Source organism: Aythya ferina (genome assembly GCF_964211825.1).
Source record: "Aythya ferina genome assembly, chromosome: 15".
In the NCBI taxonomy this organism is placed as follows: domain Eukaryota; kingdom Metazoa; phylum Chordata; class Aves; order Anseriformes; family Anatidae; genus Aythya; species Aythya ferina.
This window is the reverse complement of record NC_140314.1, coordinates 1,565,286-1,792,876: the sequence shown is the minus strand read 5'-3', so window position 1 is coordinate 1,792,876 and position 227,591 is coordinate 1,565,286. Positions and strand designations below refer to the sequence as shown.

The 227,591-nt window shown below is 50.6% G+C and overlaps 16 protein-coding genes and 1 long non-coding RNA gene across 37 annotated transcripts; 7 read left to right on the top strand and 10 right to left on the bottom strand.

The window, feature by feature from the left end:
* Window positions 1-7,664: 7,664 nt before the first annotated feature.
* Window positions 7,665-20,859, top strand: CIAO3 (cytosolic iron-sulfur assembly component 3). Of its 4 annotated transcripts, none has more exons than XM_084537383.1 (11): window positions 7,665-7,868; window positions 9,253-9,348; window positions 10,703-10,846; window positions 11,180-11,312; window positions 11,678-11,812; window positions 12,170-12,288; window positions 13,342-13,471; window positions 13,682-13,754; window positions 17,433-17,570; window positions 18,636-18,793; window positions 19,441-20,859. In XM_084537383.1, exons 1-11 carry the CDS (start codon window positions 7,803-7,805, stop codon window positions 19,677-19,679), a joined length of 1,431 nt encoding a protein of 476 aa, XP_084393509.1. In that variant the 5' UTR covers window positions 7,665-7,802; the 3' UTR covers window positions 19,680-20,859. The 4 variants fall into 4 exon arrangements, with proteins under 4 accessions (XP_084393509.1, XP_084393510.1, XP_084393508.1 ...); XM_084537384.1 differs by having other exon boundaries at window positions 7,669-7,868; window positions 10,703-10,850; window positions 11,187-11,312; XM_084537382.1 differs by lacking the exon at window positions 7,665-7,868 and adding an exon at window positions 8,807-9,026.
* A 2,623-nt stretch (window positions 20,860-23,482) lies between these two features.
* Window positions 23,483-26,401, bottom strand: HAGHL (hydroxyacylglutathione hydrolase like). Its single transcript, XM_084537402.1, has 8 exons — window positions 26,174-26,401; window positions 25,373-25,437; window positions 25,122-25,239; window positions 24,732-24,840; window positions 24,502-24,605; window positions 24,237-24,338; window positions 24,073-24,152; window positions 23,483-23,790 (listed from the first exon to the last, which is right to left on the bottom strand). Exons 1-8 carry the CDS (start codon window positions 26,276-26,278, stop codon window positions 23,625-23,627), a joined length of 849 nt encoding a protein of 282 aa, XP_084393528.1. The 5' UTR covers window positions 26,279-26,401; the 3' UTR covers window positions 23,483-23,624.
* Window positions 26,402-27,003: 602 nt separating this feature from the next.
* Window positions 27,004-38,564, bottom strand: HAGH (hydroxyacylglutathione hydrolase). 15 transcript variants are annotated; one of them, XM_084537387.1, is made up of 11 exons: window positions 37,868-37,949; window positions 37,432-37,473; window positions 35,747-35,777; window positions 34,173-34,354; window positions 33,651-33,715; window positions 31,998-32,115; window positions 30,826-30,934; window positions 30,077-30,180; window positions 29,515-29,616; window positions 28,980-29,059; window positions 27,004-28,436 (listed from the first exon to the last, which is right to left on the bottom strand). In XM_084537387.1, the coding sequence occupies exons 4-11, from the start codon at window positions 34,275-34,277 to the stop codon at window positions 28,337-28,339; spliced, it is 783 nt and encodes a 260-aa protein (XP_084393513.1). In that variant the 5' UTR covers window positions 34,278-34,354; window positions 35,747-35,777; window positions 37,432-37,473; window positions 37,868-37,949; the 3' UTR covers window positions 27,004-28,336. The 15 variants fall into 15 exon arrangements, with proteins under 15 accessions (XP_084393513.1, XP_084393521.1, XP_084393515.1 ...); XM_084537395.1 differs by having other exon boundaries at window positions 37,777-37,872; XM_084537389.1 differs by lacking the exons at window positions 35,747-35,777; window positions 37,868-37,949 and adding an exon at window positions 38,406-38,564.
* Window positions 38,121-39,373, top strand: FAHD1 (fumarylacetoacetate hydrolase domain containing 1). The gene has a single exon (XM_084537401.1). It carries the CDS (start codon window positions 38,259-38,261, stop codon window positions 38,928-38,930), a length of 672 nt encoding a protein of 223 aa, XP_084393527.1. The 5' UTR covers window positions 38,121-38,258; the 3' UTR covers window positions 38,931-39,373.
* Window positions 39,374-41,922: 2,549 nt separating this feature from the next.
* Window positions 41,923-69,382, bottom strand: MEIOB (meiosis specific with OB-fold). Its single transcript, XM_084537381.1, has 15 exons — window positions 69,321-69,382; window positions 54,225-54,521; window positions 53,062-53,134; window positions 50,177-50,234; window positions 48,709-48,840; window positions 47,885-47,957; window positions 46,951-47,146; window positions 46,541-46,641; window positions 45,354-45,406; window positions 45,172-45,267; window positions 44,676-44,777; window positions 44,119-44,272; window positions 43,594-43,777; window positions 43,007-43,093; window positions 41,923-42,457 (listed from the first exon to the last, which is right to left on the bottom strand). The coding sequence occupies exons 3-15, from the start codon at window positions 53,128-53,130 to the stop codon at window positions 42,332-42,334; spliced, it is 1,431 nt and encodes a 476-aa protein (XP_084393507.1). The 5' UTR covers window positions 53,131-53,134; window positions 54,225-54,521; window positions 69,321-69,382; the 3' UTR covers window positions 41,923-42,331.
* A 4,167-nt stretch (window positions 69,383-73,549) lies between these two features.
* Window positions 73,550-102,443, bottom strand: HS3ST6 (heparan sulfate-glucosamine 3-sulfotransferase 6). Its single transcript, XM_084537380.1, has 2 exons — window positions 102,044-102,443; window positions 73,550-74,330 (listed from the first exon to the last, which is right to left on the bottom strand). Exons 1-2 carry the CDS (start codon window positions 102,412-102,414, stop codon window positions 73,712-73,714), a joined length of 990 nt encoding a protein of 329 aa, XP_084393506.1. The 5' UTR covers window positions 102,415-102,443; the 3' UTR covers window positions 73,550-73,711.
* A 13,120-nt stretch (window positions 102,444-115,563) lies between these two features.
* Window positions 115,564-118,579, bottom strand: LOC311445361. The gene is made up of 2 exons (XR_014698363.1): window positions 118,462-118,579; window positions 115,564-116,455 (listed from the first exon to the last, which is right to left on the bottom strand). It is a non-coding gene; the product is annotated as an uncharacterized lncRNA (long non-coding RNA).
* Window positions 118,580-120,942: 2,363 nt separating this feature from the next.
* On the bottom strand, window positions 120,943-123,729 carry MSRB1 (methionine sulfoxide reductase B1). The gene is made up of 4 exons (XM_084537379.1): window positions 123,615-123,729; window positions 123,090-123,232; window positions 122,877-122,991; window positions 120,943-122,287 (listed from the first exon to the last, which is right to left on the bottom strand). Exons 1-4 carry the CDS (start codon window positions 123,667-123,669, stop codon window positions 122,256-122,258), a joined length of 345 nt encoding a protein of 114 aa, XP_084393505.1. The 5' UTR covers window positions 123,670-123,729; the 3' UTR covers window positions 120,943-122,255.
* A 501-nt stretch (window positions 123,730-124,230) lies between these two features.
* LOC311445359 (testis-expressed protein 2-like) lies at window positions 124,231-132,644 on the top strand. The gene is made up of 13 exons (XM_084537378.1): window positions 124,231-124,457; window positions 126,775-126,917; window positions 127,636-128,519; window positions 128,635-128,835; window positions 128,920-129,223; window positions 129,429-129,646; window positions 129,789-129,962; window positions 130,074-130,173; window positions 130,342-130,474; window positions 130,576-130,713; window positions 130,902-131,114; window positions 131,224-131,344; window positions 131,757-132,644. Exons 3-13 carry the CDS (start codon window positions 127,653-127,655, stop codon window positions 131,880-131,882), a joined length of 2,595 nt encoding a protein of 864 aa, XP_084393504.1. The 5' UTR covers window positions 124,231-124,457; window positions 126,775-126,917; window positions 127,636-127,652; the 3' UTR covers window positions 131,883-132,644.
* Window positions 132,645-132,763: 119 nt separating this feature from the next.
* RPL3L (ribosomal protein L3 like) lies at window positions 132,764-140,510 on the bottom strand. Its single transcript, XM_084537369.1, has 10 exons — window positions 140,478-140,510; window positions 139,412-139,604; window positions 138,655-138,823; window positions 137,639-137,774; window positions 136,493-136,679; window positions 135,930-136,090; window positions 135,575-135,676; window positions 134,836-134,931; window positions 134,368-134,487; window positions 132,764-132,877 (listed from the first exon to the last, which is right to left on the bottom strand). Exons 1-10 carry the CDS (start codon window positions 140,478-140,480, stop codon window positions 132,821-132,823), a joined length of 1,224 nt encoding a protein of 407 aa, XP_084393495.1. The 5' UTR covers window positions 140,481-140,510; the 3' UTR covers window positions 132,764-132,820.
* A 665-nt stretch (window positions 140,511-141,175) lies between these two features.
* On the top strand, window positions 141,176-142,759 carry NDUFB10 (NADH:ubiquinone oxidoreductase subunit B10). The gene is made up of 4 exons (XM_084537377.1): window positions 141,176-141,394; window positions 141,657-141,795; window positions 142,070-142,209; window positions 142,554-142,759. The coding sequence occupies exons 1-4, from the start codon at window positions 141,247-141,249 to the stop codon at window positions 142,649-142,651; spliced, it is 525 nt and encodes a 174-aa protein (XP_084393503.1). The 5' UTR covers window positions 141,176-141,246; the 3' UTR covers window positions 142,652-142,759.
* A 374-nt stretch (window positions 142,760-143,133) lies between these two features.
* Window positions 143,134-146,521, bottom strand: RPS2 (ribosomal protein S2). The gene is made up of 8 exons (XM_084537372.1): window positions 146,405-146,521; window positions 146,043-146,201; window positions 145,769-145,858; window positions 145,218-145,325; window positions 144,496-144,669; window positions 144,262-144,421; window positions 143,716-143,807; window positions 143,134-143,257 (listed from the first exon to the last, which is right to left on the bottom strand). The coding sequence occupies exons 2-8, from the start codon at window positions 146,196-146,198 to the stop codon at window positions 143,177-143,179; spliced, it is 861 nt and encodes a 286-aa protein (XP_084393498.1). The 5' UTR covers window positions 146,199-146,201; window positions 146,405-146,521; the 3' UTR covers window positions 143,134-143,176.
* Window positions 146,522-147,697: 1,176 nt separating this feature from the next.
* On the top strand, window positions 147,698-158,172 carry TBL3 (transducin beta like 3). Its single transcript, XM_084537368.1, has 22 exons — window positions 147,698-147,783; window positions 147,880-147,931; window positions 148,023-148,118; window positions 148,314-148,361; window positions 148,931-149,072; window positions 149,583-149,667; window positions 150,099-150,269; window positions 150,478-150,553; window positions 150,744-150,840; window positions 151,153-151,358; window positions 151,730-151,871; window positions 152,331-152,389; window positions 152,630-152,733; window positions 153,395-153,545; window positions 153,672-153,902; window positions 154,584-154,654; window positions 155,185-155,341; window positions 155,771-155,829; window positions 156,304-156,407; window positions 156,789-156,860; window positions 157,425-157,583; window positions 157,942-158,172. Exons 1-22 carry the CDS (start codon window positions 147,749-147,751, stop codon window positions 158,052-158,054), a joined length of 2,430 nt encoding a protein of 809 aa, XP_084393494.1. The 5' UTR covers window positions 147,698-147,748; the 3' UTR covers window positions 158,055-158,172.
* A 410-nt stretch (window positions 158,173-158,582) lies between these two features.
* Window positions 158,583-163,089, bottom strand: NOXO1 (NADPH oxidase organizer 1). Its single transcript, XM_084537239.1, has 8 exons — window positions 162,907-163,089; window positions 162,346-162,426; window positions 162,173-162,248; window positions 161,499-161,670; window positions 161,044-161,234; window positions 160,495-160,608; window positions 160,166-160,283; window positions 158,583-159,940 (listed from the first exon to the last, which is right to left on the bottom strand). The coding sequence occupies exons 1-8, from the start codon at window positions 162,964-162,966 to the stop codon at window positions 159,334-159,336; spliced, it is 1,419 nt and encodes a 472-aa protein (XP_084393365.1). The 5' UTR covers window positions 162,967-163,089; the 3' UTR covers window positions 158,583-159,333.
* A 10,254-nt stretch (window positions 163,090-173,343) lies between these two features.
* Window positions 173,344-175,332, top strand: GFER (growth factor, augmenter of liver regeneration; the record flags this gene model as incomplete). 2 transcript variants are annotated; one of them, XM_084537255.1, is made up of 3 exons in its annotated part: window positions 173,344-173,574; window positions 174,185-174,393; window positions 175,022-175,332. In XM_084537255.1, 3 exons carry the CDS (start codon window positions 173,368-173,370, stop codon window positions 175,182-175,184), a joined length of 579 nt encoding a protein of 192 aa, XP_084393381.1. In that variant the 3' UTR covers window positions 175,185-175,332. The 2 variants fall into 2 exon arrangements, with proteins under 2 accessions (XP_084393381.1, XP_084393380.1); XM_084537254.1 differs by having other exon boundaries at window positions 173,368-173,574; window positions 174,188-174,393.
* Window positions 175,333-186,614: 11,282 nt separating this feature from the next.
* Window positions 186,615-206,294, top strand: SYNGR3 (synaptogyrin 3). Its single transcript, XM_084537376.1, has 4 exons — window positions 186,615-186,755; window positions 196,564-196,804; window positions 201,505-201,647; window positions 203,517-206,294. The coding sequence occupies exons 1-4, from the start codon at window positions 186,657-186,659 to the stop codon at window positions 203,724-203,726; spliced, it is 693 nt and encodes a 230-aa protein (XP_084393502.1). The 5' UTR covers window positions 186,615-186,656; the 3' UTR covers window positions 203,727-206,294.
* Window positions 206,295-208,910: 2,616 nt separating this feature from the next.
* ZNF598 (zinc finger protein 598, E3 ubiquitin ligase) lies at window positions 208,911-225,771 on the bottom strand. 3 transcript variants are annotated; one of them, XM_084537365.1, is made up of 13 exons: window positions 225,514-225,771; window positions 222,766-222,878; window positions 221,217-221,346; window positions 218,865-219,076; window positions 218,083-218,300; window positions 217,365-217,482; window positions 216,890-216,931; window positions 216,130-216,311; window positions 214,836-214,908; window positions 213,421-214,184; window positions 212,422-212,557; window positions 211,490-211,634; window positions 208,911-211,226 (listed from the first exon to the last, which is right to left on the bottom strand). In XM_084537365.1, exons 1-13 carry the CDS (start codon window positions 225,727-225,729, stop codon window positions 210,879-210,881), a joined length of 2,697 nt encoding a protein of 898 aa, XP_084393491.1. In that variant the 5' UTR covers window positions 225,730-225,771; the 3' UTR covers window positions 208,911-210,878. The 3 variants fall into 3 exon arrangements, with proteins under 3 accessions (XP_084393491.1, XP_084393492.1, XP_084393493.1); XM_084537366.1 differs by having other exon boundaries at window positions 214,836-214,905; XM_084537367.1 differs by lacking the exon at window positions 216,890-216,931 and having other exon boundaries at window positions 225,514-225,769.
* Between the last annotated feature and the right edge of the window lie 1,820 nt (window positions 225,772-227,591).

Here is a 227,591-nt window from a genome sequence, read left to right as displayed (position 1 = left end):
AGTCAGGTTCATGGATTCCCAGTTCAAAGCAAGAAGACTTCTCCAGAAAATCCAAATGAAGTCTCTTTGAGATGGATGGAAGAACCTTTAATCAGGCTTCAAATACCACCGCTTTTTGTGCTTTTTGGAACGACAGCATTGTGAGCAGGCTGGCCAGGAAGGGGGGTCAGATAGGCACGTGTTGCTCTGGAGCCCTGGTCATGCTGCTGGAGAACTGCAGGTCCACAAAACAGTCAACAAAGAAAGCAACGAAGAGCACGTGGCACAGCATGCCTCCGCCATCTGCAGCCAGACCCACGGCTCTTCACCAGGGTATCAGGAGGTGAATCAGAAAAACAGGGAAGAGCTGAAAAGCAGAAAAATCAACAGTGAGCCTCGGCCGCGGATGAGGAAAAGAGGGGAGGGGGGCAACGCAGAGGGTCAGGATTTTCTGCTTGTGTTAGTCAGGAAATCATGCATACCTAAAAAGTGTGCAGAGCACCCTCCCTTCTGGGGAGAGAAACTAAAGTTCACAAAGGCAAGGAGGAACTTTCATCTGTAAACAAACTTATTTTTCTTAACTGTGTTCACAAGGTGGCTGAGCAGAAGTATCCAGTACCTGGCATTTGTGTTCATACCAAAGAAAAAGTCAGATTATTACACAGGATAAGGCTGGAGATGATTTGTGGTATTGTATCTGCTCAAGTAAGAGTAAATAAGAGCTGCAACCTCCTGAAATAGGCTTCCAGCTAGAGGGTTTGGGCTGTGATGCCACCTCCAGCCACACCACTCCGTAGCACTGGATCAGTTGGGTCTGTAGCAGGTTTTCCTGCACCTTCTAGATGCCAGCCTGCCCCAGCCTGGGACACAGCCACAGAAACGCAGGAGGCTCAGCACTGCTTTCAGAGCAGGATAAGATCCCTCTGGTGGATGGCCAGCAAGGAGAACATCACAACCTCTCACAAAGTGACGTGACTCTAGAAAAGCAGATTTTATGCCATAATTCCATGATAACCTTCATGCTAACCAGAGAGGACGTGGTCTAGGAGCTTCACTCCTAAAATATTCTCAGCAACACGCAGAATTCAGATAGCAACTGTGACTAAGGAAGAATTTGCAGCCCGCGCCCGGGCAGACAAGTCTTTCAGGGGACAGAGCCTAGCACACCCTCCGCTACCACCTCCCCTGAAGCGGAGCTCTCCCTGTCATTAATTTCATTTGCACCACGTTCCCTTCCTAAGCCCTGCTTTCCCCACCCTCTATGAACCTTCCTCATTTCGCAGCATCAGTCCTCTCAGGTCTCTTGCAAACAGAGGGGAACACAGCGCACGCGGTGGTAAAACTCCCTCTTGGTGGGAGACAACCAGAGATCTCCTCTCGCCCAAGAAGCAAAGAGCTGGAAGAGGTCTCAGCCCTCCCCTTGCACCATGGTGCAACTGCAAATACCTGGGCTGACTGAGGTGCATCCAGGCTGCCATTGCATAGGCATGTGAGGAGGATTTTGGAGCTCTCCTGTGAAAACAACCACTTCTAGCTCGCTGCAGTTACTGTGGAGACCTCCTTCTGCCTTCTCTTCCCTCTTGCATTCTTCCCTCTCTGTTTCCTGAGATGGAAAATAATCCAGTGCCTTCATGTCACCCCTCTCTCTTCCCAAGTGCATGAATTTCCCTGCGACAGCACGTGGGGAGTGTAGCCCAGCTTTGCATCCTGACCTCTCATCGCTCACGCCAAAGGGTCAGGGCAGGAGGGAAGTCAATGAAATCTGCAGAGAGTGGGCAGGAGTGGGCCAGGTCTAAGCTGCAGTTTGTGCCATGGAGGAATGAGTCGGCACCTTGAAAACCCTCTTCTCACCCGGCCTGACCCTGCGTGTGCAGCATCAAGTGCAGTTCTTCAACACCAAATGGTACAACTGGTTGCCGAGGTGTTCCTGCCATGGTAAGCCAGGTGTGGCAACAGGCAGTAAATCTCCCTCGATCCCAGCTCCACCATGCATGCCACACACCCCGTTCAGCCCAAAATCATTGGACTTCCCCATAATTTTCATGACAGGGCCTTTGCACTCTCCCAGAAAAGCCAGGACTCCCATCGGTTCGGTCCTGCACCCCGGGACAGCAGGGCCAGGGCAGCCGATCGATGCTCGCACCACAGGTGAATCCCCATCAGACAGGTCAGAAGGTGGCAGGCACTACAGCAGCTTTTAGGAAGATCTCCAAGATCTGTCTCTTCTGGACAGAGAACCAGAAAGTAAGGTGGATAAGGTTAAGTCTCAGCTTAGAGCAAATCTCTTTGGCGGGGCAAGGAAAGGCCCAGCTTGCTGTAAGAGTTGGGTGAGCAGTGGGAATCCCTTGCAAAGGGCTGTGTCTGGAGTTGACAGAAGGGATAAAGACAGAAGAGATGCAAAGCCTGTGGCCTAAGGTATAAACAGATCAAAGCCCACAAAAGTGGTGTTATAACACAGTCATCACTTGCACTTAGCCCTTCTGTTATCCTCCCTGTACAGATCTCAGGCTTACTGGGACTTGGCACACAAAGGAAGACTCCCCAGTAATTGAACTAAGCCCCTGTGAAACCTCTCCTCTGCTTATCTCTCTAGAAGTGCAAACAAGGAAATAGTGCTAAATAAACGTCCACATCTGAGAACTGTGATTTCATTGATAACAAACCAGGTATTGCTCCATTGCTCACTGTCCTGCCCTCGCTCCTGCAGCCCTGGACCACAACTGCTATGGCTCCTTACAGAAAAGAAAGTCAAGGGGCCTCTCAAAACGTTTGTCAGAACATCTCTTGGCTTAGTAGTGGAACAGACTTAAAGAACTTTGCCTGGAGCAATCTTGCAGGTCAGCAGCCTGAAAGGTTCTGGGTAAGGGCATTTTTTTGAGAGCTCTGTCTTGCAGGTAGCATACAAATATGGCTTTCCACTTGAATATGCTGTTGGTCAATGATGGTAAGAAGAGAGCTTTAGCATAATTAGGCAGCTATGATATCTGGCATCACAGCCTTTGCAGCACAGAACGTTTTGGCCCATTTTGGTACCACAGCCACCTTTCAGTGGATTCAAAAGGACCAAGCAGAGGCAGTTCAGACTTGAAGGAGCTGACCCTTACACAGGCAAATAAATTGCACGGCTTTGTCTCAGTAGGTGGCAGATGCTAGAAGTAACCACTGGTTCAGAAAGCAACTGTACAAAAGCTCTCCATTCAGACCTATTCCAAATGCAAGTGTGGTTTTGAATTGACAGGGCTGATTCTTATCTCAGAGATCTTCAGAAGAATGCGTAAGCACACAGGTCACATCCAGCTATGCGACTTGGTATTGCGTAGCTGCTTGTTAAATGTCAGCTAGAGATTTTTATAAACAAGGCAGTATTTCGCTCAATACACAGCTTGGCTCACTTCTGCTTGCTTAAGCTTTCAGTTACAAGTAGGGAGCATGAAAATAAACATCATTGGCTTTGAGATGTCACTGTGCCCACACCTACACATGCCAGTGGGGTCAAAGAACCTGACTGAGGGTTGGTGTCTGACATCTCAAGCAAGTCAGTTGATCCTCCCTCCCTACACTAACAAACCTTCACTTAAGGCTCTTTCTAAGTTGTGAAGGACAAGAAAGGGAGTTGAGGGTCTCAGAGACCTGCCTACCATCAGACACGTGGGCTCCTTGGCTGCCTCAGGACTAAAACTCAGTCCTGATCTGTTCCCACTGCACTAACTTCACAGCAAACCCTGCTCTGGCCGCTTTGCACTGCCAGAGCTATTCTCTGCACACTGCTAAAGGAAGTATCACGGAGACTAACAAAAAAAAGGCCAAACAGTATCAAATATCAGTTTATAGCTAGAAGTACAACTGAACCTCCATGCTAACACCTTGCTAGAAGTTTACACAAGAGGTTTTGCTTATTTTCTACCTCCCTTTCTTCCTTATAATCACATTTGTGTTGCATGAACTCAAAAACCACCTCTATCTAACACTCAGACCTCCTGAATTAAAAGCCTAAGAAAGCTAAAAAAAGAAGTACTCAGAAGTCTGATTTTCCTCTCTCTCAGCAAGGTTTCTGTTTCTGTTGGTGACTGACTGGCTGCTCTAGAGAGAAGTGGTGTTTAGCACTCCCCTAACCCTACCAGTTCAGCACTCCCCTAATCCTACCAGTTAGTTCAGCTGCCCATCAGGTCTTAGAGACTCTCCTGACACATCAGCAGCCAGAAGCAGGACCAGGTTTCAGGTAAGTGACATTTCTGGAATTACATTTCGGCAGGAGGAGGCTCAGAGCTGACAAACGCTCCGAGGAGCCCAGCCCAGCTCAGGAAGACGCAGGCTGTTACGACACCGGCCCCTCAGCCATCAGTTCTGGCTGCACCATGGTGCTCAAGGCACTAGAAGTATTTGGCATCCAGCACTCTGGCAAGGTGCTACTTGCGTCGGCTGCTGTGCCAGGTTCTCACAACTCCCATGTCTTTTGGGTGAGCGGGTCCTCCCAAAGCACATACCTTCTGTAGTGCCATGCATAGAAGTATTCCCACGGTGAGTGCCTCTGCCCATTTTGCCCTGCTGTGAGTATCATCAGCACTTGGACATCTCTAGTATGCACTTGAGCATAGCAAAAAATAGCTATAATTGACAGGCACTCCTTATTCTCAAGGACAAAGAAGCTCTGTATTTCATAGCTTCAAGAAACTGGTCTCCTGTATGAGTCAGCTGCCTGCTAAAAATCTTCACGTGTTCTTAGTTGCTTCCCCTTACAGCAAGGCTGACACCTTGCGATGTAGCAGGGCAGCCTAACCTCCCTCCCTTCTTTATATATACATGTAAATATTCAGATATACATGCACAGGTGTGTACACAGTCACCTACAGACGGTGACACCACACACAGCCCTAAAAGAGAGGGGAAAAAGAGAGAGCCTGCCAAGTGAAAGTCAGAGATCCCACTCAGACTGGAAAGCCTAACTCAGTCTGTAGCATGACCAAAAAACATTCCTCAATCTCCCTAAATCCCATCAGCCAAAGGCCCACAGCGTTAAAAACCCTTTTAAAGTAACTTCTCATCCCCATGAAGCACCTTGCAGCGCCCTGCAAGGGATTTATTTCAGCTCCCAGTCTCCTGCCTTGTCATGCCCCCTGCAGTGAGTGCTCTGTAAGGCAGGCTAGGGAGCCTTCATCCCTTTATGCTGCATGTATGTGTCTGATGAAAAGCCACAGGGCAAGGGCTAGATATAAAATATTTGGCATTTTACCCTTAGCCATGAAACCAGCTGACAGGAACGGAGTTCAACTGGATTAGTTTCTTCTCTGTGTTGCTCAGGCACTGACCCAGCTCTGTTCATAGCAAGACCATCACAGCCCCTCAGCCATCCAGATGGTCCTGGTGCTAACTGGCAACGAGGAAGAGCCTCTCCAGTGCCTTCCTAGAGGACTTCAACACTTCTGTCCTGAAGGTGAGTAATCCAAGTGACTGCCTGCAATGATCAAGTCCTTGGGAGCACAGCAGGTCAGAGGTGAACTCTCAGGCTTTGAACTCCGGGAACCTCACAGCCAGACATAAAGTCAGTCTGGAAGACGAGTCAGAAAGGAGTTCCTCCTGCTCCAGCATGATTTGATCTCAGTCCAGCCCTTACTCTGGCTTAGCTTCTGTGCACAGACCAGTGTAAAAAAGGTTCTTCCTCAGAGGAACTTTGGGAAGCACACCCACCAGTCCAGCCTAGAGCCAGGAGGTAAACAGCAAGGGCTTCGCTATTGCTGATCTGTGATGACTTAACAACTAACAAAAAGCTTTGGACCAGGCGCCTAAGCTTGTTAACATCCATTAAAACATGTGTATGTGAATGAGAAAGACCTTCTCCTGCTTGTCCTAGCTGTGCTGAGCTGAGGCTCTTCATAAAATAAGTTAAGAATAAGTTAAGCAGAGCAGCCTGAGCCTGCCCCAGCCTTACTTTACACATAGCATGACCACTCTGCTGACTGCCGTAACAAAAGCAGCGGCTGTGGGAGTGTAAGAGAGAGGAAATCCAAGCACCTGGCTTGCTTTGTTGTCCAACTCTGCTGACAAAAGAAAACCTGAAGTGCCAAGGTCAATTCCCCAACAAGGCCAACTCTGGGCCATATTCCCAACTTTTATTGTTAAATGGGGAGGAAGGAAGGGGAGGGGAGCAGCAGAGAGGGGGAATTGCAGTTACTGTGCCAATTTTTCCTTCACCACTTTTCCTGCTTAGCTTCACCACTCAGGGCTTTCTAACAGCTCTGCTCATCACCTTCAATTTCTTCCTCCTTCCTCAGAGCTCTGATTTCCTAGGAAGTGCTAAAGTTCAAGAAATTATGCTACTGAAGGCAGCTGAGCTTTGTGTCTGCCAGCAGGGCTGCAGCTCTGTGTGGCTGCGGGGCAGTCGCTCTTGCATCAATATTTATTGATCAGGCAAGGGCTGCTTTTACACCCAGTGTAAAACATGAAGATAATCAAAATCAGTCAACAACCCTGCTCCAATTGCAACATTTTCTTGTAGAGGGATACCAAATACTAGTCGTTATCTTTCAAGCACACCACAAATGATATGAGCCAGCAAAAAACCAAAACTCATTAGTCACATGCAATAGGCTAGTTACTAGCACCTGCCACCTTTGGTTTGTCAACATTAAGAAGTTCTCCTCACCCCACTAGACCCATGTGCACTGCTTTACGCTCATGGAAATGATCTGTTGTATGCTTTGCTCCCCAGCATTGAAGCAATTGATGGAGTTCACCCAGCACTGTCAGCATGGAAGAAACATGTGGTTTATGATTTTCAGAAGGTCTATTTGACAGCTCAGCTCACAGAGTCAGGTAAGGTACCCATACATAACCTCTCAGTAAAGCACTAGTATTTGGATGTAGTATTTGTTCGTACTCCAAACATTCACTGTTTTACACCTAATGATCACACATCTTCCCAGTGCTGCAATTCAGTCACTTCTGCATAAGTTCACAACAACACTGGGAAACAGAAAGGGAAATTGCTTCGCCTTTTGAGGCTACAGGGAATATTGGTGCAAGGAGGTGTGATATTATAGAATAAATGGAAGCTAGGCAGAGAAATAAGATTTCCATTTGGCATAGTGATTTCCCATCTCAAAGCGAATCAGAGAGCAGATCAGACCCTGCATCCACAACAGGATGAATATTAGCCACTCTTCTGTTAGCGGCTAAGAGATTAGCCACAGGAAGGATGCCTAGATGCATGATCTTTCAGAATATGCTGTGGCTTTTAACTCTGCGGGTCCGTTTTCTTTACAGGATCAGCATGCCAGGACGGAACAACTGGGACCAAAGACTGGTTGCCAAAGAATCTGGGAAGAGATGTGTTGAGGAGCTAAATTAAATGAACGACAAGCCTTTTACCCAGACATTGCTGGAGTCTATGCACTGAATAGCAGTAAAATTAGCACGAGCTTCTAAGAAAACCCGATAGCTTCCTGGGCTTTACATTGCAGTAGTGAGTAAGGGCAAGACGTCTGTGGTTCCTTAGGACACCACCTCCTAAAGCAAGGATTATCTGGGGTTTATATGGGAGATTTCTAGGTCTGAGCCATGTGCAACATCAGGGGGTGAAACACACATCTGTATTTGGATCTGTATTTGGAAGTGCAGTTGTAGGACTTTAACCAAGCAGAACTAAACGCGTCCCAGCGCGCTCCTTGTGCCGCCTGCACCTCAGCCCCTTGGTGCCACACTGCAGCCCCGCGCATGCGCACCGCCCTCCACGACGCCGCGCCTCGCTTGACGGCAGCGTGGCGCCCGCCTTTTGCGACGGTGTGGCAGCACCGCCCTCCGCCCGGCTGCCGTGCTTGACGGCAGCGATGGCGTCGCGGCTGAGCGGGGCGCTGCGGCTGGCGGGCCTGGACGACTACATCGCGCCCTCACAGGTGGGCAGGGGGCGGCCCGGGGCCTGGGGGGGCGGTGGTGAGGGCCGGGAAGGAGGTGGGAGAGAGGTGGAGTCCTCCAGCCGCCGTCAGGGGTCGGGGGGTACAGGGGGGAGAGGCCCCCATGGGTGCCAGCCGCCCCCATGGGTGCTGGGCGCTGGCAGGGCTGGGCCCCCCCCGGCCTGGGCCCAGGGGTGTTGCCACGGGCACCGAGACACCCTAGAGGGTCACCGAGCCGCCCTAAAGGGTCACCGAACTGCCCCAGAGGCCACAGAGCCACCCCAAAGGTCACCAAGCCACCCCAAAGGGTTATCAAACCACCCCCACGGGGTCACCGAGCTACCCCAAAGGTCATCCACCCACCCCAAAGGTCACCAAACCACCTCAAAAGATCGGCCTGTGCCACCCCTAGCGGGGCTGGGGTCATGGGGGCAATGAGCAGGGCAGCAGGGGCACGGAGGTTTCTTTCCACAGTCATCAAGCACCAACAAAAGTACAAAATCCTGGACGTTTGCTGATAAATAGCGCAGAGAACTTCTGAATCTGTGGAATGGGATGTAGCAAATCCCATTAACTGTCCCTTTAATACCTGCGTTTCCCAGTGAAGTCTCCCACGTAAATGATGTGACCCGCTGCTCTGCTTCAAATACAGTTCCTTGCTTGGTTTATTCACTGAGCAGAAGTGAAGAATCGTAGAGACTTGTGCCTATAGTCTCTGAATCTGGCAAAATGCAGAACAAAAATGTAGTAAGGTTGGATTAAGTTAGGGGTGAATCTGTTTAAAGGTGTTGGCAGAGCAAGGATGCTAAAAGGCAAAACGAATTGTAGCTGTGGAAGTAGGACAAGGAGTCATAAAGTGCGTAAACAATAAAAATCGCACAAAATGTGAAAATACCCCTGAGACTTCATCACAGAACAATACAGAAAACTGGAAGCTGTCCATCTGAGGTCGTCAGAGTCCTTTCGACATTGCATGAAACTTCATTGGCACTAGCCACATGTAGACTGTAGCGACCACGCCTCCCTCGGTTAAAATTCGCAATGAAGGCTGCACGATCATCTGTCAGATTCGAGAGAGGAGAGGAAGACTTTGCAGGCAAGGCTCCTGAAAACACAGCTGTGCTATTTGAGAAAGAACACAGAAACTCTCCTCTGGTTTTGGTATGATGCTGAAAAAGTGTTCCTTCTGTAAAAAAGGGGTAAGCGGATTTTGCTGGTATGTTTTCCCTTGGTGCTTATAAACACCGTAACTGTATCCAGCATTGGTTAAAGGGTAGGAGGCATTCACTTTAGAACAAGTCTCCGGGTTTGATCATTTTAGTTTCTTTGAAACCAGCCTTCCGTGCGTCATTGCTCATCTCGTTCTGGGGCTTTATTTCTCTTTCAGGAATGTATCAAGCCTGTAAAGGTGGAAAAAAAGCCTGGAAAAGCAGCAGCTAAGATCAAAATTGAAGCAGACGGGAGCTATTTTCAGATCGGTCAGGTATTTGTGATTTTTCTTTATTATTGTGTAAAATATGCAGAAAATGCTAACATATTGTTACATATTAATAGTTGTAGCCTATTAAATACTTCACAGAGGACCAATTTGTAATAAGTGTTGCTTTTGTCATCAGCATTCTCACATCTTTTTTCCAAAGTCCAACTTGTTAATGATTAAATTTTACAAGTAATAATTCTGATTTGGTGTCTATTATTATGCGCTGAAACATTGACGATAACTAATGGTGATTTTTAGTATAAGAGTAGATAAGCTAAGTCTTTTTTGCCATCAATTCTTAAACATTAATAATTCCTAGATAATTTGAGATAATGTCTTTTTTATTGCACTGTTTCATATAGTTACTTACAAAGAGATTCAATTAGATTAGATGGTCTTTTAACTTTAAAAAAGTGGGGCAGGGGATGCAGTACTTCTAAAGGAGCCTGATTTCTGATTAAATATTTTAATTCAGTAGTACCTAATTGCTCTGTGTCTGACTTTATTGAGATATGAAGTTTAAGGGGGAGAGTCTCATTGCAAAACTGATTTATTCAGGTCAATTACTATGAAAAATATTTCCTTCCATTGCCATACCACACAATAATAGTCAGCCGTACATTTCCCTTTTAGTGTCTGTGTAAGTTTTGCACGCAAAAAAATCTGCAGAACATTCAGCATCACCTAAAAATATTAGCAAGTTGTAGTCTGGTTACACGATTTCTTTAGCAGGAGTGAAATTCAAGACTCCTGTGAAGAAACAGCTCCAGTACTATTCAATAATATGAGATGTGTCTGACAGAGGTGGCAAAGCTGCTGTGCTTTCTCAAGGGTAGATGTTCACTACACACTGGAGGTTGGGTCTTAAAGGCTTAGGATCTCTGTGGTCTACAGTTTTGTGGTTAAAGTTGCAGCTGCAATCTGTAGTATGTTTGCCATGGCGGCCCAGCTTTTAGCCACCCACAAGCTGAAAAACTACAAGACAGGCCGTATTTGCTCCTGGGAAAGTATATAATTGCAGTGTTTTGGAACAATGTCAGCCCACCGGATAGCAGAAGTAACTGTGGCCTCAGCAACTGTTCCATATTTGCTGACAAGTTCATGGTCTTGCTAAAGTTTATCCTGAAGTTTCTCAACATATTTGTGTGGGTATGCCGAATGATCACATTAAAATCAGCAACCTTCAAAGATACATCTTCCTCCTTGTTTTACTGAAAAAGAAAGAAAGAAATAAACCAGGGGGGTAAAAGGAGCAATATCTAATATCTTTGTTACTAAACAGAGTAAAGATTAGAAACTGCCTCCCTGCCTAATTCTCTATTGCGATCTAAATTGAATCTAATCTGTTTCTGCCTAGGATGGAGAAGCACAAAAACTGGAGAAGGCTAAAATTACTCTGAACGACTGTTTAGCTTGTAGTGGCTGCATTACATCAGCAGAGAGTGTGTTAATCACTCAGCAGAGCCACGAAGAGCTCTGCAAAATACTAACTTCTAACAAGGTAGGTGACAAGACACGGGGAGGTAGGCTGCAAAGTCTTAGGGTCTTAATAGATTGGTGTGGTGCATCTGTAGAAGCGTGTTTGGAAACAGCACACACAAAAATTAGTTTCAAAGATGGGAAGGATCTGAATACATTCTCAGTGCGGTGTGGTGCATTTTCCAATTTTTTTAAAAGTAGTCATAGGTTTGGGAATGTCCTTTTTATGTTGCCAGCCTATGTTAGTAACTTGGGAGGTGATCTGGGAGATATTTGGCAAAGTTCTAATGTGCTACAATATTGTATGAGCTCTATTAGTACTGTCTGAACAGATACTTTTTATTTATTTTTTAAGACTGCAGCTCCGAATGAACAGAAGTTGGTGGTGGTTTCTGTTTCACCACAGTCCAGAGCTTCACTAGCTGCGAGATGTAAATTGAGTGTTCTGGAAACAGCAAAGAAGTTGACTTCATTCTTAAAGAGTTTAGGCAAGTGTGCTAATGTGTTCTGTTAATCACAGGTGGGACTGCTGGGATATATGTTAGGTACAAATTTTATGAGCTCGCAAGGGTGATGTAAATTAACCTCCATCTGGATTCATAATTCTGTGTAATTTGCATTAAACTAAAATGCAAGCATTCTGCATTTTCAGTCGCAAAGTAAAGTTGGAGTAATGGAGAGAAGGAACTTTAAATGATTCACATTTCTCCTGTGACTTTTGCTCTTGTCTATGCTGACATGCTGGGGAAAACAGTTCACTCACAACTGCAGAAGTTGATAGCTGTGGATATGATGTGCAGTTTGCTGCTTGTATCTTCCCTGTGAATTTTAACACGTGTGCTGTATTGCCTAGGTGTGCACTATGTATTTGATACAACCTTTTCAAGAAACTTCAGTCTGCTGGAGAGTCAAAAAGAGTTTGTAAAACGCTTTCGAAAACAAGCTGAAGACAAAAAGGCTTTGCCAATGCTAGCTTCTGCCTGTCCAGGTATGGTAGTAAATTAGTTACGGGAATAATAAAAAGGCATACTAAAGTACATCAAAACAAGAATTCAGAAAGCTAGTCAGAAAAGTTCACATGGATTAATTTACTGAGAGGATTACTTTCTTCTTAGTGCAAAGAGATCTTGGTGTTAACAGCAATAATGGTCTGTGCAGCTGCCTACTGATCTTTCCAAAATGAATTGTGTTACACTTCCTTTGCTTTTTGCACTGAAGCGAGTCTGAAAATGGTTATTACTTGGTAGTAAGTCTGGGGTTGAGGGGCTGTGGGCACAGTGAATGGGTGCTTGTTGTTTGCTTTTTTTCATTTATTGTAGCTGTTTGCTAATTAGACTCTCCTCAGGTTGGATCTGCTATGCAGAGAAAACCCATGGCAGTTTCATCATTCCTTATATCAGCACCACCAAGTCTCCGCAGCAGGTCATGGGCTCCTTGATAAAGGGCTATTTTGCAGAACAGCAGGTAAGGTCTATTGAACAATATCTGATATATATTCCTTTGTGTTTTACAGGAGAGCTTGAAAGTAAAAAGTTGTCTTGTAAATTGCCAGCAAAGGCAGCATCTCCCTCATTTCTGCATTATCTAGTAAGAAGCTGACCACTGGGCCAGTAACACTAAGCTTAAGCTTGGTGGAGTACTTAGAACCTCTCTATATTATTCAGGAAGGCTACGGAATCTGATTGCTCAGTGTACTTGTGCTGACATCTCAAATACCACTGTGTAGTATTTTCATGCTGTTCACAGTTGGTGGATAACTTAAAATAAATTAACCTAAGACAAAACTTCAGTCACTGCATACGTGCAGATCATGTCTTGTCTAAAAATTACTTGTTCTTTCCCAACTTAATGTTCTGTTTCAGTTTGACTTAGTTTTGTGCTCAGTCTTTAACCTTTGGAATCTTTCCAAATGTAAATTTGATACTTATAGACTAGAGTTATACTAATAGCCTAGAGTTGTCCAGCAACAAACTTAAGCACCGTTTCTGATTGTATGATTTATTGCCCATTAACAAGCACTGGTTTAACGCTTGCATTAAATAATTGCTGACATCTGCATATTTGTAACAAAAATTGGCAGCTACTGAGAATATTTGGCACAAGACAGCAAAACAATGGCCTTGAGTCAATGACTTATTTCCTCAGCTTGTACTTATTTCTTGGATGGTCCTGAGTTTTTTGTCCAACTCTAGATTATTTCTCAGTTACTGATGCAGGGGTTTAGTAGCGTGTTAGAAACATATCATGTAACTGAATAGGATTTCTCCACTGATTGGATCACCTGCACTAGCAATGGGGGGGGGGAAACTGTGAAAGACCATATTGGTGACACTTGCTAGCAAGGGCTCTATAAGAGAGAAAAAAATATATAAATATATTTTCATATTCAATAATCAAGAGTACTTCCAGAGGCATGGCAGCATTAATTTCTTCGTTCTCATTTGTACTTGGAAAATATCTTGCACAAGACAGGTTTGATATTGACCCATCCAGCTACATTGCTGTGTCTTTTTCCAGCACTTAACACCTGACCAGATATACCATGTAACAGTAATGCCCTGTTATGACAAAAAGCTAGAGGCTTCAAGGCCAGACTTTTTCAACCAAGAGTACCAAACTCGAGATGTGGACTGTGTAATCACCACAGGTAAGTAGAGCTAGAGACAGTCTAGATAATTCTGGACTGGTTTTAATAATCTTTTTTTTGGTGGTGGAGGAAGTAATGCATGGATATTGCTGTATAATTTCACTTCAATAAAACAAATCACGTTCTGGTAAAGACTGCAGATATATGCTTAGGTATTGATCTGTGGATTGTTTTCCTTTATCCCCAAAATATGCTGTGCTTCTGTTTTAGGGGAAGTGTTAAAGTTACTGGAACAAGAAGGAGTATCTCTATCAGATGTAGATCCTGCTCCTCTGGATACCATGTAAGAACAAAATTTCATTTGTACCTTTCAGGCATGTTCTTGTTCATCCACTCTTCTTACCAAGTTCTTCAACACAATTTGCCTTCTACTACTGTTCTCCTGTGCACAAGGCTGCACGTGTTTGCATTTATTTGTTTTCACTAATTTTGAATCAGTACAATTCTGCATAAAGTACTTTAGCAATCTGTGACAAATTTACACTTTTGGAGCACCTGTAGCTGTTTGCTAGATTTTAGTAGGTCAAGGATTAGTAATTCTCACCATAAATCATCAGGATTGCTATAACTAGCTCAGTAAGAGTGTAACAGCAAAATAATTGTGCAGAGAAGTACAAATTGCATCACAGTCGTTTCATTACTTTTACTCCCAATATAACTGGTGGAATCCTATGAAAATCTATGTGCATGCTCAGAGGAGTGAAATAATCTAGGTCAGCAATAAAAGAGTTTGCTGAAACAAGGCCTGGTATTGCACTGGCTGCAAACACAAGTTTGCTTGTGTCTATTCATTATCTGAGCTTCTATAAGGATTCCAGTATTAAAGCAGAAAAAAATATTTAGGTCACTCAGCTAATCTCTGGGAGTCTTTATTTGCAAAAACATGATCTTAAACATATGCAAACCAGATGAGACTTCAGTTGCATTAACTGAAAACATCTGGTTAAGTGACAACTGCAGAGATCTAAGAGATTATAGAAACATTAAAATCGCATTTTATCCCTCTAAGTTGACATGCAGTAGTGGTTCCACACTGATCATGAAACCAAAGCATTCAAACTTCATCAGTTTAGAAGAAATGTCTCTGTAGCACTTTGCGTCATAATAAACATGCTACATATGTAGCAACCTTTATAAATTTTAAAAGATTAACAATATAGTTCAGAAGTTTACTGTTCAGACTAAGTTTTTAGGAGAGATTTTGATACCCCAAATACACAGAGGGCACATGAGTAGGATGTGGCTCTTGTCTGTTTTCAGTTATACCCTTTGCAGATACGACACTTGTTTTGAAATGTAGCTTATTTCTAAAAAGGATTGAAGTCTTTCCAATACAGATTGAAGTCTTTCCAATACAACTAAGTGCCATGGGCAGCCTTTGCTTAGGAGTTGTCTGAACAGCATGTGTACTTTGACATAGCTGTGAACAGAAGCATCAAGAATGTGAGATAGAGATTGTCTACTGCAGTCTGATCCCTTTTATTCAAGGGATACTTTCAAAAAAAACAAAACACCATAGTAATGAGATTTGTAGCTTATTAGAAGTAAGCTGCTTAGTGCAGCTTACTTCTGCACTTTTAGGTAAATTTAAAATGTGAACCTTGTTACCACTGATAGGTAGCAGAAGGAAGAATTTTCAAATAATACACTGAATCTGTTCTGTAGAACACAGTCTCTCATTCACATTGCTCAGGAGGACTTCCTTAAGGAACTGAAAGCACACCAAGCCAGCAGTCACTCTTTTTTCATTTCCTGTGATTGATCTTGTTTCACTACTATATCTGCCTTGAAAGACATGATGAGATAATGATATCAGGTGATGCATAGCTGGAGTACTGATAAAACTTTAGGAACTGAGAGACTGCATAACATGGATGCAAACGTTTTTCGTGCTGCCATTAAGCTTGTATATTGAAGGAGTTTACATCAGTGCATGTGTGTAAAGCATTTTACTAGCACAGATGTACTCATGCATTCTGAATTTATAAATTCTTCTAGTATTGCCTTTTTCTAACGTGGCTCATGCACAAATTACTTTCACATCCAAAAAAAAAAAAGTCTTCAGCTGTAATAACCGTCTGCATGGCTAATTCCCAAAGGTAGTTTCAGAAGTTGTCCATGTAAACAAGCACTTCTGTACTACATCTTTTATTGCTATACTATTAACAGAAAATCAAGGAGTTAAAAAAACATTCTGAAGTGTTTGGATTCATTTAGGAAATAACATTATGGAGGTGTCAGTTATAACATAGAACAAAACGTCTAATTACTTGATAAAAATCTCTGGCTCACTCCTTAGGAGTACATTCTGAGCACTAGGCCTCATGCTTGTGGTGATAAAGTGCTTCTATAACCTTTTGCTAGCTTTAACTTACTCAGTAAATTGACTGGTTACAAACTGCACGTATTCATCAGAACTTGGAGCATTAACATAAGCAGTCCAATGACTGTTGTTCTGCCTTATCCTCCAGCACGTGGAAAAGCCCATTAAGAGGTTATTATATTTGGCAGCAAGAACGAGATAAAGTGCCAGAAATCTGAGGACTTTTGCTGGTATAACTGTTTGCTCCAGGCCAGCTCTAAAGCTTACTGGCAGCCTCAGTTTAAGAGAGTAGCAGTACGTGAGGCCAGACACACTGAAACATTTCATTAATGAAGCTCAGTTCCTGTAAACAAGATCAAATTAAAAATAGTTTCTGAAGGTGATTACAGGCTAAAGTGTTGCCTTCTGCAGTTCTTCTAAAACTAAGATTTTATCGCAAGAGGCAACATCTTCGATTTGACTTGAAACTGCTTGGCCTGAATTCAAGTGTTTTCCCTCCTGCAGCTGTTAGTAGGAAAATGCAAGTGTCACTGCCTGATGAGTGCTTATAAGCATACCCCACATTTTATTATTCTCTTATAACAAAAGCTATTGTTGCGGCTTCCATCTGGTGAGCTGTTTTTCAAGAAACATTATCTTGACCTCTAAGTACTTGGTCGTGTTTTAGGATATCAGTGAGATGGAATTATTTGTGCAGAACTTGAATTAACAGAACTTATGTTAGCGCAGTTATTCAACACCAAAGACGTGTTGAACTAGAACCAGGTTCCTGCTGAGGACAACCATTTACAGAACAAATGCCCTGGCATTATTAGGTTTGTTTATCTTTATGTTCTGCAACTCTGATGGCCATGTGAAACCACAGCAACACTGGTTTCATCTCTTCATGCTTGGACGGACAGCACTGATACCTCCCTGAAGCGTTCTCTGATGTCCTGGCAACTAGACATAGGTACCCATCTTCCCCCAAAAAAAGCGTGTTGTAACAGAGGACCAGAGAGCTTTAAATAATGAACTCAGCTTTTGCTGATGTTGCAGAAAAGCTTTATGACCGATGTCTCTTGACTGACTAGACTGTGTTCTCCACAAGAAGCACAGGCTGCACAGATCCATACCCCCACTGCTTCATTATTTCCCTCCTCCCATTTCTAAGTATAACCCAGGATGTTTGTAGAGATACTAAACAGGAAGCTAACTAAAAAATGCATTCGCTTAGACAGTTCAGGTAATTGCCCTCATAACAAATGTTCCCAAATGTAGTTTTGTTGTGTGAAGATTAAGTTGGCAGTAGGATCAAGTCACAGTATTTCCACTGAGCTTAACCCAAAGGATGTTAGCACAGAGTTAAATCTGCAGGGCACTGAAGCTATAAATAGTCTCTTCCCAGGAGAAAAGGAAAGGCTAGGAGTTCAAAGGGAGCCGGTCTGTGGCTTGTTCTATTGCTTTTGCATTCCCTGGATGAAAATTCTGCTATCAGAGAACCTCACAGGACTAACAACATGATGTTTCTATTAGAAGTACTGAAGCTGTTTTAGTATTGGTGTAATGAAACTTCTGTTTGAAGGAACAGTGGGCTTTGCACTGGCTGTTGTTTTATCAAAGAGTCCCTTAAAACTGCTGCTTTCTTCCCTTCCTCAGGTTTAGTAGTGCTGCAGTAGAGGAACTCACTAGCCACTCAGGAGGTGGTTCTGGTGGTTATTTGGAGCACATATACAAGTATGCAGCCAAGGAACTCTTTGGAATTCAAGTGGATACAATTCAGTACAAACCTTTAAAGTAAGAAGTTTAAAGTTTTTACAGAAAGCACTATTTTTATTGCAATTCTGTTTATGCTTTGCCTTGCTGATGGGCTGAAACTTTCTTTGCAATGTTAAACATTTTACTTTGAGGCATGGGAATTGGCTTCTCACTCCCACAGTTGCTGAGCCATAAATCAGCCAGCACTCCATGCAGCCTGGCCCTTGGAGACTTCTAGCCCCTTCACCACCCACACATTTCATTTTGGCCTGATGGATTTTCCCAGTATCAAGTTTCAGATAATTTTAGAGCAACCTAGAAGTCAGAGCTTACAGGGATCTGAGTTGTCTCACCTGCAGACAGTCCAATAATGTAACCCTGTTACTGATGTAGCTATCATGGAAGAGAAAAAATCTTATGTCAGGATTTTGGAACTCTGTTTTAACAGTGTTATGGTAAGGCAGAAAAAAGTCACTTCAGTTTGGGTATAGAGGCACGTTTAGCTGAAATTCCTGCATCCTTCCTAGGTATAAGCTTAATGTGACATTTGTAGTGAATTACAGCCCTGATTAACACTGTTAGTGCTTAGGAGTCTCTGTTGTAGGAAGCAGATGGAATATGGAAGCAGTTCTTTGCAGTCTCCATACAAAACGCTTGATAAAAATGAAATTACTTATTATCAGGAACAGGTATTTCCACTAATGTTAGGAGTCCAGAAGCCTTCAATGATCGTTACCTCCATGGTTTTATGACCCACTACAGTTTAAGTTTCCTTCAGTGGCCTCACTGATGTGTAAGTTGGCTGAAGCCAGCTCAGGTGGCCTGTCACAGTGAAACTTCAGTTTTGGGCTCCATTTGCTTAGGTTTTAAGGATTTATTCATTATGTGTGTTCTTCAGGAAACTGAGTTCAAGCAGCAGGTCCTCAGACGGAATCAGAAAAGGATTTGTAAGCTAGCTCTGCCAACTGTTTCACTTCAGTGGCAAAGAACTAGGACAGCTTTCTCAAATAAGACTCTGTGAAGAATTTTGTTTCGACGTAGGCTTCTTTGAAGTTTAAAATAGAAGTTAATTTTGATAAGACATTCTCTGCTCTTGTTCCTCAGAAACAAGGACTTCCAAGAGGTGACACTGGAGAAGGATGGAGTAGTTCTGCTCCAGTTTGCCTTGGCATACGGGTTTCGAAACATACAAAACTTAGTGCAAAAGTTGAAACGAGGGAAGTCACCCTATCACTACGTTGAAGTCATGGCCTGTCCATCAGGTAAGGCTGCACAGGGATTTCACTGCTACAGTCTGTAGCTGTAGGAAGCCATATGGAGCTGTAACTAAAATGTGAGATGACAGCAGCTTCTCACATCCCTGAATGTTGTGGCAAAGTCTTCAAATTCTTAAGATGTGATAGTACCAACTTGGGATTACCAAGGGGTATATGTGTTTTCCTACCTAGAAACTAGTAATTCTTCAGGATTTAAGTAATTACAGTTAAATTTCACGTTGAAACAGCAAATCCAGAACATATCCCAGTATATTTATCTTACCTTCAGTTGAGACCGCAGGGCTGTTTTTGCCTAGGTTGCATACTGGCTTTTTTTTTTTCTTTCCCTGACAACAGGGGAAGAAAGCCATCCCTCCTTGCTTCCTCTTATCTCTGCCTCCCTGGCACTTCCCAGGAAGCCTTGGAGCCCTGTCACAGCTGGGCTGAATTAATTAGCATTGGGTCACACCAGGCAGTGAGCTCCCCTCTTGGGCTGCTGCCTGCCCTGCTGCTGTTAGATAATGAGGGCGTATTCTTATTTCTGCAGCTGTTCACAGGTGGAAAGCAAGCTTAACCGTAGTTGGTTTTGTTTTCCTGATAAAACTGAAGTAATGTCTAAACTCAGTGATCTTTTCCCACTTTGTTTTATGCAGGCTGTTTAAATGGAGGTGGTCAGATTGAACTGGAAGGTGAATCCAGCAAGGATGGGCTCCAGCAAGTTGAGAAGCTGTATAATTCTCTGAAGGCTGAAATTCCAGAGGAGAACCGGACTGTAACTGAACTGTACGAGCAGTGGCTGGGTGGCACGGAGTCAGAAAAGGCTGGGAAAGCTTTGCATACAGAGTACCACGCAGTGGAGAAAATAAGCACTGGATTTAACATCAAATGGTGAAGACTGATGCTGGATGCAGATCTGTGAAGCCCAGATGAACTCAGTGCCTTTTAAAGTTGATTGTATTTAAGATTCTCAAGAGACTGCTAAAGCTCAGCGCCATCACTGGTGAACTGCACTTTCTGACTCTCCTCGGGGAGAAGGTAATGTGCGTTTAGGCAGGCAATACTAATTCCTACAGCTTTATAATTATTATAATCATGTGAATAAAAGACAAACAGTGACTTAAATACATGTTAAAAGAAGCAGTAATGTATCTTAGCCTCTACAGTCTCTAACGACTAAATCTGCATTCCCTTTACAATCCTATTCCTAACATAAATGACATATTTAAGGTACTGAAGGATTTGGCTTGAAGTAGACTGTAACCTCACCGAGATGAGCTTTATGCTACCTGAGAGTATTTCCCATCCAAGCTTTGCTGTATTTTTTACAGCACTAAGTTTTATGGCTGTCTCTTTTGGGACATCCCCATTTAGTTATAAATGGTTTAATTAGACCTTGGGCTTTGTTTTTATGTTTCTCTGCCCCTGACTGGATGCCCTTGAAGTCCAGCTGCAGCCTCTCTGTACTGGCAGAGGGGGGCGGGTACCAGCAGCCTGTAATCATGCAAGAAGCATCATCTCTAGGGCTGTTCTGTGCCCTGCTGAAATGTGACTCGAATGAATGTTTAAGAAGAAAAAGCTATGTGTTTTTTTTCCTTTAATTATAACAGTCATCCATAACTGGGGATAATTACATCTCTCCCTCCATAAATACATAGAGACACACACACAACTGTTACAGCTACACTGGCCTCAACAGTTACTGATGAGTAATATCCTTAAACTCAGCAAAAACAGTTTTTACAGTGCTTCAAGTAAGAATTTATTGCTACTTTTCTTTTTGACAAAAGTCCTTGGTGTCTTTGAAAGGTGTTAATTTATAAAAGGTCATAGAAAAAGAAGGCTGGGGGATGTAGTCATCACAGTTTACCAGAACAATCCAAGAGGTTAGCAAAAATACATCTGATTTAATGTGGTGCATTACAATGCTTTGCCAAAACACGTATGGATGTGAACTAGATTTGGTCTTTTGTTATAGAAGATGACGTGTGCTTGACTTGCTATCTGTATTTTTACGAATGGGTGTTTTCAGAACTATTTACAGAAAAAAAAAAAACACAACTGTGAATGACTAACTCTGTTTTGGTCTCTTTAATCTGAATGTCGTTTCATGGAGTGACAGCATGTATAGGAAGGGGACAGTGGAAGTGGGAGGAGTTGCAGTTGTGCCTTACTTCAAGGTGAAGGGACACTGGCAGATGTGGAATCTCCTTGTGACTAGTGTAGCTGCAAGTGAAAATGAATTTAAAAATCATGTTCTTCCTTCACTTAAATATTTCTCCTTTTCCCCGTTACTTTCTGCAGTCATTCTTCATCACGTAGCAGTGAAGTGGATGAGAATCGAACACAAAGCTGCCCGTTTGCTTTGTTCCTCCAGAGTAAATACAAACAGCCGAAGCTGGTTACTGCATCTAGCCCAAACTGAAACCTTGCCCAGACCCTTTTCAGAGATAACCCTCCCTCAGTTACTGCAGGCCTTGAGCTCAGGGCTGGCAAAAAGCAAAGCTGCCAGACCTTAACCTGCCTCTTTTAACAGCTTCTCTGACACTTCCCTCTGTTCAAGCCTCCCACTATTCATTAGAAGAAAGCCAACAGTGTAAAAGACAATTTTAATGTTTTTAATTAAAAGCTTTACATATTTTAGGTGTTGCTGATCAATCAGTGAATTCACAGTGTTCATAAGGCAAAAATCTTCCACTGTTTCCCCCTCCCTTCCCTTGTCATACACGAGCAAGTTGGTAGTTGCAGTGAATGCCCTTCTCCATGCATAGTTCTGTAGCACAGTGTTATGCTAAGTAACATTTTTACCTACAGGAAGAGAGACCAGTGCTAATGCAAACGAAGTCCAACATGCTGCAGTGCTGAGCCCATAAACTGTGTACATCAGTGCAAAAGAAACACATCCTGTTCCTGTTGAGAACGTGCACGTCCAGCCAGAAGTGCACAAGTCAAGCTGAATTAGCTGTAGATTAAACTGAGGATTTGCATTTTGTCACCTCCAGTTACCAACATGCACCTTACTAAAAGCTGCCAAAGGACTTTCTACCCAGACCACAGCTCCCACAAACTCTCCCAGGTGTCTGCTCTTGCCACGGTATCAAGAGCAGCTCCAGTTTCACCCAGCCTTTGAGCTGCACGCTGCTGTCAACACGAGCAAGCCCCGTGCTAGTTTGGGAACCCTCCCACATGCACCCCAGTGCATCTTCACTCACAATATACAGCGTCCAGGGGCACTTCCCAGGTACGATGCCTGTAGGGCATCACCTACAAACTGCACCATCACATCTGAACTGAGTAACTGGGATGCAACAGTACCGAGGCAACTGGTGCAGCAGGACTGACTCTTCCCCTCCTGTGCAGAAGAGTAAATTCTAACGATACAACAAACAAACAAACAAAAAAAAAAACTTAGTCAAGTTTCTAGCAAGGGAAAAAATGGCCATAAAACAGGCTTCAGTGGTAACAGATGCCGTTCACAGTCCACACAACAGATCCTGAAGTCAATGCTATTCCAGTGTTAGGAACTATAAAGTTTGTAATCAGTGCTGATTAAAAGGACACCCCCCGTGGTATGGGGCTGTGGGGCCAACTCCCCTGGTTGCTCCTCTCTGTTCTCATGCAATCTGCATGACCTAGGGGTAAACTGAGCAACACCGAGCCAACGAGTCACACACATTGCACAACTGAAGGAAAGGAAAAAAGAGATTTGTGTGACTGCCCAATGCGGGGCAACCTGCCCCAAAACCAGCCCCATCGGAGGGATTTCACAGCTATTTACAGAGCTACCTTCAAGCCCTATTTTTCCCTAAAAAAAGAAAACTACGTTACTCAGTTTTGTAATACAACTCACCACCACCTGCAAAATAAAAGCGCTACACATTTTTCAGACTTAACAAATAAAATACAGTACTGGTTCTGCACAAACTGAACAATGAGGGCTGCATGCTCAAGAGGCATAAGAGACCCAGCTGCTCCTCACTCTTACTCCAGAGGAAAGGCGAGGTATGTGTGAATTTATCCAGTATTTTTCCAGTATTCTATCTTGAGGGAAAAAAATTGTAATGGATCCATAGCAGCACACTGTTGCTTGCTGCCTAAAAGCTCTCCCACCCTGAAAAGCACTGTATGGAGTGGATGAGAGCATGCTCTCCTCCACACCTGAACTCCACCTGAAAGTATCCTGCAAGGCTTAAGCAATTTGGACGGCTCCGCTAAGTCAGCAATTGCCTTAGAAACCCCTCCACGATCTCCTACATTGCCTACTATAAACCAGAAAGTAAAAAAGGAAAAAAAAAAAACACACAAACCACAACGCAGGCAGGGTTTCTGTCAGCCCAGCTCTGAAGTCCAGCAGCTGCTGATGCCCAGCTCGATGCCCAGCCCCTGGCTGCTGGGAGCCCGGGGCCAGCCCTGCGGCAGCTCCTGCGTGTCCCCAGTGCCTCGCACCCGTCCCTGCCCCGGGCCTGATCAGGGCATGGGGACACCCCGGGTAGTTCGAGGCAGCTGGAGGCAGCAGAGCCTGGAGCCCACTGGGTGCTGCCAATCTCCCCGCTCCCCCCAAACGCCTCCTCACCCTCTGCAGCAGCACCCACGGCCCGGTGGCGCAGGGCTGACCAGCGTGGCTGCTCGCTGGAGGCAGCCACACGTTTCCAAAGCTCCTGAAGGCAGCAGGAGCTGGGCTCGGCGCTGGAGGGAGCGACAGCAGATTGGGCTGAAAACAAGCAGGTTTGGGACAGGAGCCCCTTCCCAGTGGCAAGGCCCTCACCGCCACCACCGGGATGCTGAATTTCGGTGGCTGTGCCCACGGTCACACCAGGGAGCCGCCTGCTGCCACCGCGGCTCACTTCTTCTCCAGGAAGGGGCTGAAAAGTCCCCAGTCGAAGGCCAGCACGGCCTGGGGATGGGGCCGCTCCTTGGGCTTCTTGAAGTTATCCTTCTCGGTGCGGAGAGCCCTCAGCACCTCCACCGGCTCTGTCTTCCCTGTGAATTTCTGCACGGCCTCCTCCCTGCAAGGGCAACGGCTCCGCTGGGATGGTGGGGACGGGATGGGGACCCAGCTCGACACTGGGACAGCGAGGGGCATGGCCTCAGGTTGGGGGCACTGTGGGCATGTGGCACCCTCCCCTCCCTCGGGGTTTGGAGTTCCCACTGTCCAACAAAGCCACGGGGAGAAGGGGCGATGCTGGAGGAGAAGAGGGAGCAGGTTTGGGGGCAGGAGCAGCAGGACAGGGATGGACACCGGCCCCATTTTGGGCCCTTTGTGCCCCCAAGGTGCTGGCTCTGCTTACGTGACCCGCAGGAAGGGGTTGTAGAGGAACTCCTCCTGCAGCGTGGAGGGCACTGTAGGCAAGTCATCATCATCCCGCTGCTGCAAGGAACCAGATGCGTCCAAAAACCCGCTGGCACCCAACATCCCCCCCACCATCACCTCTATAAGGGCACGGACACCTACCTTGGCCCACGCAAGTTTCTTCTTCACTGCTTCGTTCTCCGGTTCCACTTTTAAGGCGAACTTGAGGTTTCGGACGGTGCACTCGTGGCCGCAGAACACTTTCTGCAAGGGCAGCGGGAAGCACCCAGCGTCACACACGCTCCTGGTGCCGGATCCAACCCTGCTGCACCCCAGTGCATGCAGCCCCGAGGATGGGCGCTGCCACCCCATCAGCCCCCCCAATATTTCGCCCCCCCAGGCAGGGGGGGAGATGCAGGGTGCTCACCGTCTCCTTCGGCAAAGCCCCCAGCACCTGGGTGAGGTTGGTGTACATCTGCTCCGCCGTCCCCTCGAAGAACTTCCCGCAGCCTCCCACGAACAGGGTGTCACCTGCGGGGTGACACGGGGCTGGGCACAGGGGGGGACCCCAAACCCGCAGCCGGACAGAGGGATGGGGCAGATTTACCCCAGGAGCATGGGGTGGGGATGGGGTGTGTGGCAGCAGGGTGGCGGTACCTGAGAAGAGAGCCGGCGCGTCCGGGGAGCCGTCCTCCCACATGAAGTAGCACATATGGCCTGAGGTGTGGCACGGGGTGAAGAGGCACCTTACGTGGATGGCCCCAAACTGTGGGGAGGGAGGGTTTGGTCTATGGCCAGGCATATCTGGGCTCACCGCGGACCCCCGGCTTCCCCAAACCCCCGTGCTGCCTGCCCAGGGCCTAGTGGGTGGGGGACACTGAAGGGGACACAGCCTTTGGGGTGCCCCAGCACCATCCCAAACACACTGGGAAGGGGACAGGGCTTCACCCCATGGTCAGTGTGCCCACCCCACATGAGCAGTGCCACCTCTGCATCACCCCGGGGGCCGCACACCCACAAACACCCCCGGGCGCAGGGCACACACACCGTCAGCTCCTCGTTGGGGGCCACCTTGTGCGTCAGGGCCCTGATCCGCTCATCGGCGCCGTACACCCGCAGCCCGGGGCACAGCCTCGCCAGCTCCTCATTGCCCCGCGCGTGGTCCCTGCACGGGGAGAGGAGGCAATGGGCACCACTGGGCACTGCTGGGCACCACTGGGCACTACTGAGCATGGTGATGGCCATGGCCATGGGCACGGCCACCACCCGCACCCCGTACAGAGGCCAGTGACACTTACCAGTGGTGGTGGGTGGTGAGGACGGCTCGCAGCACCACGTCCTCCCTCCTGACGATCTCCAGCAGCTGGAAGGGGCCAGGAACAGGAGGTGGTGAGCACCCAACACTGCGCACCCAACACCAACACCACACACCCAACACCCCGCAGCCACTCTCGGAGCACCCAGCACAGCACAGAATCGGTCCCCCACCGACCCCGCTCTGCAAACCGGGTGCCCAGGGAGACGAAAGGCACCCCAAAAACCACACACGGCCAGGGGGGGCTGAAGGCACGGCTCAACATGCAGGACCCATCGCACAGAGCAGGGCAGGGGGTGCAAAGGGGCAGCTCCCGGGGGGTCGGGGGCTGTTTTGGGGTTGGGCTCATTTTGGGGCCGGGGTTGGCACAGCAGCAGCAGGGAGGTGGGCCCGGTGCGCCCCCCCTACCTCCCCTCCGCTCCTCCGCTGCAGCCGGGGCTCGGCCGCTTGGAGCCACCCCGGGGGGAGCCCAAATTCAGCGCCCCCGGGGCTGACCCTCCTGGAGGAGGAAGGAAACGTGCGAGCAAGAGGCGAACGTTTAAAAAAAAAGCGAAAAAAAAAATAAAAAAAAAAAAAAAAAGAGGAAAAACAAAACAGAAAGCGGCGGCGCCTGCCGTGCCTGCAGCGGGGGGGGGGGGAAGGGGGGCACGGGGACGGCTTTAGGGGGACCGATGGGGGCCGGTTGGGCTGTGGGGGGGCTTTGGGGTGCCCGTAGGGGGGGTCTGCTCCGGGTTGAGCCCCCCCCGAGCCCCCCCTTGGCAAGGGGAAGGGCCCAAGCTCTCACCCTTTTGGGCACGGCGGCGTCCACGGCCACGGCGTCTCGGGTGCGCTCCTCGATGACCAGGTACATGTAGTTGTCCTCCAGCACCGACACCACCTTCACCTTCATCTCCCGGAGCCACCCGCAGGGACCCCCCCCGGGAACCCCCCCCCCGGAGCCGGAGGCGGCCGCTACCTGCGGGAGGGGCCGGGCGGGGAGGGAGGGGAAGGGACGGGACGGGAGGGAGGGGAAGGGAGGGGAGGGGAAGGGCTGCGGCGGGGGAGGGCGGTGTCCAACCTCGTCCCCTTCCCTCCCTCCTTTTCCCTTCCCTCCCTCTTTTTCTTCTTCCTTCCTGCCCTCCCTCCCTCCTTTTCCATTTCCTTCCCTTCCCCTCCTTTTCCTCTTCCTCCCATCCCCTCCCTCCTTTTTCCCTTCCCTCCTTTTCCTCTTCCTTCCCTCTCTCCTTTTCCCTTCTCTCCTTTTCCATTCCCTTTCCTCCCTTCTCTTCTTTTCCATTTCCTTCTCTCTCCCCCTTTTCCCTCCCCTCCCTCCTCCCCCAGCTCGGTGCAACGCAGCCACAGGGCAGGGGGCAGCTCCTCCTGCAGCCACCAGTGCAATGCAGGGGGTAAATCAAGCCCTCAGCTCCCCCCCACCCTCCCCACCCCATTTTCTTCTTTTAAAATAAAAATATAGTCTTAACAAGACCTTGTATAAAGCCTCAGATGTTCCCCAAATGCCTACCTGCTCCCCTGTGGGATTTAGAGGCAAGCTGCTACAAGGTCGCTCGCTGACTTTAATCACCAGTACAAAAAAATACGACTTTAAGAGGTCCACTTTTTTTTTCCAGACTGCCACACTGTTTACAGCTGCGTTTATTTCCCCAGTTGTCAAACAGCCATCAGTACAGTCATGCTTAGTTGTAGCAGCACAGCATTCAAGTTAAGGAGTCAGTAAAGTTTTAGGTACCATTTTTCTAAAATACATAAAAATTTACCCTTTTTTTTTTTTTTAAAGCAAATAAGGAAATGGTGCTACACCAAACTCCGCTCCTACACTGCCACTCAGCACGCTCTTTAGAACAGCAGACCAAGTTACAGAGCTGAAATCCAGGCGGTTGTGCAGTCCCTCACGGCATTGCTTACCAACCAGCGTGCACTAGGGAGAGAAACTGGAACCAAAACTGTTCAAATCTGTTACAGATTCAGCTGTGAAACATTTGTTTGAAAATCTCTTGTATTTGAGCAGATCCGCAGCATGCAACTGAGACCAAGAAACGAGGGATTTAACACACCTGGGAGGAAGATGCATTAAAGACAGATGCCAAGCCTTTAAGACATTTATATGCTAGGTAAGTTCTTTCTTCTCAGGGAACAGCAGACAAATTCCTTCTTTATTTTTGTGGTACTCACACAAGTAACACACAGATCACACCCACGAGCAGTAAGCAGGTGCATGCAAGCAGGCTTAAGTTAACAGGGAAAGGGCATAAGCAGCGGTGCAAGCCAGCATGCTGCCTGGAAAAGTTACTGCAGTCCATGACAAGGAATGTCAAAGAGAAGAGAAGATCCCTGCAAAACAGCTGGACAGTCCCGGCGTGCCATGTGAAGAGCCAGGCCACAGCATATTTAACAAACCATGCCCTCAACTGGCTGCGGCAGAGCAGGTCCGTCACCGAGAGGTTTTAGTAGAGCCAGAAGTGACAGACTTAGAATAGTTTAAGTAGCAGCATGGAAGAAAAGTTTCTATCTTCAGATGGCAATGCAGTTAACTGCATTTTGTCCCTGCTTTAAACGGAGACTGAATACCTTCACGTAGAGCAGCCCCAATCCCACTGTCTGCATTCACATTAGGCGCTTACAAAAATAACAGGAGTTTTTTTCCTAGGCATCAAGGCTTGGCCCTTCCCTACCCCAGCCTCTGAGCTATGTACCAACGCTTGTAAAATGATCTGCATGTGACACGTGACAGTTCGAGAGCCAGCAATAAAGGGATAAATATTCTTCATCATAATATAAATATGCTGTAGAGTATCTCAACATGGGCAAAGTGCTTTTTTTTTTCCTCAATTAAAATAAAATAGAAACCTAAATAAGACTGTCTCAACCACAACAGAACGTTCAATTCCTAAGACATCTGAATAATCGAAGTTGCTATGAAACTGACAGTAAAGTGACCTAGGCAGAGTGCTCAGTCCTTCGGGACCCTGAAGTTATCCTTCTCTTTTCTGATGGCTCCCATTGTCCGGATCGGGTCCGTCTCCCCGGCGTGCTGCTGAACTGTCTTCTCCCTGCCAGGAGGAAACAGGGACAGTAAATGCAAAGGCTGCAAGATAAAATCTCGGGTATGAAGTCACTACTGCCACATTTTGCCTGTATCAAGGGGATATGTTCCATTTAAGATCAAGGACTCAGGGCTTTGGCACAGGCTTATCAGCTCTCTTGGTTTAGACACTCACGGGCAAGAGGAAGTTGCAAACACTTTTATGCTTTGAATGGCATCTTTTACTGCGTCTGTCTGCCCAACCCTGCGTGCTGAAGGAACATCATTACAGAATAAAGCTTGTTCTGGCTCCTGAAGTCAGGGACTTCAGCACTGGCAGAGATGCTCGCCAAAACCCTTCCAATTCTACTGCAACAACCTTCTGCCAGGACAATGAGTACTGTACCTTACTTATGGTATGCAAATGCTTTAAGGAGAGTCTTGAGGGCATCAAACAGGAATGTGTGAAGCAAGAGAGTAATTCACACTTAAGGCTCTTTGTTCAGAGACCTCATCCTTCCCACACCCCGCTCCACCCCAAGCCAGAGGGCCCGTTCCCACCCCTCCCTACCTCACTCTCATGAAGGGGTTGTACGTGAACTCTTCTGCGATGGTGGAGGGTATGGTTGGCTCGCCGCTGTCGTACTTGGCCTAGAACAAGGGAGAGATTTCTGCCTGATGGGGAATGTTTTGGTGAAAGAGGAACATCCCGGGTATGAACCATGATGGGTTAGCGTTGCACCAAATTGCCAGAGCCACACACCGTCAGACAAGGACCAAAGTCAACAGAGAAAGACCTGGGTCATAGCTTTCGTGGGACAGAGCTGATCCTCCCACCTGGATGTGGATAACCAGCCTGGAATTGTACCAAGCAGTTCTCAGGGACGGTCACATCTCCACACGACAGCAAAATGTCTCCTCCAGGCCTCACACCCAACCCTTTTCCCCAACACATTGCTCCCCTGAATGTGCAACCGTACTGCAGCTTCTCACTCGGATCTACCTCCCCTGAGCCCCACCACTGTCCCCTCTCCTCTACCTCCTCAGGGAGGCTCTTCCTTCATGAAAGCACACAACAAGTTTAGGAAAAGGATGAACCAACCTACCTTGGCCCAAGCAAGCTTCTCCTGGATAGTTACATTATTGGGTTCAACGTGCCGAGCAAATTTGAGATTGTTGATAGTGTATTCATGGCCACAGTAAACTCTCTAGGAAGAGAAATGATGAGTTATATGTGGTAACTCTGAGGGCACAAAGGTGGAGTGCCAAGTACCATCATCAGCGTTATTGTACACAGCAGAAACAAGAGTCAAGCCCCCACGTTACACCGTTCTCTCTACTAGAGACAGACGCAAAGGGCTGGGAGTTATCAGACAACACTAAGTGCAAATTTAACAGTAAGCCTCATGAAAGGACCAGGGCATCCAAGCTCTCCAGCCTTAGTTTCAATAAGCAGACTCTACTTTCCCCACAGAACACAAGCATATTTGGGTATCTATTTCCTTCTCAAAGGACTCCAGCTATTCGAAGACAACTCCTGAAGTGAGTATTGAAGAAATGCACAGGAGAAATTCTCACTGAACACTGTTATTGAGAAGATGTTTTTCTCTGATGTCTGTAGTAGTTTCTGGCTGGTTACCTTACTAGCATAAAAGAAGAGTTCCATACCGTTTCAGGGTCCAAGCTGCCCAAGATCTCAATCAGCGCTCTGTACATTTCCTCTGGGGTTCCCTCGAAGAATTTCCCACAGCCGGCCACGAACAGCGTGTCACCTGCAAGCAAGGCGTGACATGGCGTCAGGGCCAGACAGAGCTCTTCACACCCAATGTGAACACCCTGAGGGCTCGGTCTTGCCGTTGCTGCCCTCTCTGCAGCTCACGCTGCTCTGCCCTCACCAGGAAGGCACGGGGACAGCCAGGCTTTACTGCTGCCCCACACTGGCTCAGTGCTACATAAACCCACACAACAAATGCCTCTCTAACCTGATCTCAGCTTCTGATGCAGGAAATCCCACAGCCTCACCAGGCAAACCATGCCAGAGCTTCCCTACCTGTATCTGCTGTTCACTCTTGTCCCTTCTACAAGGAACACTTGTCCTCTTTACTGTGAGGACAACAAAAAAACAACAACCAGCTCATTTCAGTAAAAAAAGCAATAGAGGTAGGACTCATCCAGGGCTCATTCTTGATTTTGCTTGCAGGGTGTCCAGCAATAGTTTACAGAACTAGAAGAGTTTCACCGGTTTCATTTACAATTACTACTAGGTAGCTTTGTGCAGGGACAAGGTGTGGGAGTTAAATTAGCTGCACTGGTAATAAGGAGTGAATGCACATCCAGAGTCAGGAGCACACAGGCAGAGGGGTAGCTTATTTCTTCGCAACACAGACTGCCGGCGGTGTAACCTCCCAACTCCTCACCTGTAAAAACAGCAGGTGGCTCGGAGCTATTTGGCTTAGTCACATAATAACAGATGTGTCCAGAAGTGTGACACGGCGTACAGAGGCATTTCACATTAAGAGATCCCACCTGAGAAGAAGGCAGAAGACTGGAGCTTAAGCTACTGTTTGGGAGCATTTGTACCATTAGAAAAGAATTGCAACTCTTACAATGGCCTAGTAGTCCTACAGGCAAATTCTCACGTAGCTGGTCAGTAAACATCAGCTCTTTTCCTGAGAGAGTCCAGCAAAAGAGTTTTATGGCAAGGACTTGGAAGGGAGCTGTTTCCTCTTAGCAGGTGTTGTTACAAAGAGAACTGCCAGATTCTTTCATTTGCATGCAGAGTGACTCAGCGTCTGGTTGGCAGCAAGGGAAAATAGATCTAGAGCCATACAAAATCCTAAACAAAGTTAATCAAGCGGAAAAAGCTCCAAACAAAAATGAAGCTGAAGGGTAGAAGTGGAAGACGCTCAAGAAAAGGGAGGGATTAAACACATTCATGAGGATGTTTACCCCACAGCCTTAATTTGTGCACCTTCCCATGTTCTTCTGTGCTCCCTTCTTTGCTTCTGACTGCCCCACAAAAGGTGCACTGCAGGAATAGCAGTGACATTCATGCCAGCCTGCAAATTTCATAGCAGTTTATGCAATCTGCCAGCTCATCTATAAACAAACAGCCACGTTTCAACAAGGTTTGCCACTTTAGCTCTGGAAAAGCAATGCAAGGCAGCTAGCCCTGCTGGCCCACTTTGTCTTCACCCTGTATTTCAGCCTGCATTCAGAGAGCACCGTTTGCATTTCCTCAGTGCTACCCAGGCTCTAAGCAGAACACAAGCCCTGTGCTTTCGCATTTTGGCTCTGACCACCCCAATTAAGACAGCTGTCAAAGAGCAGACAGACACCCAGCATATCCCAGGCAATACACATGTCTGAGCCATGCCAATGTTACCATGAGAACTCACACCAGCTAACAGGAACCAGAGGGACTATGGCTCATAGGGCAGGAAAAGGGGAAAAGACGTAGTTAAGCCATCAACTACTTCCAAGAAATGTTAAAACAGTAAAAAACAAAAAACACCACACCAGTCCACCTCCAAGCTGTGAGATGAATGGGAGATGCCCTCAGCCAAGTCCTGCAGACCACTCCTTTTACCTTAAGCGTTGTCAGGTGAGACACCTTCTGTGTCAGAGCTCCAACTCTGCTGTCCCCGCCGTACACGCGCAGCCCCGTCTCCATCTTAACGAGCTTCTCGTTTCCTCCAGCATGGTCCCTGGAAGGTCAGAACAAGGGATTTTGGTAAGGATGAACACACATTTATCTTTGCTTGTATTGCAACAGTAACCTCCAAGTGATCATTTCTGATCAACTAGTCTCCCAATATCCTGACTTCTAACACCATCAAAGAGCATCCTGCGTCAGCACTAGTGGAGATATTTAACTGGCACTTAAAGAAACTAAGTGCTGGTTGCTATAGAGCAGCACATTCAGGAAGGATTTCTAAATAGGACCTTGGTCACTGTCTCTCCAACAACCCCCTCAGTTTCACACCTGGTTGGGAAACACCAGCCTCAGAGGATCAGAGTCACCTCTCCAGTAACTGGGGCACTGAGATGACTGGGATAACAGTTATCGATTCAGAGGCTCCGCCACGACCCATGGGAGAGGTTATTCAGGTTCAGCCCTGCAAAACTGCTAAAGCAAAACATTCATCTCCATGTCCCTGGCAGAGTTAATCTGCAACCCAGGTAATCTTCCCACAGCTGCTGACTAAGTATCGTGCTGCAGAGACATGCCCCAGCAACTCAGCGTTGCACTCCACGGCTACCTGCACGTTTATTCCACTGACCAGCTAAAAGAAGTCAGCATTTTGAAGGTTAAAGGCTCTAACACAGAGAACTCGTAGTCTAAACAATGTGCCTGGTCATAGCAAGAATTACTCATATAAAGTCTGGCTTGACTCCAGGCACAGGAAGACTTTCCCATCTTTGTTGTGCACTCGGCTACTGCGTACTGATTTCTCTGCACTTCACTTCCTCGTGTGCTCACCATGCCTCTGGACCAGGTAAGGACCAGACCATCCCCCAGAGCTATGCAAACAAACAAACAGCATTTGGGATAGCCTGGGTGTGCCCAGTCTGCTAGCACCTGGACATCTTCTAGGAGAGATCTTGACATACAACTTCAAAGCAGCCCTTTACCAACCCCAGACTGAGGGAGTGTCTTCCTTTGCCTCACAAATTATCTCGCTACTGTGCTTCCGAGTCTGTGCTAACGCTTGATCAGTCGTAGCTCCAAGCTGTCTGGTCAAATAAGAGCAAGGAACAGCCATAGCAACTGTCCCCCACGGGCACACAACGGCGTGCTGATTTGAGCCATCCTCTCTTAGAGACTTCTTACTCCATTTATCCCTCTCCTACCTTGTAAAGGAAGATTTGGGAGGACTGTCTGCTCCAGCTGAGCCACCAACAGTATGAGTAAGCATCACTGCCAAAGCAATTAAGAAGGAAAGGCAATGACCAAGGCCCAGATGCAAGGATGAACTCTCACCACTGGAGCCTTTCCTCTTTACTCCTGTCCTCACATCTGCACTCTGAATCCAGGCCCACCAGGACACCCAGGGACTTGTGTCCCTGCACAGAGTCAGTATCCTGGTGTCCGACAGGCCAAGGAGCACTGCCTGAGCTCTGATCCTCCCCTCACACCTAAGCTCCTGACTAGAGAAATCTGATGCAGAAGAGAGACAATTATTAACAGCTTGCGTTAATGTGGAGGAAAGGGGGATCCCACTACAGCAGATGAAGTTACCAGTGATGGTGTGTGGTCAGGACAGTGGTCAGCTTCACGCCATGCTTTTTGACTGCATCCAAAACCTGCAGACACAGGCACGAGGAGAGCATTAGAACTCACATGAAGCAACTTAACAGCATACCTGGTACCTATGTGCAACCACTACAGGGCTTGAGAGCCACACGTGCATGCAAACACCCCAGCAACTTTGCAGAGAGCCCAGCCCTCTTCAAGCAGTCATTACAGATCAGGACACGAGGTCTCTGATCCAGCCAGGCCACGACTAAACCCTCAGTCCCATTTCCTCTTTTCTGCAGAAGAGCAAACACGGGGAGGGAACAAAATCAGGGCAGTAACTCTCCAAGTCAGGGAGAAGCTGCCTGCGCTCAGAAGCTCAGTGAAGCTTTATCTGTACGCAGGAGAGGCCAGCATTTCCTGCCTTTCCCCAAGCCTGAGTCAGCCCGTGACTAATTCCCTCGTGTACGTGGCAGCCTGGAAGCATCTCCCGGAGAAGCAGCCCGCTCCCAGGGGCAGCATTACCTTCTGGGGCTGCACGGGATCAACTATAGCGGCCTCCTTCGTCTCCTCGTCGATGAGGAGGTACATGTAGTTGTCTGTGAGGGCCGGGAGGAGCTCCACCTTCATGTCGGCTTGCGTGACCGTCTTCGACTTCCTCTGCTCGTGCTCTGTGTGCAGGAAGAAAGCTCGCAGCCACACGGGACCTGGGGAGCCAAAAACAGCCAGACTTCAGGTTAGCCCTGGGAGGGGTAAAAGCGGGACAGCACAGCAGGTCTGCGGCCAAGGAGAAGGGCATGCACAGCCCAACCTGCCTCCTTCAGAGGAAAAGAGGAGAGCAGCCACCACGGGACAAAGCGTTAGTGTCTGGCTGTGTCACCCTGTGCCCTGCAGCGTGGGAGGATCTTGGTGCTCTGCAGCTTCTGAGAAAGGGATGGGACTCTGCTCCTAGGGATGTACTCATGCAGGCAAAACGCTGTAACTGGTTTCAAGGGGCAGGAAAGCAGAACAGAGAGGGAGCACTTGGGCAAAGGTCAGCCTGAGACAATGACTTTGCAAAAAAAAAAAAAAAAAGAAAAAGAAATACAGATACTGCTAGAACATAAATATCTGGTTCATTAATTGGGGAAATCACTTCTTACGTAGTGCCACAGAGAGAGGGGAGGTTCTCTGCGTGGAAGGCCAGGCTCCCTGTCTGGCAGATACCAGGCATGCACTGCAGGAAGGGTTCTTGCTCACGGACTACCTTGATGCAACAGCAGTGCTTCCCTATTTGCTTTTGGTTAAATGTTTAATCAAATCCAAGTAGAAAATCTGATTCCAGATGCAAATAACCTGGGCTCCTTTTTTCCCCCCACTCTTTAACTCACAGATGCACAGTTCTTAAAGAAGCAACTGAGTCATAAGAAGCTCTGCCATAAAAAAAGGGAAAGAAAACAAAGACAACGAGGCCTTCCACTGCCAGCAACCCACAGCATAGGCCTGGGTCCATGCACATGCAGGGTGAGAGACACGAGCCTCTACAAATCACACATCAGTTGTCTTCAACCCCCAAGGCCCCCACATGCCACTGAAGGTGCCTGCGTTGCTCTGAATCATGCTGGCTCAGCTCCTGGTTCATTTTGCATCACTGCCTCCAGCCCTAATGCTCCGCGCTTGGTGCTCGGTAACCTCCATGGGTGCCAAAGGGAGGGGTGATAATTCTCTAATCAGCCTGGCCCACTCTCAGAACAGCTCGGTCCTGATAAGAGGCAGCTTCAGGGAGCAGAGGCCCCGCAGGCTGCCTGCAGCCCACCCGGAGCTCCAGAGGCTGACCCACACAGTGCTGCAAAGCCAGGACCAAAGCTCCCACTGTGCATGCAGCTGTAAACCCAGGCACAGGGGTAGCAGCACCCCTAGGGCCCCTCCAGTACCACTATCCTGCCCAGAACATCTTCCCCTTCTGCATCACTACCTCACCTGCTTGCACTGGGAAGGAGGCACGGAGGGGAGATGGTGGTAAAATTAAATGCAAAAACATAATCCCAAGGCACAACAGTGTAGGCATGCTCTGGGTATTTGACACAGAAGGCACGTAGTGTTAAAGAAAGCATCCATACCTGCCAAGTGGTCCTTAGGGGCAGAAAAGTCCTTTTTTAAAAAAAAAAAGAAAAAAAAAGAAAAAAAAAAAGAGAGAATAACAAATCCTTACTATTACTTGATAGGAACAAAAAGTAATCGCTCCTCAACTGCTCTAGCATAACATGGAGCACTTTGCCTGTGGATGTAATCAGTCACAAGAGCTACATTTACTGTATGTTTGTTTGCAGAGTAGATGCAAACTGGAAAATAATAATAAAAAAAAAAAAATACAAAACCACAACCCTAGCTTGAACTCAAAGGAATTATTCACATAGTTACAATGCTTTCTTCCTATGAACCATTTTTAACCTTGGCCATAATTCTCAAGACTCTGCATGTTTCGCTCACGATTCGTGCACAACAAAAACAAACCACACCACACACGGAAATGTTTTCTGAGATGTGATCTAAACAAAGGGACAAGAAAGCGTCCACAGCCACATGAAACTCATTCTGACTCCCATCTGCAGCTGAGCTGCCCCTCTCCGGTCTGCCCGTTCAATGAGCACATCAAAAGCTCTCACGCACACCCAGCACCGCTCCTAGGAGAGCAGCAGGCTCAGCCCCAGCCCTGTTCATGCAATTCCCCAAGCAGTGCCTAGCCCCTGCTCTGCCCCAGCACCTAACGAAATGGTCTCATTTCGAGATCACTGTGATGCACGCGGGGCTCCTCCAAAATTAAGGTCCAATAATTTCATTTTCACTCATTCTATACCACGTCCCTGCTGACACTCACGGAGCAGCAGAGGCCTTTGGATCCCACGCCTGGTGTTCTGTGAACACCAGCACAGCCCGACTCGTCAAGAGGAAGGGTTTGCACATGGGAAGCACTAATGTTACCACATGCATGCTCGAGGTTACGGGCAAGCAGTCAGCAGCATAGGTTAGTAAGAGGTTACTGCAGTAAGGGGGTGCTTTATACACTTTCTCCACAGTATTTTGTTTTACTCTTTTTTTAATTACAGCAAAGAGCGGAAAATTCCTCTTTCAGATGTGGCTGTCACACATGAAAGTGACTGCACATGCATCCCCAGATGTACATCCCTGCGTTGCCACATAAGTAGAAACACCACATTCACTTTTTTTATGTGCAGATATTTTTGGACACCGGCCGAGCTCGCGTTGGCTGCACACCCCCAGGGAGCAGCAGCTCGCAGGACTCCCACCCGTGCACACCCTGCAACGGGGGAATTGGGTCTGTCAGCCCCTCGGTTTGCTCGTTCCCGAGATAGCATCAGGGTTTCCACGCCTGGCACTAACTCCCAAGGGTTCTTGCTCATAAGGCCAAGTTTTAAAGCTGGAGTGATGCAAAAGGCCTCCAGCAAGACCCGCCCGAGACACTGTCAAGCCCCAGCCCAAGCTGCAATTCAAAGAGACACTTTCAGAATTTAGGCCGCAAGTTTAAATGCACAGCCCAGACTTTTTTTTTTTTTTTTTTTTTTTTAACATTATCGATACAATTTCGCATTGAGCTCAGTTAAAATTCCAGCTCCCAGCCCTCTGTCCCCCAGATCCACAACCAGCGCCTGTGGCAGCCCAGGAACTCCAGGAGCCTCCAAGATCAGTTATCAGCAGATAAGAAAAAAAAAAAAAAAAAAAAAAAAAAAAAAAAAAAGCAAACCAACCACCACCAGAGCCAGGCTCCAGCTAAGCAGATACTGACCTACTTGGGGCTGTGAGTCAGCTTAAAAAGCTCTGCGCACCCCTGAGTGGGCAAAGGAGAAGAGAAGCCACCGTCAAACTGCTGCTCCCGGGGGGGACCCCCAGCCGCCCCCATCCCCCTCGGGGCCCCGCAGCACCCCCAAAGCCTCCTGCCCAGCCTCGGAGGAAGGGATCCCCGGAGGAAGGGGACCCCTCGGGTGTCAGGGGACCCCCCCTGAGCAAGGGGGACCCCCTCGGAGGCAGGGGGACCCCCGGCCGCCTCCCTCCCAAGGGCAGCCGCCGGCCGCCCCCCGCTCCGTGCCCGGCGGGGCAGGTGGGCTCCGGCCGAGCCTCCCTCCCCACGTACCGGCTCGGAGCAGGGCCCCAGCTCGCAGGGCGGTGCCGAGGCTCCGCCAGCCCCCGCCGCGCATGGTGCAGGCCCGGCCCGGCCCGGTTACCTTCGCTCCCCGCCCCGGGAGGAGGAGGAGGAGGAGGAGGAGGAGGAGGCAGCGGCAGCCCCCAGCGGCCAGCCCCGGCCCCTGCCCCGGCGTACAACGGGGGCGGCGCTGAGCCCGCCCGGCCTCTCTTTGCACACCCGGGCCAGGCCCTTTTTTTTATTTATTTATTTTTTAAAATTTATTTATTTTTTTCCCTTTTTTTTTTTTTTTTTTTTTTGCCCAGCCCTGTGGAGGGGCTGGGTGAGGAGGCGGAGGTACGCGGCCTGGCCCTAGGAGGCAGCAGGCAGTGGAAAGAAAGAAGGAAGGAAGGAAGAAACACGGAGCTGGATTTGCGGCTCCCAGCCCGGCAAGGACACCCCAAGGGCACCCCGGGGAAGGAGCCGCCGAGCTCATGGCCTCGTCCCGGCCCTTGTCTCGCTTCTGGGAGTGGGGCAGGAACATCGTCTGCGTGGGGCGCAACTATGCCGAGCACGCCAAGGAGATGGGCAGCGCGCCGCCCGCACAGCCCCTCTTCTTCCTCAAGCCTTCCTCTGCCTACCTGCGGGAGGGATCCCCCATCCTCCGGCCTTACTACTGCGCCAGCCTGCACCACGAAGTGGAGCTGGGGGTGGTGATCGGGAAGAGAGCCCAGGCTGTGACCCAGGAGGCTGCTATGGAGCATGTGGCAGGCTACGCGCTGTGCTTGGACATGACCGCCAGGGACACGCAGGAGGAATGTAAAAAGAAAGGTTTGCCCTGGACCTTGGCCAAAGCCTTCAACACGTCCTGCCCGGTGAGTGAATTTGTGCCCAAGGAGAAGATCCCGGACCCTCACAAGCTGAAGATCTGGCTGAAGGTGAATGGAAAGCTGAGGCAGGAGGGGGAGACCTCCTCTATGATCTTCTCCATCCCCTACCTGATCAGCTACATCAGTGAAATTGTTACCCTGGAAGAAGGGGATTTGATTCTGACGGGGACTCCCGAAGGAGTTGGGTCTGTGCAAGTAAACGATGAGATAGAGGCTGGGATAACTGACGTCCTGTCCATGCGGTTCAAGGTGGCACAGCAAACGCGTCGCTCCTAACCGAGAGCACGGCTGGGACCCTTGTCTGCATAGGAAAAGGCTCTTTGGGAGTAACTGGCGAACAAAGAGACACACAAACCATCCCGTGAATTAAATTTATATGGCCTAAACATCTACTGGACTCTCAAGTGTCAAGGACACATAGCTCATGAGCTCTGAAGACCTTTGGCCGAAACAACCCCATTTCCATGCAGTTTTCAGCCTCCTCTGAGGCTGTACAGCGGAGGCCAGGCCAGGAGTCCAACCCAGCGTGGGGCAGCCGGTTAATACCTAAACGGTACCTTGGAACTTTCTGTGCAGACTGTGCTGGGAGACGAAAACAGGGCAGGAAATGCAGCAGCAAGACTCTCGCTGTGTGTGCATGCCCTTCTGTTCTATATATTGACTTAAAATTGAAAAAATAAAAATAAAAAATTAAACATTAAAATGGTGATGTATGGAAAGTGCTCTGGGGTCCTGGTGAGGACTGCAGCTCTCCCTGTGGTACCTGCTTGTTAGTAGGAAGGCTTCCATGTCCTGGCTCCCAGGTCCCCCGTACGCTCAGCCTCCTTGCACAGAGGTATTGAAGTAGCAAGAACATACACGATGAGAAATAAAACTTTAACCTGAGGACTGGAATCCACCCAGGGTGTGAAGCTACATGCCCTGGCAGCTGTCAAGGTGGGGTTGTTGCAGCTTGGGGTGCTCCAAGGGCTGGCTCATGGGCGACCAAACAGCGGTCAGAGGTGCTCTGCTCCTGGGTGCTGGGGCCCATCATCACTGGGGAGCTGCAACAGAAAGGAGCTGTGGTGAAACATGGGAAAGCCTATGGGAAAGGTGCCTTTGCAAAGCACTGGATATGTTTTCATCATTACAGTGAATAATCTATAAAACCATAGATATCTAGGGGGGTTAACTAATCCCTTAGTAGGCTACCACTTTGAAAGTTACCCTTGGGCATTCTGAAAGCCCAGCTTCACATGTTGTGTGGGGTGGGGGCTCCTTTCAGTGGTTTTATTTCCAAGATCGAGGATTTGAGGTTGTAAATAAAAATTAGGAGCTAAGGCCCACCCATCCTATATGAAATCAAAGATGCATATGCAACAGTAAACCAAGAATTACAGCTTCAGAAAGAATCTCTTTCCTCAGAGTATTCTGCAATATAAAGATGTTTGCTTTTCACAGTAGTTTCATGATTCCTCCATGCATTTTTCAAGTGTACAAATTAAAAGAGGATTGCTTTCCCTCCCACTCCAAGGGGCGTTATGCAGCAGAAGTGTTCCAGATGCCTGGCAGATCTTTTTCTTAAACTAAGCTTTAAATATACTTCTAAAAGTAAAATAATACAAAAAATCAAGAATAAAGAAGCCCATTGGTAAAGATCACCAGTAAACTTGTCTTAATTTTCACTGATTTAAATATATTTTATCAAAATCTAACTGCAGCAATTACCATTACTTACATAACACAGTGCAACAGTTGAAGGTTTTTTAAAAAATATTTCCAGCTGTTAAAAAGCCACATCATGTAACTTTTCCTGTTTCCAAACTCCAACTGATCTTACGCTCTCGACCAGTTTACATGACAGTGAGCTCTCTTTCAAATCAAAGGAGTGACAAAACAAGTTATAAAATATTAATAAAAAACCTCTCCCCGTGAACATCAGAACTTACCATTTTCAAAGGCTGCACAGTTATCCAATTTCCAAGAAAAACAGATGGATTTATTTTTTTTTTAAATAGTTGTGAATGCTGAAGTGAAATGCTGAAGCCAGCTGTTAATAACTGCTAGAAGTTTTGTTTCAAAATGTACATTCAAAGTTTTACGGAACAAATTATGGCAGCCCAAAGACAAGTATCTCTGTGAAAGAGCAGTGTGGTCCAGTATACTGCCAATCATGTGGTAAAGGAAAGCAGAACACGTTGTATAACAAAACATGTATTTTTTCTATCAATACCTATTTTACTTGTCCAGCTGCATGCATCTTAAGCACATCACTGCATGCCCAAACACGACCAGGTACTAATCCTGCCAACACATACACATCTCAATTCTCTGCATTTTAACATCAGCCAATGGCTTAAAGCATGTGTAAAAGTTTTTTTTACGATGAGACCTTGTAGTAACTAAATGCTGTGAACATTATTCAGATTTTACGTAAACAACGCTTAAGGAATCAAGGCCAATTGAAATAAACGTTCAGCTATTACTTCTGAACAAAACCAGCCTCTGCCTTATAGAAATCAAAATGTTCTTTGAGTCAGTGGGAATGCTGTGCTCTGAATTTGTTGCAACTCAATGAAAAGCTGGGCCAAACAGCAAAGTGAGCTGGTCTGAACAGAGAACTTAGGGTGAATAATTCTGATGGAAAAAGGATGGAACTCGCTCTCTTTACTGTTTCCTTTCCTTTGTGCCTGTAAAACATTACTGTCTATGGCAACAGCAACAATGCAGTATTTGTAATTAGGTCTTAAACACTGTGTACCGATTGCAGAGCTGAGTTGTGATTAAAATTATTGGAAGCATTCAACACTTTCCAGATGTAACAGCTAATAGTCTGCAGTTGTTATTGTTGCAATAGCAGAGATGCAGTGACCCAACACATGCAATATTTGTACATTTAAACGTTTGTTCTAACTCACAAAAGTGCAAAGGTGCAACGTGAGTGTACTGATTGTCAAAATTCACTGTTTCTGCTATTGCTTCCTTTCTGCCATAGTGTTCAGACAAAAAAATAAAAATATCTGGAGAAGGGCAAAATGTACATACCTGGGTTCTTTCTGTTCAGCTAAAAACTGGGGAAGAAGAATTACTTTCTTTTCTGCCACCTACAGTCTTAACTTGTTTTGTTGATTGTCAGCAGTCCCTGGTAATTATTAGTCTGTTCTAATAAAACTTAGTCTGTCCTAAAGAAAAGCAGCCTTGTAAAAATCTTGGCTATTTCCAACCCCCTGCAGTTGCCGAAAGTTCCGTGTTTGGACTTAACAGTGTACACCACAAATGCAGGCAGTACTTGAAAGGGGATAGCCTTTATTTATTTATTTATTGAAACAACACAGAAGTAGCACAAAAGTAGCATAGCAGTTAAACAAAGCACAAGAGATTTGTCTTGTATAATTGTTATTTCTGATTTTTTCAAGTGTTTTCTAAACTGAGTGAAGAAAGCATCTACTACCCTCCCCCTCCCTCCTCCCCCCCCCCCCACCAAAGGGATGAATTCAGCAGAACTAACTTTTCTTAGGCTAAGAACTTAGTCTACTTTTCAAAGTACAATCACTAGAAAAAAATATCACCACAGAAAACCACTTAAACAATTAGTAATGCATATTCCTTCTCTACCATCAGAACATACTCAGCAAAATACTCCAATAATCTTCTACCTCTAATAATATAGTGAGGAAATGGCCTTTTCCCAGCTGTTATCAGTCCACATGGTTTAATCTCTTTCTTTTTCCCAACAAGCTCTGACTTGCCTCGGTAGGGTCTGCCAGTTTGCATGAAAGTATATTCACCTTCAGACCAGTTCTCCAACTGGGTGACAAAGTGATCTGTAAAAATAATTAAAGGTCTTTGTTGTTGTTGTTGTTGTTGTTTCTTTTTTTTTTTTCTGATGTATAGTATTTTGATATATATTATTTTCAAATATCATACAGCATATTTAATTGACATATTTACTTATACACATTTTACATTATTTTAAACATGAATACACAGATTTTCTGTTTTATACTTCTTACTACTGAAGTAAAACACTTTCATTATTTCCTGGAAATAGAAGGAGACAGTGGAGGAGAAGGAAGAGTAAGAACAGTTTTGCTAAGAAGGATAACTTTATAAACAGGGAGTCAATTTAGAGTTGTCCTAAAACAGACAGTTCTATGAAAAAAAAGGAGTCCAGTATAAAGAATGAAATAACTAATAATAATGCACATTTCTACATGAAGAGACATCATCTGATGCTGAAATTATGACAAAAAACACTTACTTTGAATATTCTGTGTATAAAAACTAATGCTTATTTTGAAAAGTTCAGCACAACTCACATACACTACCTAATGGGAAACAGCCACTGTTTTAAATTAATATTAAATACCAACTTTAAAATAAATCTTGCTTCGCTCCAGAAGAAGTTGCCATTTCAAGGCAGTCTTCTTGTCTTCTGTTAGGGTGAGGAACTCGTGAACCTGTTAATAACATGACATCAATGAACACTACTTCAGCACATAACTGTAACATCACAACAAAATGATGATTAATTTTAAGCTCTATTTTTTCTCTTTTAATATAGTATTTGCTGGGATACACATACCTAGACAGTCAGATTAATCACAATATATTACAGGGTGTTTGAGAATCAAAGTTAGGGAATTCTGATCGTGTTCTCAGAAAAGTGTAAATTAACTTATATGAAGTGGTATTCTGAATAGGGTATTCACTCTTATATTTAACATATTTCTTCTTATTAGGAGTCAATGACTTCTAAGTTTTGACTTTAAAAAAAAAAAACATAAGTATATATACATATCCATATGTACACAGTTTAACCACTGTATGTATATACATACACACACATATATAAATGAAGAACGTATGTATATATGAAGAACAGTCAGATGAATTTGCAATTTTCATGAGGCTTCACAGCTCAGATCAAATAAGAACAACCTCATTTGTTTCTACTTACAGTGCAGCCTAATGTTTCCTCAGCTACGCAGTCAGACAGGTAACAAGAGTAAAGAGTGCCTGTATGGTCTGTCAGATTAACGAGGATGTCAAAGCTCGCAAAAGTTGACTCTGAATTTGAAGAGATGTCACCACAGAAAGTGCATGTGTTTGACATTTCATTCACCACAAAACGGCATATTGAACTGAAACACGAAGATAATTAAAGCATGTATGTAATTCCTCCCTGCTTGAGCCTCTTTTCTTTAGACCGAGATTCCCCAAGAGACTCTTAAAAAAAAATTAATCTTCTGCACTCAGTCCATCCAAGAAGAAATGGCCTCTTTTCTCTAGGACCAAAAAGTCCTTCATAAAGCTAGCTCCTCTTTCTTGCTAATGCTGAAAAGTCTACACAACAGAAATTCATGTCCTCCTCCAGAGCAGTTTTACTTCTTGTCCAGAATTAGACTAAATATTGTTCTAATTTGGGCCAGGGGTAGCAGGATAAACACTTTTTAATACAAACTTAAAAGAAACAGTTGCTTACCATCTGTTCCGAATAACTTTAGATACATTATCATCAATGTCCAATGTAGAAATGTAGCCATAAATAATGCCAAAGACTGGTTCAAGTTTCCCATCGCTCTGTAAAGCTTTTTCTTTCAGCTGCTTCACAGTATAAACGTTAACTATAGTCTCCACTAAAAATTTAAAAGACATGTTTTGTGTCTGAGAAACAAACACCACAGAAAAGCAACAACATAAAAAAAGGACCTCAAGGTAGTAAAAAAGAGAGGATTTAATCTAAAGCATCAGAAAAGCCCTGGACACCTTCCTTTTGGAGCAAGCTTATGATTACAGGGGGAAAAAAAATATCCAGGAAAATCTCATACTTAATCTTTGTATCAACCCAAAATGAGTTGATCAAAAGTTGATCAAAACTTTCCCTCTCCATCTTTCTTACTTATTAAAGCCAGAAAGAACATGTCAGGGCACAAGCTCACATAGTCACGTGAACATATGAACACACAAAGAACTTGAAATTTCAACTTCACTACAAAACTACACTATCTAGTTCAATAAAATCAAAGTGTTTTAACTTACAGTTAACAGATTCTTTTGATTGCTCCTCCATTTTATCATGCATAGCTCCTGATTGTGCACTCTCTTTTATGAAGCTGAAGAGAACGTTTGCTTCTGCAGTTTCTTTAAAAAATATATATATTTAAGTTGTGAATATATGTAATATGCAAAAACAACAAATATATTCTATAACTTTTTTAATTCTGGTAGCACTGTCATGTCTTGTAGATTTAGCCAAGGGATGCTTTCTGGTTTTTTTCTTTTACCATTAGTCGTACATGGAATATATGAAGGCTGCTTAGATTTTATCTATATATATACATTATTATTTTTATATATATGAAATGGAAGTCAAAAACTTGGTCAGGATATAACAGACGAGAAAGAGGGAGCTTTCTGAGGCAAGCTGGTAGAAGAAATTAGATCTCCAATGGATTCATTAATGCTTTCTAGTCTACAGTGATTACTAATATGTCAATTATGCAATTGTCAGAAGCAATATGTCAATAGCTCTTACCTGGATTAGTTGTAATAATAGTCTTTGATATCACAGTTGCAGTCATACAGTTCCTAAATTTGTCAAAATTTATTCTCACATCTGCTGCAAATATTACTGGGCACAAAATAAAAAATCTGTTACCTTAGAACATGCATCACATTAAGAACTACAGTAAAAACATCAAGACAAAAACATTATACCTGTTTTTCGTGGGATCCAACTTTGTGCAAGCTGGATAGACTCATTATCCCAACTAAAACAAGAGAAAATAGTGGGTCAAAACATTTCTGAAAAATAACTAGAACTGTTAAGTACAAAACAAATAATACAGTTATAATTAAACTGATCAAAGAGAACAATTCCCTTATTACATGCACATGCAAATGAAATACTGCATATATCCATGTGCATCTAGTTCACAGCCAGTAGGATGATTTAAGTGTGGTCCAATACTGTCCCTATATTATCCCATGCCAAACAGGATAAAATAAAAGGGCTATTAGGCTGTTCAAAATGATTAAATGTCACACACACTTGGAAAAATGCTACATGCATTTCAAAGTTTTGACTGAAGTAATTTCTAATTAAAGCAAATCAGAAAGAAAGTAGCTGCTTATCATTCGAGCCTTTTCTGTGGGAACAAGCCAGTTATTCACATCACTAGGCCAGATGTTCAGCCAGCTTTCCAACACTGGAACCTTTGTAAACTGTGGATAAGCCTAGAGTGAGGTCAGTGCTATTCTTAAAAAAAAAAAAAAAAAAAAAAAAAAAAAAAAAAGCTTGATAAAATCTCTCAAGTAGTTCCTCTAAAGTTTGGATGGCAAGAATACTGCCAAAGCACAGCTCTGTTCTGTTTTTCTCAATCCCCGCAAAAAGATTTCAGATATTTACTTTTCATCTAGTATTCCTCAGCCACCTGTTCACTGATGGCCTCTGAAATATCTTCACTATAGTGCTGTTGCTCAAGGATTTCCCCAGATCTTTGCCTCTACCTATAACTCCTTGCAAGAGCAAAAGGCACTAGTTAAAGTAAGCACAGGAACTCCACCTAGTCTCTCCTTATGAGGACTCCTAAAGCACACAGCTCTGTATCACTACACACCAGCACTAGAACAAGAGTAACAGAGCTGTTGCACTGCAACCAAACAAGCAAAAAAACACCACCTATCTCCGCTCCACTTCTTAATTCTTCTTGGCTAGCAGTCAGCCAGTACATCATAAAACTAGACAATACATGTAAGGTTACTCTATTATCTCTGTTTAATATATGTTGCTGCCTCATCACAGTTGCTACACAAATAATACATTTAAGAGTACTGTAAAGAGTATGCATTCTTTATCTACTCTTGTATGAATTTGAGTATCTTAGTAAATTAAAACATTTTACCATATAATTGGAAAAGACATCTCTGTTTCATCATAGAGCTTCACTTCACACCTCTGACCTTTTCTTTTGTCTGAAGTCATAAAATACTTTGGCTCCCCAACCTTTAAAAAGAAAGAGAAGAAGACACTTTTATAAAAATCCATGTTTTACATATTTGCAAATTATCTACTGCTTGCATATGTATGATTTCAAAAAGGCAACTTCTGTAGGACATTTCCATTCCCTTAAATTTCTCCCTCATGTTGTAGATGAAAACTTTAAGTAGATTATACTTCAACTCAGTTGAAATGACTGCCAACCTAAACAAACAACACTGATTCCTGGTCACCGAGTCCCAAAATCAATATTCACACTTAAGTCAATTAAGTTAGCCATGCTAAGTAGAGAAACACTGTGGCACCTTAACTTACTGACATTACAGCTGCAAGCACATTAAGGATTCTTCCATCAAGGCTTTGTCCATTTGCAACGATGTCACCCAGTGAATAATAATCCTGAGGGTCCTTGACAGGTAGATGCGACAGAGAAAGCAGTTTGGTGTCCATTTCATAACATGAAGAAGTTTTCACCACTGAATGATTTTCACTGAGCAGTAATTTGTAGCAACTAGGTAGTATGCACAGAAAAAAAACAAGTCACATTTCACTTAACCAACACTAACAGTCTAAAATGTTAATTCAATTCATATGTGAAAAAAATTGCTGATTTTCTCCTTTGTTTTCCCAAATGATATATATAAATTCCAACTTTTCAATAATTTTTAAATATAATTTTCTAGCTTTCCTCTTACAGAAGATTTATTACTGTGTACTTAATATTTACTTAGAATTCAAAAGCTAGCAACATAGAATACATATTTCTAAGCCTTTCAGCTCTTAACAATGACTATAAATAAAATCTGAAATGTCTGTAATCCAGGTAAGTGAGAGGTTTTGGCATTGTGACATACTAAGACGACTATGGTCTGACTGGATTTGGTAGGAAGTTTTCCAAAGAAAGAGCCCAAGGAGTTTAGGAATGTTTAAAATGCACTGTTAGCCAACTGAAATAAGGTATAATCAATATATTCTGGATAAATGTATTTTACAGAAATGCAATCTACAGTTCTTTTCCCAGTGAAGATTCTACCTGACATTTGTTCTACTACTTCTTTCTTTTTAGCCAGAAAGTAAGTAGTGAGTGTAACTAGTATGGATATATACTTGCTACAAAGCTTAAGAGATGAAGAATAAGCAAGAACATAAAACTTCTACCAATCGTATGCTGCTGCAATCAGCTGGCAATTAAAGAAATTATTAACTGTGATCTTACTGGAAAGATCTGCCAGTAAAACTTTAAATTTACCTAGGAGTTACAGGGTTGAATTTTTCTTCCCTTTCTCCTTCCTTTGACTGGACTAAAGGATTTTCAATTGTAACTGAAATAAAACATTGAAAAGTTATGTTTAAAAACTGCAAACAGATACATATAAAGAGAAGTAGCTTTAAAAATGGTTGCTTCCCAGGTCGGATATGAAAAATAACAGATATGTGGTACAACTACTGTTAAATGCTTTCATACTGAAAACAGTGTCTGTCCAGACAGCTCACATTATAGCCAAAGTCCCAAAGGAGTCCTCAAGACATTTAATGGAAATAAAATGACTAAGCGTTCTTGTGTGCATACTTTTCATAGGCATGAGTTTCATTCAAACATTCTGATACAGCAATCGTGGGCAGCAGAGGATTTTAATAACTTAATATACAAGCACAGACTGTAAATAAATATGTTGCTGTTGTGTTTTAATGGACAATCATAGTAATATCTAAAAGTAATGAAGACAAAAATAAAAAACTGAACTACTTTACAGAGTTTATTTTTCATAATTTGTAAGAACTAAATGTAATGTAAGAGTTTAGATCCATTCAGCTATAGGTAAGTTCTGGGTGGCTGCATTCAGTGGATTTCTATCTGGCCTTTTTGTTTACATATTTACTGGTTTTGAATTTAAATTCTAGAGATTTTATTCCCTTCCTCTATATACTTAACTGAACAATTTGTTTCCAATTAGACTGTTTTCCAAGCCCTCAGAGAAAAATATAGTAAAACCACAAACACATAACACTGAATTACTGGGGAAAAAAATACACATTCAAACAGAGACATTAAGAAAAAAAATTCCAACTTACCACAGTCACCAACTCTAAAGCTTTCTGAAAGTGATCTAATATACTCTTCTCTGCCCCAAGAACTAACATTTATAAAATAAGTTGGTGAATCACGAATAGTGAAACCGAAGGTGTATCTTTCAGACCCAATGTCTGCAAAACCAAACAGCACTATTAGCATTCAGTAGCACACCTTAGTTTCAATCAAGAACATGTGTATAAAATCTGTGTTGGGAGGTTTGGCTAGATTTTGTCATTAAGAACTGCCATCCGCAATCTGGTGAGTACCACTAGAGGTCAGCAGACTTTTTGGTAAACACATTGGTGTTCATAGATGGGGACAGCTACAATTCCTAAATTGGCTGTACCCCTAACATACCATCCACCCACACGTATCACTTAACTTCAGGTAGCACCATATAAGCTTACAAATTAAAGAACTGTACTGTACAGCATTCAAAGCAGTCATCCTACCCAAACACATTAACAAAGGTAACTCATAAATAAGCGTATGTACTAGCAAAAATAGTCTAGGCAGGCAGTTTTTAGAGGGCTGTGCCCATGTATGAGAAGACCAAGATGACATACACAGCTGCAGATTACAGGCAGTATTACAGTTCAGATAGTACTAAGGGGTCTAACTGATTAAAACAAAGGGTTTCCAGCCCTATAGAAGTTCATGATTAAGTGAGAGTAAGAAACGCTGCACTCCCTTTTCCCTCACAGCTAATTAACAAGCTTTCCATGGATCATACAGCAGCCTGCAACATGTTATTTTCAAATTATCAGTAACAACTGTGGAGCCATCTGCATACAGTAAGCGCAACCTGGCTGTAGTTCCATGGAGGCATCCACGTGAACCACCCCATTTCCCAGCTCTGTAGAATTGCTTCTCATGAGGATGACTTCCCTCCAAAAATTCACCAATAGAGCAGGCTCAGTGATGCCGATACCAACAGCATAACTGAGCACTTCACACAGAGCTGGAATGACTGTGGCTGGAGGTGCTTCCTAGCACTGTGTTGTCTCTAATCTGTAGGTACATGATTTCAGTTTCCAATTAACAGTGTATTAACAATGTATCATTCCCATTTTTTCTTGAGAAATACTAATTTGGTGCTACCCAGACTAGAAATTACTCATTTCACTCAAGACATCTCCTTAACATTTCTAAGACAGAATGAATATGAAGAATTGACTCCAGCAGTATTTATAGTACTAGCGTGTTCAAATTGGTACCATCTTCTTCAGACGCTGAAATACTTCCATGCTGGAATTTTTTAAACTGAATTCTAACTGATAAGGTTTACCCAAACTAATGCTGCTCTCTCCTCTTGTTTCCCATCCCCCACAGTTTTTTTTTTCATTTCTATTCCATACACTTTACACTAAGAGGTCTGTTTACCATTTACATATCGATTTCAGTCATACATGCCAAATTATACCACATAAGAAAATGAAGTAAAAACAGTTAAAAAAAAGACTCTACTTTTTCTGTCTGGAAAGCCTCTGACATCTGTTTTCCCAATAACCACACCGATTACATTCTAAAAAATAAAAAGATTATAGAATACAAGTATTAAACACAGATGTATACGATGAATTAGATTTCATGGACTTGTACTCTACTGATGATAATAAACATATTTCTGACTGGTAATCATTTTAATCTATTTATTCCACATTACCATATGAACTAAGGACTACAACATAAACATACAATTTTACTTTAAAAAATGTGACTGAAAATATTAAAAGAAATACATCTGTTTCTGTTTGTAAAGACAATGAGAGGACAAAAGTTCAACCCAAAACATTTATAATTTTTTCTGTTTACAGTATCCTCTCCTCAGGTAGGTAGTGATGTTGTTGTTGATGTAGAATAATATATAATATGTATTATAATATATATCTATGTGGTATTAAAAAATATATATATATCTCCTCAGCAGGAGAGAAGAGCACAGCAGTACTAGTTTGGGAATTTAAGAGGTAAGCAATGCAAGCAGTATGGTAACAAAGACTGGAAGGGTGACTGTCACTGCAACACAGCAGAAAGACAGAGGTCGGTAAGGGACAGTTTAGCAATTTAATAATCAACACATGCTGAATTTTCTATCTGTTCACAAAGCAGTACAACCTGACCGATTCCACTACAACTGTACAGTATCTGTACGTGCTCAAAAATTAGGTCTCACGTTCCCAGTTTACTCTGAATCACTAGATGGAGCAAGGTAGCTGTGTTATCCTACACTGATGGACATAAACTCGTTAGAAGGATGGATGTGGAAATAGTGTAACATCTTCCAAAGTTCTTCCAGTCTTTTTATCATAGAGTATTTTCTATCTATCCACAATATGTAATGAATTAGTATTTTTTCTATTTTTAGTTTTGCTTCTTTAAAAAAAAATAATAAATGAAATCAAACTACAACATACCCTGTATCTCACCACTGGTGTGAAGAACTGACATTTAGGATGACTTTTTACATAAACTATGCTGATGTAAAACTACAGTTTACAAAAGAGATCTCCATTATCCCTGCTGCAAATTTATTCATTATTCTTATATTAGTAGTAGGGCTGCACAGCAAGCTGGCAGAAGGAAGTGATCTGGCTGAAAACTACGGGGGGAGAAAGGGGTTTAAGAACTTTCAGAGATCATTTCCTTGATCGACTTTATTGTGCAACTACACAAGCATTAGTTTCACCCGAAGAGGAGGAGTGAAACATGCCAGCCACAAGGGAATGGGCTGCACTGCCTTTTTTGGCAGAGCATTGCTTAAGACTGCTCAACCAAATCATGAGACTACAGCATTACAACACTGCAAGCTTCGTAGACTTTTAAAAAAGTCTTTTTCACTTTTAAAAAATAAACTCCAAAGTAAAAAAATAAAAAATAAAAAAAATTAAAAAAAAAAGACATTTAGGTACTTTGAATGCCAAGAGCTCAGCTGCTTTAGACTGGTCAGTATGTGTTTAGGAGGTTATCACCAGATACTGGTGAGTTATTGTAAAGAAGGTTGCTGTGGTTTTTTATTATTATTAACATCTGCTAATTGCAATACTCAAAATTAGTTTTATTTGTAAAATAAAATCTTTTAACAATCTAAGTGAACCAGTTTATTGTGAGTAACTGTGAGTGACGGATTACCTTTGCTGGAGACCAGGAGTTCATAAAAAGTTGGAAAAAAACATGTGATTTCTTCTTCATATGTTTAAAATAAATGAGGAAAAAAAAAAAAAAAGAAAGAAAAAAAGAAAGAAAGTGGTAAACTGTGCCCCTCTAAACAAAAAGCTGTGACAACAGGAAAACTTGTTTTCAGCTCCTCACAATGCATCAGGTTTTCTGTGGGGGATACAGCTCTGCAAACATGCAGCTACTTTTCCCTACGTGGAGAGATGCAGCTGTAGCAGGGCACTGCAGCTCAACTGGCAGTGCATCCATGTGGAAATGCAGCTTCTCTGTTCTGTTCTCCAGGCACCAACTCCCAGCAGCACCAAACATTTAAAGACACGTTATCACTGGTGGGCTACAGGGAGTGATGTGTGGGAAATAATGAAGAGAGAGCTAAGTAGCCTTCTCCCTCTTGTATTAAAACAATCTTGGATACCAAAGAATGAAAAACTGGGTCCTCAGACTTTCTATTTTTAATTCAATCATCTAAAACCCAAAGGAGAAAAACACTGAGTTACACTGCACACCTTTTTGTTCAACTCTTACTAGTAAGTACAAAACTCTGCTGTTTGCTAAGTTCACTTTTCAGTTCATCCTACTCTCTCGTGCTCCCCCAAGCAAAGATCTTAGCTCCTTAATAGCCTGACAAGCACAAAACCTGCTTTTTGTTCTAAAGAAACAGAAACAAACCCATTTCATGTGTAATTGTGAGATTTTTTATCCAGTTAAAGGACCATACCATTCAACAAGACTTTTGTTTGAATAATTAAGGACTACATTATTTAGTGGGATTGAGCACACAAGTAAAAATTGCAGGACCAGGCCTTATGTTCATAGCTTGTTGTAAAAGACTGTTGTAGGTTACAGATGTATTGTGACTACATAATGCTGACTCTGAACATGCCTTTACTAATTCAGTATCCATTTAAAACATTACAAAGAAACCTCTGATACTTTCAGACATTGAATTGTCCAGTCAATATCTGCAGTTGTAGTATCCACATATTATGGACAACAACAGCATCAATTTTCATTTTCCTGGTTTATGCACAAAGAAAGTAGGGTACTTTATATCTAACAATTATACTAATGCTATTAGTATCTAAATACATGTCAATTACATAATTTTGCAGAAATGTAATACAGCCATATACAATTTCACTTGAGAACAAAAGTACTATGTCACTGAGACTTACAGGACGAGCAAGATTTGGATGCAGATCTGAAAGTGCAACAAAGTCCCGTGTTGAACTGTAATAAGCCATTTATCTGTAATTTGAGAAAATTAATTTAGATTTTAAAAAGATCTAAACAAATCACTTAAAACTATTCATAAGGAGAACAACAAGCAATTTTTAACAAAAATGTTTTGACCCAAATAGCATGTCTTCAATAAAAGCATTTCAAGCCACCTAAATTAGAAAATTCTTTATTATTTGTATTCGGTTATGTAATAGTCATGAGCTTTACTATGTTATCTGTGCTTCTCAAACAAGTGCTTGGTTGGTTGGTAGTTGTTCTTTCTGTAAAGCATTCAATAAATCCATTAGCACAGGCCTTGAAGAAATATTTGCTCTCTTTCTCTTGTCTGGGAAATCCAACCAAACTCAATAAGGCAGCTTGAATATGAAAGGTCATTTACATGGAAGGGAATAAAATTGCTGCATTGAAAATCACCTTAGTTGAATTTCTGGATTTAATATTAAACTACTTTAAAACATGAATTCATCCCTTCCTCAAAAATTGAGAAGTTTGGAATTTATTTAAAAAAAAAAAAAAAAAAGTCAATTATTTTCAGGCTGCCAGTGGACTCACAGGCCCATTCCTGTGAGCTATCGATGTCCCCTCCATTGATACCAAAATTGCACCATGGCTGTCTTGTCAGCCCCTCTGAATCCCTTTCATTATTTCAGGATTTCTGTTCCATAGCTATGCTCAGAGACATCACTGATATTTAGCAAGCAGATGTCAGATTTTACTTTTTTGTAAAAGGAACCATTGAGTTATCCAAACGTTAATAACCTTTAATACTGGAGAACTGCTGATGTTTTCAGGGGACACCCACTCCAAACTCTTTAACAAATATCTTGCATGGCTTTTGCTACCTGTACACCTGGCACCCTGTGTGAGAACTGTTAAACACTTCATTAGTCATTGGTATAACGATCTGTTGAATACCCAAGAAAAGTAGATAGGCTATAAAGCAGTTATCTGAGAATATAAAGTGATTTCTCTAAATGAGAATTTAAAACTAATCTCTCACAGAAAGATACTCCAAATCTGCTATATAAAAACTACTTAAGTGTGGCTCTCAAACCTGTTCCCATCTCATTACATGGAAGAACGTATGTACACTTACTAGGAAAGTCAACTATCCCTCCAAGGCACGTCAATATCCTTGTCTCAGTTAAATATTGTTAAATGATGTACCTCACACCACAACTGAATCAGGTGAGAGACAGCAACACATGGATCAAAGCAATATCAGAGAGGCTATTAAAGATTTAAAGTGCTCCAGGCCCCGAACAGGGAAGCGCAGTATCCAGTTGTACCGGTCGTTTATCCTCTCCTCAGAGGCACGAGCTCAGCTCCTGTTGTCAGCGGAGGGAACCTGCTCTTCGCGCCTGCTCAGCACCACCCAGGATCAGACCCTCTTCTGAGGAAAAGGAGAAGACAGAAGATAATATTTAAAACCACTGAAACCTTAGGCACTGCCATGCCATCCCAAACCGGTGTCTGGCAGCAGGCACCCTCAAAGCCTGACACCACAGAGATTTTTCTCACCGCCATCCCTCCAGCTGCTGAGAGGGAAATGGGACCAGGAGGGGACTGAGACACAAAATGGCGGCGGGCGCCATGGGCAGGAAAAGGCCTTCGCGCCCCTCCATGTGTGACCAAGCCTAACCAGCTCTGGGCCTCAGGGAACAGCTGCCAAAAACAAACAAACAAGACAAAACTGGGAAATTTGAAGTCTCTGGGTCAATGCTTTAACCTGCCTGAGCAGTGGTGAGCAGCCTAGAGCCACCAGCCTAGAGGACAGTGCCATCACATTCAATTTCACTCAGAGAGCTTGGCTGAGGGTGCAGAGCTTGAGTCTCACTTCACAGAATAATTTATAAATGTTCTTATTTGCAGGGATGGAGCTGGTCGACCTCCAGTCCATAGTTGCAGTTCTAGCTGTAGCAAAGGGTGCTCTTACCAAGCTCCTGGAGTTCATGAAGCTGATGAGGCCCAGGAGTCAAAAGTCAGCCTCATTCTGCCACAGTTATAAATGCAAAAGATACCAGCAAGCCCCAGTAAATTTCAGAAAGCTTTGGAGGAATTATTCCCTGTTGCTTTTTTTTTTTTTTTTCTTTTTCTCTTTTTTTTTTTTTCCTTTTTTTTTGTGGTAGCTCCAGAAGAAAAAAAATGTAGCTTGCATTTCATAAATGAATTGAAATTTATGTTTTAAGACATTATTTGTATTGATTTGCACACAGCATTCTTGGGTTTTCAGGCCATGCAGAGGACTGAAGTGGGCCATTTTGTCCATTTATATTGCATTATAAATTTTTTTAATCGATACTCTTCACTTCTGTGTCATAAAAAATTCTACTCCTGATCAGTAATTTTATGACCTCAAGGTCATAGCTATTGAAGTTTTTAGTGTACCCTGACAAATTCTCTGTGTTGGTTCTGTATTACAGGATCTTTCATTTCTTCAATTAAACAGCTGAAAATGGATACCACCTGTGCTCTCATATTTATTGTGTCACTAAAGTCCATGATAATTACACCATGCTGATGACAAATGGCATGACAGAGAACTGACAGCCTGGGTGCTCAGGTTTTTTAGGTCACATTTTATACAGTATGATCTATAGATCTAACTTTGTTCCATAGGTTTGAAGTCTCCAGAAAAGAGAAAGAACATGTGACCACAGGCCATTTTTCTGTTAATTCCATTGTTTTCACTACCTCAAGCTAATGAACTAACAGCAGATAACAAATATGGTGGTGGGACCCTAATCAAGTGGGAAGGAGAACTTGTATGCTAGCTGGAAAATGCTGCTGGAGGTATATGCCTCATTCTTACCACCATGACTGCAAGGCAAAACACACAAAAAAAAAACAAACTGAAATGAGATCTGCAGGGTCTGCACTGCTGCTGAGGGTGATCAAGGCAGAATCACACCCTGCAGACTTACAGGCATTGGATTTGTCCAGCATACCAGCAAGGTTTGGGTGGGACATGAGCACCCACTTTGCCAAACCGAGCAGGGATTCTGCACCACTACCCTGGCACGGGCACCACTTTCCTTAGGTTTTGTCCCCTTGAGTTGCTTTTCTCCCACAGGCACAAAGGGCAGGTGAAACCCGAGGCGGCTGGTGCTCCCAGCCCAGGGCTGAGGCTTTGTTTGGTCTCAAAGCCGCCAGAACAAGGATGCTGTTGTGCACCGCTCCTCCGCACCCCTACAGCCTCTGGAGATGGTTAACGAACATGTGCTTTTGCCTTGTGGTCTAGTCCCATTCCCTGCTCTCATTTTCAGCACACCTACATTTTGAAAAAAGGCTGCAATTTACTTTCCCATGGTAGCTCCTGCTAAGAAGACATTCTCAGGTGTATCTAGATGCAAGAAGCATCACAAAGGGGTGCACCCATCCAGCCACAGGCACAAAGCTGCTGGGGGAGTAGATGTGAGAACAGAATGTTTCCCTGGAAGACGTGATTTGGTGCTGAACTTCTAACTTGCAACTATGAAGACAAGAATACATTTAATTGATGTACCTGTCTCACAGTGATTCTGACTTCTGCCATTTGTCTGGCACATGTCACAATAGGGGACAGTCAGCAATTCGGACTCCTGTAGGTTACTGTAAACAACTAACATCTTTCTGGTACTACTAATAAACAAATATCTTCTAACCTGAACATATCTCACTAATATGCAATAGTAGCAGCTTCTCCAAGTTAGGAATTTTTTAACAGAAACACTGAAGAGCACTTACAAAAACAAAAGTTACTCAGCTTTACTCAAGCTTCCCTCCTCAATTGACCTCAAAGTGGTCTTATAAAAGATATTCAGCATCATTATGTCCATTTGACAGCTGGAGAAACAGAGGCCAGGAGCAGTTTCCTGAGGGCCAGGTATCACACGAGGACCCCTAGGCACATCCAGCCCAGTACAAGCACCAGCCCCTGCAGGAGGGTGCAGGGGCTGGTGCTTGTACAAAATTAGTATTTTTCTGATGTAGGGCTTGATCCCTGAGTGATTTCAGCTCTCCAGCACTTCAGCAGCATTCAGCACTCTGACGGATTCAGTCTGTGATTAGCAAAGACTTCCCATGCACAGCTGCAAATTGAATGGTCCCTGCTAATTAGGCCTTCATGAATGGATTTATTTAAGTTACACTCATTGGCATGGTCAAGGAGAGCAAATGCCATTTTGTAATTCACTTAGCGATTTGTTATTTGATGATCAGTACTGTTTGCATGTAGGAGAAGCTGTCTCTGTCCAACAATGTGAGAGACATCTCTGAAATTATCTTCAAAAAGATTTTCAAAGCTTGAACATATCAAAATATTTGCTCTGCAAGTTTTACACTGCCCACAGTTTTTACAGAGTGGGCTCATTTAACATTTATACACTCTAAGGACAAATAGAATCTGTAAGATGAAAAGGGCAGACCCGTAATTTTATGTAATTGGCCTGAATGAATGCATTAAAAGCATCAAATTATTAAAGGTATTCTCTCTTCAGGCTTTAGCTGATACCTGAACTGGATGAGAACAGAGATGTTGATGAAGTAATGATGGACATCTTTAGCAGAAGTAGTGCAGGTGCTGATGCAGCCAACAGGTGCTCAGTGTGCTGAGGGATATTTAATCTAAATTTCTCTCCATCACTGCAGTGAGTCTTTGTTCATCTCTTGCTTCGCCTTGCATTCCCCCTGTCCTGGTCTTAAGCACTGGACTAATCCCAGCAGTGATCCAGTGAGATTTCCTCACTCTGAGGAGAGCTGAAACCTCACACAGCCCAGGAAAATGCAGCAACCTGGCACTTTATTAAATAATAATAATAATAATAATAACAATACAAGTGTGAATCATGGCTGGTTTCAGTGTAATCTGTGCTGCTTTTAGCTGCTTTGGTCGAGGGAAGACACCAAGACGTGAGGTTGATGCATCTGTGCAGCAACAGAGTGTGAGCGCAGCTTGTGTGCATGTGTGAGCAATGGAGCCCTACATCTCAAAGGCTTGGAGCGGGGGTGCTGATGGCTCTCTTCTGCCCTACTGCTGACAAAGAAGGAAAAAAGCCATCTTGAAGGTGTGAAGCTATTTGGGACATGTAAGTGTTACCCTTTCCAGCTGTCTGGGAAGGACAGTTTTGAAACAACAGATGCTAGCAAGACATCTCCTTGTTCTCTCTGGTGAATTCACACGAAACTCCTTGAAACAAGATCCAGCTTTCCGCTTGGGCAGGGAGTGAACAGCATTTGGAGGGCCTGAGAGCAGCGAGGTCTGTGCTGGGGGATGGCAGCAGAGTTTACCCTGCAAAGTCGGCCCCAGATGCCTGCTCACCAGCAACCTCAGTTCATAACCAAAACACGCAGTGAAACCTATTCACATCAAGTGACCATTGCAGAATTTTAGAGAAAAAAGAAATAGAATCTAAGACCTTCTGGATGATCTCTGTGTAGCTGGTATATTTTCAGCAGTTTGCAAATAAACATATCTCAGAACTAATCCTTCTGTGCTTTTGCTATTCTAAAAAACCCAAATAATATGTTCACATAGGAATTCACTGTTTGAAAACACTGGCATGTAGTTTTCTTTACTTCTGTATTTGTAAACACAATATTCTACCTTGCTTTTCTGCAGATCAGGCTTTAACTGCTGAGGACTTTAGAGTAATCACTCTGCTCTTTAGCTTACCTGGAAGTGCTTCTTTTTGGAGCCTCCGAGCAGTGTGAGAGCACCCAGGCTACAGAGGATAACTTCCCCCTTGCATAATTCCAAATAAATAAGTGAGGTCAGTGAAATTACTTGGATTTTCATCACTTACCTCAAGACCAGAACTTCCTCCTCCCTCTATGAGCAAACAAGCGATGAATATTTTCCAACAAAATGCTATGAATTCAAAAATACAACAATTAAAAATAGTTTTAGTGACAGCTCCCTGACATTGGGGAAGAATGCTTTGGGAGGAAAAAAATAAGATATTTAGCATTGGTTGGCTGCCATTCAAACATTTTCAGCTATTGAAATCAATGACCCAAACCCAAATAAATTATATCTGGATTTCAGTTTGAGACACATGATACTCAACAATACCAATTAGACCATACGGGATGGGAGTCTTCCAGCAACAAATGTGGGGGAAAACCCTTCCAAACTTCAGCTGCTTCGGTTTCCAACCAAGTGTAAAACTCAATCCTTTTCACAATGCATGAGCAGTTCATAAGGAAGAAAATTTAGGATGTAAATCTCAGAGACAGATGGGGATGGCTGTAAGAGAAAACTGGAATCATAGAGTAAATAACATTTTTTCCCCCACCACAGAATTCAGTGAACAGAACATCAGTGAAATGCAAACGATCTGTCCAAGCTAAACTTTCCAGCAAAAATATACCTTTGATCTCCTGGCTGAGTGCTTGGCCCCGGCACCAGTGGCATGGCTCCCACTGCCTCTGAGGGCCAGGACTGCATCCAGCCCGTTCCTATAGGTAATGGTGTGTCAACATTTCCACGGTACGCCTGGCTGCCTGTCAGCCAGCTAGTTAGAAAATTCCTGCATCCCGACGCTGACATTTTCAGTTTTCATTTGCTAGAAAAACAAAAACTCCCCCCAAAGCCTTTCCAGAACGCAAAGATACAAGACCTGATCAAAACAGGACTTTATCAAGAAATTTTCCATAAAGAAAACGAACACTAGAGGTCAACCTAACAACTTGTCCCGGAAATATATATCCCTGGAATAAAATATTACAGACTTCTTCTGTATACTGTACACCTCTCTAACTACATCCAGATTCACTGGCTTGGCAAGGCACTTCATATCTAACAAGAGTTTATTCTATTCTTTTGAATTTGTTCTCGTCTTGCTGTACATTAGTATTTCCTTTTCTGGAGCTTGCCTGTATGATCGCTGTCCCAATTCACATGGCTCACTAATGTACTTAACTACCCGTTTATGAAATGAAAGGGGAAATTGGCACTTGTGTGCGTAAATACTGGAGGCCAAATGTGTCCCTGCTGCAGCTCCACTGCAGAGGGTTGAGCTGGATTGGAGATGAGCACAGAGACAAAGGGACAGCCGTCCCCACGTGGATGAAAACCCATCTCACTGGTCCTGGGGTCTGCTGGATAAAGCCACAGCCTCAGCAGCAGCAGGGACCTTGTGAAAAATTGGGTTGGATGTGAGCAAGGAGTTTGTGGCTTTCAGCATTCAGTTCTTTTTCAGTTCAGGCCAGGCATCTTCCTCCTTCTTCCCTGCTCCACGTAAGAGAAATAACATGTAGAAATAACATGTAGCCCTGCCAGCCTGCTCCAGCCTCCCACCGCAGCCTTCCATTGCAAATCCCCCACTCCCCTCTTGTTGGGCTCCTTTCTCAGCCAAACTCAATGGGGACACCAACGTGGAGGCTACCTCCACCGAGGAAGCTAGGGGACATTTAAGATTCAAAAAAACAAGTCCAATGGAAGCGTGGATCCAGCAAGGAGCGTACTAAAGCAAAAAAATTCTCCCAGGGAGTCACTGGGACCGCTGGTGTGCTTTGCACTAAGCACATATGTGAGTGCTTTGCTGAACCGTGGCCAAGCGCAGTTCTTCTTTATGACTGCGGGCCAGATCCTGTAGCACTGAGTAACGCCGATGAGTAACATTCATTCACACAAGTGGTCTCTGTGGGGAAGGGCTGCCAAGTCCTGGCCCTGTATGATTTTCTCTTTAGCAAGCAGCCAGAGCAGAGCTCCATATGGCAACGCCAGTTCCTCACTCAGCAGCTTGCCTGCTGCCAGCTCCGTGGTGGAAACAGCCCAGTGAGGCAGAAATGTTCCAGCTCAACCTTCATGCTACAATTACCTTTAAAAAACTGCCAGATAAATTCCTTAAAATTCTTCCAGGGAGTTTCTTCCTGATGCGGCTCTGTGTACAGTCGTGGCTAGTGATGCTCTCATGGGCAGCACCCGAGCTCTTCCTGGGGGAAGGTGTCTCCCAGGGCTTGTCCACAGGGTCTCAGCTCTCAGCACCCAGTTTTTGGTGGCCCTGAGGCTGCTGCAGATGTGCTGGGCTAGCAGGACAAGACTCTTACACTCCTCTTCAGCATGACCCTAATGTGGAGCTCCAAGAGAGCCAAAATTGGGCAGAGCTGAATGGGAAACCTCCCCACTCATTCATAGCACCTGCAGCACGCTCCCAGAAGCTGCAGGGCTCTGACACCTTGCCTCTGGAGCTGTTCTGGTCAAATGCTGCTCTTCCCCAGCACCTCTGAGTGCCCACGGGGGTGATGCCCAACTTGGCCAGCCCTGGTGCAGCAAGGACAATGGCCGGCCAACCTCTGCTCCCTGCCTCTTGGGGGGGAAGCACATGAAAAACATCCACCTGGGAGCAGCTGCAGCCCCACATGGGGTGCACCCTGAGGCTCTTTCTGAGGGCTGACAGCAGCAGCCACAACAACCAGCTCCATCCCACTGCAGAGACACGTCCCTCACCAGCCCCAACACCTGCTGCACCAGCCACAGGGACCCTCCATGTGCTGTGGGGACCCCACCCGAGCCCCCCAGCACCATGGGGACCCTGCAGTAGAAAGCAACAGCCACCCACCCAGGAACCCGCGCACATCCCAGGTTCTCCCCAGCCTTCACCACCCCTCGTCCAAGAGCCATGCATGCGATCACTGGTGAAGGTCCTGAACAGGGACTGACATTTTGTGAAGGTCTCCAACGGCACTGGGCAGAGTGCTGAGGAGATGGACCTGCCAGAAATGATTGGCAGCACTCGGAGGGGAGCAGGGCTCCAGTGTCCCTCATCACCAGCAGCTGCTCCCAGTCACCTCCGGCACATCCCTCAGTGCCATCGTCCTCCTTGTGGGGTCTGGGCACACAGCAAGGCTGGGGTGAAAAAGCACAGCAATACCCAAGCACAGTGGGCTTCACCCAGGCAGGATCAGGCCCCACCGAGGCCAGCAGCAAGGCTGGGTAGCACTTACGGAGCCTCTCTGCATCGCTGCACCCTCAGCCTCTTACAGCGTGTGCTGTTACTGCCAAATCAATACGTGAGACTTCTTGGTAAATAATTGTGTCAGTGGGATGTTAATGGTGCACAGTGCTCGTGGTGTCAAGACTTTTTTTTTTTTTGTCAGCAAAGCAAAGTCATTCATTTTTCTCCCCCTTCCCCCTCCCCGAGCCTTCCGAAACGCACAAAATGGGCTCCAGACCCACCTCCTACAAGGAAATGAGAACCAGCCCCAGAGGATCACCCAGCAAGAAGCCTCTGTTCAGAGATCTGACGCCTCTTCAAAGCTGGGGGAGCAAATGTGCTCCTACCTCCGCTGATTTATGAAGAACGTCTGCGTCACCGATGCGGGGGAAACGGTTAAACGCTACCAGAGGGACGGGGAGCCGGGCGCTCGTGGCCTGTGCTTGGGGGCTGCCCATAGCCCAACTATTTATTATGCTTTGTTTCCATATAATTAGCTCTATATTACATTTGGGAGGAAAACAAACAGCCCGGTGGCTGCGGCACATGCTGCTGGGTTCTGTGCCCTCGAACAAAACAAACACTGGTGTGCCACAGCCGGAGCAGCACGATGGCAGGCGGGACGTGCCAAAGGCACACAGCAGCAGCCAGCCCAGGTCCCAACGTGTGAGGGGACGTGGGGAAAGCAGGTGGCTCTCCCCTGCTGGCAGGAGATGCCCGGTATTGCCTCTGCCAAGGGGAAGCCAGCACACGGCTCTGCTGCCTGCCCGCAATCAGCTGGAAAGGTTTGGATAAACAGGGACAGAGCCCAGCAGTGCTGCGCAAAGCCGCTCCTCCTCGCTTCCCGGTGTTGGGAAACTTGGGGTGCAAATTGCACCGTTTGTTTTTAATTTCTGCTGATTCCCTGGCATTATTTATGCTCTTGAAATACAGCAGTATATAGTACACGTAGGCACAAGCATAGCACTTCATTCATGAAATACATCCCACTACCTATGCTAATTATCGATCGGAGCAGTAAATAACTCCAACAGGCACAATTTTCCGAATGAGTAGAAGACGTGGCTGAAGGCTGCCCATATGCCAGGGCTGGCAGGATTGCACTAGCAGGGCTGGTGGAGTAGTTCCCGAAATGCTCTTTTTTCACACAAAACAAAGCCAAGAGGGCCAGCGCAGCCCCAGGTGGGTGGCAGTGACAGCTGTGCCCTGCGCTGGCACAGGGCTTCCAGCCAGCCCGGCTAGTGCTAGATGGACATCCATGGGGAAACAGGATGCAGCCTGCCCTGGGATGCTCCCAATTAATGCCAGAAGGAAGGGGACAGCCAAAAGGTAACCACTCTGCCCTGTCCAAGGGACACAGCCACACCAGGAGCTGGTTCCCACAGCACCACACACTCCAGGAGAGCCCAGAGGCCACTGCAAGAAATAAAGGGCCTCTAAAATAATTCTATTTTATTTATTTGATTTGACCATGCTGGAGAAGAGGAAGGCAGTGCATAACAACCCTGTGTATAAGCAGTTGCTTGATTAGCATAGTTAATGCCTCTGGAATTTATTCAATGTCTGAATTCTTGCACTCTTTCCAGGGGAAAAGCAACAGGGAAATCTGCATAATGCTGTCCATGCAGAACTGTGCCTCAGCTGTCCCAAGGATTTCCCTGGAAGCCCTCTCTACCCTCCAGCAAGAAAAGGGACCCAGGAAAGCCAAGCGCTAGGCTGGATAGATTTAGGGTTGCTATACTGAGACTCATTTATCTTGGCTCAAAGGTGAAACAGCACCATCCTCAAGGACAAAAGCTTACCAAGCAAAGGAAGATCTGAAGCAGACGTTGACCTGGTCTCAGTCACATAGCTGCACCAAGCCAAGCGAGGTTGATTTATGGCAGCAAGAAGGCAGTTTCCTATGCTCAAATTCATGCCCAGCTCCTGCCACCGCTGGAGCTGCCTGAGCTGGGTAGAGCCTGTCCTGCTCACACCATCTCTCCTGACAGCCCGGGGCTGCCAGCAGCCCAGCACAGAGCTGAGATGTGACACCCGTGCTCTGCCTCCACAGGAGGCTCACACCAGGATTTTGTACTGCTGACTTCAGCATCCTGCCTCATTGGCAGCCTCGAGAGTCCCAAGGTAAAATAAAGACCCTCAGGAGGGGTTGTGCTGCAGCAGACAGTCCCCAGCCCTTCACCAGGGGGATGATCCCATCCCAATCACAGCTCCAACAGCCGTGCAAACCTGCAGCTCAGAGGCAGAATTTGTGCCTGGGCAACATTGCACACACAGTGGCTGCAGCGCCTTCAGGGGCGCCCAGAGCATCCCCACGTCCCCAGCACCTCACAGCACCCCCAACTCATCGCTGCAGGACGGGGCAGCTGCAGCAGCACCCCCAGTGTTGCTGTCAGCTCTGGCTGTGCTCATCTGGGTTCATTTTGGGGCAGTGTGTGTGAGCAGGGTGGTACACAGCGTGAAACAACAGAGTGCTTTCAGCAGCTCTAACATTCACCCTGAGGCAAGAGTGATACCCAGGCAGCCTCTCACCAGGGCTGGGCTCCTTCCAGTTTAGCTGCTCCCTGTTGCAGAGGGCTGAGCACAGTCCAAGGCACGGAGGAGACCAAAGTGGGAGCCACAGGAAGCACAAACCCATGGCCTCAGGGGGTTAAAGCCCACGCGGTGCCCAGCAGGAGCGTGGTGGCAGGATGCCCCGCAGCACCCAGCACTGCCAGATATCACCGCATCCAGACAAATCCCCAATTTGTGCTGCTGCCTGCGCACACCGAAGCTCTTTGCCTCCCCAGGGATCCCCCAAATATCCTCTCCTGCTCCGAGAGGGAGGCAGAAAGCAGCAGACCCACCCACCCCCCCTTCCCAAGGGAATCTCAAACTCAACACCTGCCCATTTCCACCACTCAGAAACCTTTCCCATCCCCGAGGAGCTGCAACAACCCCAGCCTCCTGCAGACCCCCTGCTGCCGGGGATGCTCCTGTGCACCCGGGGCAGGCGGAGACCAGCACCCACTGCTCTCCCCAGCCCTGCAGATAGCCAGCGGAGCCACTTCACCTTGGCTCCCTCCCCAGCCATGAGCTATTTGCCAAGCCCTGACTTGGATCTAGCGATAGACTTTTGTGCTCTGGCTCGTAGATCCTGAAAACAAGAGCTTTAATCATTGCTTGCTTTTATGTGCCGAGAGCCAAAATTGTCTTGTTAAATACAGTAAGCGATCAGTGCTCGCGGTAAAGAACATTTCAATGACGGCCTGTGTGGGTAATTATTTCAGGCTTGCCTTTCTTCCCCTCTTGAGAAAAATTACGGAATGTGGAAATTATTGCGAAGCCTCTCTGGACCTCGAGCCTGTTCTGCTGTCTGCAGGCGCTCGCTCCAGGCAGCTGCAGCGACGTCTGTGTGCCTGGCCGGGCACGCTCCTGGGCACAGGAATCGGTCCCTGGGCATCTGGCACCAGGATCGTGTCCCCTGCCAGCAGCTACAAGAGGGGCCTTGAGCTCAGATAGGTCTAAATGACCCCAATTGTCCTAGAGGCAACAGGAGGCTCTGCTGTACCAGCCTTGTCCTGCCTTGTGCCCAAGCTCAGCACATCAGCACAGCCCAGAAAACATTGATTTATTGTTGTTTTTTTCCTACTGCTGCATCCCTGAGCAGCCTTCAAGCCATGCTTGGGAACCCCTGTCTCACCCTTTCCTCCCAGCGCTTCTCTTTCAGTCCCGTTCAACATTATGGTATTAAAGTTTCCTCTTAGCTTTTACTGTGATTTTTTTCCAAAGATTAAGCAGCACAGAGGAAGCAGCCCTGGCACAAACCATGTCACTGGAGCCGGCTTGGACCAGAAGTGCTGCAGTGAGGCCAGGGCATGCAGCAGCCACGGGGAAGAGGAGGAGGATGGCGCTCAGCTGTCCCCTTGCTCAGCCCCAGCTTTGATCAAGGCACTATTGTGGGGCTGGGAGAGCAAACCGCAGCGACGGGGCTGTTCTGTGGAAAGTTCCTTTTTCCAGCATTCTGATCAAAATATCCCTGGCTGGGTGGTGCAGGGGGCTGCATTGCTTCCCACTCTGCAACCCCAGCCCTGGGGAGTCACAGCATGAACACCTTGTGCAGGTTCAGGTGCAAAACAACCTCCCCCCAGCTGGCAGGTGGGCAAAAAACTCATTTCTTTGAGTTTACTGCAGATGGGAGAAATGGGGCAGAGCCATTAGCTCGAGCAGGGGCCCTGTCAACACCCTGCAGACAGGCAGGGCTGAATGGCACAGCTGCATCACCCCATGGAGGGAACAGCGTGAAAACTGCAGCAGGAAGGGCCCCACAATACATTTTTCCCCTCTGCGACCAGACCAAGATCAGAGCAGAAGCCTTCCAGGGAGGACTCTTAACACATGGCTGCATCTCCACGTGTAAAACCTGCTGTGCTGGCAGATCCGAAGGCAGCACAGCACCAGGTGCAAGGAGCCTGTACAGGGGGGCTGAGCACCGTCAGCAAAAGCAGATGTGCCCCGCGGTGGGCACAGCTCCACGGCACCAAGCCCAGAGCAGCTGGGCACACGGAGGCACCCTGGCTCTGCACAACATGAGCAGCTGCACCCCAGGAGAGGCTGCAGCTCCGCAAGGCAGCAGGACACAGGGCAGGATGCTGCCAGGTTTGGGGTCTTTGAGGAGATACAAAATCATCCATGCAGCCATGGGTACAGCAGACCAGCAGGTTGTGCCCGCAAACAGTGTTCACACACACAAACTCACCTTGCTGGACAGGTGAGCTCCTGCTTTTCAGTTGTTAGCTGGCTCTGGTGCAGCTGGGACCTCCCTGCCTGTCCCCCAAGCATCCCTGCAGCTCCAGGGCTGGCTCCTGCACCCACCCCAGAGCCAGACCCAGCTCTCCCAGTCCCCCCAGCACCACAGGCTTTGCACCCCAGGTGCGAGACCACATCCTTCCCTCCCAGCACCCACGCCATCCCCCTGGCGTACTCCTCCGCACCAGAGCCCCGAGTCCCCCGGGACACCACAGAAGCTGCCTTAAAGATATTTGTGTGCTCCCCATCCCTCCACCCACACACGGCCCCGTTTTTCAGCCCTGTTTGCTGGGAAGGCGTGGGGGGGGGGACGCGGCACCCGAGCAGAGCCAACAGGAAGGGAGGCACTCCCGAGGAGCACTGCTTCTAAACCACTCCAATATGGCAAGGCAATGGCAACCAGCTGGGAGAACGCTTTAAAGACCCTTAATTAAAGGCTGGCTGTTGCACAAGCCCCTTTTTCCCATCCCCACAGGAGCGTTTCCCAGTTTCCCAGCCTCTCCCCCGCTGCCCTCCATCCCCTGCACTTTCCCGCTGCTGCCTGCCAGCAGCGTGCTGGGGCGCTCAGCCCCTGCAGGCAAGGGAAGTTCGTACCCACAGCACAAGGGGGAAAAAGTGAAATATTCTGTGATTTTTCAGGCATGGATAGAGAGGCAGAAGCTGCAAAGCCAGCATGGACATGCCAACCAGGTGCTGGGACCATCAGCTTCATCACCTTGCTGTGCTCTGCACTGCTCCTCACCCCCCATGGTAAACCAAGGGAAAATGGGGCTGGATGAGGCCCTCCAGCTCCATCACTTGCCTCTAACACCAGAATCCAGCTGCAGCATCGCTTGATGCCATGGCACGAGGCAGCCCTGACGGCTGCAGCTTCCTCACTCCTTCCCCTGCCCTGCTCTGCATCCCCCAGGCAGTGGCACTGCCCGGTCCCACGCATCCCCCTGTGCCCATACCCGTGGGAAGCGATGGGGGGTACACGACAAAGGGCTGGGGCTCATCTCCCATGGGACAGAGCTTGCTAGAAAGGCCCCAATTTATTCCTTCTATTGATATAAATTGATGGATTAAGCTAGGCACTGGAGGGCTGTTTCTAATCAACAGCCCCCAAAGCTGTTGAGCTGCCAAGGGAAAGCGCTCAGCCTGCGCGAGGGCGCAGAGCCCAACAGGGCTGCACCGCCTCTGGCCAGGATCTGTCCCTTCACCCACCCTAACCACAGGGGGAAAAAGGGACACCACGAGCCAGGGAGCCTGTCCTCTCCCAGGGGGATGATCCCAAGCACCTGGGATGACCGGAGCATTTAAAGATGCCCCGAGATGGAGCTAAACCCATACAGGAGGAGGCCAAGACTGGCACCGCTCCTGGTTGAGCACACAGGCAAGATTTAAGATCTGAGCAGAAAAGCAGCTTGCACTTTTAAAATAGCTCAAAGACAACAAGTTTTACCCCAAGAAAAGCAAATAAGCCTGGTCGAGCTGGTTTCCTCCCAGCAGTGCCACCATTTACACGCCTTCCATGCTCTCTGGAGCCGTGGGGGATGCAGGGTGGGGGCTCCAGCCCTCGCTTGCAGCGGGACCCCCAGACACTTGCGGTGGGGACGTGCCAGCAGCGTGCCCTGTCCCAGTTTGAACAGGAACTGATCCCAGCAGGTTGCTCCCAGATAAGTCATTTGGTTAATTATTTCAGTAAGCAACAACTTTCCTAAAAGCACTTAGCTGCCTGCTCGCTCGCTTCCAGAGGGGCTGAACACAAAGGCCGCGTTTGTCTCACCCTAATTCCAATTAACCCAGTGAATAACCTCACCCACGGTCGGGGCACAGGTTGAACCAAAGCAGCCCAGCTCCCTCGGGGCTGGAGGTGAGTGCCATGCTCTCTGTTTGCTTTTACACCCACGATGCTGGCTGCACCTGGCGGTGCCTGTGCCCACATGTGTGATGCAGGCTGCGCTTCACATGGCTTGGAAGCCACCACAGGGCACGTGGTTGCAATTACAGCGTGCCTCTGCCTCGGCGTGGGCATTCTCTTTTCTGTCGGGGAACATGGCATGAGTTTGTTCCATGTGTTGAGATTAGGTCAGGATGGAAAGCAGAGCAGCAGGCAGGGGAGTTGGCAGGGAAGACGGGGTGCTCTGAGGGGATGCACAGCCCTGTGAGGGCTCCCCTCTGTGCTGGGCAGGCAGATTCAGCCCTCCCTGCTCCACCTTTACTTGTATTTGAGCTCTGGTAGCCCCAAACCCCATCACTGCCCCCATCACACACTAACAGTGCACCAGCAGCCCTGGGGAGCAGCAGGACTGCCCCACGGGACAGGCACAGCTCCTCTCACAGACCTCAGGCACAAACACTGGAAATCTCACAGGTACCCAGGCACCCAGAGGTGCTCCCTGCCCATCACTGCGAGCAGCCACACCACCCATCATCCCCAGACCCTGCGGGGCACACTGCTCTACATGCAGCACCAAGCACAGCCAGCCTCCTGCCCCCCTTACCAGGGGGATCCTTCCCCAATCCAGGACAGCTCCTCTGCCCCCTGCACAGCTGGGGCAGATCCTGCAGCAAGGAAGGACCCCTCAGCCTCCCACATTTATAGCCTGCAGGTGCACAGGGCCCCAGCAGCACCAGCCCCACCTGGGAACCCAGCCCCATGTGCTGCAGTGGGCAGGGAGAGGGCAGATGGGGGTGTTTTCAGGGAAAAGCGTGGCTTTCCTTGTCAAAGGTTATAAAGCGTGTTCCCAGAGCACACCGAGATGAGAAGTGTAATTGCAAATCAGCTCTTCTGGATCTCCAGACCTACACAAAGGCTGGAAAGTTTTAATTATTTCCTTGTGGAGCCTTTTTTTTTTTTTTTTTTTTTTTTTTTTTTTTTTTTTTTTCCATCTTCTGTCCTCCTAAATTTGGAATAAAAGAAGAAGAAAAATGCATAAATAAAAATTTTGGAAAGCTCTTGCAACCCTGCTCTTCCTGGCGCATGCAGCAGCTGGGACAGATGGGGAGGCCCAGGGCACAGGAACAGCAACACTTTGGAGAGTTACTTTTAAAAACAAAAATTGGGTTAGAAATGGGAACTGTTTAACCGAGACTGGGAACAAAACTTCTTTTCACGCCTGGCAGCCAAGGATTCTTGTATGGATTTCCATCCCCCTCTTGCTCTGGCACTTCCCCCATTTAAGATCCACTGGGAGCTGGTACCCAAAAGGCATTTCTGCAGCTCTGGCAGTGCAGGAACTTTGCATCCTCCCTGGATTGAGCAGACACAGACCCATAGCTCAGAAGTGCCTTCCCCAAGCAAGACCCAGCGGTGTGCTGGGGAGCGATAGCTGCCAGTGCACTCCTGGGGACTCAAGCACAGACTTCCAACACCTGTCATCCTGTGGGAAAAACATCATCTTCCAAATTTTTGGATTTTTAGCAATCTGAGATAGACATAAAGAAGGAAAAAAGTCATAAACACATCTACACAGGGCTGTTTTCCCTCCCCAGTCCACCCCAGCGCCATGCAAGGAGACATGAACACAGCTCTGCGTATAACTTTATTCCATCCCAGCCTGGCAGTGGCAGCAGCTTCTCCACTGCCTCCAGCCCACATCCACGGGCTGATCCTGCTGTGTACAGAAGGCACTGTGATGGGGCGGCCCAGCTCACATTTCCTTAAGAGCCCACCTGAGATCCGCTGCATGAACTCTACCAAGGCAGCCAAAATAAAGAGGCAGAATTTCCCTTCCTCAGCTCTTGGTGCACACGAGGTGTTGTGCCTCCACCAAGGCGGGAGTTGACCCTTTCAGAAAATCAGCTGCTGACTTTTCCTACATCTCCTTTTTTAATTAGGTCTGCGATGCCAAAGGCTGTTTCTCCTCTGGATGGACGTGGGACACGCTGCACCAGCACATGGTGGGCTCCCCGTCCTGCTGATGGTCAGCACCCACCTGGCCCTGGGGAAGAAGACAGCACAGGGCCACCACGACTCTGATAACAGCTCCGACTTGCCCATCTCATCTTGGCTTTCACCACTGATCGTCACCTGTCCTCACAGGCTGGAGTTCCCCAGCTTAGGGCTAAGGCCATGCGCACGCGGAGGCCACCAGTGCACCACCAGTGCAGCATGAGGGATGCTTCAGGCTGGTCCTTCTGCCGGACACATTGCCCCAGTACCACCATGGGACACCACTGCCATGGACAGCACCGATTTCCTGAGCTGATGCCATCCTACAGCACGGCACGGTGGAGAAGTGCCTGGTGACCACAGGGGATTTCAGGCAATCGCTGCTGTCAGAGCGAGACCCGGGCACCTTCCCCCTGCCTGTCCAAGGCCACTTTTATTGTCTTGATGTAATGAAGTGCGGGCTTCACCTGGACAGACCCACAAGTGGCTCCTCTCGGAGGCAATGAATACAAATACTTGACCTCATGAGCCGTGGGGCAGCAATTAGTTTAAGCAGGGGGTTTGTGTAACACTTCAAAAGTCTTAATCCATGCGGTCAGCCCTGGCACGGTATTTGCCAGAACCTATTGAGTAGTCTTAATGAGTCTGCAAAGCAAGCTTTCAATACATTTTGGGTCGCTTCAGATGCTTTAAATGGCATAGTCTATATGGTATTGTGTGGCTTTAGAAAGGCCCGGGCTTTAAAAAAGTATGGCTCCCTTTCACAGGGCAGACAGAAACCATCTTTAGAGCCGGGACCCTTAGCGTTTTGCATATCAATACGGCTCGGGCTGAATGCAGTCACTCAGCTGGGAAATAGGATCACTATCAGCGTTTCCAGGCTTTCACAGGCACTTGGGAAACTTTAAAGCCCTTCGCGGAGAATAATTTGGTCGAATATCGTGGCTGGAAACAAAACCTCGGGCGGCAGAGCGCGGTCCCTCACGCCGAGCTCGCGGGACGTTACGGCAGGAGCCGCGTCCGGCCTTCATCTCCTCTTTCTATTTCTTCAAAACTTCCCTGATTCCTGCCTCAAAAGCCCAAGGGCTTGTGCACCACAACCCCAGCATCTTCAGCTGCTGTGGAGCTGCTCATGGGTGTTCGAAGGGATGGAAACACGGACAGCCAGTGGAACGGGCAACCGTACGCATCTAATTCCCACATCACATTAATCCCACTTGTGTCACCTGTCCCGTGTGTGTCGCTTGACCTGGCATCCACCAGACAAGCCCAGGGGCTGAAAGGGGCAAACGTGCTGACCACACATTGGCATGGAAAGTACGTGCCAGTTCCAGGGGGCATGAAGGGTGCCCCAGCAGCCAGGACATGGGAATGGGGAGAGCTGCGTGGGGCAAGGCACAATGTCCCAGTGTAAAACAGCAAGAGAAGGCTCCCGTGCCTGCTGTGAACCCCAGGACGAGCCGTACCCTCTGCATCCATCACCCCCATGCAGTGATAGAGGTGCTGAGCAGTGCGGGAGGGAAGGGGACGTGGTGGGACGGTCAGCATGGGGATGTGGCACCAAGGGGAAACCACAGCCAAAGCCTATTTGCAAACAATGCGGGGCCCGAGGGCCCTTGAAAACACGTAATTAGCTCATTAAAGAATCAAATACAAGTCACTAATAAGATATTAAAGGTTAATTAAATGTTTTCCCCATATTTAATTAAGGGAAATGTGTTAATTCAGACTAAACTAATTTCTGCAGCCTCCCGTGATAGCTCTCTGCGGCTGCAGATCTGAAAATCTATTGAGATAATTGAACCCAAAGGTCAGAGTTTGGGGCTTTTGTTTGCTCTGCTTGGGTGAATTTGGAGAAGCAGGGATTTATATTTTATGGGGGAGAAATGCCCTACTTCATCAGCTGGGATACTCAAAGAGCACGGGAAGGTATGTGATACACAGCTCCCTGTCCCCAGCCCAAAATCTGGCACTTACTCCAAACCACCTCTGTTAATTGTTGTCCTTAACTAGGAAATTCCTTCAGATGATTCTCAGCCTGCAGAAAACACCCCGTGCTTTGGGTTTGCTGCTTGGCCAGCCTCAGCCCCATGGCAGCCAGTAGCTGGCCCCAGCACGGATGATTGCCTGAATGCAGCCCCCCTGGGCTGGGAAGGGGCTGAGGGCACAGCCGAGCACCCACCGTGCCCCAGCACCAGCACCCCTTTTTTTCCCCTTTTTTATTTTATTTTTTGCACATAGGCTTGTTTCAGCAGAGGGGAGCTGCACCCAGGGCTTTTCCAGTCTTGGCCAACACCATCAAACTATCTCGCCACGTCCAGGAACAGCACGGCTCCATACTTAGCATTTTGGTTTTAACACTTCCATCAACAGAATGTGGAAACGGGGGAAAATCGGTGCAGGGAGGAGCAAGCTCATTGCAATCACCTTCACAGCCCTTCTCCTGTAAATCTCACCTTGAGATACAAAAATCAGAAAATAAACCGATGGGATGCACAGAGGCTGACCTTGTGGCCAGCAAGGAGGGAAAAAGGAGCTGCCATCAAATGTCACAAACACGGACCTATAATTTATCGTCTAAGGCTTGACACTGCTCACAGTAAAATCAGTGAGTAACCGGTTCTCTGAAGGCAGCAGAGGGGCTCACACGTTATTAAATAGAAGTTATTTTTGCCACCTCCCTTGCTGGAATGGGCACGGGCAGAAGCCGCAGGGCAGGAGCAGCCCAGACCCTGCTGTGTGCCCCAGGGCTGGTTGGTGCCCAGTGCTCGTACACAAATGCACCCACACCCTCCCTCTCGCCCCCAGCACGGCCACAGTTAACATAGATTAGCAAGATTTATATGGAAGAATATTTAATCTGCTCAGGGGGAGAGGGGTCATCTGTGTTTTTATTTCTTAAATATTTCTCTCTACTCCGGAAGGGTCCGTTTCTGGCCGGAAAAGGTCCGATATAAATTAGAACGAAGGGAGGAGGCTGCTGGTGGCCCCGCGCACGGCTCAGTCCCACCCGAAGTCCTGCCCCGTCATCTGGTAAAACTTCATGTTGAAAGGTCTGTAAAACTCCTGCAGGCGCTGCACCACCTGCCCGTCGATTTTGGGGTGCGGCCGCCCCTTGGACTTCCCCAGGCAGCGGGGCTTGCTGCTGCCCTCCGGCTTCTTCAGGCAGGGAAAGCCCTTGGTCTCGTTGAAATAGAAGTGCTTGTCCGTCACCACCCTCTCGAGACCCAGAAAGTCCTGGACGCGGCCCATCTCCCCCGCCGGGTCGCTGACGAGCCGCTCCCCGCTGACGAAGAGGAATTTGGAGAGGGGGAAGTACCGCAGCCAGTTGTCCAGGTGCTTGGCGTAGATCCCGATCCTCACCGCGCTCCAGCTCGTGTCGATCAGCCCCGTGCTGACGTTTTTGAAGGCCAGGGCCTGGAAGCTGGGGATGGTGGGGTTTTTGGAGAGCGTCTGCGTGTAGTCCGAGATGGCGCGGGTGACAGGGTTGCGCACCACCACGATCAGCTTGGTGTCCCGCGACATGTTGTAGATGCGCCGCGGAGCCTCCTTGGTGACGAAGTAGCTGGGGGTCTTCTCCATCGTGATCTGCCCCTCCAGCGTCCGCGGCATCAGGCTCCTGGGGAGAGAAAGGGGCATGGTCAGGGCTGGTGACTGTGATCTTGCCTCGTCACGCCCTGTCGGTCACCTCCTCATCCTCAGACCCCTTCCTCAGAGCCCCGCTGCCCATCTCGCCCCTCTCAGTCCCCCCAGGCCTGTCCCCGGGAAGGGTTTCCCTATTACTGCCCCGCTCGCACCCCACTGCCTGTCCCAGCTCAAAACCAGGGAGGAGCTCAAAACCAGGATGCTGCAGGAGAGGTTCCTTAGAGCACCTCATGCAGAGAATCTGACTGAAAGCAGTCGAGGTGCCGGTGTGATGCACGGTGTGGAACCCTCCTGCACAGCACCCTGGCACCGAGGCAGGATCTGCCCCAACCCAGGGCCATGCAGAAGCCCCTGTGCTGTGCCCGTTCTTGCACGGGAACACTTTTTGTCCTGGCCATCCAAAGGAGCACATCGACTGCAGATGCTCACACTCTCCATAGAGTTGCAAAGAGGAGAGGTAAATCTTGACATAGGTGTGGGCACCCATTTGGGTGGGCAAAGGGACAAGGAGGTAACCTGGGGGTCTGGCACAGCCCTGGCAGCAGGGACGAGCACCCTGGGGGCTAAGCTCAGCCACTTCAAACCCAAACCAATCGGGATGCAGAAGCCCACCAAGGCTCCCCCCTCCTCCAGACATCAAGCAGTTAAGGCCAGAAAAAGATTGTTTCTTTTTTTAAAAAAAAAGAGGCGGAAAACCTCTCAGGGCCCAGGCATTGTGTTGTGTAAAATTCACCGCCCTGATTGTTCCCTTGTGCACTTTAATGAGGCATTAATTGCTGGAGAAATTACCCAGGCATATCATAGGCATGTCACCCCATGGGCTGAGGGCTCCTTGGGGGGGGCTGCACGGGGTGCCCCCCCTGCAGCAGCACAGCACCTGCCCTGAGCTCCCCATGTCCCTCTTCTTCTCGGGGGTGGACACGTCCCCTCTGGGCAGCCGGTGAAGAAGGGGCTTGGTTTGTGCAGGACTGAGCCCACAGCGGGGTCACCTCGGACACGGCGCGCAGGAGGTGCTGAGCGGGTGCCCCCTCAACTGCCCAGCCCCAAATGCCAACCATGGCCAGGGATAAAACACCCCACGGGCGATCCCCCCACGTGCTGCTGGAGCTGGCAGCGCTCTGGGGACACCGATGGCTCTGCCTGGTCCTGGTGGCACCGCTGGGCTGTGCCTGGTCCCCAGGCGGGGACACACGCAGCAGCCTGGGCCACGCTGCCGGCACGCCAGGGCTCTGCCCAGCAGCACGTGTTCCTTATGTAATGGGAAAAGGCTTGAGGTTTGGGGAGGTTTGTTTTGTTTTTTTCCCCTGGACACAGGAAAGAACACTTTATTAAAAGCATTTGCAAGCAACGCTGGGCTCCGCACAACTCCCTCCCCTGAAAGAGAGGCGAAGCCACTTGCGGCTTTATTTTGGTGGCTTTTTTTGGACGGTGACAGCGCTCAGAGCCACCTCTCATCCCCAGCCTCACCGGCCATCAGCAGCGACAGGGCAGCCTGCACAGCTGGCTGGAGAAGCTCCTGCCCAGCAGCCTGTCACTTTCCCCTGTACCTGTAACCCCAAACACATCCCAAACCCAAACCCACGATGGCTGGGGGATGATGGACACAGACACCTCCAGCCTGGCTCCTGGCTGGCCAAGTCCCCTGCGTGTCCCCAAGCTGCCTGTGCTTGCCTGGGACGCCGCTGGTGTTTCTGTTTCTGGAGAGTGACTTCCTACGTGCTGCTCAAGCTCTCAGCACACATGGGTTTAAGACCTAAATCCGTCACTGTCCCCGCTGTGCAACAAAATGCTCGTTATGCAACATTTGGGACGACGCCCTCTGAGATGCCACAGAGCCAATGTTACACCAAAATACTGCTTTCTTCAGGCTGTGCTCCACAAACTTTGACCCGAGCTCAAGTTCTGCTCTGCTTTCGTTAGAGGCAGAGCTTTGAACCTGCTGCAGCTGCCACCGCCAAGCTCCCCGAGCCATCAGCACCCATCCTGGCATCCGCAACCCTAAAAATTGGTCATTTCTTACAGCACGTGAAGAGCAAATTGAAAGAAAAGAAGAAAGAAGGAGACCCAGGATGCTATTCCAATGGGAATTTCCTCCAGGTACAGCGCAGCACGCCTGGGTGGCCACAGAAAAAGTTCACGGAAGGCAAGGTTTTGAGAAAAAAATCACTAAAACATTTTAAAATTACCAGGTTTTCTATGCCAACACATGCTGCTCCATCTGTGCTGCCAGGGGTTATTTCTAGGAAAAAATAAAATAAAAATACATCCCTGCCCAGAGCTCTCTCTGCCTGGGCTCCACCTGACCCCCACCCCGCTGTGATGATCGTGAGGAATGATGCCAGCCTGGACACCCCAAGAGCAGCCTTTCCAGCAATATTTTCCAAAAGCTGCTTTATGCCCTCTCCTTCCCCGCAGGAGGGCAGCCAGGGCTGACAAGAGGGGTGACACATGCCTGACGCCACCGGTACCTTCCCCGCATGCATCCTGCCCACCAGGGGCTTGTCAGCACGCAGGAGCAACCCAGCTTTAATTAAAGCCAGCCACGCCCTCCTTAGGCTTAAGGAAAATTTAATTAAAGTAGAATTTTTAATAAAAGCCCACACTAAGGCAGGGATTCCCAACTCTGCATGGCTGGAGCAGCAGTGAGGGCTGTGCGAGGGATGCGGGGACCGTCCCTGCTGGGGACAGCGATGCCCCACGCAGACCCCCAGGAGCAGCACTATGAACAAAGCCCCTGCACGACAGTGCTACCAAGGACCCTCCACAGAGCCCCAGCACCTCTCTGGTTTTGTTGCTGCCCAAGCACATCAGGAACAACGTCTGCCAAACAACTGTGCAACACGCATCTTCTGCACAGCTCCGTCACACAGATTCCCGGCTACCTACGAGATAATTACACTCTTTCACGTTTTCATTAACTCCCTAAGAATTGCCCCAGTTAATTATTGATAAGCTCTGCCTGCCTCCAGATCTGGCTAAAACCAGCAAATGAAGGGCAGGGCTCCTGTTGTGCTCCAATTTAGCAAAAGCGCTGGAAACTTTAAACTTGGAGCTAATTTTTGTTGACCTTGAGCTCCTTGGGCACGCCGAGCATTGCCCAAGGGAACATGGCACCACGACAGGGGAGCACCCGGCAGCCTTCGATGGAAGTTGGATTTCAAGAGAGACCACACGCCCCGGAGGAGGGATAAAAGTCCTGCTTCTCTATTAAGCTGATACATTTCAATTTTTGATAAATATCGAGGTGACTGGCACTTGAAAGGCATCGGAAATAAGATTTCCTACGTGGAGATATACAAAATGTGGAGATGTACAAAATGTGCCGCAGGGTGCTGGCACACGGGGCTGTTGGTCAGCGGGGGACTCATGTCTGGAGCGTGCCCTCGTGGCTGAGGGAACCTCACTGGGACAGCACAACTCATAGCCAGGGGGAAACTGCAGGTTAAGGCTGTGCTCCTGGGGGCCCTCGCTTAGATGAATGACCTCCTCTCTTGAGGTAGCGAGGTGCAGGAAGTCCCAGCCCTGATAACAACGCAGAAACCTGCAGGAAATACAGATTAACAGCCATAGCAGGCAGGTAATCGGAGCAGACTTCAAAACCTTGGGCTGACATAACTTCCCAGGGTTAATCGGTTGAGGATTCCTCAGCTCTGGGATGGTTTTGCTGGAGACGGAGGAGAACTCATCCCAGGAACGGGCTGAGTGTAAAGTAATGGATGCGCCTGCCTGGGGCGAGCTCGCTGATAAGGAAGGCTCCAGCCCAACAGCCTCCCACAGGTGATGCCAGGCAGCATCTTTAGCGGGGCCCAGCCTGTGCCAGGAGTGAACAATGGCCCCGAAACCCAGAAAAACCATGGACAGGGGTGATGGGGGCTGTTGGACCAGGGCATGCAGGTCCTGCATCATCACCCACCCCATGGAAGGCAAAAGGGGGAACAAAACCTCCCCATTATTATTAAAAAACGAGCGTTGATCAAATAAAAAGAAAGAAAAAAAGCCACCGACAAAAGCAAGTGAAAGGCGAGGGGATTTCTGCCGGGGTGGACATGGTTGAGAGCTTTCTGCAGTGCCACAGACAGCGACTCTTTCAGGGCGCTCAGCCAGGAAGGCGAGGGGTGATGCTGAGGACAAAACCGGCAGGATGGGCGCAGATTAGGGTCACCCTCCCTGGCCCGGCTGGTGCGGGCAGGGGGCACAGAGCCATAGGGACACGGGGGACACGGCACCCCCCGAGCAGCGGGGTGAAAGCCTGCCCCATGGGCTCAATGGGGCCGGCACCTTTTTGTGTAAATGTAAAGCAGTTTGGAACCGGAGAGGGGCGAGGGCCGGGACAGATTTATCCAGATTTATCCTCTGCCCGCAGACACCCCTACCACCCGGATCTGCATATGAATCGCCCCAAGGCTTATCTCACCCGGCGGGGACAAGGCGGCCTTTGTGGTGGCAGCAGCAGCGGCTATGAAGTTGTTAAACTGGAACCAGTTAGCGATACTCTCAGATACTGGGCTGCTCCATAAGGCAGCCAGGATAGCGGCACCTCTGCTGGAGAACGGGGTGAGAAGACATTAAGGGCTGGGACATCACAGGGACAGACCCAGCCACATGTCCCCAGGCATGGAGCTGCAGCAGGACTGTGGCTGCCAGGGATGGATGGGGGCAGCCACCCCGGTCCCCCCCGTCCCCAAAGCAGCGCCTGTCCCTGCCCTGGTCCCCTCCACCACCTCCTCCCGGAGCATCTGTTGAACCTCCGCACCCCGACAAGCCGCCCGGGAGCAAATTAGGGCCGCAGCCACGTTTGCTCCTCATTACTGTGCTCTTCCCCTTGCCTTCCCCGTCGCCCCCTCGGAGGGGCCAGCGGGGCCGTCATCGCCCCCACCGGCGGGCAGAGCCCCGCGGCGCTTTCCCTCCCCGCCTGCCTCCATTATTTTTGATTCTTTCGCCGATTCAAAAATGTGCAAATGAGGCCCCAGCTTCCCAATCGGGCCTGGCCATGAGCTAATTGGCTTTAAGCAGGGAAACCTGAATATGCTAATGGAGGCAGTAACGAGCCCGGGATGCGCCTGGAAGGGGAGCCAAGCCCTCGGCTCACTGATCGGCTGACTCGAGACACGTCAATTAACAACAGGGAAGATAATTTATTAATGCTCCTTTGCTTCCCCCCCGCCCTCTGCACCTAATTACAGATTGATACAAGAAACAAAACGGAGGTTTGGGTTTTTGAGCCCCCAGCAACCGCAGTGGCCCAGGACCAGGCTGAAGGTGCTGAGCGGGCGCAGAGGATCCGTGGCTCCTCCAGCATCAGCGATGGGTCCCTGCCTGGAGCCACCCGGGCTGGGCAGCAGAAGGGGCTCAGGAAAGGGCCGGGAGCTGGGGAATGTTGTGTTTGGCTTCCCGACCTATTTAGCATCATGTTCTTGGGGATGTGGAGTGATGGAAAGGGGAGAAGCCTGAGCCAGCATTAGCATTTCTAATCAAGTGGCTGCTTTTACGAGTCACCCGACACCCGGTTATTAGCCCCCGATAAGAAGCAGGGCCGTTTCAGAAGCCATTCAAAAGAATAAATCACGTCTTTTTTGCAGGCTACAAAACCATCCAGCCCTCTGCACACCCCAAGTCTCAAATCCTGGCCATAAGAAGAGGAAAAGGACGTTTCCCCACCAACATCATGGGGCAGCTACAGCCCCCTGGCACGCACGCCTACTCCCCTCCACCGCACTTCATCTGCGCTGGGCCCACACTCATGTTTATGGCTGGGGAGGGCAATTATGGGCAGCTCGAGGCCCTGAAGGTTTCTGAGTGATTACGGTGTTCTCTTTCCATGGTTATTCCAGCAGGGTCATTAAGGCCAAAAGGGCTACTGGTGAATACACCCAACGCATACCATTATGGAGAGCAGAAACCAGAGACAATGCGAGTGCAGCTCTGGCCCCAGAGCGGCAGCACTGGATGAAGCTGCTCAGCGCAGGGTGGGCAAGGGGTGCTGCATGGGGTGCCCCAAGACAATAGCTCCTGCTCGCAAACCTGTCTGCTTGCACACACAGTGATCCTGCACGTACTCATGCACCAGACAAGCACCAAGAGCTGGCTGGATGGGGACAAGGAGCCAGCAGTGCCACCCCAGGCAGGGTCCACAGCAGCATGGGGATGCTTGCAGCCCGCAGGTGCCACAACTGGAGAGAGACCAGGAGGAAAAAGCTCCTCCATTCCCTGCTGCACTTCACGCGCAGTGAGCAAAGGCGCCTATTGAACACCCAGAGAGCCAAAGCAGCTGAACCCCCTTTTAGAGTTACAACGGGTGAAAAACAGAATAGCAACAGGAATCCCCTCAAAAAAAAAAAACACCTCCAGAAAGAGCAAGCAGGCAGGTCACCTGCACGGGGACCGGGGACGCTGCGGGCTCCCTCCGGAGCGAAGCTCGGCCGAATGCCACAATTAGAGCCCCCCCCCAGGGGCTGGCTCCCTGCGCCCCTTTGATTCCCAGCCCCGGGGGCACAGGGACGGCCAGTGGCAGGTGTCTTGCCTGTGACCCGGGTCAGCCGAGGGCTCTGATCTCCAAATGACCCTGCCCGGCAGTGAATATGTGTACCCGCGCTCAAACAGCTTGCAGATGAAGGAGCAGCAGACTGGAGATGATTTATTCAGGAATTAAAGGTTCAGTACCCCTTTTAAAGGCTGAGCCTCGCCACTGTCAGCCTTCATTGCACACAATTAAAGGGGTTAGCTGCCTGGGCCCGCCACGGCCCTCCTCCCTTGCAGGGGAATGAAATAAAACAAAAACAACCCCTCCACACGCCCCCACCGCCCCGCAGCCCCATCCCTGCAGCGTACGGTTTGGGGCATGACAGGGGGATTTGCAAACTCGGCCCACGAATGGTGCTGAGCTCAGGCACGGGATGATGCTCTCTCTCTGCCTTCTGCAAGGACGGGGAGGTGCAGACCCTCAGGAACGGGTTTTCTCCCCTCTCGCAGATTTATTTCCTTCCCTTCAGAGTTCGGCGAGCTGCCCCAGTGTAACTGAGGGAGGGGAAACATCGCTCACGGGCGCAAACAGCAGGAACTCAATGAAAAGCTTCCTTCCCTTTATAGCAGAAAAGGAAGAAATCCGCTGCCTGCAGCGGCTGCTGGTAATCTCTTTCCAAGGCAGTAAATTTTCCTGCAGCTACCCCAGCAAGTAATCCAGCAGATTATTACACCTTTCAGTGAAATCAGCCGTTTAAATACGCTCTCCCCTGGCCGTGCATCTTATGTTTTACGGCCGGCTGAAGATGCCCGACGGGCAGTCTGAGAGCAGCCAAACAAAAATTATGCTCTGCTGCAAACAGAGCGGAGGCACCGGTGACAAATTTTATACCTCCGGTAACCGGGTCCTTGGGCGCTCCAATAAATAAGGAAAATTTCCTCTTAAAACTTGGCGGGGCTGCCAGGCTTGGGGCCGTGCATCACCACTGTGAGACACCCAGGGGAGACCAGGAGGGCAGCACAAAGTGCTGGGGGGGTCACGCGCCCCAGGTGGGCAAAACACAGCAAGAGTTTACAAAATCTTTGCTTACAATTACAAATAAAAAAAAAAAAAACACACATATTGGTTTTGACTGAAGTATACTCTTGCAGCAACGGGCTGATCCTTCCTGGTTTCAGGAAGGAAATAAAAAGGCCATAAGATCTCAATTTTTCAGCTTTAAAGTTGCACGGCTCGTGTCTCCTGTCTGAACCCTGCTTGCACCCCGGACAGGGCCAGCAGCTCCTGCAGAAATGGGAATTCCCCAGTGTCCTGGTGCCAAAGCAGGTGAAAGGAAAGCAGGCGTGCACCAAAAGCCAGCCCCAGGAACACAGTGAAAAAGCTGAGGGGAGCACATCCCTCCCACAGCACTGCTGATGGGTTAACCTCTCCCACAGCATCAGCGGCCCTGGGGAGGAAAAAAAAAATCCCTATAATTTTGCAGTTCTGCCTGCGGGACCTTGGGGCACTGCACGCCCACGAGCCTCACTGAGCAGCTGCAATACAGGGACAAAAAAGGGGCAAAATCCTCCAACGTGCTGAGTGTGCCCGTCCTGCAGCAGCGCAGGGTGCATCCACGGCCCCGGCATCGCCGCAGGTGCGGGACCAGCGGGAGCGCAGACGAGAGGGAGGAAGAAAGGAGGAATTCACACGTGTCTGCCAGAGCGAGACCTTCCTGCCGGCCGCTGCACCGACAGATGCTTTGATTTGATCAGCAGATGCTGACGAGGCACCAAGACAAGTCCCCAGAGCCATGAATAATTTCACTGCCTTCGTGTTTATTTGATCTCAGCGTGGGGCTGCCCGGCGCTGCCGCCCCATCCGGCGCTCTGCGCCCCGTGGCCCTGCTGGGGCTGGGAAGGGTGCTGGGTGCTCTTCCCCCGTGCACCTGCACCTCCTGCAGAGCTGGGGGGGCACGGGGAGCATGGCATGAACACGACCGAGCCCAGCTTTTTTTATTTTATTTTTCATTTCTCCTTTAAAATGGATAAAAATGGGAACTCTGGACCTGAGCAGAGAGTGGGGGCTCTGCACCAGGGCCACCAGGTTCTGTTGCAGTCACCGATTCAATGCTCAGTAGAGCACAATGAATGCATTTCTGAGTAGCTAAGTGGCCACAGCCCCCCGTGGTATGGCACAGATCCACCCACCCAAGGTGGCCTCCAGACCACGGCACCCAGGGAAGCAATGGCCAGGGCTGAGCAGCGGCACAGGACCACAGCCAGGCCAAGGCAGCACGAGGAAAATGCTGTGGGCAGAAGGGATGGGGAAAAATCCTCACTGAGGTCTTCCCAGGATGCTATCAGCTCCTCCCTGGGTGGCTTTGGGACAGCCTGGGGCCACCTGCAGCACATGCAGCCCTCGCTGTGACACTGCCGAGCATCGGATGGGGACAGGGGACGTGGGGGGACAGCATCTCCTGCCACGGGCAGCCCCCTTCCTGCAGGGCCCTGCACCTCATCACCAACCACTGCAGGTGGGGAGCACACCCTGGGGCTACCCAGGAATGCGAGCATTGGCAGGGAAAATGAGGATAAAATAAACGTGCAGGTGGCTGCAGCCTCAGCCCCGCACACGGGACACAGCGGCAGTGTCCCCGGTCCCTGTGCAGAGCACGGCACAGTTGGACGTTCTCCTCAGGATGAAACCACCCCGTGAAACATGAGCAGGCTCCAGAGACGGGTTGGCTAATCTGGTGTGGAAAAGCTGTCAGATTTGGCCGAGGGACAGAGCCAGCTTTATTTATTTTATAACGCAGCGGGTGGTGTGGGGAAGGCTGCTTGGAAGCTTCGTTCAGGGTTAAAAAAAAAGACGAAAAAAAACACACAACAAGACCTGCCTCTTCAGCAGGTTCCCTCCTCATGCCAAAGGGAGGCCAGGCTGACCTGCAGCTGGGAACCACTGCATGCACAAAAAAACAGGGGGAGACAATCCGGGTGGGTGCACAGAGGCATACGGCCAGGGAGCACGGCAGTAACGGGCCCATCTCGCTCCTTGCCCAGCCACGGGCAGCAGCCACAGGGTCTCAGAACACATCTGCACTGGTCCAGGGCCTCTCCTAGGCTTGGAAGCCCATGGCACGATCTTACAGGCCCTGTGTTAAACCTGCACAGCCTGACCGAGGACCCCGGGTCCTACTCCAGCAGGTAAACCATAAGCAGTAAAAGCTGCTCACACCGTCTGTATTTTAAACCGAGCAAATTCAATTGCTTTAACTAATGCGATTTTAAAAAAATCACACTGCCCACAGCACCTTCAGCATCCAGTCTAGAACTGCAGCAGTGGGATGTGATGAGTTAGAAGTCAAAGATGCTACCAGTGAGGGTTTCGCACGTGGCAGCTCCGCCGGTTCCCCTTCATGGAGACTTCTGCAGAAATGCTTTCCCGGCTTGGCTTCCCCCTGCTGAACAAGCGCTGGTCCTGTTCGAAGCTGCAGGTTCAAGCTAACCGCGAGTCGCTCTGAAACGCATCCAGAACTGTCTCGTTTCTACCTACGAAAACATAAATCAGCCCTCGCTCCTGGACCGCAGCCAGGCCTGAGGTCTGCGGCGAAGCCTTTGGGATCCATCGGGAAAGTTTCCCGCCACGGTTTTAAGCTCTTTTGGCCAGATCCACAAAGGTATTTGGGAACCTAAAGCTCATTGAGATTGCCAGTACCTGAGCACCCAAATCCCCCCAGGAATGGGATCTCCTGCAGGCAGCCACCTTCGCCTTCCTGTGGACAACACTGAGAGCTGTGCTGGTTTCTGAACAAGAAGCTGAGCTTTGCCCTGTGCTTCCACACCCCCCAGCCCTCTGCATCCCCAGCTTGCTGGCAAGCATCCCCGCACACAAGGGACCGCGTGCCCCAAACCCATCTGCCACAGACCCCCATCCCCGTCGGCGACGGGCAGCAGGACGGGGCAGGAAGCCAGGACACCAACAGCCGGGCGCTGCCGCCAGCAGCTTCCACAGCCCAAACCAGAGCCCGAGCTCTAGGACTGGGCCCCAGGGAGGAAGGGCACCATATTGGAGCAATTACCTGGGTTACTCCCGTCTCCGCGGGTGCCCGCCGTGCCCACCGCCAGGCGGGGTTCAGTGGCAGATGAGCAGCACCAGCTCTCAGCAGGGCATGGAGCAGGTGTGTGAGCAGCCCCATGAGCGGCTGCGGTGTGGGGAACGGGGGCTGCTCACCCATGGGGGGAGGCAGCAATGTTGCAGCTGTGCCCAGGCAGGGGGTGCACAGAGATGCGGTGGTGACCCCCAGGCATCTCCCTAATGTTGTCCCCGACAGCTTGAGCAGGCGATGGTGCGGCTGCTGCATCCACCCTGACTGTGAGATGGGCACCGGAGCCTCTGGGCTTAGTTTGGGTTCAACAAAGGAAGCTTTGAGTTAAGCCCTCACCCTGCAACAGGCACCGTCCCCTTGTCCAGCCAGCCCCTGCACCCTGCAGAGCCCATGCTACCCGTGCGAGGGTTCGCAACAGCTCAGGGCTCAAGGGGCTCGTGTCCCCATCCCTGCCTCCGTCAGCAAGAAACAATCCCATCCGGGCTGCTTGGTGCTGCTCTCAGGCAGAAGGTTGTCATTCTGCCACAGAAAAGCTCTCGTTGCGATGGAAAACGTACCCAATTTTCCACAAAAATGAAAAGAAACAACAAAAAAAATCCCCATCTGTGTCAAATTTGTAATACAGCCTCAGGGAAGATGGGAAACAAATTTAGCTCTTTTTTTTTTTTTTTTTTTTTTTACTATCAGAAAAAGCCCCGTTTCCTGGCAAGGAGCACAGGCGAGCTTCGCCCCAAGTGCAGCAGTGCCATGCGGGGCCATGCTGGGGACAAGGAGCATCCCATGGCACCCACCAAAAAGAAGGGGGAACTGGCACAGAGGGGCTGCCCAGGGGTTCCCCTCCCTCACAACCTGCTCAGCCTCTTCTCTGCATCCACGGGACTTTTCTCACCCACCTGCAGCCCGTCCTACGTGTGCCAAAAACGCTCCCTCTGTGGAGAAGCCTCAGAAAGGCAGCCGATCCCACAGGGGTGGCTCAGGTGCCCCCTGGGCTGTGCCCATCCCTCTTGCTGGGCACTGGGGGGGTCCTGCTGGTCCCCAGTGCAGGAAATCCCTGCCCTGCCAGCCGGGCTATTTGCAGGTCCCCAGCAACCCCAAACCGGCCCAGCAATGGGGTCTGGGAGCTCTGGCAGACCCAGCCGTGGAGCCAGGCTCTCGGCCCTCCCCACGTCCTCCTTTCCCCAGGAACAACTGGGAATTCTCTCACAAAGCCTTTCGGCACTGGCAAAGCATCAGATTGTGGCAACCAGAGCTGTTTGTGGGAAAGGACTGGATTTTTATTATTTTTAGCCTGGCTTCCTAAGGAAATGTGGCTTAAGCAATCACACGGTCTGTCTGCCTATCCACCCGCCTGTCTGCTGGTCTTCCCCCGGCCGCGTCTGAGCCCACCGGCCCATTCCAACCTAATTTAATGGAGGAGAAGGATCAAAACTAGGAATTTCGCACATTTCCAGGAAAAGCTGTGGCCAAGCAGGAGCCGTGACCCTGACCACTACCGTTGGCTCGGGGAAAGGCAGCTCCAGCACGGCCCCATGAGGAAAACCCCAGCAGGAAAGCACTTTGCTGGCCTCATCCAAAGGAAAGGCACAGTCGAGCATCCCAGCACACCCAGCCCTACATCCTCGCACTGTCACAGTCCCCAGGGGCATCGTGGAGCCCTGCAGGACCAACCCGGGCAGGAGCAGACCTGGCAGCAGGGCACAGCACCATCTCCATCAGCAGGGCCAACACGTGCGAGCAGGATGGACGCGCCCGACCCTCACCCCTGGGCAGAGGAGCAGCAGCAAAGAAAGGGCATTTCTTCACAGCCCACAAAGCTTCGGGAAGAGGGAAGCTCCAGCGGCACAGGAATTCAAAGGCTACATTATTTGCTCCCGAGTTATTATGTGCCATCATGTGTACTCAAGACAGTCTTAAGCCTTCAGAAGCTGGTGGCCAGCGGAGCAGCGAGGGCTGAAGCGCAGCAAGCTGTCAGCAGCAGAAAGCTGCTATTCATTTGGCCCCCATAGAGGAGAGGAGCAAATCCTGCCCAGCCTTTTCCACTGGTGCAGGGACAATAACGCGTATTTCATTTCACTTGGCCCGCTTCCAGCCATCAACTTTTACGTGCTTCCAGGAAGCGAGGGGCTGACTTTTATTTCTAAGTTTGAAAACCTTCCCCAAGGCCAGCACACAGCACACATTGACCTCTCTGCTTTTTTTTGTTATTTGTTTTTGTTTTTTTTTTCCAACATCCGAGCTGCCTGTAAATAAGGCATCTCCCCAGGACAGGGCTGGAGGGGCACGGGCACTAGCGGGGTGCTCCACGAGTGCTCAGCTCTTTGCTCAGAGCCTGCAGTTGTCACGCCTCAATTTATCAGCAGTGATAACAATTATCAGCAATGACAATAATTTATCCTCATGCATCAGAGGCCCCTCCTAGCTCAGGGCCGGGCAGAGCAGGCTCACAGCGGGCAATTCGGATGGTGCTGGGCTCTGGTGGCAGCAGCACCGTGGGATGGGCACAATCTGGGACTTGCAGGGTGGGGACGGAGCGTGCAGACAAACCCGATGCGGATCAATCCTGCACCCTGGTGCTGGGCATGCAGAGCCCCAGGACACGCAGAGCCAAGGCCTGCAGGAAGAGACGGACAGACAGAGGGACAGGCAGCGCTCAGCCCCAAGACAGACCCGTTTGCAGCTGCTCAGCCTCAGGTTTCCACCCTCTGCTTTGTCCTTGGATGGATGGATGGACAGATGGACCCAGACAGAGCACCCCAGGCATGGAGCTGCAGCCCCACAGCTCCTGGCCCAGAGGTGAAGCCAGGCTGAGAGCTGAGCAGGATGCACCCAGTACAGCACCCGCTGCCGGGACACATCCAGCTCCGGGGAAAGGCTGAGCCCAGGGGAAAAGCAGTTCGGAAAAGTCGCCTTACTGTAAATTGATTTTCCCCGTGTGTCAGTAGCTTTAAAGGAAAAACAAAGCAAACAAACAACAAAAAAAAACACACCACAAAACAACACGAAACAAGACAAAAACTTCTTTAGGTATTTCAGAAGAGTTTCTCTTAGTTATCATGAAAATTTAGCTCAGAAACGTGTTGGGTAAAACGTTCAATTCCCCACAGCCTAGAGAGCCTCATCAAAAATCCATTTGAAGTGTTACTCTCAAATCCCTCATGGCAATGGGATATTTTAAGGTCAGTTAAACTTATTATTCACTCAAGATTTTCTTTCAGGTTCCTGCATATTTTAAACAGATTTTCCCCCATCTCTAACCCAACTGTGTTACAAAAACCCTTTCCTTTCTTTTTTTTTTTTTCCTTCTGAAAAGAAAAAAAGTTGTCAAAAGAAAAGATACTAATCAGAAACAGCTTCTGAAGTCTTACAAGCTGCTACAGTTTGTACTTGTTACCAAAAAACATTGATGCTCTCTCCAGATCCCTAAATCCCTTGACTTTTAAAATGTTGAATGGAGTTGTGCATGGAAAAAAAAAAAAAAAGAATTAGCAATTAACTCAAATTTGGTTTGTTTTTTTTTTTTCTTATTTGCATTTCATTTTCCTTGAAACACAGTTTATGCATGATTTTTTTTTCTCCTTCAAGAAAAGGAAAGGAAGTTCCTTCAAGAACTGCTGGATCTGGCCCTGCGCAGACAAGCTGGGGCTCTGCACCAGTTCTGCAGGCCCAAAGTAACAAGTGTATTAACAAAAAATAAGACTACTTTTACAAGTGGCCACAGAGAAACTCTGCAGATGATTACAAGGTTCTGAGGCAGTAAAAAGATCAGTGTTCCCCTGAAACACAAACGTCAGTTTTTCACTCAAAAACTTCCTGGTTTTAAAACACTCAATTCAAGGTTTCCCTTAGAAGTTCTTTGCTTTCTTATTTTGTTCTAAATAAATAAAAAGCAAAACCCTGCTTTGGAGAAAATGGGGCTTTTGACCACAAGAAACCAAACCGTACAGCAACCCAGAGTGAAACTGCAGCTCCTGCCTCACCCCAGCACCTCTCACCTGGAGACCAGCACCACAGGGAGAGACACCAGCAGTGGCACGTGCATGGGGACAAGTTGGTCCCCTCCTGTGCCCAGCACCAACACCACACCTGGGTTGCTGCGTGGGGCTCCCCCACCTGCAGAGCTGGCTGGCACAGCTCCACTCCATGCTGCAACACCTCCTGTCCCAGTCCTGGCCAGCAATTTTGCACAGCCAGCATTTTCCATCTCGTTTTGGCACCTTGAGACTTATTTGGAAACTCAGTGAGCCAACCAGCAGCTAATCTCACAGCAGGGACCAGGAGGCAGGTTCCTGTCCTTGCACCATTGCCCCCCATCCACCTCCTGCACTACTTCATCCCCCTGCTAGTAGGAAAGTGACTCAGCAGGTCCCAAGGACCCTTTCCTAGGGGCACTGCAAGCACCTTTGTCTCCAAAGCCCTCCAAACACATCCCTCCTCCTTCCTTTCCCCACATAACGTGCAGTTCAGCCAGTGCCAGGGAGATGGTACCTGGTAGGAGCCTGTTTCCAACCCTCTCCCAGGAAATATGATGCGATCAGTTTGAGCCAAGCTCCTCTGTTGGGTCAGGTATTCAGTAGGAGCCAGAGGAAAGGCAACGAGCACCAGAGCCACCCCTGCTCCCATGCGGCAGCTGGAACAGTGCCTGCTTGTCCCAGGGCACAGCTCCTGCAACTCCAGTGTTTGGTGCTGCTGCTCCAGAGCCTTCAACCCGGCCAGATCAGTGTGAATTGGACACAGGACGCCCCCCAGTCTCTGCTGAGATGGTTTTGGACCCGTTAATGTACATGGGATTGGGGAGCCACGAGGCATTTCCAAAGCTCCACCTCGCAGGCACAGCGGAGACACCCTCACAAATCACTGGCTGCTCCCTGAAAGACGCTCAGAGGTTATACCCCAGATAATAATTCCATAAATTTGTGAAGGTCACAAACAATATTAAAAGCTCTACGTGAAGCCAAGAGTAATGCAGCCAGCACAGGAGGCAAATTGAGCAGAGAGGAAAAGACTGCAAGTGCCCGTAATCTTGCTCTAGAGAGCAAAGAGTTTAGAAATTATTAAACAGTTCCTAGCATTTCCAGCCATCTGGCCTGCATTTCTCCATTTATTCAATCAGACATATGCTGCTTTTATCCCCACAACTGCCAGCTCTCCCCTGTGCTCTGAAAACATGTGCATCCTCCATCCTGCTCGCTGTCAGCGCGGCACAAAGCACAGGCTGTGTGTTCCGCACACAGCGCGGGCTCCTAACAAGTGAACGTGCCCGTCACAGCCACTTCCACCAGCACATTTCTCTCACTTGTACCCAAACATCAGTGTTTGCACAAAACAAGGCAGTCTTGGCAGACTGAGATGGGAGTTTTGAGTTGGAAAACCCCGCTCGTGCCAAGCAGCAGCAGCCCCCTGAAGGCCGCGCAGCACCAGGTCTGGTGGCAGGTGTGGAGAAGAGCCCATGAAGAAGGTTCCTGTGCCATTCTCCTTGGGGACATCATCGCCTGCTTGTGCCAAAGCATGGACACACTGCCCTGCTGCCCTGCCACCCTACATGCAGGCCCTGCAGCACACTAACAAGTTCAATGGCATGCCCAGGCCACCCCTGCTTGGTGTAGCCTCACAGAACATCTTTGACCAGCCAACCCTTTGGACCTCTCACTTCCAGCCATGATTTCTTCCCCGTAACAAGCAGAAGATGCATACAGGGGGGATCAGAAGCCAGAAATGCAAATAACGGGTGGAAAGGGCCGAGGAAGCCTGTGGCACCGCAGGGCAGCGCCAGCAACGCAGGCTCCTGCTGCTCAAGCCCATCACAGCCCTGGCCACTACAATCTTTGGAGGGCAAGAGGAGTCACCAAAGCATGCTCAGGGACATCTGCTCAGACCCACGAGACACAGGGGCTGTTTTGGAGCTGCAGCCACCACTGCTCCCTGCCCAGCAAGGAGACGGAGCCACCGGCTGAGACAAATCCTCGCTTGCTGACGCAGCTCTCCTGCCACCTGCGCCAGGCCTCTCGTCCTGCAGCCAAGCACTTCTTCGTCTTCACGGGACGCCACCGCCACACCGGCAATGCCTTGCACATTCCTCCTCCACCAGGCTTCCCCAGAGGTCGCCCCTCCAGCAGGAACAGCGCTCTTGGAGCCCACGGCAGGGTAAGGAGTGAATTACGTTTGCTCACACACTGTCCGGGGGCTTAGGTATCAGGCCAAGTGTTACCAGATGTGCGGGGATCTCTGTCAGAGCGATCTGTAGGCTCGAATGCCTGTTTGGATATTTAATATGTTGGTATCTGGGGTGCGAGGGTCAGAGCTGGGGGTTTCAATGCAGATGTTACACATCTTTTCTACTCTTACCATCACCTTTTAATAACACCATAAATCATCAGGCACTTCTCGGGTGACCACGTAATTGCTCATTTGTGTATCCGAGCAAGCTTATCTGGCCTCTCACTCCTTGCTGCCATACAAAACTGCCAGCAAAGGAGACCCGCTGGGAACAAACTGCAGCTACGGGGCTTTGCGTGCCCCGTCTCTCCTTCAGCAAGTCGTCTCCTGGCATATGTGCTTCAGATGCATCGTGGCAGCGCGAGGAAGAGACAAGTAACTGATACGGGAAGATTAAAAAAAGGTTGGATCAGTCTGTTCCTAATGTGAGCCTTGCTGCTCGCAGCCCTTTGATTGCAGCAGAAATAAAAGATGGAAATTCACTGGAGGCAAAGGAATTAATTAAAAGGAGAATAAAGGAGCATCGGTCTGTTGGAGTCCTGGCATCAATTCTGAGACTAGTTTTGAAGTGGCAACAGTTTTACTTGTTCTTTAAAGCTGTTCCTCTATGTCCTGCATGGTGACTTGGGGAACTAATGTGCAGCATGTGCGGTGCCTTTAGCCAACAGCCTTTGGGGATGAGGTGGCTCAGCCGGTGCAGGGCCCACAGCCACAGCACCCAGCCCATGCCGCCTCCTTCTGCATCCAGCGTCCTCCTCAAACCCTGGAGACGAGGAGGAGCTGTGGCCTCTGCAAGGTCTGTTCAGGACTTTACACCCAATTTCGCACATATGTACAGCCTTCTTCTGGTTCCTGAGCCCTCAGGTTTCTCGGTTCTTGCTACACTTGCGTCAGGCAAGAACTGAGGCTCTGCCCAATCCCACAACTCTGGGAGCTATGGCTCTAGTGGTACCTGTCCTTTCTCTCAGGAACTTGGATCCAGCTTCACTTTAAGCAAAGCCTGGGTGGGGACTGCTTTCAGATGGGCTAAAGCCAGCCCTTGATGTGACTAGCACATAAAGTCAGCCTTAAACTCCCTTTATTTTAATTAACGTTTGCCTAGAAACGGGTTTAGAAGAGATCTCACCCTATCAGACTGTTTTATGCTAAATCACTTTATGCTATTTATCACTTGTTCAAGTTTCAGACTCTGTAGTTCAAGTTTTACAAACCTTTTACAGGGCAGAGACCTTAGAGAGAGCCCTGGTCCATCCTGCAAACACAGCGAGCCCTCACACACTTCCCGATACACTCTGAAGTGGAGCAACATGAATCTGGAATATACACAGGACCAGAACTGAACAAGGCAGTCCCTTGTGAGCCATGGAACAAGAGTGGCTCAAACTGAGAGCGCTGCAGGCGAGGACAAGGTGGCCGGGCTCCACGGCGCCAAGCTCTGTGCCAGGAAATCGGGCGGCAGCGCTCAGGGACCTGCTGGTGCAAGGAGCCAGCCACCACCTCCAGCATCCCACTGCCGGGGTGCCTGGGGCCAGGGATGCCCCTGGGGAACCCAACAGCCTGGGCAAGAACCAGGCTGCATGTGAAACCCGGGAATGAGAAGCAATCAGCTCCTCTCCAACAGCAGCAGCTCGGCACTGTGGCACCAGCTGGCTCCTGCCTTGCCCACACCAGGCTCTGGGATGCTCCCAGCCAGGCCCTTTCCTCCCTCACCGTGATGCAGAATGCTGCCCCTGCAGCACCGCTCACCCTTCCTGCAGCAGGATCAGGCCCTGGGGACGCCCCCTTCCCTCCTCCTGCTGGGAGCAGCCCAGACCCTGCCTGGCGGCCCCTTTGGGAAGGGCCAGCACCAGCAGCAGCTCCACATCCCAGCGGCAGCTGAGCGGATGCAGGTTGTCACACTGGGTCTCTGACACCGCGGGGGACGTTCAACCCCCTTCCGGCCCCCAAAACAGGCTTTTCATGGAGACAAATGATCCCTTCCCTCAACAAAACCTAAACTCTGAGCCCAAAGCACTTGGCAGCGACCCCTTGAAATTTTTCCTCGTGGCTTGCGTGGCTTAGGAACATGACTTTCTGCAGCATAAAGGCAGCCGGAGGAAGCGGCCGATGCTCTTGTTGAAGAATAATCATCTCCCCCCCCCCGGCTGGTGCCAATCGCACGGAGCCCCGCAGAGCTGTCACTCGGAGGGATGGTGCTGGCAGCCCCAGCAGCACCCGGCTGCGCTGGCCGGGGACCTCGGCAGCTATCGACAAGTGCCAGCAGTGAGGGATGTGTTGATGAGCCCTGATCAATGCACAGGGAAGGAAGCCCCTTCAGCAGCCAGGCCAGCCCCAAGTGCTCCCAGTAATTGGAGGACTTCTTTCGCCTCCACTGTTATTGATGGTTTTCCCCTTCGGGGTACGCTGCCACTTGGTGCTATCAGAGAGCTGAATGGCACAAGCAAGGTCAGTAACAGTGGCACGGCATACAGAGAGCAAAGTGTCCAGAGGGAAAAGCAAGGGAGAACTTCTGGGCACTGCCAGGAGCTGAAAAAGTGCTCCAGGGTTAGGAGAGATGCTGGAGCTGCTCTCACTGCTTTTGGGTCCAAATAGCATCCAAGGAGCTATGTAAAAATATGTAACTCTCACAATGGACCGGACACATGGCAGATGTATTTCAGTGTCCTGCCCTGTAGGTGCAGAGAGGCAGGAGCAGCAAAAAGAAGCTCCTGGCACCACCACCCTCAGTTAGAGAAAGGAAAGGGAACTCTGCCCCCTGGGTCCCAGCTAGTCACCACCTTGCCATGCCGTGGCTTTTTCTCTGGGGGCTTCATTTTAGCAGCACCAGGAGCAGCGGGTCCTGCCCTTGGTCAGGCACAGGCAGCTCAGCCCCTGGGACCAGGCTCTGGGATGCCGTGGGCTCTGGAGCAGCTGAGAGGTGTGGGAGGGCTCTGGCAGCGCGGCCCCAGCACCGCTGCACCCCATCAGGAGGCAGAGCTGAGATCTGGCCCCCGGGGACGGGACCCGTCACGTTCCCTGTGCGTTCCCATCACTCAGCACCCGCTCCCTCTCCTGCACGGCGCGGTGCCCGCTGACAGCGGCTGCTAGCTCACAGCTGGACCGGCCCAAGGGGCGCGCAGTGGCCAGGCACGAGATCACAGATTCTCCAACACGACCGCCCAAATGCCCCCTGTGCAGCCACGGGTACACGTAGGTGTGCATGAAAAGACGGAGCTGCTCGCGCTGCTTAGGGACCGAGCAATAAATCAATAGCAAAGTGGGCAGCCCTTCCAGCAGCAAGGATGCTTAACAAGGTCACATCCTTATTCTCTCCAGACTAATGAGCGGAGATTACTAATAAGACCTCGGTGACAAGTGGATGTATTAATGTAATTCACTCCTGCCTGTAATCAATTTGCTGTGTTAAAATCCGCAGCTCCTTCTGACACCGAGATCTCCCGCGCTGCCCCCAGCCGCCGCGAGGCTGCTGGCTGGAATGGGGAGTCGTGTCCATGCCGGGCCGTGACATTTTGTGCAAAATCACTCCAAGAGGAGCCATTTCAAACATTTTGCTCCACAATTCAGGCATAAACAGTGTTTGTCAGAGTGCTTCGTGTGCTGCTGCGCTGGGCAATTCGTGAAACCCCAGCTGCCTGGCGAGCAGTGTGTGCTGGAGCAGGGATAGATGCTCTTTTTGGTCTCTGGCTCTCCAGCACGTAGCAAAGCCTGGGTTTCCTGCACACAGTCATCGCTCTGGTCCATAAATAGGGGCTGACCCCGTGGACTTACAACATCAGGCATTTACAACCAGTACACAGGGATCGCTTGCACGTTCAGGCTGGGTTAGCTGGACACACTGCCTCCGCGCCCCAATGACAGCAGAGTGCTCTGATTGACTGCAATATTCACCATTTGCATTTCAAATGACTCTTCAGATCAAGAGTGACTCACTTAAGAGATGCATGAATAATTTTGAAGACGCTTAGACTCCTGTGATCGGCGAGCTGTCCCCAGTCGGAGGCAGAGGGAGGCCAAATTGAATTAGCTGCTGTGAATTTTTCACCCAGGACCATCCCCACAAAATGTGAGCACGTGAAATGTGAGCAACCGAGAGTCCCGAGCAGCCACACTGCGGGACCGGAGGGTGGGGACCCCAGCTGCAAAATCAACCCCTCTGCCTGCACAGCACAGGCAGCGCCCCACACACTGGGGGGCCAGAGGTGTGATGCCCGCGAGTTTGGGCAGAGCCCCAGTAGGAGAGCGGCGCAGGGTCAGACCTCCTCCTCTGGGCCCAGCTGCAGAAAGCTGCCGTGTATTTCTTGCGTGCAGCCACCGGGATTTTCAAAGCCCTGCAGAAAGCTGTTCACAATATCCCTCTTCTCCTCACTCGGTACGTTTATAAACAAACGCACCAGAAAATATGCGGTGGGAGGAGAGCAGGGGCTCCCACGGCACCGCCAGCCCCTCGCCGCGCCCCCGGGCACAGGCGCTGGTGGCGGAGGAGTTGTGAGGGCTGCGAGCACCCCGGGCACCCCGCGGCTGGCTTCTCGCTGCTGGGCTGGATGCCTGCAGGAACCCGAGCCCACCGTGGTGCTCAGCCCTTGGGCCACCCCCCAAGGGCGTCAGCTCTCGCTCCCGGGCAGAGCACGACCCTGCAGGAAAGAAATGGGAGCATCGGGCTGCCGCCGAGCAGCTCTGTAAGCAGGCGGATTTCCAAAGCCCTTTGAAAAGCCATTTAGAGCTAAGTCCTGGTATTAAACCTGGCCTTTCATTAGTCAGGTTTTCAATCTCTACCGGAGCCCGTTTCAGTGAAAAGTTTTTTAAAAGGTCAGGAAGAAGCTTTTAAGCATATTTGCCAATTAACTATTGTAACTCCCTCCTCGACTGGATGCGAGCTGCCCGCTTCCGTCTCCAGGGACGGTAATTACTGTTTGGTAAAAAGCTTTGAACACCCCTAAGTAATAGTCTCTCCTTGCATAAAAGCACCCTAAACCCACTGGCCTTTTCCACCTTCTGTCACAATCCACATCTAAAAATAATCTGGAAGAAAAAAAAAAAACAACAGAATGCTCTTAAGAAGAAACCCCCGTGGTGCTGAGCGAGGCGTCGCCGGGTGTCAGCACAACGCGATGCACGCTGCAGGACGCGGTGCTGCTGCAGGGTTCCAAGCAAAGTTGCCAAAATGGGGCAATTTGCAATACAGAGGGGGGCCTGGGGACCCTGCCTGTCCCAAGCAGGGTGGGTAGGAAGCACAGCAGCCCCCCGCAAGGGGTGCTTGCAAAAGGCTGCCCCTACAGCCCCCTGGCCTCATCTGGAATATGGCCAAGGTCACCAAAGCCCCACATTTGCACCCCAAGCCCCTCATATTGCCACAAGTGCTTTTCCAGCCCCTCAGCATTTGCACTCCTAGAAACCCATCCGCTTCCACTGCTGCCCCTGAACGTTTCTTACATTCAGCCTCGAAAGTTCTCTGGAGCTCCAAGGGGGTGACAAAAAACTCCCACGTTTATGTGCTTAAATTTCCAGCCCCTGAGGTTACAAAAGAGCAACTGGGGAACCCAAGGAAAAGGCCGTGACCGAGGAAGTGTTTTTCAAAGACATTGATTCATACAATATTCATTTTTTAAAACAGTTCCAGGATTTCCAGGTGCCCAGCCCCTATCTATTTATTCAAGCAGCCTGGGACAGCAACGCTGGCATACTTGAAATCCTTTAGAAACTCAGGTTACTTCTACACACTCCAGTGCACAGCGTGTATATAAAACCACCATTTACTTAAAAGAGACAGCACCAGAGAAAGAATTCCTCAGTCGGGAGGACCACGACCCGTTCCACTCCACGAGTCACAGCGTCTATCAGAAAACCCGGGGCCAAGACTAACACGCGGCTTCAATCGCTTGCGCCTGGCGCTATCTCTGCATGGAGCAGCCAGCCCGGGCTGAGCCTCACAGCCTCAAACCCCGGTGCTCAGACCTGCCCGCACCAGCGAGCAGCACCACGCCGGCTCCAGCAGGATGCGGGTGAGAGCACAGCCCAGAGCTGGTGGCCAGTGGTGGCCTGGGGCTGGTAGCCAGGGGTCCCTGCTGCTTGTACAGGGTGGCCCAGGAGGAGCTCCTGAAGCAGCAGGAGCCCAGCCCAGCCCTGCTGCCCTCAGTGGTGGCTGCCTACAAGCGCTTTAAACGTTTTCAAATGTTAATTCCACATCGTGGCAATAAAAGCTATTTTTAATCCCACGTGAAAGCACTTTGCAGCAGACCTAGCTCTGCACGTATCACACAGAGCATGCGACGCGCTGCAGCAACCAGGCAGCGGTGGGACGGGGCACACGGTGGTGGAGCCAACCCATCCTGCTGCTAGCACAGCGCCTGCTCCCTCCTCTTGGCGCAGAGCTGGGGCTGAAGCATTCCCTCAACAACCAGCAATACGGCAGGGTCACGGAGCCCCGTACACGTGGACATGTTTTTTTCCATCTAAAGACAAATCCGAACTATCTTGCATCAAATAAAGCATTAAAATATCTTCTTTGTAGTTAGAAAATTGCAGCTTTTCCTCGTCTTTCCTGCAATTTTTTTTTCTTTTTTCTTTTAGGATTGCTCTTAATCTTTTAAACATGGGGGTGAGGACAGAGGAAGCGGATACAAAAAGGCTCTGTTTTGCAACAAAAACTAAAAAAAGAAGTGAGAGATCACAAAATCAGAGTAGTAAACCCAAGAAGCGCACTCCAGGACTGAGTTTCTGCAAACACACGAAGGAAAACAAGGGCCACTTTGAGGCGCAGAGTGCTGAAACGTGAGTCCATTAGGAGAGCAGATTAGCTGGTGTCAATGAATAAAGATAATGTCCCGGAGCAGCTCTCAGTGCATCGCCATCTGACTCCTCGCAAGATCCCTTTGTCTCTTGCCACCTATGTGTTTCTTAAATGCGCCTGTGAAAAGCTCTGCCTGGAAGGGGATCCGAGCTTCGTGCCAAAACGCAGCCTGGTGACTCCTGAGTAGCCCAAGCGCCCGGGTTTTATTCAACAGCTTGTGCTATAGAGTGTCTTGATCTGTCTGTACAATCACAACACACACAAAACCCCCTGAAGGCATCTACTTAGCTCTACTTTTCAGCTGCCAATAACACTCACAGCAAAAGTCAAAAGAGCAGCGCCGGAGCCGCGTCCCTTCCCTGCCGCTCAAAGGCTCCAGGGCTGCGAGGTCCGCAGATAACAAAGTCTGGCTCAAGAAATCCTGGACGCCTTTCAAGAACGTTATTAGCTTCCATGAATGGGCTCGAAGGGGGAAAACATCGCATGCAGCAGCTTTTGCTCCCCGTCCACCTCCGCCGGGCACACACACATGCTCCCAATCTGGGACGCCCTCCGCGCAGCCCGGCATCCATCGGCTGCTCGATGCACGCACAGAAGCACAGCGCGAGTGTGACAAACCACATGAAGAGTTCTTCCTCCCGCAGCCCCCAGCATGCAGACCTGCATGCGTTGCAGCCCACCAAAAGGCAAAACGAGGAGGAATCGTTGCAGCCAGCCGCAGAGGAGCGCAGTGCCGGGCCGCTTGGCAGTGCCGGCCATGCCCACGCAGCTGCGTGCGGCCGCTGCAGAGCTCAAGCCTCAACACTCACGTGGAGGCATTTGCCAACTGTTACCAGCAAACCCACACTGGCTGGATTGATTACGTCTGCCCCAAAGTAGAAGAAAATGAAGAAGGAATTGCAATTCCTGTGAAATCCAGCACACACCATCACACAGGGCGCAGTCTCACGGAGCAGAGATGCGAACGGCCACCAGAAGCCCTGGCCCAGCCCTCTCCGGCTGTGAGGCTCTTTCTTTAGATACTGGGTAAAAACAGGAAGAGGAGACGGGGAAGAGAGGGCTCAGATCATAAATCGTACAAGGAAGTACAAGACAGAGCAAAGCTGCCTGATGGAGCTGCTACCACTGCAAAGATTCAGGGGACGGAGACAAGGGAACTTTGTACAAGCGACAGCAGAGCGAGGGCTCGCAATGTGCGTTCCCCCAAACTTCCTTTCATGCAAAACCGCATCCGCAAAGACCATTCCCTGCACCGCCTTCATGCCTCACGTCCCCCTTCTTCAAGTCCTTTTCCCAGCAGCACCAGAACCGCAGAGGCTGCGCTGAGTTAGGTGTGGGACAGACGGATGCTGGTTGCGGGTACAGCCACATCGGGTGGCCGAGTGGAAAATGAGGCTGGTTCTGCTAACCAGGAAGGCAGTGGGAGGTTCCCAGCTGCGCCCCAACATGGGCATGGCAATGAGCAAATGCCCCCAGCCCCCACGAGCACCGCTTGTGGACGTGGCAGGGCTGTGAGCCCCCAGGGCTTATGGCCGTGGCAGCCCACAGCCGCTCAGCCCACTGCGAGCACAACTTTTCTATATCCACGCAACCAAGGGCAGGATCAGCCCGGTGCCATCACACCGAGCACCACTTCACATTCTTGTGATGAATTTTGAAATATCACCAGGAAACACCTCAGATTAGGTTCTTATGTTTGTCTTTGCCCGCATTGCCATAAAGCAGAGGGGCAAGGGGCACAGCACCACTCCAGCTTCCCCGGCAGGACGCTCGCGCTCCCAGCGCCGCTGTGTAGGAGAGGAGCACGCCCACTGATATCCCTCCCGTTCTCTTTTTATTTGGGTTTACCCTAAGCAGCACCGAGTGCCAAAAAAGTTAAAACACTGTTTTGCTTTAGGATAAAATTTCACTTCATGCTTGGATTATCCATTAGGTAATTTACGTTGCAAGGCTAGAGGAGGTGTTTAATCTTCTTATAATTAGCTAAACCGATAGTAACTCAAGGAATTTCAGATGAGATGCTTGCTGCTTTTACCAAGTATTTTCATCATACCAGCAAAAAGAACTACTTTAAAAAAAAAAAAAAAAAAAAAAAAAAAAAAAAAAAAAGGACTTTGAGCTATTTCAAATTTAAATAAAATAAAATGCTCCAGTAAGAACAAATGGTTTCAGTCAGTGACTTACATTATAATGTAAACTACGCAGCACCCACAAGAAGATACTCCTTCCACAGAAGCAAAATCCCTATGGGATTAAACTATGAAGAAAGAAAATTCTGTGGCAATATTTCTAAGTTTTTGTTGTTGTTGTTGTTTTTTCCTTCTTCTCCCTTTTTTCTCCTTACACTGACTTGAGACAAGCAACGACCTACAGGTGCCTTCAGGCCAAATATCTTGGCATGAGAAGCAGTTGGTGTAATTTTGGTTTCCTAGCACATTCAAATATTTTAAAAATGTTTACACCACTTTGAGATAATCATTGGAAAAACCTGAACTTCTGTCCAACTTCTATTTTCCTCCACCCAAACACACCCCAGCTTTAAACATTTAGCTCTGTCTGGCTTTCAAGGGAAGAAAAACCCTCAGTATAGCAAGATCTCGTAAGAAGACAAAACAGGAGATGCAAGGAAAAGAGGAAACTCCGAAAAATTGTTGTGCGTATGATTGAAAACACACGTGCTCTATGCGGAATTAAACCAAAACATCTAATAATTTTCCCCCCAACCAGAAAGGATGCAACTTCTTCCCAGTACACGGTATGCTTCCCTGTATTGTATTTGGCTGCACCAAAAATGTTCCCTGCTCTATTTCTCCAAATTTACCATAGCCATATAGAGAATCATCTCATATTATCTAGTTGCTTCCAGGCCAGGCTCCCTGCGAGCACTCAGAGCACTGAAAACTCCCTACGCAGCAATCCCAAAGTGAGTTTTATTTATTCTTCTCTTGCCACAGTCCATCCTGCAAATGCCTCGCCGGACTACAGCAAACGATATGAAAGCGTTCGATCTTCCACACTTTAATTACGTGCTTGCGGTCATTAAACTCCCATCCTGCCAAGCAAGATCTATCTTGTAATCCTCACCCCCAAAAATTAGTTATCATCATTATTGTTCCTAGTGCGCCGCGGATACGTATGGAACGGAGAAATGAGCTAATAAATCACGGCAATATTAATACAGTCATAAAAATAAGTGTGCTACTTACTGCGTTTGAAGGTGTGTTAAGTCAATAACTTTACAGTCCAGATGTGGTCTTACAGAGCTGAAACTCTGCAGGTAAAATTACCACTAAAATTACGCTTCCCATTAAATGGGCTTATTTTTCACAGGTTATTATTTGGGCGAGCATTGCTCAGCTGCATCCTTCCCCAAAACATAAAGAACCATTAAGCGCACGTAGGAAGGAATATCCCTGCGGGGTTTGGAGGGAGCCCGGTGGAGGAGCAGGAAGGACAGGGAGAGCTACTCCTTTTATTGTTTTCAGATGTTTCGCGAGAACACCGCAGCGCTTTTATAAATCTGTACACTTGGACTGTCTTCAGAATAACGGAGCAGATTCTTTCGCTGGCTTCAAGGGGCTTAGCGCTCCGACTAGGTTTGGCCGGCCACTTTGGAGTTGGCCACGATACGGGAGTTTAATGGACAACACATGCACAGTAGCTGCTCTTCCGATGCTTTATCGCCCGAAGAGCTCAATTCCATTGAAACCCTCAAAACTAAACAACTCCCTTGAATCAATACAGCCCTGCCCTTTGACACAAGCAGACCGGGGAATTCAAGGGATACTCTTTTACCCTTCCCCTTCCTGCATCAGTTCGAGGTTTCAATGCCAAAATCTGCCGGGATCAAGTCAGGTCCTGCGAGCTGAGCTCCTCGCTCCTTTCAGTTTTAGAAACTGAGATTTGAGAACAAACAAAAAGCTCCCTAAAGGACTTAATCAGCGGGGTGAGAGCCACGGGACGGCTGCGAACGATGCGCTAGGGCCACGACCGCAAGCGGGGATCACCAAAAAAAAGCCAAGCACCCGCTGCCCAGCTCTCCGCCACCTGCCTGCGGGGTTGGGGGGACGGGACGGACACGGGGCCAGCTCTGCACCCCTCCAGAGGTCGGGGGGGGGATGCTCGGGGGGGGGCCGTTACCTGTACCAGCGCAGCCCCTTCTCGTAGCACCTGTCGAAGAAGTGCGGCTCGGCGCCCACGGCGCGCACCCCGGGGTGCACCCGCAGGAACTCCAGCAGCGCCCGCGTCCCGCCCTTCTTCACGCCCACGATGATGGCTTGCGGGAACCTCCGGCTGCCGCCGCCCGCAGCCCCCGGAGCCCCGGCCCCCGCCGTCCCCGGGGCCGCTCCGTCGGGGAGCGCGGCGGGCGGCGGCAGCAGCAGGGCGGGGGGCAGCGGTTCGCAGGGCCCGGGCAGGCAGTAGAAGAAGTAGGTGAAGAAGAGGATCATGGTGAGGAGCAGCGAGGCGCGGCGCCCCCCGACGGGTCCCAGCAGCCGCCCGCTACATCCCATCGGGGGCCGCTCCCGGCGCAGCCCGCCCCCGCCGCCGCCGCCTCCGCCGCCCCGCCGGGCAGCGCATCCCGTGCGGCCGCTCTGCCCTGCCCTGCCCTGCCCTGCCCGGCTCGGCTCGGCTCGGCTCGGCTCGGCCCCGCTCCGCTCCGCGCCCCCCCCCCGAGCGCTGCTCCGCGCCCCCCCGGCCCGTCCCAGCCCTCCCCTCCCGCCCTCCGCGCACCGCCCCCCGCGCCCACCCGCGGGGAGGAGGCGGGAGCGCGCGTGGGGCGGCCCCGCCCGGGGACGGGGCTCACGCGTGGGGAGCCCCCGGGGGGGGGCAGAGACCCCGCCGGGACAGCCCTCGCCGGGGAGCGGCGATTTCCCAGACGCTGCTTTTATTTTCCTTCTTTTTTTTTTCCCTCTTTTCCCATTTTCCTTTTTTTTTCTTTTCATTTTTTTTCCCTTTCCCCTTTTTCCTTTTTTTCTCCCTTTCCCCCTTTTTTCTTTCTTTCCCCTTTTTTATTTTTTTTTCTCCTCTTTTTATCATTTCTGGAGCCGCACTGCAGCCGTTCACACCCAGCAGCAGGGTCCCGGTGGGGGCTGAACTGCTTGCACCCAGTGCTCGCCGTGCTGGGAGCTCCGAGGCCTGCAATTAGCAGCTGGCACCCCCGGGGCAGTGCTAATTGGGCTGCGCAGGCTCTGCTGCAAGTGTGGAAAGGCAGCCAGCATGCGCGTATAGTTCTTGTTTGGGAGGGGAGAAACCTGGGGTGCCAGCCCTGCACCTGGCAAAATACACCCCAAAGCAGCAGCTCAGGTGTTGCAACCCAAAACGTGCGTCTGAAATAAGCAGTGGGGTGGGGTAGCAGCAGCCAGGGAAATGCCATTCCCCCATCCCAAAGCACCAAGGTGCCAAGCCTCAGGTGCTGCAGTGCGAGTGGCACACGGTGACCCTGCGGCGAGCAGCTTTGTGGGCGGCATCCCTGGGCAGTGCTGGCCAGGCCAGGGCCTTGTGAGCAGCAATGTCCTGTTTGCCCCTGTCCTCCCCGCAGCACGGACCTACAGCAAACACAAACCAGCCCAGACCCGGCCTGGGGGTGCCCCTGGGGGCCATCGTCCCACCAGCCCAGCTGTGGCTTCATTGAATCACTCCAAGGATCTGCCCCCACACACACCCCGAAATGCCGAGCCTCACTTCCAGCCTTGTGATAAGTGATAAAGCCTTTTTTTTTTTTTTTTGTCTGAAATCAGCAGTGTCTTAATTAACCTATCAATATAATCAGCTCTTCTTATAATTAGATCCCCCGAGTCTTCCAAGAGATAGAGCATCGTGGGGAGGGGGCGAGCACGGCCCAAAACCGTGGGCGCAGAGCTGCGCAAACACCGCGGCATCGCCACCGAGCCTGGGGGACAGTGACGCTCCTGCGTGGTGGTGGCACAAGTGGCAGGCTGCACCGTGCCACGGGCACCTGAATGCGCATTTCAGCACGGTTGGGTGGTGGCACGATGGCAAAGCTGCAAGGTCGCCCAGCTGCAGGAGGGGGCTTTGTGCCCTCTCGTGGCTGGCGCTCGCAGGAGGCTGCGCGGGGGCTGCCCGGCCCGTTGCGCACGGGAGCTTTTCAACAAGAGGAAATAAACGCTGGGGCGCGACGGAGAAACCTCCCAATTCACAACGCCAAGGTTCCCCGGGGAAAAACGCGAAGGGAGGATTGCGACGAGGAAGTGAATCTGTTATCGGGAGCAGTTTGATAAATAAAAACGCATCCAAAATCTTCCGCGCGGCACTTGCCAGCTCTTGTTGAGTTTACGTAAGTGATTAGAAATAGGAACTGTTTCACTCCGGGCTAGAGCTGGTGGGAATTTTTCCAGCTCCGTGTTTGGGTTGGGGGGGGGAATTGTTGTTGTTGGAAAATGCCAATTTGTCAAAATGGAAACGTTTGGCAGGAATATCTGCATTTTGACAAAATTCTGTCTAAACACAGCCAGGGAGGCACAGGAAAGGCAGGCGGGGGAGCGCAGCACCCGCACCATCCTCATCCTCGTGCAGGGAGGATCCCAGAGGGCTGGGGATGGTGCAGCAGGATGGTGCAGTGCTGCCCTTTGGTGATAGCCTTTTGGTGCTGCCCGATCTGCCTGCTGCACAGCAGGGCAGGGCCCCACCAGGCTGGAGGAAAAAGCCTAAAAGGTGACCTGGAACTCGGTGCTAGGGCCAAGAGGCTCGGACAGTTAAAGGCAACAAGCACTCAGGTGTCACTTTTTCAGCAAAATCAGAACATTTAATTTGACTCGAAACGAAACAGGTGGGTAGCAATTTTCAGCTCTTTGAGATTTCTTTCCAATCTGTCATTTCGATATAACGTTAAACTGAGCAGAGGAGCTTTTTAAGGACAAAACACTGCATTTTGACTTGGGGACGTGCTTTCAGGGTCCTGTGCAGGCAGTGAGCCAGGAAAGGGCCTGGGGATCCTGGTGCCAACATTTCCACAGCCTTCAGCCAAAAAAAGGCTGCTGTGAACTGAGCAGCTTCGACGTCCCTGTGCACGGTGCCGCTGGCTGGCGGTGGCTGAAGGCTGTGCAGGACACGGGATCCAGAGCAGGCCCTCTCTGATCTCCCGGCCACCTTGTCTGCTGGGACGCTGCCTGTCTTCTCCCTCCGTTAGCACTTCTTCATCTGCAGCTCTGATAACACAACCCACCGGAGAGCGCCGCTTTTCAAGAGTTTCCCAATCATTTTAAAGGTCCTCGGCTGGATGAGGCCACGTTCGCCAGGAGCAAGTGATGCCACCGCGATGGGCACCGATGTGCTCGCCCCAAGGAGCCAAACCTGGCTGCCCCACAGGCACCCCATGGGCACAGCTGGTCCCCAGGGCTGCTGGGGAGCATGAGAGTCGCCGGCTGCCCTGGCAGATGCAGATGAAAGTGTTCCAGGCTGTCACCAGCATTATGGATGGGCTGCGAGCGCTCGTGGGGAGCGTCGTGCAGACACTGCGGATGTGGAGGGAGCCTCCGCGCTTCCGAGCCCTGATTGATGAGATGCGAGGGCCGGCCGTTGCACTCACTACATCACCACTGCCTCAACCTCTGCCAGGGGCGAGGGGTGTTCGAGCCCTGGAGATGACTGGCTGCACTGAGGAAGGGAAGGGTCATCGTTCCTGGGGCCAGGAAGAGTAGCCAGGGGTCCCAGGGGAGCTGACTGCAGGTTTGGCAGCTCCCCAGGGACTGGGGGACTAACAACAGCCCGGGGGGAGCCGTGCCACTGTGGCTGTGCATCTGCGTGGCCAAAGACGTTCCGTGGATCATGGCCGAAGGAGCTTTTAGCAGCTGTCAGTGCAGAAGAGGTGAGGGAGGCACATCCCTGAGCTCAGGAGCTGCCACCAGACACTGCGGTGCACATACGTGTGGTTTGAATTGGTTTTCTGGGGGCACAGAGGGTTCCCCCTGGCCAGGTGCATTGGGCAGCCCTGTCCCATGGCCATACCTGCCAGCATCCCTGAAGCAAACCAGGGATTTATCCTGACACCAGGACAGAGCAAACTCCCAGGGCAGCATTCCCCAAAACTGCCTGTGCCCCGTGCAGGGGTTCACCCAGAGCACCCTCCGCCAGCCCTTGCCCTCATTTTCCCTTAATTACAACCTGCCCTGGAGCCCTTGGACTCAAGCAACTGAGCTTCTTCACAGTCCACACAGAGCAACATCAGCACGGCTCCCCTCATCCGTCCCTCCCCCAGCCCCAAACCATCTCCCCTGGGCAGGATGGGGTCCCCGATAGTGGTCGGAGCATCCCCACACAGCCCCTTCCCCTGGGACCTCCCCAGCCCGTGCAGCACGCAGGCGGGAGCTGCAGCGCGGGCGCCGTGGGTCTCCTGAAGTTTGTTATTACAAAGAAAGAAAGAAAATGGCTCAAGGGATCAGCGGGGATAAAAAGCGCTTTAGAAACACAGGAGATCGTTTAACAGGTCACCTCCGCAGCGGAGTTCGCCAAGCTGATAAAGGCGAGTAAACTTATTAAAGGGCGCACAGCTTGATTCGAAACGGCTGCTCCCAAACAGCCAATTACTCAGGGCCCTTCCAATCCAATTAGGGCGGCTGTTTCCCTGATTACGGCGGTGTGTTTTACAAATACACCCGGCTCCTCGGGTTCAAAGAGCAAGCCAGAGAAGGGGCTTGGTAAGGGGCGAGGCGGTGCCTGCAGCCAGGAGAGGCGCAGGGAGGCAGAGCCCAGACGTGTGCCCTGGGATACGGATGCAGATGGGGCTGGGGATGGCTGAGCCATGCAAATAGTGGTGTTCCCCAGAAGAGCAGCCCTGTGCCCGTCCCTAAAGCAGCCCAGCCCAGCTAAGGAGGCAGGTTACGTCTCCCTGGGGGTGCTCAAGTAGGGGCTGGACCCCTGCAGGGTCCCAGCAAAGGTCACCCCTGTCACCCAGCTCAGCCACTCTGTGACATTACTGAGCCTTTCCCCAGGGACCCGGGGAGTTTTGAGGTTTGCCCTCTGGGCATTGTAGGTGTCCTGACCTCGAAATAACAACATGGGGGGATTTGCCCTAATCCTCCCTGTGGGAAGAGGCAGCTTTTACAGGGAGAGACCTGGGATGGCTTTGCAGGAGCTTGGAGCTCATTAGGGCCAGGCCCTTGGTGTTTTCATGGATGTGGGCACAGGGACTGCCAGGAGGATGAAGGAGGAAAGAACCATGTTTCTTCCTAACCAGAATCATGGGTGCTGCGGTGCAGCAAACGGATCTGATCCTGCCCAGAGCAGGGGTGTCCCATCACCTGGGGTGGAGGACACAGCGGGGAGCTCATCACCGCGGCCACTGGGAGGCTGAAAATTAACCCACAAACTCCAACCTCTGCTTGAGGAACTGAGCAGGGCTCGGGAGGCAGAAGGGGCCACAAGGCACACGTCTGGAGCTGGGCTGGAGCCGCGGCTCCTTCTCCTCTGCCGCTCGCTCAGCGCCTGCGCCGCCGTCCAAGCCTTCACCGCAACAGCTCCAACGGGTTCGCTTCAAAATACTGGCACGCGGCCACCTCTGGGGTGTAGCACAGCCCCTGTTATTAAAATGTGTGACAGCAGCTCGAGATGGAAAGTGAAGTTGTACATTCTCCATCTGAAACTCCGTGAGGAATTTCAAGCAGGGGAATGCAATTTCCAGCCTGGAGGAGAGCCAGCAGCGCCAGGGCGAGATTTTTCTTAATATGGTTTTGCAAAACTTGAACGCAGAAAATTGCCCGTAGCTATAGCAATACCAGCGAGCTGGAGACGGCCCCGCTCGGGGAGCGTTTACACAACAAAAACACCCCCAAAGGTGCCTCTCCTGTGCCACTCTCCATGCCACCGGTTTGGTCCCTTTAGCCCCTGAATGGGAACGCGGTGATTATAGAGGGCAAATCTGGTGCTCGCAGCATGCCCAACGCAGGAGGAGGGTTATCCTAAGCCCCTGGTGCTGTCCCAGCTCCCTCCAACAGCCCAGGGTTCAGCTCCATGTTTTTTCCTCCAAAATGGCCTTTGGGGTGGTGGCAGGGCAGGACGGAGGTCCCAGAGGGGTGGCCCCATCCCCGGGTCCCCACCGTGCCCGTGCCCGCCCAGGATCCGCCGCCCGTCCGCAGCAGCGCAGAGGCAGCTGGCTCCGGGCCATCCGTGGTTACAAAAGGAGCCTGCCCCGTATTTCTGCTTTTGATTTAAATAATCCCAATAAGGGGATAAAGCAGCCAAAACCCACTGATTTTTTTAAAGCTTCAATTTAAAAAATAATATATGTGAAATGTGTGAGTTTTATGAGAGTAGGCAGAGCTGTAGGCTATCAGACACAGCCTTTCCTACCCAAACCTCTGTCCCCAGGACTCCAGCTATTAACTGTGCCATCCAGAGCCCTCAGACATCCTCCATGCAGCTTTCCAGCCCCATTTTCCTTCTCTTTTTTTCCGTGCAAAAACAAACTCGGGCTGACTGCAATTACTCCCTTATTGGTGCCCTCCTGGGCGAAGACACAGCAGTGACAACAGTTTGACATCACGCTGGAGCTGCAGAAACGCGGGGACTGGGGGAGGAGAACGCACAGAGGTGCTCTTTCTGTTTGATTTGCTGTTCCCCAGCATCTGGTGACACAGCTCTATGGGAGCAGGGGGATTTCTTTATCCTATAGAGATGTATGGGGCAATACTCCACCCCAAGGGAGCTGGCAGCTCACCAGAGAACCCAGCCATCACGCTGCTGGGACCCCCAGTGTGCCAAAAGGCCATTTCCAGCTGAGAAAGTCACCTCTTGACGATGTCATGTAACCAGACCGTGAAATATCACTGTATTTGCAGGGGAAATATTGCTGCAGCCAAAGCTGATGGTGCAGGAGTGCATCCAGCTGCAGCCTGGGAACACAGCAGGACCTTCAGTGCGGTGTCTGGGGACCCTGGTGGGGCATTAGGGGGTGTCTGCAGCCCAGCGAGCTTGGGGACAAGGCAGGCTTGGTGCTGGGAAGGCAGCAAAGCCCCCATGGGTCTCCCAGAGCCACAACTTGTGGGAGAGCCCGTGGTGCCTCTGCCTTTCCCAGAGGAAGCGAGGCTGGCACGGGGTGAGGCTCAGCCCCTTGTTAGCAGCCTCCAGCCCCCTGTTCCCCCCCTGCTGTTATTTCTGCCTGGCTGCTGTGTCAGCCCGCACGGCGAGCGGCTGCTGACTGGCCGGGGGTATCTCGACAACTGCTTACCTGCTCTTTATGAGCTTAATAACTCAGTGGAACCATAATTATGTGTTCATTGCCGATCTCATTTAGAGTTAATTACATGCCAGATAGATGTATCTCTGATGTGCTTGGAAGCATCCCAACGACGGCTCTCAGCAGCCATCGATCTGCACTCGAGCACAGGTACTCCTTCTGTTTCAGCACCCGGAGCTTGTCACAGGTCTGCACCAGCAGCATCACCCCTTTTGGTCCAGGGGGAGATGCAGCAGGAATTCGGCTCTGGGCAGCCCCAAACCCACCACTTCTGGAAGCAACTTGGGCAGGACGGGAGGGCTGGATCCCAGGTGGGCACCTCCATGCCATAAAATACCAGCAAAGCTTGTTGTCTTGGGGGTAGAGCTGGAGGACTGTGCCCTCACCACCTGCAAAATCACCCCGTGGGCGCGCAGAGCTGCTCTCCATCAAGAAACGTTTGCTCACACCAAGCCCCAGCTGGTGCGCCCCACACTGCTGTGCCCAGCCTCTGTGGGAAACAGCCTTTTTCAAGCAAATCCGTTTACAAGTTTCCTCTTTTTTTTGAAATAAGTAAATAAATAACTAAATAAATAAATTTGCGGTGGGGGTTGTTTTGCTGTTCATCTTGAAACAAAATGTCACAAGGTGCAGATGGCCACATTTTACGAGTCTATGAAACTCTGGCATGCCCACTGCTAATTCCTTGCACAGGTGGGGGGTAGCTTTCATTTGGCTCCAATTCAGCCAAATTTCCAGTGGCCAAGCAGAGAGGAAGGTGTGGGATCAACAACGGCAACATCTGGAGCAGAGCTGAGCCATAACAAAACATGAGGCTTTAAAGAAATGTCTCGAATGCATCGAGGAGGAAAAGCAGTGTTGGAAGGATTCCCCGCTGTCAGCGAGGGGCAGGCAGCCTCCCAGGTGTCGTTCTGGGGTGCACATGTGCAGCCTTTGGAGACGGGCACAAAACCAGTGTGGTGAAGGGGGAGGCAACAGTAACCACTGGATTAAACCCTGGTGGCTGCACCCCCAGACCCAGCAAAACACTACGGGCAACGCAGATTGCAGAGCTTAATTTGAGAAAACCTAAACTTCAGTAGCTTTTCAGTAGTAGCAGAAGAAGCCGACTGAAATTTTGGGTCAGAAACATGACTTTTAGGCCCCACTTTTATCCCCTGGCAATACAGAGCCCGTTTCCCACCTCAGGAGTGTTTAAGCCCTGCAGGCGGGCGATGCGTTCTCTTTGTCCGTTTCCATTGCCTATTCCAGCCTTCATTCTGTAAACCCCCTACGACAGCAAAACGCTTGGCCATTAAGAACAGCTAATGAACACGTAATGAATCAGGTAATGAACACAACGATCTCATACCCTTGTTCCCCTCAATAGCCACATGCATCATGTGCATCCAGAATCGCAGCCGCAGAAATCAAAGCCCGGGCAGTCGGCGGGTTGTGCCGGAGCTGTGGGACGAGGGGAGAGCTCCAGGATTTTGGGTGTCACCTGGGAGTGATAAGAAGCACACAGAGAGGCACAGCAGGGAGCCCTGCTGCCCACTGGGTGCGGAGGATGCGGGTCCCCGTGGGCTGCTCTGCCCTGCCCGGTGGGCGAGGGACGGTGCCGTGCGTCTCTCCCCATCTGCGGCGCACATGCTGGAGCAATCGGCAGCGGGGAGGGCTGGAAAGGCTCCAAATAAAAGAGGGCGCAGGGTACGCCTGCGCTCCCGCTGCCCCGGGCTGCAATACCTTTCACACCAATAAAGTGCAGGTGCTGGGGGATTGCGTGCGCCTGCCTGCGCGCCTCAATAGCGTTTGGATCGTGCCTCCGGTGCCCGGCCCCCTCCCGCCTCACACGTGGCGAGAAAAGGCTTGGAAAAGGCTCTGTTTGGAGACAAAAGCCTCTCGGTGAGGATCCCCTTTCCTGGTGACAGTGGGCATCTGGTTCCTATAGCGCAGGCACCCACATGTGCTGCCTGACCCCACAGGCCCCCTCTCCCCTCCCCATGACTCAGGTTAGCGTGCGGCGCTTCGTGGCCCCGCTGGGAAGGAGTGGGGCTTTGTCTGGAGCCGGGCTGACGACAGGAGCTTTCAGGGAAATCACCCAGGCCCTGGCGTGTCTGGGAGAAATGGAGCCGGGCCGGAGCTGCCGGTAACCTGAGGCTCGTCAGAGCGAGCGGGCGGGGGCAGCAGGGGGGCTCTGCTCCGCAGGCACCCCCAGGAGTATGGGACCGCTGGAACAGCATCGCCCTGTGCGGGCTCCTGGTACCAAACAGCATCCCACAATAGGCTGCAAAGTTTTACCTGGTTATCTGGGTGCTCCCATGGGGAAGGGTTCACATTGAAGGGGGTGCAGAAGCATGTCCCAGCAGCTCGTTGCTGCCTGCGGCTGATGGCACGATGAAGCCCGTGGGTGGAAAACTGTGCATGGCCCTGCCCTGGGTCTCCCCCATCACTCCACTCACCTCCTGAGCATGGCTAAAACCAACAAGAGAGCCTAAAATCTGAAATGGTGACAGCGGGTTTTAGCGTCACACCATGGGGAAGAAGCCTGGACACACGACTGGCCAGCAGCCCCTTCCCTGTGCCTGGGGCTGGGTCCCTGCAGTGGCACCAGGAGGGGACCTGAGCAGCCCAGCACTGGGAGCAGTGTGTCCCCGTGCTGCTTCTGCATCCCGGGCTGCCAGGACGGGGCCAGAGAGCAGGACAGATGGGATGTGCAGCCCAGGGAAGTGGTGAGCTGCCTGGTGAGCTAGTGAAGCCTCTGCTCAGTTCTAATACCAGCCCCATGACCCAGGGCTGAGCAAACAGTGTGGCAGGGGATCATCCAGCTCAGCTTTGCAGCTGGCTCTAAGGCATCCCAGAGTGGTAAAATCAAACCCAAAACACCACTGGGATGGCAAAAAGGAGCCATCTGCAAGGCCTCTGCAGAATCTCCGTGCTCCATATCACTGTACAGAGGGAGATGGATGGAGATTTCAAGGTACTGGGTGGGAACAGACCCGATGATCCCATAACCCTGGGGCAGAGGGACAGTTCTGCTCCCTGGGCATCAAGAGCAGTGCCCACAGGGTAGCACTGACCTGCCCGGGCACAGTGGGGACCAGAGGGCACCCCAGTGTGGGGAGCCCCAGCACGGGGCCAAGCCCCAGCTCCTCTCAGCCGCCCCCACAGCAGGGCCAGCCCCGGGCTCATGTGGATGCCCCCTGGTCATTTTTAACCTCAGATCTTTGGCATTATTAACAACATACGTGTGGGGCTCGCTTACCCTATGGGATAACATCTGGGGGTTATTCATCACGGCCACCGCAGGCTGCAGCCCCCCGCGCTCCCCGCGGAGCGGGATGGGTCACATCTGAACACCAAGCCGCTTGATGTGGAGTCATTAGCATGCACAGACTTCCAGCCCAATTACTTGACAGATGAAATCAAGATCCGTTGGCCTTATTGTTTGCATCTGGAGGGCCGCATCCGCGCACACTCCTCCTTCCTCCAGCCCGGCCCCGCTCCCAGCCTGCACCGGCGCTCGCTTCATCTGGAGGTCTTTTAGCGCCGCTGCGCACATGGGAACGTACCGAACGCACCGTAACAACGCCAGCCCGACACAACGGCAGCTATCCACAGCACCTTCAGAGATGGAAAAATACCCCACGGCCTGCCCCTTCCTCCTCTGCCCCTTCCTCCTTCCTCCCACCAGCACGTCTCGCTGGAGGAGCTTTGCTCCGTTGGTGAGCGCGCAACGAAGCTGCCGTGGATCAGGTCGTGGCTGTCCATAGCTTGAGCTTCGCAGCCAAGCCGCTGCTGTTCTGCTGATGGATTTTACACAGAGGAACAATTCGACCTCATTTCTACCCATTAACGCAATCAACAGCGTTGAGCTTGCTGTAAAAGCAAATCCTAATAGTGCATCGGAACTATTTGAGGAGCTGGAGGCAGCAGGCAGGTGTGGGAGCATGGGGAGCACCCAGCAGCGTGCCAGCTCAAGCAGAAAGCCCCAAATCCCAGTAATTACGGCCAAGAAATGCTGGTGTGGGACTGGGACTGCCAGCATCCCTTGCACCTTGCTTCAGCTGCACCCCCAGGGCCTCTCCTTGTGCTGTCAATTGAACAAAAAATAAATTCTTGTCACGTATTTCCTCCCATGTTTTGCTGCTCTGGAGGGCCAATGCTTTGGGGGGGGGGAGCCCCTGTGTGGCTGCGGGATGGGAACCTGTGGGATGGGAACCTGCAGTCCCTGTGGGATGGGAAGCTGCAGCCCTTGCGGGGCACTGCTCGCCCCTCCAGGTGACAAACCATCCTGCTGGCACCCCGGGGCCTGCCAGCACGCAGCAGATTGCTGCGGGGACAGCTGTGGCTGCCTGGCCCTGCGTTCGGACACCAGGAAACGGCGTGCTGCAGGGGGCTTGGGGTGGAAAACGCACGGAGTGTGGGCAGGAGGGCGGGGAGGGACGGCGGGGAGCGGATGCGCAGAGGCGTGGGGCTCCGGATGGCTCCCGTGGGGCTGGGAAGGAACGACATCCCCAGCTGTTTTAGGGCACCCCAGGAGCCACCTGGCACCTCCCCAGTGGAGGAGCCGGTGACCCCGGCACGGTGCCTGTCTGGTCCCCGGGCCAGCACGGAGCCTCAGCAGGGACAAACGGCTGTGCTGGAGGCAGCACCGAGCGGCAGGAGGAATTCGGGTTTCTTTTTTCCCCTGTAACCCATCTGTGCTTAATTTCTTTGGGGGTTTCACTCCAAATTCTTCAGATTCTATGGCAAATGCTTTGCGGTGCTCGGTTCAGCTCGCCTCCGTGGCTGCCCGGCTCGGGGCTGCCTGCAGCCAAAGCAGAGGGAAGGGAAAGCACTGACCCTACAAATCCCCCAACAAAAACCCGATGCCCAGCCAGCACCTCCAGCAGCAGCCCAGAGGCAGCGAGAGCCCTTGCTGAGGCTGTGGCAGCAGGGGACAATGCGGCAGGAGACCACATGTGGCTGGGGACCACATGGCGCATCACCGCCCCCAGCTCCGTTTCCAGTCCCCCACCCATCCTTGTGTGCTGTGCTCCACGCAGGGGGCAGAGGAACCCAAACCCTTGCTGATTTCTGCAGACACCTGGACTAAGCAGTGCCCGTCCTGCCCAGGGGATGAGGCACAGCCCTGCTCCCACCGTGTGTCCTGGCACCTCCCGCAGACCAGAGCTATGGAAACAGGAGGCGGCTGGAGGCAGCTGTCAGCTTTGCGAGAGCGCTGACGGGAGGTGTTTCTGTTTGCTCCTATCATTTGTAGCAACAAATCACTTGTTTTGCCCTAATTTTGCAATTACAGACTGGTAGCTCTGGGCTACAGGCACATGCAAATGCCTCAGTCTGGAGAGCAGAGCTGTGCGGCGCGCGCCGCCCTCATAGGGAACGGCAGCAGCGTGGCAGCACCGCAGTCACTGCTAATTAGCCGCTAATTTTACAGACTTCTTTATGGCTTTGCAGTCGTTTACCCTTCCCAGTGGGCTGGAGCCCTGCAGCCAGAGCTGCCAGCAGGGCACTGGTGTGGCTCTGCCGCTTCTCCCCAGGGACAGCACAGCGGCAGCGCTGGGGCAGGGATGGGCGCCAGCTCCAGCCCCATCTCTAGGCACTGGGGACAACCAAGGAAAAATGCCTGAACCCAGTGGAGGCCACGTTCAGGGTGGTGACAGCTCCCACGGGCACTGCCCTGGCTTGGGGAGAGGGATCGGGAAGCACTTCTCTCCGCTGCTGTGCAGAGGAGAAATTCAGATCCTGCACAATCCCGGGTAAAAACGATCCCGCACCAGGAGACCGTCCCACGCCCGCATAGAGGTTCAATCTAGGCACAGTTCTGAAGATTTAAGTGGTGTCTTGGCTTGATGCAGGCTGTCTGCAAGAGTAAGTTTCCTCCCCAGAGCACACATCCAAACCTCTGTTTTGATAAGTATCAGGATACCGTGCTGGCCTCAAATGGAGAAATTAAATGAATACCTTGCATATTTTGGCGACTCATGCACGTGAGCAGCTGTAATTGAAGACACGACCTGTCTCGCCCTTCAGCATGTATTGGCAAATTACAGCTTTTCATTATTTTCCCCTGTTTCATCTATACCCAGACAGAGATGTTCATCTAAACCCAGCTAAAACCTGCACCCTGGATGGGATGGGGGCACAGGGCTGCACGCCTGCCTGGGCAGCTGCTCCCACGCAGAGCAAGCTGCAGTTACCCTGGATCAACACCAGTCATGGGTCTGGGGATTGAATTTTTGCATTTTCATTGCCCCTCGGGTGCCATTTGCAGCAGTTGTTCCCTACAGTGTGGTGGACCAGCGGGCAGTGCATCGTGCTGTGCCCACTTACTGCACCTCCGTGCTGCGCGGGGGCTGCGCAGGAAGAGCGAACAACCTTCGGCATTGCATCTGAGGAGCCATCAGTTAAATGAGCTATTTTAATTAAGTGCAATCTAAGTTATGCGGTAATGTCAGGAGGGATGATAGAAAACACTCCACTTGGCCTGGTGAGCAGCGGAGGATGTATTTCATGAGCTTCATTAGCCCCTGACCCGCCACCGACCTCGCCCCGTGCGCACGTTTGCACGCTCGCGTGCACGCTGCGCCCACAAACCCCGCTCAGCTCAAGGCAGACCCCATTCAAAAAAAAGATTAGCCACCCGATTTCTGCCCCTCCATCCGAGGTGGGTGGGTAGGAAGCACCACAGTTGGGGTTAACTCCTCCAGACGGACAGCAGGGAGCATGCTGTGCTGGGACGGACGGACAGACGGACACGGGACGTGGCTACGAGAAGCAGGGCAGCAGCTCACCTGCTCCGGCGCTGCCGAGCGCTTCCCGAGCACTTCATCCCCCGCCGGAGCCTAGATGCTGGGCCTGCCAGAGCCAGTGGCTTAGATTAGTCTGAGCTTAACTGGTTTGATCTCTTACTTTGAATTTTATGGCTGTGAGGTTTTTAAAGCTCGGCGGAGTTAATTTCCAGCAGAACTGTCGTGCTGCTGGCAGGCACCGCCGTGGCCATAAAATACCATCCCCGACTCAAGACGTCAGAGGGGAACAAAGATAGACCGTGATGCGGAAAAGATGCACACATTTAAAATAATCTCCTAAGAATGCAGCACAGCCCTGAAGACACATGTCGGCAGCTCTCTCCCGAGCTGATCGTTTCCTCTTTAAATAGACTGCGTTGCTGATTCCTCCTGGTGGCTTTCCAGTCTCTATTTCTCATCCAATGCTGGTGCAGTTTATGATCCCCATATTCCAAAGGCCCAGAGGAAGACCCCTCGATGGACGCCCACTCGGAGGTGGCCTCCACACCCAGAGCAAGCGCCCACGGCCCTGGAGACGATGTGGGGTTTGCAGAAATTCTTGGCAGTCCTCCCACAGCTTCCCCTCTCCTGAAATTAAAGGATAGAGCTGCAGCAAGCCCTCCATCTAAATTAAAACGAGCTATATTTACTGTTCATACTAATTGAATTATATTAACTCCAAGCTAGATGATAAGCAGAGCCGTCCCTCGCAGTTCCTGGTCTTAATATGTTTTGCATTCAGACAAATGCACACCAGTGTGTCATCGTGTTCAAAGCAGAGGAATTTGGTCCTGGGCTATTTTCCTGCTGCTTTGACAAGGTTGACCAGGAACTTGTTTTCTTTTTTTTTTTTTTCTCCTGTGGGCTTGATTGCACAGTGCAAAAGCATCGGTGAGTCCAATGCGAGCCCTGCAAGCCCCTGTGGGGTGGCACAGGCACAGGGAGCCCTGCCCCGGTGCCGTCCCCAGTGTCCCTGCCAGGGAAAGGCAACACACAGGCAGGAAGGGAGGGATGCTGCTGTCCCCATCCCACAGCAACCCCCAAAGCTGGGGCAGGGCACCACAAACTGATAGGACAGAGATATCAGGGGGAAAAGGAAACATGCTATCAGCCTAATGCCATCAAGATGAACGTAATTCGAAAAACTCAGTCAGGAGGCTTCAATAAGCCCAAAGGGCCCTGCCAAGAGTCGCACTTCCTATATCGAAGTGCATAAAAGCTAGACATGTAAAACACGGGGAAAGCTCTGTCAGGGTAGGCCAGTGCCAGCCAGCAAATATGTAACAGTGGGAACATGAAATATTAATCACTGGTGCATAAAACAATAGGAAAAACCTGCCTTTTCAGGCAGCCATCAATCCTCGCTCAGCAGGGAACATCAAGGGACGCTAATACCATACAGGTTCTGCTTAAATATTTGCCTTCCTTAATGCTCACGCAAGAAGCATTTGCTTTGAAGTTGAAAATAGACTGTAAATGTCTTTTGTGTGAGATGAAACATGATAAGACATGAAACTAGGAGGCTAAACTGTAGTTAATCACGGTGGTTTTACAAGCAACAAATCATTACTGCAGACAGCGAAGCGCAGCGCTTAGAAGCGGCCGGGCAGAGGGGAGAGCCTGGCGTGGGCATCAGCAGCTCTGGGGCACGGCATAGCCATGGAACAGCACAGTTGGGGCACTCAAAATGCCACAGGAGCCCTGTGCCCCCCAGGGGACACCCAGGCCCCGTCCTGCTGTGTCCGAGGCGTCTCCATGGGTCCCCAATGCTGCCAATGTCCGGCATGCCCCACAAAGCAGCAGGAGCATGACTGCCTTCATGTTTTCAGGCAAAAGGCAAATTTCTCAGTGGGCTGAGGTCACCGAGGCGCTTGGGATCTGCTGCTGAAAGCGGCATCTGTGGGGCTGTGCCAGACCCTGTGCCAGGGGGAGGTTTGCTCTGAGCTCCCCCCAGCAGCCCTGGAGTGATGCTGGCGCATCCCAGAGCTGCTTTCCTGGGCACCTTGGGGTGTGTTCCTCCAGCAGCTCCATGGGGGGACACGGGGACACCCACAGCTCCCCTGCACCCCCACGGCCCTGCTGGGAGCTGGGAGGGACGTGGCCCAGCCTGGGCAGCCTCTGTGGGAGACCCATGCGGGGAAAGGCACCCCAAGAAACCACATGCGCTTGGGATGCGGACAGAGCCAGATCTTTGGGTGCTCCGTGGGAAAAGCAAGCAGAGGCGGAGGCACAGGAGCGGACAGGACGAGCGGCAGCCCCATCGCTGCATCCTGGCACAGCCAGCAGCACACACAGCATCCCGGGACAGGTATTTCACACATCAAAAACACAGCTTATGATTAGAAGCGATGTGCACTTGGGAGCGTGAGATAAGACCCCAGAGCAAGCGTATAAGTATGACTGATTAGCAAATAAACTCTCGCTAATTGCCTTAAAAAGTCAGATCTCAGCAGCCAGGGAAGAAGAAAAAAAAAAATGATTTAAATTTTCCTCGGGCTAAACATTTTTCCGTCGAGCTCAGACTCGCTCCGAGTGTTTCCAGTCATTATCTCCCTAATTAACACGCACCACAAACTGAAAACAAATTTCCTCACCTCGTGGCTTGGGAAGGTTCACTGGGATTAAGCAAACTGCACGAAATCGGTCAGTGATTCCCTCCCACCGGGTGAGCAACGGCTGCCGGGTGGGAGGCAGCCCGGAATAAAGATAGATGAAGTTATTAGCAGCGAACGAAGTGAAATAAGCCTTTAATTTCCCCCAGCTGTTGCTGGCTGTGCCCTATTGACAGGTGTGCTCTTGGGATGGGGGCAAGCAGGCGAGCTGGCGGGGGGCACTTCGGCTCCTTACAGCCCCCTGTGTGCCAGGGAAACCAGCAGGGTGCTGGTTTTTTGTTTGTTTGTTTGTTGTTTTTTTTTAAGTTCCCATAACTTTATTTTCTGCCATTGACATAAAACCAGCTCCAGCCCTTGCTGCAGTTTTATGGCCCCGCAAGGAATTGGAACAATTCTTATTAAATGGTGTTCCTAAGTGCCTGCAGAGCGTGGTACCCAGTGGGCTGGGCAGGGATGGCGACCCTACAAAGGATCGGGATTGCAAGGGCAACCCGAACCTGGCCTTGGCCCCCCCAGCAGCACTCAGCCCTTCCACCTGGTAGCGGCCAAATTGAAATAAAACTGAAAATTTAAGGTAAAAGAAACCCATTGCAGGTGGAGGACGCCCTGGGCAGCCTGCTTGTTCTTCCTGTGGCACTTGCTCGAAGGAATAATGGTAATTAGAGCTCCCTAATGCCTCCAGGTCATCTTCTTTTTCCTCGCATAACACAATTTCTATAGGGCTTGTCGTCTTTATTAGGGGAATTAATCTGAATCTCGCTGGGCTCTGGCCGCTCGGCTTTCCACCGGAGCCATGCCGAGGAGGGTCAAAGAGGCAGGTCCACCTCATGTCATGCAAATAAAAAAATTAAAAAAAATTAAAAAGCGAGGTCAGCTGGAGGCTACGGGGGAGGAAATTAATGATTTTTTAAACAACCAGGGAAGTTTACGTCGGCCTGCTAACGTAATTCAATTTCTGTCTTCAGAGCCCTTTATGTCATTAAGCCCACGTCGCCAATACGGGGCCTCTTTTGCCCAACTAAGCAAAATCTTCCTATTAAGCCAGAATTGACATTAGCGCAATAATAAAATTAGGATTAATGGCGGGGGAAGGGCTGCTCCGGGCCAGCCGTGCAGGCAGGGCCGGCCGGGGCTGAGCCCCTCGCTGCGGGGCCGGGGGACCCGAGGTGCCCGGGGGAGCTGGGGAGGCTCGGGGGGGACCTGCCCCCGGCGGGCTGCATCCTGCACCCCCAGCACCGCCTGAAGCCTTCGAGCCTCCCCTGCCAGGCTGTGGCATCAGCAGCTGCAGACAGAGGTTGGAAAAGCATCTCATCCCTGGGAGGGCATCCTGGGCTTTTTGGTTTTGTTTTCCTTTTTTTCTCCTTTCTTCCCCCCTTTTATTTTCTTTTTCTTTTCCCTTTATTTTTTCCTTCCCCCCACCTTTTTTTCCTTTTTCCCCTTTTTTCTTGTTTTCCTCTTCCCCTCTTTTTTCCTTTTTTTTTTCTTTTTTCTTTTTCCCTTTTTTTCTCCCCCCTTTTTCCTTTTTGTTTTCCTTTTTTTTTCCATTTTTCCCCCTTTTTCATTTTTTTCCCCCTTTTCCTATTTTTTCCCTTTTTCTTTTTTTCCTCTTTTTTCCCACTTTCTTTTCCTTCTTCTTTTTTTTTTTTTTTTCCTTTTGGCTCAGGGCAGTGTCCCTCCTGCTTGCTCGAGGGCAACACCCGCTGCTTGACATGAGGGAAGCCCCGGGCGAGGAGCCAGCCTTCAGCAGAGGCTTGGGAACACCGCGGGCACCCTCCCGCGGCCGCTCCCCGAACTGCAGGCAATCCGAATTATAGGCAATCCGAATTAGTCAATCCGAATTACAGCGAGATGTCCCCCCCCGGCCCCTCCCGGTGCCACCTGGGCGCTGGGAGAAGGCCCCAGCCCTGCCCCGGCCTCTGGGCCTCGCTCGGGGGGCACCAGACTGGAGGCGAAGCAGCGGAGCAGGGGGGATTAATTAGCTGAAAAGCAGCTTGGAGTTCGGGCTGGGATCTCATTAGCAATTAGTGTAACAGAGCCAGGGGATGTGGAGTCCAGCAAAGCCCAGTTCAGCCTCCATGAAGCCAGGACAGAGACTTTTGGGGGCAGGGGACAGCAGAGCTGCCACCGACAACTGGCTTCTCACAGGGAAACTGCTGAGACGCTGCCAAAACCCATCCCTTCTTCCCAACACGTCCTGCCAGAGGCTGTGATTTCAGCAAGAACACACTGAAACAGCCTAAAAGCACCTGTAGTTGAGCTGAAATGGTGATGTAAGGTTAAAGAAAACCTACCCCAGTTGAAGTTTTGACTCTGGCAAAGCCTGAAGACTTCCAATGCATCCACATCCTCCCATCCAAAACACAGGGGAAGACACAAACCCACCCCAGCTTTTGGGGACCCCCCCAGCTGCAGACTCCTCAGGCACCAGCAGGAACGCTTTTAAAAGACAAAGTAAGACAGCTATTTCTCTGACACAGTGAATCAATGGTTTATTTTTTGTTTATTTTCAGTGTTCGAAGAGGTACAAGATGAGCAGTGAGCTCCAGGGAATGAGCTGGCACATTGCACTTGTGGCCAGTGCCCTTCCCTCTAGCCCAGGAGGCCTGAGGAGGCAAAAAGCACGTGGAGAAAAGCCCCCAAAGTGCCCTGAGTGCAGCTGAACCGTAACGCTGTGGCGTGGCTGCACCACCCCGCTCACGTGCTGCACCAGTTACACCATTGGACCCACGGGTCAAAGGTTTGCTGTGCCCAGAAACCCTCCTGTACCGATTTCAAAGAGGAGGGTTTGGTTCCTGGGCAGTGAGCAAAGCAGGGCAGTGAGGGAAGGCCACGAATCAGACCCTGAATTAAGGAGCAATCAGTGTCAGAGCCCTTTCGAGTGCAGAGAGAACGCAAACGTGACTCCTAAAGCCTGAGTTGTGCAAGGTGCAGTCGGTGAGCCTGGTTCTGGCCTCCCTTACAGCAGTATAAAGTAAGGAGGAACCGTTCACACCACGAGGGTTACAACACAGTACTACAAGGTCTGCTGTGAGGCAGAGCCAGAGCCAGGCCCGGAGGACACAGTAAATGCAGAACCGCCTCTGCTGCCTGCACGGTGGTGGGTCGAGGGGTAAAACACCCGGGTGCTGTCCAGCAGGGTCATAAGAACATCCTTGCCCCAGCATCCTGGAAGGGTTTACAGAGGGCAATTCATACCATGATCCCAGCCCAGAATAGCACCAGAGATTAACCCAGGCTCTGCTCCCCGCTAATCCAGCGCCATCCCCCTTCCGAGACATCAGGAGGGAGGCTCTGGGTGGCAGCGGTGGTAAGGCAGCATCTGCCCTTCTTGGCCACGGTGCTGGGGCAGCCCCGGCTCTGCTGGGCACCACCAGAACTGCCCCAGCACCCAGCGGAGGCAGGGCTGCAGGCACGGGTGCTGCTGCAGTGGGCAAAGCAGAAAGGACTCAGCAGCAGCTGCTGGCAGAGGCAGGGATGTCTGGGGGAAGATGGGAGGGGGAAAGGGAAGGTAAAAGGAAGAGCTGCAGCCTTCAGCTTAACTCGTGCAAAATAACCTCAGGCACGGGTCATACAACCCGGCCCCCAGCAAGTGCAGGGCAGCCACAGCCTCCCCTCCCCTCCCAGCTCCCTCCCAGCACCCAGAATGGGGATGTCTCGGAGCATGGAGTCGGCCTGGGGGCACCAGGAGCTTTGTCGGGGGGTCTCTTGCTCCCAGTGCACCCCAAGATGTGAATGCAGGATCAGCCCCCAGCAGCATGTTGTGTAGAGCAGCTCGCTTATTTCTCCTTCGGGTCCTTATCTGCTTTGCCTGGAAGAGGGGGAGGAAAGAAATCAGGGCCCCTGTGTTTTGTTCCAGACCCCCCAGCCCAGTTTATAATTACTTTGCCACACACAGTGCTTCACAAGCACTGCAGTCAGATAATCAGAACAGCAAGACACGGCTGGGGTGCTGCCCTGAGCTCAGACACAGCCTCCCAAAGCCTTTTTCTGACAGTGGGCAAGCAAACAGCACCACAACCGCTGCAGAAAGAACTGGCCTTCCCCTACCATAAAGCGGAAGCAATGTTCAAACCTTGCACGTGACTACTGCAGGAAACGAGCCAGAAAGCTCAGCGCCATCCTGCCCTGGCACTGCACCACCAGCAGAAAGCCTCCACAGTTCTGCTGCTCCCCTGACACACGGGGACCTGGGGCACCTCCAGCATGCCCCATATTCCACCATGCAAGGTCAGAGAGCCCCCACAGAGCCACCCACTGACCAGGCTGAGGCGTGTGGGATTTGCTGGGGGCTTGGGTGGCTCCAGGCTTACCGCATCCCCCACCGTGCAGCCAGGCTGGCAGCAACCCCAACAGATAACCACGAGGACAGAGCCAGCCCGGTGAGGCGCAGCCCTTACCTTTCGGGATAAATTTCAGCGAGCTGCTGAATATTCAGAAGCGGGACTGCCCCCTCTTGGGCCCATCATTGAGGAACTCGTGGCCCAGCCCGTTGCCGCACTTGCCACAGGACACCTGGCGACATAAGGAGAGGGTCACAAGGGGCCTTTTGGGGCCCTGCTATGAGAAACGGGCTTTTTTCACCCCTATCCCGAGCGTTTGGGAACCATCACCTTGAAGGCCCCCGGGCGCTCCTTGCGCTTGGCCACGCTGTCCTCGTGGATGGTCTCGGTGAAGGCCGGCCAGGGCGAGGAGTGCTCGTACTTGGCGCGGCTGGAGAACAGCTCGTAGCCACACCGGGCGCACGCGTAGATGCCTGGAGGGGGGGGGGGATGGCAGAGGAGGGGGGGGCTCAGCACTGAGACCCCCGAGAAGCCCCCCGGGCCGTGTCAGCTGCCCCGGGACACCCGCACCCTTGGGCTCTACCCCCTGGGGCAGCCGCCAACCCAGGGCTAGGCACCAAAAGGGGGCTTTGAGCTCGCCCCCAGACCCCCTTTATAGGCAGCCCCCCCAGCCCCTCCAGCCTCCCCCCGGCCCCCAGGGGCTCGCCCCCAGCCCATCCCCGCAGGATGGAGCCCCCCGGCCACGCCGCCCCCCCCCCGGCCCCCTTTATAGACGACCCCCTCGACCCCTCCAGCCTCCCCCCGACCCCTAGCGGGACCCCCCCGACCTTTGGGGTCGCCCCCGGCCGCGCTCACCCGGCTCGAAGTGGTCTCGGAACGCCTCGCCCCCCAGGAAGGAGCAGAACGACATGGCGGAGCACCCCCCTCCGCCGCCCCGCCCGCCGCCCCGCCCACTGCCACACCCACCGCCCCGCCCCCTGACCACACCCCCGAAGCCCCGCCCATTGACCACGCCCCCTCCCTGATGCCCCGCCCACTCTGGCCCCGCCCACTCCGCCCGCCGCGGAGCCCCGGGGCCACCGGGGGGCGCGCGGTGGAGGGGGGGGGGTCCCACCGAGGGGGGGTCTCCCCCGCTCCCCGCCGCTCCCCCCAGCCCCGTCCCGCTGTTCTGGGGCTTTTTGGGGCCTCTCCGGTGCTGCGGGCCCGGCCCCGTTCCCCCGCGTGCTCCCGGTGCGTCCCCCCCCCCGGAGCAGCGAAGCACCGGGAGAGGGGTGGGGGCGGCTCCTGCCGGGGCTCCGCGGCACCGGGGGGTCAGGACGGGGGTCCCGGCTGTGTGTGTGTGTGTCCCCGCCGCCCCCCCACCGCACCGCACCGCACCGCACCGGGGCCGGCTGAACGCGAACGGAGCCGGCCCCGGGGCGGAGCTCGGCGGGGCGGAGCGGGGCCCGGCGCGGTCCTGCGGATGCTCCGGTACCGCCGGTGGGGAGCGGGGCGAGCTCCGAGCCCTGCACCGGGCACCCCAGACCCCGCGCTGGGACCGGGGTCGAGCCCTCACCTCCGCCACCGGCACCGCCACCGACCCTCCGCACCGCCACCGGCATCAGCCCTGCGGTACCGGCACCGGCGCTGCCCCCCCCCCGGCCACCCTCTCCCCCGGTACCGACCCCCCGGCCCCAGGAGCGACCCTTCCCGGGCCAGGTACGGGCGCTGCGGGAGCGGGACCCCCGCAGGGAGCGGTGCCGGGGGCAGCCCCGGTGCCCGGAGCGGTGCTGGGGGCCGGGCAGCGACCGGCACGGGGCTGGGGGCTCCCCCCCCGTGGGCTGGGGTTCGGTGAACGGCTCCGGGAGGGCTCGGGACAGAGCAGGGGGAACGTGGGGACAGAAGGACAGGGGGATGGAGGGACAGGGGGACATGGGGACATGGGGACAGGCACCCCCAAAGAGCCCCGCGCGCTGCCGGAGGGGTGCGGGACTGGCTGCGGGCACCACGGGGCATAAAGTGGGGGTCGCTGTGGGGTGCAGGCTCAGCGGGGATGGTGGCCAGTCCCGCCACCCTAATAGCAGGGGGCAAAGGGGGGGCAGCCGGGCTCCAGCAGCCCCTGTGGGGACCTTCCCTGCTGGGCCTGGGTCTGCGGGGTTGGCGTGGAGGGGGGGTGTGTGGGATGTGAGCTGGGTGCCCCCGTGGGGTACGTGGGGTGTGAGGGCTCCCGGAGGAGGAGGTGGCAGCAGCCCGGCGTGCCGCAAGGTAGCGGCTGTGCTCTGAAGGTGAGCTGCAGGCAGCAGGAGCCAGGCGGCTCCTTGGCAGGCTCGGGGAGGCGACGAGCTTCTCCTTCGGGAACAGCAGGCAGCACCACGAGGCTCTTCCCCCCTCGCTTCATCCGAGGACTCCGGGATGATTCAGCCCGCTGGCATCTCCCTCACGCTGCCCCCCTCCTGGGTGCAAGAGCGAAAACGCGGGGGGCCCTTCAGCCGAACGGGGGTGAGCGCCCCACGGAGCTGCAGGAGCCCCGAGGCCTGGAGCAAAGCGCTTAAAGGGTTTTTGGGCCCTCTTGATGGTGACATGTCCACGTCCCACAGCCCGGAGCAAGAGCCGGGGGCTGCAGCTGCCCGGCACGTGGAGCCCCCCGCGCAGGGCCACTGCTCCTGCCCTCTGCGTGCTGCTGGTTTAAATTAGGTCAGGCGTGCGTCGCGGGCTCCGCCGCGCTCCCGCTCGAGCCCAGGGGATTGATGGCTCGTGGCAGGCGCGGGGAGGACGAGGCTGGGGTGGTGGGGAGCCGAGGACGCTCCGTGCTGCTTTGTGGAGAGTGGGTGCTGCCTCTCCTCAGCCACCAAGCTCAAACGAGGGGGGCACCAGGCAGGCTCTGAGCAGGCTGAACCACCACGGAGACGTTCCAGGTGCAGGTTTGCAGGCAGCCTAAAGCAGGCAGGCTCCAGGAGCAGCTGCAGCAGCCACCGGGACCCTGCGTGGCGGCAGCATCGCCCACCCGGCCCCTCTGCTGAAGCCTTTTCAGGGGGTGAAGCCGTGCCTGCTCTAAAAGCTCTCGGATTCTGCCTGGAAGCACTCTGCGTTTGTCAGATGCCGGTGCGCAGAAAATTGATGTCCTTAGGTTGCAGCGAGACTTTCTTCAAAGCCCTGCGCTCCTTAATCACAGGATAATGCAGGGAGCTCTCCAGCTCCAGCACTCGTAACCACAGCAATTTGGTTTCTGTGGCGGTATGTTGTGAAGATAATTAGACGAGGGATTTCCAACTTGTTTGGCTGGGTGATAAAAACCTCTCTGGGAGGAGGCAGAGCTCTGCCACAATCCCCGCTAGCGGTGCCAGCCCGCCTCCGGCAGCCACCGGCAGCTCTCATTAGCTGCAGAGGGCTGCTGGAGATTAATTTTTCAATTAACTCTCCTTGTTTTTACATCAAAAGCAAACACCATTTTGGCAATGGCCCACCTGGGAGGGTGTAGGTATCATTGGTATCAGCGCCAGGCAGCGAAGCGCGGCAGGAGCACTTTTGCTGCCTTGTGCCTGCAAAGGGGGGTGTGGAACGGGGAGGTGCTCGGGGACACCCCCCTGTCCAGGCTGCGCTCGTGTCTCCTTCTGCACCACGTCAAGCCAGGATCCTGCACCCGAGCCAGAAAGAGAGAGATTAGAAGCCTCCAAAGCTGCCTCCAGAGACACCTCGAGGCTCAATATGTGCTTGCTGAGCCCTGAGCTGAGACCTTCAGCGGGGCTGCCCCGCACGGAGCCCCCACCGGGGTGCTGGTGGCCCCGCTGTGGCACCCCCAGGGTCCGTCCCCCTGCTCCACACCCCCCTGGCCACCCCCGCTCCCCAGAGGTGGCTGCGTCTCAGCAGCGCACACGTAGCCCCCGCTGTACTCGCTGTCCCTGCCAGCTGAAAACTCCCATGTAAACCCAGGCTATTATTATCTCAGTCTTCCACTCTGCTAATGGTCTCTCAGGAAACAGACTTTTTCTTTCCCCCCCCCCACCTCCTTTTTTCTTTTTCTTTTTTTTTTTTTTAGCTTTTATAACCCAGGAATACCGGAGCAGAGGTAACCAAACACCAGGCAGGGCGCAGCGGAGCACCGAGCCCGTGCCACACGCTGGGGAACTGCTGAGCCCCTGAGCCAACAACAGGGCCACGGATCAGCACCGGGGCTTTCTGGTAGGCACAGCCATGGCTGGGGGGGGCCCTGGCAGCATCGGGGACAGCTTTGGCACTGGGGACAGCTGTGGCACTGAGCCACCAGGCTCAGGGTGCGCTGGGGGTGCCAGCCTGGTGCTGGGTTTGCCAAGTAAATGCAAGGAGCGCGCCCTTGAGAGGGGGCAGATCCTGCCAGAGCATCGCTGCAGGCGAGGGAAGGAGCTCCCCAGCACCACTCCCCGTGGGCTGCCAGCCCCAGGACCTGCTGTGATCTCTCCCTTCCCCTAGCCCGGGGCGTCCCCCCAGATTATTCGGGGTTGACAGTTGGCGCGTGTAAATCAGAAGCAAAGCGAAAGCCGCGAAGCATGAGATTACATAAATGGAGCTGGAGGCAGCTGCGACGCAGCCTGTAATTAATTCGTGGTAGGAAAGCGCTTTGAAGATCCCGGCTGAGGCACATCCCAGGCACGAGGCAGCCCGAGGGGCAGCACCCACCTGCAGCCGGGACCTGCTCAGCCCCGCTCCTGCCGCGGGGATGCTGTGAGAGGAGGGGTGGGGGCGGAGGACGAGCTCCCCGTGCTCAGCCCCATGCTCTGGGTGCTGGGCTCAGCCCCACGATGATCCTGAGAGCCTGGCCTGCAGCTCCCATCCTTCCTCCTGATATCACACACGTGCTCAGGGGTTCAGGCAGCCTCGACGTGGCACCAAGCTGAGCTGCTCCCTCCTGTTCCCTCGGCAGCACCGGCACCGTCAGCGATGCGTGCGATGGCAGAACAGGCTGTGGCAGCAGCGGACGCCTCCCCAATCCTGGCACCATCCCCCGGCTCCCCTTGGCACAGGGACACCGATGGGACAAAGCCTCCTCATCCCACCAGCACCAGGGAGGACAGCGGTGGCCGGGACAGCTGCGGGATCATTTTCCCTGTGGATGGGGACACGAAGCCTCTCCCCTCGCCCCAGCCCGTGGGGATGCTCCTCACTGACATCCCGCGGGGGCCGCAGCCGCGGCTGAGCCTGGCCAAGTCCCGCACGGCCCCGTCCTCGCCCAGCGTCTCCCCGTCGGAGAGCCGCGCCGCCCTGCTCCGGCTGCGGGAGGCCAAGCTGGAGGACACCAAGAGGAGGCTGTCGGAGGCCGTGCAGGAGCCCCTCAGCCGGCTGAGCCGGCTCATGGCCGAGGAGAGCAGCCCCACGGCACGGCTGAAAGCAGGGGGCAGCCCCGGGCGAGGGGAGCCGGGGGGGAGAGGGGCTGGGGGTCGCCGGGTGCGGGACTGGAGCCCCTGGGAGCCCAGCCTGAACTGCCGCTACGAGATCTGCTCCTACGGGGACGTCATCCAGGTGGTGGAGGTCGTGCAGCAGGAGGCCGAGCCCCCGGAGCAGCCTCCAGCAGCCCGGCCGGGGGGCTCGGTGCCGGGCAGGGCCCTGGCCTGCGTCGCGCTCCTCGCATACGGCTACTTGGTCCTGCCGCTGCCGCCCTACGCCGCCGGGCTCTGCCTGGGGCTCACCGCCGGGCTGCTGCTGGGCTTCCTCGCCATCCTGCTCCTCCTGCTCAAGCCGCCACCACCGCGGGGCCGCCTGCGCCCTGAGCTGCTCCCAGGGGGCCCGCGGGGAGCCCACGGCCTCCAGGTAGGAGAGGGGCGGCCGCGGGCACTGGGTGCTGGGGCTGGGTGCTAGGAGCTGGGTGCTGGGGCTGCCCAAAGCTGCACGGCACCACGAGGCAGTCGACTCCTCTCCCCTCCAGGGCTGGCTGAACCAGCTGCACGTCTACGACCCCGAGCTCTACCACCCATCGCTCACGCACTCGGTGCTGGCCACTCTGGACGGGGCCACCCTCAAGCTCTCTTACCCCAAGAACAACATCCCGCGCCGGGCCGCCTTCGCAGAGGAAATCCTCGAGGCCACCTTCATCAGCCAGCGCTGCTACGACATGACCGATGCCAAGGTGACCGCGGAGCTGCCCTTGGGAGCGGGGGGCTGTCCCCTCGCAGGGACCCCCAGTGCCTCACGGCCACTCTCGGTGTTGTAGGTCTTCCTCTGCCCCCCTTGCCTAGCCCGAAAGCGGCTGTGGAACAAGAAGTACCCCATCTGCATCCTCTTCCCAGACCGGGTGGACACGGAGCACAGGAGCAGCGATGAACATGGCACAGAGCTGCAGGGGGATGAAGGGATGAAGAAGCCACAGGTGCCCACCCAGGACGTCCCAGGGGACTGCAGGGAAAGGTGCCTGTACCTCTTTGGGCGGACGGGGAGGGAGAAGGAGGAGTGGTACCAGCACCTCCTGCGAGCCTGCCACGGGACCCCGAGCAGCAGCCGCGGGGAAGCCAGGCCAGGTGAGAATCAGCCACTGCTCCGCACCGGGACTGATCCAGGGCTGGGAGCTGCCCCGTGCTGGGACAGGCTCTGGAAAGGCAGCAGGGAGCAGGGAGGGAGGTGGAGGAACTGGGACAGGGCTCACCAGCCCTCAGCTTGTGCAGCAGCAGGGGCACCACGTCACCCCTCGCTGCAGCCAGCCCGGTCGTGTCCCCGTGTCCCCAGGCATGGGACCGGCTCCGCAGAGCGCTGCCAGCAGCAGTGGAGGGAGCACCGAGGACATCCCCTCTGCCATCAGACTCAAGGACCTGGCTGGAAATGTCCGACAGAAGATTTTTCTGGATTACAGCACCTACATGGCCCGCTTTGTGCCGGCAGAGGTGGGGGGCAGCCCGGAGCAGAGCCCCCCTCACAGCGTGCAGAGCAGCCCCACGCCCGGGAAGGTGAGTGGGGCAGATCCAGCCCTCAGTGCTGCTGCTTCCTGGCCCTGTTGTTCACCTCCTCCCTCCTGGCACCATGGTTTGGGTGGCTGAGCCGTGGTGCTGGGGAGCACAGCCCCAGCCTGCAGGTCCCACCCTGCTCCAGGCGCTCGTGGCTTCTCCCCACCCGCAGCTCGGCGAGGACGCGGCCGGGCGCAGCGAGGGGTGCACGGCCTGGGTGAACGCGCTGGTGGGGCGCGTCTTCTGGGATTTCCTCCGGGAACGGTACTGGGCTGAGCAGGTGGCCAGCAAGATCCAGAAGAAGTTAAGCAAGATCAAGGTGAGAAGCAGGAATGACCCAGGGGCCACGGGAGGCAAGGAGAGCCCTGTCCTGTCCTGACGGTGGGTGCCAGGCTGTGGTAACGATCCCCATGTGGTTTCCCTCCATCAGCTCCCGTATTTCATGAACGAGCTGACGCTGACGGAGCTGGACATGGGCACCTCCATCCCCTCCATCCTCAGCACATCCAAGCCCACCATCAACGACCGAGGTACGAACCCTGCTGCCTTGCAGAGTGGCAGGATGCCAGGGCTGGCTGCACAGCAGCTGTTATTGAGGTGCCAGCCCGGTCCCCAAAGCAGGGAGGTTTTGGTGGGCACGTGAGCAGCCCTCAGCCCCTGTGGCACTGACAGGGGCTCGCCCCTTCCCTCCCCGGCAGGGCTCTGGGTGGACATGGAGGTCACCTACAGCGGCTCCTTGCAGATGACCCTTGAGACGAAAATGAACCTCTGCAAGCTGGGGAAGGAGGGTGCCGCAGAGGACAGCGGCCCGGCGGAGGCAGGAGGAGAGGGGTAAGGTGACCGCGCGTGGCTGGGTGGCATCCGCATCCTCCCACCTGAGCGAGGCGAGAGGGTGCTGGTGCCAGGACACTGATGCAGCCCGGGGCTCACAGGGCCAAGCCTCGGCTGATCCTGCTGGCAGACAGCGACGCGGAGTCATCCAGCGCCGGCTCCTCCGACGAGGAGGACATCGCCACCGCAGAGCCCGCAGGAGCCCTAGGAGAGCGGGTGCCCCCGCCCGGCACCGAGGGGTGAGGGGCTGCTCGGGGCCGTGGGGTGGAAAGGGAGGTGCTGGGGGAGGCTCAGGCAGGGGTCCCGATGCATCGTGGCAGCCCTTGGCAAGGGTGTCCCATCCCTGCGGGGTGCTGGTGGCGGGTGGCTGGGGGTGCTGAGCACCAGCACGGCTCCGGGTCTCACCCCGCGGCTCCCCTCGCTTTAGCCACGTCAGTGGGAACAGCACGGGCCGGAAGATCCTGCGCTTTGTGGATAAGATCGCCAAGTCCAAGTACTTCCAGAAGGCCACGGAAAATGAGTTCATCAAAAAGAAGATCGAGGAAGTTTCCAACACGCCGCTGCTGCTGACGGTGGAGGTGCAGGAGCTGGCGGGCACCTTGGCCGTGAACGTGCCCCCGCCGCCCACGGACCGTGTCTGGTACCTGCCCTCCTTCCTCCCGGGGGGTCCACAAGCTGGCCACGGGGGCTGTGCCACGTGCGTGGGACGTGGTGCTTGATGCTTTCTGCTGCTGTCCTCCCCCTCGCAGGTACAGCTTCCGTGTCCCACCCCAGCTGGAGCTGAAGGTGCGCCCCAAGCTGGGCGAGCGGGAGGTGACGTTCCTCCACGTCACCGAGTGGATCGAGAAGAAGCTGCAGCATGAATTTCAGGTGCCTGTCCCGAAGGGCTGGGTTTGTTAAAGGGCTGAGCAAACCCTGCTGGTTTGTTTTCTGCTTCTCACCCTTGAGATTTCTGCTCAAAGAACAGAAGGTTCCCCACAGATGTTCAGGTTCCCAAATGCCCCTAAAGAGTAATCCCTTTGAATATCCTCAAAGCCCTGGTCACTGCCCTCTGCCACAGCCACTCCTGAAACCCTCCATACAGGTGAGCCAGCCAAAAATAAGCTGCTCCTGCTTGTTCCTACCTGGAGATATTCAAAGCTGAGGAGCTGGGAGCCCAGGAGCTGTTCTCAGCCCTGATCTCTGCCCCTGTGGCTCCTGCCACAGCCACTTCCAGGCCAGAGCATCAGCGCTCAGGTAGTAGAACTTAAAATCATTTGTTTGTCTGGATTCCTCTTTACAGAAAATTTTGGTGATGCCAAACATGGATGATCTCATCATTCCCATCATGAGCTCCGGCCTGGATCCTCAGCCACCCGCTGGAGAGCTGCCCAGGGACCCACCAGCCAAGGGAGAGAGGAGGCTCTGATGTGCAGCCCCGTGGGAAGGGCAGAGACACTGCACAGGGCTTGGGGACCTCGCTGGGACACAGAGCTAGCTGGGGCCTGGCCACTGACAGCATCCAGCGCTACGCCGTGGGGTCTGGGCTGCTTGGTTCATCTCATCCTCAGCATCCTGCTCCTTTGCAGATGAGCCGCCTCCTTCAATACTGCAAGCACATGTTCAGAGCTGAACCAGACCCCAAGGAAAGGGGTTTGCTGGAGACCCAAGAACTTCATGCACCTCCCACCAGCATCTCAGGACTCCTTCTGGCCAAGGGGGCAGCTCCAGAGCAGTGGAGGGCTGGGTTTTCCCCTGCCTGGTTCCCAAAGAGGGTGCAGGATGCAAAGACAGCTTCCACACTCGAGGAGTTGTGATCACCGCTGACCCACGGCATCACAGCTCCAGGACACATCACACCCTTCCTGCTGGCAGCTGGGCTGCAAGGAAAACATGGGCGGGAAACAAGTCCAAAACCTGAATAAACCCATCACTGCCCAGTCTTACCTAGCAGCCACCTTATTGCACACGCATTCCCACAGCTGGATGGGGCTGTGGGGTTCCTGGAGAGAAAAGGCCACGGATCGTGCCTCCAGCTTGGCAGAGACAGTGCTGGGGTGTAAAAGTAAGGGATGGTAAGGGGAGAGCTGGGCAGCGAGGCTGGGCAGAGGCAGGCAGCAGGTTTTTTTCACCATTCAAAAAGGGAGGGTCCAGAGGACAGAGCAGGCACTCGGCTGGCCCAGTGGGCCTGTCCTGAGTGTTACCTGCCCCAGCCCCAGCTGTGAGGTGCCTCAAGGACATGGTGCTGTGCACGGGTGGCACTGATCACAGGCAGGACACTCCTCCAGAAGGAAGGCAGGCAACAGGCACGGCTTGAAACCCCTTTATTGAAGGCGCCCCATTAGGAAGCCTTGTGTATCTCAGCCCTTACAACTCCTCTTGCACAGCCGGCTTCCCTTTCACCAAGTGTTTCTTCTGAGGGCCCTGCAAGAGAGCAGAAAGGAGAGGTCTTGGTGTTAGTGGCACACAGACATGGCTTTCAAGGCTGTGTGTGAGCTGGGTGGAGGAGAACTGCAGCTCTGGCCCCTTTCTGCTTCACAGGGCTGCTCCCGGTCCCCGTTCCCCGTCTGGTATCCCTGCACTGCCATTCACCAGCAAGCCCTGGGGCCGCCCTAGCCCTGCAGGCATCAGGAGCAGAACATCAGGGGCCTTGCACAAAGGGTTTATGTATCAGGATCACACATTGCCAGAGAGCTCTGAGCCAGGCCTGCACTCGGGGCACACTGGGGGGAGCATTAATTTTGCTTGTGAACGCTGCCAGGAGCCCCCCATGGGGGAGCAGCTCCCAGCTGGTGTTCGAGCCCTGGATGAGGCAAGGCCTCCTGTGACCAGAGGCACCGAGCCTCATCAGCCAGCTCCAGGAGCCTGAGGAGTTTCTGCCAGCTAGGAAACGGGGATTTCTTGGACCAAATAAGTCCGAGGGAAGAGGCCGCAAGAATTACTTCTGTGGCAAAATACTTCCAGCCAAACGTGAAGTTTTAGCACATTATACGCGGGGGAACCTCTCACCCCATGGAGAAAAAGGCAAATGAAACCTCCACAAGCAGGTAAAGCCGTGGCCCATCCCTAAGGCCCCCGCCACGGTTACTCAGGGCTTAGTGCAGACGAGCAGGACACGCACGTCGCTCTCGCTGCAGAACAAGCTCCTGACACTGAGCTGAAGGAAAACGGCTTAACCTCTAAAAGAGCCCTGCAAAGACACTGCATGACCAATCCCCCTTCCGGGGGCTAAGGAGGCTTAGCTAGTTTCACAGGGATTTCTGGCTGGCAGGCAGGGAACGCGGGCAGCTGTGTTTCTTGCTGCTAGCTGAAGGCCCAGCTCACCCAGCACTTCCTCCATTTCACAATCAGACCTAGGCGCCAGCCTGGTGTAGGCTGCAGAACTATTCAAGAAGCTCCATTTGTTTTGGATTTATTTAGATGATTTTTTTTTTTCTGCCCTGGATTTGAGAAAAAAATATACTGCTTGGCCTTTTTGGAAGCTTCCTGACAGAAAAATCACAAGTCTGTGGCTGAATTTGACCCAACCTTTTCCTCTTAAGAACATTAAAGTTATAAATCATTCCAAACAAATCAAAGAAGTGCACAATTACGGGTGAAAGGGACCATATGTCCAACACGGTGCCTGCCAAGTTAACTGCTTGTTTAAAACATCCCGTGGTGAATGGAAGCTGGTTGGCCATATGGTGGTATATTATTTGCTAGCTGCCTTGTCTTGGATCACTCACACGACCATCGTGTTCTTCCTTAGCATAGGATCTGCTGTGTGAGTTGAATTCATGCCTGTCTTTTATGCGAGATGGTCCTGATCACTGCCTTGGCTGTTGTTATACCTAGAAGCAGATGCTTGGCTGGACTCAGTCGGTTGCTTTAGCCCCAGCTGCAAGCGTGGCCCGGTGCAAGGCATAACTCACCATGAAAGCTCGCTTCTCCTGAGCCGTCTGGAAGCAGCCGTGGCCAAACTTGGACGTGGTATCGATGAATTTGAGTTCAATGGCTTCCTGAGCCCGCCGGCTGGTGTGCACCAGAAGGGACTGGAAGGGAGAAGTCACAACGCATCAGGCTTACCTCTACAGAAAATCTGGATGTCTGCTCTGATGGAAGCAGGGCTGAAATATCCTAGGTGCATCCATTAGATAACTATCTCCATGAAAATCTGCTTTCTCAGAGGAACACCATGGCACTCGGGTGGCAGGTGATGCCTTGGCTTGTAGGGCAGCTCTGAAATGAGCCTGCTCTTTTATTTCCTCACAGTCTGCTCCCCAGCATCAGGACCCGGCCGATCTCCCTGCCAGCCCCTGGGGCAGAGGTATTCTCCCCGTGCTGAATCTGTTAGTGGACAGCTATGGCCAGGCCCTGCCCAGCACCGGTTGCCCTCTCACCTTCCGGAGGGTGAGCACACGCTTCTTGGTGCCCACGACGCAGCCCTTCAGCATGAGGAAGTCGTTGTTGACCTCCCCGTAGTGGGGAAAGCCGCCCTGTGGGGAGAGGCAGAGAGGGTTGGCAGGCAGCAGAGCTGGGTGGGAGCAGGCGTGACAAACTGGTGACATTTTCTAGGGAAGCAGAGGGTAGTGACCAACAGTCCTTCCAGCTAACGATGCTCTGCACCCTTCAGGACACCTACCCAGCATCACCAGAGCCACGCTGACTGTGTGATCCCAGCCAAGCAGCACCCAGTGAGAGCTGGGGAAGCAGGAACCCTGCTGGAGGATGTGGGTAAAGAGAGAGCAGAGCTGGACAGACTCCTCAGTTAGCAGTTTATACATGTAAAAGGGATTTTTTTTAAGGGGATTTTTTTTTAAACCACATAACAAACATTTCTCTGTTGAGTATGTTTTTTAAATGTCATTTGTACTTTTTATTTTTTCAAAAAAAAAAACAATGGTCTCAGTTCCTGCCCAGGGTATCAACTGGAAGTGAAATGGTGGGCCTAAAAAATGCTCATAGAGCTGGCTTTCCATGTACAGAACACGAGAAAGGGAATTACTGCTTTTGCTTTGGTTAAATTCAAATAATTTCCTATGCAGCTGTGTCCAGTCAAAGGACTACTTCCCTGGCCCAGATTGCTGCAGCCACTTGCTGTGGGGTACATCAGGCCACCACAGCTCTGTCACCCCTTACCAGAGGTGTAATGGTCTTTTCTGTGACATCGTAGTTCGTTGAAGCGTTGTTCTTCACCACTTTGCCATCTTCCACGTGGATCCCATGGCCAATGCGGTAAATCTAAAAGAAAGGAAGTGGAGGCGGTGACCTTCCTGGCCCCACGCTGATGTACAGGGCAGGAACAACACGCCTGTCACTGAGACGTGCCCCCTGTGATGTGCCTTTTGAGCAGAAAACAAGCACCTGCAGGGACGTGCGGAATGACAGCCCTGCAGATCTCTATGGAAACATCAGAGGAGCTGGAGGGAACTGAGGCCGCTGTGCAAAGGATGGAGACAGCAGGGGAGGAAGGCGCAGTGGTGCTGGGCCATACCTTCTTGTTGAGCTCCGTGCGGTGGTGGTAGCCCTTCTGGCCAGCACGAGCAATGGAGTAGCCAACCCGGGCTGGGTGCCAGGCTCCGATGCAGGCAACTTTACGCAAGCCCTTGTGTGTCTTCCTGGGGAGCTTCTTGGAGTGCCATCGGCTCGTCACCCCTGCAATTGAGATTCAGGGCTGGCATCTGAGCACTGGGGGGAGATGCGAGGGGAGGAGGGAGCCTCTTCACCCTTCTGAGGTTCTCAGAAGACACCGTGTTGGAAAGAGACCGAGAGCTGTCCCCAAAGCGAGGGCCCAGGGCATTAGGACTGGTCTCACTTCCCATAAATCTGATCACTGTGATATGTTCCTGTGGAGCACATCCCCACACACACAGACACACATCTCCACACACGTGGGGCTGCTGAGAAGTGTGAGGCCTTTACATCCCTGCGACACCCCTGAGCCTCCTGGGAGGACTGGGCACAGCAGGCAACATGACCGATAGGACATAAAGGACACTGAGTTCTGCTCAAATGGAAGTGCACCATCGTGGCAGCAAGGGTCCCCCTACTCCGTACCTTTCATCCCATGCCCCTTGGTCACGCCAATGACATCAATCATCTCATTCTGGCTGAAGACGCTGTGCACGGAGACCTGCTTCTCCAGCCTCTCCCGGACCCAGTCGACCTTGTCAGCCACTGTCCCCCCGTTCAGCTGGATCTCCATCACATGGGCCTTCTTCTGCCGCAGGGGGAGCAGCTTCATCTGCGTTAAAACAGTGCGTTAGGGCAAGACGTTGCCCCTCACCCTGTGAGCATGAAGGCAGGGCTGCAACACCCACCACTTGTGAGAGGTGCAGGGGTGAGCAGGGGCCAGCTCCCCACCACACTGCCTGCCTCTTTTATGACAGTCGGGGACCTGGGTCTGCATGCCCAGATATATCCGGGGTCTTTTGGAGCCCATACCTTGCTCTTAAGCCAAATTCCTCCCATTCTTACCAGCTAGGCTATGGTAAATGCCCCACAGGTGCCCATCACCAGAACACATCTGGGGCTGAGCATCATGCTAGGATGCAGCTATGCACTACAAGCCACAGCATCAGTCTCTTATCCTTCAGTCATGCTCCCTCTCCACTTCCAGACACAGCAATTACTTCTAGTTTCAGCCACAAGGTGCCCTCGCTCCCTCTCAGTCCCAGCTCCCTGCACAAAGCCTCCACCAAATTCCCACAGTGGGACTTTCTCTGAAGGCTGCACCAGCCACAGGAGGTATGAGGCTCTGCCTCAGGCTCCGATGCAGTTGTTAACTCCAGGGATCAGTACGAAAACGGGCCCTGTGTATCCAGCAATCTGCATCTGGCAAAACTGCGTCTGCCAGCGGGTTATTTTTTTCCCCAGCACTTGACACCAGTTGCTAATTTGAGGTGATCATGGGGCCTGAGGTCCAGTGCTGACACAGGGCTCGCCCTGCGCTGATCCCCGGGCAGGGTGCTGTGCTGAGCCTGGCTCACACGGACGGGGCTGGAGTCAGGAGGTAGCTGGAAAGGTCAGCCAGCACCTCCCACCGTCTGCATGCTCCGTCCCACACCCCTCGACCAGCCTGTGCCTGCTCATTCTCCTGTGACCCCACCAGGACACCCCCATGCTCCAGGCTCCCAGCCCCTAACCACACTCTGAGGACGACCCCGAGGCCCCCTCGCCCACTGCCCTGGGTAAGGCTCTGACCTGCGTGTGCACAATGACACGAATGACCTTGCAGTACTTTTTCATAGCTGCAAAATCCTTCTCCAGCTGCTTTTTGCCATCCTCATCCTGCCATTTTTTGCAGTACTTGGTGAAAGCCTTCTTCTTGCTCTTGTGCCTACGACAGAAGTGTTTAATAGCTATCAAGAGCTGAACAGTGAGGCGTTTCTCCTCCGTGCCCTGCAGGCAGAACAGCACAGGGCCAGATCACCTTGCCAGGCACCTTCCTGGAGGCACCAGGTACCTGCGGGTACCTGCACCATTCCTGGCTGCCCGCCCCATGAGAGGGGTCTCCGAGGTGGGAAGAGGAAAGCCAGTAACGAGCTGCAGAAAGGGCTGGTAATTCAGACCTTTCTGCATGAAGAATCCAGTTGTCTCCCACTGACTGGCTCAGTGCCATCAAAATACAAGCGCAAAATCAGAGCTTAGTGGAGAAAGGAGAACAGCCTCCACCAGGGATCGGAGGCATGTGGTGGGTGGATCTGATGGCCAACAGGCGCTTTTGCAGGAGACACGATTCCTATGGTTATGAAATTCGTGTTTCCATTTTCCTCTCTGCCAGTGTGGGATTTGCGGTGTTGCTGTTTACAAGGGACAGGGGTCACGTTGTGCATCGATATTCCCCCTGAAAAATCTCTTTTTGCTCCCCTCGCTTGGTACCTAAGCTCAAACATTCCAGTTTAACGGGGATTAGATGGGCCCAACCTACACAAAGAGAAACCTGCAGCGCACACTGTCTATGATATCATGGAGAGCGCTAACATGGTTCAACTACTAAAATAAATTTACTTATGCATATGCTGATTCCTAGCATCAAGCTGTTTGCAGCATCTCTGTGCATGACTGAAGAGTTGTTTCACGCCACCCCAGAGCCAGCTGCTGGTAGCTGAGCGGTTTGCAGTGGCTAGGCACCATGCAGAGCCTGGGGGAAAGGCCCGCGAGGGACTCCCCACGTGCAGGGGACCCCAGCGACCCACCGCAGCCAGGGAGGCACCTACCAGTTCTTGTAGAAACGCCGCCTGCACTCATCGCTGATGTGCTCAGCAAAAACGGTCTTGAAATTCCTCAAGCCCTTTGGTGTTTCTACATATCCCACGACTCCCACCACCACCATCGGGGGGGTCTCGATGATGGTCACAGCCTCCACCTCCTCCCTCTTGGAGACCTCTGCAGGACAGCAAAGGGAAATGGAATCAGATCATCCCCTGGGAGCCATCCGTGGCCTGTCCCTGTGGCCCACTCAGCAAGGAATATGCCGAGGACAGGATCACATCCTAGTCTCACAGCCAGCCTCAGCCCTTCCAGCCTCCCAGCACCACAAGCCCCCCAGGAGGGCCATGTAGGTTCAACCACCAGGCACCCCCTAGGTTAGATCCTATGGCCCAGTACACTTTAGCACCTTCTCCAGCTTGGACGGAGCAGAACACTGCATGCCCTGGTGTTTGGCTGCAATCCCAGGGGCATCCCACAAAGTAAAATAAAACTCCCCATCAATGTGCTCCAGGATTTATCAGGTAATTACCCCACAGGGTCCTTCTGGCAGCAGGGTCCAACAAACCACCAGCCACCATACTAGCGTGGGGACTTCCCCAGAACCCCCTTTATGGCCTTTGGCCATCTAAGATCCGGACAGCATTCCAGGAGATAGGCTACAAGCTCTGTGCTCTGCCACCTATTTCCACGAGCAGCCTTTCCCCCAACAAGCCCATGCCCTCTCCTCCTGGATGTGACCCCGCTCCTTCAGCCAAGCCTTACTGAGCCCAGGCCTGTGCACCTCCCGCAGGGTGTGCGTCATGCCAGCTTTGTAGCCCAGGAAAGCTGTCAGGTGGACCGGTTTGCTGGGATCATCCTTAGGCCACGACTTCACCCTCCCTCGGTGGCGGCGGCTTCTCTTGTGGGGGAGGAAGCCCAGGTGGCCATGCCTGGGAGCAGAGAACTTGCGGTGGGACTGTGGAGAGGAAGAACGAAGATCAGCCTCACTCTGTCCCAAAAGACACCGAAGGGACCAAGCCCAAAGAACAGTGGAAAATCTCCCCTTTAATATAAGTGAGCACTGGAAGGATTCTGGGCTTTTCCTTCTTTCTGACTTGAGAAAAAGACCTCATAATAGCATGGGCTTCTCTTTAAGTTTCCACCACGTGCATCAATGAAATCAGTAAGTTTCTGGACAAATGAAGCAAACTAACTGAAAACTTAATCTCCCCCTTTTCTGCTTGAAGACTTTCAAGAAGTACATTCTTTAATAGGTCTTCTCAACTGTGATGTTAATTATAACTATTAATTTGATATTCAGAAGCACCAAAAGGACGTGCTCAGAATTCACAGGGGCATGTTCAATGCTTTGTGTCATCAAGGCAAATGGCACCAAGCAGGCACAGGTAACAATCAGAAGAAACCAGAAAGGATGCCCAAAGGAATCAGCAATAACACGCACAGGTTAAATATGCACCTTGAAAAAAGAATTAAAAGAGCTAAATACATAAACCCCAGTCCCAAGGTCATGTTGAGGCAGGCAGAGAAAAGCAGCAGCACTTCAGAGAGACGTGGACAAATTCTTACAGCACTGGCATCAAGGCAGGAAGCTAGGGGGTCAGTCCAAGCACTGAGGAGTTAGATGTAAGCCCGCTGCAGCTCCCTTCTTGCTGAGCCCAGTTCCAGCACCTGGCTGCACTTTCCACCACGCTTATTTTCCAGCCCAAGTGGAGTTCTGCTGGGTCCAGCCCCACTTCAGCTGTGCTAACTTAACCCAATAACCCAGCCCTGTTTGTTCCTTGTCCCTCTCCATGCAATCCCAAAGGTAGCAGCGCCGAGCTTTACAAACCATGGGACGTCTTCAGCCCAAGTCAGCAGCAGGAAGAGGCTATCGCTAAGTGCCTCCCCTGCCTAATACTTGGGATGTTTATCAGTCTGAAGACACAAATTTAGCCACTAGCTTCATTCGGTGCTATATTCATTTCATACTCGGCAAAGCTGGCAGGTTTGACTCTAACAGTTGGGATGTGGTAAAGGTCAGTTGCTGGTGTCTCAGTTTACCGCTCGCCCTCCTGAACAGCCTGAGCGTGAATGGAACCGATCACAATGGCTCCCAACCACGGCACAACTCGGGCAAAGCTGGGGGTCTGTGATTTGGGAGTCAGATTTGGTGCATTGAGCAGGCTGCTCTTGGATAGGGACAGATTAAATGATAATAATGATAATAAATGCGTCAGTGTAGACGGTAAAGACTCGGTGGTTCTGGCTGGAGAAGAGGTGAAGCCAACACCGTGCGTGGGCACGCTCAGGGGTGAAGCAACCAGTGCCACAGCACCGAGGATGCTCAGAGCATCCGGCACTGCTGACAGCGTGAACCCAGCCCCTCCATGCTGAGGGCTGTGAGCTAAGACACAGAGGGGGGGGACAGGGCCAGCTCCCACCCCAGCCAAGCCCCCACACACTGCCCAAGCCCCCCTCAAGGCGCCACCATGCCCCCATCCCTCCCACCCCCGAGACTACAACTCCCAGCAGGCACCGGGGCTCGTGCGGAGCATGCGCAGAGCGGCGCCGTCCGCCGTAGAGGACGCCGCCATCTTGGCCGCGTCCCCGCCGGCACCATGGCGGAGGGCCGGGACCGCGAGGTGTACACGGCGCCGCCGCCCCGCACGCCCGTGGCCGACAGGACCACGTCGGTGCCCAACCCCGTCACCTTCCTGCAGGCCGTCTTCAGTTATGTCGTCGACGCGCCCGTTACCTTCGTGCGGGGTACGGCAGGGCCGGGCCGGGCCGTCCCGGGAGCGGGGATGGGGCTGAGGGGGACGGGGACAAGGACAAGGGGATGAGGGGGGGATGGGGGGAGCTGCCACACGGGGGGGGGGGGGGGGGGGCACGAACGAGGGCACGGCACGGGCGTTGGGGTGGCTGCACGGGGATGGTGGCACTGGGAGGGACACACGGAGGGATGGACACACGGACAGGGGACACGGGGACATGCAGGGCCGGGGGTGTCTGACCGCTGCCGTTGCAGAGTGGATCGAGAGCCGCCAGGCCAAGAACAAGTTCTACTACTACCACCAGAAGTTTCCCCGCGTGCCCGACCTGAGCGAGTGCATGGAGGGTGACCACCTCTGCTTCTTCGAGGCTGAAGCGCAGTGGAGGAGGGACAGGTAGGGCACTGGGCGGCCTCCCTCGGTCAGGGTGGCAGGAAATCGCAGTATTTTAGTGGATTTTGGGGCATGGAATGTTTTCTTTACGCACCTGAATCACAGCCACCTTTTTACAGAACACTGGCGTTCATAGGTGCTGCCCCCTGCACAGCTGGGCAGGGTGGCATCAGCTGTCCCCCTGCAGGGTTCTGCGAAAACCCAGAGCTGAACTTCCACCACCTATCATCTTCACACCTTTGTTCAGCTCTTGTTTTCACACTCATCTCCTGCACAGGATGGTGGACCAGCAGATTGTGGAGATCTGCCGGGAAAGGCTCGGTGCGTGCAAGCAGAGGGAAGGACCGAACCAGTTTCAGAACTGTGCCAAAGAGATAGAGCAGCTCGCACAGGTCACCAAGGCCTACCAGGACAGATGTGAGTACTGCAGCAGCCCGTGCAATCTGCTGTGGGGCTGTGACACTGTGGGGAAAGGTTCAGAACTGAGATTCCTGCTTGGAATTGTACCTTTGTGATAAGAATTCCCTCTTGGTAAATGCTACAAAACTGGGCTTGGTGCTCAGCTGTGCTGGGCAGTGACATTAAATAAGCACAGCAGTTTGTCACTGCTGCTGCTGCCAAAGCCATCAGGGCTGCGTGCATCTGCCTCTGCACTGCAGCTTTCACTGCTCTGATGCTCGAGTGCCAGACATTTCCATGGAGATTAGTTCCTTACAGGTGAGACAGTCTCATGACCTTCACATGATCCCTTCTCTTCCTAGATGGTGATCTGGGTGTCCATGGAAATTCCAGGACATGCCTTATGAAGCAGAAGCACCGGATGATCGAGGAGAGGAAGGCACAAGCAAACGCATCTTAGATCTGGGTACAGAATGGTTAGCACCTCCTCCTTGGTGCTCACTGAATACTGTTGTGTCTTTGAACTGTGATGCTATTGCCCTCTACAATAAACGTACAACACAGAGAAGCTGTTTCCAGGTCTGCGTTCATCTCTGAATTCACTGCTTGCTGCCACACTCAGTATTTCCCAGCATTTCCCTGCCAGCCCCTTCCCCTGCTTCCATGAAGCAACAGTTCTGCTCTACCCAGCCCTGGAAGGGACCTCCCTCAGAGTGAAAGTTGTGCTGCAGGACAGTATAAAGGCCTGTTATATTCCTTCAGAGCTGGTTCTAGACCCAATTTAGGATTAATGCATGATTAACAAGAATTAGTGCAATGTAACATTCAATTTCATTCAACAGATGTTTAGATTCCAGTCCCCAGACTAAAGCCTACTCAAATCCCCAGCACAGATTTAATCCCGCATGCCCAACACACCAAGCATCGCATCAAACCAATCAGTTTCTTGTCCACTGATCATTTTATTGTCTTGTACAAAAACCACTTAAGTAGTTGCCACAGCAGCTGCCTGGGTTCTCTGCACCGAGACTCTGGTGTGGGTCTTGGCCAGATGATCAGTGAACTCCTGCAAAAAAAAGTTTAATTTTTGTAAACCACTGTCACAGCATAAATACTGCATCCCTTTCCATGTGTATGTGTTGGGCAGGAGGGGATGTTCAGATACAGCTTGTTTTTCACATTCTGAGTAAACCTCAGAGTGAAATCCTGCTGCCTGGGGATTTCAGGTGGGTGAACAAGTCAGGGAAGAGGGACTGAGCAGCACTACAGGGCTGGTAACTGCAGTTAGCAGCAGGAGGCCCCCAGGTACAGCTGCACGAGGCTGGTTCACAGAACTGCTGAGGCTGGAAGGGAGCTGGAGAGGCTCTGGGAATTATCTAGGAATTATCTACTCCAACCCCCAAACAAGCAGGGTCAAGAGCAGGCTGCCCAGGACCACATCCTGTCAAGTTCTGACATCTCCAATGGACTCTAACCTGGGCCACGCATCCCAGGGCCCAGCCCGCAGAAGTTCTGTGCTCTTACCTGGTAAGGAGACTTGGTGAACACAGTCTCTTTCCAGAGGTCAGGAGTCAGGTAACTGTAGGTCTTGGAGATGGCATCAAAGGTGGCTTTGGCTATTGACACAAGGCAAATGTTGCACACCAGGGTTACAGCCAACAGCTCTCCCGCACCCACCCACGCAGCTTCACAAGTGTGGGACTTCAGAACGAACAGGGAGACCATAACAGGGCCCCTCTGTTACATGTTCCAAATTCAGGTTTCTTTCTCTCTCCATTTACGACAATTACACTACTTCAGACAAGTGCAACCGCGCAGATTGGGAGATTTTTATTCCATCAATGCATACAGGATTTTATAATTAACTTTGTAGAACTCCACCAGCAGCTACAGAGTAAACGCATAGCCTGCACTGCAGGAAGTACCAGCAGAAGGCTGCATCCCTCCTTGAATGCTAGAAGCTTTTAATTTAACACATTTAAAAAATGCTGTAAAATTATTTTCCTGTCAGCAACAGAAAATCGTCCATACAGACACATCTAACCCATGAAGCAGCAGCCCGGCACTTACCGAAGTTGCCCAGTGTGGCGGTACAGCCCCTGGCAGAAGTATAACAGTCATCGATACCAGCCATCATCAGCAGCTTCTTGGGGACAGGGGCAGACACAATTCCTGTGCCACGGGGGGCTGGGATCAGCCGCACCAGGACAGATCCACACCGACCAGTAACCTGCACAAACACACCCGGTCACAACCCCCAACACACAGCACCAAGCACTGAGACAACACGCGAGCGGTTCTTACCTTGCAAGGCACAGTGTGGGGCTTGCCAATCTTGTTCCCCCAGTAGCCTCGTCGTACTGGCACGATGGATAATTTAGCCAAAATGATGGCCCCACGAATTGCAGTGGCAACTTCTTTGGAGCATTTCACGCCCAGACCAACGTGGCCATTGTAGTCTCCAATAGCAACAAAAGCCTACAGTTGAAGAAAGGTTTTCAGTGGTGGCTGTGCAGGAACATTCAGACCACAATCCATCAGGGTCTGACCAAAGCCAACCCCAGGTGCTCAGCAGTTAAGTCACAGCTCATCCAAATACACACATTTTAAAAGAGCTCCTAAAATTTAAAGCTCATATAGTTTAAGCCTATTTTTCCCCTTAAAACTTGTCCTCTATATCGCAAATAAAAAATGGGATTTAGACTCCTGCTACAGCCACAGTCATGAAAATCCCAGCAGTTTTGAAGGAGCATTCCCCATCCACAGGAGAAGCTTCACTTACCACAAACCCCAACATCACAGCAGCTGTGCAACTGGATTTTGTGCTAGAGCTATTACAGCATAACATTTAAAGACATTAATATAATTTTAAAATTACTAACCATAACCTTAAAAATAGCAGCTGCATAATGTCACATACTACAGAACATCAAAGCATCTAGACTCGTCTATTAATAGGACACCCAAAAAGCAACAACCAAAACTAAGTTTTTGATAAACAAAAAAAATACAACAGAAAAGGTTACCTTAAACCTTGTACGCTGACCAGCACGAGTCTGTTTCTGGACAGGCATGATCTTCAAAACCTCATCTTTCAGAGAAGACCCCAGGAAGAAATCAATGATCTCTGACTCCTGCAAGATTAAGTCATTTAATCCATAGCATAAAGCCACACTTTCCAACTAGCCCTAAATGCAACCAGCATGGCTCCCACAAACCAGTGTTGACTATATAAACACAAAAGTTTAGCTAATAAATACTTAAGTATGTTAAGTTATGCAGATATTAGCTTATTCTACCTTGCCAAGCAGTTGTGTAATATAACTGAAATTTTGTTTTTCCATCACTGAGCAGAGCTCTTAAAATCATTTGACCAGAGTGCTACCATCTCAACACAAGGAGAAAGGCAACGCAAATCTCACTACTCCTCACAATAAACAAACACAGTCCACAACTTCTATTGATCTGGAATTTAAATAAGAACACACCATGAGCTTTATAAATAAACACAGCACCTGAACTGAACTACAGAGCTCAGATTAGATTCTACTGCTTACTAACACTCACAAACCCTTACCTTGATGGGAAGCGAGAAGAGATAGATCTCCTCAAGAGATTTGATCTTCATATCCTTGACCAGGCGACCAAGTTTGGTGACAGGAATCCACTACAGAACCAAACACCAACAATGGCTCAGCAGCCGCCCCAGGAGCCAGCACCCCGTGCCCCATCCCTCAGGGGGACACCAGGGGTCCCTCCCCACCGGCTCGGGGCCTGCCCGCGGACTCCAGCCCTGCCGCTGCCCCCCCCTCACCCCAGGTCACCCCCCGCCGCCCCCTTCCCCTCCTTACTTCCTTATCCTCCGCCTTGCCTCCGCGGGCTCCACGGCCTCTGCCTCGGCCTCTCCCTCGGCCACGCCCGCGGCCCCGCAGCCCGGTCCCGAAGCCTCCGCGGAACCCCCCTCGGGCGGCTCCCGGCCCTCCCGCAGCACCGGCGTCGTCCGCCATTTGCTACAACACAGAGAGAGGCGCCTCAGCCCCGGCACCGCCGCCGCCCCACTGGAAATAGCGGCGCGGCGGAGCGACGGGGCCCGGCCGGCATCCGAGCAGCCGGGCGCGGCTGCCCCCGAGGCGACGGCGGCCCCGATGGCGGCGGATGGAGCGGAGGCCGCCCCCGCCGCCATCCCGCCCCGCCGCCATGATGGGAGCCTTACGTGAGCTCAGAGTAGAAGGCCGCGGCGCCGCGCCGCCCGCTATTTATACCCAGCCAGGTCTCGCGAGAGTTCCGCCCGTCCCGCCCCGCCAGCCCCGCGCGCTGAATGCGGGACGCGCCGCCGGGGGGCGGGGCTGCTGCGCGGACACTTATACAGGGCGCGGGGCGGGCGGGCGGGCGTGCGCATGCGCATGCGCCTGGTATAAAAGGCGCGCACGTTGAGGGAGGCGCTCATTGTGAGGGGAGAGGTGAGGCGGGGTGGGTGATCGTCTATGTGGAGCGGGTGGTGGCGTTTTGGCTTTTTGCAGGTTTTAAGTGTGGGCTGAGGTTGCTGTGTTCGCGTTCCTGCCCGTACTGGTGCTGGGTGGACGTGGTGGGGTTCTCGGTGAGGGGCTGGGAGGGTGTGCCTGGGTCTGGGGGTTGCCTGGCACGGTCTGAAAGTCACCTCCGGTCTCCCGTGGCCCTGGTGAGATAACTGTGCCGACAGCACGAGGAGCATTAAGCTTATTGCCCACGGCGATGATGTGTGGGGAGTAAAACCCATGTTCCTACAAGCAGCTTTACCACAGCTGCTGGGGGCTGGTTGTGCCTGCAGGGGTGGTGACAGCCCTCGGCACGCTGTGTTTCAAGGGGGACTGAGCTGTACCTGCTGCACGGTGCCCTCGGCTCCCTTGTGAGGGAGAGCTGCCAGCAGTAGCACAGTAGTGTCTTTATATCTAACTTCTGTAGGATCTGTAAATCTTATCGATGTTTCTCTTCTAGATAAGCCTTAGAAGACATAATGGTGTTGCGGAGAGTTTAATGCATACTTCCACCTGGAATGCTTTGAAGTAACTGAAATGTTCTTAAGGGAAAGCATCATGCATCAGTAGAGGCGCTTCAAGAGGCTGTGACGAGGGAACTAAGCAGCATTCTGGTCCAGGTGTTCCTGGAGGCGGGCGAAAACTGGAAAACTCGTTGGCAGCAGTGTGCAGATGCAGAAGGGTGCTGCTTCGAAAAATCCTAATCGTTTGTTCTGTCCTCAAGGATAATTTTTTTTTAAAAAAAGCCCTACTTTCAGAACAGACCACGTAAATACCATGTATATACATACTCTTAGAGTTCTGTATTTTCAATAAAGATTTAACTGCTTGAATTCACAGTCCATTCTCCTTATTTGTAATTTGCGGTGCCCAAATGGCCCAGGTGGCACCCGGGGAGGGGGGGAGGTGGGACGGTGAGCACGTTGCGCGGCCGCTCTGCCGGTACTCACCATGGCGTTCCCGGCTTCCTGTGCCCTCAGGACGTCATCACCCCGCGCCGGAAGTGACGCCACCCGGCGTGCGGCACGAAGAAGGCCGGCAGCATGGCGGCGGCCGGGCCCCTGCGCTTCAAGAGCAAGTGAGCGGCGGGCGGGCGGCCGCGGGGCCTGGCGCTGAGGGCCCGGCCTCACATCCCTTATCTCTCTCCCTTATCTCTGTCCCATTTCCCTTCCAGCTACGCCGTGTCCAGGAGGATGGAGCCCTTCTACACCGGCGGCCGCGTGCAGGTAAGGCCGCCCCCCCCCCTCCCGCGGGGGCCTCGCTGCCTCCCCCCGCGGCAGCCCCGCTCCTGCTCCCCGCTCCCCGCTCTCCCCCCAGGTCAGCCGTGACGGCACCGCCATGTTCTGCCCCTGCGGCACCCGCCTCAACGTGATGGACGTGGGCACGGGGGAGCGGCTGCACAGCCTCGAGCAGGTGAGGCCGCGGCGGGGCCCTGGGGCGCTGCTCCGAAGGGATGGGGATGGGGCTGGGAGCCGGGAGCGTGGTGGGGTTGTGTGGGGTCTGTCCGGGCTGCTGGGTGTGATCCCTTCAGCGGCAGCTGCAGGGAAGGGAGAGCACTCGAATGCCGCGCTGACAGCTTAACTGTGACAATTTCTTCCTTTTCTAAAGGATGATCAAGAGGATATCACAGCATTTGCGCTTAGCCCTGACGATGAGGTATGTCTCGGACTCTTTGCTTTGTGTTAAACTCTCTTGGGCTTCCTGACAAACCTGGTGAAGACTGAAGGCTGTTCTTGGGCGTACACTGTACTTCCAGAGATCTCTATGCAGCCTCACCTCTTCTGAGCTCAAGTTAGACAGGGAAACCATTGCTGTCTTGTTTTTTTTGGACTAAGAACAAATCCTGGGATAACAGGAATGTATTTTAATCTATTCAGCCTATTTGTAAGGACTGCAATAATCGATGTTTTATTTAAATCCAGAGTGTTTTCTGGTTTCTTTCATGCATCCATGTGCACCCTTAAGCACTGCAGGTCAGATTCTCTGGTAGAGAATTACTGTTGGTTTTGTTTTTGGTATGTCAGCCTAGAAGATTTCGTGCACATATGCTAAACATCTAATGTTTATTCTATTCCCTATGGCATTGGAGGTAGTCTTGTGAACTAATTTTGAGAAGTGGAGCTTCAAGAATGACACAACTAATATTTTTTTGTGTGTGTGTGAGTACAGAAGGAAATAGAAGTCTAATTGTTGATTTTGCTTTCTTTTGCCTTGCTTGTGTGTAGATTCTTGTAACAGGAAGCAGAGCCCTGCTGCTGAAGCAGTGGAATTGGCGAGAGAGCAAGTGTGTGCGCACGTGGAAAGCAGTGCACGTAGCACCTGTTGCTAGCATGGCCTTTGATTCTACTTCAACATTGTTAGCCTCAGGTAAGATCCTGCCTCACTCTCCCACAACAGGAATGGTACTGAATGGTGCTTCTATTTCTGAATAAGCTGCACCAGCTTGATGCAGTCCGAGGTAGTGATCTCCTGAATCCAGACGAGACCCAAAAGTAGTTATGCGTATATAGAAGTGAGGCAATGATGGACTAATAATAATTTTTTCAGTGTACACACAGTAAAGTGCACATAAATATGTGGGATCTGTGATTCAGATTGGCATAGTTTTCCCAGTGTACGCCTGGGACTCTGGAGATGGAGGAGGGCAGGCATGAACTGTAACCTATTAACTGTACTTCAAGATTCTTGTCTGGGAGTAGTCAGGCTTTTCCCAGCTCTCTGGAATTGTAAGGTGCTCCTTGAAGTTGCCTTGGTGTGGGTGGCTGTTACTGAGTTCGTTTTTCTTTTGCTGCCTTTGGAACCCATGACATCTTACAGTTGCTGGTATTTAAGATCTCTTGTGTCTCTGTCCTTCATTTTTATGTACCCCTCTCCAAGGTGGATGCGACAGCACCATCAAGATCTGGGATATGATCAAACAGTACTGCACACACAACCTGAAAGGATCGTCAGGAGTTGTACAGTGAGTACATGTTAGTGTGCTGCTTGGATGCTGAGACTGGTGTGAAATGTCTTGAGTCAATGAAATGTAAAAAACCTGTTTGGATTCAGGTTCTGTTTCCTCACTTTTGAAATATTTTGTGAAGGAACAGGACTATAATTGACTTTAGCCCAGGGAGGAAATGATTTGATCAGGAAGCCTTGGGATTTAAAAGAAATATATGTGCTTATGTAATTCAAGAACGTATAAGATTGGCAAAGACCAGTTCTAAATTTTCCTGGTGGGTGGAAGAGGAATGAAGTTTTGCAAAGAAAGCCATAGTGCAAGTTCAGCTCAATTAATCTGTCAAATTCTTGCTGTAGAGTATAAGTTTATTGAAATACTGGGCTAATGCTGAGGGCGTGCCAGACCCTGTATTCCCATCTCATTCGGGTGCATTTCCTTCTCTCCAGCCTTGTTGAGTTCCACCCCGATATCTCCTGTCTGCAACTCTTCTCCTCCTCAATGGACTACAAAATCCGGATCTGGGACCTGAATACCAGCAAATGCATCGCTGCCTTGGATGGCCACTTCAGTGCTGTGACCTCCCTGGCGTTTGCTGCAGATGGGAACACGCTCATTAGGTACAGGTCTACAGAGCCTTAGCTTTTCTCTCCTGTTTACCCTGCTCCCAACAGACTGGGTGCTTGTGTGAGGTCTGGGAAGTAGTGAAGGCTGGCGCCTTTTGTTACGGGCCTCTTCAGAGAGGTGTTGAACTCCTGCAGTTCTAAATCTGAAGTCAGAGCCTGAGTTGAAAGGTTTTAGCATTGAAGCTGCTCTTTTAACTTGCAGTTCTGGCCGTGATAAAATCTGCATGGTGTGGAACCTGGAAACCAGAGAAAGTAAAAGAACTGTTCCTATCTATGAGGTAAAGTTGATTTTTTTTTTTATTATTCCTTTGAGGTCCTTTATTGTTTGTAGTTATTGTTTAAGTTCTTTTCATAGGCAGTGGAGTGTGGTGTGTGTGCTTGTTAGCACTGACAGACTGTTACTTGGTGGCCTGCTAAAATGGGACACCAGTCCCCTCTGCTCAGCTGATATTTGGTCAATCCTTGCAGAGCGTGGAAGCTGCTGTCCTGTTACCTGAAAAAGGAGACTTCTCTCAGCTGGGCGTGAAGAAACAAGGGCTGCACTTTCTCACGGCTGGCAGCAAAGGTGAGTGTTCTGCGTGTTGCTGCTGGATTTAGAGGCTGAGGAAGGGCTGTTGCTGTTATTCCTGGGATGTGTGTTATAGTTTGTGTGGCAGAAGTCTTGGCATGAACTCATGGATGCAGAGTGTTCTCCTGAGTTCACCTGACAGTCATGGATGAGCAGGACTGATCGGGCCTGCTGTGGAGTTTTGGCTATGCATGTTTTCAAACTGCAAAAAAAAAGTTTGAACTGAAGAAGAAAAGCCTTGTAGTCCCTACATGGCACTTCAATTAGTCTAAAGTAGTGGCTCTGACAGATAATTTGTGTTTGTGTTAGGTGTCCTGAAAATCTGGGAAGTTGCCACAGCTGCTTGTGTATATACCCAGCCTGTGCCCTTTGAGCCTGTGGAGTCGAAGGAGGAAGCCAGTGAGCACAGCCTGACCCAATGCATGCTTGTGCCTGAGAGAAACGAGATTGTCACAGTGTCTGTGGAGCACAACATTGTTTTATATGATGCTCAGACTCTTCAGCTCAGGAAGCAGGTAACAGCCTTCAGCGTGCCCTTTCTTCTTCCTTCATCTGTATTTTAGGATCACCTCAGCTTCTGGTGGTTGCTTAGTCCAGGAGTTTTTCTCCTTCCTGTTCTTGAACTGTACCTTGGTTACAAGCCAGAAAGCCAGTTTCACTCGGGTTGTTTGGAGAGAGGTTGCACAGAAATGCAGGCAAAAGAAAAGCAAAATAGACCTAGCCAGAAATCCTGTCTGTGTTCCAAATTATATCTAACAAGATTTTTTGCATGCAGCACTAAGTGAAAGGTAACAGGAATGCAGCTTCACCGGGCACAGTACCATTTGGTACGTCTCTAACCAGTTGGCTTCTCCTTGTTAAACTGTTCCTGTTCTGCTGTCCTCAGCTTGCAGGTTACAACGATGAGGTTCTGGATGTGAAGTTCCTTGGGCCTGGTGATTCTCACATCGTTGTGGCTACCAACAGCCCTCAGCTGAAAGTGTTTGAACTGGCAACATCACACTGCCAGATCCTCTATGGTCACACAGGTGCGTGGTCAGCTCTGATGTGGGTGGGTGGAAGATGTGAAGGGATTTCTTTATCCAGTTTCAGTCACAACTCTTATGTGGAGAGTGGAGTTTTGTCTGGGGCAGCATCACAATATTTTGAGTTGTGTGGAAGAAATATATTTATGCAGTCCTGGTTTTCCAAATGCTAGTTTTATTTTTCTAGGTTTGTCAATTCAGTCCCTCTCACTAGCAGTGAGATCAATTAAAAATGGAGTTAAATATTTAGGTATGGGAGTGCTAGCTCTGAGTGTCATTTTGTGGCTGCAAGTGACAGACCCGCACCAATGCCGTAAGCAGGCAGTCACTAATAACGTGTGGATGTGTCCCTAAAACCTGTCCCCAACTCAGTAAGCATTGGACTCCATACTAATTCATGCATTTCTGTTGTCTGATTTCAGTATTCCTTTGCATCCAGCTGTTTTTTCTTCCTCTGTTTAGAAACGGTTCTTGCTTTGGATGTCTTCAGAAAAGGCCTGATGTTTGTAAGCTGCTCTAAGGTGCGTAAGCCTTTTTCTTCATTGCTAGTGATCTTCATAGTGGTCCAGAAAGGGCTTTAGTTAAGGTGCACTTCCTGACTGCTACATCCCCAAAATGCAAGGTTCTTCCACAATTTGTTTTTAACATTGCTCCGCTGCTCTGATGAATGCATGTTCAAGTTTAAAAACCAGTGAATAGCCAGGCTTATTTATGCAGTAAATGTGTGGAAAACTGATCACTGATGTCCTCTCCCTTTACAGGACAAAAGCATTCGACTGTGGCGGATGAACAAAGGCGGACGGGTGGTCTGTGTGGCCCAAGGATTGGGTCACGCACATGGGGTAGGCGCTGTCTCTTGCTCAAGGTAATAAAAACTGGACAAGGATTTACCTTTGCAAACATGAGTCATGGCTACTGTGCTAATCCTCAGAGTGGATGTTTTGGTGAATGCCTGCCTCTGAGTGATGTTTGTCGTGTTTGATTCCAGCTTGTCTTGGTGCTCTGAGTCTGAAGGAAGAATTTTTTTTTGAACATGTTACTCTATCCATAGGTTGTGAAGCTTGCATTTCTTTGTGAGTCTACTTATTTGTCTTAAAGAGCAGCACCTGCATAAGTTGCCAAATAAAGCTCAACTGATTTAGAGAGAAGGGTTGGGGAATGAAGGGAAATGTGTCTTTGGAAGTTGTTTGCTTAAGTAATGTATCTGTTTTATCAGCTGTTCTCCTTTCTTCATTCTGCCTAACAGTCTGGAAACTCAACTTGCTTGTTCAAAAGATGCAATATACCTTAGTGTATAAATGAAGAGAGCTAGCAGTGCTCTTGGCTAATGCCTGAGTTGCCGGGGGCTATCCCAGTGACTTGAGTAAAATGAAAAACAGTTTGGAAGCCATTAAAGCACTCTGTTTAGCATGACAGCAGAGTGACTGAATGTGGGTAGATTCCAAGAGGGGAGCAGAAGGCCCTTTTCTGGTGAAGGGGAAGCCACTGTTTTGCTTTCTCACAGTTGATCCTTTCTTCCCTTTCAGAATGAAAGAAAGCTTCGTGGTGACCAGCAGCCAGGACTGCACGATAAAAGTCTGGAGTATCCCAGAATCTCTCATTTCCAAAGCAAAAGCAGCCTTGATCTCCAGTCCAGAAACACTTCATGCACAAGTGACCGAGAGGGGTCATGACAAGGTAAAGCTTCACCTCATGTGAGAGCATATTTTTAGTACTTAAACGTCAGGTACAAAACAGGAGAGGATTTATGGCTGTCTCACAGCAAAAGAAAAGGCTTAAACTGTATTTGTGTGACTTTTCTAGGACATAAACAGTGTGGCGGTTTCTCCCAATGACAAGCTCATTGCCACAGGCTCACAGGATCGGCTGGCCAAGCTGTGGTCTTGTTCTGATTGCTCTTTGCTGGGTGTCTTCACTGGACATAAGCGTGGAATCTGGTGTGTACAGTTCTCCCCCGTGGATCAGATTCTGGCCACCTCTTCGGCAGATGGGACCCTGAAGCTCTGGGGTCTTCAGGACTTCAGCTGCTTAAAGGTAATGTGGAATTGATTAAAGCTGCCTCCAAAAAGTAGGTGTTAGTGCAGGTGAAATTTAGCAACATAACCGTGTAGAAGGAACAGCTATCAAGGTCTAGCTTTATTCTCTAGGATATTGGATGTATGAGTTGCATGCAAAGCTCCAGGGCAAAAGGTGATCTTTTCTAGCTATCCAGTGATCAGTGTGGTTCATTGTAGGGGAAAAACATTCAGGTAGTTGAAAGAAAGTTGGCTTTGCCTGACACAGCTGTGGCCATGAATGGAAAAAAAAAAATCAAGGTTAAATTTCAGGCCTAATCTTCATACAAGAACTATTTTTTCTGGCCCAATACTGCCACTAAAACTGTGAGAAGGCAGTTGCTAATTCTGTCCCACATTCTGCCACTTACTGTGTATTAACTTTTTGGAAGATGGCTAAATCATTTGGTCTCTGTGTTCATACCATTTGCAATTGACCTTGGGCAACGAGTCCAAGCAAGCAGCTTGGTTGAAGAAATGCTATTTCTGCTAGTATTTCCTATTGGCCCTTCAATCTGCACTAAGAGGAAGTCCTAAGGGTAGAGGCTGCTTTCTGGAATTTACCTACCTGGGCTTTGGGAGTAAATATTACCTTGAAAGAAGATTCTTTGAAGACTTGGCAACAGCTCTAACACTTACAAGCTTCCTTTCTGTTTTCCAGACCTTTGAAGGTCATGACGCCTCTGTACTGAAAGTCATTTTTGTAAGCAGAGGAACACAGCTGCTCAGCAGGTAAGTGCTTACACCAGAACCTTAGAGAAAGATCCTGAAACTTGTCAGAAAACAAATCTCTTAGCTGGTAGCAGCAAACATAGACATTGATGGATTAGTGACATATGCCACAGGGCAGAGCTACGGGTGAATTTCTCCTTACTGCCTTTGAGGCTAGACCAGCCAGAGCTAAACAGTTACTGGTACCTGCAAAGGGTTTCTTCTCTGGCTAGTAGCAGCAAAGAATGCGGTTTCTCTTGAACCACCCTTTCTTACAGAAAGGCTGAAAGAGACTGGGAATACCACTAGTGAGTATGAGGAAATGTAGGTAATAGGGCTTTCCATGATGGAGCCATCTGAGGGACTGCTAGTAGTACTGGCAGCAGAATGGATTTCTTAAGCTCTCTCAAGATTTTTGGTTAATTCTGCTGCTCCTGCTTGATAGGCATTGGAATGGGATGAGTTTATCCAATATTTCAGGTGGGGCAGAGCAAGAATGGATCTATCCTGTGATTCTCTGAGCTAAGTTTGTTGTTTTTCTCTTCCAAAAGTGGTTCTGATGGTCTCTTAAAACTCTGGACAATTAAAACAAATGAGTGTGTGAAAACATTAGATGGTCATGAAGATAAAATCTGGGGTCTTCACTCTAACAAGCAAGACGACATGGTTGTGACAGCATCCAGTGACTCCTCCATCACGCTGTGGAAGGTACAGTGCAGAATCTCTGTTTCCCTCTCTGGGTTAGTGATCAGAACACAGTTGCAGAGATAAGGATCCCGGTGATTTGTTTCTCGCTGTTACAACATCACACACTCTCCTTATTTTCTTCAACTTGAGATAGCATCAGTAAGGCATATCTTATGTTTGTTTGGTGTGTTTTGGGTTGTTTTTTTTGACCACACTGAATTTTCATAGCTGATTTTATAAAAGGAATAGGAGATGGGCTTTAAGTGGCCTGCCTAGCCCTAGTGTTCTAAGTGGGGCTTGGAGGGCAATTGTGAGTTGCTAGATTTAATACGTAATTTATTTGACCTGGAGATCGTGCTGCAGAAACTGATCTTCTGTTTACTTGTTGGCTGCATAAAAAGTCATCTGTATTAAAGCAAGATTTGACAGTCATGTTTTGGTTTGTTATAGGATGTCACTGAAATTGAACAGGAAGAAGCACAAGCTAAACAGGAGGAACAGATTATGAAGTAAGTTGATCCTGGGCAGTAGAGGGCTGTGAAAGGCAAGTTCTGTCCAGTGAAACTGCGCATCTAGAGCCATGCAGGTCTAGCTACTCTGAAGTATATGTCAGTTAGCTATTTAGATGCTGTGAAGGCATGGTAGTCTTCCACTTTGTGGTTTATCTTTAGTTAAAGCAAATCCTTGCTGTAACATTATCAGCTTGACAATGGATTAGTTTCATGTTTATATACTACTAAGATAAGTCACATCAAACTGCTGAAACCTACTTTCATTTCCTGATGCTTCAGCCAGCACCGGATAGTTCAGGGAGCCCTTGAATGTGCCAAGGAAATTATCTGCACAATGAGGGCATTGAGGCATTCACCGCCAAGCGGTATTCACTTGGCATTAAACCTCTGCACACCATTATTGCCAAATCCATTATTATTTTTTTTTTATTTATTTATCCATATGTTTCACTCTCTTGCTCTGTTTTCCAGAGAACAAGAGCTTTCTAACCTGCTTCATGAGAAAAGATACCTCAAAGCATTAGGGTTGGCAATCTCTCTGGATCGTCCACACACAGTGTTAACAGTTGTTAAAGGTGAGTTCATGTTACACTCTGACAGTGTTTTTTCTGCCCTCTCTGCTTTCCAGAGCATCTCTTCCAGGTAGACACAGACCATAGTCTGAAGTTTTTATATAGTAAAATAAAGTTAATAAAGTAAAATTGTCTGAAAGCCTCTATTTTACCCTTTTATCACTCCCATTTTCCTAAGTGAAATCACAGCTGATGACAAATACTCTCCCTGCTCTTAGCCCATGGGTGCACTTTGGAAGGGATGAGATCACATTGAAACTTACGGGTTTGGAACTGCCAAAAGGGATGTTATTTTCAACAGAATCCTCAGTGTAGGAGGAAGACATGGATATTTCTCTTGAAATGGTTTTCTTCCTCTCCTTAATTCTTTTATTTCTTTTGCAGCCATCCTCAAGGAAAGTGATGGGAGAAAGCACTTGGAAGAGAACATTGCTCGGCTGAGGAAGGATCAGAAAGGTTTGTTGTGACATAGTTTAGTGTTAAAACCTTTCAGATTTGGGGCTTGTTTTCTTAACTGAAATTAAAGTGAGAAGAGTTTCCTTAGACCCAGTCTTTACGGTCTTTAACCAGTGAGCTCCCACCACCCTTGAGCAGGACTGCTGCCCTGGGCCAACTCCTTTTTTGTACTACTTATGCTCACCAGCAGCTGCTCTGAGCTCGTTTGAAGTCATCAGTCTCTGGCTTTCAGGGCCACTTGGCCTCTTTCTGCATGACCTGAGCCCATCCTGCAGCTGGGAGACAAATGCACTGAGCCAGTGGCTGTGCCAGGATTTCCCCCCCCTCCAGTCTGATTTCCTTCAGTTACCACTGCCCAGAAGGGGGCCACCTTCTTGTTTAAGATGTGCCTGTGATGAGAAACCGTTCTGTGTATTGTTAGAAACCATTCTATGTATAGTTGTTCTGCCCTTTCTAGGTTTGTTAGTGGTGCTGTGTGGGAGCTGAGTTTCTCTGAGACAAGAGATACTCTCTAACTCAGCATCTGCTGCACAGCCTGTGTGTATAAATGTCCTCCTTCCCTAGAGGCAGTGTTAGCATTCTTGGTGACGTGGAACACGAACTCTCGAAACTGCCATGAGGCTCAAGCTGTCATCGAAACCCTCCTGAAGCATGAAGCACCAGACAGCCTTCTGCAGTACTCGGGCATTAAATCTGCTGTGGAATCCCTGCTGCCTTACACTGGTGAGTGGTGGTGTGGGGATATTTGGGCAGTGGGTGGATTAGTCTGAGTTAGAGCTGTTGGGAGATGCCTGTGGGGGTGATGTGCTCAGTATTTCATTGTACAGTCTCAGCTGCCCTCTGCTCCTTTGAGATTTGAGCTCTGTCAGGTTTGTGCTCTTGATCCCGGTGTTACGTGAATGTTGGTGCTTCCTGGCCTTGTGTTACCAGCCTGGACAAAAAGCTTTTCACAATTTGTGTGTCTGTGAGGTCTCTTGTGTTGTGAATGCTCCTTCTCTGCCTAGGTTAAAATAGATTTTGTAACCATTTCTGGTGAACTTTCCCTCTTGTGATATCAACCACTGTTTTTCTTTCTTTGCAGAGCGCCACTTTCAGAGGCTGAGCCGATTACTGCAAGCCTCCATGTTCATTGACTTCATGTGGCAAAACATGAGGCTGGCTGATACAACACAGCAGGAAGATATGACTTTGTGACCCTTCTCCCACCAGCTGCTGTTTCCTGAGGGGACAGTCTGAACTGCTTTCCCACCAGATATGGCAACTGGAATATTCCTTTATTTTATAATAAACTTTATAATTTTTTTTAAAACAAGTCCACTATTCAGTCTCTTTGGAGCTTAATGAGAGTAAGGGTCCATTCCTCTAGGCAAGCCATGTTTTCTCTTTGTATTTTCACACCCTGAACACTAAGATTGCTTAGTTTAGAGAAAAGACAATCTGGCTATGAACAAGCTGCTTGCCTGTACAAGTTAAAGGCTACAAAGTTGGGAGATACTACTGGCCATGTTGTATCATATCCCAGAGTCCTATTAGGTTGTGTATGTAGATCAGTGTTGGCTAAGCACTGAATATTCTCTCTGCTTGGGCAAAATGTAGCCTGGGCCAAGTCCTGTATCTCATCTCTGCCTGCTCTTACATGTGAAAATCTGCCTGGCAGCTGAGTGCAACTTTAATTACCCAATAAGAAAGTCTTTAAAGTACAAAAAACACATAGCCTTCATAGATTTTTATCTGCATTTTATTTCAGAGAAAGAAATATATGAAACTTAGAACTATAAAACTTTGAACAACACAAATCCTTACATGTTGGTTAAATTGCTTGTATCAAAAAAAAAAGCACCATACATGAGAGACTAGCTAAAAGGTAGCAATCTAGACAAAAGTTCTAGGTTCTCTAACTCAGTTCTGTTCTCTCAGTTCAGAGGCTCTAGCTAATTCACAGATACATGATAGCCAGTTCCCCACTACCCAAATTCACTTAACTATAAAGTAAAAAATACAGTTAAAAAAAATAATTAATGGATTCAGGTAAATGACATTTACATGGCTGAATCACCCCGTCCCTACCCAATATAAATAACTAGCTATGGATTTCATGGGTTTCCATTCCATTCCTCTGCAGCACAGTGCTGCATAGCCACGTTGTGGGGAATAAGAAAATGGTGACATTCTCAAAAACCGTGCTGCAGGATAAATACATGCCTGAGGGAGAATTACCTCAATCCAAGTTATACAGGAGCTGCTGGGACCCAAGTGCTGTGGCACTCCCAGTAAGTGGCACACCCTAATTAAACCGCTCGATTCTGGCCCTCCTGTGCTGCAGCATGAGCCAGCGGTAACCTAGCGAAGCAGTGGCTGCAAGCCTGCTCCATCGGGACCTAGCAGTGTCCTTGAAACGCGGTGGTCCCCAGCACTGATGCTCCTTGTGGCTCCTGCAGGACTTGGCAAGGGTCTGCTGAGGGCCTGGGCCATTCTAGTGCACGTTGGAGAGCGGGGACAAGGCCTGGGGTGCGGACTGCTGCAGGGCTCGCCTTGTGACCGTGCTGCACCTCTGGAGGATCTCATGAGCTGAGGGGCGTGCGGGCACCTTGGGGACACCACCAGCTGTGTCCGAGTCAGAGAGGGAGCAACTGAGATCGGCGGCAGATGACTCCACAAAGCCAGAATCGTTCCTGTCCTTGTGGGTGAGGTGTGGAGATTTTCTGCTGTGCGTGGCCAAGGCTTTCCCCAAGCGGGGGCTCCTGACCTGCTCCACCTCGGGCAGAGACCGTGACAAGTCGGGCTTCCAGCTCAGCCTGCTGCCAGAGCTGAGCGAGGAGCTGTCTGAATCCAGGTCCGGCGTGGATCTCGATCTGCTTCTCAAAGAGCTCACGTCCTCGTCGCTCGGCTCCTGGGCAGCACGGTCCTGCACCCCGCCGCCTCCCCTCGCCTTGCCCTGGGGCTGGGGGGCCGGCGGGGAGGCGCTGAGGTTGGGCGTGGAGACGTTGAGGCCGCAGTTCATGATGGTCTGCAGCCTGTGGTGAGGGTTCTTGTAGGGCTGGAGGCACATGGAGGGCATGTAGCCGGTCTGCCCGTTGTATCTGAGGGGAGAGGGGGAAAGAAGCACTGAGCTGAGGGGCTCTTCTCCCAGCTTGGACCAAGGGCAGGGGGCAGCGTCGCATGTAGGGTGTGAGGAAGGACCACGGGGTGGTTATCTCAGTGAGGTTACATGCAGCCAGGGGAGAGTTATCGGGCAAGAAGCACCTGCAGCAGGCACCTGGCTGGCTTGGGAGCACTAAAGCAGAGCCGTGGTGAGGCCTCCTTACCGGATCAGCCACCAGCCGTTGTCGGACTTCCTGACCACCTCCACCACCACGCCGCTGTGCAGAGAGAGCTCGTCCGCCTTCTGTGACTCGTAGGCCCTCATAACGAAATACAGGCTGCCTGGAGAGAGAGGGGGAAGGACGTTCTTGATTTCTGGAGAGAAAACTGTGGCAAGCACAGAATGATGGGCCCAAACTTCGGCCATCTGCTGAGTGCAAGCACAGCCCCAGGCCTGGGGAGACTTTTCAGAGCCCATTTTTTGAAGGAGGAATGCGGTGTGGTCCTGAGCCCACAGCTGCTGCTTGGGTCCCGGGGGCACAAGCAGACTTACCCTCCTCGTTTGAGCTCAATGCATCCTGGATGTCCTCATGGACATCGATCTCCTCCAGGTATGAGGCCGGGAACCAGGCTATCTGCTTGTCTGCGTTTTCCACTAGCCACCAACCTGCAGCAAACAGCAAAAGAGAGTTTGTAACCTACAAGAGGCAGAGAGGTGATCATAAAATCCCAATGTAGGGGCAGCCAGAGCTGTAAGACAGGAGAGACGTTCTGCAGAGCAGCTTAGTGCCGACACTGGCAGAGCTCCATCTAGACCCATGTTTGCCCCATGCAACTGTGTTGGGGTCCACAAAGTAAAACGTGCCAAGATTTCTGCTTGGGCTGCAAATAAGGCACCAAGTCTCAGCTCAGACTTTTGCCTCCCTTAATTAGAAAAGGCCAGACCACTTGTTCTTTCCTCCTGTCTAAATCCAGGTAATTACCCACAGGCACAAACATCACCCACACACCCGATGCTACAGATGCATTTGCCAAGCCACAAATCAATCTGGAAATCTCACAGCATCCATCCCCAAAACTGAAGAATCCTTATCAAACGTACCAGTCATGTCCTTGAGTAACACTTCAACTATTTCCTTCTGAGTGACTTTGAAAGCCTGGTTCTTTGTGTCTTTGGTTTCAAAGGTTTCGATGCATCTGTAGCTCTGAGATGCCTGAGGGTGGGTGATAGAGAGCTGCTGCTGCGCCTGCTTTTTCTTTTCCCCTCCAATTTCTGAAGGCATGATCACAACACTGAAAAGCAAAGTTTAATATCCGTTTACTGAAAACTCCTGTGAAAGGCTGACTCTAGTGTTAATTTCAGTAAAATCATGTCTATTTATGAGGCTAAGGAAAGCTTAGGCATCAAAGCCAACATATGCATTGAAGCTTTCAGTAGAACATCCCTGTTCTGCTACCCAAAAACCTAACTTATGTTTCTCTTCAATCCATATTCTATAACATTTCTGTTTCTTGAAGAGATGCACAAACAAACAAACAAAAGATATGATTTCATACCTGTCTTCAGGAAAGCACGGATCTAGGTCTTGGGTTTGTGCCCTGAAAAACTGAATGAGATCTTCACTCTGGGAGATTTTAGCATCCGTTTTCAGCAGTTCCTGGGAGTATGTTTCCAGCAATTTCAGTCTCTCCAGGAACTTGTTCATCTTTCTCTGCTTCACATTTACATCTTTAAAATAAAAAAAGCAAAAGTTGATGCAAGACAATAGCAGATCTGGATGCCTCCAAAGCAGCACCTTGTGCCTGAGCACAGTGGGCCCCCACCTACCACCCTCCCCTGCAGGGGCTCAGGCTGCAAGTAGCTGAGACAGCAGCTGCTTCTGCCTTGCTGCTCTTTTAAATAGCTCCCGACAGAATTTTCGCGTATATAAAATTTGTCTTTGTTCAGATGTTGCAAGGAACCCTGAGCCTATACTTAAACTGCAATATTCATTTACCAAGTGTGCTTGTTTACAAGAAATAAATGTTTCTAGGTTATTTTAAGTCAGAGATGGACCTGAGCACATAACCCAGATGAACCATGCCCCCAGCAGGAGCCGTCTGTTGATCTGTCCCAGAAGGATGTTGGACTCAGTGACTAAAGCCTACATCATCAGTTACAGCTGTTCCCAGCAGCTCTGTCATGTTTGTCACACAATCTTTGAAAAAAATCAAAGATTTTTCCTCCTTACCTTTAAATTTGGGTATAGTCCTGTCAGATCTCCTGAGTGATCCACTCTCAATGGGAAATTTTCTCTTCAGCTCTTTCTAAAAATGAAACAAAGGAGTGAATAACGGCGCTCACAAGGCTGAGCTCCTCCCTCCCCAGGATGGAGATGTTACTTTCAGGGAGCTGTTCACTTACGTGGAGCTTCTTAAATTCTTCAAATGTCCGGTAGATGAGAATGTTGTTTTGGTCTGACCAGGACACAAACATCATGTACTTCTGAAAAAATAAAAGGGAAAAGAGATGCATTTTTTATCACGGTGTTCAATATCAGATGCTTTCAAGCAATGAGCATTTGCCAGGACCTGTGGTTTAGTTCTGGTTTCAGGCTGCAAGACTGTCACCTAAAACATGAAATTAAGGACTAGACCTACAAAAATATTTCCTTAATTTTAGGGTCCCAGATGAGTAATTGTTGTTAAAACCAGAAAGAAGGTCTGAAGTTATGAAGAGGAAGAAAGCAAGTCCATGATACCATTTTCTTATGAGATGGACCACCAAAAACATGTCTGAAACCCCTGTCCTAGAACAATGCTTTAATTTCAATGCTGCAGGAAAAGGAGCAAATGTACTCCTGTAAGAATAACTCAAAAAAACAAAACAAAACAAAACAAAACAAAAAAAACCACTCTACTTTCCTGATTTGTAAATAGTATTTAAGGACAAAAGAAGAAAAAATAAAAAATCAGGTTAAAATACCTTCTGCTTTCTGCATTGCATCAAGCCTACAGCTTTCACATCCACTGGGAACCGGCTCATCTTCGCAATGCCTGACTTATCCTGCAGCTGGTGGCTGGAGGTTGGCAGAGGCACAGCTCCAGGCACAGCCTCCGGCAGCTTAAATACACTGGGGCCGAGGGAGGGCACACACGCACGTGCGCTGCCTTCCCTGCTTCCTCCTCCGCCCAGCAGCTCGAGGAGAAATTCCCTAAATTTGCAAGCTAACAGTGCCTTTTACCTGCGGCCCTGCCTCTAACATGCAAATACTACCGAGAGCAGCTGGCGGGGGCATAGTTCAGATGGTTGGGGAAAAGAGCCTTATCTTATCGTGTGCTTGTTACAGCAGTGCTGGGAAGGAGCCCTGCCCTGCGGGCCGTGTTCATCTCTGGATGTCAGTGGAATCCCCTGGGGCAGCAGCGGCTCGGGAAATGAAGAGCACTTCCAGGGATGGAGGTGTTTATGGCTCCATTGCACCAATTTTCCTGTCAAAGCTGCCTGCAGCCATAACAGCTTGGGCTGCGATCATATCAGTCCCCAAAACTGCTCACCGGCATGGCCAGCTGTAGAGCTGTAGGCGTGATTTCATGTGTGTGCCAGCTGCCACAAATCTCTCTTCTGTATTGATTATTCTTGTTTGATAAGTGAAAGGAATTTGACTTTAAAAGGAGTGCTGGTAGCTATATCAACATTTGCATGCTCTCAGAAAGAAATGGAAAGCGTTGATTTCAGCGCTGCCAGAACAAAGGATGAACACATCCCCACAGGTGTAACTGGAGAAGTCCCAAAGCTTTTCACGTGTGAAAATGCAACGGAGACTCAGCTCAGTGTACCCCGCGCTCTGGCCTACATCAAGCCTGGGCACCCACCTCCACCCAAGGCGATGGGCAGGGGGATGGAGAACCCTGGCTGGGAGACCCTGGGAGCTCCTGGGACGTGGCTCAGACACAAAGGCAGACACAGGGAAGGAGTGGAGCCGTGTGTCCACCCAGGAGCAGCTCTGCCTGGTGCTGCACAGGGGAAAAGCAGAGCCAGGAGAAGGAATTGCTTCATTTCGGCTCCTTGCTGCCCCAAGGCACGGCGTGACTGGTAATTACAGCCCTGGAAAGGCTGTCCTTTCCCTGAACTGCTGGCCTGAGGCATTCCTCAGGTTATAACCAGGCTGATGGGCATCTGTGTGATCACACTGCCTTCTCTGTCCTCCATCCCCCTCTTTGATGAAGCCTGAATTGAATCATTATCATTACTGGAGCCCAGATTGCTCAGCCCAGCCTTCCTTTTCATTTTCCAATTACACTGGACTTCTTAAAACCCTCAGCAACAGGTGCAGATGACTTTTCATCTATCAAAAAAAAACAAAAGAAAAAAGCCCACAAGAGAGTCCCAATAGGAAGCCAGACAAGATTACTTCTGAGCAGCTAGAAAATGCAGTGATTAGGGCCTTGGCTTGCATTTAATGAAAATACGTGAGGCTGCTCCTGCACAGCAGGGTGGCAGACAAAGGTGTTCTCAGTGCAGTTCGATCTGTTGCTGCTGGATCCTCGTTCTCCTTCGGGAAGGAAATGTTATGCGGCGAGCTCTTCAGAGCCATGCCCGCATTTGGTGGGAAAACCCCTTCACTGCCATCCCCGGGCCACTTCCTGGCTGACAAAACGACGTGGGGACTGCTGCACAAAGTCACCACAGTGTGGGCTCGCTGCGCTGAGCACCCCCAGCAGCATCAGACCCTCCGTCCCTGTTCACTAAGGGACCGGGAAAAGAGCATGCTGTTAAATCTGGCTGGCTCTTTGGGAGAGGGGGGAAATCACTGCATCCAGAGAGCTGCTTCTTTACGATGCTGGTATCTGGAAGCCACCAGTCTAGGGGGTGGTAAGATGCTCCTATGCCTCTGCCAGCATGGCCATGCTGCTGTGGCAGCTGCCCCGGCAGGGCCACGCTCCCTGTGCCTGTCCTGGCACGGGGCCCTCGGGAAGAGCTGGAGCCAGGGCTCTAAACAAAGCACAGTGTCTCCCGTCTCAGAGCAAACACAAACCACAATGTATTTCCAAGAGCACAAAGGTTTAAAAATGTTTCCCCTAAAACAAAACAAAACAAAACAAAAAAAATACAATTGAACTGTTCAGAAGTGAAATCTCTACCTGCATGCAAACTGGGCAGAAGCGGCTCATGCATCATTTCATTCCCTGTCTGCAAACACTGCAAAAGCCAGTAAAACAAGAAAAGTAGGACATAGCCTTGGTTTTGACACTTGCTAACTCCAAAAGCCTTGCTATATTTCAGAGTTCCCGGGAAAATCGTGCAGAAGAGGTGGCTACAAAGCAGAAGTGAGATGAGAAAATACAACCAACTGCTGGAACAGCCAGGTGAAACCACGTGGAGGTTTGCTGGGGCTGACGATCCAGCCAGACCATTCGGAGAGCTTGTGTTCTGGGAAGAGACTGCTTGGTGGCAGGGGTCTCAGGGCAAGGCATGAGCAAAACTACTGCAAATTCAGTGACTAGATGTTGAGAAAATGTGCTGCAGAAGCTAAGGTCACTGTGACATCGAGCAGCGGTACGAGGAAGGGATGTGTTCAGGCAGAACCTGGGGATAACTGTGTTTCTGGGGCCATCCTACCACTCCAGGCTCTGCACTTGTAGAAGTATCACTGCTTTGTTGTCATTGTCAAGCCTGATGTCAAGAAACTGTCCGCTCAGGAGACGTGCCTAGTGTGTCACGTAGGCTGGAGTGACTAAATCCAAGAAACAGCAGGAAGGGCTGTGCCGGGCTGCACCAGCACCAGCACCAGCAGCACTGCCCCGTGGCCCGGAAAAGCGCCGCAGGTTGGTGCCATAGCTGGTGGGATGGGTGGAGAACTGATCATAGAGGCCATTAACTCCACTGCTGTGTCAGATACCTCTCGGCACACTGTAAAATGTAAAGCCATTTCCCGGACAGTAAGTTGTGTTTGCTTTGTGTCTTCTGCTACATCGTCCTGCCGCTGATTTGTACCTGTCCGTGTGTAATTATTAATGGAAGGCTGGGAGCGGTCTGCCAGGAAGAAGAGTATCGAGTTCAAGTATTGCTGGGTGCTGAGATTACCTCATCAGTATTTATTGACACAGATCGTGAGGTACAGCGTTAACCTTTTTTTTTTTTCTTTAATCATTTTATAGGGTACAAAAGAGATCATAAAATAACAGGTAAATTTATTACCTGTTGATTTATTAAATATTATTATATTATCAATATTAAATATTATTAAATATCTATTAGGAGTGGACTGTCCTGCTTTGAGAAGGCAGAACATAAATACAAATTTTTCTCAGTAATAGCTTCTGTCCCTGCCTGCTTTGTAGCCCCCTTCCAGAATCCCACGTGTGCCTTGCAGAGGTGGGGAACATCGCTGCCACCACGGCACGGCTGTGTAGGAGAAAGGGCTCGGGCACAGGTACAGGCATGGGGAGCTGAACCAGGGCACCTGCCCCAGAGAGCCCTCGGTTTGAACAGACAGAGATCATTCAGTGCCTTCAAGGCACAGCAGAGCCACATGAAGCCCCAGGCCTCCTGGGCTTCCCCCTGCCCTATCTCCATCACAAGAGCAGCTGCCCCCCACCACGTGTACAATGCCCATGACAAATAAACACCAAGCGTATGATTTTCTTTTTATTTCATATGATCCTCCAACCAACATGCACACACACACAAAAGAGAAAGGGCCATGTTACAAGTATCCTCTACCACGTCCAGGATTTAGACATGGGTTGGTCACGGCTGAAGGTGTGGGGGACTCGAACTCATGTGTTTCTCATTTTACATCCAGCACAGGAGGAGCTGCTGCTGGTTTGACTCACTGACCTCTTGCAGACTTGCTGGGGAAAGGCAGAGAGGAAAAGCCCTGAAGCCACCCTGGAGATATTGCAGCTGTGAGGCAGAAATGAAGCCGCTGGGCCACGGGCATGGCAGAGGGGGGCCCTTGCCTGGTAAGCCACCTGCATGAGACCTTAATCTCCTCCCAGCATCACCTTCAGGATCAAAACCTGCCCTTTGCTGTTCTTGAAGGTCACCTGCGATAGCACATAACCTATCAGCACCTTTAATGAAAAGGCCAGCTGCTAAAAGCTGATTTTAAGAATACAAAGAGGTTTTAGACTTCCATTAAAAAGAGAAACAGACCTTGATCAAAAGAAAAAAATATATTAAAAAAAATCAAACACTGGAGTTGTCAAAAATATCCTTCACCTCATAAACAAACTAAGCCATTGAACATTCACGTAGGCTGGGATGAGAGATTTTACAGTATTTAATCCAGAGGAAGGTATTTAATTTCCTTCTAACTTGAGCAGCTGCTGCACAAAATAAAGCATTTTTCAGTGGGCAGCAGAATCCGATTCAGAAGCAGTTTTTGCACAGCGATGCCTCACTTCTCCATCCGCAGGACCAGCTGCATTTCGGGAGCTAAAGAAAATTTACTTCCCTCCTCAGTGCCAGTGCTTTAGGTACCTATATGTGGAGTTTTCATTTAGATTCCAGCAAACTGCTTCAGGTTATAGCAGTTTCCTCCTCCTATGGGGACTGGAGGTGCCCTGGGACTGGGCTTGTTCTCACCGTGAGGCTCTTTCTCCTCGCAGCCCATTTCTGTTCCCCCCCCCAAGGTTTCCTCCACCACTGCCAGCCTCTGGTCTGGGCTGATCTCCTGCCATGGGCTGGAGCTGGGGACAGCTTGGTTGTTGCCCCCACACACTGGGGTCCCGTTCCCTCCCAGTCTGCTGGCAGCACAGCCCCAGTCAAGCAACTGGTAAAAAACCTTGCAGCACAGCAACCCCCTAAACCTCGCATCTGCCAGCTGGGAGGGTGACAGCAGCAGAGCTTAGTGCTTGGTTTTCCCTTTAGATGCTTGTGGGATCCAGCTGCCAAGCCCAGGGGAGAAAAGAAATGCCCTGGTGGCCTGTAAAACACCCCCCAACCGTTTACCAAGCGCCCGAAGCAGCAATTTCACAGCTCCTTTGTAAAAGTTTTTTTGCTTGTTTTTCTGAGGTTATGCAGAGGGCGAGGGCATGATTCAAGAACAAAACTTCCAGGAAGGATGCGAATGAAACTTAATCCTAGTGCAAGAGAAAGTTTCCTGCATGGTTTCCTAGAGCAAAGAGACAAAAGGTGTTCGGTGACTGATCTTTGTGGTGAGAGGCCAACACAGTGGGTATATGCGCAGGGACCAATGCTTGGGCATCCTCCGGGGAAACCTTCAGGAATCCAACCCAAAAGGCCAGTGGGAAACAAAGCAAATAGGCAGAAATACTGGTTTTGTGTCGGCAAAATCTATTCTTATTTCACACTGACTATGATAAAATCTGCTCACATGCAAGACTGTTGTGATCCTCACAGATTAGTCAGAAGTGCTCATCCTACTGTTTTCTTTTCCTCATTCCCCACTGCCACCAATAAACAGAATATGCAAAGTGCCTTATCTCCTTGGGGTTTCTATCAGCACTGGTAGCCTAAGTTAAAAAGTCACCTTTATTCCAAAGTGAAGACAACATCTTCGTGTTCCCATTCCCCATCATCAAACAGGAAAAATAATATTTAATCCTCAGCCAACAGCCTGGCAGAGAGAAGAGTGGTATGGAATCCAACTGCTGCTTCAGCAATGTTTAATTCGTAGCAAGTCAGCACAGTCTCACAGCAATTGTTAGCAGAGAAAAATCCCTTCCTCCACCACCAGTTAAAACTTTGACCTGCTTCTAGAAAAAGGAGTCACCCATAAGCCAGGGAGAGCTGCATAAAGGTGAGGAAGAGGATGGAACCCCATGTTCCCCTGTCCTGTGGTGCAAGCTAGTCTAAAAGCACAGCTCTTGTAACAAAAGGGTCATTAGTTTTAGGAGGCAAAAAAGGGAGTCTCTGATAAGGAAGGACCCTCAAAATCCACATGGAAAAGAGCATGGTACCAGAGATTTACAACATTTTAAAATTATCTTCAAATAGATAAATATATCAATATATCTTCAAATATATAAAATTATCTTTCAAATTATCTTCTGCTAAAACAAAGAGTGTTCAGGTGCAGAAGCCCACACTGCAGCCTGGCCCAGAGCTCTCCTGGCATTCGCAGAGAGCAGCCGGGCCAGTCTCCTTGCAGTGATGCTGAGAGCGGCGGAAGCTGCCTGCTGATGACTTTGAGTTTTATTCTTCTTCAAGAGAACAACAGAAAAAAAAAAAAAAAAAAAAAAAAAAAAAAAAAGATTTGCTTGTGTTTGTGCTAAGAATGGAATAATTAATTCCACAGAGAGCCTGGTATGCAGGAGACAAAGAACGGAGCATGACAGAGGACTCAGAGGAAAGGCTGTATTGACTTGCTTAAAATAATTTTTATTTTTCTCCCTATCCCTGCCCTTGTAAATGTGTGCCCTACAGCAGCTCTGCCAGTCCAGCAATGAAGCGTCCCAGCACAGTGGCAGGCTCCTTCCTGGTAACAGCGAGATTCGTGCCTTGGGAAATTCTCCAAGTGCAAATTTATTGTATACAAACAAAGCTGTTCAATATAAATGATTTATGTACCTGGAAATATACCTTAAGATTTTCTGCTGCTATTTCCTAGTTCACTGTACTTTCACAAGAAACTATATGACGAATTCCTAAGGTTGTCTTTCTAACCGGTTGGACTTTAAGCTCACTTCCTTACCTGTACATAGATGTCAGCTTCCTGGCAGTGTATCACCCTGGTGAGGACAACAGTTATATTCAACAGGAAGTATCCATAAACCATCACAGAAAACCACAATAACAATCCTGAGAGATAGAGGGTAAATCCTGAGAGGCATAGGGTTGCACATAGAGGTTGTAGTCTCCTCCTTGGACATCTCCCAAAGCTGCCTGGACGTGATGCTGGGCACCAGCTCTGGGTGGCCCTGCTGGAGCACCAGATGGACCCGGAGGTCCCTGTCAACCTCAACCAGTCTGTGAAAATTTTCCAAAGCACTCTAAATAAATTCATGAAAAGTCGATGCTGTTTAGGTTCCCAAATGCAGCAAAAGCCTTTGCAGGTATCACTCCTTGTTCTCTGGTCACAATCTGGCTTCTTAGCACAGCAACAGAGAGAAGCACAGGGCAGCAGGCGGCCTGGGCTGGGTGCTACCTTTCCATACAACCCCATTGCATCCTAGAAAGTGGGCCATAAGGGTAGCAGAGACTTGTCTCTCTGTTAATTGTGCTAGTTATCTCTGAAAATCAGCAGCTTCTCTGCAGACACAACCATACCCACACGCATGTGCACACTGCTAAGGGTCCAGCTGCTGGCAGAAGAGCTACCTGGAGCCTCCTTGGGGCCTCCCCTCCTTGGGGTCTCTCCTCCTGTGCTCCTGCCTGCCTTGCTGCTGCTCTCAGACCCTGCTCCCCTGCACCCCAGGAGCTGCCACTGGATGGCAGGGCTCGGAGGTGCCCTGTCATGGCTGGCTCGAGGGTGAGCAGTGGGCTCCGTGCCTGACATCTCCCACTCCTGACCCATTTCTTCTTCCTCCCCCGTGCACCTACTATCAGCTGCCAGTTCACAAGCTCTTGTTTAGTGACCGCCAGAGATAAAGGCAGAACATCAAACAGCAACCTTCCTCTGAGAAACACAAACACACCCTATACATTTTCTCAAGTTCAGGGTTTACCAATGCTTCCTGGTAATTAGTGTCATTAGAGCCCTGCACGTTACCCTGTTCCAGTCACAGATCAGGTAGCTGCTCAGACGAGGTACCTGTCTGGTAGGCCCCAGTGAGCCCTGTCTTGCAGATACAATTACATTAAATAAAACACAGGGGCACTGTTAGCAGAGTCCCACCCAGGAGTGCCCCGAGGTGCCGGGTGCCAGAGTGAAGAAGCCTCAGCCGGGCAGCACGTGGCGATGCTTCAGTCCTCACCACAGGAGACAGCTGCTTTTAGGAGGGGGCTTTTTAGACATATTCTTGGTAACAGGCTTTATTACACCGCCAGCTCCTCAGCCAAAATGCTAGGTGGGAATGTGCACCAGCTCAGCCTGCCGAGGCTCACTGCGGAGATGTGACAAGTGTCAGCAAGGTCTGCGCTAGGTTTGGAAGCAGAGACAGGTAGGAGTCCTCCAAAAGGAGGCTGTTAGCAGCCAACCAAAGACTTTGCTTTGTCTTACAGGCCTTTCTGCAATTATTTAATTGCCTAACGGCTGAAGAGTAAAGCACTGTATGAATTTCCCCTGGTCTCTTCTAGATGCCATCATACCTTTTTTTCAGAAATAAAAGAAAAAAAAAAAAAAAAAAAAAAAAAAGAATGAGGTCATCAATGTCATTTATATTTTTATTGGTGTACAAGGAAAACAAATATAAAGAACATATTTTCTCTTGCTAGGTCTTTCCTTCATGTGTGAAATTTATACAGAGTTGTCTATAACTTTAGACAAATATGTTTCAGTAGTTGTAATCAGTTACGCATGTTTCTTCTCCCTCCCACATGAATAACAACAACAAAATGTTCTCATCAAATCGCAAATAAAAAAAAAAATGGATTGAGGCCCAAGGATGGAGATCCAGATCACCAGCTCAGCACTACGCAGACTAGGAAACATATCAGCCATTTCCACATAAAGCACACTAATTTTGAAATCTTTCCTGAAGGCGAGTTTCTGCAGCATTTTTCTAAAATGATGCATTACCTACTAAAAATGTTACACCATGCTGTGTTAAATATATCAGAGGATAAGAACAGAAAATGAGAAGTACTTTTCTAGCACCTTTCATACAAATTGTGTCTTTGCAGAATTTGCAGCACAAAAGCATTTAATTTAACATCAGGGGAAAGTCTCAAGATGCATTTCAAATAGGCTATGACACAGCCAGGAAGAAACAAGATGTGGAGAAGTACAGCCATGTCCAGAAGGCAAGAGCTGCTCCACAGAAGGCTCGCACACCAACACTGCCTGAAGGGACACAAAGAGGTCTGGTGCTGCCTGAATGGGAAGAGGGGTGTGTGTGTGTCAAAAAAACTATCCCAGACAGCTTATATGAAATTTCTTAAGATGGTGTTTTGGCCCTCTTTCATCTCAACCATACATTTACATGTATTAAACAAAATACTGTATTTTTCACTTGGCCTGCAGCACACGGTGAGGTAAAAAGTGGAAATGGGCACAAACTTCATGTTCTAGAGCGCATTGTTCAGAGTGGGAGATGTATTCTGTGGCCTGGAAATCTCTGATGGCATGACAGCGTCGAGACAAATAAAAAGAAAAGAGCAACCCTGTGCTGCCTTCTGAGTTTTCATGCTTAGAACTCCCATTAAGAACTTCATAACACTGCTCTGGCTTGGAGTCTGGCCAGAGGATACACTTTTGGCAGTGGCACCCACAAATTAACTGTCTGCAAGCTACTTTGCCTTTCCAAGGGGCAGCAGACAGCTCTGAAGCTGGCGCTGCGCAGGACCACCACCCAGGGTTGGACCTGAGCTGGATCGCAGTCGCAGTGTGCTTGCAACTCCCATGGCTCACCAGAACAAGAATTAAACGAAAGCTGCTGAACATCCACTGAGCACAGAAGAGCTGGGGGAAATGTCCTTGGCACGCTCTGCCCTTGCATAATGTGCAAACAGTCTGGGCAAATCCCTCCTTGGTATAGTTTTACCGGGACACGAGCATATGACGGTTTCTAAAAAACGTAAAATCGGTTACGGGTGCATCCTGCTGCAGGTGCACGGGTTAGGCTGGGTCAAACAGTTGTTCGTCCTCTAGCTTGGGGTGCTGGCTGTGTCATGGGACAGCGCTGAGGTGCCACCACAACCGCCATGTCACTGGGTGTCCTGGCTGAGCCCATGTGCTGTGTACAGGCATTGGCACAGCTACTGTGGCCCCCCAGATATTGGCCCCCCCCCCCCCAAGAGCTGCTGCAGCCCCTGAGGCGCTGTGGGGGACACTCAGTGTGGTGTGTGGAGGGTGAGCATGCTCTGGCTGAAGCACAGCATCACAGCACTGCAGTGGCTCAGCTCTGCCTGCCTGGCATAGCAGTAGCTAGATGTAGGGCTTGGCTGCGGAAACTGAGCATTTGCCTTGGTCTGTAGGGTGAATAAACTGTAAATATGTATACAGACTGGCCTTGGTCCATATGGTGAATAACCTGTAAATATGTATACAGACTGGCCTTGGTTTGTAGGGTGAATAAGCTGTAAATACATATACAGACAGGCCTGGGTCTATATAGTGAATTAACTGTAAATATGCACACAGATGGGCCTTGGTCTGTATGGTGAATAACCTCTAAATATGTATACAGACTGCATTGGGTATGTAGGGTGAATAAGCTGTAAATACGTATTCAGACAGGCTTCGGTCTATATGGTGAATAACACGTAAATGTATATATAGACTGCCCCCCCCATCCCCAAAATATTTTATTATTCCCCCCCCCCAGCTCGGCCTCCAGCGGAGGCCGCCCCCGGCCCAGGGTGCACCGCGGCGCCAAGATGGCGGCGCCCAGCGAGGGCCGGCCGGGCCGCGGGGCTGCGGGGTTCCCGGGCGCTGAGGGCGGCTCCTTCCCCTTTCCCTTCCCTGTCCCCGCCGGTGCCGCGGGCTCCGGGGCGGAGGAGCCGTCCAAGAAGCCGTGCCGGGCCTGCACGGACTTCAAAAGCTGGCTCCGAGAGCAGAGGAAGCGGGCGGCGCCGGGCGCAGGGGTGAGGCGGCGGGGCCGGGGCCTCCCCTCACAGCCCCGGGGGCGTTGGGCCGCGGGCACGGTTCGTGCCCCCCCCTGGGGAGGGAAAGGGGCAGGGGCTGCCCCAGCTCGGCCGCTGTCCCTGTGCTGGGGTGTTTAAGGGGCTAATGTCCCCTCACAGCCCTCGCTTAGGGCTGAAACGTTGGGCTAATGAAATAGTGAGGGGCTGGGGCGCCTGGTGAATGAGGGCAGGCAGAGAAAGCGGGGCACGGGTAGCCTGGAAAGGAGAAGAGTGAGGGGAGACCTCATTCATGTGTAATGGGAGGCTGCCAAGAGGATGGAGCTGGGCTCTTCTTGGTTGTGCCTAGTGACAGGATAAGGCAACGGGCACAAACTGAAGCACAGGAGGTTCTGGCTTAATAAGAGGGGGCACTTCTGTGCTGGGAGGGTGACAGAGCACTGGGACAGGGTGCCCAGAGAGGTCATGCAGTTTCCTTCTCTGGAGGTCTTCAGAACCCGCCTGGATGCCATCCTGCACAATGTGCTGTGCTCGGCAGGCGGTTGGACTAGGTGATCTTCAGAGGTTCTATCCAACCTCGGCCATTCTGTGATCCTGGGATTTTCTCCCACAGCAGGTTGTGGTGGAGGAGAAGGAGCCACCCCCAGATTGCCCCCTGGACAGCGAGCAGCTGGGCCGAAACACCTGGGCCTTCCTGCACACCATGGCAGCCTACTACCCCGACCGCCCCACCAGCACCCAGCAGAAGGAGATGAGAGACTTCATCAACCTCTTCTCCAAGTTTTACCCCTGCGAGCACTGTGCCGAGGATCTGAGGGAAAGGTCAGTTGCTTCTTTGATTTTTTTTTTTTTTTTTTCCCGGTAGCTGCTGAAGGGGCCTGAAGTGCTGGCTTGCAGCAAGTATTTGCATATCTGCAGCTCTTCCTGCTGTTGGGGTTTATAGGTACCTGAACTGTTTTTTTCCACTGCATAGATCAAAGAGACGCTTATTCAGAAAACAAATACCTTTTCTAGTGCTGTTAGATTGTATGCTGCCTCCAAGGCCTCCCTGAGGTCGTTTTATTGCCTTTCTGGTTTAAACTGGACTTGCCCTCACTCGTGGAATTAGACTGTGACTTTGAATAATTCAGGTTTCAGTAGGCAAGTGTGCTTTTATCTCAGAAGAGCCCCTTTACTGGCAACCACAGCAGCAGAAGCAAAGACTGAGATAAGCTGTGATGTTTGGTAAAGTTTTCTACCCCTGTTACTGTCAACATATTTATCAAAAATTTCATTTTTTTTTTTGTGATGTACAGGCAAAAACATTTGAAACCTAGTTAGTGACTTAGCAAGCATCACATGGCATAAAAGGTTCAGCAGGAGACTGGCTGTCTGTGTTCTACGTGCCTTTTTTGGGTATTGAAATTGGTGACTAAAGCAGTAACATTTGTTTCCTCTTCCCTCTTTGCAGGTTGCGAACAAATCAGCCTGATACAAGCAACAGAAATAACTTCTCCCAGTGGTTGTGTCTTCTTCATAATGAAGTGAACAGGAAACTGGGGAAATCGGAATTTGACTGCTCTCGTGTGGATGAGCGCTGGAGAGATGGTTGGAAAGACGGTAGTTGTGATTAATCCATGGAGACTGCTCTGAAATCTAACAGACCAATTCACTCTGCTGTTGAGTCACTACAGGGAGATGTGCGAGGAAATGTGTGTGTTGGTGCGCCTGTGTGTGTGACTGATCTGGTTTGTGAAAATAAAGGTGAAACCAATTCTGAAAGTCGACTTGAAAATCTTATCCTAATAGCATTTCGATAAATGGTCGTATCAAATGCATCATCTGAGGGACTGAGGCCTTACATTCAGCACAGGAATTGCCAGAAACCTGTGAAGTTAAGTTACTGACAAACTTGTGAGGACTTTTTCATTGCAACATTTCCTTATTTTAGGGGCATTTGCTTGTTTCTGTGACTAGAATTCCTCTTCCTGCACACTTGTAGAGGACTGCCTTGTGACATTTTACGTTTGTCTGCAAGCACTACCCTGATGTTTTAGAAAACTTTTTCATTGTCATTTTAACTTCTGTTCTGATAGGGCAAATTCATAATGTGTTTTTGCCAAGTCTGTACCCCCGATCGCTCTTTCAGGCATCTCCAGTTTAAAATCTCTGAAAGCAGGTACGTTTGAGAGCTAAAGTCATTGAACCTTCATTTCTCATTTGATTTCTGTGTTTCAGCATATGAAAGATGACATTACAGAAACGTGAACTAAAACAAGACCAAAAAAAATCATGAATGGAAGGAAGTATCAGCTGGGTGAAATTCAAATGTTTTAAATTGATTGCTCATTTTCTTTGAATCCAGATACAGTATGAGAAGAAGGCCTACTGAGCTTCTTACTGCTTCTTACTTTTAAAGCAGATAATTCTTCATATTTGTTAAGAACTGTTGTCAGTTGTGAAAATAGCTGCAACGGTCTGAGACTGATATCTGTAATGCAGCATATTCAGTTTTGTTTAGCATATGGTATTTCTGAGTTGTAATTTGTGTTTTGAAATTTTTGATTGGGATTTGCTGACTTGTTTGACATTCTGGGGTTTTTACCTGGCTAAAAGTCACCCTAGAACAAAAGGACTTTACAACCCCCCTTGCAGTTTTTGAGTCCTGCTTAGGGCTGTAATATCAGCTTTAGATAGTATTTATTGCACAGAAGACTGGAAGGAGTCCCTAAGGTAGATTCCCTCTATAGATGCTGGCCAGAATCCATGTCACTGGTGTTTGCCCAGTCAGCTATATTGTATCAGTGTTACTGATACGTAAGTGTGAATTTCAGGTGAAAGTGCAATAGCAACGTAAATGATTTACACCGCAACGTGTATAAATGCACGTCTCTTTAAAGAGACAGTTTATATGTAGAAAAAGTCTAAATACTTTCAAATTCTGAAAAAACATAGCAATATTATGCCCTTATTGCATTTCTGGCAGTGAAAGCTTGCAGGAGTTTGCACAAACCATGACAATAAGAGGCTTTTTCCTTCTGTATTGAGCTTTTCTGGTGTGTTTTAGTAAGCTTCCTTGTTTGATGCACTGCAGAATGTTTGTAAATTTACTTTTGCTGGTAGAGTGGGAGTTAGATGGAACTGGTACTTTTATAACAGGATTAGGGTGATGACGGTCGGTAGCTGAAAACTTTGATCTTCAAACCTTTGTACATGGGGCTCCTTAGTGTTTAGAAAAGCAATCAGAACTTTGGAAATATATTTGGAAGATTTATGGCACGTTCAAATCTTTTCAAGTTGGACCTGTTAAAAGAGTATGACACGTTTTATGGACTGGTTATTCTAGCAAATTTTATTTAATAACGTTCCTAAACACAAACCAAACAAAACTGGGAAGTGTTTCATGAAGTAATGTAATCTGACTTCTTACTTCAAGGTATTATATAGATTATTAAAAGTGCTCAGAAAAATTCCCTATTTGCATGGTGAGGTTCTTCTTAGAACAAATAAATTCCAGCCCCTAGTTTTTGTTTTTTTTCGGTAATGAACTCAGTTCCAAAATGATGCATGTAGGTATCCACTAGCGTGGTGAGGACCAACAAAAAGGCTGTAGCTCCTTTTGTCAGGCTTGGCCTAAATTGCCAATGGATGTGGACAAGCATTTTCTGCTGGACTTGGTTGTGCTAAAGGATCATCTTTCTGTTCCTTTCTAATCTGCCCTCAGCAATTTCATTGCTCATGGGAGCAGGTTATGAGATTTCTTAATAAATTTGCTTCAGTGGAGGCTGGTAAAGCACCTGTTTTGTCCTATTTCATCTTAGTACTGAAAATGGGCCAGGTTAGAGAGTTGTACTTGCTCATGCAAGCACACGTGGTCTGCTGGCAAGTCCCAGGACTGCTGCTGCTGTGTGCAGGCTGGTGATGGGCTGGAGGATGGCAGCCTTCCACCAAGCATCTGTCCACATTTTGAAAGAGTGTGGAGAGGAAATAAATCATGTATCCCTCTCAAAATCGGGGAGAGTGGCTGTGGCAACACCAAATTTTTATCCCTTGTATTGTTCAAGGAGGTGGTAGGCCTGTGCAGAAGGCCCCTTCTGCCAGCAGTTACTGTTTTGCTGTCCTGGCAGTGGTGCAGAGGTAGAGGAAGAGCTTTAAACCAACTGTACGGCATCTGTAGCAAATGCTTGCTCGCAATGAGGCCACAAGCTATGGCTACCAGGATGTTATTAGGGCTGTTTGTAACTTTGTTAAGTGTCCATTAGGTAAAATACATGCTTGAGTTCTCTGTTTTCTCCTGTTCATGGTTTTGCAGAAGAGCTTTGACGTGTGTTTTTTGGGCATATTTGTGGATTTGACTGTCCAAGAAAGGATTTATTTTTTTTTTTGCTGCTCGTTTATAACACAGATAAAGTTTTAATCTTATATATGTAATTTCTATTGAAGATATTTGTATTTGTGTACATAAAAAGAAGGGGAAAATCGTGAATTCTCTCCTAAATGCACTTAATTAAATCTAGTTTAAAAAAATATATCTGTCTTAAAATTATGTTTCCTGTTTATGTGAAAATAATAAAGCAACTGAGTTTGTTCCTGGCTTCCCTACTGCATGAGGCCTTATGAAAAGCCATCGTGGTGTGCTGGCCTGTCCAACCTTCTGCATGCCGATATCTTACTGAGCTCAGCCCAGGTTGTGTGATTTTCTGTGTGTATTGATCAGAGAAGGTGGGGCTGCAACCAGTTCTTTTCCCTTGTGCTGCTGAATTGCTGCAATTTTCTTCAGAACATGAAGCTACAGAACAGCAGCAATGTAGACCAGCTCCCTGTCCGTCTGGTCAGAGTTTGGGGGCTGGGGGGGGATTTTCTGTGCGACGCTTCTAACAAACAGCACTGAAGGTAGCGTTACGGTTGGGAGTAGATCAGATCTTGCTGAATCTGAGCAAGATGGCAGTTGGGGGTGTCACCCACTGGAGGGCGATGCTTGTTAGCTGCACAGTCACTGCACAGCCATGCACGGCCAGAAAGGGGAAGCTGCTAACCAGGAACCCTCGCAAGATAAGCACAGTCGGGAGCAGGTGCTGCTTGAGGAGCTTCTCAGACCTTACTCAAGAGCTGCCCTGTGTACTAGGCACCTGGCTAACCTTTCAGCTTGTCAGAGGACTTACTGATTTCACAAACTGGGTTCCATTCAGAGCTGACTTTTTTTTTTTTCTTTCCTAAAAGCAAAGAGCAGGGAGCCACGAGGGAATTTTCTTCATGAATGGGAGGCAGAGCTGCTTGAGTAAGTGGCAAGTGCAGATGCTGGCGGAAGCAGCACTGTGCCTTTAACATTTTCCCAGGGATTAGTTGTTCTTTGCAGTGTGTTGGGTGTATACAGTCTCCTGTTTACAGTAAGATCCTCAGGAGTGGCTTTGCTTGCATGTGTCTCCAGCCTGTTACAGGTCGTGTGTGATATTTCTTCCTGTTGGAGTTTTTCAGGCTTGGAGAGGGTAGTGGGTTTGTTTGGTTTTCCCCTTCCTAGCAGGTTTTTTTTTTTTTTTTTTCCTTTCCTGGAATGGCTGTTCAGGCTTTTTGTCTGAGCGATGGAGAGGAGCTGCTCGGTGTTCCCTGCAGTCAGGAGGAAGCACGTCAGTAGAAGCTGCCAATAAGGTTGTGTGAAGTCAGCTCTTGATTTCATAGGCTAATAAGAGAATGGAAATCAAGCAAGTTAAGCAAAACCACAGCTACCAGCACAGAGGCAAGCCATCAGTTAGGGAGACAGGACTGTCAGAGGGAAGGGTGAGTGCTGTGGTCAGCTGGAGCACTGACCTGGGTTGGCACGTCCCGCAGGGAGGGGTGTGTGAACACTGCTGCTTCCTCGCCAGCCCACGCAGAGCCGGCTCAGGTGTCTGCAGCAATCCACGATTAATTCACAGCTGAGAGCTGGTGGTAGTTGGGATGCAGTGTAGCCTGCTGCAAGTCAGAAAACACTGCAGGCCACACAACTCTGCGACAAAGGATGGCTCTTACCAACTGAGGATAAATGGGACTCAGCACCTTTATCTGTCCTGACACTGCTGGTGTCTGACATTGCTGTCAGTTCTTCATTTTTGTAATTAATGTCTCCAGAAGCAAAGACAAGCAAGCAGCACTAATATTTGTCTGCCACGCTTTGAAACTTTCTGTTCCCTTTGACGTGTGCCAATCCTGTCTGTGCGTGCTGGAGGTTAGCTAATCAGCCCTGGAAGTTACCCTGGCACTTGTCTGGGCTCACAGCAGCTGGCACAGCCTAGGCAGTGGCCCTGGCACTCAGACCTACTGAGTTCTGCTCCTGTGACCTTGCTGCTGAAAGGTGCCCTCTGTTCCTGTGCTCTGTGCTAGTGCAGGTTGTTGCGTTTCCTCTAGAGCACTCCCAGTGTAGAAGTTTCCTCCCAGTCTCAGGTTTTCCCTCCCAAATATCACGTACCCTCTAGCTTCTTGGTTTCTGTTGTCTGTTACCACAGTGTTCTTCCCAGATCTCTGTTGGCTATAGAGAAAATTTGCTTTGCATCTTAACCAAGTAAACAGTAGAGGGCAATAAAGCTTGTATTTATTTGGCTTTGCCATTTATTTCTTGCACTTCTTTAAAATAGCGAGCTGCTCCAGTCCTTTTGTGGTTGCATTGAGGAGCTTTTGGTGCCTTCAGTTTTCACACTAGTGGCTGCGTGCAGTACTTCTGTAATTGCACAGATGAGAGATACGTTACTTTTTTGCCAGCAGCTAAAGTCTGCACTTGGCAGTATAATAAAGCTGCCTGGATGCTATTTCCAGCTTGCTTCCTACCTGCTCTTCAGCCCGTAACTGGTTGTATTTGGATAAATCTTGGCTTTTCAAACCAGCAGTTAACGGATTGGAAATGGTGAAGGAGCTTTATCTGATAATTTCGTAACAGTCACTTTCTTACACAGAGCACTGTTTGTGTAACACAGGACAGTACTTGCCTTCAGTGTGAGCTGCTCTAGGTACAAAACCAGAGGAGAGCAGAGTGCGAAGGCACTTACAGCCTAAGCACCACTGGAGCTTTGCACAGAGCAAACACAGGTAAGGGCAAACAGACAGCAGTCATGAAAATTTTAGTCAGGAGGATCAAGATTGTTTGATGCAGTTGTCATTTGCTCTGAAGGCTTTCTGGAAAAAAAAGAGGGTTTGGAAGGAAGATCAGAGGACGGTTAGGACTTCAACAACACCGTTGCTGTTGAGAGACAGGGATGCAACCCAGCCTTTCTGCATGGCAAGGTATATAAATAAATCCCAAGAAGTTTCATGGGAGCTTTGCTTTGAATTTGCACATCTGAAAGAAAGGAAACAGCAGAGTTAAATCGCTGTCTTTCCCACAGCAGACACCAGGCAGCTTTCATGCATTCCCTCAAAGCTTCTGTTTTATCCAGAACACCAAGCTTTAGCTCTAAACTCAAGTCCTGATGCTAGGGGACTCCTTTCAAACACCAAGTTCGGTCAGGCAAAGCCAAGCTTTCCCTGCTTCCCCTATCACTGGCGTCCAGCTACCAGTAGTGTGAAAAAGTGGATGCTGTGGCTGTGCTTCGTGTGATGCTTCTTACAGGGGGTAAAAGATAACACCCCGTGCAAGATAGATGAGGTGAGGCCCATAATAATAATGCTAGAACACAGTAATGTGTTCTAGCCATAATAATGGCTAGAACACAAGGCTGGAGACTCAGAGGTTCAGTTCTTCATTGACCATAGGCTTCGTGCTAGGCTCTAGGTAAGTCGCTTCATCTTCTGTAGCTGCACTTCCACTTCTGCAAAATGGGGATAAAAATAGCAGGTTCACCATTCACCAGCCTTTTCCTGTGTTTTCTATTTAGATGACAATCTCTGTCAGGGAGGCCATCTTACTGTGTTTGCACTGCACAGTCCTGGGCCCACGATTGCTCATTATAATAAAAATCTCTCGTCTTAATCTGTCTCTCAAATCTCCTCTGTGTCAGGTTACGTCTTTCTTTAGAATCCAAGGACCCATTTGATATTTGCCGTGCTCAGCTAAGAAACGAGGTGTTCCTCATTTTCAATATAGTACTACAAATACCACGTTTGCTGTGCAAACATCAGGACCCTTTTTTTTCCCCCAGAACCTGCACTGTGAATCTGGCAGTGTTGTGCAACACGGGGGGAAACGATAACAGAATGGCTGAGCCGGGGGGGCTCCTTCGGAAGCGGAGCTGGACGGATCTCAGATGAGAGCTGCAGAAGCTGTGCGTGTCAGAGCATGGTTCGAGCTGCTCAGAGGCTGCCCCGTGTCCTTGTAGCTGTCAGCGCTGCTCTCATTACCATGCCTTCGTGGCTGGTAGCAGATGACAAGCACCAAAGTCAACGTTTTGGTCAGGCTCTACACGATGTGACTCCTTGTTGTGGGGCTAAGGAGGTCAGTTTGGAAAACAGCCCGGGATCTGATTCCCCTCTTGTCTAGCACTTTCCGAGGTGTTTGTGCACCTTCACCTAGAGTTCAGCCCGGCTGCTGCAACAGGTTCGATTCCTGGTTTGCTGTGAAATACTTGGAGAAGAAGCAAAGAATAAGGTTAGCAGATAAGACATCGCGCTTGCAATTGCACCACTGGAAAGCATTTTGAAACCCGGTAGGGGTTTCGTTCAGTTCGTTTTTTATGCAAGTGCTGAGATATTAACTCTTCTGTTCTAAACAAACGCCATCTTAATTAATTGAATTCCACCATCCAAACCTTCCCCTGATGACTTCAGTTAATAATTTTTTCTGCATTTTTTTTTTATGGTGTACTTATCTTGTATTTATCCTTGCCTGGTAGCTGCTGAATCCCACCTGAGAAATGGCTGCATTTCAGACAGGGATGTGTAGCCACCTAATAAAGGAACTTCCAGATATTTTTGGACTTCTTAGGGTGGAGGGCACAAAGTAGCTTTCTTAGTAATGGCGTTTTAAGGTATTGCTAATCAGGAAGGCCATTCTCTGCTACTGCATGCTATGAATTTCTCAGTACCTCTCAAAAATAATTCCCCTGACCGTCCTGTTTTCTAGAGCCTAATGGCTGAGAGCAGTATTAGCCAAACCCTAATGAATGCCCAGCAAAGCATTTCAGAGCAACAAGTAAGTGAATGTACAGCAAAAGCACTGCTTCAAGCACACCATTCAAGCGATGTAAAGGGCAAGCTCTTCCACCACCTCCGCCTGTATAAAAGGCATCAGGCCCTGTATAAAAGACATCAGGCCGTGTGGAAGCGCTGGGGTTGATGGGCTGTAAACTGCGGGTGAAGGCTGCTTGTGCCCCTTGGGCCGTGCTGAATGCCTGCTACCAGCTCGTTGTGGTGTTGTTCTGAGGCAGCTTTGCTATAAATACGTCACCGAAGCAGCTCTGAGAGCTGGGCGGTTTCACATCAGTATTTGGCTTTGGAGTTGTTAAGTAGTAGCTGTGGCCAAGGGGTTGTTTTGTTTGCAAAATCGGGGTGTCCCACTGCTGCTCTCCCCTGCAGATAACACCTGATCAGCCCTGCTGGAAGAACTGGTGTTAACTCATCTTGACCCTTGCTGGATTCCCTGTGGTCAGGTCCCAATCCCAGGATCAGGCGCTGTGGAGCAGGATGCGTTGGCCTCAGTCTGCTTGGAGAGTTTTGCAAGTAGCGTTCTGCTCACAGGACGGCACCAGCACTGCTCTCAGTCCTTCAGCTTACGGCAGGTAGCTCGGGGAGCTTTCAAAAACTGGTTATGTTCAGTCGCGTGCCCTTGAAAACCCACTGCTGCTCTTCCCTCTGTGGAGTCAGCCCTTAGCCGGATGGATGGGGCTGACTCCAACTAGTTCTGAAGGCGAAGGCCCCACGTCTTGTTTCCTCAAGGTCACTGTGTCTGTGTACCTACCCCTGGGTAAAAAACAAATTGCTTTTTTGTGTTGAAGGCAGAGCTTAAGGAGCCAGTGTGGCTACGGGAAGCACGAGGCAAGCCCTCGTTTTGTACCACCCTTAATTAAACTCGTGTAAAACCAAAACATGGGTACATCTCCAGTACGTGTTTGCCTGCTGCTCTTTCTGCTCCCTGTCACTGAGGTCTGGGGGGAACAATAAACACAGAACTTGTTACAACTGAATGAATGCTCTGGGAAGTGCATTTCCAAACCCTTTTTGCCCATTTGATGGGGGAAAATGTTCGAGCCCCGATGTCCTTTCCTGTTGTTGCCTGCCTCAGTCTATCTGGTAGCTTACTTGCAGCAATAGGAAGTGAAATAGGAGCGCAGTTGATGTGCACACCAGAGATAGCTGCTGCACTTTATCGGCACAGTAGCGAGGGACAAAAGCTAGCACAGCATGACATGAGGAATGATTGTATAAAACACACTGCACACAGCAGAAGTTGGAGAGAGGAGCCTCAAAGAAGGAGGACAAGTTGAGAAGCAGGGATTTCCGTGGGGATCTTGCCTCGTGCATCCCAGCCATTCCCTGAAGAGTGTAAACCATTTACCTGTTTGGAAATGGTCACGATTTGTTCTGTACCACCATCTAAAAGATTCAGACAGTGTCTTGGTCTTGTTGTGCTTTGTGTTGCCCAAAATACTCCTGTCCCAGCCTGGACAGATGAGCTGGGCAAGACACTTCAGAAAGGGGGAGCAGAGGCCCCGAAGGGTGGGGAAGTCTTTTCCAAAGCCCCCAGAAAAGCGGAGTAGCCCCCAGAGGTCAGGACGATTCCCTGTGCAGCAGCCCCAGGAGCACACTGCTTCCCTGCATGTGCGCCGTGCCACATCTTCTCTTCATGCCATTGATTTTCTGAGGTGTGGGGCACGCTGAGCCCCGGTGGCCAGCCCCAGCAGCAGGGCCTCTGTGGCACTTTCTGCCCTCTGGGAGCAGGGCCGGCCTCGCCTCTGTACATAACTCTGGGTTGACAGAGACAGGGTGGTTTTACCCAACACATTAAAATGATTTTGAGGTCACTGGAACAGCTGCCTGTAAACCACTGAAGCTGTTTGAAAATCTCACCTGTGGTAACCCTCAAATAGTTACCTCTAAGTTGTTCATCTGCAGTTCAGGGATGAGCTGGTGATGCTCTCGACAGTGGGATAAAATCCCTGGCCAGCCCCAGGAAAACCCTGCCAGAAGCAAGCAGGAGGCACCAGCCCAGCGTCCTCTTCTTTTTTACATAGTAAAATGTGATTTCTACTGAGCTGGTGACATTGAGGAACGAAAGGCTGGATCCTGCTTTTCCTGCTGCGAGTCAGAAATAGATCTGGAGAGACGATGACTCACCTGTAATTGAGAAACTGATGGCATCATCGGGAGCTTTAACAGTTAAACCCGCGCCCAACCTGCCAGAAGGAACAGGCAGACAAAGGTGCGAAAGGCCAAGCTGTGAGCTTGGAAACGAGGCCCAACACCCGAGAATTCTTTGATTTTGGGAGCATTTTGCATTGCAAGGGCTTAACGCGCCTGCTACACATGTACCCTGTGTGATCCAGTGTGGTCCCAGCTACATCCCCGTCCCCAGAGGGGCAGGGAGCTGCACAGACAGCAGGCTGGGGACGAGCTGTGGGGTGGCCACACGAAGCCCCCGGCCCTGCCCGCAGCCCCGCGCGGTGCCAGCAGTGCATGCGTGCTGCTCTGCGCCGCTCCCCCTGCAGTTGCCGTCCGGGCAGGGATGATGTCAGAGTTGTCATGGCATCGGTAGCTATGGAACCGGGAGCAGCGCTACCCAGGCTAACTCAGGAGATGGTCCTGGAGCCCTGGGGGGAAACTCCCTTTGTAATAAACCGAGGGTTTCCCTCCCTACAATGGCTCAATGGCTCGCCTTTTCCTCCTTTCTACCTGCCCTGGGGTGGGAGCGAGGATGGGGCTTGGCCTCTCCCCATCCCACTGGTCCTGCACAAGGAAAGCGAGAGCTGCAGCCCCCAGCCTGCAGCAGACAGCGGGTGCACAGCACTGGGCGGGGGGTGAGGCAGAGCCCAGCCTTTCCCTCGCCACACGAGCAGGTTGCTCCCCACCAAAGGCACCCAGCCTTCTTCACACCGCTCCAAAAACCCTCCTGTGCCTGGCGGGGCCTCGTGGAGCTGCTGGGTGCTAATGGAAAGGAGCAAGGGGTGCCCTGCGGCAGGGGCTGAGCAGGATCTGGGTGGCTTGGGTGCACGGCACCTCCCTGCTGGAGCAGTGCTCGTGCTTGGGGCTGTGGCACAGGTGTCCCTTGCCGCTGCACGGTGGCACTGGCTGTGGTGGGGTGTCCTGGTGGCCGTGTGGTGGCTGCAGCAAGCTGTCCCTGGGTGCAGCAAGGTGACATCAGCACAGCACAGAGAGCACAGCTGCAGCACGGTGAGGCAGCAGCAGCACGGCTCCCTCAGATACAGCACGTGCACGGCCACAGCGCAGCGCCCATCGCCCCAGCGTGGTGCCCCCAGCTGTAGCACAGGGTCACGGCTGCAGCACGCTGTTCCTGGCCATCATGTGGCACCCGTGGCCATCGCACGGTGTCCCTGGTTGCCACACGGTGTCCCTGACCATCTCATGGTGCCTGTGGCCATTGCATGGTGCATGTGGCCATCACACAGTGTCACAGCTGCAGCACAGTGTCCATGGCCACCTCTCAGTGCCCTTGGCCATTGCTTGGTGCCTCTGGCCACTGCCTGATGCCCTTGACCATCTTCTGGTGCCCCTGGCCATCGCACAGTGCCCATGGCCATCACACGGTGCCTGTGGCCACCTCCTGATGCCTGTGGCCACCTCTCGATGCCCATGGCCATCTCACAGTTCCCCTGACCACCTCCTGCTGCCTGTAACCACCTCCCGAAGCCTGTGGCCATCTCACAGTGCCGCTGACCACCTCCTGCTGCCCATGGCCACCTCCTGGTGCCCGTGACCACCTCCTGGTGCCCCTGACCACCTTCCCCTGTCGGTGCCCACCCGCAGCCCGTGCTGGGCGCATCTCCCCGTGCCACCCCCTGCCGTTTCCCCTCCGGGGGTGGGGGGGGCCGGTCCGGTCCCTCCCGCCGCCCGCGCGCGTCGCCGCGGACGAGCCCACGCGGGAGGCGCGCGGGGGGCGGGCAGGCGCGCGGCCGGCGCGGGGCGCGCGCGGCTCGGCTCGGCTCGGCTCGGAGCGGCGCGGAGCGGAGCGGAGCGGGCGGCGGGGGAAGATGGAGGGAGCCTCCTTCGGAGCCGGCCGGGCGGGGGGCGCCGTCGACCCCCTGGATTTCCTCAAGCAGCCGCAGACCATCCTCCGCGTGACGGCCTGGGTAAGGCGGCGGGGGGGGAGCGCAGCGCGCCGTGGCCGCGCACCGGGCGGCACCGCGCACCTTGCAGCTCCTTCCTGCACCTTGCGGCCCCTTCTTGCACCTTGCGGCCCCTTCTTGCGCCTCGCAGCCCCTTCTTGCACCTCGCAGCCCCTTGCAGCACGCAGCCCCTTGCAGCACGCAGCCCCTTCTTGCACCTTGCAGCCCCCTCTTGCGCCTTGCGGCCCCTCGCAGCACGCAGCCGCCGGGTGCCGAGCTGTGCCCGTTGTGCCCAGCGAGCCAGGCACCGGGCACCCTCACGCGAGGGGCAGCCACGCGCGGCGTGGGGCCGGCCAGCGCCCACGGGGGGCTGCGGGGTGCTCCTCGGGAGCAGGGCAGGGCACAGCGGGTGGGCGCTGCCACAGCTCCTCAACGCTTGTGTCGCTGGTGCTTGAGCAAAGCCTACAGAACGGGGTGTAAATCAGGAAGCAGAGGACATTTTCCTTCCTTCCTTGCTCTGCGTGTGAGAGAGAGAAGAAATCCCACGGCCAGCCTTGCCCAGCTGCCCCCGTTCTTCTAGGGTGTCATGGTTTTTGGCTGTTTCCCGTGCATGTATGTGTTGTACCGCACAGCAGGGAGGCAGGAGGTGGGCTAAGCCATGCAGCCGCCCAGCGAAGGCTCTGCCCGTTGACGCTCCATGAATAAGCAACCCGGAAAGCTGCGCAGGGGAGCTCGCGGGAGCTGTGCTGCCAGGCTGCCGGGGCTTAACGGCAGCCCTGAGCCACCTCCCTGCAATGCCTGGCTTTTAGCTGCCAAAATCTGCGAGTGTACACGGCCAGCGAGCTCTGCGATGCCTGCCCTTTCTCAAAAGCCCCCCGCAGGGAGGCTCTGCCCAGCCCTCGCCATGGCCAGCTCCTGGTTCTGGTGCTCGGAGGCTGGGGGAGAGCAGAGCCCCTGGAGGCTCGTCCATGCTCGTGCATGGAGGCCCTCGCCCGCTGGCTCTGTGTCACCTTCAGCAGTGCCAAATGTGTACAGCGAGAGAAGGAAAGGTGTGAGGGGAGGTGCTGCCCCCCTGCTGCCATCCTCCAGCCCCCACAACGGGCATTTGGGGCTCCCTGGGGTGCCTCCGGCCAAGGCCGCGAGCAGCACGACATGGAAGCATGTGCCTACCTTGAAGCACATGAGCAATTCCAGCTGCAATCACATGCTGGAAGTTAAACCACACGCTTAAATGTTGTGCTGGATCGGAGCCAGCTTTCAGAAGGACTCCACTGCTGGGGGAAGGTGGAGGCTGGTTGTGGATCTGGAGTTCCCAGGCCTGGGACAGGTGCGATGCTTGGCACAGGGTTTGGGTGGCACACGGTGCCAGGTGTTTCCCGAAGTGTCACGTTGGTCTGGAAAACTTGGTTGGGATCCACTGGGATCCTCTGCGTGGCAAAGCATTGGCAATGGTGTTGGTTTTGGGCATGGCCAGCTAAATTGTTGACCGTGTTGTTGATGGTGAGTTTGGCTCCTCTCGAAATAAAGCTGCCACCACCCACCCAGGGAGCTCACCGTCCTCGTACAGTGGGGATTGGACCCTGCTGGGAAACAGGAACGGAATATGGGAGGTGAGCTGAAAATCCTAGTTTAGAAAACATTCACGCATGGATTTGCTGGCTGGTTTACTCAGTAGAGAAGCCATTCGTTTCCTAGGTTCACCATGAGGCTGAGAAAAGCGAGTGGTTAGGACTACAGAAGTGCATCACCCCTGGTCAGTGAAGGGCCCGTTGGCTTGGATGAACGTCACGTTCCTGGGACTACACCCGGGTAATCATGGCATTCAGTCAGCTCCAAAACCCACTGAGCTCTTGGGGATTTTTTTGCTCTTTCCAGTTAATTGTGCATCAGGCCCAGGAAGCTCACGCTAAAAGCCACTCGCACCACATTTCCCAGGTCTCACATTTGGTGGCAGATCTGTCAGGGACCCTCCTCCCTCGCTGCTCCAGCGTGGGGGTCCGGAGTCCCCGGCTGGCCTTGGCTTGGCTGTTGCAGGCTGCAGCCTGTCATAAAGCAGCTCAGCGTCTGTGGCTCCTTCCCAGCCCAGCAGGGACGTTGGTCAGCACGAGCTGTGAGCTCAGTGCTGGTTTCCATCCCTCCTGCTTTCATGGCTCTCATTATTTCTTGCTTTGTAAAGCAAAGTGCTCCCAGACTCTTTTTGCTTTGCTGCTCGTGCCAGATGAAACCCACGGCCCGTTTTAAGATGGAGAGCTTGGACAGGCGGCAGCCAAAACACTACAAAACCGTGTCGGTCTGTGAGACCTCGCTGCCTTTCTGGTCTGCCCCGAAACTCCTCCTTGCTGGGCTGGGGAGCGTGGCGGCGTGTGGTGAGGGCTGCCTGCTGCTTATCACATCCCGCTGCGGCCAGGATGGGTGGCACGGCCCCACAGCCACCGCGATGCTCCTTTATTTGCAGAACAAACAGAAACCTCGCTGGTCTGGCAGCCGCGGGGAAGGCGAGCTGCCTGTGCTCACATCTGCAGCCTCTGAGGTTCTTCAGAAGCCCCTTGGCTGAGGCCGGACTGAATGTAGGTGTTGGGGCAGGTTTTATTCATGCGATTCTCCTTCCTGTTGTTTGCTGTTGTGGTTTTTAAAGCGTGTTTAACCTGTGTCGTTGGACCAAACCTTGGAGACTTGACCCTGGCCGCCTCGTAGGATGTTCCTTTGGAGCAAGGAGGAGGGTGCTGTGGCTCCTTGGGGATGTGCTGGTTTGGGTGGCAGTGTGGGGAAAGGAGAGCCCCTGGCTGGGACCAGCCGTCGTACCTGGTGCCCATCCAGCTGATGGTCATCGGTGGGGTTTCACTGATGGGGACCCAGCTCCATTTCGTGACTCCTGCAGTTGCTTTGGGGCCGCAGGTTGAGCCCTCATGCTGGCAAACAACAGAGGCAGTCGGGGGTGAGCGGTGACTTCGGTTTAGAAATCCCCCAAATCAAGTTTTGGTGAAAGGGGATTCCGATTGTGCCTCATCTAGCAACCTTTCCATGACATATATAGTAATTCTGAATATCTGAAGGAAAAAAAAAACACAAAACTCTCCTGGCATGAGCTGGAAAGAACCACTGAACAGTTCCTCATTCATCTCTTCCCCCTCTGCCTGATGCAGTTTGTCAGATGAAGATGTGATCACTCTTGTGGTTTCCTTTTTAGCCATTTTTTTGCACGGCAAAACAAACGCGATATTCACTGAGGATGCCTGCAGAATCATGAGTTCCCTTCCCTGTAACTACCACTGCTATCTATACGTCTGAGCAGTCGTGCAGCTTTTAAGGGGAATTCGCAAAATCGGAGTGGTTTGGGCTGGCAGCTGCCTTGCGCTGTCCGGTGGGGCCTTTTCCTCTCGTTTCTTAAAGTTGAATGAATTTTTAGTTTATCACCCGTTTGGGCACAGCCTTTGTTGGCTTTTCCTTAAGTTAAACTTAAGTTTTAAGGGTGAAACCTTTATTAGGGGACTGACCTACGGCAGCCAAACCTGATCACCTGGCAAGGGCGCAGCAGCAGGGTGGAAATCCCCGTGCCCTTTGGTATGTGGCAGTCAGCTCTCGGGTCCAGAGGTTGCTGCTGCTCACATCCAGGAAGGTCTTCTTGGGCTTGGCTCTGCACAGGTCTGGGTCTCAGTCCGTCACAGGGCAAATCATTGCCTTTCAGCAAGGCAGAGGTGCTTTGCTGAGGTGTGACTTTGGCAAGGGACGTGTCAGGTGGTTCGGTGGGTGAGGAGGAGGTGGTGGGGTGCCCCCTTTGGGGTGCCCTGCTCCCACACACGGCCCACTTTGTGGAGTCGTGAAGCTCCTTTTCTGGTACCTTGCCTGTTCCAAGCGTGCTGCCGAGGCAGCCGGAGGAGCTGCTTGTTGCACCCAGCAGGGCTGAGAACCTCCCGAGGGACATCGGCAAGGAACACCCAGTGTTCCCAGGGCTGCACGCTCTGGATAGCCTTCAGGGGTTCAGACACGTGAGGTCTCGTGGCTCTTTGAGAGGAGATGCGGGGCTGGGCTGGCTCTTAGGGAGCCCGCGGCGATGCTGAGAGTCATTTTGTGATCTTAGCTGCTCGGGGTTTGGTCTGGGCTTGGCTGCTTTTCAGCAAGGTCACCAGATTTCCGCCGTCATTCTCTTTCTGTGGGCTGTAGATTAAAGGCAGAACTTAAAATTAACATTCTTGTTAATGGGATTATACAGAAGTTTCACCACAACTGAGCTTAAAATGCTACTAAATCTCTGTGTTCCTGTTACCACTGGTTCCGAATGCTGCTGGTTTGATGTCTGCTCAGATGGCATCACTAGATTAGGTGCTTTGAATGGACGCTGTGTTTCAGCCAGCGTCTCTTGCCACGTTACAGAAGGTAATTCAGTAAAAATCGGTCATGTGGCCGTCAATACGCATCCTCCACAGGCTGATTAGCCCGTCAGACGCGTCCATAAACCTATTAGGGCCAGCATCACGCTATCCGGTCCTGTGCCAGAAACTGCGTCAGGTCTTTCCTTTGTGGTCATATCCCCGCTCCTTGGGGGAGCTCTGGCGGTGCTCACAGCAGCTCTCGGTCTTCACACTCTGCAATAAATTACACAGATCTGTGCTGGAGACTTCCCTGGGACTGATTGTAAAGATAAACTGGGGGGGTACGGGACCTGGTTCCCCCAGAATTTGAGCATGGGGGGTGCTGAAGGCACCTGGCACTCTCCCAAGGGTACAGCCCATCTCTGAGCTTAACCAAGGCTTAACCAAGGCTTATGGAAATGCTCAGAGCTGGGCAGGATTTGGCCTGTGCTGGTGTAACCACAGCTGGCTTCCCTTCTTGTCAGCTTTCCCTCCTTGCTGGCTGGGTGGGGGTTCAAGGAGCAGTGGGGGCTGCAGGAGGCCAGCGCATGGCATCTGCTTCTCCCTGGAGCTCTTCGTGTGGGGAGGGATCACCCAGAGGCTGGTGCAGGCTCTCTGTCCATTTGGGTTGTGCCTAGCACCATCGATAGAGAGCTACAGCAGAGCAAATTAGGGACGGATTATTTTTCCTCATGCGTTACATTCCCTGGATGTTGACATTAGCAGTTGCTTGCATGTGTAATCAAGGCAAGGTTTTACAGTCTCCTACAACCCCACACCTTCTGGTAATGTTTTTTATAGGTCCCAAATCGAAGCGCAGTGCATCAGCAGTGGAAACATCTCACCTTAAAATGGCTGACAGCTCGCACACTGAAGCTTTTTCAGCTTGTGCTCTCGTGGTTTTCAGGCTTTCAGTTTTCCTTGCGATGACTGTGCTCAGATTGTCAGGTCTCCTTAAGCACATTTGAGGTGCCTTGGTGACAAAAAGCTAAAAGCAACCTGGAAGAAGGGTGTGCAGGTCCTGTGGTCCATCAGCCTCAAGCCCTGGGAGGGGACGTGGATCTGCAAAGCACAAGGACAGAACCAAGCCAGGACAGCCTGGCGAGCCACTCGCTTCCAGATGGCAAAAATCTGGTGCACACAAGGCAGCCGTGGGTCTCAGCTTCATGCACACCTGAAATGGTGCCTTGATGCCTGCTGCAGGGCTGGTGCTGATGCCCCGGGTCCCTGGCAGCAGCTGTGGGGCTGACCAGAGCATGGCACGGCCGAGCAAGCTTCCTCCTGCCCTCTCAGGCTCCTCCTTTCCTTTTTTTGGGGAAAGAGTGAGGTGTCATTTGGTCTGCTGCCCGAGTGTCCGTGCTGCCCGCTGCCAGCTCGCTGTGCACGGTCACCTCCCTGCCCCAGAGCCCCCTTGGGGGCATCCACCACTGGCACCGAGCATCGGTCACCAGCCCCTGCACGTGGCAGCAGCTGCCAGCGAGGACGAATTGGGCTCTGGTTGGGTGAGTGGGGAAAAGGGAGGTGGGCAGGTGAGCTAGGAAAGCGGGCGTGATGTGCATCTGGGTCCACTGCTTTGGATATCGAAACCAACGAGACCCCCAGCTGAAAGCACGGTTACCTGGAAGCTCTGGGGGGGAGCCTTTCATGCGGGGGTGGCTGGAGGTATCCAGCCTTCTCCTGGGTTTTGCATCAGCTCACCCAGCGGGAGCAAAATTTGCTGCTCTTTGTTGTTCAGCTGGACAGCGGAGTGGCTCAGGTGAAGGTTTGGGAGCTTTGTAAAACGGGAGAGATGTGGAAAGGGGGCTTGGGGTGCGTGGGTTTGTGCAACCCATGCCCCCATGCTGTGGGTGCTGCTCTGCCTGGTTGCTGGCACCCCCTGGGCACTGGGGCTGGGGTCCAGCTGAGACATGGGAGGTGCAGGGTACCTCTGGAGAGCTGGGATCCTGCCTCCCTGCTCAGACCCATAAAATTCCACTCGCTGTGGAGAGTCTGACCGTGTCTTTTCTCTCCCAGGTCTCTGATGAACTGGTTATGGGCTTGAGCAAATGAGGTTTGCAGAGGTAGTTGGGAAATGACACTTGTTTCTCGTGATCTTCAGAAAATTCGTAGGGGTTTCATTTTCTCCCACCTACCCACATTTCCTCAAAACTCCTTTTTTAACCCACACACAGAAGAACATCACCAAATCTATTCTCATTAAAATGTTTTACCAGCACCAGTTGTTTTTCCAAGAAAAACTCTAAAATTTCAATCATGGGGGGAGGGGGAGAAAACAACACGGAAAGACTTGTTTTCACTGAAAAGCATGTTTTGACAGGACTATTTCAGCCAGCGCTGATGTTTTGAGTACATCTATCAAATGTGTGCACTTGAAATTCGTTCCTATTTTGGCCTCCCGAAAAGGGCTGCGTGTCCTCTGGGTGCCATGGGCTTGCTGCCTCCTGAGTGGCTCTCTCCACTGTGTCCCTGCAAGCCCCTCAGCTGGCCGGGGCTGCTGGAGCTTCAGCCCCTTCCCTGCTTTCTGTCTGAGTCCCTCACATCACCCAGCTGCAAGGAGGATGCGTTTCTTTGCATTGAGCTAAGCGAAATGTCTGCTCTTACCATCGCCAGTGACCGTCGTGCTTGCAGCAGTCCCAGGAGTGCCGCACGCACCCCAGGCACCTTTTGGCTTTTGGGCTTCTTCTCGGAGCTCTCTGTGCATTGTCCTTTGGCAGAGCCTGGTACAAACCTGTACTGGTCGTAGCTGCAGCGTGGGATTTGCCTTCTCCTCACCCGGCACACCAGGGCTGTGCAGGCAGCACCAGCACCACAGGCAGGCACAGCCCCTCCGCATCACCCACCCGTGTGGAGAGCCCCCGGGGGGTGTTGGAAAGCACAAAGGAGTAGTCCAGGGAGGGCTGTTAATCCTGGGAGGACTAAGTAAAACACTTATCTGAGAAGCTGAGTACAAGTTCACTGGCCTGCCAGAGAAATAATCCAGTGGAATCAGAGGTTCTCAATTATTCATGTTTTCCAGAATCACATTATTTCTTCCAGGGCCTGTTTTATAAATGCTGCTGCTATTTCTGATGGTAAATAACAATTTTGCATTATTTATGAACAGATTTTTTTACAACTGCTGATATTACAGCTGCTGCCAAAGCGCTGGGAAAATTATTATTACTGTTTGTTGTTGTTTCTTTCTTACAATGCGGCCCTCTTGTTCTTCGCATGATGATGTGCCCGGCGCGGTGAGACAGCCGAGCTCCGTTAAGTGCAGCACTAACGAGGAACAGGGCAAATGCAGGCAGTGACACAGGTTAGCACAGAGCTCACGGCTGGATAGGGCAAAGGACCCTGGACACTGGTTAAATTTGAAGATGGGGGAATGCTCAGCAGGCTTGGGGTGCTGGGGTGGTTGTTTGCATGAGCTCTCATGCACCTAGGAGAGGATGTTCTCCAGAGACTATTTCTGCTGCTTCTGCTCGTCGTTTGTTTCAGATGACACCCTACAGAGAAAGAAAACACCCCGCACCAATCCCTCGTATCTTAGGACTGCATTCTCTTGTAGATCTGCTGCCTTGTTGTCCCCTCCAATCTGGGGGACAGTTAGTGGAGATGGTCCAAGGCAGGTTTGCTAGTGAGACTCTTGCATTTGTAAGTAGCTTCAGTGAGAACAGCCTCTCTCAGCTTCACCCGAGCCCTGGGAGGAAGCAGAGGAGAGGGAAGAAGGGCTGTCTGGATGAAATGCTTCAGGGCAGTCAGGTGTGAGACATCTGGCAGGTGCTTGCGAGAAAATGTATGTCACAGCATTACGCTAAGGTGTGCTGGGAGCTTTCTGGAGGGTTTCCTTGTGGTTGATTCCGCTCCCTTCCACCCCAGCTTTGCTAGCACTACCCGCTGGCAGCGGGGGTGGCTGTTCGGTGAGGCATCAGGCACGCAGAGTGACTTTGCACAGGCCACAGGCTGCAGGTTATCAGGTGGCTGTGCGGCTGCTGCCACTGTCTGCTGCCTGTCTCGGTCTCGTGCACTCAGGACTGTGCTGGTACTGCAAAAAGCAGTGGGGCTGCCAGAGCAGGAGCTGTGCCCCAGGACCCTACCTGCTGCCGGTAGGCTCGCCGGAGGAGCGCATGGTCTCTCTGCCTGCAGACGTGGCCTCCGGCTGTGTCCTGTGAGCCAGCAGGGCTTGGAGGCATGCAGGGATCCCATGGGCTGCTGCTGGCAGCAAGTGACGAGATCAGAGATGCACAGCGTGGTGCAAAGGCGTCTGCAGGTCTCGCTGCCTGCCTTGCTCTGAGCCCAGCAAGCGAAACAGCAGCGGCGCTTCCCAGGCTGTGACAGAGCAGGCTCCAGAGCGAGCTGTTATATGGCTGGTCCCGGGGTTCTGCTTGCTGCCTTTGGTTTGGGAGGGATCGGGGAATTACCTGAGCGTGCAGCACTGTGAGTGGTGCTAACTGCCCCTGTGCTGCGGCCCCGCTCCTTCCTGCATCTGGGATGTCAGACAGCACGCTGGGTGCCGGGCTCGGGGCAGCTGCTTCTCCCACCCCTGTGAGCTGTGGCTCTGCAGCCCTGCCTGGGAGCAGATCCCCTCCAGGGGACCAGGACAGCAACATCAGCCCACAACCATGCTTCTGGCTGTGCCACAGGTCCCAGCAGTGAGTGTCAGGACCATGGCAGCCACCAGCAAGCCCTCTTCCCTGCTGTCCTTAACAGGGCTGGAACTGGGTCACTGGATAATGGGTGCAGGCACTGCATCCTTCAGCCCCTGCTAAGCCATGCATAAGATTGCCCCGTTTTTTGCATGGCAGCACGGCTACAACCTCTTACTCCATCCCGCAGCAGCCAGGTGACCTGCTCCCTGTGCCCCCAAGCTACTCCCCATGCCCCAGAGCTGCTTCCCATATTATCCCTGAGCTGCTCCCCATATCCCCGACCTGCTCCCCATGTCCCCAAGCTGCTCCCCACACCCCCACGCAGCCCTGCCCCTCCAGCAGGCGCTCAGTCCTTCCCAGGGCCAGCCTGCTGAGCAGCTCAATTATCCTCTGTAACTTCATTTCTCTCCGCTCCGCAGTTACACAAGGGGGTTTATTGAGCACAGCCTGACAGCACAGAGCAGCACAAGCAGAAAGCCTGTGCAGAGACCTGCCTGGCCAATCTGTTTATTTTTTCCTCCCCAGCCTGTCTGGAGAATAGCATCTCTTAAAATACACTGCCAGCCAAGCCACCGAAAGGCAAACAGGCTGGCAGCAGTGCAAGACCAAGATGCCGTCCATTGGCACATTGCTTAGGGCCACCAAGAGGCTGTGGGTAGGAACATGGTCTGGTGGGGGACCCAGGTGGTCTGTAAGGTCCCTTCCCACCCAGGCCGGTCTGTGATTCTCTGATCTGCCTAACAAATGCCCCGTTGCCATGGAGTCAAACGCGGGGCCGCATCCAATTAGGGTGCTGTTGGAAAACAGTTAAATGTAAACAGCTGAAGTTGCATTTTCCCCTTCGTTCCGCAGATCTTCTCCATCGTGGTGTTTGGCTCCATCGTGAACGAGTGCTATGTGAACAAGGACAGCCAGTCCCCCGAGCTGCTCTGCATCTTCAACGAGAACGAGAGTGCCTGCAGTTACGGCATCGCCATCGGCATCATCTCCTTCTTTGGCTGCATCTTCTTCTTTGTCGTGGACCTCCAGTTCCAGCAGATCAGCAGCGTGAAGGACCGCAAGCGGGCCGTGCTGCTGGACCTCGGCTTTTCAGGTACAACCCTGGCTGTGCTGTGCTCAGCGGGACAGTGCTGGCACCGTGGGGTGTGTGGGGTCATCGCTGTGCCCTGCAGCTCCACGCCTGAACCCTTCTCTCCTCCCGTGGCGTGGCACAGCTCGTGTGCCTCAGTCAGGGAGAAGAGAAGTGGCAGAAGGGCTGTCCCGTAGCGGAGAGCTCAGGGGCAGCAGTGAGGTGGTGCCTTGGGGTCAGAGGGGTCTTCTGCAGCCGGGGATGTTTGCTGAGCTGGGATGTGTGAGGCCACCCAGGGAAGCAGGGCTTGGTGGTCACATCCCAGAGAGCAGACGGGGCATTTTGCCCTCCCACGTCTCCTGTTTCTGGCTCAAACAACTGTTGTTTCATCAGCTACATCTGGGTCTGTTTTCACTGTGTGCGTGTGTGTTTCTGAACAAAGCAGAAGCGTGCTTCTACAGCGGGAGCTGAGATACCACTGCAGTCCCTCGCCGCCTCCAGCACTGGGGCTTGCAGGTGGCTCTGGGCCTCCAAGGGCTGCCACAGATCTTCTGGGCTGTCCTGAGCCCGTTGGCCTGGGGCTCAGCCGTGTGAACACGAGCGGGCAGGATGTGTTGTGCCAGGAGAGGCCATCCTCCGCTTGGCTGCTCTGGGAGTTTTCTGGCTGAGTTTGCAGCTGATGTGCTCGATTTCCAGGCTCTCGTGTTAGCGAAGTCTGAAGGTGATTTATCCAGCACGAGCAGAGCTGATGGCTCTCTGGTCCCAGATGGAAACATCCGTCATCGCCTCCCTGCTCCTGCCTGTTGTTAAGGCTGTCCTCTCCTTGCTGGAAAGCTGATTGCCGTGGTGGTAGCGCTCCGGCGGCCAGCCCTTGTTAGGTGATATTTACAGCCCCTTCCGCGGGGCTCGGTGCCTGCAACCCTTCAGTTCCAATGGGAGGGGAACATCCCCATCCATCTCCTGCCGGGCTGTGCGTGTCTCGCTCTGAGGCTGTGATCCTCCCCTGCCTTTCTCCTTGTAAGAGCCGCGCTCTCCCCTGCAAGGCATGTGTGAAATGGTCCCGGTTCAGTCTCTGCCTCATTCCTCTGCGCTTGCCACACGTTGTGTGCGTGTTCGTGGGCTCAGCAGCAAGCTGCAGAAGACGGGCTTCTGCCCTACAGAGCTTCTGTCCCACGGGCATTGCTCTGCTCTTGGCTGCAGCGTTGCACCCGGGGTCTGTCCTGGTCAGTCAACTCCATCCACAGCCTCCAAACGCTGCTGTGCTGCCAGCGGTGACTTTTTACTGGGACCAGGGATCAGTGTGCATGCTCTGGGTGCATCATGTCAGCTGCGTGTGAACTTTCTCCTCCCTTGGGCATTTCCCTCTTTAGGCTTCTTGGTAAAAAAACAGGTAAATCACTTCCTTGCTGGCAGGAGACCCATTTAGATGCAGGTTGTGCCACTGGGAGGGCTCTGGGAGCGGCAGCACCCTTCTGGGTCGGCCAGTCTGCTCCTTCCCCTCCCCAGCTAAGCTCCCAAACCAGGCCGATTGAAGCAGCAGTGCCAGCTGTCAGCACACAGTGCTCGGCGTGCCAAACACCCTCCTGCTGTGGGGGCTTCCACTGGGAGGTGTCAGGGTGGGGTCATGCCTGCTGCCTCTTATCCCGTTCCTATTTCCGTGCCTTCACTTTTCTAAAATGACGGCTGTCCCCAACCTTCCTTACTGCTGTAGCCTGAACACCCACTCGCCCAGAAACGCCGGGCAGGTGGTTGCTGCCAGAAGCAGAGCTGTGCCAGCACGCGGTGCCCGCATGGTCGCAGGGGCTGCAGCCACCGTGCCCACCTGCGCTGCCTCCAGCACCCAGGGCATCCAGCTGCTGGGTTCGGCGTCCTCAGAGCCAATCTGTGCAGCTCAGAGTGCAAAGTCTGAGAGTAATTTGCATTAACCATCTCTGTGTTAATCCCTAGGGACCTTGTGGGACTCTCTTAGGCTGTCCGCTTCCTTTTCTCCCTCCCCACCTCTTGATTTCCTCTTACCTCCTTGCCACTGTGTCATCCTCCCCGCATGTAACCTCAGCATTACTGCACGCTTTAATATAAAAGCTGAGAATCCATTTGGGAAATAAGAGGGTGAGGAGCATGCTGGGGTAAGAGGGAACATTGCAGATCAGGCAGCGAGTGGGCGGGATGAGAAAAGAAAGTCCTCGTCCCTTCGCCTGGATCGCCCCGGTGCCTGCTGCCGGCTGTTATATGGCAGCTGCTGCCTGTGCGGGCCGTGAGGGAGTTACAGTGCGACCCTACAGCTTTATTTCGCTGGAGGGAAGAAGGGCTTGTGTGTCGGATCAGTGCTAGGTTGGAGGGATCACCCCGAGAGCTGTGCTGCTCCTCCCTGGCTGTGCAAGGAGCATGAATGTTACAAGGTGCCCGAGTTATGGGGCTGTCCCTGCAGCGGGGTGCCCCGATGGGGCAAGGGGAGCTGCGTCTGCTGCAGCCCCTGGAGCCCCCTGGAAGGGAGCGCTGGGCACGGGCAGGACCACCACGGCCACGGTGCTGTGCAAGTGGTGTTTGGGGTTTGCTCTTCCAGCTGCTCCCGTAGACGTGTGCTTGCTTGGAACCAGGCTGTAATTATGGCTGTAACGTATCTTTCCTGGTGTTTGCACTCTGTTGTCTGCAGAGCCTAAAACTGTAATTATCTACTGGCTCCTACACTTCTTCCTGGTGCTCTCCTTCCCCCCAGCACTCGGGAGGGTGCAGAGCTGCAGAGCTCCTCCGGTGCACGGGGCCCCAGGGAGTCAGGATGGGTGCCTGCGGCCACAACAACCCCCTGCCAGCTCAGCCCCTTCCTTCTCAGGGCTCTACATTTCCAAACACCCACTTCCACCCGGTCCTGTGAATACACTGGGGCTGGGTCTAGGTGCCTCCGAGCTGGGGGAGCCGCCTGGCTCCTCTATGGGATGTGACCGTGGAAGTCGTGGGATGGTGACAGTCCTGACCAGCACCACCAGGAGCAGAGCAGCAGCACCAGGACGGCCCTGCCAGTGCCTCTCGGGAGCAGTTGAGGTCCCGGCACATGATTCAGGGCGTTGGGAGCAAAGTCTCATCTCACAGGAGTGCTAACAGAGGGTGAACGCGATCACAAATGGAAATGGTGCTGGCACAGAAATGAAACCAGCCCTTCCCGGAGCCCTTGGGAAGGCTGGGCGCAGCTCCGAGGGGCCTTCGAGGGCTGTACCGTGCCCACTGGGTCCTTCTGGCCCAGGCCCTCCTGGCCTTTGCTCCCCAAACACCCTGAGGTTGCAGAGCTGTGGCAGCCCCCTGCACTGGGACCTGGTGGGGACACCCTGCTCACTGCATGCTGGCCACCCCGTCTGTATCTCAGACGTATCTCAGGCTTGAATCTTCCTGTGTCCATATTTTGGAAAGAATCTGATTCCTTAATGGGTGCCAACTGCTGGTAAAGCCTGATTATAACAGACCTGGAGGACTTGAAGGCATGCGTGGCCTTTGGAGAACAAGCCCCTGAGGTCCCATTTGTTGCTGAGGACAAGGGGATCATCCCAAAACTGAAAATGTGTCCGCAGAGATCTGGGGTAGCGGACATTAGCCACGTTCTGCAAAAAGAGGCTGTTTTGTTAGTCTGTGGCTTGGAAAAGGAAAGTTTGGGTGATCCTGGCTGGAGGGTGTTGTTGCTGTGAGGGCAGGTCAGCATCTCAGGCAGGGCCGGGCTGGCCAGAGCTGGTCAGGAAGCCCCAGGTCCGATGGTGTAAGAGGAGGAAACGAGGGCTGTGTTCTCCTGAACCGCAGTGAGGAGCACATTCTGTCTACAAGGCAACGTACACGCTAAGCCCTGTAAATCTTGCAACGTATTTGGATACGCGCATGCATTTTTTATCATTCTTAAAAACAACTGGCAAGATGAAGGAGAATAAAGGCAGCTCCTTTCCTCCCCCTGCAGCCAGCCTGTGCTTTGCAGCTGGCTGCCCCACGGGGCCGGCAGTGCGGCTGCTCATACTGATGTCCATAATCCTTGGGAAGACGCCTGGTAGCTCAGCACCTTGCCTGCTGGGGCCCAGATCCCTGCCTGTGCTTTCCCCCAAAATCGGCACATGGGGTGAGCTTTGTGCTGGGGGCGCTCAGGAAGGCTGGAGGCCCTTAAAACAGCATCGTGAAAAGCTCCAGGTTTTGCAGCTCCTCCTTCCAGCACTGGAAAGCATCGCTGCTGGTTACAGCGTGTGCTTGTGGCTTGCTTTATACTGTTGTGAGCTCCTTGGCATCAGGCACTGCTGTTGGCTGGTGATTAAATTAGGGGAGCTGCAGCCCTATCTTGCTCAGCCAGCCTTGGTTCCAGTAAGAAATAATCAGCAGAGCGTTTTTGCTCAATCCCCCTGAGCCCAGCAGGGCTGGAAGCAGGAGCACAGTCAGCGGAGGGCAGCAGCGAAGAGCAGAGCTGCCTCCTGCCTGGCATCCGTGCGCCTCCACGGCTCGGCGGCTCCTGCCATGCTGCAGAGCCACTCTCCAGCCTTTTTTTTTTTTTTTTTTTTTTCTGGTGGTTGTAAATCAGCCTCTTCTAAAATAGATCTCTTTGGACCACTCCACAGGCCGAGGTACCCAAGATTGTTGTCGCTACTTGAAAATCTGGGTGGCAGTGTTTGGTCGTCAGCACGCAGATCACTAGGGTCTGGCAGCAGAGGTCTTTGCCCTTACTGTGGGCAGTAACAGCACTGACCAGCTCTGTTCTCTTTTAGGTTTCTTGTCCTTCCTGTGGTTTGTAGCCTTCTGCTTCCTAGCAAACCAGTGGCAACGGACGAAAATGAGCAAAGGGGCTTTGCAAGGAGCAGACGCTGCCCGGGCAGCAATCGCCTTTTCCTTCTTCTCCATCGCTGGCTGGGTGAGTTCAGCTTCTGGATTTTTCATAAATCCTATCCTGATTTTTTCATAAATCCTATCTTTATCCAGAGGTACAGCATGGCAGCCTGGCACCACGGCATCACGGTGTGAGCATTGCCTCTTCCTGTCACCGCCAGGGTCTGAGCCCCGTACTGGGCAGACACCAGTCAGTAGCTGGGTGTTGTGCTGGTGAATATTCACCATGGCACAAATGTCATGTTTGCAGAAGAAACGGCCCAACTCAGAGCTCAGCTGGGGAGAGGAGAAATGAAACCTGCTGTGGGCTCAGCGCTGAGCTGGAAGGAGGAATTTGGGGCATGGTTTGGAGAAGTGAATCCTGATGGGCCAGTGTGGAAGTAACCTGCAGTCCCTCCCCCTGCCCCTCTGCAGAAAGGTGAAACTTGTGGTTCCTTACTGGGAAGCACCAGCTCTGTTCCCCTCTCCCCGGGGAATTCCAAACTTCCCCTTCTCCTGCCACTGGAAAGTTGCATTTCCATCGAAAACACGTTGCTGGCAATGAGCTGCCCTCATTTCAGGGCCTTGGTAGAGCCCCAGGGCCTTGTTCAGACCGTGGTTTGAAGCAAATGAGTCCCCAGGAGAGGTTTGCCACAACGAGCCTGTCCCACGGGACTGCGGGGGATTTGGGCAGCCCGCAGGCTCAGCAGCTCAGCCCCGGGGGACACCGGGCTGGGTGCTCCTCTGCCCTCCCCAGGGGGACTGAGTGCTGGGGTGGGGGCTGCTGGGACCCCCTGTGCACACCTTTCGGGCTCTGTGTGTCCCACATCATGTCCCATGATGACCATGGGAGGTAGAGGGACGCCTGCCAGAGGGTGCGTGGCCCCACAGCAGCCCCGTGGGGGTCCCTCACCTGCAGCCGCCAGCCCCTGCCTGTGCCCGCAGTGCCTGCGCCTCTTGGGCTCAGCACCTGCTGGTGGAGCTGGGGCTGGGGCCAGGGAAAATAACCCGTGCTTGCCAGAGGGCCATGTGTGGAGGAGCAGGGGGAGGCCCCTGGGTCATTTCCACCCCCGCTCAGGCTGTTTGCAGGCAGAGGGCACGCGAGATGTGCGCTAATTCCGTAGCACCTTAAAAGAACTGGAGCAAAAGCCTGCCTGAGCCTTTCCAGCAGCAGCAGCCTGCTTCCAGTTACTCGCCAGTTTTACGGCTCCCCACTCTGTTATTATCCAAATATATCTCCTTTAATCCCAGCTCCCCTGCAGCTCTTAGCCACGGGCTGATCCAATTGCTGGGTTGCCGCACTGCCTGCTCAGCGCAGCCGCTGCCAAGGGAGCCACCCTGCCCGCCCCACAGCATCCATGCACTGCCCCATCCCACAGCATCCCATCCACTGCCCCAACAGGCTGGGGGCTGGCAGTGAGGGCTGCTCCTGGGCTGCTCCCACCCACTGGCAGCGGGGAGGGCTGGGGGACACCGGTCCCCACCCGCAGCAGCCCTTCCACGTGCCTGGTGAGCTCGTGCTCCTCTCCCTGGGGCCAGAAAGTCGGGTGCTCTGCCCGATCCATGTGTGGTGCACAGCCTGCTGGCAGCATTTGCGGTGGCTGGGAGCTGTTCCTGCTTAGTGCAGGCAGTTTTTTTTTTTCCCTGAGTCTGTCATTTATAAACTAATTGAATTGTTAATGAAACCTCCTGAAATAAAAGCAACGCGGTGCTCTCGCAGCTCTGCCGCTTGCTTTTCCCACGATTTGCGACCTGAATACCTGCAACCTGGGAGAGGGCGAGGGAGTCTCTGCAGGACTGACCTATTTCCTTGGCCTGGGACCCAACAGCGGGGAGCTGGAGGGCTGCGTGCTGGGGAAAGCAGGGTCCTGGTCATGGTGCTGCGCTCACCCCAAGCCTCTCCATCCCTCGGCAGGTCGCGCTGGCGGTGAAGGCGCTGCAGAGATACCGCCTGGGGACTGACATGTCGCTCTTTGCCACCGACCAGTTCACGGCTGACCCCAACGCCTCGTACCCCGGGTACCCCACCGGCAGCGGCATCGAGAGCACAGAGACCTACCAGAGCCCCCCGTTCACCGAGACCTCAGACGCCAACCCGAAAGGTTACCAAGTGCCAGCATACTGAGGGGCGAGGGTGCCACGCGGCCGTGTACAGATTGAGCACGTCCTACGGTGCAGTACAGTTAACCGGTTGATTGCAAATGTATTCAGTACCATTTCCTTAATGTGGCAAGTCAGTGCTGGGTTCCTTACTATTAGCTAGTTGTGCAGTGAATTCTGTACAGTGGTATTGGTTCTTGTCTTACCTGTCCAAGGGTTTTATAAAAGCAGTGTTCCCTCTAAGTCAGAAGGCAGGAAGGTCGCTACCGCAGGTGGCAAAAGACAAATAAGTACCTGCTCTGAGGCTCGTTTTAACAGCAGGCAACGGGCGCCGGGTTCCAGTGAGTGCCTAGGAAAGCCAACAATACCTTCTCCTGTTAGAAAACACAGTAGCTGATGAGTTGATATTTATCTTGTTCTTCCAGAGCTAACACAGAACTGGTCTCGTTGCAGCGAGCGCTGGGGCGGCCGGCCCCGGGCTGGGCCCGCTGCTGGGAGCTGCTGCGGGGCTTTCGTGTACAGCGCAAAAGCAGAGCCCAAGGAAAGTGCCAAATTCACAAAGATATAAGCGGTGTCTGTGTTAACTTTTGTTTGTATATAGTTACTGTACAAAAACTAACCACGACAACCAAACAGGTGTTTCAAACGTAGTTTAGGATGCAAGCAGCACGGGGGTGGAGGCACAGAGGTTTGGGGTTTGTGTTGGTTCTCCAAACGGCTTCTGTGCTTCAACACGGGTCTGGCTGAGGGCATGAAAAATTGCTGTTTGCAACTCGCTTTGGAAAACAGTTCAGCAATAGTTGTCTGCTAATTAGAAATAGGCTTGTACCAGTGGAAAATCTGGCGTGTTACAGTTCCACTTCTTCATCGGGGGTTGTTAAAGTTTGCAAATTTACAAGTAGTTACCGATTGGCGATACTGAACACTTACTCACTCTCAAACTCCGAGTTGCCATCACAAAAGGTGTGGGTGTCTCAGTGACTCAAAGTCTAAGTCAATTAGGAAGCAGCATACAACGTGTATTTTTGTACAGGGAGCAACCACCATCTGTCGTAATCTGCAGCAAAAACCTCAGGTGTGAACGTGTGCTTGGCACTGCGGGCTCCGGCAATGCGGAATTCAAAGGGAGCACTGAAAAGGCTCCCTAGGCTCTGAAGTCCATCCCGGGGGCGCACGCAGCCCATGTTTGCACACAGCAGCAGAATGCAGCTCACGAAAACATGCCCAGGACAGAGGCTGAGTTTTGGTTTCCAGCTGCAGAATTACAGCCTTGGCTAAACCAAGGAAATACGAAAATCCAGTAGAGCCTCGTCAGCAACCTGGTGGCTTTCAGGCACCGGGGTGCAGGGGGCAGGGAGCTGAGCTGCTTGCTGCTAGGATTGAAGCAGAGTTGGAAGTCCACCGCCTCGGTGGAAGCTCTGCCCTCAGCAGCCCTGGCTCTCCTGGCTCGCAGTGCCTGGCTGCTGGGGAGGGAGGTTTTGCCTTGCTGCTTTATGCTGGCAGACGTCGTGTGTTGCCTTCTGACCTCCTGACAAGCAATAGTTAAGGGACTGCCACAGCTGTTCTTGTAGCAAAAAAAAAAAATAATAATCCAGCAGTTTTTTGTCATCATCATTAACACAGCTCATTTCTGCTGCAAAATTGCAAATAAATGCATTAATTAATAAGCAGCAAACCTCATCACAGGCAGTCATTATCAGTGACAAAACGCATAACTTGAACCCCCTGCTAGTTAGGTCAGCTCAACATGTGCATTCGCAGCGAATGCTGCCATTACTGGATCCGGACCTTCACGCTCGCCGGGCAGCACCCAGCGCTGCGGAGCCGTGCTGGGTTTTCTCTCCCAGCACCTCCCAGCTCAGACACTTCTCCTGCAGGGCCGTAGTGACACGGGGACCTGGCAGCCCACAGCGGTTTCCACCGTGGCTTCTCTCTCTGATGCCAGCACCAGAGGCTGCGCATCTCCCTGCCCGCACCTCTGCACCCACTTTTTAACTCTAAGGTGTTATAAAAGAGCCTCGCCTGCTGCCTGCAGAGCTGCCCTCAGCAGCGAGGATGCCAGAGGGAGAGCAGGAGGATGGCACAGTGCCTGGCCTGAGTGTCTCCTGCCCGGCTGATGCGAGAAGGGTGACCCAGGGGCATCTGCACTTGGCCTGTGCCAGTCAGGCGGTGAGAAAGCCGTGCACGAAGTAGACCAGGGACATCCAAACACCAGTACAGTATAAGCCTAAATTCATTATGTGACCCCCCCTGCGATTTTTCTAGAGCCAGTCTTGCTGACAAAAAAAAAGGCAAAAGATTTTAATACAGGGTACAGTAGAACTGTAGCAATATTTTCCTTAGAGGGAACACTGAAATTTTAGCAGCACAAACAGTACTTGTGTTAATATTTTAGCAAAATTATAATCAATTTAAATGTTTAAATTGATTGTATGTGAGATAATGTTTGTTCGGTACATTGTATTTTTTCTAACTATATAACTGTTCCAGAGTTTCCTTGTAACCGTAAAGAACTAAAGTTCTGTCTGACTGCGAGAAGTGTCCTGATCAGTGGTGTAAACGTGCTGAATATTACAACATCTGAATGTACGCACCTCAGGCCTACATTGCATTTCTTTCCTTTCCACCCCTTCCACCCGCTGGCAGCGGGGCACAGGATGGCTGCGCACCCCCCACGCACCCCCACGCTGCCACTGACCTGAGAGCAGCTGTGCCACGGGTACCACAACAGCACAACTGCGACTCCATCCCTGGGCCAGGCACGGTTGTTCTTCTCAAGGTCAGCTTCTTTTTAGTCATTGCTCCCCGAAATTCATTAGCAAATGGCACTTGGCGCTGTGTGTGCAAGGCCCTGGATGTGCTGTGCTCAGAGAGGAGGAGGAAGAGGTTTGGGCACCTGGGAAGGTTCCCAGCAGGGATGAGGCAGAGCAGATTGCTCCTCGAGTGAACTGGAGCTGGGAATTACATCCTTGGTCCAGCCACACCGACGCCACCTGGAGAAACCTTCACTTGCCTCCCGCGTGGTGCCGCTGGGAAGGAGCCTTCTGCTGCAGAGAGGAGCCAGCAGCTCTCCTGCGGCCGCAGGGTGGGCGCTGCCCTGCTTCCGTGGCACAGGGGCGGGCAGAAAGCTGGGCAGGCATCCCACGATTGATGTATTTTTTCCAGGCAACAGTGATGAGTTCACTCCCGAACAGTCGCCCCTCAGGCTGCGTCAGCCAGACAGGATGGGAAAAAATGTAATTAATGTGGCACTGCAACACCTAAGACACACATGCCTTGGAAACAGCATTCACCCACCTTGAAAGCAAAACCATGTCCTGTTTTGTTGGCAAGACTGTTGATGAACTCCTGTGTAACTCCCTGTCCCCCAGTGACAGCAGGGGAGCCCACACGGCCCTGCTGAATTAAAACATGCTTAATTAAAGGAAGCGTGAGGCACCGGCCCTTACCCTGGACAATGTTGGTGCATTACCAGTGGTACCAAATCCTGTTTCCAAGCTCTCTGTGAGACCCCGCAGTGTCCCCGCTAGCCGTTCGCTGTGTTAGTGGTACCGTTATAGTGTCAGTGACTTGTCAGGCAGACCAGTGTGTGCAGATACGGACCGTAACTAAATATAACCTTATGGGCTCATGGTTAGAGAATTGCTAGATCCCTCGGCGTAACGCCTGTAGTATCTTCCTCGAGGTTTGAGTATTCTTAACATCAGTCTTCACACTTCTTTCACCTGCTTTTTCTCCCTGTGGATTCACTGTGGTAGACAGTAGCTGCTTTCCTCGTATCTATCCACACCAAATCTTAAAAGCATGCCTGAATTTTGCTGTGAAGTCGTGCCATGCCAGCTGCTACCCTCATGCTGTTCCTGCAAGCTGTTTAATATATTCTCTGTTCTAGAGATCTCCAGAAGCCCAGCAGCTAACTCAAGCTTGCAGAGGGCAGGACTGTGCTGCTCTCGGGCTAGCGTGCCAAAAGCTTCTACATAGTGTTAGCATTGAATTTGGGTGTAAAGAAGAGAATCTGAACAATCCTGTAGCTTTCCTGGAGATTTATTCTACAAGGTCATCTTGCTCCAGGAGGTTCTGTTGTGACAACACAGATATTTCTCATTGCTGAAGTTAAACACATCGTGAGGGGTTTTTTGTTTTTATGAACTTATAGTTTAAGCACATCAAGAGTATTTGAAAGAAAGATGTTAATTGGAAATTGTTCCCAACATTTTAAGCTATTCCTAGGAAGATGGAAGCTTTGCTTAACTGATACTTAGCAAAAACATCTCCCCCCAACCGCATGCTTCTAAATCTCATACAGTTTAAGTCACGTCTGTGAGCAGTTGGATTTTACTTGCTGTTTTGCCAAGGCACTTTGTAAGATGAGTTTCCTGTCAGGCAAATTGCAGGTAGCTACACAACAGCACTGGGAATTAGTTCATACTACAACAGGAACAGTTACTGCATTTTTTCCATCACCCAGCCATTCTTTACTGGGGTATCAGTACCCATCTCTCTCCCCAGCCAGCACTGTCCCCTCCAAGCACATATGGCTGGCTCTTTCTTTGTTCTGCCTGCTGCAGCTATGAGATCATTTAAACAGAATTAAACCAACTGCAGTCATTGTCTATTCATTAGTAAAATCACATCATTACTTATGTGGAATCAGTATTTCTCTCTATAAAAGCTACTGTATATATTTGCAGACTTCCTTTCCGCCTTGTTTTCCTGAAGCGCAGCAGATGGATGTAGCTCCACTCTGTTTTATTCATAGTACTTTCCTAGATTGCATTTTGAAGCTGTGTGTCAGAAGACCCTCCCCGCCACCAGTGAGGCTCAGAAAAGACCTTCACTGTATCGACTTGAAACCCAAGTTCAGCTGCCTGTATTTTGTTGCAATATGCATTTAAACCTCAGATTCTTTACAAGTTTTAATAACAAACTGATACCAAATGTGGTTTGCAGATTTCAGTTTTTTGCAGATACCTCCGTATAAGCAGACCGCTTCAAAGAGTTGCAGTTGTCACTAATCTTACGTGCATTGTAGTATAAAGTGGACTGTGTATGAAAATAAGTTAAAAATGTTTACAACTTTTGTATATATATAAATATATAAAAAAATATCTTTTGAGAGAATAATGTGTGATTATGTATTTTCAGTGTCTGTGTACCAACTGCAACTTATTTTCAATAAAGAATTTAAAATGAAAAGAAGCGGCCTGAAAAAATTTGGTAACACTTTATTTAACCAGGTGAGCACAGGGAACAAGGGAACTGCATCAGTTCAGAGATAGATCAGAGATCAATCGCCTCGAGGAAACTTACAGCAGCACTTCGAGTTCTCAACCTGCCAGGCGGGAACTACGGATCTGCTAATACAGAAGAAATTAACTGAAAATAAAGGGAAGACATAAAAACTCCTGGAGAGTATATGCATTTCGTTTCCTCTGAATTTTACAAACCAAAGGAACATACAGGGGGAAAAAAAAAAGTTGACGTTGTAGATCCATTGCTGACTGGATGTGGCACGGGCAGGTGGCATCGAAAGTGAAGCACCCAAGTGCCAGCACAGTCAGGTCTGTCGTGGGTCGTGGTAGTGTCACGGGCATCAGGCCCGGCTCTGCTCGAGAGGAACCCGACTCGAAGCAGGAACATGGAAGCATTACTACTTGCAATATATTCATGCATTTTATAAACAGCCATGCAGCCAAATCCTCCCCTCCCCACTTCAGGGCATGCAGTCTGGCCCCTGTGCTGAATACAACACGCTTAGGTATTCAAAACAGCCTTAATTATTTGGAAAAGAAACCAAAAGCACTTTGCAGCCTGACAGCAAGCAAAAAAATAAGTATAAGGCAAGAAAAAATTTCTGTAGCCAGGACTAGCTCTTTAGTAATAGTCTGAGCTCGTGTTCATATAAATGCTTATATAAAAGCAGTATTTTATCACTTAAAAATTACATAAATTAACTTCAACGTGTTAAAATAACTAAACCTGGTCTGCAAGGATGGGCAAGAATCAGACACTTATTATAGCCGTGAAAGTGCTCTGCAGGGAGGTCTCGTCACTCCATCGCATCAGAGCTGCTGCTGGAGGAGTCGCTTCAAACGATGCAAAGATTCAACTCCCATTTCCTAGAGGTGGAATTTATAGATGGCAAGCAACAGAAGCAAAGCTACTGCAGACCGATATCACCAAGGGAGGTACAGGATGTAAACACTCCATACAGTCTGAACAAATTATCCTTGTTAGTGTAGACCACTGTAAACAGATAAATGCACTTAAAGGCACTGCAGATAAACATGGTCAGTGATCAGCAGCATTTAATGTCCCAACACGCTGTTGCTTGGAACTACCACCATTAATACATCCAAGAAATTAGAAACATGGCAGTCATTAAATAAAATTACTGTGAAGTGTGCTTTACAGGAAGTAAAGCTTTAACATTATGATTCTACATGCAGTGCTACAAAATAAGTTTCTTTAAAGAACATGTTACATAAAAGGTCAGAGGCAACTTCAAACCTCAGGTTCAACTCATCACACTGATCAGTCCAATTCTTCAAGTAGTAGAATTAACTCAGTTTTCAAACAGGAATATTCTTTGCTGCAGCCCAATATTTATAGACACCCAACTGAAACGGTCTCATTCACTGGTGAGTAGGATCTTTTCCTTTTAGTAGGATCTTTTCCTTTTCAGCATCTTTGCACCCCTGACTACTTTGATTTCCATGGTCACAGAAATAGCACACAAATCAGAGTATACGGGAAGCCACTGCTGCTTCCATTCATTTCAGTGATTCTAAATCTCCCCCCACCCCCCACAAAAGAAAGAAAAAACCCAAACCAGATGCATATTCCACTATTGTGTCCCCTGTCAGTCGTCAGATCAGAAAGCATTTTCTCAGCTATTGCGTTACAGGAGAAAGGTGGCCCCCACCTGCCCACCCTGCGATTTTGCCCTAATTCTACTCAGGCATTTTGGAAGCTCAAACTTTGGATGTTAATTAGCTACGGTGCAGTCCAGTGATCCCTTTGCACATTATTTATGAACAGCACTGAGAGGGCTCTCTAACAGTTACCTGCATATGAGTACTCAGCTGGCAGTGGCTCTCAGCCACACTACACTGTCAAACCTCATTCCAAAAAGTGCATATTCATAGACAAACTCTTTTATTGGTCTTCAGGAAAGCTAACTTATGATTCTACTGATTGCTTGTAAAGAAGGGAACTCCTCATCCTCAATATGCAAAGCTTTATGGGTGACAATGTCCTGCTGAGTTAGTACTTGCTTACATGTTGGGCAGATGCAGCAGTCAAGATCAGAGTTGGAGTCCGTTTGCCAAACGTGCTTTTTGTTCTTTTTGGATTTGTTTGAACTTTGCTTTTCTTTGATTCTGAAATCATTGTGAGCAGAAAGCAGTTCTTGTTGCTTAACTGTGTCCGGCAACAACACCAACAACTCATTAAAAATTTTCTTGAAATTATCCCCAAGCAGTTCTCGGCAACTTTTGTAATACTGTGCTGCAGAAATCAGCCCCTTCGGTGAAAAGAAAATTGGAATGGTTAGAAATTTAAAAAGGAAAAAAAGTCCTATTCACCTAAAAATGAACTCACTTTTTCCCAGGCCACATCATCCTCACTGCTTTTTTTTGCTACCTTAGCACTACAAAAGAGCTACAGTGGAGCAGAGGAAAAGAAAACCTGTACAGTCCACTCACCAATACCAAATAGTGAAAGACGCACAGTATGAACTGAACAGAGAGGAAGACTTCAGGAACAGGAAGGTTCTTGCCCACTCACCTGTCTGAATTGCCCAGAATGAGTTTTAAACTTATTGAACTTGGACTCATCGCTTTGGAGAAATTCTTTAATGGATTGTATTAGCTGAATGTTCCTTTGCTGAAAGTTCTCGGGTATCAAGTATGACCCATGACAAGATTTTGGCCTGCATTTGGAGGAGGGAAAAATAAAAGAAAGAAGGAATTTGATACTGCTTCATGTTATAAAAAAAGATATACATTATCTGGCTATTCTTTTCTATAGGATGCATTCCCTCCTGCAGTAATGCAGCGGGAGTAATCCTGTGGGATTACTGCATCAGATTTCACTTTACCTAGACAGAACACATGAAATTCTAATTTAACGTAGCCTTAACTAGTGATTTTGTAAGCAAGGTTCACTGAAAAGGCATGACAACAGACCACGCCATGAATAAAGCAGAATGGATTAATATAGACATCTGTATTAAACTTCCAAAAATTTTTCCCTTCCCAGTTTTTTATAATCTCAGCTCTGTAGCCCAGAAGGGCTCAGCCAGAGACCAGCTACTAGAAAGATCCGAGCAATGAAGGCAGGCATTTAGGGGTTGTCAAGAAAAGCAATCTGCAGCACCTTGCTTCTAGGAGTCAGACAATCAACTGAAAGATTAAAGAAATATGTTGTAGCTGTTGTAGAACTGTGTCCAAACAAATCTAGAAAATAGAAGGCTGTGCTACCAATCCACACGTTTTCATTTCCTCAGACTTGCATCCAAGCAATGCTTGTCCCTGTTCTCACAGGAGTCTCCTGACTGGCTGTGGGACTCCACAGCAGAATCGTTACGTGGCTGGTCTCTGGTGCAGCACCTGCTTACAATAACCCCCTCAGAATATTTCATGCTTCATCTGAAGGCTCTATGACATACCTGAGACACAACGTGTGAAGTAACTCTAACTCAAAGGACTTTTACTTACTCTTTCAAAGATGTAGTGACAGGTTCAGAGATATTGGTGGCTGGAATAACAGCAAAACCTGGAGGGGGTTTACTAACAGGCACGGACAGTCCTGGAGGCGGAGGAGGACTCTTTAATAGCACCACAGTGTTAAAGCCTAAACGAAAGCAGAAATGGGCAGGCAATTAGAGCACATATCTGTGGCACCAACATACCACCATCTGTAATTAACACCAATGGTCTGATGTACTCTCAGAAGCACCAGGAAGTTACAAGTCAACAGTACAGGCCACTATATCAGAATAAATCTAAAGAAATTAAAGAGGTGGAGATCCATTGCCCCTACAGTCAGGTCAAGAAGCACTTCAGAGTGGCTGATGTTACTCTACAGAGTACTAAACTATTGAGTTAATTTTTCACAAGGCACTGATCAAAAAAAACCACAAACCCAACCCCACTCAAACTCCTGATGGTAAAACACGTTATTAAAACAAATGGAAATCACTCCAGAAGCCACAACAGAACTAGGCATCGCATGTTCTAGTGTACTTCACCTACAATTATCCACAGAGCAGCACAGAACAAAGCAGCTATGCAAGTCATCTCCTAATGCGGTGCCACTTTCATTAAAACCACTGCAGGTCACATTTGTTGCTACGCTGCTCCAGTTTTACAGGATTATGGCACCACTAAAAGTAAGGGCATTGCATCTCTGCGAATGCAGAACAATTGACTAAGGAAGCCAACTGACAAGTATCAGCAGGTACAGATCACAGCTAAAGAGGGACCTCCTTTGTCCATGGGAGCTTCCAGACACACTTTTGTGCTCATTAGAAAGACAGTGACATGTAAAGACTGGCTGCTCATCTGTGAGGCCCCTCCAAAATACAGACACCTGCATCAGACTTGTTTTACAGAGGACATTCAGGACTGTCTGTGTTTCCCAGGCTGCCTTTTAATTTCAGCCATGTTTCTCCAAGCTACAGCCAAGCAAAGCTGACTGTGCCCTGTAGTGCTTACCTGGTGGTGGTGGCATTCGAGCTGATCCTGAGCTCCCAAGTGCTGGGAAGTCTTCCTGAGGTAAAGGGCATTGGTTAGTCACTGTGGGCTTTTTAAGGCCAGGGGGCTCTTTGGGTGTACTACAGATTGCTAACGATTTTTCCGAATGACCATTCATGACAGTTGTGGATCTGTCAGGGGCGTGAAGAGCAGAGGATGCGTTTGGTGTCTGCTCTGCTTCTGGCAGCTTTTCAACAGATGATTTGGGAAACGCTGTCTCCTGAAACTGGTGTGGGGATGATGGTCTCTGCTTCTCAACCCCCATCCTCTTTTTCTTGCTCACTTTTGTAAAAGTTTGTGAGGTAGAAGCTGCCAGCAAGGATGAGACGTCAAACATTGTTGGTGTGTTTCTGATCTCCTGCGTTGTCAAGCCACTACCACTGTCTTCATCATCTGACTGACAGAGTTTATTGCTCTTCTTACTTCCTTTAGTGCTATTCAAGGAGGATGTTTTCTTGGCTATCTGATTTACACACGGGCTGCCAATGGCTTTGACCACGTTTTTACTGGAACCATTGTTCCACGCAGACGTGATATTAGTTATTGTTTTACTGTTAGGCCTCATTTTTGACACGAGAGCTGGAAAATCCTCCTCTTGAAAAGCTGTTTTCTTTGCAGTTGCTGTGTATGTCAAAGACATCCCAGAAGAGATCGTAGGTGCTGCAGAGGATGACAAGCTTGGGAAATCTTCTTCTTTAAGCTTAACCGCTGCTAGCTGGGCAGAGCTGTGAGAAAGGACAAGCACACATAGTTACACCAGCAGGGCAGAGGCAGCAGGACTCCACCAGGCAGAACAAGCTCCATACCTGACTGCAGTCTTCCTCAAACTTATCACTTAGGGTGGTACAGCAGGCATAATTTAACAGAATGTAACTACCCTCAGGCTTACAAACCATGCCTGGAACGAGCCTCCTCAAAGCAGTCACGCCAGCCTTGCTGTGTTATCAGTACTGTCTTAGTACACCTTACCCTGACCAGCAGGCCATTCACACAACATTCAGAGGTGCATTCTAGCTGCCACATCCTGCAGAGATTCTATTTGAATTACCACGCATTTAAGGAGAGGATGAATTTTAAAACCCATAGCATATGGCTCCCTCAAGATAAGCTACTGAATTAAAGAAGTGTCTGGAATTAATACTGAGAACTTCCCTGCAATTGCAGCACTAACAAAAAAAAAAAAAAAAAAAAAAATCAAGCCATGAACTGAAGCAACAGCCTCTGCTGTTCATGACAGAAACAGTCTGAAGCAGAAGAGGAACTGGGGAAGGGAAGCACTTGAAGCCTAAGTGATCTGTAAAATCATTTTCTACAGAAACAGAACCCGTGTAAGTTTCTACATCAGCTCTCAACACTGCAGCCTTGAACAAACTTACCCTTGTAGAGGTCCCACTGCTGAACCAATTGCTGGAAAGTCATCTTGGCTTAAAGCACCATTAGCAGCTGCTTCTTTTGGAGTTTTGACAAAAAGAGCAAAGAAATATTTCAACTGAAATCCATTCATTTCAGAGGGAAGCTATCACTGAACATGACAGCAGTATTAACAAGTTTCATTTTCAGCAGCTGATGAGGTCATTAACTGACATTCCAAAAAGGAAATTTTAGGCCCATGCATCACTATTTCCTTCAATTAACCACATTCCCCATTATGTCACCAGGTACTGGCTTTAGCATGCGGACAATTCATGATACTTATTATGAGCAAAACATTGGCTGGTAAGATGCCTGTGAGGATATCCTGTAGAGACTAAGATGTCAGTGCCCCCAGCTGCCTGCTCCACACTTCTCCCTGAGGCTAGCACTCAACTGCCCGCACAGGGTTAGGATTCTGAGTATGCTGATGCTTCATTTGGAAAGCTGCTCCTCTGAGCTTTCCTCACACCTCTGCTGCACAGGTGCCCAGACTGCTCAGCAATCAGCTCCCGGGCAGTTATTTTACACTGAAACATAAATCACTTCCAACTTGTATTTGCCTTAAAATGCAGTGCTGTGGACTGCAGCAGTTCAAGGACAGATTGGTAACAGCTTTGACACACGCAGCAAAAGCTGGGCTAGCAGCAGGAGGAGATAACCTTGCCTCCCATCCCCAGCTGAGCTGTACCCATTAACCAACCAGAGCTCTCAGCAGCACTCAGCTCATTATGAAAGCATATAAACTAAGGGGGAATCCTGTTGTAGGAGCAATAAGGCAGTGAAAAAGGGATCTAAAGCAACAGTAATATCAAGACAACAGCACCGTCTTTATTTGCCCCTAAACCTAATTCATAACAATTAAAAGTTTGATTTGACCAGTTACAGACTTTTACTAGGAGCAACTTTTTCCCAAAAAAGGGAACACTGAGCTTAAGCACCTCAATAAATCAGTTTTTGCACACTAGAGTAGGAAACATCAGCCTGAGATGATAGTTGTGGATAGAGCACCATATATACCGTTGTATGTTGATTGTGTTTGGTATTTATACCCTGCTCCATTTTAAGTATAACCTGCTGCAAGAACCCCAGCCCGCTCAGTCACATTTCAATGCAAACAGTTGTTAGATTAAGATTCTGCACAGCTGTCCCCGTATCCCCCAGCTTTTGAGAACAGTGCATGGCAATTCACACTTTTGCCAGCCCAGTCTCCCAAACCATCATGCCTCCCTGCAGCTGCAGAACATGTTCAGCACTAACCTGGAGTTTCATTTGAAGACTTTGGCACACGTTTGGAGCTGGATCCTTCTGAATCCCTCAGGTCCTCCTTTTTACCTCTACTGCTGCTGTCCTCTTTGTCTTCTACCCGTTTTTTTTCCTCCTGACGTTTTGCTGCTACAGATGCCCTGACTGCCGCTGCAATGTCTCTGTCTTCTTCTTCCCTACAGGACAGGGCAGATTTTCTTGGTCAAACAGCAAGGATTACTGAGCACATTTGTCTCACTCCAGCTCTCACCTCTCTGGTGTCAGGTCTGTTGACAGTCCCTGGCCTTGTGCTGCCACCTGCTGAGAAGGCTGAAACAAACCCACTGCTCGGATACACCCTGACACCAGCTGGCAAGATGGGCAACATTTAACCCCTGGATTTGCAAGTTCTACATGGTGATAACAACCCAGGACAGGAGAAACCAACTGGAGTGAACTGGGAGAGACAGTACCAAAGATGCATGGGGACACCTCTCTCACATTTTCAGATGTATGAACGTCTTATTTGTAGGCCAAAGTAATTCTTTGAAACATGGCTTGTCATGAACTCTCAACACATGCACAATCCACATGCGACACCAACACATAAAGTGTTTAGAGATGGACTTTTTCCCCTGGTGAAATTACCAGTAATGAACCAGCTGACTTTCCAGGGAGAAAAAGAAGAAAAATAGATGTGCAGTATGTATAAAGCACTCAGGTCTTGTGTGAATGAATAGACATATAAATGCAAACTTTCATTTCAATACTTAACCCTCTTCTTTTTCCAAAGCATTCAGTCTGGCCACACAGAGATCTGTTTGTTCAATGAAAAGCATGGTCCTTAGAACATGAACTTCATGATTACCCAGACCAAAAAGTCCATTAAACCTGCAAAGACTCATCACTTCAGAAAAGCCTATTTTAAAAGTTGGCACAAAAACAGTTGCTGAAATTAATTTAGGACTCTGATATTAGTTAACCCACACATTGAAGATTACAGTGTTCATTTTCTTTGGCAAGTCCAGAACGCTTAAACTTCACACAAAACAGCTACACTTTCATCAAACACCTGGTCAGCATGCAGGCTTAGACTGAAAATTAGTTTTGCTCTCAACTAAGGATTCACTATGAAAGTTTCCAAATTTTGTACCCACTTCCTTCCTGCTGGTCTACCAAAAGCCTCTTAATAACTAAGTAAGAAACACCATCAAGCAGCAATAAAATCCACAAAATGTTTTGCCACTCACCTCTTATACCTCCAGCTGCCTCTTCTGTTTTGCTGACTTCCTCGGCCACCCAATCTGCCTGACCTTCCTTGCCTGTTGTACCTGTCCACTTCCTCATAGTCCTCTCCACCGATAACACCTGAATAGGAGGGAGGGTTGGTCATTCTTAAAGTTATTTCTCTAATCTGGGCATCACACTATGCCTGAAAAGGAGCAAAAAATACACTAGTACAAATAAACCTGTCTTGATTTCCTTCTGATGATTAAGTAGTATGTAGCCTCCAGGACTGCTGCGTTAATGGTTGGACTTGATCTGAAGAGTCTTTTCCAACCTAAATGATTCTATGACTGAAATATATTTTGCAATATATAGATTCCACATATTTAAACCTGCAGCTTGAGTTTTGAGTAGTCTCATTTTTATGCAGATTTCTCTTAATAAAATAAAAGTATGCATCTCAATCTCAGCACACCAAAGTGGATATGTTTCTCTGGTCTCATGCTCCTCATTCATCACTATTGCTTATATTACAGTTAATATGAAATTTGTGTAATTACTCGTTGGAGAAATTTAGTTTCACTAAAATTATTTATCATCACTGAATCCGCACATGGAGGAAAAAAATCAGAGTAATTTAGGAAGGGAAAGACCTCTGGTGGTCATCTGCTCCATCTCCTTGCTCACAGCAGAGCAGACTCTGAAATTACATGAGGTTGCTCAGGACCCTGCCACGCTTACCTTCCGTCCTCCTCTGGTGCCTAGGAGCATAGGTAAACTGGAGGTCTATCTGCCGGTTCTGCCTGGCCTCGGCCCTGTTCTTGCTGTGGCAGGCTGTTTTGTGCGCTTTATAATCTATTTCTGTGCGGAAAGCGTGGGTAAACTGTTCTGTACTGCACCGCCCCTCTTCGCAAAGGAAGTGCTTTTCGCGGAAGTGTTCACGAAGGTATTCATAATCGCTGGAAAGAGAGAAGAGGCTGAGCTGCAACTTTCCCAACACATTTTACTAATGGTATATGTTTATTCTTCACTCCATCTTTCAAAGAAGAACCATCTGCCTAGGCTTGTCTTTATCTCCAGGCAAGTTTTCCAACATTTCTGTGCAGTCTACACATACACCTTAATGCACAATCACAGACATTAACCTGAAACTACTGGATGATACTTGTCACACCAATCTGTATGCAAGGCACGTGTTTCATAAAAGAAAATTGACTTTATCTGCTTTGCACTTAAATGTTGGAGTATTGGAGTTAACACACTACACTGCTGCAGACATCTGCCTGTCACACTCCAAAATGTAACTTAACACCCAACATTAACATTGATGAGGATGACTTTAAAGCACAAATAAACAAAGTTTCTGCAGCTATTGGTTTAAGGAACAAGAGACCCTACAGCCAATCTGCTCACACATTCTTGCCCTCTGTCTTCAAGCACTCCTCTTACAAAAACTCAGAGCAGATCAAAACAATTTCTCTAAAAATTTAAGCTACAGAAAGAGAAATTAAACTTTCACAAACCTGTAGTATTCCTGAGCACCATCAGAGTCACAGAAGTGACAAAAATAATGATCTCGTCTTAGATGTTTCAGTAACTCATCATTATCCAAATAACGCTCGTCACAGAATTTACACAGGGGATGCCCACGATGAGAGGTGTCATCTGGATCTCCATGGATTCGATGGCGAGCAAGGTCCTTACGAGTATACCATTTCCGTTCGTACGTAAAAATCTGAAGAAATACACAAAAAAATTGAATGAGCTAGGCTCCACTTGCAGGAGTCAAAAATTTGACTTAGAAAGATGCAATTTGACAGACACCTAAAAGTTTCAGTGAATAGGAACCAAAATTCAAGAGACTGAATGAAATTACATCTCATTTGTATTTCACTCACCTCAAACACTGGAAACAGATCTAATTCACTTTTCCTTTCACAAGTGTGTGCATTAACATAACGTAACAAACTTTTAAACCTCTATTGGAAAAAAAAAAAGCCTACTTTTTTATGAAAGTACAGTATTTTGCACACTAACTCAAACAAAAAAGTGGAAGAGAAGTGGCCTGTTTAATGCTCCTCAGACAGCAACTACCCCAACATAGCTACATACAGATGATACAGTTCAGTGTACAAATTCTGCTGTCTTCTGTCCCTTTTAACAAAAGCTATTTTAGTAGAAAGGGTTCTGAAGATGCCAAAAAGATCAATACACCCTTGAGAACAGAATATCCTTTATTTCTTGCCTCCTCAACAAGGAGGCACGACTTATTCCAGGAAAAGGCTCACTTGGCTTAGCTAGGGTTGATTGACCGAAGCTTCTATGAGTTTAAGAACTTCTTTGCAGCCCATATGGAGTCTTCCTCTGAAATAAAAATGTGCTTGCAGTATTCTGAAATTAAAAGCCAACAAATTCTACTATAGTTTGTGACGTCTTTGGGAGATGATGATAAACAAGCTTTAGTGATGGCTACTTAGGCTGACGGCGGAAACACCTCTTAACCAGAGTTCAGAGGACACTGCAACCAAAAGAGGTTGTGTTGGCCTCTCCAACTCACCTCCCTTGAATTAGGGCTATTGATTGCACAACCACAGAAAAGAGAATCAAATTAGTTCAGTGAAAGCTAACCCTGCAAAAAAGATGCATTGGTATTCATTCATCCCAGCCGTGACCACTTCTGGATCTTGCCCCTTTTGGCAATAACCTACAGTTCAACTGGCATAAACCAGCTGTGACACCACCATATAAATGCATTTCTCTAAGCTGACACTCTATTGGTTTCAGAGAAAACAAACACACGTACAAAACCATGTGTACCGAGTTCTAACAAAAACTGCTCATGAATTAAATTCCCTCCTACAGCAGCACACAATGCTGACGACTATTAGGCACAGAGGTTAGCAGTCCCAGCACTCATTTAACAGCAGCTGCTGATTTTGTCTGACATGCTATTCAGACACAGGAAAATACACCAGCTCCAGGGAAAGGTGGAAAAGGTGGAATTCTGACTTTCAGACTGAAAAAAGCTTTGCCTGACTGGCATAACAACAGCTGTTCTATGGGAAATTTGGGTGGGTTAAGCAAAAAGGACAGTGATGGTGATAATAAGATGTGTAGCTTTAAGACCCAGAACAGGCAGACAACTCAGCTTTCCAGTAACTGCTTTATCTTTACCAGGTTGTAAAACACATTTTAAAACAGCCTCGGTCATTTTGTTCGTGTGTACATCAAACATGGTGGACCTCAATTGCAGACAACAGTTAAATTTCATTTTCCAATCAAAACAACAAGATACAGGAAATTTGCTCTGAACAAATAAACAAGATAATGAAATATAATTATAGTTCATTAAACCAGCAAGATGGACTCTCATCCTGTACATGAGTCAACTGTAAATGCTATGATGTCTCTGGTGTCAGAGAGAAATCCATCCGGCCCTGATACATTCTGCCTTCTGAACTGGCACCAACACTTTCTCAGTTACAGTTTGTAAAGTCATCACAAGCCTTAATAGATATCAAATCTCTAGTTACAGCTGTAGTGCCTACAGCTCAGGCTTAACTTCCTATCAGGCAGTTAGGGTTTGTTTTTTACACACTGCGGGGGAGGAGCTAACCTCAGAAGGTTATTAACGTGGTTGGGTTTAATTTAAAACATAATCCATTCAGAACCTTCAGGCCTCTTTCATTAATCAGTTTATGAAAGAACACAGAGTTGAAATGAAGCAACTGACCTAGCTGCAGGCAGACAGAAGAAATTTAAAAAGCAAATTGGTGCTGTTCAGCCACCCCCTTCTTCCCACCTCCCCAGGTATTGTTGCAGGTCATGTAAGGACTCAGCCCTCCTTCCCACGTCAGGACACAGAACTAGCTCACCTTTAAGTGTTTAACACAGAGCTTGCAACAGAAGAGTTCATGCTGCTTTCTCATGTGCTGTTCCAGATCTGCAAACGTGTTGAACGGCTTCAGATCCGGACACAAGAAGCACTCATGCTGCAGCAACTTCCTAAGGGACAAAGAAAGATTTACTAAATATTATCCCTCTCAGCAACCCGCTACCTTTATCAAAACCAAATGTTCTGTCAGTAGCAGAATTCTGCATTTTTATAGCTCCCCCAGCAACTTGCAATGAGGTTAGCGTCCTGCTTACTCCAAGAATACTTTGTCATCTGTCAGGAACAGGACAGAACCAAATTACTGTAGGAAAGGAGCTGAACAGTTGCTGTCTAAGAAATCCACGTGCCAGTGGTGCACTGCTAGTGTACTAGAACATGTCCGTGCAACAACCCCCAGCTTACTGAAGGTTCAGCTGATGCATGCAAGGTTCACACCCAGTTTAATTACGCTTTCTACTGCAGAAACCAAAGTATATGATGGGGGGCATAAAAAAAAAACTGTAATAGAAAAGGAAGAAAAGAAGTAACTCCAATGCTTCCCAACCAGAGCTGAAGGCAGAGCACTGGCCTCAGCAGGAGACACCACTCACGCACACTTGATTTCTGCCCCCAAACAGCAATCTCAGCAGCTCTCCAGCAATCAGATCATCAAAAGCAATTCCCAGAGCTGGCGTATAATTAATCAGAATGTTTCCAACTGCTTCTGCTTGCTAAAGCCCATTGCCCAATTCCATAAATTGGAAGTCACACAAAATTATAAACTTACCAGCAAGGCTACATTTTTAGCCCCAGTCAGGTTAGATTAGATAAAACATGCGACTCTCCAAGAAAAAGGTACCACTGCCTACGTGGTTTCACCTGTTTTTGCTCGTCTTTCCTTTTAAGTGGTCTTAACTAAACTTAAAGCTTCCTAATAAACATGCTATGAAAAGTATTTTTAGAACACGATGCTGATGCCACATTTTTACCCTGTTTTTTTGTTTGTTTGTTTTTTGTTTTGTTTTGTTTTTTACTTCACCCTTTTTCTCTCCCATTTACAACTAACACCTTTGCAGGAAGAAGATGCTCTTCTTTTCATCTGATGTAGCATACAAATGATTTTGAGTAGTCCTTACGCAACGCAGGAATAAATAACATTTCCATAGTAATTTTGCCTTTACTAATTTACAGGCCATACAAGGAATTAAAAGCCTTCCAGCAAGTTTGCTGTTGGTAAAGAAGCAAAAAGCAACTTTTCTTGACAGAGCAACACTCCTGTACTATGCTTCTGTAAATCCAGCCCCCCAGGGCTTGAGGAGCTGCTCTCTTTGACGACCATGGCACTGAGAGCTCATGCCAACCGTGCCGCTCCAGCTCCTCATCCCACCAAAGGCTCCCGCACTGCGGGGTGACTAACACAGGCAGCACGGCAGCCACCATTTCCATAAACCAAAACCACACTGCTGTTAACGCACGCGTTTCCGGCCACGTAAGGCAGATAAGAATATGTGTTTTAGGGACACGTTACAGAAAGGAATTCCGGTGCTTACCTGTACAGCGCATAAACCTCTGCATCCATAAAATAAATGTCATACTTCTTCTCGTGCTGCAGCTGGCTAAGTGCTATCGTTGAGAAGGACGTGAGCTTCCGTCCGAAGACAACCTACGGGCAACACAACGCAGGAATCAGACAGAGAACACGTGGGCTGCACGGCATTCGGGATTACAGAGCAGCTCCTCAGCACAAACTTTGTCAGGGATCTCATTGTAGCCTAAGGCTTGGACAACACGCCCCGAGCTGTGCCAGGCCCAGCTGCTTGTCACCACCAGCTGCTGTCCCCACGACTGTCAGCAAAGCAGCGTGACAGCTGCTTATCAGCCTCCAGCAGGAGCACCAGGCGGAGGAGGGTGGGACTAGCCTGGTCTTTGGATTTTGAACTGGATTAGGAAACTCTTTTATGATGCTTTGCTACCACAACCATGCTGAGAGTAAACATCTGCCAGCAATTCAACCCGTTCTGCAGCGAGTGTCTGTCCAGAGCCCCGCACTCAGCTGCCTCCTGGCAGGAGATCACCCAGACTTAGAGCCTGCAAGTGAGAAGTGATGGTACTCAGAGTCCGACTGGGAAACTTCAGCTGCTTCTTTCCTTTCTCACCAGGAAGGTGAGAAATGGAATGCTGCCTCCCTTCCCAAAGTATTTGTCCCCCTTCTAAGGGAACCGGGCTGCTCCCAGTGACCGCCCTGCACCCTGGGCAGCACAGCACAGCCACCCGCAGTGCTGTGTCCTTCCTGAGAAGTCTCGTGCCCTCGGTGTGCAACAGCACACCCCCACTTTGGGAAGTGCTGGTGGGGCAGCAATATTGATGGAATTACCGGCTGGAATTACCTGCAGCAGCTCAGGAAGGCTAAGACACAAATATGCTAATCGTCCTGAGTCGTCACAGTGAATACAATAACTCTGGAAATACCTGCAGCCTTCATAAAAGCATTCCATTCGATACTACATGTGCAGTTCAGTCGTGTTAAGTCACTCCTCTATCCCTCTTGTGCTGAAATACCTCGGAGCAAGCTGTGTGCGTGTTCTTGTTTAAAGCTTTCCTTACAGCCAGGCTACTATTAAGTTAACCAAAGTGCTTTTTATATATACACAGGCACACACACACCTCTCTGGAATACCAAGCTTAAAATAAAGAGAATACAAGTCTAAGTTTGTTGGATAAATGCCTAACTTCAGCTATTTAAAAAAATAGTTTCAGTAAAGTTCTACAGACATTTCACCTCAGCCTGAAGCGCATTTTGGAATAGAGGAATGGGTCAAGAAAAGCAGATTTTATCACAGGAGTTCAACGTAACATGAAGTAAACACACCGACTGATCCTCCACGCCTGATCCAAGTACATGTCAGGGTTGCTTTCCAGGTCAAGTAATCCTTCCTAGCACAGCAATTAGGCACCACTGAGAGCACACATTACCATAACGAGTATATCCTGCTTTCCCCTCCATGTGTTCCCTGGTGCCAGCCATCTTTGGAGCTGTTTCCATTTCCTTTGGATGTGTCCCTTACCAGTCCAACCTACACTGATCAGCGCAGCACCAGCTGAGGTCTGGTGGAGCTGCCCTTGCCTCTTCTAATTCCACACACACCACGCAAATGAAGAGACCCTGCTTTACATCCTACTTATACAAACAGTTCATTTAAGGACAGTCTTGATGTGGTTCATGCCCCCCAGAATCTTTTTTCTTTTCTTGGGGCAGACAGGTGCACACACAGAGCAGCATTACAGCTGTGCTTAAAGATGAGGGGAAAAAGAGCCCAGTCATTAAGAAGGACCTCTCGGGCAACTCTAACAGAAGGATGGCTTTTAACAGGTAACAAATGAGAGAAAAAGATGGCTTACTGCACCAAAGTTCAGGCCGCATAACAGCGATTATTACAAACCTGGGAAGATCTCATGGTTAACAGGCCATCTGTGACCCTAAGACAAGCAGCGTTAAGGCACAAGAGCAACACCACAGTTGGCTTCTTCCTAATACAGCAGAGGCAGAGCAGCAGCTCCCCAGAGCTGCTGTCAGAGACAAAAATCACTTTTTAAATCTCTTATCTTTCTCCATACAGAGGCTACTCATGCCAGCTAAAAAAAAAAAAAACACATCAACATGTCTGGCCTCCACGAAATCTGAGGATCTTGAGCGTGCAGCCTAAGATCTTCAGCCCCACCAAACGATTTGAACAACACAAGAAGCAGCCGAAGTAACCAGAATTAGTGGGGGGAAGAGGGGTGCCCCCTTTTGCCACAGGGGAGAGGAAGAGCTCCCCTGGTAGACTTATTTTACTCCATTTCCTAAGCGACACAACGCTAGTAACAATTCTTTTCTTTTAAAAGCTTTCATTTCTCTTCTTCTAAAACCTTTTCTTCCTTCACATCAGTCCAGACCCGAGCATCTGTTCCTGCCAACGTCCCCAAACAAAGTTTCCTCCCCCGATCCCTGCTGGCACCAGCCCCCCCGCCGCACCCCCCAAAAGCTCAGGGCCGCTTCCCCAGACCCCTACCGGGGGTCCCCGTGCCGCGACCCCTCCCTGGGGAAGCAGAAGCGGCACGAGGGGGGGGCACAGCTCACGGCGCACCCCACCCACAGCAGGGCCCAGCCCGGCAGCACCCGCAGGGGAACCGCACAGGCCGGCAGGGCGCGGGGCAAGCCCGGAGCCCCCCTCCTTGAGCCCCCATAACCCCGGCTGGGGGCAGGGGCCGGCCCCGAGCCCTCAGCCCCGTGCCCTGGGCCCGGCGGCGGTGCGGACCTGGCGCAGCTCCTCGCGGCACACGGCGCAGTACCGCACGCCGCACAGCGCCCGCATCCGCACGGAGCAGCGGTAGCAGATGGGGTGGTCGCAGCGGCCCAGCGCCACCACGTCGAGCTCCCCGCAGCACAGCACGCACGGCCCCTCCGCGCCGCAGCCCGAGCCCGAGCACGAAGCCGAAGCCGAAGAAGCCGGGCCCGGCCCCGAGGCCGCCATGGCGGCGCCGACCCCGCCGCGGCCTAGGCCCCGCTCCGCCTAGCAACCGCCTCCTGCACCACCGAGACGAGGCCTAGAGCGCCGCCACGCCGCGCGACGCTCTGCCCGGAGGACGACCATAGAGAGAGGAGCGCCCGCCTCTCCTCCACCCTCCCATTACCCCACTTGGGAGGCGCGCGGGGCCACGCCCCCTCGACGTCACGCGCTTCCGCCAGCTCTGACCATAGAGAGGGAAGGCAGAGCGGCGCGCTCGCCGTGCCCTCACAGGTCCGCTCTAGCCGCCTCTCGCTGCTCCGCGGCGGTACCGGGGGTCTCGGCTCCCCGCGGCCGGAGGCAGCGCCGTGAGAGGCCTCAGCCGGGCCCTGCCACACGGCCGGTGGCGCATCAGGCGTCAGTGGCGCAAAAACACCACAAAAACAAGAGAAAAACGTTAAAAAAAGGAGCTGAAACACTATAGGAAATGATAACTGCGCGCACCGACGCAGCTCCCGGCACGGCTCCGGGGCCGGGGGTTGTGGCGGTGCCGCAGCCGGGAGGGGGAGCCCCAGGAGCGCGGGGAGCGGCCGCGTCCCTGTGGCAGGCGGCTGGGAAAGCAGAGTTTGTGCTGTTTGTATACAGCGCGGGGCACCCTCACAGTGTTCTCCAACTTTTCTTTATCCTGTATTCCCACAAAAAGACCTATCTGGGGTCGCTGTGCTTTCAATTTGTGAGAAATCAGCGCGGATCCCTCTCAAACACAGGGATTCAGCCGCTGGTTCTGCCCGAACAGCTCTCCAGAAACGCCCAGGGCCGTGGCGTGAGGCGCTGGCTCTGCCACATCACCGCCTGTGTCAGCAGCCGGGCACCGAGTCACCCCGATGAGCAAATATCCCTGCAGTCCTGGCCCCTGAGTCAAGGGCTGCCACTGCCCTAAAAGTGACAAAATGGCCCCGGCCTCCTGGCCTCCTCCCGTGACTCGCAGGGCTGGGGCTAGAGGGCGGCTGAGGAATGGTTCCGGGACACGCCATGCCTCAGAGAAGCTGGTCAATGGTGGTGGCTCAAATTGCTTGGTGGACCAACATGATAACTCTTAAAACATCCCGAAATAAAGTCAATTTTCTAGCAAGGGAAATGGTAACAAGCCACGTTAAATCACACATTAAAATGTACCACAAATTCTTAGGACCTGCTCTTGCGCAACGCTGCTAGCTGGAAGGCTGGACAAGCAGCACTTCCATCATTCAGATCTGCTTTCTTTTCACTGAATTCCTTGTCATTTGAGTTAAAAGAGGCTCTTCATTTCTGTGAGGCATAAACAATTATTTTAGGACAAAAACCACCGCAAGTTCGTTAAAATGTGTCGTGATGTTATTTAGTCCAAAACCATTAGCATTTAAGAACATCTGCAGTAGAATAAATAAAGTAATAGGTTAGATAAGTATTTTGGAAAACAGATAAACTAAGTAATTCAATATCTGGGGTTGCTGGATACAACAGGTAACATTTACTTTCTCCCCAAGAGACCCATTTATCACACTTCAAAGTAGAGAGCAGATAATACATGTCTTTTTGGTAATCAACATTAAAGTGTGTTTGGGTGGGGCTGTATTGAATAATTAGGAATGACTGAGGATGTTGGCTGTAATTACTTCAGGAAATGTACCCCCCCCCCTCTGAATTAATGATACTGTTGAAAATGTTTTTGTGTCAAAACTGCATCACACAATTTTGGAGAGCAATTAGCATGAAATGAGATGGAGGCTGCTGACAGTAATGTGCTGTCTTAAGTGTCACTCGTCTGTGAAATTACGCAAGTACCCCAGTGCCATGGCTGAGCATAGGATAATAAATATACCTGCATAATTAGCCTTAAAAGTGACATT

Bases quoted from the DNA above. Each gene is read 5' to 3' on its own strand.
- FAHD1 (XM_084537401.1), top strand. From the start codon at position 38,259: ATGGCCTCGTCCCGGCCCTTGTCTCGCTTCTGGGAGTGGGGCAGGAAC.
- HAGHL (XM_084537402.1), bottom strand. From the start codon at position 26,278: ATGAAGGTGAAGGTGGTGTCGGTGCTGGAGGACAACTACATGTACCTG. The intron at 25,438-26,173 runs GTGAGAGCTTGG...GGCCCCTTCCAG, and splicing joins ACGCCGCCGTGCCCAAAAGG to CTGCTGGAGATCGTCAGGAG. The intron at 24,339-24,501 runs GTGAGCACCCTG...CTGCCCTTGCAG, and splicing joins GGGCTTTGCCGAAGGAGACG to AAAGTGTTCTGCGGCCACGA.
- NDUFB10 (XM_084537377.1), top strand. From the start codon at position 141,247: ATGGCGGAGGGCCGGGACCGCGAGGTGTACACGGCGCCGCCGCCCCGC. The intron at 141,395-141,656 runs GTACGGCAGGGC...CTGCCGTTGCAG, and splicing joins GCCCGTTACCTTCGTGCGGG to AGTGGATCGAGAGCCGCCAG. The intron at 141,796-142,069 runs GTAGGGCACTGG...TCTCCTGCACAG, and splicing joins GCGCAGTGGAGGAGGGACAG to GATGGTGGACCAGCAGATTG.
- RPS2 (XM_084537372.1), bottom strand. From the start codon at position 146,198: ATGGCGGACGACGCCGGTGCTGCGGGAGGGCCGGGAGCCGCCCGAGGG. The intron at 145,326-145,768 runs GTAAGGGTTTGT...TTAATCTTGCAG, and splicing joins TCTTCTCGCTTCCCATCAAG to GAGTCAGAGATCATTGATTT. The intron at 144,670-145,217 runs GTAACCTTTTCT...CTTCAACTGTAG, and splicing joins GTCAGCGTACAAGGTTTAAG to GCTTTTGTTGCTATTGGAGA.
- MEIOB (XM_084537381.1), bottom strand. From the start codon at position 53,130: ATGGCTTATTACAGTTCAACACGGGACTTTGTTGCACTTTCAGATCTG. The intron at 43,094-43,593 runs GTAAGTAGAAAC...TGTTATTAACAG, and splicing joins AGGAAACATTAGGCTGCACT to GTTCACGAGTTCCTCACCCT. The intron at 42,458-43,006 runs GTTGGTATTTAA...TTATTTTTACAG, and splicing joins GAAGCAAGATTTATTTTAAA to ATCACTTTGTCACCCAGTTG.
- NOXO1 (XM_084537239.1), bottom strand. From the start codon at position 162,966: ATGAGCCGGTTCCCAGTGGATGTGAAAGCTGTAGGCTTGATGCAATGC. The intron at 162,427-162,906 runs GTATTTTAACCT...TTATTTTTTCAG, and splicing joins TGCAATGCAGAAAGCAGAAG to AAGTACATGATGTTTGTGTC. The intron at 160,609-161,043 runs GTACGTTTGATA...TGTTTGCTGCAG, and splicing joins GTTACTCAAGGACATGACTG to GTTGGTGGCTAGTGGAAAAC.
- HS3ST6 (XM_084537380.1), bottom strand. From the start codon at position 102,414: ATGGGATGTAGCGGGCGGCTGCTGGGACCCGTCGGGGGGCGCCGCGCC. The intron at 74,331-102,043 runs GTAACGGCCCCC...TTCTCTCCCCAG, and splicing joins AAGGGGCTGCGCTGGTACAG to GAGCCTGATGCCGCGGACGC.
- CIAO3 (XM_084537382.1), top strand. From the start codon at position 8,907: ATGAAGGCTGCACGATCATCTGTCAGATTCGAGAGAGGAGAGGAAGAC. The intron at 9,027-9,252 runs GTATGATGCTGA...TTTCTCTTTCAG, and splicing joins GAAACTCTCCTCTGGTTTTG to GAATGTATCAAGCCTGTAAA. The intron at 12,289-13,341 runs GTAAGGTCTATT...GTCTTTTTCCAG, and splicing joins GCTATTTTGCAGAACAGCAG to CACTTAACACCTGACCAGAT.
- RPL3L (XM_084537369.1), bottom strand. The intron at 137,775-138,654 runs GTAGGTGCCTCC...CTTCTGTCGTAG, and splicing joins CGGCGTTTCTACAAGAACTG to GCACAAGAGCAAGAAGAAGG. The intron at 134,932-135,574 runs GTAAGGGGTGAC...CTCTCCCCACAG, and splicing joins AAAAGACCATTACACCTCTG to GGCGGCTTTCCCCACTACGG.
- TBL3 (XM_084537368.1), top strand. From the start codon at position 147,749: ATGGCGGCGGCCGGGCCCCTGCGCTTCAAGAGCAA. The intron at 147,784-147,879 runs GTGAGCGGCGGG...TTTCCCTTCCAG, and splicing joins CCCCTGCGCTTCAAGAGCAA to CTACGCCGTGTCCAGGAGGA. The intron at 151,359-151,729 runs GTAACAGCCTTC...TGCTGTCCTCAG, and splicing joins CTCTTCAGCTCAGGAAGCAG to CTTGCAGGTTACAACGATGA.
- HAGH (XM_084537392.1), bottom strand. From the start codon at position 37,840: ATGCGCGGCGGGGGCTGGCGGAGCCTCGGCACCGCCCTGCGAGCTGGG. The intron at 34,355-37,776 runs GTACGTGGGGAG...TTGGCTCCCCAG, and splicing joins TGGGGCCCTGCTCCGAGCCG to GTCCCGTGTGGCTGCGAGCT. The intron at 30,935-31,997 runs GTAAAAGGAGTG...CCTTCTTCTCAG, and splicing joins CTCACCTGACAACGCTTAAG to GTGGGATCTCTTAATGTGAA.
- LOC311445359 (XM_084537378.1), top strand. From the start codon at position 127,653: ATGCGTGCGATGGCAGAACAGGCTGTGGCAGCAGCGGACGCCTCCCCA. The intron at 129,647-129,788 runs GTGAGTGGGGCA...ACCCTGCTCCAG, and splicing joins GCAGCCCCACGCCCGGGAAG to GCGCTCGTGGCTTCTCCCCA. The intron at 131,345-131,756 runs GTGCCTGTCCCG...TCCTCTTTACAG, and splicing joins AGCTGCAGCATGAATTTCAG to AAAATTTTGGTGATGCCAAA.
- ZNF598 (XM_084537365.1), bottom strand. From the start codon at position 225,729: ATGGCGGCCTCGGGGCCGGGCCCGGCTTCTTCGGCTTCGGCTTCGTGC. The intron at 216,312-216,889 runs GTTAAGTATTGA...CCTGTCCTGTAG, and splicing joins TGCTTTGGAAAAAGAAGAGG to GGAAGAAGAAGACAGAGACA. The intron at 212,558-213,420 runs GTAAGCACTACA...GCTTTCGTTTAG, and splicing joins TCGAATGCCACCACCACCAG to GCTTTAACACTGTGGTGCTA.
- SYNGR3 (XM_084537376.1), top strand. From the start codon at position 186,657: ATGGAGGGAGCCTCCTTCGGAGCCGGCCGGGCGGGGGGCGCCGTCGAC. The intron at 186,756-196,563 runs GTAAGGCGGCGG...TTCGTTCCGCAG, and splicing joins TCCTCCGCGTGACGGCCTGG to ATCTTCTCCATCGTGGTGTT. The intron at 196,805-201,504 runs GTACAACCCTGG...GTTCTCTTTTAG, and splicing joins GCTGGACCTCGGCTTTTCAG to GTTTCTTGTCCTTCCTGTGG.